The sequence below is a fragment of the Strix uralensis genome, chromosome 5 (genome assembly GCF_047716275.1).
Source record: "Strix uralensis isolate ZFMK-TIS-50842 chromosome 5, bStrUra1, whole genome shotgun sequence".
NCBI lineage: Eukaryota > Metazoa > Chordata > Aves > Strigiformes > Strigidae > Strix > Strix uralensis.
In genome coordinates, this window is record NC_133976.1 from 4,049,897 (window position 1) to 4,338,254 (window position 288,358).

Genomic DNA, 288,358 nt, shown 5'->3' on the forward strand with positions numbered 1-288,358 from the left:
CTTTCTCTCCCTTTAATCCCGTAGAGATAAAATATCAGAAACAAAATGTGAGCAAAAGGATCTCAAGCTAAAGCATCTTACAGAGACATGCAGCTGGGCGAAGGCAGTCTCCTGCTCAGAGAAGATGCTCTCTTGGGCATAAAATTATTTTTAGGATACAAATCTATGGTACGATCCTATAGAATTTAGCAGGAAATTATACCTTTCTGTTGAGCTCTTAGATGATATTAAATCAATGCAATAGAATTTTAGAGGTTATTAAAAACTCTGTAAAAATTAAATTATTCTCTGTTTAACTCTACAGCATTTTAAAATAACTTCCATAAAACTGAGTTAAATTTCTATTGACTCCCACTGCTTTCGTTCCTTACCCAGTTCTACAAGATTTTTCCCATAAAGGTGTATTACGTAATATTAAAATTGCAGTTGATTTTCATTCGTAAGTAAGTGGACTGTCTTTCAGCTATTTTAGTCTTTATTAAAATATACAACTCAATAGTATTAAAAAATAAGTAGCATGACAGAAAAATCTTATAAAACATTCACAGGTGCATATTGAAGGAAAGGTGGTGTTAAAATCACTTAAAATCTTTTGAAATTGTAGGCTTTAAACCTTGGAAGGTCTGGTATAATCTGGATACTGAAAAAATTAAGGTGCAATTCAAAGCACAAACAGGAAAGGGCTTTAGAACAAATAGGAAATTTTTTAATGTATGAGACACAGTAAGGAAACCTCCTAGGAAACTGGTAATCTTAGAGCCCGTCAGAGAGTAAAAGGAGCAATTAGGATGTTGCAGAGAAGAGAAATTATTTCTTTGTGTCTGTTTCCCATCCAGAAATTGTCACTGAAATACTTGTTCTGTGCTTGCTCATTGCATGTAATAAATCTGGGAATATTGTCAAAGAATTAGGCTAAGCCCGTGCTTAAACATTTTGCTGGAATAACAGCGTCAGCAAAAGCCCATGTGCTTTTTGTATTATACTAGCAAAAAGTCAGCATAATGCAAAAGACAGCTTATTCTGCTAAAGGAAGCTTGTTTACCCAAAATTAACAAAAACTAAAGTGTCGACAAAAGACAAGTATGTGTAATATCTCCATTATGGCTGCACAACCCCCGTCTTCCAGGATGGGTCATGAAAGACCTGCAGGGTTGAGTAACTCTTTCCCCATCAGTGGCTTTTGAGTCTGCCCTGCAGAAGGGCTGGGGACCCAGGAGAGCTGGTGCTAGTCCTGAAGGATGTTCCTTGATGGCGGTTGACTGAGAGGCATGTAAAGAGCGAGGAGCTAGCCTGGAAGTCACAGGAGGAGCCAGCGGTGGGAGGATGGGTAGGGTGTCCATGCTGGTGCTACCTGATGGGGCTTGCTGTGGTATGCCTGGTCATCTTGCTACAGTATGGTGCCGGTCCTCTCCTAGCACGGAGCACACTGTGGCTTGGGCGCCCTTTGGACAGAGGACAGGCTGGGGCATAGGTCAGTCTTTCTTGGAGGCAGATTTAGGACATGGCCTAGGAACCTAGGAACCGGGGAGCTGGTTTCTCAGTACGGGCACTGCTACTGTTCTTTCTAGGCACCAGAGCATCCAAGGCTGAGCCTCATTCCATACGGTGGATGGAGAGAGGCAGGCGTCAGTTCAGGGCATATGCCCGTACTGCCTAGCCCTGCCTGGTACATCAAGGACATTTTTGGATGTTCTCATGCAAACTACACCAACAATCCCCAAGAAAGAAGGCGAGTGCCCTGGGCTACGTCCCAGCCATGACTTATACACGCTGGCTGTGTTGCCAGGTGCGATGCTCCGGGACAACCCCAACTACCAGGCATTTTCTAGCACCTCTTTCCGAGCGCTGCCAACCCTGCTTATCTAGAGAAGTCATATGAAAGTGATGCTGGAAAAAAAGGATAAATTAAAGAACAAGTCTTTAGGACTGGTTAATGTACCTCCATGTATTTTGAGGAAGATTTGCTATGAAGCATTAAGCCACTAGGAATTATATGCCTCCTTTGCACTAAAAATCAGTGACGAATCAAAGGACTGTAGTACACCTGGGTAATGCTTCTTGACAGCAACTGCCATGGAAGAACAACCGAATAACAGCCATACTGCCTGTGTTCCCTGGTCCCAACTCCAACTGGCAGCACCTGCCCACCAGGATAAACTCTTCTACTCTCCAAAACAGGGACCTTATAGTCAAACCACCCGTCAGGAGTGTTAAGCTCAGGACTGTGCCCAGACATGATCTAGGAGAGGATTCATTAGCCTCGGCCAAAACTATACCAGTGACCACACTAAAAATTCAACAGTGTGGGCAACACTTGACCCTGTGACCTGCCCTTACTTAGTCACTAGTGTAGTCGTAGCTGTTGGAACAGACCAAGGTCCAACCAGTCCAACAGACGACCTCCAGCGATGCCCCTGTGCGCATTCCCATACCCATGGGGCTGTTTGCAATAAGCAAGTCTCCACCCAGGAGAAATTCGTGACTGTGGGATCTGTCTCATGTCCTGCAGCATTGCGCAAAAACAGGAAAGCCGTGCAGTCACCGTGGCTAAAAGTAAATTCATGATTAGCTAATATGTTTTGCTGTAATAGTAACACAGTGATGTCTGGTGCTAGCTCAATAGCCAAAAATGACTGGAGATAGTTACACCCTGTGCTTTGCACAGAACAATAAATAAATGATCCAACAAAAATGCCTTGTTCTGTTTGTCCCATTTCCTTGCTAAGGTGCAGGCAGAAATGCCTGACCCAAGGTCTTAGGGGCAGGACTTGTCATATTTTAGGCTGAGACTTCCATCACCCTCCATTCATCACTGTCCTCAGTGGCTTTCAAAAATCTCAGCTATGAAGCAACTATCCCAAGTGAGTGCAACATAAATAGTTGTGCTGGTAAAGGCTCAGCTTGTGCCCCGCGTGGTCACTCTCTACAGCAAAAGAAGCTGCAGGGACATGCAAAGGAGACTTTTCCCAGGTGCGTTATATGCCACAACTCATGTTAGGTACAGCTCATGCCCTCCAGCACTGCTTCTGAGCGGCCTGGTGAGGGTAGAGACATGGCCTTGAGCTCCTTCAAGGTGCACCATGTCCCTCCACCAAAACAGCATGATGGGATCCCATCTCTTTCCACAAAGTAGAGTCTATAAAGGAGAATAGCAACAAGGACCCGCTAGACCTTTTCCCTTCCTGTTTCCAGACACAGAGCACTTCCCAAAGGAGCCAGGCAGAATCTGGCCTGACATGAATGATGTGGCTTTTGGCTAGCCTTTTTCACCTGTGGCTCTCAAAGCATTTGGCAAGGAGCTCTCTTCACTTTCCTGTAATTGCAATAATCTAAGCAATGTGCATAATGATTCAGAGTTTTTGTAATTACATACCTTTGTCCAAAGGACACGGTACAAAATCATCTATCTGCAACACAAATTAATTTCCCCTCGTTAAGGTTGCAGTCATGAGTTAATTGCACAGAAGGAAAATGCAGAAAACTTCAGATGCTATCCCAAGAAATTGTTGCTGTCACTCATCCAGCTGGTCAGGATGTGATGATCAGTATCAGTTACTCGGCAACTGATCTGGCATTGGTCTCCGTTGATTTAAGGTCCTGTAGACTCACTTGAACTTTCACGCAGAAATAAGTTCTCCTAAGGACAGACAGAGTCTCCTCTTGGAAAGGTAGTAGTTCTTGTGAATCCTGGAATTCCTTTTGGTTGGAGGGAGGAGTTTTTTCCACTGGGGACCTGACTGCTTATGAATCAGCCTTCTGAAGAAAAATTAAATTTGTTGATAATTTAAGGTTTAGTTAATGCACCGGATGATCTTTTGGCAATGCTGTGATGCAAGCTTGACGTTTTCAGGTTATAAACCTCAAGCAAATAAAAGGAGAAAGAAGAATGGCTTCAGAAAAGTTCCATCGGACTATAAGTCAGAGGCTGTTCCACAACATTTTATCTCTGAAATGTCATGCTGTACTGGCCTCAAAGCAAGAAGAACAGACGGTTCATCTAATACAATTATTTTAGGATCCTTTCATCATAAACAGTGTGCATGCCAAAATGAAAACGTATCATGGGAAAGCATTTCTCATTGAAGCCTGAATCTCCTCCCTAATGTTTATTCTATGTCATGGAGAACACTAGGGGCCAAATACACTCTGGGTTAAAAACACTGGCATCAGTTCTTGCAACACAAATCTGGCAGGGGCTCAGGATGTGACAGCCGAAGGAGGCTGCAATCTCCCTTGTACCAACAAACCAGTTGATGCCTTGTGCCGGCGAGTGAGGAAAGGGGATGAGGAAGAGAAATATGAAGCGTGCCATGGAGGCTCGCTCCCTTCTGCAGCTGCTGGCCAGCATCCTGGATCCCTGCCGCGGCAGTGACACCACGTCCCAAGCGCCTGCAAGGTGCAGAGTAGGTGCGTAGCAGCAATCTCCTACTCTATATTGATATAAATCCCTGCGTGGTGGTGATTTGTACCTCCTCGCAATGGCTCATTGAATGACATCCTGGGTGGCAAATCAATCTCTTCTCCATCTTCAAGAACGTCACAAAGTCGTTTTCCTGCAAAAAAAGCTTTCAGTGCTGTTGGCTGAGTTGGGGATGCTGCAAAATTCTCTCTTATTCTCAGCATGTTCCCATTTGGGATTATTTGGGCTGTTTCATTGCTCCCACATTCTGAGCCATTGTCTTCCGTCTTGCAAACATGATCTATATTTTTAACAACAGTGACACTGCACTTTGCTGTATTCATCTTGTTTCCTTGCTGCTCTCCTACCATGGGTCTGGTATGACTGACTTTCACGTCATCTGCGAGTTTATCGGTGATGATTTTTATCATTTCCTCTGGGTCAATCCTAAAGACACCGAACAATCCAGGGTCCCAAATAAATAAATGGAAGACTTCAATATCTCTAGTATAATTGAATTTCAAATTACATTATAAGATCTCCTGCTGAAATAGTTTTTAATCCATTTAGTATACCGGATCAGGTTTTGTACCATTTTCCTTTAATTGGGAATGTGTTCAGGAACTGTTCAATAACTTGCAGAAATCTAAATAATTTATAACAGCCTTATCTTTATTAACCAAACTTACATTCTCATTAAAAAACATTCGTTTGTTTGACATGACAGGCTTTCCATAAAACTGCTCAGGCATATCAATCAGGTTAGCATCCTGTCATTCATTACTAATCATAGCCTAGATCAGATTTTCTTTGATATTGTTTGGGATCAGTGTTAAACCAATTAATTCGTAATTACCTGGGATTTTCCTATTATATGAAATACAGTCTCCTGGATTCTGCACAGAGTATTCTTACAAATTTATGCACACAGAACCAAGAGGCTCAGGCAGTCTAGCCATTTTGTTGGCAATCAGCTGGAATGAGCAGGACAGCAATACAACCACCCCAGACCATCTGCCCAGGATCCCAGAATCACACAAGTTTGGGGAGGGAAAGACCTCCAGGGATCTCCAGACTCCCCTCTCACAGCAGGGCTAACTTCCCTCTTCCGTCAGATTTCTCAGAGCCTTGCCCAGCTGAGTTTTACAAGGATGGAGATCCCAGAGGCTCTCTGCACTCCTGTTCCAATAGCTGATCACCTTCATTGTAATTTTTTTCCCCCCTAATATCTAGTTGTAACGTCCTTTGCTGCAACTTGGGTTGATTGCCTCTTGTTCTATCACTGCCCACCTTTAAGAAAAATCTGGCGCTGTCTTTTCAGTAATCTGCTATGGGCAGTTAAAGACAGCAGTAAGCCTTATTGTCTTAAGCCTGAATAACCTCTACTCTTCTGGGTCCCACCAAATGTTCTCTGTGGGCTCAGCACCATAGGTACATGCTGGCTCCGATGCGGCAAAACACTCATCTTCACCAGTAGCCCCAGTGAGGACGAAGACTGCTCAGATACTGAGAGCTACTTTTTTACTGCTCTTTGCCAAAATGCAGGTTGACAGCTATATTCATCTGGCTTAAATGCTACCTAAGTCCTTGCACCTGCTCAGTGAGTCTGGAGTGCCTAAGGAAAGCCTTGAGCAAGAGGCACCTACGTCTAGTTAACGAGAGGTAGGTGGACGTAGGTGGAATTGCAGGTCTGCTGCTTATGTGACCTTGCAGGTTGATGTTCTTCTTTGTTTAGAGATGTAATCATTTTAGGAAGAACAGTGACCCAAAGAGCTGGGAGCTTAATTTAATACATTTCACATGGGCCTGGGTTTGTTGTCTGATTTGCTGGAAGATATCAACACAATTTTTGGTGCAAAAAAATGGCATCTGTGTGCTGGATGCTGTAAATCTCAAAGGGGAAAAGGGATGTTTCACTGCACAGTACACTCAGACGTCTTAATTGCCTTTCCTAAATGCCTACTCGGTCTCCCACCGAGCTGGAGAAGGGTGCCTCAGCATGCAGGTGGCCTCTGTAATGCTTACAGGAATGATCGTATTAATCTACCACCCTAAAAAGAGTTTTAAATAAAGCCTCCTAGCTAGTCTTTAAATCTAGGCACAGGGGACAAGAGAGAAGGAGATGAGGATATGAAAAATCTCTTTTTTCATCCTTCTGGCTGGGAGTAAAAGTTAGGGCAAGGACTAGCACATTGTAGAGGTGAGGATGGGTTTAAGAGACAATTTGATTATTAATTAGATCTGCAACAATAGGGCAAAATAAATAATGTTTCCTATCTGGCAAATGACCCAAGGGTGCTCTGCAAAGAGGGACTGCATGACAACTGCCTCGCAAGCCCAGCAGAAGGGCTTTAAACTGTGTTTGGAGGAGGCTGGCAACAAAGGTTCAAATGATGGAGCAAAGTTCCTGTGGGAGAAGGAAACTGTTGTAGCTCTCTGAGATTAGACTCCAACTAATAATGGAGAGCAGATTGCTGAGAATAGGAAGGTGGAGGTTAATTAAAATGAAAGAGATAACAAAATGATGGAGTGTCTTCCTCTGAAGAAAGGAAGTAGTGAGGGAGGCAGAAAAAGGAGAATGGACATTAAGCTGTACAAAGACTGGAAACAAGACTAGGAAAATGATGTCGGTAAAGGAATAGCGTGATTATGTAGGACTAAAATGAGAAGGACGAGGGACAAAATGAGTTTCAATTAAGAAGGGATATAGAGGGTGATAAAAGAATGCTCTGTAAAGGTATCAGAAATAAGAGGAAGGCAATGGAAATTATACATAACTGAATTCACAGAAAATGAGAGAACAGAAATTACAACAGAGAAAAGACTGGATCATTCATTATTTCTTATGCTTTACCCCTGGAGAAAAAAAAAAAAAAAAAGAAAGGATGATGAACTGATATTTATCGGAACTACTTTTATCGAGGGAGTAAGACAAACCAAAATAGCAAAAGAAACGGTTAAAATCATTCAGAGAAGTTAGACAAATTCAAGTCAGCAGGACTGGATGAAGTTCCCCCTTGAGCACTTCAGGCACTAGCCAGAGCAATCTCTGACTCATTAGTAATTATCCGGGAGAGCTCATGGAGAACGGGGGAGATCCCAGAGGAGGAGAGAAGGGCAAACACAGCCCCTGTCTTTAAAGAAGGGGGAAGAAGGACTTAGGGAATTATACAGCTGCCAGTGTAGCATGCAATGCAGAAAAATAATACAATAAACTGTTAAATAATCAGTTATTAAGCACTTGACTGATAATAGAAATATACAATCAACCAGATTGGATTTGTCATAAATGAGTGATGTTAAAACCATCTAATTTCCATCTTTGAACCCAACAACTGCGTTGTAGAATAAGGGAGAGGGAGTATTTATCATATATTTTGAAATAAGCAGGGTTTTTAACACCATTTCACATGACATTCCCATAAGCTGACCGGGAACTATGATCTCTGTGAAATCATCCTAAGACATACTTGACAGAAAAAAACCGTATTCACACAAGAATCACTAATTCCTTTCCTTCAAATTTAGAGGGCTTTCCAAATGGGCTCCCACAGGGTTTGCTCCTGGACCTGATTCTAATATTTTCATTAGTTATTTGGATGACGAAATAAGTAATATACGATTACTCTGGAGGATGTGTTCCAAAATGTTGCTGGGAAACTGGAGTAATAGTATAAAATCAACCAGATTTGGTTCAGTAAGGTCATAAGCAACAAAACATGTCAATGCAAAGTGGCAAATCATTGGTCAAGCAGCCATTCAAAGGAAAAAGAGCCATGAACGAGATGCTGAACAGCACACAGCTGTTGCAGAAAAAGTCAGATCTTATTCTGGGGCGTATGAACAATAGTGTAAAAGGTGAAATATCAAAAGCAATTACTCCACTCTAATGAGGGCTCAGTTGGAATACCAGGTGTGGGTTTGGATGCCATGCTAGGAAAAAGTAGAAGAAAATGGAGACAAATTGTAGAGGGGCTAGAGGAAGGCAACAAGGATTATAAAAGATTCAGAAAACTTGGAGAATTTTCTTTGCTTTTTCCAGAAGGGAAAATAAATGCATGAGAAGATGAAAAATATTTTCTAAGACAGAGGAGGCTTACAAAAAGGATATTGACAATTGGTCTGGGTAAAACAGAACTAAATTGGCTTGACTTCCTGCAAAGATTGTTGTTACTGGATATCTGGGAAAGAAGAAAAACCCACAAATCAAACCTAAACACTTTCTAATTCAAAGCAAATTTCTTTGAATTAAAATTAAAATTTCTAAATTAATTCCTAAGTCTTCCTCTCTGGAAGTGGATTAGCCTCTCTTAGGGATGGTTGGATTCTGCTCAGGGCACCGAGGGGGGTTCTCAGTCTCTCTCCAGCTCTCCTTTCCCACAACTGTCTTCTGTAGGTACGTCAATGCGTCCATCTTCCCCGTGCCTGTCCAGAATGCAAAATATTGATGCAAATCTTGTGTTTGCGCTTTAGCGTAGCTTCAAACATGCTGTTGTTGTTAATTAATTATCCAACAACAGGAGGAAGGCAGTGATACCAAATGAAGCATGGAGCTTTCCCCGACCAATAACAAAATCAATCCTTCCTCCTGTGTGTTGCATAGTTTCAGCAATTTTCTTTTCTCATGTACCAACGTAGCTCTATAAAATCAGAACGAAGAGCTTCCTATTCTGCAGATCTCCACAAACAACATGTGGTTGACGGGGGATGAATGTGGTGCTGCGGTCCTCAATTCCAAGGGCTAGAAAAATTAGTGAGTGTGATGGCATGCAAAGCAGTTGTGCAAAACCAGACATGGCGTGGCAGGGAAACGGAGGGTTTCTCCCTTTTCCCTAAGAAGGAACTCTAAATAAGGAATAACACACGGATAAAGTTTGCCAGAACTGTTGTTCAAGAAGGGCAGGTGATGAGGAAAAAGAAGGAGGGAGTTCACAGGCTATCTGAAAGGAATATACTTTCTCTGAACTCTAGGAAGATTATGAAACAATCTGCTGGATGTCTCTGGGTAGAGATAAAGAAAGAGAGAAATCAAACAAAACTAGAAGCAGTCTCATGGTACATTCTATTGTACATCAACTAATGAAAAAAAGGAGATTGAGGAAGGGTTTTTTTGAAAATAAAGGGGTCATGCAATGAACAAGTGCTGGTGGACCTGAAGGAAAATGGTACACCAAGGTCAAGGACATTGTGAATTTTAAAGTGAGAAGGAAGAGGAAAAAAACGGAGAAGAGGAAGGGATTTAAGATTTTGACTGTTGCTCAGCAAACCCCTTAGGGTCTTTGGGAATTTCCTGGGACTCTGAAGGTGCAGCTTCTCCCTTCTTAGACTAGCACCAAGTTCTGAACGGTCAGATGGCATGGACAGGTTTCTGTAGGCATCTTTCTTCTTGTAAAACACTTTGTTTATTCCACATGAGTAACATGACTGTAGACTGAACTTCTCCACTTCCAGATCTGCAGCATGGTTTTGGGGAGGGAACGATGTCCATCCATACTTTTGGAGAGGGAGCAACTGAGTGCTGAGCAGCTCTAAATGGTCTTGACATGCAGCATGGAGAGTCACCAGTACCTATGAATCTGTTGCTGTATTTTACGTTGAATATTTACCAAAGGCATGTTACCAAAGGTTTTCAACTTAAAAATCACTTTATGGACCTTGTATGGTACTCACAGCATCCCCATTCAGCAAATAAATAATTTCTGTTCTCAAAAGGATGAAACAGAGGCAAAGAGTTCAGTAATTTATATTTGGAAAATTTTGCTAAGCCTTAAAGGTGAGACCTCCTTTGTTCACTGGAGAAATGAGGTGTAAAATCAGTGTTTGTACAGTCTCTGCACCTCTCCGCTTGGTTGCCTGTGGGACGCTGGGGTGGCTGTAGCTAGCACACTTCACACGTTGCTGAAAAGATGCATGAGGAAATGATCAGAGAGGGTAGGATGTGGTTAAAGCCTCAGTTTGCAAACTGGAGCTAATGTGAGGGAAGCATATTATGTCTCACATCCATTAAGGCCTCCAGCAATCACCTCCCACTAAGACAAAGGAGCAGCGGAGAAGGAATTGTGACTTCCTGAGTCCCAGTAGCTCCTGGAGCTGTTCCTGTTAATATTCATTTATGTGCTGCCCTGGACTTGGAGCACTGAACTACGTCTTACTTCAGCCCCAAGGCTCAGCTGCAACAAACACAGCTGCAGGAGGCCGAGCCGCAGAGAGAAACAACCCCCAAAAGAGGGTTATCACACCTCCAGCCGCCTGTGCAGAACCAGCACATAGGAGGAACCATGCTGTCCACCCCCTGCCTTCTCCGTCTCCCCTCTCCAGGCTGTGTGGCTTTGGGGAAGAGGCTACAGGTAGGAGCTGGTTGTACTGTGAGCTGTGGGCAGGGTCATTAGGCTCTTTTTTCCCCCCAGTTTTTTATCCTGGATGTGCTGATTGACTACATAATCTTCCGCGTGCGCTTCCCCTCCATCTCATACCATGCAGCTTCTGCTATGGCTTTTCCTTCATCTCACCCCCTCACCCCTGAGTGTATTCCATCCCTGCTGACCCATCCACCCTCAGATAAACCCCTTCCACTTCCAGATCGTGGTATTAACTTGACATTTGCAAAAGGTCACCGTGTTTGCTCTGCCTGAGAGTTATATTGCTCACTCCTTTGTCTTTTTGTGTTGTAAGCCCTTCGAGGCAGAGGTTATCTCCTAGGCTAGGACTATGTAGTGTCCAGGAAAACGAGGCCCCTGATCTCAGTTGGTGTCTAGCAGCTGTAACAGAGATAATAACGTGCTCCTTGAGAGAGAGGCTGGCTCCAATTTTATAGATTAATCATCAGAGGTTAATGAATCTTAACTTATATGTGAAAGGCTTCCTTCCAGAAGAGGTCCATATGCAGCATCTCATGGTAGAACAACAAACGCCTTAGTTTCAAAGAGCACCAGTGCCAGATGACTCCTGTATTTCCAGTCCATTCGGACCATGCGGTATTGCTGGAGCATACGCCATTTGGGACTGCTGCAGGAACAAATATGGGACATAAGGGAGGTGACACACAATACATATTTTGTGCATCCAGTTTATGCATATGAAGGCACGGCTTTTTTTAGCTTGCAGTTTGTCACGCTGAAACTGTTTGTTGCATCGAACTAATTGCAACTGAGATGAGAGCGTCTGTTACACGTAGCGTTGGGATAACGATCCTGCAGTGGCTGGTCTGAGCAAGGAGCAGCCAGTTGGAGAAAGGACATACAAGTTGAGCCTTTGCTCTCAGCTGGGAATGGGTCTGATCCTGTCCTCTGGTCCTGACCTGACCATCACCCCTGGGTTTGCCTCCCAGCACACCCTGAGGCGGAGATGCAGGGCTAGAGCTCTCCCACGCCGTAATCTCAGTTAGGCAGTTGGGAGGGCTCCAGCCTAGGTAGGAACTCGGCACGTTTCTGTCGGTGAGGAGACACCCCAGGCTTGGCTCTTCTCAAGCATAAGCCTTAGCTTACCCTTAGCTACAGTGCGACTACACAAGAAAGGCAGATGGGAGTGGGGCTGTAGCACTCAGCAGGCTTGTGCCTGTGGTTGAGACTGCTCTTCGCCCGGGGACGTAGCCATCTCAGCGGCAACGCATCCACTGACCGCGTTTGGAAGAGGTGCTGACGGGGGATCTTTGCCCGTAGCTTTAGTGTCAAGACCAACAGAGCACTAGACTGACAAGCCGTGCTAGCTCTGAGAACAGCCCGACCCGGCTCCTCTGCCACGGTTTGCTTTGGGAGTGACACAAAAGCTAGATTGTTCCCCACAGCTACATGGAGGCATTCCCAGGTACTGACATGTGGTGATATTCCTTACACTCCTATACTGTTTCGCTTTGAAAAGAACTTGTTCCCTGAACTATCCTGGTTCCTCCGGTTTTCCATGATATCCCCTGCCTGCCGGTGAAAACTGTACTAGGCAGGATATGGCAGCGCCATGGCTCGGCGTAGCTACATAGAGTTTAATTGGCTGGTACGTATGGGTTGCGTAGCTGGAAGGTGGCTGCCAGCCCTGATGTGTTATGGCTCAGTTCTGCTTCAATTTCTGATCCAGGTCTCTCCCTCCTTGCAACTTGAAGGAATATAACTGTCTTTGAAATATCTGCTTTCTCCCAAATTCATCCGAAATTCATTAACAGGTTCAGAAGCTTTTGGGAGAGGGGGATGGACACATATGCGAACAGAGAAGCTGCACAGCAGAACCTTTATTTCCTTAGGGAGAGAGCCTAAAGAAACACAAGCATTTATTCTCATCTGTTGCTGAGCTTACGACCCACACAAATAACAGGGAAAAGCGAGCGAGCAGCCGACTGCAGAATGGGAACAGGGAAAATGACTCAGCAAGCTTGGCACCAATCTGGAGAAAACGCAGGTACATTATAACCTTGCTCGAGCATCAATCTCGTCCGTGACATGACGTAGAAACAGCAGCTAGTGTAGGTATTTGCATCCGACGGAAACATTCCTTCTGATAAATGACTTAGCTCTGCTCTTGCAAATAGTTATATGCAGGAGCAGAGCAGGTGAGGGGTTGCGTTTGTATTTGCCAGCAAGGGAGAGAAAAAGTTCAATGAAAACCTCTCATTGTTTTTTAAATAGCCTTTTTTTCTATTATCAGTTGACAAATAGCTGCTGCATTATAGTTTCATGTTTTGTTCATGTCATTTTTCCTAAGATCAGTATTTCCTGCTACATCACCTTAGAAACTCAATCAACAAACACTCTGCTCTACATGTAAACAAAGCTTTATTTTACCCTCTTTTTGACAGCAGCCAGCATTTTAGAAACCAGAACATTTCAGGTTCTCTGGGCTATTTGCCTCAATTTCACAATTTGGTTTTGTTTTTCAGGGCCTGTCAGCATTGTTTATACCTAGATCTGTTTTAGCAGTAATGTTTTCATGTGAGTGGCAAAGAAAATATATTAGTGCAAATTGCTTTCTGGAACCAGGCTTTCTTCTCTTCTGTCGGGAGTCTAAATGAAACTGCACTTTCTAATACATGGGAACTAAAGAGTGAAACAAATTAGAAAGAGAAGTGAAACGAGAAGATTCAGTTTCAGTGACAAAAATGAACACAAAAGAAGCAAAGACCACGTTGACGAGTAAGCAGGACCATGTCCAAAGCTCAAGCTCTAATAAAACCCAGGACTGTTATCTCTCAACAGAGGAACTGATGAACTCTGGGCCCTTTAACCATTTCCTTGTGGAATAGCATCGGACCTTGTCCTGACCCCATGACAAGGGTCTTTTTTTTTTTTTATTATTGTGGAAAAATAGGACTGGAGCCCGATAAAAGTTTTCTTACTTGCTTTCACAAGATGAGCATTTCCCAGGTAGTGGCTGTGAAAACACAAATTAATCCAACAGCAAACGGGGGATTTTATTTGGCAGTTTTAAAAACCTGCACAGGAACCTCAGCTATTGAGCCTCCTGTGATCTGCCACAACACGGACTCCATCAGTTAGGGATTAATTTTAAGGCAGATATTAAAGCCTATCACATGATGAAGGATTTTCCTATATGTGCACTTCGATGGGATGCTTTAAATCCTGTGTGTGCGCGTGTGTATGCACGTGTATGCACACGCCGGTGTTTATTCCAACCTTTTCCATTCACAGGCAGACACAGCCTTAAGCTTCTTCAGGCCTTTCCAAGGAACAGAAACTTGGGAGGGGAGAGCGAGAGAGAGGAGTCATCTTTAAACCTCACATTTTTGAAAGTAAGTTTTTGAAGGAAACAGGTTCAGGTGGAAGGAGCCAAGATCGTAAAGATTTTATAACTAACAACATTTTTTAAGAGGAGGCAGAATCTCTGCTCTTTCTTAGCGCAAGACTTCCTTGCATGAATTTAAAGCAAATTTGGGAAACAGCACCCTTTTTACAGAAATGCATCATTTTGTTTTTCTGCTCGGCTGTGACCTAAAGCGTCTTGGCTTGACAAAATGAAATAAAACTGTGATGATGCGCTGTTGCTGCTGCTGCCACCACTCTGCCTCCTGCAAAGCTCCCAACATCGTGCACCGATCTCCCCATCAGAGCCCAGAAAGGGAGCGATGCCTTCTCCTTCCAGCCTAAATCCTGCACCAGACAAACTTACCCTTCAGCTTTGTGAAACACAGCTCGGGTTTGCAGCACGCGGCTCTGCCTGAGGTGCCGTTTCCGAGGGTTGGTGTGGCTGGGTAACTCTCTTCCCATGACACAGCAGAACAGCAACAGCAGCAGCAGCAGCAGAGTAAAACAGATCAGTTCTGGCAGTACTCCTAGAAGACTACTTTATATCCCAGCTCTGGCCTCTTTCTCCTTTAAGGATGATCTGAAGAAGGGAATATGGAATAAAAAAAAGGTTAGTGAGGTAGGGAAATAAGGCCCAGGGAGATGGAAAGCGAGGCACGCTGGAGCTAGACTCCACGGCAGTGGGACAATCTGGATAAAATGGCAGAAAGGAACCCAGAGGTAGAAATCCCCCCAAAATGGGATGGGAAAGGATAAACAAAGATGGGTACGGTGGGTAGAGGGAAGAAGGAAGGAAAGAAGGATGAATTTTTCCTCACTCTATTAACTCTTTCCAGCTAAAATCATTAATAATTTCTATGAAACTCCTGAGAAATTTGAAAAATAACAGTAGAAGTAGCTGAAACACTGCTCTGTTACATACACAGCTCATTGCATGGGCACTCGGAAACGAGTGGGGTAGAGCACAGGTACTTCAGCTCCAAAAGCATGAAGGGGAGAGCGAAGGGGGATTATCTGCCATCACTGCCAGGACTGGGCCTGCGCCGCCTGACCGGGCGGCTCCAGTCCCCTCCAGGGGCTGACAGTTCCTGTGACAGGCACCAGCGGCAACCCCATAGATGGTAAAAAGGTCGATTATATGACTCCCTTCAAGAAAACTCGGTGGGACGCTGAAGAAATTAAATTCCAAACTTAGAATTTATTGCATCTGTGGGTCATGCTTTAATCTGCTGAGGGGCTGCAATTTCCAGCTGTAAGGAAGGAACGAATGCAGGCATGCTTTTCCTCCTTTGGTTTTTAACAGCAAATCCATCCCTCCCCTACAAGCTAGTCCCTCGGACCTCGCACTAGACCACCGATACTGACGTGATGCTACCGGTTCGGCCACAGAATTTGGGGTGCTCCTGCGGGAACCGTGCGCTGCTGCCTTCCCCAGAGAAAAACCCCGAGAGCCCCCTGCGCATCGCCAGCCTGGTGTGGCGGTGGGATCATGGAGCAGGTGGGTTTTAGCTCCCTCATCCCAAATCTTGGGGGCAGGAGGAGAGCTGGGGAAAAAAAATAACCCACTTCAGCACCGCAGGCAGAACAGCAGCCTGAGAAACGCGGCGCTGCCCGCCCGCCCTGCCCGCACCCCCGGCCGCAGGCAGGCGGCCGGAGACCGGCGGCGGGTCGCCTGCGGGGACCGGGGTCTTCTGGAATGACGGAAAATGTCTTCATCTTTCTTTTTCGCTTCTATAAGGGGTGGCTGTTTGTGTACGCGGCTTGTATTATTGCAGTGGCAAGTGTACAGCGCTAGAAACGGCTCCTTGCAGCATCTCTGTACGACAACCTGCTGTACAAACCCGACGGCATGACAGGTTAGACCGGTAAAACATTTCCCTACCGACTGTCAGAGTTAAAAAAACACGTTCACGGCCACCGCATCAACCCCGCACAGCCACACCGACGGCATCGCTCCCACCTCCAGCCTCCTCAGTCTGACACAAACAAGTTTTGGGTTGTTTTTTTTTTTTTTTCCTTCGGGTTGTTTTTTTTGGTTTTTTGTTTTTTTTTCTTTTTTCTGGTTTTCTTTTTGATGCCGCTTCCAGCACACCGGAGACCCACCGTGACCGCAGCCGAGCACCGGATCCCGCACCCTCCGGGAGCGGGGTCCATCCCCGCTCTGCAAGGTGCCTGGCCGGTCGGGGAAGAGCAGCGAGCGGTTATTTCCCTCAGCGATCAGCAGCACGGGCGGTGCAAAGAGGGAAGGAGAAAAAAAAAAAAAAAAAAAGACAAACCCAAACCAATCCTAATTAATAATAATAATAATAATAGAACAAGCAAACGCAGTAACTTGCTTTGACTCGCCAAACGGAGGGCGGTAGGTGTGGAGAGGGCAGCCCCCCGGGGGAGGGCGGCGGAGGGCGGCAGCGGGGCTCGCAGCCCCCCGGGCCGGCCGGGGGTACCGGCGGGTCCGGCGGCGGCGTCGTCGTCACGTGAAAGTCCCCTTTAAGTTTCCATAGAGAGGCCTCCGGGTGTCACATGATGGACATGATATAATGAAACAACATTGTGGGGAGGGAAGCATTAGGGGAGCCCGGGGCGGCTGGGAGGAGGAGGAGGAGGAGACGGCGGCGGGGCAGCGGTGCCCCCCGGCCCGGCCCGGCTGCACCTGTCTCAGCGCCCGGCGGCGGCTGTGGTAACCCCGCGGCTGGGGCTGCGTGTGGCACCCTCCCCCCGGGAGGAGGAGGAGGAGGAGAGCCGGCGGAGCAGCGACTGCTCTCGGAGGTAAGTTACCGGCGGGACTTGGGTGAGGGGCTGCCCGCCAGCCCGGGGGTCGCCGGCGGGGCGGGCGGTCGCGCCACGTTAGCGCGGCGGCGGTGTGAGGGGGGTGTGTGTGGGGTGGGGGGGGGTGGTGGTGGTGGGGTGCGGGGGGTGTGTGTAAGGGGGGGCCCGGGGGCGCCGCGTGTCCCCGCGGAGCGGCGGGCGTGTGCGCGCCCTCCCGCCCTCCATGTCCGCATTCCAGCTCATGTTGCGCAGATAAAATTCAAACTTGAGGTAAACACAAGCGGCGGGGGGGGGTGCGGGGGGGTGGTGGTGGTGAGGGGGGGTGAGGGAGGGCGGGAGGGAGGCTCGCTCCATCCCGGCTCCCACCGCCTCCTCCCTTCCCCGCCGCTCCCCACACACCCCACCCGCGGAGCCCCCACGCACCTGGCTGCCAGCGAGGAGCCCCCGGCCGGCCGCTTCGCAGGGGCTGTCGGCGCCGCTCTCCTTCCCCCCCAACTTCAAACCCCGGGGAGGGAGAGGCGGGCGTGCCCCCCTTCCCCACACCGCGCACCCCTGGTAGGAGACGGCAACTGAGGGGGGGGGGGGGGCGCGGCAGGTGCGCGGGCCGCTGTCGCGACATGGTGGGGGGTGTGTGTGTGCTTCTCGCGACGTGGGGGAAGGAGCGAAGTGACAGCCGAGCTGCGGCTGGGCGGGGGGGGGGGGGTGGACGGGACTGCGCCGTGTTGTTTTCCTCGCTGCGTGGGTATCCCGAATCGCGCAAAAATAACAACAATCCCCCAACGCTCCCCCGGCGGCCTGGGGGGGCCGCACCGCATTTCCAAGTGCGTATGGAGAAAACAAGATGCGGCCGCGGCAGCGGGGGGGGGGGGGGGGGGGGGGGGGCGGGGAGGGCCGGGCCGCGCCGCCGCTCGCCAGCCCGGGTCCGTGACACAGGCGGTGCCGCCGGCAGCGGGTATATTTAGCACTTCCCCCCCCCCACCCCCGCCTCCCCTTTCCCCAACCCTCCGCATGCTCCGCGCCCGGTGCGAGCGCTCGCTGGTTGATCGAGGCGGGCCGGCCGGCGAGCGGCCCTGGGGCAGGGCCCGCCGCCCCACAGGTGGGTGCGTGAGGAGAGAAGGGCCCGGGGCGAAGCGTTCGCCTTGAGGGAAGCGTTGGAGCGGTTATTCCCCCCCCCCCCCCCCGGCCATACCTCAGCGCCGGGGAAAAGGGCGGCGGGAGGCTCCTGAGGGGGGAGCGGCGAGGCGCTGCCAGAGCCGGGGAGGCGGGGGGGGGGGCAGGCGGGGGGGAAGCAGGGTGCGGGGAAGAGGGCGCTTCCTGCGTGGCGCAACTCGGGGCTGCTGCGGGAGGGCGGGTGGCCCGCGGGGGGAGCGGCTGTGTAAAGGTACCGCCGCGGCGGGGTGAGGGCCCGGCGGGAGGCGTGAGGGCGCGGTGAGGAGAAGGAGGGGGGGGGGGCGGGGGGGGTCTTCGGGCGAGCGGCCTCGCTGAGGGCGGGAAGCGCGCGCGCGACCCCTCGACGCGCGGCAGCGGCCCCCGCCTGGCGCCTCCTCAGCACTGCACCACGGCGCCGGGACACGCCCCCCCGCGCCCGGCGGCCAATCGCCGCGCCTCTACCGGCCGTTTCCCCGCCCACTCCCCCCTTCCCCCCCACTCCCCCCTCCCCTTCCCCTTTCCCTCCGCCCGCCCTTGGCCCGGCGCGAGCGCGGCCCCGCTCCCGCCCACCCGCCTGTTTGTTATGGTCGGGGCCACGTGCCGCCGGCTCGGGCGGTCACGCGGCCGGGCCTCGCGCCGCCCCTCAGCCGTCACCCGCCGCGGGACCTGCGGGGCGAGGGCGACCACGGCGGGGGGGGGGGTGTTTCGTCCCATCCCATGAGACGAGGACCGGGCCAGGCCTGGGTGCCGTTCCGGGCTGGGTGGGCCCTGAAGCCCCCCTGCCCGAGGGGAGGGGGCCGGGACCCTCCTGCCGCTGCCCCTGGGGCCTTGCCCGCCTCGAAGGGAGCGGCTGTTGGGACCCTGCCCCATTAAACCTCCTGAAGGGCCTGGCCCTGGCTAGCGGGTCTAACGTTGGCTGAGCCTTGACAACCTCCCTGCGGCTGGCTCTAGCCTCCGGAGAGGGAGGTTTTTCTCTCCGGAAGAGAGCTGTTTATGCCCAGCGATTTTTTTTTTTTTTCCCTTCTTTTTTTTTCTCCCCTCCCTCCATGCTATCCTGCATGAGCCACAGCAGTAGCTACGTATCTGCCTAGCCTGGTGTTGTTAAGGCATGCTGCTTTATGTAGGTAACACAGGGGAACGCCGTGAGGATCGTGTTTAGCTATCAGTCTCCTGAGCCCGAAGCCTTGAGCCTATTTATAGGTAGGTTGGGCAGCCTTTAACGTGAAGGACTTGTGCCGTGTCCGAATCTGTGGCAAAGTGAGGTATCTTAAATGATGGTGTTTTGGTTTCGACGGTTCTTTGATTCTGGAAATAGGATTTTTATGGAAAGCTCTGGAGGAATGGTTGTTGGTGGGCTGTATGGAGAAAGACTGGTCAGTTTGGAGTTGAGGAACGTAATGCCATTTTAATGTAACTTCTCGGATAGCAGAACAAACAGTAAGAGGATACTCAGTTCTAGATCAGTGGCTTTCAGCTTGCAGGCAGTGGACCCCAGCCATCTGCAAACAACTTTTCCCTGGGTCAGTAGGAAGCAACAGAGGAACGGACATCTGCTTTCTGTAGGCTTATGTTCATTATGCAGATTTCTGCACTGCTAAAGATTCTGGGGCTGACAAGATGGGGGGGGTGGGAAACAAAAAAAGGAAGACTGCTCTTCTAGATCGCTGAGATATTTTGGTTTAGAATAAGCCTTAAAGAGTTAAGTAGCAGCAGATGAACGAGAACAGATCAAGAAGAGGAGAGAGATGGTTTTGCAACTAATGGTGAGGACTGTGCACAGATACTTAAAACTGCTTTGGAGTTGCACTAGAAAATCGTCTTCTGTTAGTAGTAGTAGTATTTTAATGCCCTATAAATACAGAACATGAGAAGGAGGATGGAAAGATACAGTTCTCAGTTTTGTGCTAGTCTAGTCTGTTACATGGATCGGGGATGGTTTATGATGCTTCATGTGCTTTCACTTCTGTTCCATCGTAACTTCATGCGTCGATTTTTTTGCATTTGAAATGATGAGAGTTTCCAGATACTGACTGGTGTTGATGAGGAGGGAATCTGGCCCTAAAACAGCAGGAGGGGCATTGGCTCTGAAACGGGTGAGGGCTGGTGGAACGACTGGGGTGGTAGTTGGCCGTACTTGGCATATCCTGTGGAGAGCTGATGTTTTGTGTTGGTTACAGGGGACATTCGAAACGCTGTTACCTGCAGAAATACGTTTATTCAACCCGGGTAGTATACTTGGTTTTTACAGGCTTATCTGCATATCTTTGTTTTTTTTTTTTTTTTGAAAAAAACCCCCACCCTGCCTTAAAATAGGAAATTAATAGGGAGCAGTTGGTTTGTTAGAGATTTGAGACTACCAGGAGGTGTGCGGTAGCAGAGCGTGCCAGTGTCTCTGATTTTTTTGACTGTATGTGGAATTGATGCACCAGGAAATTGCTTTCTCTATTTTTGTTGGTGAGATGCAGTTAACGTAAAATGAGCCCTTTGGATCCCATATCCCGTTTCTCTTTAATATAACTAAGATCATTTATCTTCTCAGACGGCTAGAGGGAAAAAATACTTCATTTTGTAACTTAGTTCACCTTCTCTTCAATTGCTGTCAGCTCATGACGAGGCACGATGTGTGCTGTACACTGTGTTCTACAGAGCTGTTTTGGTGACGACTACAATGTATATGAAAAAAGGGTTGTGAAAAATAGGTATTGTGCCAGTTCTCTCCACTTTTTATATAAACAATACTGATTTATCTCTCTTTAAGAGGTACTGAAAGTTTCATTTTAGGATCTAATTCCTTGCCCAATTTCAGTTGCAAAAAGTCGGTATTTTACTCTTTGTAAGTACTTTAAAAGCATCTGAAAAGGAAATATCTAAACCAGTGTTCGTATTGGTTTTGTGATAGGAAGTAGTGAAACCTTTTTTTCCTGTTTTAATAAAAAGGGAAATTGTGAACTAATTTTAAAAATGTGTTTGTTTATGCTACTAGTAGCCTATTACATGGTTAAAATTAAGAGGATCTCTAATCCAGGCTAAATTTTTTTTTTTTTTCAATTGCTGTCATGACATGTTTACTGTATTTCTTTCATTTTTAAAAATGAAAACATGGAGTCATGTTTTTTGTCCTCTTATGTATAGTACGACTAGCTGTAGTTGATCATGCCATATTTGCATGGTGTTTTTCCATAAACATCTCTTGCTTCTGGAATTATTGGTAGTAGCAGATTATGAGCTTGCAAACACTGGTAAGGGTACTGGCAAGCACGAACGCTGAAATACAAAGTTAAAAAAAAAATATCTGTCCCCAGCAGTTCTTTCAAGTCAGTTTGATGATAATTTTGGATCCTGACTCGTAGCTTTCTAAATGACTGGAGATGGAATTAATGGGGCTGCAACTGTTTGTCATGAATTTAAGCATAAACAGTATTTTTCTTTCGTCTTTGGATTTCATGAGAACACAGTATAAAATCCACCATCCTTTTTCAGTCTGTCAGGATGCTGCACCTCAGCCAGCAGATGCAGCATTGTTGTCTAACAGCAAGGCTGGAAATTGGAGTTGTTTGTTCTGAGTTTTACCCTTACCAAGGTCAGAGATTTCATCCTTCCGTAGATTCCTGAGCTGGGCACTTAACACTTGCAGGGGGTCCTAATTGGTGAATTTTCATGAACTACCTTGAGCTCTAGAACAAATGTGTTAAATGTCCCCACTATTGTGCTGCTTCACAGACATAATTTTGCAAATTTCCAAAAGACTGACACCTATATAGCAATAATATTAATTATGTAGTAAAGCAGTCAAGCTGAAAATGTTTTATAAGTTTCTTACATAAAGTGATGTATTTGGCAGGACAATAAAAATGGTAATTGTAACAATATGCTTGTTTTAAATAGTTTTAATCTATATGGACATTGAAGTTTTGCTCTTCACAATGGTTTATTTTATGGAGGATGTAGTCTACACATGTTGAAAGTTTTGTGGACGAGGGAAGATGGTACTACTCGAATTGGGTTGCACAGTGAGCTGAACTTCAGTGTACTGTTACTTGAGAATTATTTTTTCATAATTATGTTGTGAAGCATTAATGAGGCACTGCTGATGGTGAGGGTTTTTTTTTTTTTATTCTTACTAGGCTAGAAATTTGTTACTAAAGTATAAACAAAATACATTGAGAAACAAAGGGTTTAAATGGCATTTATAACACCATTTGTAAGCCATGATTTCATGAACACTTCTATGAATATGTCTTGTTTAAGGAGCAGGTCTTACTGAAGAAGGTAAATTGTTCAATTATGTAGAAAGTAAGCAGAGTTGGTAAACACAGAGGTACTAAAGCAGTCATTTTTTTCTGTTCTATATTTCAAATCCTTACTCTCTTGCAACCAAACCCATGATGTGCTTACATGTAACGAATGATGCACAGTAGTCTCATCTTGTGAAGTCAGTGTGCTAGTAATATGGAGATTGATTTGATTTTTTTTTTTTCCTTCATGCTATCTCACAAATGGTCAGAAGCAGCAGTTAGTTGCCTGGGTAGGAGGATAATTTTGGTATTTCTCCCCCCCCCCCCCCCCCATGTAGGAATTTGAGTTCAGGTACTGTAGTGCTGAGCCTGAAGTAATCCTGATTTTTTTTCGTAGTGCTTATTAGCTTGGGTTGAACTCTGTCTGGAAAACTTCTCCCAGTACAGGCAGAGTGAGTTTGGATCTCTCTGGAAAATATACCTTGAGTCTGGGCTAATCCTTTTTCATCTGTGTTGTCATCGGGTATGATTTTGGTAGCATATACTTTTTCAGAAAAGAAAGATGGTTTTTGTATTCATTTAGTAACATTGTGTATGGAATACCCAGAAAACATGTTGTTTTGAACAATACCTATATATTATGCTCAGGTTACTGAATTTTAGCATCACTGTAGTAGCTACGGTAAGGAGCTTCTGCAAAAATAGAGTTGTAAAATGAAGGCAGATACGGGCTTCATAAATTAGTGTGCAGACAAAATAAGGTGGAATTGAACTGATGATCAGATTTTAGTCTACTCAGAAAGAAAACAGGGGTTTGCTCGGTTTTGTCTTGATTACTATTTATCTTAGCAAGGTAAGGTGTTTCCCAGTGGCCAGATACCGGGTAGCTGGTGGTAGCTCATCCACAAGAGGTGTGTTTGAAGCCGAACAGATCTTCATGTTTGATTATTGGAACCTGGGAGATTTCTTGCTACGCAGCTAGTGTAAGCAGGTGTGAAGCCTCCTGGGAGGGAGATGTATCTAGCCGTGGTGTTTACTTTTAGCAGGAGGAGAAATAGGACACTTCTGGCTATTGTCTGGATGTGTTCTGTAAACTGAAAGCACTGCTAAGGCTTTTAACGAGGTGTAGTTGCTGTATCATTGTGACTTCTGCAGTCCGGCATTTTTACTGTTGTCCCCCCCCCGTTTGTTTTTTTTTTTTTTTTTTAAACATAACTTCAAGTGTTAATCTTTTAACATCTGCTGTATATTGCTGTGTCAGTTGTAGTTCTTGGGAGATCTTTATATTCCAATTCCTGTGACTTCATGGCAGTGCCCCGGGGTCCTGAAGCAATTGGGAATTACGTTTATCCTATTGCTAGAGAACAGCATTCCCAATCTGTGTAAAGCAGTAGGTGTTTTTTCTTGGCAAGATGTACGTATAGGAAAGGTATAGGTAAGAAAAGCCTAAACGCAGCAGCGGTCTTAAAATCCCGCAGTATTAAATACCGCTTGTCTTCCAAGGCAGATGTCGGTGATGTTTCGGTGGCGTGAAATATTACGCTGGTTTCGGAGAGGCTCTGGAGCGCAGCACAGGGACGGCCGAGAGCCATTGCCCTCTGCCGGAGGAAACCCGCGGTACAGCGCCGCGGGCCGCGGCTACCGAAACTGCCCTGGGGGCTCTCGGATGGAGTCCCCCCCTCCTCGCCTGCCACCCCAGCTTCCTTGTCAGCTCAAGGTCAGAGATGGCTTCTAGAGCTGTGGCAGTGGCCCCTATGCAAGCCAGGTCGTCTGATTCCTTGTCTTTCCTTACGTGCGTCCGTGGGCATCTGCTCAGTGAAGCCTGGAGTTGTTTGGATAAACAAAAAGCTAAAGGGTGCATCCAGCCTTACGGGACCTGCTACTTCTCCAAGGATTATTGTCCTGGAGCCACAGTTTTCTGGTAGCTTTGACAGAGAATTGCACACCCGTCCCATAAAAAAAGAAATAAACCAGCTTTAATCTTTGGATTGTTAGCCCTATCAGTTTTCTGTAATCCAAAGATACCTGTAAAACAATATTGACCTATCAGTCAGTATTTTGAATGTAAAAGACACTTAAATTGGAATCATGTTCACACAATATGGAACAGGAATGAGGTTGGACCAACTTAATATATGTAGTTTCACTAATACTGAATGTATCTGCTGTTTTGATAAGCCTGTAGTAGAGCACAACTATTTGGGTGTTCTGTTTTTTGGTGATGGTTTTGGGTGGGTTTTTTGTTGGCGTAGGAAAATGCCTTCCTTTTGGTTTTCAAGAAACTGCAGTTTTCATGTATTACTGGTGTTGAGGTTAAAGGGAGTTAACAGGGGCAGAGTTCAGCTGTACTGCTGCAGTGGGAGTTCAGTGGGAGCCTCTGTTCCCCCAGTCCTTGTTAATGGAATTGCTGACATTCATGAGGAAGTCCTTGCTGAATATTGGAGAGAAGAAACTCAGAAATGGTCACCAGGGAGATGTAACCATGAATTGTGAATTGAGATGTTATTTACTGAGTAAAGCTGAATTACTCAAAAGCAGTATTACTTAGGTAATGAATGAATGACACCTATAAGCAGCAATAATTTGTACCAGAGACCAAAATCCCGTAATACAGCGGGGGAAAAAATGCTGATAGAGATGTTTGATAGGTTAACCCAGGCCCCTAGCTTTGCAATGGGAGAGAAGAATCTTTTAGAGCACTCTTTCAGTTACAGAAGCATGGGAAATAGATTCTCACGGGGTAGCCTGGGTGGCAGGATCGCATCCTCCTCTACTGCAAGCAGACGTGCAGTTTTCAGGCTCCAAACTGAAACCCTTATTGCGCCTCTCAAAAGGCTGTTCCACTGTCTGATTTCACTGATTTTTAGAAATGTAGCTTTCAGTTCTAGCACAAATCTAGTTCACAGCCAGCTTACATTAATTTATTGTACAAATACTGTCCTTCAGCGTCAATGCCTCTTTTCCCTCCCTTGTGTTTTGCACATGCTGCATCTGCAGGTAGCAGTTATGTTCATGTATAGCCCTTATTTTGTTCTAAACCAGCAGTTAACTTTTTCATGCCCTTCCCCCTTTTCAGGATGTATTTCATGCCCCTGTAGTTTAAAGACCACTCTTTTAAAAAACAAGCCCTTCTAGTCTTTTCCTGTAAAGCAAACTTCATGTTCCTGTGGGTGAAGTTACTATTGAGAAGGTTTATGTAAGATTATTTTCCTAGTTGTTGGATCAGGTAAATATTATAAATACAATTTGTCATGTTTAATGTTATTCTGGCCTTAGTTTCTGTAGGATATATCTGGTTGTATTTATCCCTTCTGTTGATGTTTTCCTTTGAAATTACAAAGTATTCCTATTATCATGAACAGGTTTAATTCGGTTCCAGATGCTGTGGGCTGATAAAGTAGTAATGCGTCTTCTGGCAGTTTCTTACAAGATCAGTTACCATGAAAAAATTGTATTTACCCGAAGTATATGAGGTCTACTTTGAAGAACAGGTTTGTGATGAGCTTACAATTCCTGATAGACAAGGACTGTAATTTATTTTTTCTTATTCAGATACTTTAGAAAAATCTTCCTGGCTAGATTAAAACTGGAAGTCAGCTCTGAGACTTTCAGATGCAGTCTCTTTGGTAGCTATGTCAACATTAATTATTGTATACCTCTACTGTTACCATATAAACTGGCATTTCTTCTTGCATGCAAAGTTTATTGTGGGTAAACTATGCTCGGCTTATTTAATTTTCATATTTGAGCTATAAATCTTCGCAGAGACCTTAACCAATGTCATTAATAGTTCATTGTTCATTTTAGTAATGCAGGCAGAAATGCGTAAGTTTTTCAAAGAGGTTGCGGTGATTCTTTCTCACTTCAGGATATTTCCATTTGTCCCATTTTTGAAATGTTCCTTTGTGGTTGTGCCTGCTATCAGTATGCATACCAGGTCTTGTCTTAGTCTGCTGCTGCCTTGCAGGAAACAAAAATAGGGGTGAACAAGTCCATCCTCTTCCTGCAGGTGGCATTCATGATTCCTCCGTTTTCTTCAGTTGTTCTTCTGCCTGTCTTGCAACAAAAGAAGAATTTGCTTATTTGCTGAATGCTGGGTTGTCTTTGTGGTTTGGTGGTTCTGGAAATGTAAAGAAAGAATCTCCATGAGAGTAGAAATTCAAGCAAGGAAGGGCGGCAATAGGTAGGTCCTCTTCATCCACTCTGTCCTTGCTGTGAGTGGTGGGCCTTACGTGGTATGCTCTTCTGTTAGTATTAGAAAATTTAGCCGTGGTCAGACTCTTTTAAGATTAGTTTTCAGTCATAACGTGTCTTTTCTGGTCTTCCTGCCCCTCGCTGCCACCAGGTATTCAAAGCATGAAGATGAATGTGAAGTCTGTCTTATGCTCTTAGTAGGGTTTAAGGTAATTCTCCTGTGGATTGCAGCTGTATGGTTTGTAACTAAGATCTCTTGAGTGAGGAGTGGGATAGTCGTATCTGTTTTTTCTGTAGACCAGGGCCTGTGGGTAAGTGACTTCACATCCTGTGGTTGCAGGGTATGTGTCTCCCTGGCATCTCCACTGTGTGTACTAGACGGACGGGGGTTCTCAGGATACTTGCTTTTAAGACTTCGTAGCAGCATGGACTCTTGCAGGATTGAGTTTGGAATTTATTTTTCCCTGCTAGCATTATTTTAGTTTAAAATGGATGAAGATGGTAAAGATGTGTTTTTTCAGCTAATTGGTACTCAGCTGACCCCTCTACTTCGGCATTCTGTGCCTCTCAAGGGTTCTGTTAAATAATATTTATATTAATAGTACTATCTACTGCTGAATCCCTCCTGTGGTTTATAAGAGCATATTTACGTATTACATTATGTTAACCAGCTTCACTGATAGCTCAGGATTCAAGTTGTTTGTATTTGCAATTCTTCTGCTAAGTTCTTCATCTCCTGTAAGTGTTGTAAATAATGCAGGTTGGGACTGCAGGGAAGGAGTCTTCCAACAGCCCAGGCAGCAGGGGCTGGGATGTCCCAGCCCTGCAGGGGAAGGGGCTGGCTCCAGCTGTCTTGAGATACATCCACAGCTGACTTTCCTTCCTGGGGTGAGTGGTGTATGTGGAGCAGCGTCAGCAGCAGAGAGGGCACAGCAGAGACAGCAAGCGAGTGGAGAGCTGTCTGTGGGCAGCAGCTCCTGAAAGAGGCCTGAAAGCATAGAAGCACAGAAACCTGGACTAGATAAGATTAAAAATCAGCGACTGTGAAGAAGATGGATGACCAACCTAGGGAGACCAGAATAGGTGAGGTTCTTCTTCAGCAAAGCTTAATACAAAATTTAAACAGAAATGTTTCCTTTGTACACAAAAAACAAATTTGAACAATTCATAGAACTTTTCTATATTTCATCTGGTTATTAGTAATTCATGTTCCTAGTACATGTTGTAATGCCCTTTTGCTAATTTAAGAGGCCTATTAATTAAATCTTATAAGCTCTTCATTATATTACCTACTTCTTGGGTGGGGAAAATAGCAGTGTATCCACACAGGAAGGTGTGCCATCCCATACTCAGCTACAGAACAAGATGGCAGTATCTGAAGCTCTCGCCTTTGCCAGCCCATCTTCCTAAATGTTGAATTTCTGCTTGGATCTTCCATAATCCTAACGACTGGCCATGCTTCCTGATGACTTGCTTACTGCCCTTTCTTACAAGTGCTGCTGTTTGACTTGATGGTGTAAATGCAGAACGGTTGGTGCCTTTTCTTGAAAGAACCACTGAATTGCTGGAGGAATTAAGTTGAGATGTCAAGTGCCTGAAGCTCTGGTGCAGAAGTTAGTTCAGGAATAAAGCAGGAGTCTTAAATTGAGATTTCATGGTAAGATATGTCATTGTGCTACTAGTAGATTAATGTGTTGGCCCAGGATAATGCTGGCTTTTGAAGAGCTTATCTTCAAATGTTTAAAAATCTGTTCTTGTGTTTTACCATAAATTGATGTGGTCCAGCAGTCATCTGGCTCACACGCTGGAAATATTTTTTCTTCTTACATGACTCAGTACCATGCATTTGTAACTATGGTTATTTTCTCTTAAAGGATTTGTTCAGCCCTTTAATTATCATGATTTGGGGCATTCAGGTCTGACTTATTACCAACATAGAAATTCCTCCAGGGCTGCTAACTTCTAAATAAATCTTTTGGCTGTGCGCCCATAAAATTACCAGTCATCTTATTACTTCTGCATTAGTCTAAATTAGGACTTCAGTGAGGTTACGTTGCCCTACTGCCTGTGTGAATCTTAAGACTTATTTTAGGTGTCAAAGTATTGCTTATAATGTGTTCGGGGTCTAGCTGCTAGAGGTGCTTTGACTTGCTCAGTAGCAGTGGTCTGTAGTCACATTGGTGAAATAACAAGTGAACTACCATAGCAGATGTTGTTACTGAAAATTCAGACTCCACATAGCTTGAAAAAATTGGGAAGAATCATTGCCCATGCATGCTTGTTCTCACTAAGGTATTCCATTAATAGGCAGTGGTCATTTCCCTTTCTTCCTGCATTATTGTGTTCTGTCTTCTGTAAGACATTTGTTTACAATGAGAAAATTACCTGAAAATACTTGGTTTTGTTTAGGAGAAGCTGTACCATGCTTTCTGAAGGATCGTGTTGCAAGTTTGTCCATTGTTTTATTGTTGAAGGGGTCATTTTAGATAGCAGAGCTTTAGATTGGTTCAGTTTTGTTCATTATTTCTTCAGTATTTGTTAATTCTTTTTTCTTGCCTTGATTTCCTGGTCTATTTACTGCTGGTGGTGGTTGTGATACTACTGCAGGATTACTGGAAACTTCTAGTAAGAATATTGAACTGAAAATGGCTTCCTAGGTTTCTCAGTCTTGTCACTTGGTATGGGAGCCTGATGTTGTATAATTGCTATGTAATTTGTACTTTGAAATAAACTTTATCTTAAGGACAGGTTTTTTACTTCCATTGTTAGAGTTAGAAGAAAGATTCTAACCATCATAGCATCCAGGGTCTTGAAAGTCTTCAAATTGCCAGCCTAACATTTTCAAGGGCCATTTCATACCCACTTTTTTTAATGATAATTGCAGATTTTGCCTTATGCAGCTCTCTTTGTTCCTGTTTATTTCTCTAATGCTTTTATGACCAGGAATTATATCACTTACTACCTCTTCAGTCAGGTGAACAAACAAAACTTCTAGTCTGTGTTCACAGTATTGATTTTTCCATTCTTCTGATCATCCTGAACTGTGCCTGCTCTGCATACTTGGCTCAGATCTGAGCTGGATTTGCACCTTCGCTTGCCTGCTGCCCACACTGTTAAAACAGCATGGGACACAGTGTCCCTTAGCATCCCTTAATATCCTCCAGAACGTCTGAAGTCTGTGGTGAGTTAGCTTGCTGTGCTTTGATGTGTAGTGCAGTTGGAATCGTTCATCAAAGCAGAAACATGGTTTAAGAAACTATTCTTAATCATCTTGCCGTTGTTAGCTGCTGCTCCGCAGCTGAGGCTGCATGAAATGACTGCTTGAATCGTCCTCCATTTCCTGCCTCAGAAACTTCATGGTCCTGCCTTTCATTTTGGAACTGGTGCTGTTGTGTCATTTCCCAGCTGAGACCAGTGTGGAGGCTGCAGGTGCTGCTTCTCTTTGCCTCATTCAGCTGATTCCTGCAGTTGAACAGTTTAACGTAAACCACTGATGGAGCAGAGAATAACGAAGCAGGAGCTCGTGCAGGCAGGCATCCATCGTTGCTGGGAGGCAGCAAGAACAAGCAACCACTTTCTCTCAATTTATACCAGTGCTCCTCTTTTGCTCTTTTCTACTCATGGTTTAGAGTGAATCCTTTGGCTGCTGTCACTGGTCTTGGCTGAGAAATCATAATTCTTGGTATAAGACCACTGCTGGTGATCAGATGATGTCCTTTTTTCTTTTTTTTTTTTTTCCCTTTTTAAACTTATGGTGAAGTGGACCAGGTCCATGCATTTTGGCAAGCGCTGAACTCTCAGTTGAAAGGTAGAGTTTACCATCTGTTGCCATTTCTGCTACCTAAAAGCGCCTTTCTGTTCATGCTCGAGTCTGAATCCATTTTCCTAAACAGGGCACACACAATAATTTGATGTATTTTCTAGGCAGCCATAAATTGGGGTCATAATTACTTTATTTCACAGGTATGTCACTCTGACCCATGGTCACTTTGTAATGGGCTAGGCTTTTTCGTCCTCTGTAGTTTCCAAATTAAGGAGCTCTTTACCTGGTGGGAATAAATGTTATACCCAGATACATGACTGTATCTTCTGCTGTTGACATTTGTTCCACTTCTATTATTCAAGTCTGTGAGGTTATCCAGTTCTTCTTGTACAGTATCCTGGTTCTACTTTCATAACTCAATTTTATCAAAAACCATCAATAAAAGCCAGGATTATAAATGAAAAAAAACCACCAAAACTAATCCCCAAATCTAACTGATAAATTTGTAATTCTAAGCATCTATACCTATCCATCCACAAAGACCATGAATAGTTACATGAGGAGGTCTTAGTACAGTCCATGTATTGAAAAAAGTTGGATTTTTGTGTGTTCTCTTTTATGGAGATTTAAAACATGTCCCAGAATATATCAGTGGATTTAGAAAAAGCAGATGGTGAGGTCCAGTTCTTCTGAAGGCATTTCAGCTCACTCAGAGCTAGGGAGCTCAGGGAAGTAAACCAGACGGAGAGCCTGCAGATTCGAGTGTAGAGAAGGGCAGGAATTTCTTTCACTCAGCGGTGTAAGAGCTGATAGAAGAGTGGTTAGATTTTTATATTAGTTGGGTAGAAATAATGAGGGCTTCAGATCCAGATGTTTTGATAAGTACATTGAAGAAACAGTATAAACAATGAGAAAGGACTGAGCCCGCTTTAAAAGATGACGAGATAGACAGAACCTGCAGGCCACACTAAGACATGTCAGACAATGATAGATAAAAGATTCTTGAGTCATTCAAGTAAAAATATAATGGGAAGCAGAGCTGCTGTCGCAGGTGTGGTAGCATTTTAACATTTGGTTCAGTCCTTTGTAAGGATGTGGGGAAAAGACAGGATGGTTTAGAAACTGAGGCAGATATAAAAGTGAGTGATGCTAAAGCACTGAAGTCCAGGTGAACTGAGAAGCTCCAAAAAAGACTTGGACAGGTACGTACTCTTAATATGGCTTCAGTAGACTTCTGAAATCTTAGAGTGAGGCATTGAGTATGTGATAAAGAAATAAAATACAATTAGCTTATCAAAAGTAAATTATGCTTGAGTAGCTTGACACCTTCTCTGGTAAGACCTACCTGCTTTTTCAAAAGTCAGTATTTCCCTGGTCTTTGGTATGGTGGTTGATAGGAATCTACATAGAAAAATCTTGTTTAAGCTGCACAGTATAAATGTGTTTTATAAGAAGAGTTGTAACATCGGTGACCAGATGGACAAGAAGTAGTGACAAGTAGTTTTGGAAATGGAAAGAAAGGGATGGGGACAGTTATTGGAGAAGACAAGGTTTTTGATGATTGGCTTAGATGTGAGGGGTAATTAATGACCTACCCACTAGGGTTTTGCACAATAGACTTAAGATTCAAAATTTAGAAAAAATAGTCATTCAAGGGTTATGATATTGCAGAGATTTAATGGTGTTTCACTGCTTGGAATGGCACAAGTGTAGCATCGACGAGTATTTTAAACCTGTAAAAACCCTATTCCTTTCATCTCCAGTTTGGCTTTCTTAATTGGGAAGTATTGAGTTAATAGCTAACATGAACGTTAAAAGAAAGTGGTAGCAAGAAATATTGCTCTCTTTCATTTTGTAATTGTGTGGTATTTATAAGAAGCTGTGAGGTCATTGGCTTCCGGTATGAGCCACTTCCTGAAAACCTTGTTTTACATGGTAAATCTAAAAATGTATTTCTTAGAAAAACTCAGCTGTGTTTTGTTTCTCTTCTCTTGCTTCTGACTGTCCACCTTACCTTACTTTATATAAGCTCTGGAGTACAAACAGTGATGGTATAATAGTGCCTTGTGATGGAGGGTATCGCTGCAGACAGCACAAGCTGTGTTGGAGAAGGTGCTGCAGAGAAATGTAGTTCACAAAACCCACTGCAGTCGGTGGTAGCATGGAAACAACTTAAACACACAGTCTGACATACAGAAAGTATTGATAGTCTCAAGCTTTAGTAAACTGTGAGTCATACATTGACAAGTGATCCGATTATCTTTAAAATAATGAGGTGTCCTGGTTTCAGTATCAGCAAAACTATTTTGTGTTCTTACTTTCCTGTTGAGTTCCAAATACGTAAAGGGCAATTAGCTTCTTGCAAAGCTCGTTAAAACTAACGTTTTGGATTTTGAATGCAAAGTTCAGTGGTTTTTAAGCTTGTAGGTTTTAGAAGTAGCCATCAAATCTTGTAAGACATCAAGGATTTGGCAGTGAAAAGAAACAGCCATACTTTATTACTCATTTGATTAATATAGAACATATTTTTGGATTGTATAACATTGTTATTTATAATGTAAAAGAGATTATTTGAACCAAAATGTGGTTTTGAAAATGCAGAAATACAGTCATAATAAATTAATTAAACAGTGGCAAGTCAGTGTGTGGGAACCAGGAAAGATGAAAATCACATCTGAAGGAAGAATTAGAATTTGAAGGTAGTTTAAAACAGTTATGTCTGTTTGGTGGTGTGGTTTTTTTGTTTTTTGTTTTTTTTTTTTAAACCCAAGTTGGATGAACTGAAATAACTGAAAAAGTATGTATTTTTTAAAAAACAGTGGTAATCCTAAAGTGTGTGGATTATGGTTTTTGGGTTGAATCTGTGGGGTTTTTTCTTGTTTTTTTTCTTGGTATTAGTTGTCTAAAATACTAGTTAAGGCTAATATCCAGGCTAACAGAGTAAAGACTAACCAGAACAACTTTGTAAAGGAGTGCTTTGATTTTTTTTTTAAGTGATACAAGTTTTGCAATATATGAAGATAGAGCTTCTGCTGTGAAAATGAGTGAACATGTCTTAATTTGAAGGTTGAAGATAAACATGAATATTTGGGGTTAATAATATGACCATTCATTTCAAATGAGGTTGGTTGTTTGGCTGTGGAAGATGTATTGAAACTTGCTGGACTTCACAGAAATAACAACAATGGGAGATTCTTAAAAACACAAACAGTTCTTAAATTTACAGACAGTTTTATAATAATGTGGTTTTAGTCAGCATGCTGTTTTATAATAGCTATAAAGTCATTCTCTCGATCTCCAGAAAGACATGCTGCCTGTCAACCTATAGTGGGCAACATTCCTATAAATTTCCATGGTAATTTTATTGGTAATTAGCATTTGTCAATAGCTTGTCTATCTTAAATGTCTCAAACCTCTTCTGCCCATACAGCAGTCAGTTTGCAGATTTTTAAAACAGCAGTTCAGACCTCAGCTTTGTGGCTTTTACCACCTCTGTATGAAAGATACAGGTTTTAAACTTTGAGATGTCGGTGTTCACTGTTCTGTTAACACTTTTTTTCCTCACTTTTCTTGTCCAAGTTTCAAACTTGTGGCTGTGGAACCAACATTCTCATCAGTGTGTTCTTACTTCTGGTGTTTATTATTTAAAAATTTGTCTCTTTTTACGGATCTGAAAATAAAGACTACGCACTAAAGTTACTGGGAACTGTGGGAGTGTGCTTTTGTTTGGGATCAGGCTCTAACTTTACAATAGCGGGTTCAGTTCATGTGTCTTAATATGAAGCATTAATGTACTTGTCCCAGTGTCAATTGCTGCGTTGCCATGACTATCACTATGTGATTTTGTTTTAACTATGTGTGCTTTGATCCGTTAGTTCTGAAACACTAATGTAACTGATATAAGTTACCACTTTAAAGCATTGGCAGCTTTGGGACTTCAGGGGAAGAAAAAACAACTTAAACTTCAGAGCACTTTTTGCTGTAATACTTCGCTTGCTGATGTTTGTGGTGCACGTCTGAGGATCTCGAGATCCTGGGTTAAATCGCATGCTGTGCTTCTGTTATCTGAGCCTCTTGTTTAGAGGTAACTAAGGTAGTTTGTCATGGCACTCCGTGACACACACAATCACAGCTCTCACTGTATTTCCTCTTACCACAGGTCTTGGGGAGAATACAGTAGCATGGTGGTAAGAATTTTAAGAATTAAAACAGTGCTTAAGGGAAGTGATTATGCTGAAAAGTCCTACTGATTGTCAGATTTGAGATCCAGGTGGACTTTCCTTTTTCAGTCTGGTAGAGCCCTTGATTTTTGCCTTCCCCTGTAGCTTGGTATTGTCGTTCACCTGAGATAACCTGTGAATATGTCATTGAATGAGTTTTCACCAGTTCTGTCTGGTGTACGCTCTAGTCACCCGACAGGTAAAAAAAAAAAATCAGGTAGAGTTCTTCTGAAGGAGCACGAAGCTGAAATGCAATAACCTGTAAGAGAAAAGGATTTAGATTAAGTGACCTAAAGCCTTTGGACTACAGAATCGTAGTACGGCTGCTTTGTAGAAATGGATTTAGGGTTGAAGTTCACGATTCTTAGGTAATTATCGCACAGAAAAAACAATGCATGCTTATTAATATTTAAAATATCTCATCTTTGGGTGAAACTTCAGTGTATTGGCTTAGCTGAAAATTGTGTTGGAATCTGTTGGTCAGTTCTTAATGTTGCTTAAAAACCTAAACCTTGAAATATTTTGCAAAAGGCTGTTTAGTGTTTGTACGCTCTTCTGAAATGTTAAATTGCTATATTGGTTTTATGTTTGGTGTGCAGTAGTTACTGTCTTTACATCTTCATTATATTCCCAACTGCACACTTAGTGTTGAGCTTGTGAAGATTCTATTTATGCGAGTAAGGTGAGCAGTATATGGCTTGACAGCTGCAATTTCCCTAAATAAAAGTAAAATGAAGTAAATGGTTAAACAAAGAGGAGCAGCTCTGAACAGCCTATCACTGCAGTTTCAGATAGTTATCACTAGGAGGACACATAGACCATGACATTAACGAACTAATTGTTTACCTTTTTGTATTAACTGGTTTAATACTAGAAAATCATGTGTTGAAAGGTTGCCATGTAATAATGTGTTAATTAAGATATTTTATTTTACTTGAAATTAAAAGAGAGAGTTGTGTAATGGACTAAAAATGGGTATGATAACATTTGGAAATCTCAGGGTGATTACTTTGTCAGTGAATCAGAACAACGCTTATTCTCGAGGGCGTACCCCAGCCAGTAATAGATGACATTTAGGTAGAAGTAATCCCTTTTTTTTTGTCATATATTTTACAGTTTTGTATTACAGGAATTCCGTACACCTTTTTCTGAAATGTTTATGGTGGCTTCTGGGCAGGACACTGTGAGCTAGGTCACTGGCTGGGATCTGATACGGCATTTGCTGTCATCTTGATTCATGTTTAATCTGTTTGTGATCTTTTACAGTGTTTGCAAATAGCTTTTATTTTATTTGTCTATATGTGTTTACTTAGATTCTGATATACAGTGTCTGTATCAGGTTGAGTAATATGGAAATTAGTCTAATTGATTTAAATAGTCTGTAGACTGCCCATGTTGCTGAGGCAAGCTGTTACCTAATAAAGATTTCAGAATCTGACTCTTTCCTGTATAAAATCATTATTGATATCACACATGCAGACAAAGATGATAACTGAAGCATATGCTTTAAATAAAATGACATGAGAAAATGAAAAATCATTTAAAATTTAAAGTTAGTGAAGGACGCATGCAAATAACACCAGATGGAGAGAAAGAGAAACTAAGACACAGATTATTAAGTGTGATGTGTTACTGTTGTATAGGATAGAATGTTACAGGCTTCCAGCGTGTAAAAGTCATTGTGACTTCTGTAAGAGTTGCTGTGTTGCGTAAAAGTGAAAATGCATCATCTGACTCCTCGAGTAATGATCCCTGAGGCTATAAAAAAAGAGCACAACCCAGTTTTAAGTGCTTTTTGAAAACTGAGTAATTGTTCTGCCCAGGTAGATCTGGGGAAGATTGAATGGTATCTTAATTAAAAAATACTATTTGTGAAATTAATATGGTTTTACATCTATAGGTTCATAAACTTATTTTGCTGGGAGACATTTTCCTCAATATTGAAGCGTGCTTCTAATTTCATTTCATTAGACTGAACAACAAATCACTGAATCTCCCTCTGATAAAACTTGCGGTCTGGAATTGTTGCGTAGTTGCTTTATTGACATTTCTGTGTTTGAACACACTTGTTTAACCTTTTCCTCATTATCTGTGTCTAACAGTTTAATTTTTCACACATTTGCTGGTACTGTGTTGTTCTCATCCTTACAGCAAAACCTTTTTTTTTCATTTTCTTGCAGACTATAGTTTCTGTCCATCCATTTGTATTCTCTCAGTTCATTTGACTTTATTATTATTTTTCATGAGAATCAGTCTGCTTTATAACAAAAACTTGGTGTTCTGCATGATGCCCTTAGTGTTGAAAACAAGGACACAGCCTGGTTCCAGGCTCTGTTAGTCGAGTATCTGTGCTGACTCTGTGGTCGAGACTGGGCATTCTGCAGAACTCGGGCTTTAGCCCCCTAGATAATCTAATTCTTCATAACTTGATTTGAATTACAAGTTTGTCAAGGCACCCTTTTTTTTCTGAGGCACTGCTGCTAGGGTCTCTGCAGAGCTTTTCTGTATTTTGCAGAACTTTCCAGAAGTCTGGAGTAGGACCTGACTCAGCAAAAGAGTTCTTTTTTTGCTACGTAAGTTTTAATATCTGAGGCTTCTCAGTCTATGATTTTTTTAAAAAGACCTACTGATCACTCATCTTAAAAATAGCCTAGAATAAACAATGAGTGAAGTATGAGCAGAAACACTATAATACTTAAAGGTCTGCACTGTTTTTGTAAATAATATAGTTAGAATTTTGAAAAGTTTTGAGCATAGAAGGTAAAGATGTATTGTTACCCAGAGAAAAGAGTACAATTCTTTTTACTTTAATGGGGAGAATGAGGATGAGACTGCAGCACTTAATGGTAATTGTGGAATATTCAAAATGAGGGTTGTTGTTTGGGGTTTTTTTTTCTTTCCTTCCCCCCCCCCCCCCCGCCAGAAAAGTTGGATGAAATGCTGTGTACTGAGGAGTTGCACTGGACTAACGGAATGAGACAAGCTGCTCTCAGGATGAATAAATGTGAAGTACAGCTCTTGTTCATGCTAGAGAATGGTTGGTGGTACTATCAGAGTATTAACACAGAGAATTCTAGTATCACAGAATATTTGCAGTGTTCTCAAAGCAGTACTGTGTTGGTCCTGAAGTAAGTTTTTGATTATTCAGGCTTGAGTTAGAAAATTGCTTGCTACATTGTAATGAATTATACATATTTGTTTGATTTAGCTTTTTGTTTTACAATGTAGAAATTTTTAACCTTTGACTAAATACGAGTCCTTTGGAAGTCATTCAAGGTGTCACACTAAGATAGTGATTCAGATTTTGAGAGAGTTGCCAAAACAGATCAATACTGCGATCTTGCTTTGTGAGTAAAATCTAATTAAATAATGTCTCATAAATTCAGCTGTGAGACTCACAGATTGACAGCTGGTACAGGCTTGGAAGAAGGATCGGGGCAGGGGAAGACGGGGGAAGCCAGGAGGTTAAAGCAGGCAACCATCTGATGGGCAGACACTTTAAAAGGAAGCAGTACAGATGGCACTACTACTGTGAGTATTAGTATTTGTAGTGTAGCACATTAGGATACTGTATGCATTTACCACTAGGAGTGTAGTCATACGTGAAATTCTAATTTTTGCAGCATTTAGACTCCATTACAGCAGATTTGCTAGACTTGCATTTTGCAGCCTATGGGGTGTTACAAAGAGCAAATCAAGTATGAAGCAGCCGCCTTCCTTCAGCTTCGGGACTGTATAATATGAACTGGAGAAAAGGATTCGTGGTTGAAATGAGGTACGGGCTGAGGAAGTTTAGATGTGCTGAAATAGAGGGTTGTTATATATCAGCTTTCCTCAACTGGTTGCCAAAACTGAAATGCTTCTCCAGAGTAGTTGCAGGTTTATTTTCAGAATGTACTGGGGATGGAACGTTAATTCTTTTCTAATCAGAAGACCAAAAAAAAAAAAAGTGTTGGGTTTTCTTTGTCTCCACAAATAGAAGGATTTTTATGCTGTCATTTCGGTGAGTAATCAGTTAGATTTGGTACTCCTTTGCCTTGGTGTAGAACTACAGAACTCCGTCAGCACTGATGGAAAACACTGTCTTTGCAGCAGCGTATTGCCAAAGTTAGCATCATTGACGTGGTAAAGGATCGTGGTATGGTAGAGTGGTGTAGGATTTGATGTAGCTTCTCTCTTACTGCCAATTTCTGCTAGTATAACCCTAAAAGTGAGAAACCAGTTCTGCATAATTCTAACAAAATTTCTAAGAAATAGTCTTCGTTTATCTTTTTCAAAGATTCTAAGGATAAAGCAGAAATTCTGCAGTTTATTTTACAGTCGTAACAAGCACTTAATTTAAGGGTTATTTCAGCTGTTTTCCAAAAGTAAATCTGTCTTCATACTGCTGTACTCAGTAGTTGATACTTGTACTTTACATTAAAGCCTTTTTTGCCTTTTTTTTTTTCCCGCCCTTTAGTCTTTTTAACTAAAAACGGTTTTTGTTGCAAAATGGATTTTCTCATTTTAAGTGCCACAAGCGGTAGCAGTGTGGGGATAATGGATGAGTTTGGGAATGACGTTATGTTGTGCTGTTGTAAATATTAGACCATAATCTTTTGCTTTGACCAAAAAGTTTTGTTACAACAGGAAAGCAATTTCAACACCAAACAGTGTGTCTCATGTCTACATAGTCATGTAAATAGTTCTGAAGAGCTAGAGCAAAGAAATTTATGTTCTGCCCTAGGACACAAGCTTTATCTGAATCGATCTGATGTTCAATTTTGATAGAGATCCAGGGTACAGGACTTGCATAGAGCGTCTTGGGTTGCAGAAGAGTGTTTTCATACTTAGTTTTTAAATGTCTTATGGGAAATGTTAGCTGCTGTAGTCCAGTGTAGTTGGTTTATTGAAGATGAAAGGTCATTGCACCAACATGGAATTAAAGAAAGCTTTCCGATCTGTTCATGTGACACATCTTAACAGCTTTTAACCAAACAGTGGAAAAGTACTTGAGCGTGGCTGTAGACATTTGGCAGTCATTATCTCCAGAAGCCATTTCCAGGGCCTTTGTTTCTGTTAATTTGCATTAGGTGGTATCAGTTTCTTGAATTTGATAACAGTCTTGACATATTCCTCAATTTTAAACTGAAACAGAGAGGGGCAGAAAAAGAGAGGGAGAACGAAGGAAAGACCAGAGTATTCATCCTGTATATTGGGAACAGAATAGAATGCTTGGTTAGAAATAAATAGAATAAATGCATGTGTAGAAATGGGGGCTGGAGTCTGTTCAGTGCATGAAGGTTGGTCAAGTTTTTTTTCCAACAGAAACAGTGCGAATTGATGTACAGGGAGAGTTTTCAAACTCCATTTATTATCAGTTATCTCAAAGCTGTTGACCACTAAGGGTGAAGCTTGCACAGCTTGCTTCTAACTGCAGTACTGATAAGTTTTAATGGAATTATGTCTCCATATTTCAAAAGATGTCTTGAAATTTCTTGGAAGAGGAAGGTGACTGACATAAATGTACCCAAACAGGAAAGGAAGGATGTTATTCCTGGTATTGTTCAGGGTATTTTTCTCTTCTGCAGAATACTTGAGAAGCAGTTGAATCACTAACAGGAATGACAAGCTAGGAAGTTTTGAAGGGAGTGCAGTGATCAGACTTGATAGTGCATACTTGAGAAGGCAAACCCTCGCTGACACCAGATCAAAGTCAGTGAGGTGCATGTTAAAACAGCACAGGATCTTCTCTGTATCTTCATGTTTCAAATATTCAGTAATACGTAATTTTTGTATTTGTTGGGTTAAGAAAAGTTTGGAATTGATTTACATTTGGGTTTTTTTGAGTAGAAAGCACTGCTTTGACTGGTGGTTTTTTGTGGTGTGGGTTGTGTTTTTTTTTTCTTTTGGTTGTTGTTGTTTTTCCCCAAAAGCTGAATAAAATCTTTGGAAACTGATCATGACTAGTAAAATGTTTACAATATTTAATCTTGCACATTGTGTTACATGGGTAACAATATAGTCTAATAATAAAAAGAAAATATAAAAAGGTCAGAAAATGATCTAAGCAGGTAAAACTCTGGACTAGATTGATCTAGAATATATAATTCCCTAGTCATAAAGATGGGCCTTATAATTTCAGAATGCATTAGGCTGACCTCCCCCCCCCTCCCAATACTGTAGTGTGAAAGGTCACAGATCGCTTGGTTTTGAAGCCCTGACATCCCGTAATTCTCTCTTTACAGTTTCTCTGGTTGTAGGTCACCGAGTTGTCATGGATGCAAAGATGAAATGCAGCAAACTGCTGTATATTGTACATAAGAGAAATTGTACTTCTCTACCTGCATTTCATTACTTCTTTCTCCTGTCTAAGGTTCTTGCCTATCTATTTTTTTCCTGGTTGGGTACAAAAGACTCAACAGTTTCGCGAAATAAAATCAGATGTGATGGTTCATTTTTCTCATGGAATGATGAAATGCCATCTTTTCAACAGAGAGAGGTTGTGGTCAGACTAGGAGGGCAGAACGTAATGGTCCTTGGCGTCATTTCCTTGGCTGGTGATCATGGGGTCAGCGTGTCTTTAATTAGTATTCTGGGCTTGTGTATGTCATTTTTGATACCAGCAGTACAAATCAAACTTTCGTCTTGCCAAGGTTTTCATGTTTTGGATAAGAGTGTGCCGTGAGCTTGCCTAAGAGAAGCCTACAGTTGCAAAGGAGATTGTTCCCTGAAGGAAGAGCAGTGTAGGTGAATGATTGTATCTGAGCAGGTCACTCTAGAGTCCTTACTGCCAGTGGGAGGGCTACCTTAAGAAGGTCAGGATGTGATTCCGCATTTTCTCATAGACTGGATTTAGTGAAATGAACCATACTAAAGGCTCTACTGTTTTAACTAGATTTCCTTTACCTACAGTGAGGACCTGGATAGCTGGCTTAGATGTGGACACCTGCGTTATAGAAGTCAAGCAAGATAAATCCCAATGTGTGATTCTGTTACTGTGTTTTCTGAAAAAATCTGGGTTCATACAGGTGTGCTGTGGTGTTTTTTCTGTGGAAATCTGTCAAATCCAGGGTCTTTTGTCTTCCCAAATGAAATCAATATTATGCCAAACAGGCTTTTGCAGGCAGAAAAGAGAATTATCAATACTGCACTTTTCCTTTTTTTTTTTTTTTTTTTTTTAAACATGCACATTGATCTAGAATCTTTTTTGGTTTGTATGGATTGAGCAGTTACAGGGGAATGTACTGGACTAGAATAAAATTGGTCTGTACTGTTAAACTCTAAACATATAATAGTGCAGTGCTACCTTGGTCACTCTGCCATTAAAATACCAAAGATAATCTTGATGAGTTTTATTCTGTTCTTGTAATCAAACCCTGCAATGAATTGACTGCTAGTCTTAAAATACTTATATAGATTAATTAAAGAGATGCTGAATTACAGGGCTGTGTTCTGATGTTCCCAAATGACTTTGCCATCTCTGAAAATGTCGCCTGCTGTTGAAATAATGGGAAAAAAGTTACAATTGAGTCATACTGGAGAAATTAGTGCCTTTAAAATCTTTTAAGTGTCCTGCTGAAATGATTAGGTAGGATCTTTCCCACTTAGTGCTTACACCTAGGTGTAAATGTTAGAGTAGAATAGACTATTTCAGTTGGTAGGGACCTACAGCGATCATCTGGTTCAACTGCCTGACCAATTCAGGGCTCACCAAAAGTTAAAGTGTGTTAAGAGCATTGTCCAAATGCCTCTCAAACATGACATGCTTGGGGTTCCTCCAGTGTTTGACCACCCTCTTGACATTAGGAAGCATTTCTTTACCAAGTCTAAACCTCCCCTGGTGCAGCTTTGAGCCGTTCCCATGCAGCCTATCACTGGATCCCAGGGAGCTCAGCACCTCCCTCTCTACTCCCCCTCCTTGGGAAGCTGCAGAGAGCACTGAAGTGGCCCCTCAACCTCCTTCTCTCTGAACTAGACAAATGCAGAGTCCTCAGCTGCTGCTCATAGGACATTCCTTCCAGCCCTGTCACTGACTTCGTTGCCCTCCTCTGGACACATTCAAGCACCTTTACATCCTTCTGAAATTGTGGGGCCCAGAACTGCACACAGCACTCAAGGTGAGGCTGCACCAATGCTGAATACAGTGAGATTATCACCTCTTTTGCCCAGCTGGTCATGCTGTGTTTGATGCACCCCAGGACGTGGTTTGCCCTCTAGGCTGCCAGGGCACACTGCTGGCTCAGTGAACCTGCTGCCAACCAGCACCCCCAGATCCCTTTCTGCAGGGTGTTCTCCAGCCACTCCTCTCCCAGTTTATACATGTGCCTGGTGTTACTCCATCCTGGGTGCAGAGTCTGGCATTTGGTCTTAGATTTCATCCCATTAATCATAGCCCAGTGCTCCAATCTTGCAGTGGGATCTAGATAGGCCTCTTGTCCCTCAAGAGAGTCAGCAGCACCTCTCTGGTATCATTGGCAAACTTGTTAATGGTGCATTCAACTCGTCCATCCAGATCGTTGATAAATCCATTGAACAGGACTGGCCCTAGGGTTGAGCCCTGAGGAACACTGCTGGTGAGTGGTCACCAGCCAGATGCAGCCCTTGGAGCTCTGCCCTTCATCCAGTCCTTCCCGCTCCTCCTACAGCTGCACAACTTGTCCAGAAGGGTCCTGTGAGGGACAATACCAAAAGCAGTACTAAAATCCAGGAAAAACTACATCCACCACCTTCCCTTCACCCAGTGAGTGGATGACCTCCTCATAGAAGGATATGGAATTAGTTAAACAGGAGTTTCCCTTCATGAAGCCGCGTTGCCTGTGCCTGATGACTGTGTTGTTCTTTAAATGCCTTTCACTAGTACCCAGTATAATCCTCTCCATAATTTTTCCAGGAGCTGAGAATAGACTAACAGGTCTCTAGTTTCCTGGGTCTTCCCTCACTCCCTTCCTGTAAATTGGGGTAACAGTGGCCAGCTTCCAGTCAGCGGGGGCCTCCCCAGACCCTCAACCAAGAGGGTTGATGCAGCTTTGCAGCTCCAGGTGTCATTCGTGGTATCTTCTCACAGCAGAAGCAGTGTAGTGCTGGTTTGGTGGTGGGACTTGTCCAAAGCATCAGCTTCAGTTCTTCCCCAGAAGCGAGTGCCCCTGCACTGGATGGTACGTCTCTGACACATGCTGATACTTCTCGCTTACTGGGGTTTGTTCTTCTAGGATTATTTTCTGCACTAGTAGAAGTCTCTTGCCGATAGTTTAATTACTGTGGATTATTTTAGGTATCGTGTTGATGACATGGGTGAGCAGAAGGAAACGGAATGGGGTTGTCATGACTACTGTGATCTTTTTTTTAATTTTTTTTTTTTTTAAATTTTTCTACTTCCATTTAAAAATATTTTTATCTCTGAATTTTTAGGGATAAAAAAATGTGCTTCGCTGATTGTAAATTACCGGTCATACATCACTCTCCCAATTCTAGCAGAGACAATTTTTGAGGACATTTTTCTGGAAATCACAAAGGGTGAAAAGAAAGAGCATTCTCTTGGCAACTTATAAAATAAAATTGGGTTTGTTTAATATTCATATAATAGTTGAGTAGAGTTTATTTTGGTGCTTACGCAAGGGTGTGATTTCTTTTTTCAAGTGGCTTTGCAGAGAATTTCTCTGGAAAATTTTTAAAATGCTGATAGTTTTTGCTTTAGTGAATTTCTGTGAGGTTGTAGCTACTTCTAACAACACTAATTTCATTGTTTTATTTAAATCAATGTGATTCCTTATTTTTCCACGAGCAGGTCATGCAATACTTATACCTTAGTTGTGGTTAGAAATGAGTTCTCTTGTGGAGCTGATTCAGGCCTGTAATTGTTGTGTAGCAAAGGGAAGACTGAAGTTATCTAAGGTATTTTCAGTCATTCAAGGGGGCAAATTAACTTCTTTATGACTAATCGAGTAAACATATTACTCTAATCCATAAGAGTGGGTGTCTTTTGTTTTCTGGGTACATTCATTCTTGACCTTTGCATTACTTGGACCATAAACACGGTGGTGCAGGGACGGATGTGGTTCAGAATTCCTGTAGCATCAGTACGTTGTCAGCATTGCTCAAACAGGAATCCTCTTGCAGTGAACAGCTTGGGTCTGGCTTTTAAAACAGAAGAGTAACTTTCTATTTCTTAAATTATGTCCATTTATGAAAATTTCTAACTTGGTTTATCCCTAAACATAAATATATATATATATGATTAGTACCTACATAGTCTGCTGCTGGATTTAAGTTGATATATGCCTCTAGCCTATTTTATATGCTTACTCGACAGCGACAGCAGTGTCTGCCAGCACTCTGCTTTGATCCCCAAGCTAGTTTAGCTTGTGTTGGTGATACAACCAAATCAGCCCAAGCTGAAAATGGTTTAATTTGTCCTGTTTCTCAGCCTAACAAATTAGCCCTTGCTGAATTGCCTGTTACATGAGCAGACTGCCACTTGTGCCCTAGCTAGCTCAATCTTGTTCATAAACTGTCCAGCAATCAGTGTTGGAGCTAAACAGTAGAAGAGTTATTCCTCTGTCATCCTTTGGTTGCTAGTGTCTCTTAATATTTTCTGTACATTTACTAGAGGTTGATCATTTCAGGTATCCATTTTCTGAAAAAGTGAAGTGTCTTTTCTTGTTTTGGGCTACTAGAAACAGCACTGATTTCTTTTTTTTCTTTGTGAAACCTTGTTAACATTTTTGAACAATATAAACAATAGGATAAGGAGTCCTTACGTAGTACTGGATTTTCATCCTGGACTGGTTTACCTCCAGTGTAAGCTACATGCAGCTCATTCTGCTGAGGAGCTTGTGTCTGAAGTCCCACAACTGAGCCACTTAAAAGAGCAAACCTACAACAGAGGATGTGAATTTGTAGAAAGTGTAATAGGACTTTAAAGACTCCTGATGGTTAAGATGTTTCTGTGTGGTGTCTTCATTTACACTATGTGCTTACAGTTGGTTTTCAAGGTATATAATGTGAAACAGCAGTTAGGTGTGATAAGTGACGATCTTCTACCTCCCAGCTCTTCTTTCACATCCTATATATTGATGCCTGTTCTCTCCGCTGCCTGACCACACGTTCTCCAATCCATATTCTGTCTCTGCATATTGGATTTAAAAGTGCAGTTTGCCAGTGATGTTGATTAATTCCACTTTGCTGAAAGGCACCGATCACACAGAAAGCGGGAGAGGATTTAAAAGAATCCTGATTCCCTGCCCTGTACCTGCTTGCTCCATTTCTACTTCTCTGACAGATGTTGCTATGTAAGTTAGCTATCTTGTGGTTAAATGAGCATAGTCTTTAGTTTAAAATGAAAACAGAATTTTGGCAGAAGTTGGCAGCACCAGAAAAATTCTGCTTGCCCTGAGCGAGTTGTTTTTTTCCAGGGGGTGTGTGTATATGACAGAGGCTGAAAAAGAGAGAATAAGTATGTGTAGGCACTGGCAGCAGGCCACACTCTTTAGGCCATGCACTGTATCATCTCTTCCTTCTTTCACTGCCTTGCAAAATGTATAGGCTTAGGTATATAAAATAATACATTTATTTCAAAATTGTGTTAAATGAGCTCATCTTAGTCACTCAGCAGTTATGAAATGCTGCCAAGTGCTACACGTCTTGCAAATTTATAGATCTTTTTTTTTTTTCACAAAGGATGAAATACTATACAGTTACTGAGGCAGAGAGAAAGCCTCTTCCTTCATCCGTAATGTACTGAAGCATGAAGAATGATGCTGAAAGCCAAGATTTCTAATTTGACCCTCCTACTTAGTGCTTCTGAACGTGAAGGTTGTTACTCACTGAGCCTGTCTGCTTGTGGCAGGCAAAATTATCATTCACCACGTTCACAGCTGAGAGTTTTGACGAGGTCAGTAACCAGTTCTAGCACAGCATGGCTCCTTCTCCCTCACCGCCAGCTTGGTAGCAGGAACAAGTGAGACTTCTGCTGCTTCCCTTCTAACGAGGTACGAATTCCAGATCAAATGTTAGAGCTTCTTGTTTCTACATGAAGAAATCATATTCAACCCCTGGACATGTTCCAAGCAGGGATATCATTAAATTTGACTCTGTTGCTTCCAACTGTTAAAGCATGCTGATCTGACACAACCAGGGAGACAACTAAAATATATATACGTTTCAAAGATACTAGGCAGAAGGAACTGTTAAATAATTTAGTCTGACATTTAGGGTATTGCAGGTCATTACGTGTAACTGTTACTCCCTGTGTTGAGCGCAGTAGTTCATGTTTGACTGAAAAATTAACAGGCATTTGTTGAAAATCTTTTTCAGAAAGGCAGGCTGTCTTACTTTGAAGTTCCTTAGAAATGAAGATTTCAGCATTTCTCCTAGTAATTTGTTCTATTGGTTAAACAGTCTGTGCTTTCTTCTTTTTCGTTGTGTTTTACTGCATCTCTAACTTGAATATGTCTAGTTTCTAGTTTTCCATAGTTTCATGGGAATTGTAGGCTGGCATAAACTGGCAGAGCTGCTGAAAGCAGCAGTCAGCTTCCCCCAGTTGCTTGTTGCTGCTTTGATGCCAGCTGGCGTGGCCGGAGCGCTGGCCCCTGGTCCTGGCCTGCTCTTTCTACAGCTGTACAGTGAACCCACTGCAGAACCAGCAACAACAACAGCAAAATCCCATTTGTCCAGGGTCAGTACCGCAATCGAGTTCATAGCACAGCTGCATGAGGGTGCTGTCACAGCTGAGGAGGTGGAACAGGGGTGGGAATGAACAGTCAGGGATGAAAAACAGATGAAGGTGACTGTCCCAACAGCGGATGCTGAAACCTCAGAGTTACTTTCAGCTGTTGGTTTTTCGCCATTTTCTGCTAGAAATAGTCATGTTCTAATGGTGGCTTGTGTTGCTCTGCAGCCAGCAGCGTGTCTGCATCTGTGGGTTAGTCCTCATGACTTCACAACCAGGTGTGCATCAGAACACTGGAATAAAAAAATAATGTAGCAAAAGCTGTTCAGAAGCAAGTTTTGTCAAGGTATTAACATTTATTTTGTTGATAAATTTTTAGTATCTGTGTTGTGGTAATTGGCAACTAATACTCAAGGGAAAAAGGCTTTGGACTTGCTAGAGGGCTTATATGAAGCAAATTAGTCTCAGTGTTAGCAGGTTGAAAGTGGAAATTCCTAGTATGTGAGGACTGTGTTTAAAAAAACATGTTTTGAAAGATAAACTCGGTCTTAAAGGTACAAATTGCTATTTATTAGGTAATGGGATGTCTTAAGACCTAGCTGTTGAACAGTATCTAATACTAAACCAGGTGAACTTCATGGTAAATAAAATGTTTTTTCTCTCTACGAATGTTTGTTTCTCTTACGAGAACATTTGGTAGGAAATCTCTGTGCCAGCTCTCGAGTTTTGAATACTCTATCACACTTCTTAGAGGAAAGCATCATCAACCTTTACAAATCTGAGAGAGAGAGATGTACATTATGCTAGTTGTCTATGCTTCCTCTGTAGTTGGAGGAAGGGTGTGGTTGTCTGGGATACAGAAGGAAGGAGATGGAGCTCTGAAGAGCGAGATCCTGGGGACAAGTCAAGTCCAGCAATACAAGATTATCCACTCTGGGCAAGGGAATGGCTCCAAACCTACCTTACCACCACAAAACACTGAAGTTTGTCCCTGTGTGTGCACATGTAGCTGTGAAGTAGAAAGTCAGAATATGTACCAGTCTTCTGGGGCATCACATACTGATGTTGTGCTCTATATAAGGAGAAAAATCTTTTCCAGATACTGCCGAAAAAGTGTTGACTGATTTTTATTTTTTTTTTTCAGTGCTGTCAAAGTAAATATTTTTTTGCTTGCATTTAAGTTTACCAGTGACTTACTATAGTGAAAGTTGTTGGATAAAATTGTGCTATATTTTTTCCCCAAAAGATTCCAGTATTGTTTAGGCAACAGTGCTGAACAGATGAAGTGTATAGTCATTCTTTCTTACTATTCAGAATGTTGACTCCATGTCTCCTCTGGCAGCACAGCACAAACCCTACATTTACTTAAGACTAAAAAGTCTTCCCTCTTCTTGTGAGATGGATTTGCTTTTGGATAATCTGGTTGTGGATAATTATTTCATCAAGAGTTTGCCTTCAGAGGTTCTGGCTGATACAGATCTCATTTTACAGTGATGAACACAGTTTAGAGGCCTGTTCTGTGAAAGGACTCTCTTCTTTATCCTTCCACTTTGCTTAGGAACTACTAACCACCCAGTTGTCAGAGCTGTTGCCACCACTTAGGTGGAAAGTGTGGAGAGTGAGGAAACCACTTCACTTGAGATCTGACCAATTGCCACTATATATTGAACTCAAACTTCTTTAAATTGACCATCTGATTTTAGACTTGACTTAAATGAAGTTCCTCAAAGATGCCCAGCTGTAGTTGTCCTAAGGATGTTCTACTGCTGCACCTCTTCTTCAGTTGTCTGGGTTTCCACTGGACTGAGCCTCCCAGCTTTGTTACCAGTCTTCTCATTTCCCTTCATACGGTTGCTGGTTGGCATGTGTTCTTGAGCAGTCGTGTCCAGGCAAAGTGTCTTAGGTCCTGATCGCTCTTTTTACATCTATTTTGTATAATTTCTTTGGTGCATCTGTGGAAAAATTTGCTTGGGTGAAAATTTTCTGGCCACCTGTGATTTTTATAGAGGAAACTCCCTAATTTCTCATTTAAAACTCTCACTTTAGGTTTTTACTGAAGACAGAAAAGGGTGTCTTTTCTCTTCTTTTTCGTCTTCTGTTTTAGTATTCACTGTGCAGGTATGTATTAGCCCGGCAAAGCTGTAAAATAGCAAAGTAGTGCTGCTCGTCACTGGAGGTGGAATAGTTAAAGGAGGCTTTGCAGTCTGATTTAGATGTTTATACTTAAAAATAATTAGAGAATGCCTTTCTACTTACCAAACACTTACAAATATAAACCTTAAACCACTACAGTAAAGGGCAAATAATTTTTTTCAGAACATAGGGACTTTTCTTTCTGTACGAAAAGATGGGGTTCTCGCTAGCCATAAAAGTTTTCAGAAGATTGCTGCTATTTTCCCCTTATTATATTTCAAATAGTAAAACATACAAAATTATTGACAAGCTTTCTCAAAAAAGGTATCCAGGTTTGACACAGCTTGCTAAAATACCATTTGACTTCTTTTCAGATGGAAAATAAAGGATGTAAGAAGGAAAGATCAGTGAACAGTGGTGAAAGACGTTTCTTTTTAGAAAGAATCTCAAATGATGAATTACTTCTGGAACCTTACTCAACTGCCTTTGGAGTCAGTGGGAAGCTTTAATTTTATTTTCCCAAGAGGGCAGTGAGGCTCTCTCTCACCACAGTGCCTCTGCTATTGTTTATGTGATCTACAATATATGGATTTAAAAAACATTCAAAATGTTAAATTCAAAGGAAGTCTTGTAGTTGGTAAAAGCTGACTGTGTGCCTCTTTCAGATACTAAAAGTACAATTATCAAGAAAACATCAGCTTTCCAGTTCACTAAGGAATATGGTTGTGGCTGTGTATCAGTTTTGTCCATAGCAAATTTCAAAGACTTTTATTAAGAGAAAAGAAATCGTAACTAGAGAAACAACAATTTGTAAATTAATGGTCGTTAAGTTTTCCAAACCTTTAATTCAGCTGTGGGTGAAACCAAGAACAGAACAAACAACTTTGCACTAAGAAGCATGGTTGTAGCTTGAATGTACCTTACTGATATACACTAAACAGGAATTTCCACAGAGGAAGAAGGGAATTAAGAGCTCGGATTTTGTTAATTCAGGTTTTGGCAATCTGACCTTCCTTGGTCCTTTCTGGAAACCCGGATGTAGGATGCATCATAAATAACGGTTGAATTACTTGCATCTTTGCTGACTACAGTGGGTGGAAGCTGTGCTGTCCTGATTGCTGTATTCTCCATCACGTGCAAGTCTCCGGTAGGAGGGAGATTTCGGTTCCCTGAGAACATCTGAGTGTGTTTCTGTGGGGCAGATTTTCAGAGGGTGGGGTAGAGATTGGTTAGAAAGGAGCCTGCAGTCAGGAGTGGAGACTGAGGAGGAGAAAACAACAGTCTCGCTAAATGCTCACACACGGAAACAAAGACTTCCTTCAGGGATGCATAGGGATTATGCAAAATTAGGTTGTTAATGGATTGAGAACAAGCCTGAAAAAAACCGAAACCACAGCGAACTAGGGGAGTTACTTAAAAGTCTTTTATTCATCTTGCTTTTAGCTTTGCTGTTTGGGACTTTGACGCTTTGTGTCTTTTTCTAAATACATACAGTATTAGAATAGGAAACAATCTCTGATAAAACCGAGCTCTGGAGTTTACAGTGCTTTTGGTGTTTTTGTTTTGAAGAAGAGTGCAGGCAGCTCCTCCTGCAAGCACTTGGTGACTCAGGGTCTGGTAACAGTGATGTTAGAGACAAGATGTGAATCTGAAGACAGCCCTGGGCTCGGGGGCTGAAGCTGGAAGTGAGCAAATACATCTGTCCTCTGAAGACTGAGACAGAAGATATTTTTTTTTATTTATATTTTGAAGAGACAGCAGCACAGAAACATGCCCTCAAGTCTAGAAAAGAGCTGCAGAGAGCGTGACATCTCTTTCTTCTAAGGGTTGGCCAAAAACTCAGTGGAGCTCCTTGTTGGTCCAGGTGTCTTTGTAGCAACTGAGAGGGATGAATGTTACAGATCGTGAAAGAAATCAAAAAAGTCAGGCATTGGATTTGTCTCATGGCTCTGATGCATGACCTTTGTCTATAGGGAGCAGCAGGACAGTCCAGGAAGCCCAGGAACTGGGATTTAAGAAGCTTGAGCAGGAGGAACATTACAAAGATAAGCCACTGCAGAGGTGGGGTTGCTTACAGAAACAGAATATCTGAAGTCTAGGGGCTGAAATGAATTATGTTTGACATAAACACATCTTAACGAAGGTTTCCAAAGTACATAAAAAAGAAAAAAGCTAGCAAGACCTCTCTTACAGCCTTTGAAATTATTTACTTACTATGGGATCGTGAGGATAGAGAAAAGACGCAGTAGCTCCATCACCTATGACAGGTGAAGACTCTAGAAGTCAGTTTGAGAGAGGCCTTCAGAAGGGTGCAGGGTTTAAATCAAAGTAGAAGAAGCCTTGCAACACAACTTCTTAAATAATCTCAGGATGATACTGCTCTGAGAATAAATGGAAATGGGAGGTGTTAGTGCCTGTTGAGAAGTGGATGCTCTGGTTTTGGAAACATCTCAGTGGGTTAAAAGGACTAATGCTGGGGAATTAGTGATGTACCAGATCTGGTGTGGAGCAATGATAGATAAACACTCTGAGCTGACATTGTAGATAAAGTTCTTCTGTCTGCCCTATAAGAAGCAGCAACATGAGATCATAAGTACAGAGTGCGATGTGCTTGAATAGTGTCAGGATACCTGAAGTAGGCAAGAAAAATCTACCTTTCCTCAAAAAAAAAAAAAAAGTAGCCATTTGTGATAAAAGGGTCATTTTGAGGCCTTGGAGATCCAGTCTGTCAGAGACACCCAAGAGAACTGGGAAGAAAAGGGTTTTCTTGTGCATTAACGGGACATGCAGGAGATTATATCTGTAACTGCGAAGAGGAGGAACAGAGAAAATGTTCTCAATATTCCACAGTATTTTGGCATGTCCCTTCTGCAGGGAGAATCCCTACAAGATGGAAGCCCAGCCAAACCTGATGGAGTGAAAGGGAGGCAGGTTGCCTCACGCAGAGGATGGAGATAGATGGCAAGTGCACCCTGGGCTGGTGGGACGAGGGAGTTGAGAAAATGCGTGTTCATCCTAAGTCGCAGCCAGAAATAATTAAACAGGTCTCACTTCATGGATCTGCTGGGGAATGAGGGAAAGAAAATGCCTGTTCTTGTCAGCTCATCTTTCAGAAACAGTGCTCATAAAGGGACAAGTTATGTCGCTAAAAAGGATGCTCAGGAGGAAGCAAGGAGGAACTACAGAACCCTCCACGAAGGAGGCAACCTGTGCAGGACTGCTTACACAGGCTTTGTCCTTGATGGAATTGGATGAGGGAGGGAAGAAGGGAGAGAAGGAAAACTGCTTCCTATTCTAATTTTCAATCAAGGGATTCAAGAAGGCAAGAAAGAGTGGAGGCGGCAGGACAATTTGGTGGTTATTCAGTGAGTTAAAAGATGAGTTTTAAGGGGTTCTGACGTTTGCTGTGGCTTTGGAAGTGCCTGTCAGGAGCAGGGTGCTAGAAGGGAGGACTGGGAGGAGTAGAGGAGGGAGGACTGTGAAATGGGTAGGAGTAAATACATAAGCAGGTTTTTTCCTTTGGGACCAAAGCAGGCTATGTGGGGTTTTCTACAAGTCAGAAATGTACTGAGTTGCTAGCCTGAGAGCAAGCCGGGAAGAGAGGACCTGCCCTGGAAGGACAAACTGGGGGTATTTTTCATAAACCCTTTTACTTCTGTTACCTCACTGTAAATTTTTTTCTGTGAAAGAAATACATGTTTACTCTAGTTTGTTTTAGCAAAGCTCAGCTCTAGAATTAACAAACATATTCTTGTGGCTTTTAGGTGTCTTGTTATGGAAAGGTGCAGGCAAATCCACCTCCACGGTGCTGTCTTACTTGCGGTATTGCCAGGCAGTTTAAGACTGCAAATCAAAATCCTTACATATGAGTGATGTCTTCAGAAATCATTGTTAGTGTGGACATATTAATAGATTCTGCCCATCGATCTGGTTCGGTTTTGTGGTGTAGGGGTTTTTGTGGGGTTGTGGGGAGTATTTTGTTTTTTGGCTTTGGTGGGGTTTTTTTTAAAGTGCAAATGGTCAGCTTTTGAAATAATGAGAAATCAGGGAAACAAAATTTTTCTGTGCTTTCAGACAAGCTATACAAATGCAGAATTAGATGCTTTGCTAGGCTTTTAATTGTGTTTTAAGCAAACAAAACTTTCTAGTTTTAAAGGCTAAATGAAGTTTGAAGCAATTTGCTGTATGGTACAAAATACAGTGATTCAGCATTTGTGATGAGAGCTATTTATAGTTACTCTATTTTTATTCGAAGAAAAACAATAGCACTGAATTTCAGGCATTTTGACCAGATATTTAGGAAGGTCTCTATTGAAGCTGAGGAAAATCTCATATTGCTTGATCTTGAAAGCTGAACTCGTGAGCTCCTTCGGCATCAACATTTCAGTGCTGTCCTCCCGGAGGTGGAATTCAGTGCTGTGCTGGAAAGCTACATAAGCAGTGTTTCTCTGAAGCCTAGTTTGTATCCACTGTTGAGGGGCTATCAACGCTCACTGTATTTGATTTTTGAAGAATCGAGTAGTATAATTCGTCTCTCTTAATTTTAACCGCCTCTTTTGGGTTTTCACGACCGTTCTGTTACCCTGCTGCTGCAGCCAGCGTGGATCCGAATGCCGTGGCTACAAAGGCTTGTTACTTTCTCATGCTGGATGCCTCAAATCCAAGAGCTACTTGGCAGTTTCCAAGGCAACCACCTGTGGAATAATTAAAAAGGATGAAGTGTTAGTGTGCCAGATAGAAGGAATTCTTGCCTGGAGAGAGCACTTCGTTTTCATCTGTTTTGAAGAATCAAATGTGTTTCTGCCAGCAAAGTTAAGGTAGTGCAATTAAAAAGTACTGATTTATTTTCTGGAGGTACTGAAAGTTTGAGTAGGAGCAACAATCCTAATACGACTGTATACTATTCATTTAACAAAATAACCGTGGATCCTTCGATGTTAATTTGGGGGGTATATTTAAACAGAAAATCCAGGAGAAGGATGATGATGGAAAGGCAGTGTGGGTGAACAATATTTCGTATCAGTAAAACAGTTGCATGAACTGTTTTGCACTTTATGCCGTCTTTCCTCACGGATGATTTTAAGCTGGTAAGGACTAAAATGGAGCATACATTAGTGGGAGCATAAATATAGGAAGTGCAGCCTTCATGCCAAGTACACTGAGATTTCTTTGGCATTCAGTGAAGTGATAGATATAAAAGGAATGTAGGAGTGGGCTCACTGCAAAATGACAGTCAGAATCAAGGATCGATCTTTATCCCATAGCTTAAAGGGTATGCAGTGATTCACTAGATGTTGAAAGTGAACTGATAATCAGGATTAGCTGCTTTGGTGAAGCAGCAGCTAAAACCACTTTGAAGACCCCATTTCCAGATTCAGAGCTGAAATTGCGTAGTGGAGAAACCAAAAGGTAAGCGAAAGAACTCTGTTTGAATAACAAAAAATAACAAAAATAGCAAATTTAGTTCTGGAAGTTTGAAATGTTGCTACAAAAGTTTATGGTAAAGCTGTTAGGCTTTAGATAACTGGAAAAGTTCTTCTCAAAGTATAATATGTTACTGGATAAATCTGCTTATTATATCTTCCTTCTCTGCCAGTCATTCAAATATATTTGAATAGACAAATATTATTCATTTCTGACAATGAAGTTAAATAGAGAAAGCCACATTCACGTTCTTCCCATAGTCCAAATAACTGTTCAGTTAAGTCTGGTTACCTAGCTTGATGCTTTTGTGTAGTTAATTTTAGGCATGATGCTTTTGTGTAGTTTATTTTAAGCAAAAAAATTATTTCTAAATTTTGAAGTAGAAATATTTGGGATGCCATCTGGGCTTTACATAATAAATTTTTACTGCCAAAATGTTTGTGGGATTCTGTTGGGATGTGGATGGGATTTCACATTCCATCCCTTCCTCAGCACAAGAGGATCATTGTTTTTAGATATGGTGGGTCCAAGAAGAAATAAAAATTGCATGATGGCAGCTTTGTGATTTGAGGGAATACAAATAGAACCTCTCCAGTAACCAGTTACCTTTTATAGCTGTTAGAGAATTTTGGAAGCGAATACTTGGAGGTACCAGCTGAGTACAACTGCAGATTTCAACCCTAATACTTGATTTCCAGTTCATTGTCACCACGGCTTAATTGCCAAATTTATTTTCTTTTTGAAGTAATTTTTCAGGCTGTTCAGTTCCTTTCAGTATAGAGCTGTGGAAGAGGTTTTTGGAAGTAAAAACACTCTTTTCACGTGTGAAAGGAGTATGCTGGCAAAGTATCTCCACCCAGCACAATGAAGATGATAGAAAATTGAGACACAGTGCAAGCAGAGTAAGGGTAGTTGGTGTGTGTTGATCCAAATCTTTTGCTTTCCAAGAAGCTCAAGAACTCTCCAAGATGGAAGTGGATAGTTGTGAAAGAGCCTATGTGTGTATTGGTGTAAGACTGATGCAATAGGCAGCAATCGCGTGAAATAGTGTGGGACTGCCAAGAGTGTACACAGAGAAGTTTAATCTTGGACACCCCTAGAAAACATACTAAACATGTGCAAGTACCTCAGTTTTTCTGTTTTACCTCAAATAGTGTGGGTGAGATTCTTCGCATGAAAGTTAGATTTCTAGGTACTGCTGAAGCAGGTGGTGAAAAGCAGGTGGGATGAACAGTTCCCTGAAGGTCTCTACTCCACACCCCTTGAAGGGGATGACTTACCTCTAAAAAGGTACCTCTAGAAGGCAACCTCTCTCTTTCCATTGATGGTTCAGCCTGGACCACTAATTCAGCCTATATGTCTAACATTTCAGAAACTTGGAAGTGTATAATTAGATGTATTTATATGTGAAACTCATCTACGCTTTTTTTTCCCTGTATTTCTTTCCCAATCCAGAGCTTCCCATGCTAAGTGGAGTTTCACTTGATGACTGGTACAACCCACTTACTCATCTCCCTTTTCCCAATATTTGGATATTTGACCCTGGCAATTTTTCCAGACTTCATAGACAAGCCTGTGGTTCAGTATCAAGGATACTGCAAAGCCACATGGAGTTTGTTAACATAGTTTCTAATAGAAATAAAAACATACATGCTAAATTTAGGCAGCTGGACTGTGTGAAAGAAAATATAGTGGCTAGGCAGAATTGATTTCTAATGTTCTGTATACAGCTTACGTTTTAATAATCTTTATCCCTGAAAAATTTTACAGGACTGAAGGGGAGTAGAAACTTAGGAGTAGTGATTTGCTCAATAATAATAATTTCTTAAGTGATTCAGTATGTGTCAACATAGAAGTTGTTTGTATAGCCGTGGTTATTAAGATTTAGTGCTATATGCACCCATAAAAAGTAAAATTTTCTTTGTACTCTTTCTGTAACAACAGATTTACATTGTGCTCCATGTTGGAGTAACTTGATGTCCTTTTGAAAGGAAAAAAATGGGAAATAGTGATACAGTAATTGTCTTAAAGATTATTTTGACTCAGTGATTCCATTTTCCCCCCTGTTTATATGCCATCAGAACAACTGTATCAAAAGAGTCAATTACAGTGTGGTAGTCTAAAAGTGTCATCAAAACAACAATTAATTCCGTTAAGTAAACAGGACCATTTCCTACAGTAGGTAATGCTTTCCTTTTGTTTCTTGGAAATCCAGGTAATTTTTCAGTTTGGAATTTTTCAAAGGAAGTTTTTCCTTCTAGGAAGAGGAGACTAGAGTAAAAATGTAGCTGAAACGTAGGGAAAGAGCAATAAGCAGCAAGTCATCTTCCAGTTAGTGGAAGAGGGAACTCAATGAATGGACCCTTTTGCTCAGGCTTTATTTTGGAGACCTGATTCTTACATCTCTGGAAGTTTTAGGGTATATCAGACTGGACAGACACATCAAGCATCTCATTAAGATGTTGTAGAAAGGATTTTCACCTTCCCAGAGAACAAGAATAATCTCTGGGAGTATCAGTCACCAGGTTAGTGTGTAAAGTGTATCTCAAGGTTTTGGAGCTCTCTAGCTCCTTGGAGATCAGAAGAGAGTTAACATCACCTCCCCAGAAGTGATACTGAATGTTTTCCAGATACATCAATACAGGACACTCTTTTTGCCTATCAGTACCACTATAAAAATGTGAAACTCCAGTAAAATGCATTGTGTTCTGACATATTGTGCATAGCTTTCCGAGTGACTAGCCACTGCTCTAAGAGCAGTTACAGCAATCACAACACCCTTTCAAAATGAGAGAACTATTTTGCTGTACTTAGGTGGATGAATGGTTTATGGGATCAAATCAGCATTGCAATTTTAGTGGCTTTGCAGATAGAATTATCTACTAGATGATAGACCTTATGCTTAGTCACGAGATCCCTTTCTCCCCGCCAGCTATTACTGCTGTGCATTTTGGATATGCTTTTTGAGTGTACTTCAGGGGATTTTCCCTGACAAATTATGCAGAAAGTCCAGAAGAGAATAAAAAGGTCATTTCACTTTATTGTCATTCTAGGACCAGTTTAGGCCTCTTTGGAATCAATGAAATAACTAATAAATTATTTAATTTTTTTTTTAGCAGTAGAGTTTTTTGTGTTAATCTATTTACAACTCCCCCTTTGTGATTTGAATTTCTCATGTTGTATATCTTTTCCTCTTCCTGCTATTAGAAAATAAAAAAAAGACTTTAGAATTACAGAATCATATTTGCTAGAGAGGTGGAATGTGGCCTTAAATTGCTATCCACAGTGAAGGTTTGGATATTTGTAACAGGGAAGGAAGAGGTGCTAACATTTGACAGTTCTTCAGGATATTATACCTGTGCTAGACAAAATGACTTGTAGAGAGGTAATTAATGTAAGACTAGAAGAGCAGCTGCTTTCCTGCACCCACCTGGAGCAGTAGTTTGTCTCCAGCAATGGCCCAAAGGTGGCTAACTGAGGAGCACAGGATCAGAACGAGAATACAGAATCCTCTTTCTGCATGCTCTTCAATCTCCAGACATCTGTAATGCAGGGATTTACTGAGCTGGATGTCTTTTTTTATGATGCTTACTGGACTTGTCTTTGAAATTTGTTAAAGCTCCCTTTCAAGCCATGAGAAGTATTAGGAAGTGTAATACCCTGTGGTTCTGCAGCTTAACTAACACGGCAGCCTGTTGAGTGAGGAACCGTATTCTTTTGGTAAATTTTAAACCTGAATTCTATTTAAAGTCCCATTTCTTGTACGGGAAGAGGTGTAAATAATTCATCTTATCTAGTGTCTCCATGATAATCATAATTTTCTAGACCTCAGCCTGCTCCAAGTGTTAAGAGTCAGTTCAGAGCCCGTTGACCTATACGTGAAGTTAGGGCCATTTTCCCCACCCCTAGTTATCCGACTTCACACTTAATTTCATTGGGATACTTTATGAATTTCACTATTGAATTTCACTGATGTATTTTATTGTCCAGTCAGTAATCTGCACGCAGTCTTTTTTCAGTTTTTCCTACTCATTTACTGTCGTTGCTACTGTGAATAACTTGGTATCATCAACAGATGTTGTCATCTCACTGTTGAGCCCTTTTCATGTCATTTATGAATTCATTGAACAGTGCTGGGAACAGATCCCAGCACAGATCCCCGTGGAAAGAAGAGCTGAAATTGCACCAAGTCCTGCCAAAAGCAAAAGTGGGTATGCCTGCTTTTGCACGTGGCACAGTTGAAATTTGTAGTAGTTTCATTGTGTTGTTTTGGTACACTTGTAAACATGGAGTCATTGTAAAATACTTTGTCGGAAGGGATAATTTCATATGTAAGATATAGTGTCATTCTTCATCAGCTGCATATTTGTAATTTCACCTTTGAAAAAGATATGGCAGGGAAGGGATTCACCTTTTTGGGTGATTGAAGATGATTGTCTTAATGTTTAAAAGGGCCAGACCTACTTTGTTCACAGCACAGCATTTTTCATTTTCTGAGTTTTTATTCTTGAAAGCAACTTGATTGGAACTTATTGGTTTGTCACCTCTGCATTACCAGTATATAGAAAATAATGTTGAGTAAGGGAAATTAAGCCACTGAATAAATTTCCACAATCATAAATATACACCAGGATTAGATGATTAAGCATAGGAAATGGTGAACTCGTTACTGTTTTCCAGTGTTAACATAGGAGACATCTAGTGCAGCATGAAGAAAAGTGTGTCAGATCAAAAGGACCTGTAGCATAAAATTGTTTTTCTGTTGGTAGCCTGTGGCTGCAGCTTAGGGAAGTGTACAAGAGCAGGGAACGTAGTTCTGCTACCCAGGGCATGGTCACGCATCCCTCCAGCAACCTGCCCTTAGTAGGGACTCCTGAGCCATAGGCTGTATCACAGCTCCATGTTGGCTTCTCTGAATTTGTCCAGTGTGAATCCATGTTGTTGTCCCTGATCTCCTGGAGCTGTGAATTATAAATTACACAGGTTATGTATTCACCTTGTGAAAAAGGCTTCTTTTTGCTTCAAAGTGCTTGTGTCATAGCCCTGTCTTTTGCTCACGTAGAGCTTCTGTATGCCTCATCTGATCTCTATTCAGTCCTTTCTTTTGCAGGCTGAGAAATCTTGCTTGATTTCATCTCTCCTCCTGTGCAAGGTGCTCCCTAATTCTTGGTGTGTCACCTCATTTCTAAGATGGGAGGGGACCAAATCAGCATGCAGGGTTCAGGATACGAACATGTTGCAGACGAATGCATTGTCACACTGCTGCTTCCTGTTATGGTCTCTGTTCCCTTCCTAGTCACTCCTGAAATTCTGTTTGCTTTTTCACTGCTGCTGTTATTAACACCTGTGAAGACAGCTTTATGAAAACACAGTTTACAGTGACTTCAAGGTCTTCCCTAATCAGGAAAAACTAATTTGGAACCAATCATTTTCTATGTATAGTTAGTTATTTTTTCCCAAATGAAGGACCTTGCATTTATGTACTTGGATTTCATCTTCTGTTTTCTCTCCCAGCCACACCGTAATAACTAGATGGAAGAAAGGACTGAGGATAACTGCTTTGATGCACTTAATGCTTTATCTTTTATAGACCTGTGACCTCACATTTTACCCTTTTTAGCGTAATTAAGGATCAACTTAAATGAGGGAGGTCTATCTGCAGATCTGTCTAGGAGTCCACTTCTGTGTGTGTGTGTAAACGGATATGTTAATTAACTGCTGATTAGTAAGACCTTCCTCCTTATTGCACTACAGCTGAGTTCTCTTTAAGAGCTTTCAGAGAAGTTGGTAATTTTGGGGGACTCCCAATATCCACTTAATCAGAGCTCCTTCAGAGCCGTCATGTGTGTGACCTGCATATTGCAGTCCATCAGTTGGCATTTTTAGTATTTTGGTTTCCTTAGAAATATGGCTGAGTACATGTGCTCCTGGCTCTTTTATTACTGGTAGGCTTAGTCAGTTAACAGTTAACTGGCCAGAGAGGATCCTCTTTCCTTGTCTGCAGGCAGTCTCCAGTGCTGGAAGTTCCCTAAACTCTTACATACTGAACAGCAAATTCATTTGGGTTTTCATGTGGCAAAAAAGTATTTTTTGAGGGTTTTTTTTTTGGTGGGGGAGTGTGTGTGTGTCCCATGGCTTTGTTTTTTTGAGCATGCCTTTTACTTTTTTATCACTTACTGGCCCAGCAGACTTTCTGATAAGTTTCATCCTTGTGATATATTTGGTAGAATTTTCTTCTGGTACATCAGTCCTTGATATTATTGTTTTAGCTTGAAATACAATGATTTTGCATTTAGTTTGCTAAAGCTTTTATTTTTTCCTGGCATCCTAGTATAACATCACTTTTTGAAGGGCATGCTTTTGCGTGCTTTCTTAATGTGTTTTGTTGTGTGTTTTGGTTTTTTTTTAAATTACACTTACCCTGTTCTTCTGTATGCAGCACGGGGTCTTCAGCAAGCTGTCAGCCCCTAAAAACCTTCACCTTTTGCCTGTTCTTTTTAGTTTTCTTCAAAGAAACTACCCTTTTTCTTTATCACAGAATGCTTGAAGTTAGAAGGGACTTAATAAAGGTCATCTGATCCAACCTTCCTGCTCAAGCAGGGTTTTTCTTTTTTTGCTGCATAACTAAAAATAGAGAAAACTAATGTTTTCAAATACTGAACTTGAGTGCATTGTAATTGGTAATGCAGTCACTCTTCAGCAGTGAAGATCCTGTACATGGGTCATGACTGGGTCAAGTCTTGCTTCTGTTGTGGGTTTCCAGAGTTGTTTGAGAAGTGGTGATAAATGGTGTCTTAAAAATACAGTGTTTGCATCACATTGACAAAACTGAGAATTAATCCATTTCTCTGAAATCCTCTAATTTGACCACCTTAATCTCAACGTTTGTCACTAACAACTGTCAGCTACCTTCGTGGGACTGTGATATTATCTTCCACTTGAGACTGGAACTGGGAAGCCTCTGTGTGTGTCCAGCTGAACTTGGTTTTGTGTTTTTTCTTTCTTATTGTGCTTTTGTTGGAAGGAAGAGGGCTTGAGCTTCATGAACTTCCACACCCTTTGAGATACTCAGATCAGTCAGGTGATGTGACATGGTTCCTACCAGAAGATTTCTTCGTGTGGGGTTCGTGGCTCTCATCCTGCTGGAATATTCTACACTATCCAAAATGGCACCAGACTAATATTTAACAGTGGATGCTGCCCCCAGCCGGGGAAGTTGAAAGAGCAGTTTGGTTCACCCTACTGTAAGCATTTCCATGTGGTCAGATGAGTTGCTGGCTGCATTCCTCTGGGTCGATAGCTCTCCAGTGGGTGGAGTGGGGAGGTCAGAGACCCGGAATGCTTATAGACCCATTCTAGACGCTTGAAATTTGGTGCATTGAGTCCCACCTTGGTATTTCAGTCTTCTGAACTGGAGAGTTGTTTCCACTTGCAGAGAGTTGTTGCCGTTGTGGTGCTCAAGAGTGATCCGGTTCACTGTGGCACAGTGAAAAGCAAGGAGAGGCTTGTATTGTCGGTGAAATGAAGGTGTAGTTTTGTGGGTGACCTAAAAGGGTAAAATGAGAGTGGAATTTAAAATATAAAGATAATGTAAAAGTTATGTTGATTGTGAGGAACAGCTTGTTGAGACTTCGGTGTTTGGTAGTTTTGCCTATTTTTCCTCTCTCTCGTAGAAGTGAAAAGTCTGCAAACTAGACATGTAATCACATATTGCTTGCATTTCTAGCAGTATATATTCCATTTCAGGACTGACACTGCAAGGTCTCTGGCAGGTCTGGAGAAAGTAGTAATAATGATACTTTTTCTGAGTTTGAATTGTGTGGCTGAGGTGTGAGGTGACAGTATTGCCCACAGCTGTCAGATCCACTGATGACCAGCCAGTGCTCTGTGTAGACTGTGATTTTTGCAGTGCTTAACCATAGCCCTCTACAAACCAGACCTTCTCTTTAAAGTGGTAGAGAGACAAATACTGCCAGAGAGCAGTTCTTCCACTAGTGTGAGGTAGCCATGACAGGATGGGATCAATGGGATCACATATTCTTTGAAAATGCTCATCTCCACAGTGGTTGTAGAAAGAGCTTAAATGAATAAGGAAAACCCTGACATTTTCAACAGAAGAAATTGTGTGAGATGACTGTCCTTAAAGGTCAGGTTTAATTTGTATGTTACTACTTTCTGATTGTTCTGTATGGTCAGTTGCAATATATCAGTTCAGCTGTTTTTCAGTTTTTTAGACTAATTTATGTCAGTCTAGAGTTATTCATACACTACCAAAAAAAAAAAACCCAACCAGTGAACCCTTTTGAGTGTATCTTTTAGCATATTAGTTGTTAGTGATTGTTCATCCAAATGACTGATCTGACTCGCTGGAAATTTTGTGGTGCTTTACCCTCAACATTATGAGAATGCATGCTCAGGCTCAGGTTTGTGTGGGTGAATGGACAATACTGCGTAACTGTGCAAATACAGACTCGTAAGCAGCCTTTGGGCTGAGGTTAATTAACTTTTTCTGTTCCCTTTTGTTCTGTCTGTAGCTCCCTCAGTTTTGGGTTCTGCGAGAATGCAGTCTGGTCTAAAAACTATGTAGATTACATAATGTAGTGCTGGGTTTTATTTCAGCTGAATGGTAGCTGATCTCAGTTTCTAGCAGGTTTGAAATGCTCTTCTGCCCACCAACCGATGCCAAGGCTGGGGCTGAAAGCAGGTGTTAGCTTCAACAGAGACATTCACCAATCTCTTGTTATTATGTTAATGTGGGGAAAGATATTTTCTGGAGGACTGAAGGATGCCGAGAGCATGCTGTTAATTTGTTCCCATCAAATAAGCATAGATTAAATACAAATGCTCAAGAATGGTGTCAGGACAAAGATGTTGAGGGGTGTTTTCAGTTAATGCCTGCCAAGACTTAAGAAAAATTAGCACAAAATTTTTGTGGTTTGGGAGAATACTCGAGGAGTTGTCTGTTCCACAGATGAGGGCTGTACAGAGTACTTGGGTTAACCCTTTTGAAACGAGGGTTCACGTACAATTTGTGGGGGGGTGTTTCAACTTCTTTGGGATATAGTAACTTGCAGTTGAGTTATTAAGCACTTCTCATTATTCTCAAGGAAATGACCCCATAGTCCTTGCTCAGGCAGAAATGTCACTGAAATCAGTGGTAAGGATTTGTTGTTGTTAGTGAGGCCTAAAAAAAAAGATATTTGAACTGTCTTAAGTATGAGACAGAACTACTCAGCCATCAGTGAATAATCAGGTTTGTGTTTATTTAGAGAATTCGCTTCTTACAAATTGCCTATTTTCATCTTCTGTAGGGTCCTAAGGTTACTTCAGGAGTGATGTTTCTAGTATTTCTCTTTAAAACACTTGACGCAGGATTTCAAATTCTGCCGAGGTGTTGGCAGTGATAACTCGTCAGTGATAACAATACATGTCTTGTTTACAGTAACTCCTTTTCAGATTTGTGATGCAGATACCATCTCTGCAGATCTTCAGAGCTCTGGTTCCTCTGGAGTTGAGGGTTTCATCTCGCCTAACTTGCATTGTGAGAGGTGGTACCCATCTAGTCCAACTGGATTAAGATTAATCTCATCTGGATATCTGATTTTCAGAGAGCTAAAGTGAGATGAGATTTATCCAGAGTCTTTTAATTGCTGGAATAATTTCAAAGAGCAAGTAGTAAGATCTACTCTTCTTTTTGTCATCGTTGTTCTAAACAGAGAACTTAGGCTTCCTTCGTAGTTGTTATTTCTTGGTGTTCTGCCATAAAAAGCAATCTAAAGATAATTGTGCAAAGGAAACTTTGTGCTCGATGTGGAGGGGTATTTGTGTTGGTAGAAGAGGATTAGCATCCTAAAGACTTAGGTGTAACTCACTTGGAAAAAAGCTTGCTTTAGTATGTAAGCAATCTTTTTAGAATGATACTACTTTTCTTCCTTGAAACTCTTCCAACTTAAAAAAATACACACTGCCATATGCTACTTTAATACCAGCACACGAACTGTATTAAAATATAAATGAACAGAACTGAAATTTGAGGTTTTAATTCTGCAGAGGGATCCATTTTGGAGCCGTTTTTCACTCTACAGAAGACCTAAGTTTAGTTGTACCACATGCCTATGCTAAACACTTCGGAGGCTTTGGGTCTGAAATCAGGATGAAGAGTCAGAGAATGAGAGTAAAGAAACTTGTGCGATTCCAGGGCCTGGGAAGGTATTTGGTGAGTAGACAATGAAAATGCTACTGCAGGAAATGCTTCACTGATGTTTAAAGGCTCCATGTGTTCCGTTCAGTCCACTGAGGGTATCTTCTTGGACCTTCATGGCAGAATCAGCTTTTCTTTGGTCATTTAATCTTTTTGCTATGTCACAGATTGCTGCTAGGTTGTTGGGGCTCACTATAGAAAGGCATTGTGCCTCTACTAGTAAACTCAGCAGGGTTTAGTGGGTTTGAAGTGCGCTGTGGTCATCCACACTATTCATCTTCAGCGTGCTCATTGGCACTGCTGGGCCAGCTAATGTTTTCCTAAGCAACATACAGTTTGAGGACAGCAGGAGGCTGGGTCTGTTTTGCTGGGGATGTGGGTAATTCCCTTTGCTGCTCAGCTGTGTGCAGGCAGGTCACGCAGTGACCCTTGCCCTCAGTGCCAAAAATGGGTACATCTCCAGGTTTATTTGTCCTAACATAGAGGTAGGCACAGGTGACTTGGTGCTCAGTGTTTCACCTGTAGCAAGTAGTTGTAAGGCAAGGTCAAGAAGTTTGGATATCAAATGATAAGCTATCAGCTTATCTGATAGCTTTCAGAATTGTAGCCATAGGTTCACGGTTGTCTTCTGTTCACTTACAGTAACTTTAAGACACAAATATTTAAGTGTTACACAGGATTTGGACTTTTTCATGTGTGTGTTAACCTTTTAAAAAATCTACTTGTGCATTTGAACAAAGTTCATGGACCATATAAACGTGGTTTTTAATTGTGAACAGATAGTTAAGTTACCTCCTTTTTACATTTTATGTAGACATTTGCTAAGGAAAAATGTTAAGTCTCCCAGCTACTTTTCTCCTGAAAGTTGTTTTGGGCCAGTCATAATGAACTTGAAGCCATAAATTGACAGAGCTGTATGTTGCTGTCATTCATGGGCAAGAGCTCCTGCTGATTTATTCTGTGTGCTGATCTGATAGCGGTTGATGCAGTGATCTCAGAAGAAGTCTTAATTCATGTGTTTTATTAAAGCCATAGATACTTATTTTAGTAATTACATTAGGTGCTTGTAATCTTTAAAAGGTTGGAAAACTGTGATGCAAACCAGTACTTTTTTTCTTTTTTTTTTTTTTTTTTTTTTTTAAATTTTCCTCGGTAAGGACGACCTGACAGGAATGCATGGAAACTGTCGACAACATTCCTGACCAAGTATTCAGGCACAATTAGGCCACTAGCGTTTCTATAATTGATAATTAATGAGACTTTATAAATAACATCTTGAGTTCTTTTTATGTGCCTTCTGGGTTTTTTTTTGGAGGGGGGAGGAATGTCAGACAAATTTCAGGCATTTCTGTGCTACCTTGGAGACTAGAAAATGTTTCATTATTGGCATCTGAGATTCTTACGTAACATGGTAATTCTGGGAAGAAGAATTTTAAGAAAAATGCTGAGCAGTTTGGGTCTTCTCATAAAATTACAAGATTCAGAAATGCTGTGCTGAATACTTATGTGATAATTTGCCCAGAAATACTATTATTCCAGGTTCCTGGAATGCATTTTGCTAGGATTGCATCTCTAAGGAGTTAAACTCCAGTCCCATGGAGTAAATGACGTACTGTCAGTTATTATATAAAACAAATGTATTTGGTTTTGCAGAATATTAAAATGGAATAAAATAGAAGTGTGAGAACGTGAAGAGTTTACCTCCTGGCATCAGGAGCAGAAGTGGCACATATTTAGGATGTGGTTTGTATGTTGTTGTATGCACAGCCCCCAGCACACGCCTGTGGAGCGGTTTGCCCTGATCTCTTACTGCTGTCAAGAGGACTTTTTTCTCCAAGTTCAAGGTCTGTAGTTCTAATGGGACAAGCCAGGAAGGGACTTCCCCTGCTTTTCTCATGTGAAACAGTGTGCTTATTTTACCCACTCTGTTTGTTCAGAACTCTTACTATATCCAGCAGAGAGGGCTTGGTTAATGTTTTTCAGTATAAAATGAAAATGGTGACCAGTTATTGTTGCCTGCTTTGTAAATTTTGTGATTCTTAAGTTGGTTAGAAATTGCCATATTCTGATACCTTCTTCAGATAATCTGACACAGGAATCCACAGATTCAAGATGACTCAGAATTAAAAGTGAGTCAGTTATGCCTTACTCTGTTTAATTTAATTTTATTTTTTGAAATACAGAATTAGAAGTAAAACAGGTAGCTTATGGCGCCTTGTCCAACACTGTAAATTCACTTGCTGTTTGTGGTAGGGAAGAGTGACGGTTTCAGAGGGGGTATGATTCAATATCCCTGGAGCAAGGACTGTAGAGTGACAGAGTGAGTGAAACAGAGGAATGATCCACACTCCTGGGCTGTCTCAAGTATCACAGAAGGCAGAATCTCTTCTTATAGAAGAGATTTTGCAGATTTAGGACCTAGCATGAAATAAAAATAAAAGATATTTAAGATGGAATACCTACAAGACATGACTTTCTCTTTAGTTCCTGAAGAACAACTTGTGAGTTTTCAATAAATACTATTAGACATCCTGTTGACAGTGCGGTTTCTAGAATAATATTTTTTGATATAGATCAAGGGTCGAACATAAACCAGTGATTGCTTTTCACATTGATTTTTCTTGTTTCTCGGAGTTCAGAATCTATATCCTTTAGTTTCTTGACACAAAAGAGAAAATGTCTTCCTTTCCTACAGTATTTCTTGTAGTGTTACTCATTTATCAGGACACGTTTGTGATGTTGATCAGTTCATTCTTTTTGTTCCCCCTTCCTCTTGGCATGCTCCATGCAAGGTGTTACTGATGGGCTCTGCGCTGGCACAACCAGCCGTGAAGGTAGAGTATGTGCTTCTAAAAGCTGTAGCTTTTACTGAATTACTGAACTGCGCGTACTGTCCACTTTGATTCCTCCAAGTACTGTCTCAAGTTTAGTCAAAAATTCAGGTTCTGGAGTGAAAAATAGATGGCAATAAAAAGTGTTTGGATATAGGAAGGCTGGAAAGAGGGAGCTGTGTCATGAAAGCAGCAAGCATGTCTTTATTCACTTCTGTTAATTGCTTTTTTGGCTAAACAAATGTCCTCTTTTTACATAAATTCTCATCGTATTCTAGTAATACGCAACTTAAGTTACCGTTTACTTCTTCCCTAAATTAAGGTCTTGTATTTTCTTTCTTTTCTGTCTTTAGTTTCCATGTTATTTTTTGAAGTAATGAGGTGAAAGAAAAATAGTAGATCAGGTATTTTCCATGCTTGTTTTTTTGCAGATAACTTTACTGAGGGGAAAACCATCTTTAAAGTGCTTCTTACAAGTAAAAAGAGCACAGTTCATCTTTAGGCAGCATACAGCAGTAAGCATTACATAGCAATAACAATAAAATGCAAACATTAAAATTAACTTCAATACTAGTTTTAGGATTTCCTAGCTAGCTTGTAAAAAATTCTTAGATTGATGTCTTTATACCAAGCCTATAATCTAGTCTGGCTTTGTATGTAAGAAGATGAGGATTTTTCCACAGAAGTGCATCTTAGAGTGCTGTTAGAAAGCTCTTTAATCCCTAACACACTAAGTAATGGTAAATATTTAACAATCCCATTGCTAAAAAGTGACAAGTGACAGGTTACTTCAAATTTGAGCTTGTTTGGCTTCCACCTGTTGTGGCTTCCACCTTCCATCTTGCTGTGCCTTTCTCTCCAAGGGTTGCAGGGTTGTTTGTTATTTGTGATATTCACAAAGTACCTATAAAAACAAGGTTGCGTACCCTTCTCCTTAATAAAGGAAACCTTTGGCCTAACGTCATGAAGTCTGTATCCCAACCAGACAGGCTATTTTCTGAGATCTTTCTTTGAACGCTTGCCAGTCCTTCAGCATCTTTGCAGTGTGGATGTGAGAACTGGACATGAAGTTCTAGCTTGGAATTTAGCTTAATTTTTTTCATAAACACTGAAAGATGATGTCATCAGCCAAGCTCTTAATACGCCTTTGCCCTGCACTGGCAGTCCATACTGGGGTGATTCAGCACAGTTGCTTCAGAGCCCCTTTCTGGGTAGAAAGTGTCCAAGTCATGGAGGAGTAGCCTGTGTTCCTTCTTCAAACATGAATGACTTTGATTTGTTAGGATTAAAAGCAGTTGTTGTCTTCAGCCACCAGGTCACAATGGTGATTTCCTCTATCAATGCTTCAGTTATCTACAAACTTACGTATTTTTATTATTATTTTATTGTTTTTCTTATTATCTAGACTGTTTATAAAACTACCAGAGTCCAGTCGCATATCTGTTGTTCCATCATGTCACCCATGCCATCCACTTGCTTTGTGTAAGAAAGCGGTTACCAGCTCTGGAAAAGATGAGGGGACTTTGGTATCCCAGGTGATTATTCTTACGGACGGAATGAGTCATTTTCATGTGGACTTTTAACATGTGGGTGAGTGAATCATCAGGTGTTGAACAGATTAATCTTTTTAATGGGACATGCACAAGATAATGTTTTCTCAGTGAGACAACTTGTACCTGTCTAAAGAAAATATTACAGAGGCTGAAATACAGTGACGTCGTGTGCCTTTGAACATCTTACCTTGGGAGATGATCCATGAAACAGCCCAGTGTGGCTTTTCGTTGTTCTTGGTAGGTGTGGGGGATGATAGTGACCTTTGAAGTATTGTTAAGAGTAGAAGAATCAAGGGAAGAAAAAAGAAAAAGTTGACCAATAGTTGCATAAGAAATTAAGCACGAGTTTGACTTTCTTGTGTTATAAAACTTGCATTATAAAACAGTTGTAGGTAGCTTATGTCAGTCTCTTTTTCCCCAGTAACAAGTGATAAGACAAGAGGAAATGGCCTCAAATTGGCCCTGCGGAGGTTTAGATTGGATATTAAGAAAAATTTCTTCACCAAAAGGGTTATCAAGCCTTGGAACAGGCTGCCTAGGGAAGTGGTTGAGTCACCATCCCTGGAAGTGTTTAAAAGACGTGTAAACGTGGCACTTAGGGACATGGTTTAGTGGTGGACTTGACGGTGTGAGATTTATGGTTGGACTTGATTATCTTAAAGGCCTTTTCCAATCTAAATGATTTTGTGATTCTTTGTAAATTTGCAAACCACATGATAATGATCCAGCATGTATCAAGAGCGCAATGAACCAGTAAAACATGACTGCATGCATTTGGCTGATGAAGGGCTATGCCTGATACCCATTTAGGTAGTAAAAGCAGATTAAATTTTGTACATTGTCTCAATGTTTTTTTTCTTTTCTTTTTTCAGTCCACAGCCAAGTTCCACCATTCAGAATTAAGCTTAGTGTTGGGTTTGATTGAGATCTGAAAATTAGAGCAAAATCATCTTGCTGTTATGACTGATTTGGGATAGGAAACAAAGTACAAAATTTACATGAGTAGGTAGGGTTGAGGGCTTCAGTCAAACCTCACCACGAGTTTACATGAAAAACTGGTGATCCTTTCCTAGAACTTCAGTTAAGGTTTAATTTTGTAAGAGTACTGTGAGCTCAGGGAATTTTCTTCATAGGTTTCATTATAAAGCATTTCTCAGTAGATGCCTTTTAAAAGGGTTTTGAAGAAGTAAAAATTATTATAGAGAGCCTTACATGGACAAAACAATTTTCTGAGCAGTGCAACTTCTTATCTTAGTCAAGGCTGCAGCCTGGAAATATAAATATATTTTGGTCACCCAAGTAAATTTAAAAGGGAGATGAATTCATTCATTGCAAATTAAGGTGCAGATGCTTTTAGAATCTGACCAAATATCTGTAAGTAAAAGCATCTCCTTCGTCCTTACAGACTTCCGAAAATGGATTTCATAGAGTGGAAGGGTTGAACACCAGAAGTGCAATAATAATAAAAAAACCCAACACCACCCCCACTCTTCACACCCACCCTTTCCCAGCTGTCTAGCTCAGTAAATTTCACACTATGGTTGCAAGGCCAGAATGATTACGAATTAGGGTTAGCACAAAATCTAGCTATTTGAAAATTTTATAGCATTTTACTGTAATGTAGAGGCTAGAATTTCTCAAAAAACAAATCTGAAAAATGCACAAGGGCAGGGAGGTTGCGCTTTCAAAACCTAATTCATTGCAACAGAAAATGGGATTTCTTAACCTTGTCTTTCAAGCAAACTGAATCGTGCATTGCCCCCTTGCACTTCACCATTTCGATTGCCATCTATTACGCACTCCTTCACATTAAGATCTGCATCCCTTTCTGACTGATATTCCATAGGTTGCTGTACATTATAGCTGTGCCACATAATCAACGTTTTTGACTGCTGGATAATTTTTTACCTTTATTCTGAGTGTCCTTGGGCAAGGCCCCAGGTGGTCATGACCAAATTTACAGGAGATGCAGAATATGGTAAGCTTTTTTAAATCTTAGGTTGTGCAGGGGCTCTCTGAGGGAATATCTTTATTGTGCTGAAAGTAGCACGCCTAGTTTTCACTCTGATTTTTAGCTTCAGTGTAGATCACTCTAGTTACCCCAGGGCTATAACATACTGCTCTTTAGGGTTGTCAAGTACCCATTAATGGCAATTTGTTAAGAGTGGGTGTGTATGCATGAAGGGAAGTGTGCATAAAAAAATAAAGATGAGCCTCCTGCTTATGATGTACTGTTGTCCTTGATCTAACTTAACTGGCGTTACAGGTGAGAGCTGCGCAGCGGTTCTCTAGGTAACAGTCTCTCCAGCTCGCAGTCTGTGTGGGGTAAGCTTTCCCTGTCTTCAGCAGCGTGCAGCTGGTTCTTTCAAATGAGTTTTCATCTGCATACTCTGTGATTTACAGCTCTGTGTATAGCTGGCTGAACAGGAGCCAGCAGTGTGCCCAGGGGGCCAAGAAGGCCAATGGTATCCTGGCTTGTATCAGCAATAGCGTGGCCAGCAGGGACAGGGAAGGGATCTTATCCCTGTGCTCGGCACTGGTGAGGCTGCCCCTCGATCACTGTGTTCAGTTTTGGGCCCCTCACTACAAAAAGGCCATTGAATGACTCGAGCGTGTCCAGAGAAGGGCAACGGAGCTGGTGCAGGGTCTGGAGCACAGGTGTGATGGGGAGCGGCTGAGGGAACTGGGGGGGTTTAGTGTGGAGAAGAGGAGGCTGAGGGGAGACCTCATGGCCCTCTACAACTCCCTGAAAGGAGGGTGCAGAGAGGGGGGATGAGTCTCTTTAACCAAGTAACAAGCGATAGGACAAGAGGTAATGGCCTCAAGTTGCGCCAGGGAAGGTTTAGACTAGATATTAGGAAGTATTTCTTTGCAGAAGGGGTTGTTGGGCGTTGGAATGGGCTGCCCAGGGAGGTGGTGGAGTCCCCATCCCTGGAGGGGTTGAAGAGTTGGGTTGACCCAGCGCCGAGGGATATGGTGTAGTTGGGAACTGTTAATGTTGGGTTGATGGTTGGACTAGATGATCTTCAAGGTCTTTTCCAACCTAGATGATTCTGTGATTGTTGCTTTAAGGATGGCAGAAGATAGGTGGCTTTCAAACATCCTTACAGACAGGTGGTATTTGATAACAGGTTTTACAGTAACTGGTGATGGAGATAACAGTCCAGTTCCAGGTCCCTAGAGCATCACCCCATGCTTTGGCCCATGTCACCTTTGCTTATATTTGGAACTTTCTTTTCATATGGAATATTTAGTAACACCTTTATTTTAAAGACTGTGGTTCTTTACGGCAAGGTGTATTGTATCAAGGAACCAATTCTTTAATTACTGTGAAGGAGTATTTATAGAAATAAGCTACATAGCAGTCGCAGCCTCCCTGCTTGCTGCCCTGTTTTAAAGGAGGTGTGAGAGCTGTGAATGCATCTTTCAGGATTTCAGTAAAGCATTGATACTTCAGTTGTCTGTGCCAGAACACCTCAGTGTATATTAAGATTTAGTAACATCCCCTAGAGACAAGTCATAGTTCCCCAAGAAATGCCAAATTGAAAATCAAAACCTGCGTACAGGCAGAAGAAATGGTGATGATTGCCATCATAGATCGAACAATCTACCTTAATTTTCCCAAGGAGAGTGTAGTGAGGTGGCTCGGTGGCTTTTCTTCTTCCCACTCCTTTTGGCGCAACGTGTGTGCAGGATCGAGGGACAGGAGAACTGCTGTGTTCTGCACAGCACTCCGCTCAGGGCTCTTTTATCCTGCTCTAATTGTGCTCAGTGTGGCAGCTACTACTGTTAAGAACATGCTGCACTTGTGGTATAATAAAAATGACTAAAATTCAGCTTTTAATTTATTTTTCCTCTCATTTGGAGAGGACAACTAATGTGATTTCGTACAATAAAACCATTCATGTGAGAATCCACAGAGGTGATTTTCTAAATTTAAGATTTCTTTTGAATTTGTTTTTATCACAAATAGATTGGATTACTATAGGCTGTGTCAGTGTGAGTCACTTGTAAGTGCCTGTTAATCCAATAAACCTGAGTGGTTTCTTATGGAAATACTATTTTCTGATTTCTATTTATATGATGGTCCTGGCCTTGTTGAATCCCCACTGACTTCACTGGAAATATCTCTTTGGAAAAAACTGGTATAATTTTATGTGGTAATGGACATTACAGCAAATCAGAAAATGAAAAATAGCCTTAAGTAATTAGTAAATGTTTTAGAAGTTCTTCGTGTCAACTTTATTAGGTATTTTGTAGCGTTACTGGCTGAGAATAAAAATAATGGTCAGAGGGGTTTGTTTTGTTGTGTTGTTTTCCTAGTTTGTATGGAGGGACAGCAGCATTATGTTTTCATACCCTCCTGCAAGTTTAAGAGGCTTTTGTCTTCTCTTGTTGCCACTGCCCTACTTTGTGGTGGTGGTTGCATCACTCCGTGCCTTAATTTCCCACCCATAATGTACTCGGCACTACTGAAAACTAAAAACCATAGATAGAAAAAAGTAGCTGTTTTAAAATCATGACTTCAGCCCTTTTCTGTTCTACTTGTGTAGCAACTGGTATTCAGTGGCAGCAGAAGGCAAAAACTTTGCTATGGTTTGGAATTTTTGCCTGAGATACGAAGAAAAAAATCTGGAGAACAAATGTTTTTCCAGCCTGAGATAATGTACTTCTGTACCAGAGCAGAGGGAGGGTCTAAACGCTCTTAGAAGATGGTTGGTAAACCTGGTCCTGTTCGAACTAGAAAGTGCAGAATATAAAGATGTATATTATACACAGGGAATTTCTAGTGCTGAGAGGGGGGAGAAAAAATACATTTACTGGAAATAGTTTGACAAAATTCAGTGTTTGTAACACATGCAACACTGCTGCTACTGTAAGGCACTACAATTTTCATAATCTTAAATTTACATGCATGTACCAAGTTTCCAAATATCTTCCTCCTTTCTGTCTCCACTGTTGAATTTTATTGTGCGTGGTATGAGGGATAGGATGCTCAAAATCCCTGAGTTTTTGACACGTTAAGACAGACTTTTGTAGATGTTGACTGCCTACTTGATGACACATACTTGTAATGTTTGTTGAGCCTGTGCAGTAAATGCTGCCTAGGGAATTGGATCCTTAGTGGCGGAGATGAGAAATGACAGTCCTTACTGTGTGATAGGTTCTGCTGGTAAATGTTCCGTGGCATTTTGCAGAGGCAGTTCAGGACTGTGTGAGGTTGAGATTTTAGTTCTGTTAGTGGCGGTAGTTTATTGGTAGCAACTTCACATACTAATTAATAGGGATTTCAGCTAATTTTACCCACTAGGCGTATGATCTCTCGACTAGGTACTCAAATGTGTAAGAGGATACATGGAGACCTGAGGGTTAACAAAGCATCTAGAATAAAAGCACAAGAGAAAAGGAAAAACGAAGTGGAGCATTGTGTCATGTTCATATGTTAAAGAAGTAATTTGAAAAGTAGAAACAGGGACACACAACTCAAAATTAATATAAAAACATGTCAGAGTTAATATAAAACCTAGGCTACAAAAAAGATGGATAACTAGCATTAATAGGTAACATGAAAAGACCATGTAAATACATTGGAAGTTGGAGGAAGTCAAGGGAGAAGGCAGTCCTCCTTCTTACCAGAGTGGTGATCATAAATAAGAGATACCGCACTGCATAAACCACTGAGCATAACTGTACTTAATCATGGGTCTTTTGAAGGAACCAAAAATCCTCTGGATTTGCTGGAGGGATAATTTTGGTAATTAACAGGTCTCATTTGAAAATGGAGTGTATTGTCATTTTTTGTTTTGTTTTTTAATATTTTTTTTAAATTTTTTTTCCTCATCTGAGAGCAGTATGGACTCTGGTATTTTACTTGAAAACAGGATGAGTAGGCAGGGTAACAGAGAGGGTCAGAGGCAAAATTTACTCAAAGCACTGATAGTTTAAAAGGTAAGAATTTACAAGTGTTGAGATAAGTATATTTATGTTTATTGCAGTGGATTTGAACCAATTTAGGTAAGGCCAAATTGCTGCATCTGACACAAATGGGCTGCGTAGCAAAAAGATCAGTGTACGGGTAAATGAGGAGTGAAAGGTCATGATCTGAAACAAACCTGCTCTTTCCTAGATAAATCTGATTTCTAAACCCAGCTTTTATTTCATATGAAAGCTAAAAATAAGTTTTCTAGTCGAAGCACAGAGCAAACTGTTTCAAAAAGAACGCTTCTGGACTAAGACAAGGAAGGACATGGATGGCTCTGGGTACTGGGACACCATAATTCATCTTGTTAAACTGGGAGCACGGTCCCTGGCACAGTTTTAGCCTGTGACAGTGCTTGGGCATGGCCCAGAGATTCGCGTGGTGTGGGGACTGTTTCTGATGGACAGCTGGGATGCGGCTGCCCTGTTGTGGGGCTAGGAAAGCTTGTCTAACCGTAGGGCTACCAGCCGTGCTGCTGTGGCTCATCTGTGGGCCAGACAACACTCCCTAGCCCAATCTGTGCGTTAGGTATCTGTTGCTCTAAAGTCAGGATTTGCAAAGATTTCTGATCCCGGATGGGTTACTCCAGCTTGGTGTACAGGGCGTTCTTTTGGGAATGAGAGACGATCAAAGTTCTGCTCTTAAGGCTTTTTTTAATTTGTTTGTGGCCAGCAATGTGGTACACACTGCCAAGAACCGGGTTTGAAAGTTCTGTTCCCTTCCAAACACATATACTAACCATAAAGCCAGAAACAGGGAAATTTTTTTTTGTGGTTTCTGACCTTTTTGCTCTCCCACAGAGGTATTCAGTTGCAAGAGAGAACTCTCACCCTGAGTACTTAGGCACCAGAATAAGCCAGGCTGAATTCACTCTGTAGTTTGCTGGTTTATATTCATTCTTCAGCAGAAGTATTTGTCCTGTGTGTTGTCCTAAGCATCAAACTATATGGAGTCCTTCCCGGAGCTGGAAAAAAGGGAATCAGTTGTATTCAACAGTAAGAGCCGTGCATGTTGATTGGCGTGCCTCAGTCTCGCTCAGTGTTTTCCATCCTGCATATGTGGATAAGCTTTGCTATGGGCAGGTGGCTGCCTGCAGGCAGGGCTGGCATCAGCCTTCACAGCTTCTAGTAAAATGAGGTGAGCAGGATGCTCGAGCTGACTTCTGTGACCGTGTTTGGGGAAGCAGTAAACACTTCATTGATGGGAGTATTTGGGAACATTAATTCTATTGAGGGTAGAGCTGGGTCCTCGATTTAATTTTTCTTGGTGAGTTCAGTGGAAGGAAGAAGCTTGTGGTAGGTTAGGGAATAGCCCATGTGTCAAGCAAGGAAGCCACACAGCAGATCTTTTTATGGACAGGGCTCCAGTCTGTACGTGTTTAGGGATGTTTGCCACCTACGAGTGAGGGCTGAGCCATTCTGACAGAGCATGCTGTGCATTTTTGTGTCTGTGGACCATACTCTGAGATTTCTTGCTCTGCTCCCATGGAAGAATGTGCTGCTCTCAAATCGGCGGTTACCTTTTACCAGCACTATATATTCCTGAAATGAAAGGTTCAGTTAGCAGGTCATTTTAACAACAACAAAATTATAATCTTTCCACAGGCTTCATTCAAACCTGATGTTCCTGTAAATGCTACATATTCGACTGAAATGATGTATTTTCTTCTGAGAGCAAGAGATCCAATTTCTATGTGATTTCATGAGAAAGATTTGTGACTGGCTGTTTATCGAACATGGAGAGCACTGCAGAGAAGGGGGAGAAGGAGGGGGGGGAAAAAAAAAAAGTAGTAGCAGAAGATGTTTTAGTAGTTAAGTACTACTTCTCTTGTAGAAGAATTGTTTCCAGGACAACAAGGTTGATGATGGAGTTATAAAGTGAGGATGTGTTCCCTTTCCTCTTCCTTTATTTGTTATTAATCAGTAAGGTAGGAAGACCTCTCTTAGTACTTGAGTTGTTTTCAGAAAGTTGTGTTACATCAGTTATTTTTAGTCTACACTAGGTTGTCCGTGTGGCTCTTTTTAGCTATTTAGGAGATACCTGGTATGCAAGAAATCATATTGGTGGTGGTTTTTGTTGAGATCGTATGGTGTCTGGGCAAATTGCTGTCTGGACTGCTAACAGCTCTGTTTTTTTGTTTGTTTGTTTTTATGGGTTTTTTTAAAGAAACAAAACAAGTTTGTTGCTTAACTTTCAAGCTCATTTCACTGGTGGGATGTGAGTTTCTTTAACTGCACAATTTCTCCTCTGTTAGTATATTACATATTTTTTGTATATACTAATGATATACTGTCATGCAAATGAATTTGGAATAAATTAAAGGAAATCGTTTTCTTCTAGAGTATATTCAGCTGTAGGACTCCATTGTGAGATCTATTTTCAACTGGAGTTTGGAATTTGGAATAAGAAGCCACTGAATTAAATGTAGTTGCCAATTTTAAAGGGGCATAGCTAGCATAAAATCACACCCATCTCCAAAATATGTTGATCTATTTAAAATCTGGAGGAGTATGATGAAATCTGTACTTGTGTGGTTTTCCTTTGTATATTTGATTGTACTCCGAGTTTAATTTTTTTTCTGGATTGTTTTCTTCCTTCACAACAACATTTTGAGAAAAGAAATGTCATTTTTTTAAAAAACCACAAACATTGGCTGTGCATTTTAGAGGCAAGCATAACAAAAATAGTGGCCAGGTCATTAGTGAAAAACACGCTTCATAAAGCTCTATTGTTTAGCTAAATTAAACAGCTTGAAGTTTTACGGTATCCGTTTTAAAGGAGTTAGATTATTTCATAACCCCTAATGATATATGTATTTATTTCATATTGAGATTTTAGAACTTAAGTTGATTAAGATTCAGAAAACACCTCTTCTTACGCATAGTTGTTTGATGAATTAATGAGATGCTGTTTCCTTCTGAATGCATTGGGGGTTTTTTGATGCTGAAGGTTGGATACCACATGCGAAGATCAATGTGTGGTCACCACTGTGAACAATTACTACCAACTATTTTTTGGATATGTTTTTTCATCTGATTCTACAGCGTGTTTGTGAAGCCCATGCTTCCTTTATTGATGTAGGAGAAAACAGTATGATGTGATATGAAAACTAACACGCTCAGGTGACTGTGGTGATTCCTGCACCTCCTCTGTATCCCATGGCTCTCTGACTTGTTGGACAGGGAAGTTAAGCAGGTTGAAAGATCCATGTTGGCATTTACTTGTTGCTTTATTATCCCCTTCTGGCTGCAAACCGTGGCCAGAGTCAGGATTCTTTGACTGGTGTCCTCCTTTTTCCATCTCTTCCCCCCCCCCCCCCTTTTTTATTTTTTCTTGTAAATTACCATTTTCAGCAGAACAAGAACAGTGTTGTCCTTGAGTGATGAGATGTCTCTGTACATCATTTTCCAGTATGTCCCCTGTTATTTAGTTATTCCATTATCTGAGGCATACCAGTTCTTTGTGGAGGTTTGAGTAGTTCTTCCAGGTCACTACTTGGCATAGTAAGAGAATGAGGAATTTTTTGCTGCTTCTGCTAAAGGTTTACTAATTATGTGGCTAAAGAGAGAATGTAGCATTAGAGCATTCTTTTTAAGGATAATGCTCTCATAACTCTACTTAGTAGATTTCTAGGTTTGGTTTTTTTGGTTGCTTGCTTTTTTTGATTTTAATATTCAAAATGTTTTACACAGACTTCCAGTAAGGAATGGAATGGATATACTTTCCGTGGTTTTACACATTTGAATCCAAAGCACAGAGTGGCCAACCTCTTAATATTCAATGCCCATTGAAGTTTCTTAAGGTGCCTGAAACATAGGGCTGGCAGATATGACCAGAAACCAAGGGAAAGTCATCACCTTTCTGAAATAGGTTCTGGAAGCCAAGAAGGAACAGTCAGAGAGTCTAACGGGACACTACGTAGCTATCTCTGAGCAATTAAATCCTTCTTTTACATTTCTTCACTTTCTCTATGGCTGTGAGGAATTTCTTTGGTAAACTCTGCAGTAGGATTTGGAATTTATTTTCAGTTCTTCAGTGTTGTGCTCAGATCACAAGTCAGTCTCCACAAATATCTTGATAAAGCAGTTTCATATAACAGAAACATTCTGGCAATCAAAATCAGAGGAACAGAAATGAGTGATGGAAGTATTTGCCAGTGCTGACTACAAGCAAACCATAAGCTTCAAGCGTTAATTAACGATATAATGAGAAACTTCAAGCAAATACTTTTTTTAACCCAATTTCTTTCTTTGTTGTATTGCAGAAGAAGTAGTGACTGAATTGTACAAGTGAACCAGGACAGTCCAAAAAGTAAGTTAAAGAAGAATGTTCATTTTCCTTTTCTATAAGACTATAAGCCAGTTGTTCTACAAGACATCAATTTAATTAAAAAGGCAATTAATTTTCCTCATTTCTTTGACTGTGAGTGTAGCATATGCAGTTTGTAGAACTGTCCTGAGTTCCCTGGTTTCAAGCCACATTGTTCAGGGTGAGTTGCATTGGGTTGATCACTTCTGTCCCTTTCTCATCACTGTGTCAAGGCATAAAGTAGTTGAAGATTGTGTCATGTAATTGCATTATTACTGTTGTTGTAGCAGTGATGGTCCAAGGGTGTGGAGAGGAGAGGTTTGCAGGGAAAGGCTTTATCTCTTCTTTGTCTGTTTCTGATAAAATTTGAAGAATCAGACCTGCAGGAGCATAAGAAAGGCTGGAAGGGGCTTCTGGTCTCCAAAGCTTGTTAGTATTCCCAGTAATATCAGTTGGTGTAAAAAAAGCTTTAACCTTACTTTAGGGCTGCTGCATTTTTGGCTGAGTATTTCTGAATATATTAAAAACATTTACTTGAGAGTACTGTATGTGTTTATGGTTTAGCACAGAAGTTTTTCCCATTTTGGTCAAGAAATCAAGATGTTTCTAGTGGTATTTTAGATAGCAAGCTTTACAGATCATCCTGATTCGCTTGTAGTAGGCAATGGCAAATTTTAAAGATAGATGCTTTTAGCTGTCTTAAACAGAGCATGTACTATGTGATAACAACATCTATATTGCAATTGTAATAACAAAACCTAAGAGTATTCTGAATTTGGTTTCACACTGGCTAACAAGTGGACTCATTAAAAGATTGCGTGAGGTTTTCTATGTGTAGTTGACTCAACTTTAAAATATCTATAAGTCTGCAAACTGTGTCTCAGCCTGCTTGCTCAGGGATGAGTGTTTTTAACGCATAGGTTTTGAAATTATTGATGACTCCAGTTTGTCAAACAGCCTTTGTGTGGTGCTTTATTTATAATTTTCCTATTAGTTATATGAATGTCACTTTAATTTATACCTGTGTCTCTTTTTTTTCTGAAAAGTTTAAGTAATTCTACAGACTTGCTTTTTATAGACACTTTCTATTTAAAAAAAAGAAAAAGAAAAAAGTGGTAGAACATGTGTCAGGCATATGCAATTCCTTCGGCATCATGTTTTCCACACTGATTTAATAGCTATTGAGTCTCCTCAAATATTCTTGTTTCCAAGACCTGTTTTATGGTAATAAATCTTCTTGGCTGTAAAATTCTTGAAATGATTCAGTAGGACGATTGTTTCCTTAGCACATTCCCTGAGAGATCATAGTTAGAAATGGAAAAGTTCTTAACCAGGTCAGCTTTTTCCCTGCAATACATACAGTCAGTGCTGGAAGTGATAACGAATTCGCCAGCGTTCCCTAATGAATTGTCCAGTGCTCCCTACTATCCTGATTTCTTTCTTGGTAATTTACAGTAAGTTTTCTATTAGAGTGTCATGTTCAACTACATTGAGAAATGCCTAGCCAGGTAAAGAACAAAAGCTGTGGTGTAGTGTGATGCAACTCTTCATTTAAAAAAAAAGGGTCTGTCTCAAAATTCGTATCAAAACCATCAATGAAATGACCAAAGACTTCCCTTAATTTCCCTACCCATTTGCACATGAGGCTAGGAGATGGTGCAGTGTGCATAGTTGGCTTTTTGGCATAAGTGGTGGTACAATAAAAAAACCTCATCCAGGACAGTTATGAACACCTTCCTTATATACACTGAGTGCCATTTGTATTTATTGGGTTCTTACGGTGTGTGCAAACTGTAGCAACGCTTCAGTGTGTGCTGTGTTGTGTTGCCAGCCTGTGCTCCTTTGGGTTTGTCATCAGAGTGCCCTTCAGAAACAGCAGGACTGCATGCGGGACAAATCCAAAATGAATGCTGCAGTCCTTGAGGTAGGTTGTAATTTAATAAATTGTCAGGTGTGCAAGGATGATTAAGTTGTGATACGTGGTCTATTGATCTCTGGAGGGTGGCCACACATCATATAACCTGTGTGGCTTTCTGACAACTGGAAAAGGCTGTTAAAATTGGGCATTACTTACTGGGAGCAGGTAAGAAAGGAAGTCTGCCAGGAGCCCCTAAGGAGGTCTCTGCATTGTTTCCAGGGCTGTCTGTTCAGTAGTTCATCTGGAACATCGTGTGTGCAAAGGAAAGGGAGATGTGTTCTTGCCAAAAGTCTCTGCACAGCTGGAGCTCCAGGTGAAAACACCAGGTTATACCAGGAGAGACTGAATCCCTTGATCTTAAAATTTGTTAAGTTTCCGAAATACTGTTGTTTGCTTTCTTTGATGTTTTCCTAGTTGGACATCAGATGCTGGAATTGTCCTTTAGGTTGTTCTGTGCTGAGGGAAGCAGTAAGTTCTGGGGTTAGTTCCTTCACGGGCATTTCCTTAAAGTAGTCAGGCTTTGGGGTCTGGGATTCTTGATGCTCTTTCCTACCTCAGGATAGGAAATAAACCTTTGCAGTTCCCCCAAGATCTATAGCAGATTAGTGTCTTAAATCTGATTTTACCTTCGTTTTGGAAAAGGGAACCTTGTATTCTTACTGTCCTCAGCCAAACAGAGAGATTTCCATGTAAACTGTGTGTTCTAATCGGATGCTTTTACTGCAAGGCATAATAAACCTTAGGGTTTTCAATGTTGTACTTTAAAATTATCTAAAATAGCTTTTGTTACATTCATAGATACAGCTAGTCATGATAGGGAATAACCTCTGCACTTAAAAGGTGGGCTCAAAAATTACTTCTACTCCGTAGGATCTCAACAAGAGTTTGTTGTGCCACATGCACATACTCATTCCAGTTAACGTCTTACAGAAGAAATGTTAATATTTGGGACCGTTTTATATATGTGTGTGTATGCACACAAACTTTTTTGGGGTTGGTAGAAGTATTTACTGCCATAGTCCTCTTTGAATTGTTGGTTGGTTGTGTGAAGATGGAGGGTGGTCTAATAAATGGACCAGATGATGAGAAACTTTTTACTGACAGTTGAAGTTCTGCTGACTCGTGTCCCTTCCACAGAGTTGCTTTGTCAGTTGTGTTTGTACCTGTGAAGTGAGGATACCGTATCTACTTCAGATTTCAGATACAATGATATATATTAATATTTGGACTTTTCAGCAGTAAAAGCCTAATGTCTGACCTCCTGAGGCAGCCCGCTTCTTGCACATCTGTGAGCGTATTGCCATTCACTCTGATAGCTGGGGGAGGTGAATGATGAGGAAGGCTTGAAGAGAAAAGTACAGGCAGTAATGGTAAAGAAAGCAATTTTCCTGTTCAGGTATCTGTTTTATTCTGAGAAGGTCCACTAGCACATAAGGCATAAAAGAAGGCAACAGAGAGGTCAGTGTTAGTGGATGTGTGTGAAGTAGCCATTAACACAGGCAGTGGGTATTCAAAAAGAAACTCTCTGTTTGACAGTGCTGTCTTCTAGGTGACTTAGAAACATAAAAACACAACTTATTTTTAAAAGAGCACTTTTAATTTTTGTCAGATATGAAAGTACCTCTAAGTTTAATGTGTGGTTTGCAAAGAGAGGAGTGTGCTAAGACTAGTTTTATCAGATTTCCATTTCATGAGTGGTGTCTGTGGTATGATGGCTTCATATACAAAATTCTGGCACCACCTTTAACACTGCGAAATTTTTATGTGCACTTTGTAGGAGCACTGCTCTTGTGCCACGTCAATAGGAGCTGTGTGCTGTAGTGATCTGTGGTGCTCACTCTGCTTCATATATAGGCTAAAGGATGGGCTATCAATCAGTTTTGCATTCTGTCTGCAGCTGTATCCTAGGGTACAGGAAGCCCCAGGGAGTGGGACTCTTGTATCAACACCGCCCCCCCCCCCCCCCCCCCCCTACTTTGCCATAGTATACAGCTGCTAAAACAACTCTGCAACTGTAAAAAAAAGAGGTTGTGTATCAACCTGGAATATATACACCTGTATTCACAAGAGCTGGTTTACACAAGTTGGTTTATACAACAGCTGGGTTTATACCAAGCCAATTGGTAAATAGAATGTGTTCTTGCCTTCCTCACCGGTGCTCTCTCTGTTAAACAGAGTTTGTCTGATACTCTAAAACTGCAGTTTTTTGAAGATTTCTGATGTTTGAAATTGGAAGACACCTAGCAGCAAAACCTTATCTCTCTTCTTTTAATTACTTGCTCAAAAAGAAAGATAAAATTACTTCCCTTCATATCTCTTTAGATATGTAAGATCCAGAGTTTACCTAGAAATTCACCTTTCACCAGTCTGCAACCTGAAAATGCAAATTCAGAGGTCAGTTAGGTATCCAACTTGCAGTGGTGCTTACAGTCTTCCTCAGTTCTCTCGGGCAAATGCATCTGCACATCAACACCCACAGAGTAGCATGATCTTAAATAGACTTTCTGCCTGTATAAGCTGCAGCCGTATTTGTCTCTTTGTGCTGGAAAGAGTGAACATCAGGCAGAGGATGGGGTACTGGTGGTCTTAAACATCTTTCTGTGGAAATGCTGGGTGAAAAAAACATCTTGATTATATAAATATTTGTGCGTTTATAGTACTTTTTAACGTGAAACTCTGAGGCCAACACATCATTATTAGACTTTATTTAGATTTTATTTTCCCCTAGCTGAGGCTCGTTTCTATAGCTCAGGGGTGGGAGCCTATATCCTAAAGGCTATATATGACTCACAGCTGTTTCCTATAGCCTACTATCACATTATTTTTTCACATAATGTATTCACATTAATACAGAACAGTACTGACATGTTTATTAACATATGGACATGGCTTGTTAAACATGTTTAAAAGCCTTGGCCTTTAGCTAGAAAAAAAATCTCTGATGTTGCTGTGAACTGTTATATCACAACCCATTCTCACTTGCAAAGACACCAAGTGTTCGTGAGCAGCCTTAGTCATCGAGTTCCACCTGCGTATAAGCCAGCATGGGATGGGCAGAGAAATCACCGCTCCTAACATTTACTCTCTGAGGGATGGAGGCAGTACAACGTGTTTACTTCCACCTCAGAAATCACCAATTCAGCCTTCTTGAGCGTACAGTTTTATATATCGTATTTATGTCACACAGTTTCATTTGCTTTGTGCTTTGAGTCTTGCATGAAGGTAGTGGGGGAAAATGTAACTTCATAATGAAAAGAAAAAAAAAAAGTAGTATTAAAATTTAAAATATCAGATCATTACAGAGACGTAAAGTGATGAACATGCCTGAAAGGCACCCCTTTCTAGTCTTCCAGCACCTCTTCTGTGAGACTGAAGTCTCTCATCTTCTATAGAAGAAATTCTTCCCTTTTTCCCCTTCACTCTGGCTGCTGTGTTGTCATGAGACAAGCCCTTTCTTCGATAAACATCCTCCTTGGTTCACCGACTTGGGGGACTAGAGTGACTGCTCAGGCTGAAAAATGACAACCAGCTCTGTCAGCCTTCCAGGAGGAGAGCTGTTGTCCTTTTTAGTGGAGTGATTGCTACGTGGATGGTCCTCTGGGTTTCTTTCACTGATAATCCACTGTCTGCAGTGTCTTACCATCCTTCTGGATGAGGCAAACTCTGGAGGAGACTAAGCTTGTCTGAGACAGGTGGTTTTCTCCATGTGGAACCGCCTTCCTAGTGACAGGACAAGGCAGAACAGGGGATGCAGAGGGGAAGTTCATATCTTGGTGGATGTATCTGTCACAAATAATCACAGAGATTTCCAATCTGTTTTAGGAGTTTAGGTATATATTACTACCTTCAGTGTAACATAAGAGTTTAAATACCCCAGATGGCTTTGAAAATAAAGTACTTAATGTTGCCTTGTGTACAAACAACTATCCAGTTAAAGCTTGCTTTAAGAAATTCTGCAGATTGTTACTCTTAACTCTGATAATGGGGGAGAAGAGCTTTAGAGAGAGCACTTACGGTGTAGAGGTGATGTGACGGGTGTGCAGCGGTGCAGGGACCAGAACCCAAGGACATTTTCAAATGCTCTGTGGCCAGCAAAGGCACCACAAGCCATACTGTACGCTCTTCAGCGTGACAGGCTCTGCCCAATCTATTTTGTGTCGTTGGAAAGCCGGATATATTAGTCTGAGCAAAGCACAGTGCAGATGGCACATGTACCGCTTCTGATACCCAATCTAGCTCGTTTACAGCTAGCTGATGTCTCTGGATGCTACTGTATTAAGCTATGTAAATTCTCAGGAGGCCTGCCACCCACTGCTCTACTTGTAAGTGCAAAACTGTCTGCATCTAAGCTACAGAATGCATGTGTAAGAAAAGTAAATCTGTTATTAAAGGGATGCTCTTAAAAATTGTCTTCATCCTTATAGTTCCCTCCAAAAGAATAACACTGATGATGTGGGTTTGTCAGCATTTTTGATTTTTTTTTTGTTTGTTTCATGACTGCCTGCAGTGAAATGTGTATATATAGCTGAACAGATAATACATAAAATACACTGTGCATCATATTAATGCGGGAAATAGGAACATTTTAAATATATACCTTTAGTAACATCTTAGCACTTTTAATTTTCCTACAGTTTCAAAGCAGTGTTTTCTTTCCTCATAAGATCAGGAATGAGTGTTAGTTCAAACCTGTATTCAGTATGTCCATACAAAAAATAATTTGCTTTTAGATTAAAATTTAGGACTTCTTTTCTCTTGGTTCTGAGATACTAAATCTCTTCTATATTTTATGTATATAGAGTAGGAGATAATGGATGAGGTGATGTCACATCAGAAAAAAAATCTATGGAGGTGGTGTTCAGAATTAACACTTAAACCTATGTGGAAAACCTTGTTGTAGTGCAAAATTACTTCTTTTTTTTAAATAAAAGGGTAATAGGACACAGACATGGAGCCTGGAGACCTGTATTCTGTTTGTACTTCTGCTGCATGAGCTTGGACAAGTTGCTTTGCATTTTCCTGCTTCATTTCTTCTGTCAGAAAGATGTATGTTTTACTTGCTGTTGGTAAAGCACTCTAAAAGAAAATCTTGAATTAGTATTATTATGGACTTCTGTAAGCTTACTTAAAGTCCTTTTCCTCCTCACTCATGCTTTCCCAAAGACAAGAATAAATAAGTTTGGTTTTTTTTTACAAATGGTATTGATTGACTGATACTCTGCAGCTGCTTAAGGTAGGATTTAACTGATCCTTTCTGTTGTCCAAACATCTACTGAACAGCTTCAAATTGAGAGTACGATTGGGTACATTGCGTCTCTAATTCTCTTAGGGGCATGGTCTGGCAAGAATTATTTCCTCGTTCATTTTACTTAGCAGGCTGGAGTTTCAAAACATCCTGGCATAACAGACCTTTGTAGAGTGCTTTATATTCATGTTGGCTAATCTTACAGATCAATCAACTAGAGCTTGGAGTATCAGGTGGCTGACCTATAGCCTGATGATGATGGAAATACAGATGGTATCACCAGAAAGCACACTGTCAGGCTATTAATGTACTCTGCATCATCATCGGGTCCTGTGGCACAGCACGTCAGCAGCATTCCTGAACACCTAATCACCTTCTGGCCCTCGGACAGGAAGGGCTGATGTGCCCTTACCCAGCAGCAGTGGACAGTTTGCCCAGCTGTCGTATGAATCTCTGTGCAGGGAGAAGTTCTCATCTTTAGGTGCTGCTACTGTTGCAAATGCGAGTCGTGAATTCAAGCAGGCATGTGTGGATGCAGTGGTTAACCAGCAAAATGCATCCATCTTGCACAGCCAAGTGTTGCAGAAATAGTTTAGTTCAACGGAGTTAGATCTCCACGCTTAGAAGAAACGACTCTCCAGCGAAACACCCTTGTTCAGAAGCAGCCTGACACTCTGATGTGCAGCTTTGCATTCTCCGTTAACATTACCAACGTCCTGGCAAGAATCCCATGTACGGAGCTGAGGAAGTAGATGGTATAAAAGCAGAACTCTTTGGGCTTTTTGTTCTGCACTGATCCGTCAGCCTTGCTGCATCTGTACTGTGACAGAGCATCTGTATTCCACGTCTAGAAACACAGAGAGAGTGTACTCCTGAAGGGTGGCTACTGAGCGTCGCTGTGTTTCAGTTCAGGGGTGTTAAAAGCCCTGCAGTATGTATACAAGCTAGCTGTCATTTATTTTAATTAAATACAATAGCTGCATACACACTGCAGAAGGGATAAGACAGGGATTCCCCACCTCCGTTTGTTGTCTTGCTGTTTGGATTTCTTTGCTATTGTCTTCCCTCTCACAGATTTGTGTAGAGATGTCTCATCCTCTCCCTCCTGTGCTGTTAGCAATGGCATCTGTCCTTTGAAATACAAGAAATTTTCCTAAACTTTTTCTGTTGTTGAGAAGCCATTCTTGCTGTGTGATAGCAGAGGCATCCCTGTCCTTCCTGACACGTATACCTACACAGGATTTATTTTGGAGAGCTACAGGAAGCAGAATCCCCATCCCATGGGAGCCTTCTCTTATCTGATTTTTATTTTTTGAATTAGGGAGCTTGGAGTACCCACCCTAAGGCTGGCAGGCAGCCTGGCAGGAAGCTGGACAGACTGTCCTGCCGGCCAATCTTGTAGCCTTTTATAGAGCATTTTGATGAAATAAGCACATTTCCATGCAATCAGTGTTCTGCAGTGTAAAATTTGTTGTGTTCGGTAGGTTTTTTTGAGTGACTCTAGTTTTAGACTACAACTTGTGACTTCTGGGAAATTGTTGACTGATTTTAGTAATTGCTATAGGTGATTTTGTGAGAAGAGGTGGTGTTTCTATGGAGGAATGTCCTCTTGGAAGGATGTTCTTCAGCTCGTGTGAAGGATTGCCTGATGCATGTCATTGTTCAGGTAGGTGAGTTAGCTGGCAGGGACCTCATGTTCCCCATCCACAAGTCTCACATAACAGCAACTGTTTCTGATCAAATTGCTGCCAGATGTTTTCTGTTTCCTTAGAATGGCTTACCTGAGGAAAATCCAAACCACGTAGGACCCAGATCTTCCACTTTTTTGGTAGGACAAAGTGCTGAGGTAATAGGAGTCAGTGGGGAAGTAGAACCTGGGAGAAGTGACAGAAGCCTTTAGGTCAGGAGGACGGTGTGTAACTGCAGTTCATCCTCACAGCTGTGCCTGATGCTCAGTCGGGACATAGCTGTGCTGCTGGTTCACAGGTGTCTTGCAAGTAGAGCTTTTGAAGCAGGCTGCATTGTCTCATTGAATCACACTAGTGCTAAACTGGGCTTGACTCTTCAGGCAGTCCAGTTCAACCTCCTGCTCAAAGACTGACTTGGAAGTTAGGTTGAGCTGCTAAGGGCTTTTACAAGTTGAAAATCTCCAAGGGCAGAGTTGATAACCTTTCTGTTCTGTCTTCCAGTGTTTTCATATTGAAGACTTTTCTTTTTTGCCTTCGGTTTAATCTGAATTTGCCTTATTGCAGCTCATGACTGTTGCTGCTTGACATTTGTGTGTGTGCTCATGAGAGGAGTCTGGCTGTATTTTCTCAGTAGCCCCTGTAGGTAACCGGAGGGCTGATGCAGGGGTTTGGCTAATAACTAGTGTTCTGTGCGAGTTTGCAAGCTGGATCCAGAAATCTTCTTTGGATCCCACTTCCTCTCTTGGGCTGTGGAAGTGCCAGAAGGAAGCTGAACTTGCATTCTCATGACATAGTACTGCTTTTGAATGATGCTGACACTTTCTGAACTTCTTCAGCATCTGATATAAAACCCCTCAAATCCAGTGGCACAATGGAACCAAGTGCTGAGGGATCTGGTGTAGTTGGAAACTGCCAATGCTAGGTTAAAGGTTGGACTAGATGATCTTCAAGGTCCTTTCCAAGCTAGATGATTCTGTGAAGTGTCTAGCACTTCAGACAGATCAGACTGATCTTGAACTTATTTTCTCTCTTAGTCCTTTCAATAAATGAATCTGCCTCCTGGTAAGATTGTTTGCGTTATGAAGCATTGTAAAATTGTGAGTTTATAGTGAATCACCAATTAGCAGTTCAGTAAAAATAATTTCAAGTAAAATCATACTTTGTTTATACTTAAGTAGTTGCTGCTTTCAAAGGAAATGTGAATGTAGCTTTGTCTCTCAGAAGCAGCTTGTGTAGTAGCGGCCTTTGAGTATGTCCTTAGAATGGATCTGACGTTTACACAGACGTTACAAATCATTCGTATGATTTTGAATGAGCTAGTCTTAAATGAAATTCCATCCACTAGGGAAGTATATATTTGAAAATGCAAAAGGCTTTGTATGCTTTTTTTTTTTGTTGGCTGTTGGAGCTCCCGTATTTGCACAGTTGGTGTGTGGAAGCTGCGTGTGTAAAACCTCATCAGAGGGGAACCTAGACGATAACCAAGAGCACCAGTAAAAAGAATAAAGGGAGGAGCTTTCCCATCATGTAATTAGTTGGCACAGGTTTGTGGTTCTTGTGTACACATGGTGTAACTTAACAGGAGCCCATCCAGATTCACAATAGGTAAGTAGTTCATCAGAAGTCAGAGGAGGTATAATCTTATAAAACTTGCATAATAGGAAAGTTTGGCCTTTGTATCCAGAAGCTAAACTGGCTAAGCAAACATCTAATATTGACTTGATTTTTTTAGTCTGAGTGTGAAATTTATCACTAGCAAAATGGAACATACCTTGTTTGAAACATATTTAGCTTCTTCCTCAAAAAACATGTATGCCATGTGCTCCTGCCTTAGCAAAAGGTAGCTATTTTAACTCACTCTGTGCTTACTGTTTCTCCCTGTTTTCTGCTCCAATGCTCAAGCTGCATAGGGAACTAGAGGTCTGGTAACGTGGCTGTTGCTTAAATAAAACTACAGTGAGATTCAAGAGTTTACAGCCTACAGGAGTCAACTCTGCAAACTGTGTTTTTTCCATACCCAAGAAGCATGAGTCAGATTTTGCAAAGTGAGTCAAATCTATCCTCAGATTCATTTGAAGACACTGTAATGGACATATAATTTGAAACAGTATTGTGCATAGAAATGGCTTATTAAACTAATTTAGTTTGCAGTATTCCTTCTGAGTGGGAAGAGGGGACAGGGTGGGCACAAGTGATGGGGAACCATGGAAGGAACAGCCGTTCAGGTGGACCTCGATCCCCAGAAACAGCAGGCAGCCCTCCTGCAGCGTGGAGCGTATAGAAAGATTATCTTTAATTCACCGTTCTTGTGGGGGTTTGCCAAGGCGTGAGAGGTGGTTAATGTAAGCGTGCTTACCCTTGGTGATGCTGCTAAACTGCGGTCTGACAGCACTGCTTAAATGAGGATGAGGGTTGTCCCTGGACTTTGAAAAGACTGAGAAAGGCCTGCTTGGCTCATCCTTTGAGATGCACATTGGGGATCCAGACATAAGCCCTCTCCCACAAGAAGGGCAGTATTTTCCTAATACCTTCCTGGAAATAAATCCCTTTGCTTTGCATTCCTTCCCTTTATCTTCACCTGGCCAGCATTCCTCTTCATAAAGCTGTCCTCCAAGGTCAGATGTGCTGGAGCTCCAACCCTTTACCAGGATGTGACTCTTGCATGTTTTGCTGGCTGTGTCATGCAGCAACACTCCCTTTCCTCTGGAGGAATTACATGATAATTAAACTTTGGGGCACAGTAACCTTCCAAGTCTCAGTTTCTCCTCTCTTCCCAGATTTAACCCTCCCTCTGAGAAATCACTTTTGATTGTGAATTTTTGACCAGGAAACAAATTTGATGGCTCCATTCTTAAGCGTCAGTCTTGACTGGCTGCAGTCAACATCCTAATATTGTGCTCAGAAGAGTGACTAATACCTCCTGTCTGGCGTATGTCTTGAATGAACTAGTAGACAGGCATGCGTTTATTTTTCCTATTCCTGTGTGTAATCAACCTAGAAAGAATTTTTTTAGATTTGCTTTTCTTCCGCAATTTTTGGTGGGGACCCTGAGGAAATGAATGATGGAATTCAAATGCAGCAGTTCAAAGAACATCTTTGCCATTACTTATTTGTGGTGCAAAGATGGGTTGGCAGCATCAGATATATGGTTCCCTGACAGATATGAACAATCCCTTGTAAGTCTCTGGCTGCTTTTAATTCTTCCCATAACTCAAAACAGCTCCGAGTTGTCTTCACTCCGAAGGAAGAACGTCATGTCTTTAGAAATGTATTGTTTTTAGATCATTCAGATCTTTATTATCTTTTCTAAAGGCTTTTGATTTATAAGAAGGTGATTGTGGAAGACTGGGATTCAGGAGTCCACCAGCAGTCATGTCACTTTTTTTTATTCCCTCTATTTTAACTTCCGACAAAGTTTTGTGAAAGATACAGTGTTTGAAAGGTGCTAAACAAAAAAAAACCCAAAAACAACAAAACACCAGACATTTTTAATAAGCCACAAGTATTAGAGTATACATGCAGAATGAGGTGGTTGGTTACCTTGTGTATGAACACTGCTGTTTCTGCCGGGGTCCTGAGGGGTGCCCTGAAGCACAGCTCAGTGCATCTCCAGCTGGTGTTCCTCACTGCTTGCTGGTAACTCATGATGTTGCACAGAGATCGGTCCTGCTCCTTATCTGCAGCCATGTTGTTCAGGGACACGGCATCTTTGCATACTACTTCTTCAGAACTGCTTCTCTGATTTTACTCCTTAAGTTTTTACTCCATACTCTTTCTACTCCTTTTCTGTCTAGTTCCTCCCTTGAGTTCCATCTGTGTGATTATATGTCTCCATTACCCTTCTCCATCTCCAATCTGCCAGTAACTTTTGAGTTAATTAGCGAGAAACAGAGCAACAGGTTTGAGATTTTTTTTTTTTTTTCATGCTAAGATCTCTTTTTGGGAAACTCTGCATTCCAGTTGGAGAAAGTAGCTTTTGCCTAAGGGAATTCAGAAGTCTGTTTCACTGTCATGCTGACCTGCAAAGCTGTTTCTCTCTCTGATGTTCATGTAAATTTTTATTCCTAAGGAATTTAACAAGATTCACCATCGGCAGTTGCCTCTCTTTGACAGCTGCTCAAGAATATAGTTTAAAGGAAGCCTGTAATTTTTGGCACCTGTAGCTGAGTAAGATAAACCCAATCCTGATAGCAGCTAACTCACCAGTAACCTAGTCACTGTTGTATGAATGCAGAGTCTTCCAGAAGGTTTTGTATACATAAATCCTATATCCACTGCATATGGTTAAGGATGCTTGAGTTACTCCAGTGAAGACAGGTTTATAAATCAGCACTCACTTTTGTTCAGGATTTCTCAAACAGAACCACTTCCTGGACAGTATGATAAACAGTTACTAATTTAAAAAAAAAAAAAATTATCTTGTTTTGAATCTTTGTTGGGGTTGCTGCCACAGATGCTGGAGACGTGTCTGACTGTTCTAAAGTATATCAGATCCTCAGGTATTTTCCTATCTGAAGACTATCAAAAACCACTTTATGGACTGTCAGTTGTATTTTCAACTACATACATTATTGCTCAGCTGTTTACCCGAAGCATGCCCTGTGTTCTTTTCAGACTGTGCCTTACTGTTCAGACAACACAGACAAATCTGTGATAATTGGCTTTTTAACATGTTACTACTTTCTTATTAGATGCCAGTGTCATCACTGGATCTGTGTGTCATTATTAAACATACCAATAAAGCTACATTCTATTGAAACACTTGGTAGTATCACAAAAACCCATGTATAAAATTCAGCCAGTTGATTCACAGTTTGCTGCTACCATGTGTGAAATACAGATCAGGTTTCTGACTCTAGCCTAATAAAATGAATTGACATTATGGTTCTACTGTCTGCACACATAAACGTCTGTGTTTGTTTTACCAAGTGTTTGTCAAGAGGGGGTAGAGTCCTTCAGTATTTAAGAGGGCATCATATTAAAAGTGTGCTTGTACCGCAGAGTCTTTTTTTTCTCTCCTGTTTTCCATTTTTAGGTCAGATGATTCAGGTTTTCCTCAGTGCTTTTAACCTTTTGCCACCTGAGCGAGCTGCTCAAGGGATGGCAGTGCTTTGAGGCCATCGCTGAAAAAAATGCTGCTCTGCTAGGATAGTTCTGTTTCACTGTCTTCTATAATGTTTGCTCTTAGTTTCTTCTCCCTTTGTTACATTCCATTTTTCTTTAGCACTCAGCTAGCACCCTAGTAAACATTCCTCTTCAGTTTTTCTTTCACCTCTAACACTTTTCCCTCTTAGTATAAAAGTCCGTGCATGAGAGACAGAAAGAAAAAAATGGCCTGTAGCTCATCTAATCTACCCGCTTTTCATGGAAATGTAGGCTTAATTGCTGGCAACAGAGCAAAAAACAGAGCATTACAGTTTCTCATTCTTATTTGAACAGAAATTTCCGTACCTTGCTGGATGTTACATCCTCATATTTTGTTCCTCAAATAATAAAGTTGAGTGTGCACTTTCATTAACTTCCTTTATGAAATGCAGGAAAGAGTTTCCAATGCACTTGCAGGCTGTCCCACCTTCTAGGTTTTTACAGTAGATTTTAAAACATTTATAGGAGTGTGTAAGTGCACAAGAGTGTGTAGATCAGCATAGCTGGATTGTTTGGAGACAGAGTGATAGATGAGAGGTGGCAGAAATGTATTTAAAAATACCCTACAAATAGATCGTGTGGTTCTTGTCCAGTACAGAAATTCTGCATTGAACAGACTTCAAACAATTGCTGTATTTGGAAAGGAGAAGTTAAATCCTGATTTAAAAATTACTTTATGTCTTTATGGAGACAGAATGTTTTACTCTGTTTTGAACGGAATAAATCTGTCAAAGGCAACACAGTTATAAGAGTTCTACATCGATGTAAATGAAAGCTGAATTTGGCCCTTCATGTTCTGTGCTTTTTAGTCATGTCATAATCTTTCCATAAATCATGCACTTGAAAGGTTGTCTTGCTTCCTGCTTTTACCAATCAGAACATATAAAATGCAGATGAACCAAGCTCTGGTTTATTAAGCATAAGCAGAACACCCCCTCTAAATCCCCTTTTGTCACAGCAGCCCCGTTTCCCTCATTTGAAAACAAGATAGCAAGAACGACAAACTTTGACTAACATAGTGGAGTTTTTCTGGTCTCCTCCCTTTCTTATTCTGACCTGTACTTTGCTTTCGTTATAAAGTGAACATAGAAATTACCCTGTGGGAGTGGTGAAACTGCAGCAGAGAAACAAAAACTATTTGGATTCATCTGAAAGCTATTCATTCGCTTGCTCTTCTTTTTATTAACGGCTCGAAGCATGCAGTTTGTCTTGTTCTGACTACGTATCTTTCAGCAAGAATGGAGGTAATTCTTAGTGTGTCTCTTTCCTTTTAATAGTGCTTTAATTTTATCAGAAAAGGTGTTTATATTTTTATCATCATCTATTATTTTAACTACTTTAACTGTGTGTACAGCTGCTTGATGGGCATGTTCTATCGATCTCAGCGAGCTCCTTTTCCAGTAACTTTTTTTTTTTTTGAGTAGAGAAATGGGATTTTAGATTCAGATCTAGGTTACACAGGTGAAAATCACAACTCTCTCCACAGGAGGTTGTGAAGCTGATTCCAGCAGACATCAGCATATTTGCAGTCAAAATTTAATCTATAATGGGTTTTTGTTTTAATCATCCACATATACCAAGATGAACATCTCTCTGTACTGTTGGTATCGCCAGTAGGTTTTGTGTTGGGAAAGTACGTTACTGTAAGCTGATGAGCAAGTTCTCGTTGCTATTTTCTCTGGCGGGATAGGATATTTTTAGTAAGTCATTTCAGAAGTGTAGGACTTCCTGATACTTTTATTGTTAATTCGCTGCAAACTAAAAAATGCAGGATTGGCAGCATTTAATTCTGAGACGATCGTTCTCACAGCATGCGAAAAGTGTTACTGGTCCCCGGCTGCAAGCGCAGGTTGTTACAGTTAGGAGACGAGTGGTATGTTAATGGCAAAAGAAAAGTTTTGTTTGGCTGGTGACTGAAGCAGCAGTGTTAAGAGTGCCTCTTAAATATCACAAAGTAATTTTATGCTGCTTAATGCTTTGCAAGATTTTTGCATGGGGGGAGGAAGGAAGGACCAAACGGAAATCCTTTAGATTTTGCTAATATTACCTGAGATAGCCACTTCTGGAACTCTTCCAGAAATCTCTTACTGGGTGTATTTCTGTATTCCTCAGGTGAAATATTCCCAGAGTGTTAATCCTAGCAAGTCTTCGGTCTTCTTGCTTGCACAGCACCTACAAACAGGCTGTGTGTGTCTGCAAGGGGCAAGAGGAAGTGGTGGCTTTATGGGAAAGGGCAGGGTAACGAGTTTTAAAGAGACACCAGGAAAGAAGGACTCTCCGGTTATGTGTCCTGGTTTTAGAAAGTGTTACTAGATGCTTAACATATGTAAGTATGGCTTCTAATGTTTGCATTTTTATGGTTGAAATATAGTTCAGTTTGTCTCTGAAAATGTAAATTCTCTGAAATGCTCTGTGGAAGCTGTGTTAGTCCTGAGTACTTTCAAGAACAGCAGTCAACTGTACTGAGCAGGGAAAATTTACATCAGAACCTTTAAGATAAAATTATAGTTCTCTGCCTGTGACCTTGGGCATGTCATTGCATTCTTCTGTGCTGCAGTTTCCCAGCTGGAAAATTAGAATTAATAATACCTACTTCTCTCTACTTCCTTCACACTGTGTGAATGAAATTGAATTCATTCATTACTGCTGTTGTATTAAACATATTCTGTTAAGAATTGAGAATTGCTACAGCTGGGAATTCTTCCAAGTGACCGTAAAGATTTGATAAACAATACATGATTAGTTACAATTAATGGTTAAGCTGTATTCCTATAGCAGCTCATGCCAATACTCCAATTGCTTCTGTTGAGTTGAAAGCAGATTAGAGCCTAGAACTAGAATGGTTGAAGAACAGGAAGAGTTTACACACAGCATAGTCATTAACATCTGCAAAATAAGATTGTGTGGTAATACATCGTTGTACATTCTTGCATTTCTGCTGTTACATTAATTCAGAAACTTCAGTTAAATGAGCTACCAGTTATCCAACATCAGTAGGACTCTGACACCTTTAGTGACCAACCCAAGATAAATCTCACAAGTGGATTTGCTATCATGGCACTTTCGTTGAATGATTAACTGCATGTTTTTTCTAGTGGTTTTTGGGTTTTTTTTAGTGAATATTTCTCTGGACTTAACATATAAAGCTATTTAAAGGTTGGATTTCAGCTTCTTTGCTAAAAAGCTGTAAATGTGCTAACATACATTTATTAAATGTGAGAAGCTGACTAACTAAGAGATGCAGGTAGGTAAACAAGGTCATACTGTCTCCTCTTACTCTATTTCAGTTGTTTTTTTAAGTGATTAGTCAGTGAATTGTTTTTCAAATATTTGTATTTTCACCATCAATTTCCAAGTGATTCAAGGAGGAAGGATTGTCCTCATGTATGCTGAAAAAGTGGACACGAGCAGAGCAGACAAGAGTTTTCTACTCCAGTCTTTCTTCCTGGCTTGCTAGGTCATGCCTGGTACATACTTTGTGTGCCTGTTGTCAGTAAAACCAGGCTAATATTTGGAATTGTTCACAGGATTGGAAACTCTTTAGTGATTCTAAACCCCTGTGAAAACATGCGATGGAAACTTCTGTAAAAATTTGTGCCAGTGTTTTAGACTGACTTTTATATCTGAACTAAAATTTTGCAATAATGAGTTTGCACGTACATGCAACTAAAGAACCTACCTCCTTTTTGTCCTTTCTTTCAACTCTCTCTTTAACCACAGCACACATCAAAGTATTACCAAAAGACTGAGCGTAGGAATTTATATTTGGAGAGCATTATCCGTAGATGACTTCATGTTTCTTCCAGTCTTCCCTATTTTCAGGTTCTGAAATGCTTTTGTAACTTTTTCCATTCACATCCCTGCTTTGAATCGAAGCCTTTTTGAAAAAGAAAATTATTTTGAATTCTTTACTGAAAACTTCCAAAATTTACCTCCACCTTTAACAAAACTCTACTGCTACAGTCCTTTTTTCCTAAACTGCAGAACACAGCAAATGAAAATAAATAGAAGCTGGCATGTTTCTTCTTGTGCAGTTTTATTGGTGTGCATGTTTGTTCATTTGTCTGTTAACTTGTAGAATTCCATGATCTTACAAAGTGGTTTGCGGTTTGGTTTGAATTGGTGAGACTTTCCTATTTTTCACATTTTAACCATTACTGACATTTTAATGCAATAGAGACAATGTGGCAGAAGAGTCACAGTTTTTTTGAAAATAGCCATTAGATGTCATGGTTCCCTGTGTCACTGCTTTTAGAAGATGTTAAAGAGTTTCTTGATGGATTTTGGAGCATAGTGTAATGAATGCGCAGAGGCACATTCATTTGTATTTGCATGCCCAGTTGTCAAAAGTTTGCTAACTAATGGGGTGACAGACATATCCCAAAATGTGTATTTTATTCACAACTCTGATAAGGGTGGCTACAGCACTTGCTGATTTTCATGTAGAATATCTGCGTTGCTGCTTTCAGGAGTTTACTCCTTACCTGCAGTTGCATGGTTCCACACTGTGTCTTTTTCATGCTTTGTATTAACATTGAGGAGAGTGTGGCTGATATCCCAAGCGTGGGATTGAGCAGCAACACATTGAACTTGGTTTGATCAGACCTGTGTGACTGCTGGAACATCGATGTGAGCGTGGTGGCATATTGACAGCTATATTTTCTTGCAAAAAGCAGCATTGCGTGTGGTACATGCTGTAACAACAACACTGCTCTGAAGCAAGAGGTCACATTGATCTACACCAGAGTTCACCGGTACTGAGATTTTTACTGAGGTCAGTAATGAACTGAAACAACCTTTCCAGCATTTGCTTTTCCTATTAATGGTGCCAGCAGAGGAGCTGGGAACGGCCTCCTGGAGTTTTCAGGGAAACTCATTGTTCGCGTAAACCCTGAGAAGGAATTTCCCTTCCTTCTTGGCCTGCTAGGTATGCAGTGAACCATACAGTTTGCTTTAGCTACATACCATCTGTATTTTATTTTTGTTTTGTTTACTGACTTTCCACCCATGTATGTACTACTTTAGAGTATTGGTATGTTGTTGTATATTCCACCTTTGTCAACAGCTTGGGTTTTGCTGCTCTGAGCAATCTCGTGTTATGCAAGTGATTGGTGTTTGGAACAGAGCTAGTCATGGAGAAAAATGAAATTGGTGGAAATTTTACCTGTATTGTGTCTTCAGGAGAATGGGCATTGAGCGTTTTGATTGTTTTAGGGCTGTTGCTGTTTGTCTGGTGTACCTGAGGTTATGTACTTTGTACTCGTGTAGCACTGTGTACTGGGACCTGCAGTCCTTGGAGGGCACTGCTCTCGTGAGGCTGAAAGTGGCTTCTTTCTTCTCTATCAGCACCTGCTTTTACTCCCCCCCCCCCTCCTTTGAACAGCCAATTTCTTGCTTGCTACAATTATTTCTTCCTGAGATGATCTTACCCTCCAACCCCACAGTCCCCATGGATATCTAAAGCTGATACACTGCAAGAACAACCCCAGCCCCCAGGATGCTGACAGGAGTTTACTGCTGTTTGAGCTGAAGCGGTCTGGTATGCGTAGTCAGGTCTGTGACGTCCATAAGCAGACTGTTCGGGTGGTGACTTTACTGTGGCCAAATACCAGAGCAGTGATAGTGACTCTGGATTAAAGAACCCTGATGTTGGAGGGTTTGTAATGTGCTGTGCAAAGACACATAAACCCTTGAGGCTGAAGTACTGTGTTAGAGGAAGGTGACCACGTTGCTTTGGGACCCAGGCTGGATTTGTGCCTTTCTGCTATACCATGGCCAAGCTAATAAAACCACCCAAAGATGCCAGGAGCTAGCTTTGCAAAGAACAGTATTGTTATTGATGGTTTTTCATTAACTAGGTTACCCCAGCTTCCTGTTACCAGAGGTATTTGAGAGTTGACTCTGTTATATTGTATCAGAGTTCCTTTCTCCTGCTTCATGGTCCAGAAGTTTCACTGGTTTTTCTTTTGAGATAGCATTAAGCCATGTATTCAGTATGACTTGCGATCCAAACGTTGCTAGATTTTGAGAGACAAGCCTTGAGTATCGTTGCAGCCAGAGTCTAAGTCACCATACTAACTTCTTCAAAGCTAGGTGAGACTGAACAATTGGTTAATGTTCAGTGAGCAAAATTTCCTCTTTCTGTACAGAATTTGCATCCAGCAGCAATGTGATGAAAGGCCTGGATGACCACATTTAGTAAAACAGTCTCCTACCAAGAGTTCTTGCTGTTAGGTAAATCAAAACATGTTATTCAGAGGGTGACTCATGGAAAACTAAGTAAAAGTTTTATAATCGGATCCTCTGCAAATGCTAAATAGCACATCACAATAAAATCATTAAAGTCTCCTTATATAAATTGTTTATATGCTGCTAATCCTGTTTTACGATGAAAAGAGCATTCAGTGGGGTTTTAGTACAGGAAATTTGTATAATCTTTTAGTTATCTATGCATTTGACTTCCGTGGTTTGGCTGAATTTGAATCTACTGCCTGATTTCAAATCTGAAGATCCTACCTGAACCAGTTGAAAGTTTCTTGTGCAGAATACTTCTCAAATCTTCTGTCCTGGCTGTGGAATAATCTGGATTATACTGACTCTGCAAGGGACAGATTATGTAAAGTGCATTTTGCTGTCAATCCTTGCAGAGTGACATTCTGTCCTTGCTTGCAGAGTGCACTACCTTTGTCCCAAAAATGATACTGATGATCCTTCCCACTTTTATTTGCACACCTTCTAAGGCCTGAATCTTCATTCTTGAATATTTGCATGTTGAAACCTGGGAGAGACCTTCTGTAACCTTAACCTTTACCTGCTGAGGAGAGCAGCTGACGCGTACCAAAGGACTGGTGGAGAGTTCTGGATGAGATAGCCAACGTGCTTCTGTACTGGGAGTGAAATCCCTGGGCTCAGTTGGGAAAACATAACTAAAGGGTTTAAGGTCTGTCTACTTCCATGTAGAGAAAGATGTGAAAGAGGACTAGTTTTCAAAGAATTGACAGCTTTAGAAGACATAAAGCAGATTCATTGAGTTACATGTACTATGCAATAACCTTCAACAAGTGAAGTGTACATGTAAGTGTGTGGGTTGGAGGAGGCTGAAGTAGAGGCTAAACTGAAGTTGGGTGAAAACAGAATTAGGACTGACCAAAAGTCTGCACTATAACTCTGGGGAATATGACGACTTAAGAGCAGTGCGGTTGGGCGGAAGTACATAGTCAAATTTTCCCTCGTACTTAAACACTCAAATGTGGATAGTAAATAAAGAACATACTGCCTTTTTTGGGTGACCTTTCTTTAGTAGTACTTGCCTGGTTGCTCTATATGCTTACTCTTTTCAAAGAGACATTCACAGGGAAATAAATAAGATACCACTGACTGTGCCAGAGTGACTTTGCTTATAGATGTGTGAACATAAATGGTATTATGAAATGGAACAAGTGGGGTGTAAGGAATTTTCAGATCCCAAGATGAAAATAATTTCAGAGAAGTATAGACAAGTTTGAAGCATTACCAGAATAAATTAAAGTTGCTAGGTCCCTTTTTGCTGCCACCCAATTCTGTACCTTTTGGCAGCAGAGAATTTGTTGGTTTGTTGTTTTGTGGGTGGTGCGGTTTTTGGATTTTTTTTTTATTACTCTTTTTTTTTTCCCTCCTTCTTCCCTGTCATGAGACTCAAAAAACATGAACAAGCCTGCATGGATTTTTCTAACATGATGCTTGCCTCATGGGATCATAGAATAATTTAGGTTGGAAGGGACCTCAGGAGGTCTCCAGTCCAACCTCCTACTTGGAGTAGGATCAGCTGTCTCTGGCATTCACCTGGTAACATTGCTGGAAATAAAATTTTTCAAAGTAGTGTGACTGTTTAGTCATTGTAGTGAAAAAATGCCTGGCAGAATTAAGGCTACCAGTCAACACTATGAAAATTGTTCAGTCACGCTTGTCGTTAAAAGTAATAAATTCTTTCCAAAAGCAGGTGTATGTTTGAGTGATGGAGGCTAAGAGGATAAAGGGAAGATCAGACACAGCATTAATGGGATTCTTTCAACTGATCATCCCTGTATTGATTGTCATCATGTACCAAATATGCCTTTAACTTGTAAGTTATTTCAGTATTGTGACTCCTCGCTGAGACTCTGGTTGCAGCTCAGGAGTCAGTTCAAGAAGCCTGATGGTGTGAGACAGCTGAGTTTTGAATGACCATGCTTGATGTGCGTCCTGCCTGTTTGTTTTCAACATCAGTGGGCATCATTAATGAACCTTGTTGGAAAAATTTATACTTCAATATATTTTTAATGGCCTTTTTTTCTTTTTTCATCTTTTAATATGATGGTGATGCAGCGTTCTCTGTCTAGGCAAGGTTGCCTGTTCTGCTGTGGGCTGGTGGTTTTAGGACAAGCTTGCTTTCTGTCACTGCCCTCTTCCGGACAGACTGTAGCTCATCTGGCCACATCTGTATTTCTGTGTTCCCTTCGTAACCTTTCTCTTTTCTGGTTGCTTAGGCTGTATCTTCACCGTCCCCTTAATGAGGCCTGAGTCCACATCGCCCCATCTCTTTATCCTTAACCCGGGCTTGGACCCTGTGCTGGGGGCAGGATTTGTGCAGTCGGATGGCTGCAAACTGAGTGCTAGAGTTGGCACAGAGGTAGGAGAGTGTGAATGGCAGGAGGACGCACAAGTTCCCCCTTTTCAGGGGATTTCAGAGATGTGTTTTATACTGGACTTAGCTGGACTTCGCTGGAATTGCTGGAAGCATTAGAGACCTCCTGATAGGTCCTTATCTAGCAAAGCATTTTAGGTATGTCATTAATCCACATGACATTAAGATGTTGTCCATTGGGGCCTTAATTTTTAGTAACATTTATTTTTGAAATTCCTCTATGAACTGAAAGAAGAACAATAAAATAATTACCAAAAATTTTTTATATACCTTTTAAAAAATTGAATTCCTGGTTTCATGTTTAGACATAATGGAGTGACTTCAAGAAGTCTAAGTACTGCCAGTGAAGACTAAGGACCGTTATTGCTGAATTTAAATGATACTTGAAATTAAAATAATGTGACACAAATGATGGGCTTGAGAAGGAAGTGGGAGACTGAAATTTTTGTGTAACTAACAGAGCTAAGGGCAGGAGAGAGTAATTCCTGGGTATTGGCTGAGGCTAGTGGAGAAACATGGGTATAGTTATTGAAGGAAAGAAATATATGACAAATCTTAAAAATATCTAGCAAATTTGGAAGAGGAGGAATTCAGATAAGCCCCTTGAAAAGCAGGAAGTTGTGCTTGTTAAAATTGGTCCTTGCTGTGAGTTGCAGTTCTCGGCACTACTTGGCACTACGGCTTGGCTGAGTAGTATCTTGGCACAAGCTGGACTTGACCAGGAAATGGTTTTCTCTGCAGCTTAGTGTTGAGGGGCAGCAGCTTTGCTTCTCTTTGAAGGCATGCCTGGAGAAGATGATATTAAAAATTATTCTGCTTGAGCAAGTTCATAAAAATTTGTCTGGGTGACAAGAAATGTTTTTCAGCTTTACCCTGAGCAGCCTCTTCCTTTGAAGTCATTGTAGCTTCATTATATGATGTTGGCATTACTGGGAGAAATATCTCAAACACATACATTTACAAGGCAACTTCTATGTTACAGAATACTCTCAGGAGGTGAGATACAAAGTTTTATATAAAAATGAGGACCCTGCTGCCAAAACCAGATTTACAAGATAGAATCTCATTTATCCCAATGGGTTTAGTCTGTATTTTCCTGGGCAATCTGTTGTGGTTTAACCTGGCAGACAGCTAAACACCACACAGCCCCCACTGGGATGGGGGAGAGAATCAGAAAAAAGGTAAAACTTGTGGGCTGAGATAAAGACAGTTTAATAGGCCAGAAAAGGTAGGGAAAAAAATAATGATAAAAATACACAAAACACGTGATGCACCACCCCCTGACCAGAGCCCAGCCAGTCCCCACGCAGCGGGCCATCCCTCAGCCAGCTCCCCCCAGTTTTGTTTTTCAGCATGACACCATATGGTCTGGGACATCCCTTGGGTCAGTTGGGGTCAGCTGTCCTGGCTGTGTCCCCTCCCAACTCCTTGTGCCCCCCCAGCCACTCGCTGGTGGGGTGAGAAACTGTCAAGGCCTTGACTTAGCGTAAGCACTGCTCAGCAACAACTAGAACATCAGTGTGTTACCAACATTATTCTCATCCTAGATCCAAACCACAGCACTATACCAGCTACTAGGAAGAAAATTAACTCTATCCCAGCTGAAACCAGGACAAATCTCAGTCATTTTCCAATTTCAATAAAATCTTTGTCCCTCCTAATTCATCCTCAACCTGCAGAGGAATTGTGCTTCTCGTTCTGTCATCCCATTGCTGGAGTGGAAAGAAAGAGAGGGTATCTAAAACCCTGGATTATAATTTAGTTGTGGGGTCAAATAGAGGTAAAAAGGTGCAGCTGAGATAATGTAAGGTTTTAATCTTACACTAATCATAGTGGTAGCTAGTAAAAATGGGCTGTGAATCAAGGCTTCATTAGAAAGTATTCTCATATGTTGGTTTAAGTTGGACCTCTAATATGTAGTAAAACTTCTTGAGGGATGGACAGTGCAGAAGAAACTTAAACTGCTAGTGTCCGAGGCTTTCACAGCCAGCAGAAATACAGACAAGGTTTCGGTAGCAGCTTTTTTCTTGATATTTTTTTTCCCTTTTTTTTTTTTTTTTAATTGCATGTCTGCCATATTGATAGTTCAGAGAAATGTATCCTATCATGGAGGTTCATCTGCAGGACACCAGGGTTTACGCTTGCTTAGGGTTTCAGTGTGCAGTACTTCTGATCTTCTGTGGACAGTTGATCACAACAGCTGATGCCCTTGTTACTTGGCACACAGGCACAGCAAGAACAGGGCTGGCTAAAGGGAGCGTTGAAGCAATGTGGAAACAGGTACCTGCCCCATAGTTAGAGCTACTTATATTCTTAACCATACAGCTGTAACAGGTAGCTGCAGAAATAGTGACAGATAATAGCAATGTAGTGTTGTTAACAAGGTATTTAAAGGCAAATAGCCCTTCAGACCTGCACTTCTGCCCTTTGAAACAGCTCTTGCCATTGTGCAATAGCAGAGAGTTGTTGGGGCGCAGACACTTTGTGGGAATCATCTGCGATCTCAAAACAAATGTTCAGACTGGGTGTAGCGACACTGAGGGGATCAGGTGGAAAGCCAGAGCTCCCGCGATGCGGAGCCTGCTGTTATCGTTGAGAGCCATTCTGTTATTTCAGCACATCACTTCTTTTCTCTGTGCATTAGCCTCCTTTTTTTTGCAAAGTATATCTAAGGGCTTCAGTCTGTAAATGTGACTGTGGACAAACAGCACAGGGATGTAGAGGTGGGAAAGGTGTGTTCAGCTGAACCCCGAGTTACTCTTAAGTATGAGAGTAGCATACTCTCAGATACAACACCAAGTCCATCCAGCTGTTGGAGATCAGAATAAAACACAGCTCCTTCAAGCAGCTTTGACTCTAAAAAAACAAGATTTGCCAGAGATGTCACAGAATTGAATGAAGACTTCTTTTTCTCCTGCGTTTGTGCAGAGGAAGATCTGATAGAGCCATAACTGTCAGCCATGGGAAATGCTGAATTAGAATTGCAGGTAGGTAGGTGGATAAACAGGGAGAAAAGCTGTAATTACTGCCTGCTGTTTGGAAAGCACCCTCCTGCTCTCCAGGCCTCCTGGTGCAGCGGTGTGATGCCAACCAACTGCAGAGGAGCCGCGGTTGGGTGCCAGCGATTCATATCCATTTTGCGGAGTAGCTTTGAGATCTGCAGATGATATAACTGCTAAGTGTTGTTATGAATGATTCAGAGCTTCTGGCTCCTATTTCCATACATGGATCATCAGACTGTCTTTCTCTGCCATTTTAAAATAATTGTCTGAATGACCTGAATGTCTTCGAAGTAGCTTGAATTTTTTGTTTAGGCACTGGCTTTAGAAATGAAATCTTTCATCTGATACACTTAATTTTGCTTCTTTAATGGGATTCTCTTTACCCAAATTTACATGATTCAGCTTGCAGTCTGTTGGATGTGTTCTCTTCCAGTGATGAATTTGCCCGAGCATCTCCCAGTATGTGTAGAGAAACACGTAGGTAGCTGTTTGTGTGCCATCCACTTCCACAGGCAGATAAACAATGAGGGGTTTGTTTGATTGTCGCTCGAACAATACTTGCAAAAAGCTCCATCCCGCCTGGCTGTCAGTTCTGTTGTTGTACTTTGCTCTTGGTGACATCATTGGTGGGAGCTAAATGAAGTATATTAATTGTTAGATGCTCTTTGACCAAGGATGTTGACTTTTCCTGGCAGCCAATCGTATACCACCAGTTTTGCAGAAGAAGCTGCTAATCTACCGTAATACAGTAATTTAGTTACAAGTGTGGTGAGAGTGGAGTGGGTCTGTTTATGTAGATGGGGATAAATAATTAAAAGAGAACTAAAAGCTGTATGAGTTACTTTTATATTTTTGAGGTCTGATTCTGCATCAGCAGCATAGAGCTCTGAAATGAAAAACCCTCTGCTGTCTTGGAAGTTACTGTGATGCCTCTGAGGTTAGTCTTAGCATGGGGAGCAGTGCTGTATACAGGATCGCCGCCTCTTGCAGGCGGAGGTCCAGCTCAGGCAGATTGCAGCTGGGCATAGTCAGGCGCGTACCACTGCCCCCAGGACAGGCACTCGAGTGTGAGGAGTTCACGTTACTTCCGCAGAAGTGATCCCTTTGGTCTCTCCAGTTTCTTCAGAAAGCTGTTTATATACATGTGGTTGTCTGCTGAGGAGGAGATCGACAAGGGCAGTGAGGTTAAAGAAACGCTTTCTGCTAACTCTTCTTATGCTGAGAAAAAGGCTGGTTGGCCAGGGAGTTTCCAGATCAGATATATCAAATGAAGCAGTGCTGTAGAAGCCAGAGCAACGTCACAGGTTTCAACTCTGCTCATTAATAGCCACATCCTTGTACTTGTCCTTCGCATCCATCCTCTTTGCAGTCAGCTTTTTGTACAAGGAGAGCTTAGCCCTTTGGTACTCTAGAGAAGCTGCTTCAGTGCCCATTTCGTCTTCCTCGCAAGAAGAGCTGCTTCCACGACCGTGTCCTCTCCAGAAGTGTAAACCTGAGGCAGTAAACATGATGTCTGTGGCATTGAGGTGGAGACTTAGTGGTTAACATAAGTGGGAAATACAGTCCGGAGCTAGTGGTGCACTTTGAACATCTTGCCCTTAACTATAACCTTCCTCATAAACATCCTTTTGTTACGGTAGAAGGATATTGCATGATGAAATCCACTTTCTGCTCTTTAGGTTACTGTGTTTGCTTTCAAATTACTTACTTTAAAGAGTGAAAATGGATCGGTGACTTCCACTTTGCACACTGGCCCAAATTCTTCGTCCACCTCTTGTGTACGAGGCCAGTGCTGCAAAATTTAGTTTGCAAATTTGAGTAAGAGAATTCTTGAACGAAAATTGTAGGAGGCAACACTCTAAGTTGTGTTTTTCCACTTGGATAAGTAGTTAAGAGAAAAGTCTGCACCGTAAGCCATTATCAAAAAGCTCCCATTTTCCGTATCGCTTTTTACAGTTAGCTTAAAGCAGCATTTGAGAATTGATACCACTGTTACTCATCTGACAGGGCTGCGAAGTTCCCAGCTTCCCTTCTGTGAGGGAAAACATCCCAAGTAACTGTCTGGACTAAGTCAGATGAATCACGTCATGGAAGTGACAGTTTCTCTGCACTGACTGTAAAGGGGTTCCCTGTGACTAACTCAGATACCAACATCTATGCTGCAGGTATTTAAATAGAAGTGAGATTAATCCCACTTGTCAAGCCTCCTCCTCGCTTCCAGTTGGGACACAGTGTATGGGGGGTGTCACTGGCTTAGGAAAAAAATCTGGAACAGAATTCCAAGGATTTTAATTTATAAATATCTGCCATTTTTTTTCCCCCCCCACCAAATTTTGCAGTAGAGCTTGTAATTACACTGAGAAATTAACTTCTCCGTCGGGAGTACTTGCGGTTCTCATTTAAAAGCAGTCAAAATACATGGTAGATGCGTATTTTGGAAGAGGTTCAGCATCATCCAGTGGAAACCTGCATTTTGGGACAGCCTACAGCCATTCCTTTTGGTAGCTTCGAAAACTGAGCTCAAACTGTAGTAACTGCCGTAGTCCTCCCCAAACTGCTGGCATCTCTGCATTGGCGTGTCCTTGTAGGAGCAGAGCTGCATCCAAAGCGCGGGCCCAAGGGGGCTGGAAAGATTCAGGTGAGGTTATTACATCATTATGTTTGAAATCAGTTTCTCTTGAGTTGTTTTTGTACATTGAAAACAGAGGCCTTGCTGCAGTACTTCTGCAGGGTACTACTGCCGTGTGTTGATGTCTGCAGAGTCTGTAGACGTCAACACAGAAATGTACTCTGGTGCATCTGGAGGAATATTTGCCTAGCAGGTTGATACTATGTAAACATGAATACATAAATACACAAATAGTGCCAGACTGATGGATCAGGAAAGAGCAAAATTCCCAAAGAGCAGTCTAGGATGCATGGTGCTACAGCAAGCTTTCCGTGCCGCCTCCGGAATGCGTTTTGGTCCTTCAGTGAAGCTGGTGATGGTGCGGGCAGTTCGTGTCTCTGCCAGTTAGTTCCAGGCATCTTTACAGATCTGAATCCTACATAAAGAAATGAAAACAAATTTATTTTGCCGCAGTGCTGAGGCTGAGCTGTCCTTTCTTGGAAGGGGGAAAGTGGTGTTTCTTCTTCCACTGAGACAAGGAGCACTCTTTGCCATTGCCCTTGGGGGTCTATCAACAAAATTTCTTTCCTTCTCCAGTTTACATTGACAGTTATTTTTCCATTGACATGAATGCTGGTTCCAAGCACTGAGTCAGGTGTTGAAGCGCTCATAGTAAATTGTTAATCCTTGTCTATTGAAACTGCACACACAGGGAATGTGGGGTGCGATGCCATGACAAGTACCGTCTCTGAGCGCCCGCGATCGTTACATTGGTGCTGAACTGACTTGTTCTTTTTTGAGGGAATGTTAGTTGGGGCGGATACATGCTTGTGCTAATGCACTTTTAAAGTGGGTTGAGTTAAATTAAGGAACTGGCAGCAAGAACAAGCAAGAAGCCTAAAGGAAGTGGTGCTGCCAAATGCTGGCATCCCTGCCAAGGCCAGTACAGCGGGGCACAGCTAGGTACACTACAAAACGTGTCCAGCCTAAGAGGGGACTTGCCCATGAAGCTGACTCAGTGGGTCATGGGCTGCTGCGTGTTTGCTTATCTGCTGTGGAACGCTTGGGTCTGTGGGACGGGAAGTGCTTGACCCTTTTGCAAAACCTAGATCTTGCAACGGCAAAACATGATGTTGGGGGTTTTCTGAATCTTCCCCTGTTGTTTGGTCATGCCCTGAATGCTCTCCCTCCTATCAGTTCATGTGTTGGGAGAGGTTGCGAATGGTTTTTATGTCTGTTGAGCTCTCGGGGATCTGTGGAGAGCGGGACGTTGCTCGGCTCACAGTGAAAGGCAGTGTTGTACCTCCGAAGGTTCGAGTCCTCCTTTCCCATTTCCCTCTTGTCTCAACTCCTTCTCCAGCACACACACTCAGATCCTCTCCCAAGATATAAAGTGGTTTACCAAGGCCACCGAGGTCAGAGTTTAGAAGTGCTGGCACTTAGATCCTCCTGGCAGTCCTGCTCTCAGTGTACTGACTTACTTTGCCTTCCCGCATGGGCACGTTTTTACACCGTTCTCTGCGTATCTCAGTTCCTTGGCTCTTGAGGTATCATTTTACCTGTACTTTTCCATCCCAGGCGAGGCTAGCACGATAAACATGGTGCGGTGCAGACTTTGCTGTGATTTCACTGAGGTGCCAGGAGTTTCAAACGTGCCATCTAGTGGTATAAACTAAGAGCACTCAAAATAAAGGAGATTCCCCCCCCCTCCCCAATTCCAGCTTCCTCCCAGTACTTGTCATTTCTGAAATGCTCCCTTGTTTTGGGCAGAAAATGAATATTTATGGCCCATGCTACCCTGTCAGGTTTTCTGAGTGCTGGGGAATTGAGTTCTCCAAGGATTTGTTAATCAGAAAGAGGGACAGGGAATTTTCCAGTCTATTATATAAAGTATATGTTCAACTTAAGAGGTCTGTACCTTCATACCAAGAAAAGAGAGTTCATGCTGGTATTACCTCCCCTTTGAGGAACTGAATCAACTTTGCAAACAAAATAAATCTAACGTTAAAACACCCTTGCTTTAGGGAGGAAGGGAGAGGGAGGTAACAATAACGTGCTTGTCTGTAGTCGTGCAACAATTCGTCAACGAGCCCTGTTATGAGATGCCCTGTATTTGTAGATCAGTACTAGGACACACTCCACCCCAGCTAGTAACCTGAAGTACTTCCAGCTTCCTCTCTGCTAAGGAAAGCTGCACCAAAATTACAAAGGGCGCAAAAACCTTTCTAAAAAACCTACATTCATCACCAAGATAAGACTAGGCCTTACAATGAGGAGTGTTAAAAGGCATGAGGTTTATGCCACAATTTGGCATGTATATGCAGTGAATTACAGTCTGAATTAAATCTGTCTTGGGTGTTTGTCTTTACTGTTATCTTCAGTTCAAGCTCTGGCGCAGAATTAAAGTTGCTCAGGTTGATGTTTATGTGTACTTGCTGTTCCTAGGATTTTTACCTAGAGGTCATCGTGTCCTTTTCTCTTATTACCAAGAAAGTTGCTGGCTGCTTGGATTGGATTATGTGATCCATCTGCTGTAGCTACCAGAGTAAGTCAGGAGAGCAGTGCTGTACTGCTTCACATGCCCCTCAAGTCATCCTTTTCATGCCAGGGTCAGAATTCAGCCATTCCTGTCGGTGCCTACAGCTCCAGACTTTCTCTGCATGCTGCCTGTGTGCAAGCCCATGAGATGAAATCTAAAAAACCCTGACATTGCCAATGCTGGAATTAGAAACTTAAAACAGAAGATGCCTGTAGAAGGAATAAGAAGAGTTAAACATCTAGGAATTGCCAGCAAGCTAAGTGGGAAGAAAAAAAGTGTGCCAGTATTAAATGCTAGAAGTGTAGCTGTCCTAACTTGAGGTCTGCTTATACAGCTTGGATAAAATGCAGAAAGAGGATTAAGAAAAGAAATCAAAACCTAGACTTCCAAACGCTCAGAAAAGTCCTTTTCTCTGTAGGGTAAGTGTCAAGCTGCTCTTGCATATTCTCTCACTCTGAGTCTTTGATGTCTTTGTGAGTAGCGGCATGATTCAGAAAGAGGGTGAGAGGTCACCACTCTCCTCATAAACGTATAGTAACCAAAATTGCAGCACACTGCTAGGCTGTGGGGGGATAGGAGGAGAAAGCAGAACATGTCTCCAACTACCCAGATAAGAGACTTAGCAATAGGAAGGTGCAGAAGGGTGAGTAGCATCTCCGACCATATTTTCCAAAGAAAATTTTAGTGTAGTGCTTTGTGCTGGAACTCGGTGTTGTGGGTACCTCAGCCTCACCTTTCAGAAGGGTTCACAAGGTCAGTCCTATAACACTTTAATCTTAAGAGCAGGTTTAGTTTGCATCTGGTTTAGTCCTTGAACTGCTTCCGTGTGGTAACACAAAATGGGACATAGCTGAGGGGAAAAAAGCCCTGGCGCTGTCGATGAAGTGCTGTGGAAAGTGCATGTACTAATCAGGTGGAGACCGATTGATTTATTTGGATGTAGATACCTACATGACACTGAAGTGGGTATTTTTGTCTCACTGGCTGTGTGTGTACTAACTGCACCCACTCAGGGAACCATGCTGTCCTCCCAGCCCACGTAAGACGGGGATGTTTTTAGCCCAGGCAGGTTCCCTGCACCAACACTGCAGGGCGCTTAGACCAGGCCTCCTCTGTGCAGCACAAAGACCACCAGAAGACATTATTCACAACCTTTAATTTTTCTTCAGTGGACATTTTTTTTGTTGTTTGGGTTTCTGTTGGTTGGGCGGGGGGATGGTGTTGGTTTGTGGTTTGTTTTTTTGGTTTGTTTTTTTTTTTTTTTTCTATTTTAAAGCACATAATGCTACAGTTTATCAATTTGGTGGTTTTATTCTGAGTACAAGCCCTTGAGTTTTAAGACCTGGTCACATACCCAGCTTCTGGTCCTAAAGACTGAGTCCAAGTTTGGTGTGGCTTGACAGTACCTGGTGCTCCTGAGAAGCGTAGATCTCACTGGAGTGGTGTCAGGGGCCTGTGTGAGGCTGTGGGAACCAGGCCCGGGACGGGCTTGCCTGTGCTGCATCCTCACAAGGGTTCCTGGATGAGCCGTCCCTGCAGGCACACCTGGGTGTGAGCCCTCCTGACAGAGGCCACGAGAACAATCGAACGCGGAAATACCGTGGAAGACAGTTCAGAAAGCTCTGTTATTTATTAGACAAAGTGGTTGTACCTGCCAGTGGAGTGATCTGTTCAGAAGACCAAAAATACCAACAACAGATTTGTAAAAAAAAAAAAACCACCCAAACATTGAGAATGTTTACATCATGCATTTGAAAATGGTTGTCTTCTGAATGTCTGTCTCTATTTTACTATTTATTTATTTTTTTTTTAACCAAAGTTGAATCAGACTTGGGCAAGCGATGAAGATGAGCCGTTATAGCTCCTACATGGTTTTTATCTTAAGGAGTGTGATGTCTTTATACCGAAAAAGCAGATGCTTTCTACCTGTTGTCTTTCCTTCGGCTGGGTAGGTTTTGATTTTATGGCAGGAAATATTTGACTGTTTGTACTAGTGGGATGCAGCATTTGACTTTATGACTGCAATGCAGGTCTTTTATTAGTAAAACTTAATGTGTAACAGGATAATTCCGTTGCACCTACTACTATACTGGCTTGCTTTCGTACAAAATAAGTTTCTACTTCCTTGAAGGCCTTATATAAGCCCTAACTGGGAACGAATCCAGCATGTTCGATCACAATAAAGGAGCTGCTTCAGAACGGGCTCTTCTTTAGAAATAGTCGTAAACAGGTTTATATATAGGCACCGCGATTATACACAAAACTTGCTGAAGAAATGTTTCCCAAGAGCTGGTGGTTTTAATATATGCCATGGGGACTCTGCTCAAGCTAATTCGTGAGCAAACCTGTCGTAGTAATTCAAGGCAAGGTTTAAAACACAAGAATATCTCTCCAATCCATATCTGCTGAAATGGCTCTTTGCTGTAAAAAAGGCATTTGATAAAAAGGCTCGGAAACTTCGGCTGGCATCCTACATATGCAAATGCAGGTACCGTACACGTTATATTTGGATTTCAGGGTTTTTCAGATCCATTTCAAGTCGATCGGTAGCAGCCTTATGTGGTTTGATCCCTCGCTTTCATCACCCATGCCCAATTATTATACATGAGATCCATCAGCCCCCTCTCACCAATAGTGCCTGCAGCTGAGCATCAGCACGTTTGGGAACAATAAAGGGCTGTCATTTGGGAGTTTCTTTCCCTTCTTAATCGGGCAGGACCCAAAATTACTCCTTTGCGGAGCTCACCGATCAAGCTTGTGTCTTGAACAGGTATGCTTACATCTGAGCGGCGTGAGGACTGGTTTTAGGGAGCTTTGTTGCTGGTTTACATTCAGCGTCGTTGGTTGTGTGCTCTTGTAGAGTTTCGGATAGGTACAGGGCAAAATGTGGGAAGACTCCTGCCTTTGTGATTGATTTTTAAGGACAATTTGCTGTTTTGTTCCTCGTCTCCTTTCTAATGAGCTGAATTGTTAAATTATGTTAATGTAAGGAGACACACGAGAAAGGGTGAAGCAATATACTGACACGTTGAATAATTAGATCATCTCCTGCGCAGGAAAAAAAGTCAAGTACGAAACAGGAACAAGAAGTGCCTCCCTCCCCCACTGTAGAGGCACCAGGTCTGGCTCTTTCTGCATGCAGAAGCAGGTTAGACAATTAAATCTTTAGTATTAATTAATTTTTGTGAAATTCCTGAAGATTCAAAGTGTCGTGTATACTAACTGTCTTCTGTTCGTCTGCTATTTTTTGGGAGAAGTTTGGAGTCTTGTTTCGGAGGGCTGAATTTGTGAGCTGTGTAATTTGTGATTAAACAAAAAAATGACTGTTGCTGGACTGAATTTGTAAATACCGTAGCGGTTAATCAGGTCTTCTCAGGAAAATTCTTGTGAATTTTGTCCTGAATAGGAGCTAGATCAAGGGCATTTCATAAAGAGGCACAGGACATTGTGGCTGCCTTTCTGATAGCGTTTGGCATTTTGGCAAAGCAGTGCTTCGTATTTCTTAAAAGATTTATTTCTTTGAAAGAATAACTGCTTAATAATCAATAAGATCCCAGCCCCATGTGAACCTGCGCCTGTGGGGAGGGCTGTGACAGTGCTCAGTCTTTACTTACATGAGTAAGCACTCTCGTGTGTTAAGTTTACTTGTTTGATAAACATAACACTTTGCTTTTGTTCTCTTACTTAATCACTTCCTTCGAAGAGTTAACTTCCTAAGCAGCCACAGATTAGTTCTCTCAGTTGTTTTAATTATTTTTCTTGTCACGCACAGTGAAGGTCTAGTGTTTGTGAAATGTCTTCTTTTTTTTTGTCCCCCCTTCCATGGCAGCTTCAGTGATGCTGGCATTGAAAACCCAGCCGAAATGCTCCCTGTCTGCGGTCCTGTCATTTATTCTTACATTTTTTCAACCAAGTTTCACCTTTTTGAATGTGAGTGCTAGAGAATAGAACACTTTTTCTCCAGGGTGATTTGAGTGCTCCAGAATTTTGTATTCCTGTAAGGGGTCCACAAGAGACTGTAGCAGTGGGCTTCCACGTGCTTGCTGCTGAGTAATTTCCTTTTGTATTGCTGACAGGTGACTCAAAGCAGGAGCTAGCAGATGGCTGCATCGTTAGCTGGTGGCCACAGCCTTCCGAGATGAGTTTTGGAATTTCCATCAAAGTCAGGATTAGGCTCAGGATATGCCGGTGGCACAGAGCACCCCGGGGGAGTGTGGAAGAAGAGGAAATCATTCATAGCGACTCATCTTGTGGTTGGGTGAGTCAGGGGTCTGCTGTTGGTGGTCAGAAAGGCACGTGGCTGACTATACTGTCTTTGTGTGCTCTGCAGGATGCAAACTGTCTCTGAAAATTAATTCTGCCCTTTTGATTTTTGTCCAGTGAGTTATTTCCAGAAAGGAGTTACTGTATTTTCTGGAATGAGTATTGTGAAATTCTTTTTTTTTTTTTACAGTGGGCAAGTTTTCAGCTGGTGATTTATCAGCGAAGTATTTTACAGGATCATAGTTAAAAGCTCTTCTTAAAAAAAAAATATATCCTGTGCGATAGGGAAAGTAAAAGCATCTCCGTTTCCAAATGATGAAGGAATAACCGAAAGAGCTAGTTCTTGGAATAGTAGCTCCATTGGCACTCGCTGGTGATTTCCTGTGCATTTGCTGCAAGAATCACTCTGTGATGTGAGTAGGTGGTACTAAAGGGTTATTACGAAACCAATTTTCAACCAGACGTTTTGAGTCATGGATCGGGAAGAGGGATAGCAGCTTCTGAGCTTTCTCTTTGTTTGAGCAGTGCGCCTGAAATGCACATGCAGGATATTCTATGCTTGCATGGAACAAGGCAGACTGGGGTATTACGGGAGGTGTTTCTCCTCATGCCACTCCATCTCGGGGATGGGAAACGAGAACGTGGGCTGAGAGCCGGCAGCAGCGTGCAAGGTGCACAAGGAGCAGTTTCCTGACTGTCTTTTCAATTGTAAGTATTTTCTCGTGGTTTTTCCCAGACGTGAGAGACAAAATGGAGTTGCGTCAGGACGGATGTCTGCGCCAAAACAAGGTGGTGGTTTGGAGCAGTTTGGTTCTGTTCTGGAAGCAGATGGGCTGCCACTGGCAGGAGGCAGTTGGCTTCTCCATCAGAAAAAAAATGGGGTGTTTAAGGGAATTGGTCTGGCTCCTAAACCGAAGGAATTGTTGACCTACTGACTCAGTTATGAAGCATCAGGGAAGCAGTCTTACTGTGGTTTCTTTTGTTGGTGGCAGATTCAGAAGACGTCTGTGAGCGTACGGGTATGACTAGCAAAGGAGAGACGGTTCTAATACCTGCAGCCTGTGGGATTTATTTTGTGCCAGGAAGGAGCTGAGGTGCTGACTACTGAATAACACCTAAACTTTATTTCTGATGCTTCTCCCAATAATGCATTGGTAAGTTTATGTACTTCTCATTTTCACTGCTGAGATGGTATCTTGCTAAATGTGATTTGAAAGAAAGCTCTTTAACAGCTTTTTGAATGTGGCAAGGTGTATTCATTTTTTCACTGGAGCAGCTTTTACAGAAAACACTAGCTGGCCTGCCACAGTTTAGGAGTCTGTAAGTAAGGGAGAAAACTTTGTCAATCAGGTCAGCAAAAACAATCTGAAGTTGCTGTTCCCTCCCACCTTTAACCTACAAACCTTTGCTAACATTGGTACTAAGCGAAGGGGATGGGCCAGCCCTCCAGCTTCGGGATCGTGTCATCCTGGAGTCACAGCTACGCTGTAATTTTCCTGTTACACTTCACTGAATGAACAAGGCTTCAGGCTTGAATTTCACATGAAAATCAGATGTCCATCCCTGGAATTAAATATAATGATACCGCTCCTAAAATATGCCTAGAATAGAAACGATGTTATTTTTAAGTGGTTCTGTAAATCACAAGAAAAAAAGCTATCAGTTAGTGGTTTCTCAAAAAAACCAAATCACTGACACTTTATTGGCTAGAAGGAATCACGTTGGCTGACATAGCTAGGTCTGGAAGTTATGCTGCCTGAATCTGCTGTCAACTCTGCCACTGGTTTTGGGAGGGATTTTTTTGGAGGGGGTGCTTCTTGAGCAAGTCATTATTTATTCTTAGTTGTCAATAAAATGAGGATAGTGTTGTTTAACTTTCCTTCATCGCTTTACCAGCATTATCACTATGTTTTCCATTTAGAAAGGATGCTGATACATGATACTGTAGCTCTTGGATTTCCAGAACATTGTTTTGAATGCATAGATAATTAGAAGATGGGGAAAGCAGAATAGTGATTATTGAATTTATCATGCTCAGTGACTGGTTTCCTCCAGACACCAGCTGTAGGAATTGCTGGTGCTGTGACCTAACTGTCCCACCACGAAGGGAGGAATTCACTGCTGCTGTTCTTCCCTGGGCGGTGACACCGGGAGGTGACACCAGGATGCCTTGCGTTCCCAAACCCACTTGAGTCGGCAGTTGTAGTGAGGCGCTCATGGATATTTTTTCCCTCTTTTCCAAAACAGCAACCAAGAGGGCAGTTGTACACCACACGTCCCTACAGAACTGCAAATAAACCCAGCGGTTAAAAAAAAAAAAAAAAAAAGGCAAAACAACCAAAACCGGAAGGTTTAGCATTGTACTGGATTTCCTTTTCTTAAGTGCTTCCTTTGGATCTTGGGAGAAGAGCTCAAGCACAGGGTGACTTTCTAGCGAGCAGTTGTACCAAAAGACGTGGGAGGCAGGGTCAGGGAAGAGTCACTTGGTTGTTATGTGGGTGTGAAAAGCCTATGAAAAGGAAAGGGTGGAGGAAAATATTTTACTTGAATTAAACAAATAAAGGAGAACGTTATATGAATTAGATATTCAAAGTTAGATTTTCGCCAAGTGTTTTTGTAAATTAACTGCATATCTATGGAAAATCATTTATTTAACAATAAGCTTATCAATATGTTCTCAGGAGGGACTTTTTTTTAAAAAAAGGCAACAAAAAAAAACAAAAAAAAATATTGTTTTCTTATCATTTCAGATAAAAAGAAAGGAAGTTGCAAATTTTTATAGCTCCTAAATTGTTAACTGTTAAACCTGTATTGAAGCAGTGGATCAAATTTGCTCAGGCTTACTCTGGAGCGATTTCATTTACTAAGAAATTACAAGCACGCCCTGTTTGAGGGAGGAGGAGTCCTAGATGTTCAGTTCATTGTTGACTACCCACCTGTGGGACAGGGAAATTGCTGCTCTTGAAAATCACCTGTTTCGGGGAGCAGGCTGTTACCATTGATGCAGTGCACAGGGATGTTCACACCCAAAGTAATGGAAAAAAATGTATTTTGTAACCTGATAACATTTTTTTTTTACATGTATGTTTGTAGTATCTGCATTTCCTTGCAGCTTTTAAAATGTCACCTAATGATAGAGAGAGTTTAAAATACATGGTGTAGAAACTACATTTTTCTGTGTTTTCTGAGATTATCTTGACAAAAAGCAGCACATGGAGGCAGGTTTAACAGCACTTTCCCTCTGAAGCAGAAAAGTGCTTATTACGTTAGTTAGTGAAGGACTTGATTATGTAAAAAACGAAGCAAACAACCAAAAAAAAAAAACCCCCAAAAAAACCTCCTTTATCATAAATGGTAGCTTTTTAAACACAAGCCATAAACTGCATATAAGGAAAGTGCTAACACAATTGGAAATCAGATGTGCAGGTGTGTATATGATGTCTTCTACCAAACCAACACAGTGGTGGTTTAGGTCTATGCAGTTACTTGATAAGAGTTCATTTGAGCTGGTCTCTGAGGGATTCCCATGCAAAAGTTCACAGGCAAGGTATAGAGGATTAGTTGGCTTTTTCTTGTTGTTTGTTTTGTACATTTTTAGAGTTAAGTTCTTTATGGCCTGTAGCTATACAAATGCAGAGTTTGCAGCTGAAGTTTACATGCAAAATGGTGAGCTCAAAATTGGACCTGGAAAGGAGGAGCGCTTCCTCTTCCGTTGCTCTACTAGAGTGCTAATGCCAACATTTAAAAAAAAAAAAAAAAAAAAAGAAAAAGTGTGTGTACCAGCAACATGAGGTGTGAGTAGAAGCCACTTTTATCTGTGCATTTTCAGGGTAGAGTTGTGTGCGATGCTCTCAGGTGTCTAATTCCCTCACTTGTTTCCCATATGTCTGCTGGCAAACTGGGCCACCTCTAGGCACTGTTGCCATGCCGTGCTGTGACGTTCGGGGTTCATTGGTGCAATAAATGGAAGCTAGCAGGCGTGTTTAACTTCTAATCACAGTTTGGGCACCTGAATTGTAACTTCAAGGACCTAAGCGGGTACCTGAGATTCCCCATATGACCTGTTATTACAGGCTCCTGGGAGAGTGTATATGCAGTTTTATTGCCAAAACATGAGGTTGGCAGAAGTGAGTCATAACTGTGAAGATCTCAGCTTTACTCTTTGATTTACTTCTATCCACCAAAAATAAAAATATTTCCAAGAATACAGGTAGGTATATGCTGTTCTCCTGTTAGGGCAGAGCTCTCACTGGCTCTTAAGTGTATTTACATAGCTCGTAGGATGTATTTTTCAAGCTTTAGTATAAAAGGAGCTGTGTATACATTTTATCTAATCTTCAGTGCAGTAGGCATGAGCAATTCCTGGAGAAGGGACCAGAATATAGAGCTCTGCCCCGTCTCCTGGGAGTCTTTTTCTCATGGAGTCATACTTGCCCTCCAGTGCTTTCTCTTTATGGCTTTGTGAATTTTGAATTTCTGAGCTGGCCCAGCTCCAGTGGGAGGGCAGAAAACAGCCTCAGCCCAAGCTCTGCTTGAAGTCTGCTGGTTCGAGGACTTTGTAGGAGGTGGGATCTGCAGGGGGAGAAGTGCCCAGCTTCCCAGGTGAGCTCTTACCGTGGGGTTACTATTTAAAGGTGACAATACTATCTTCTGTGGACATACTTTTGGATTCCCGTGGTGGTTACATGTTGTCTTGCAGTTGGTGTGGTTTTAGTGTTACCAGAGTGTACGTGATGAATTGAACCTCTCTGCAGATTCCAGTTCCAAGGTTAGCTTCTACCACGGTCATCGCTGATGATCATGTGGCCTTGGGGTGAGCCAGCTCAATTTGCTGATCTGGTTAAAAAACTAGATTTTTCTTCTCCCTTTCTTTTCTTTTGGGAAAATTAGAACTGATCCAGCTCACTGCTTAGCTGCATGACTGCTGGTGCCGATGGGGAAGGAGCAGGAGCTCATGGCCGGAAGAAAAGGAGGAGGTGGGACTGTCATTTTGGTGACACCTGCATGAAGTTCAGTTCAACCTGTTCAGGAAACCTCACCTCTCCTGTCTCTTAATCACAGTGGAGCTCAAGCAAGAAACCTTGTTCTCCAAAACAAGCAATCTGTTGATTTTCAGTCTTCCCTGGTTTCCTTTGGCTCTGGATGTTAGGTGTCTGCATTTAACTTGAGCATCTGTGTACAATGAGTAGTTGATGTACTCCTTTTGTACTTCCGTTTTCTGTTCAGACCCTAAGTACTTAAGAGTAGGGTTAATAACATTGTACAGTGGTAAAGAGGAGTCCATCCCTTACTAAAATTTCTAGTCATCAGTGTAAATAAATAGTACTGAAATAATATTTGTAGAGCCTGATCGGCTTATGGCATTTATTGAATTGGCATTTTTTCAGACAGCATCACAGATTGTTCTTCTGTTCATACTTCTCACAAAATTTACCTTTGTCTATAATTTCACAAATCACACCCCATCCTAATCAGAGTTGGGATAGAATTTCCATTGGCCAGGAAAAAAAACCCAGCAAAACACCCCAAAACCTGACTCTCCAAAGAAGATTTCAGGGCAACCATGGTTCAGGCAGTGGGCTGCCAGCAGGCACAGCACAGTTCTTCACGTTGTGAAGGATTATCTTTCTATGTGCCTCTTTCTTCTACTCTTCTGCTTTGGAGATTTTGTGGCTCCTTTTGCATTTTTTCTCTTGATTTTTCCTGATTCTTAAACTTATTGTTGCAATCCATGTTTCTCATACACGTGCTTTAAACATAAAAGGTGTGCTCGTGCCATATCTCCTTCTACGCTTTCTTCTTTCTGCATGTATGCTTACCTAATAATGTGAAAATAGCAAACAAAGCACGTGATCTGAGAAACAGTCTGGTATTTTACCCTAAGGGAGGATTTTCTCAGCACACAAATCAAGAGTAAATAGTTAAAAATGCTGTATAGTACAGATCCAAACACACTAATGCTTACTTGTGCGTATAAGTAAATTTATTTGCATGCATAAATGTTACAGGGTTGAACTCTATTATCAAATCTGCTGTCAAAAGTTGACCCAGGGCATTTTGCAAGAAAGATGATGATTGTCTCTTTAATTACTTAAATTCTGTTTTGCCTGTTTAGGAGAGCTACTCACAACTCTGTAATTACTGCACGCCTGCCATTCAGATCAGGCTCTCTACTGGCAATGTAATGCACAACTTTGAACGAGAGTGGCGTGGCATAGCTACAACATCCAGCTACAAGGACCTCCTTTTAATTGAACACTTTGATTAATCACACAATAATCAGACGATTGGGTTGCTACAAAAGTTTGCCAGCCCTCTGCTAAGCGCTCCTACGGAATTACAGAATCATAGATGTTAGAGATGGAAAGTGCATTAGATCATCCAGACCGTCGTCTTGCCAGTACATGTTTTCTGCTAAGGGTTTGGTGTTTTTTTTTTTTTTTTCCCTGCGGTTTATGGCTAGAGATACTCTAAGAACTTGGCCTTCCACTTCAATCTTCTGGAGTCTTTTCCACAAGGTTTGATGGTGAGATTTTGCTTTGCCTGATATTTGGCCTAAATTTTTCCATTTCTTTGTTTCACCGTATTATTTCAAGTCTACATTCTCATCTTTCAGTAATTCCCTCTGTGGTGTTAACAGCCTGTAAATATGAACAGAATAGTATTACGTGCTCTTGAATCTTAGATGTATCACTTACCTTAAGTGCTGTGTCTTCAGTTCTTCAGGGTTTGGGAAAATTATATTGATTGAAGATAGGTTTTAAACTGAACTGCTAATAGTATAATTTCTCAGATGCATATTTTATTCCAGTATAAGAGTGGTCTGTTCTGGTGTCACTTGAGAAATTGTTGAAAATTACCTGAGGAGGCCAATTTTACTCAGAAATGAAAATGTTTTTATACGGGGGAGTTATGCCAGTATAACTTAAGTGATTTCTTTTTTTTTTTTTAACTCTGTTGTGGCATTTAAACTGCAGGGAAGCGATGTATGCAGCAAGTCTGTAGAGGGCATTACAGAGAAAATGAAAAAAATTAACAGTTTTCCATTAATGACAGAAGTAGTAACGTAGTTATTAGTCTTCTTCCCCACCCCCCCACCCCCCCCCCGCTTTCCATTATCCTATCTTTTTCTCAAAGTTTCTTCATAACTACTGTTTCTTACTATAGTTGTTTTGGTGGAATTTGGGGGTGAAACAGCTGTTCATTGTTTCTTCTTAAGGGCTTTGTCTTTGCTACCAGAAGCCTTGGGTGCCCAAGCAGCATTGTCTCTAAAGTTTTCCCTTGTCTTGACCATAAAGAGCTAGATCGATATCCCCCCAAAACAAATACTGTGTGGCCATAAAGAGGACAAACAGGCGTTGGTTTGGCTGTCACCCCATGAGACCAGCTGGTTGGTGTGAGCAGGAGCATGGCTGTGCTGGCCTGAGCCAGACCCTTCAGAGCTGCCTACGGTCATGATCCAGCACCTTTACCCCAGACCTTCTCTGGTTTCTGAAGCATTACTACTGCTTTTCCTTTCAGAGTGCCACAAAGGATGAGAGGGCTGTGTTGCAAGCCTCCAAATAAAGGTTTTTTTGTAGGGTGGGGGTGAGGGTGTGTGTTGCATGCCCACCGGAGGCACAGCCCGCCTGGAAGCTGGCAAAGGCACTGTGCAGTCCTCATCCCCACCATCCATCCGCAGTGTGTCAGAAGAAGGTGTTTGAGTCATTCAGAAGGGATTTCAGGAGCGAGTTAACATTGGTGTGACACAGAGAGCTTGACCTCATGGACCTTGGGAGCCTGGGGTGGTAAGCTCTCTTCCTCAAGCCACCGGGAAGCTTAGTGCAGGGTAGGGATGTTGATGAGAGAGGTGAGGACGGGCATATCATAGGAGGTAAAATTACTATTAGTGAGTGGATTTAAGGTGTTTGAGGATCAGGTTGTGTAACTGAATGGGGAGATGAATGAAAAACATGTAAATGGGTGGGTTAGTGAGTGAGTAAGAGAAAATGTGAGTGGGCGGGTAATTAGACTGGCAAGTGAGAGAGGAGGTAGGAGTGGGTGAGTAGATGGGTAGGTATGTAGCAAAAAAGTTGGAACCAGCACTAAGGGCCGACTCGGTGATGATACCTGGAAGACTGGTAACAACCACCCTTCTCGAGGTGTGCAGAGAGGACCGGTGGCCAGCGCTGTTACCGGGGACTGTGGGGTGTGCAGGTGAGCGGGCAGACCCTCAGGACCTCCGTTGCTTTCCACTGATCTGCTTCCAACTCGTTGGATGGCATGTCATTTACTCTGCCTAAACTTCAGTGTCTGTGCGTGCAGTAAATAGTAATCTTCACCTTGGACAGATGGTTGCATTTTGCTAGTGTTCCTGCAGAAATATCCAAGACCATAATTACTATTTGCTGGGTGTTTTGGTTCTAACAAGGTCGCAGTGAAAGCAGGTGAAGCACAACAGAGGCATTTAGTCTGTCTGGAGCATTGCAGTTTGTAGTGGTTTTACCCAAGAACTGAAATGACCCAAGAGCTGCAGGTGGAAAGAATTAATTGACAAATAAAAGGTACAAAGATGGTGGATACACTGGAATTACAGATGTGCAACACATCAGCATAAAGGCATCTCCCAGACTTGAAGATCCTTTCATTTTAATGAATGAGAGGTGAAGGTAAAGTAATTTTAAATCATTATCAAACCTTGACTGACTGGGCTTTTATTAGAATCTACTACAGCTGCTGTAAGGCTGAACATAGTTCACCTTGACTAATACATAACTGTTTTTAATTTACTATGGCAGAGTTACAGCCCTAGCTGTAGTCAGGTACAGTCAGGCTATTGTTTAAGGTAATGGCTCTACTATCCTGTTACGTTACATTAAGTTGTGCGTGGTACATTTTCAATATTTATTGTAATAGAGCAAGTTCTTTTGAAGCCCAAATAGAGGTGAATGACTACCACAGGAAGTTACAGGCTTTATCATAGCTGCCAAAAAGGTGTGTATTTACTAAGGAATAACTTAATATGTGGTGTTGCACTGAAAAATCCTACTAGGAACCAGTCCCTGCAGGTTTTTCATTCAGCAGCTGGGTAAGGTGAGAGTTTTCCCTTGCTGGACCTACTTTTTGACAGAAACTACATTGCCCTGTCTGCACATGGGTTTGATAGCAGGATGAAGACCTGGTATATGGAGCAGCCTGCTGTGAGGAGGACTTTAACCCCACGCTCGCCGTTGCGTTGTACATCAGTGGTGTTAGCGCAGGTTGAGTCACTCAGAATGGCTGCACCCACATCGTGCTCTGGAAGCCGTTTGGGGAAGGAGATGCCAGCCCAGTGTTATGGCATGTTTAATAACTCTGACCAGCTCTGTGGTGTTCGCTGCATTTTTTTATTGCAAGGTAGAAGTCTATAACGCTGGGTTATGCAGGTGTCTGGTATTGGTAACTTCTAAAAGTATCTCTAAGCAGTGAGTGAAAGCCTTCTCATCTTGAACATGGTCACCTCTTGCAAACTAAATTTCCTACGAAGCTTGGAACTGTAGCCAAGTCAGCTTGTACAGTAGTCGGCGTTTACTCATTTTTTTAATCTGAAACAAATCCAGAAATCATTTGCTGTACTTAGGCAGATGTTTATTACCATTAAAACAGAGCAGATCTCTTGCTGCTGTTCAAATGCTGTAGTAACTGCGCGAAGTAAGAGGCAGAGGAATGTGTGGGTAGGTTTAATACAAGCCTGTTGGGTTGTAGATCTGTCAAAGCCCCAAATTTGCATTTCTTACATAAGCAGAAATCCTGGTAGTGTTTACACATGCTTTGTCTGTGCTTTAGGAACTGCAGGAATTGAATTGCTGTGTCAAAAACACTGCTCTTAGTTGCCATCTGTGGGATTGCATGGACACTGTTAAAATATTTACAATTGCAGTCCTAACCAGAAGTTTGTTTGCTGTTACACTTGATATTAAAACTTATCACACCAATTTTAAGAGCAGCATGCGACCTTGATGGAAGTGTGGACAGTTGTAAGATTCTGAGAATACACGGGAACGAAAACCTTGAGGTTTCCCTTCTGTTTAATTAATTGTTTGTTTCTGTTGGTGACAAGGTTACAAAGCATTTGTAATAAGCAAAGCATTTGTAATAAGTATGCTTTGCCTTTTGCCATTTTTTTTCCATATGGGTGTGTGCTTCCTTTTCATTATGTTGTTTTTCTTTCCTTTTTTTTTCTTTTTTAAACACAGCCACTCCTTTCATTTTAAGAATAAGAAATGAGCTGCTTGCTGAGCTGAAAAAAGTTTCATAAACATCGCAATTCTGATCCTTCTAATCTTCTATTAATTGTAGGGGCAGGTGTAGGAAGCTACTACAGGAGAGGAGGTTTACTAACTTTTTCAAGGTTTGGGATTACGCAGAGGAGCAGTGTACTTTAGATGCTACGGAGAAAGGTCAGAACAACGTGGTCGAAAGGTGCGTTGCTCTGTAATGCATCCCTTTTGCTTGCCTTGCTTCAATTCTGCCCCATAGAGTTCTGAGCCCTTCAGCTAGCATTTTAAACACAAAATTCAAATAGGCTGTCTGAAGTCTATACACATGATCTTATTTGTTTCCTGCTGTTGTAAAACAGATTTTATTTCTGAAGATATTATCTTCTAATACTTTTGTTACCCAGACTTTTTCTGTTTGTTTGTTGCTCAAGAGAAAGTGAAGGGAACCACTTGCTTGATCTCAGTAAAAAAGAAAGCAATTAATGCTGTTAGCTGTATTGACTGTGTAATGCTGAGATAGCGTCTGTAGGAGAGCAACCAGACAGCTTAAAGAAGAAGTAAGATTTTTATTTTTTTTCTAAAGCATGCTGAAACCGTTTAAAATGCTGAAATGGGGGTAGGGCAAGGAGGGTGGTAAAAAATACATCACCCATCCCTTGTGATTCTGCGGTTTTGTCTGAATCTTTTTTTTTTCCCCTTCTCCCTACGATCAGCCATGCGTTTCAATTGTGATCGCTGCTCTAAGACTGTAGCTGTGTGCAAGATGTCTCATTTGCCTAATATTAAAAATATGTGTGTGTAATAACATTTTTATAATGCTTCCCATCTGGAAGATGTGTCACACACCTTTGTGTTAAGCTTCACGGCATCCTTTTTACATATTACTGTGTTTTGTGGATGGAGACTCCTATGCATGGACTTGTTAGTGTACGGTTCTGGCCTGAAAAATGGTTGAAAGCAGCTTATTATTTATTGCCGGAAATAAGTTTTCACTATTTGTCTGTCTTGCTCGGCCTAGTAGAACCAATCCATTTGTGAGAGAATTACTTGTCTGCTTAAAACCGTTATGGTTCACTTACTAGAAGAAATGCTAATGAACTAACACATAGTAAGGGATCTGAGGACCTTCTACCTCTGATCGTTCAGGAGTTACCTGGAAGCTTTAAGGTTTTGGTCTAAAATTGTATGTGCAGATCAAATCATAGCCATATCATAAGGTGTGAATTTCTGTCAAAAACTGTCTCAAAATGGTACGTCCGTTAAAAGGTATGTATGAGTAATTGTACTGCCATTTATATTACCAAGGCTACGTTCTTTCTTGAATAAAACTAATAAAATTGTGTCAAAGAGTGGGCTAACTGCCATATGAAATAACCGCAGATTAACCTTTTCGTTCTCAAAATTTGTAACAGAGGTATTGCTGCATAAGCAGTATGACAAAAAAGGAAGAATAAGAGCAGCTTTATGTGCTAGCCATACTTTGGAAAAGGGACAGTGAATTGCTGGTTTTACAGTATGTAGAAAGCGAGCTTCTGAGCTGCTTGTGCACTTCAGGTATATTTCCTTACACTGTTTGTATTTGCTGATACATACTGATTAATAAATTTCCATTTTAGGTGTATAACCATCCTTTAAAAGACCAAATTATCAAAGTGCTGGCCAGCAGACAGCACCTCTGTGCTTAATTCCAGCTGGTGGTGACACCTTTTGGATGCTGAGCACTTGGAAAATTTCACCTGTCATTTGGGGCAATTGATTAAAAGTTGAGTTTTTCCCAGAGCCTGGCATGATCCATGGTCAGTGGTATAGTAGAAGGAGAAAACAGTCTAAACCTACTGTCTCCTAGGCTTGTTCTCTGAACTGTTATAAAACGTTTTCTTCTCAAATTGCTTTTAAAACACGACGATGCAAATTTGAACACTCTCTGCAAATTTGACCTGTATTTATATCTGAATGTTTGGAAGAAGCCCATAAAATTATTTCCATATTGTTTTCAGTAAATCTCCAGTTTATTATTCTGAGAAAATTTGATGCATCTGCAGTGTGCACGATCTGGCTTTCTGATATGCAGATGCACAGCCTTGCATATCTAGTCAAATCAGTGTAGCAACTGCTTTTACAAACTACGTGACAATGTACAGCCTCCTATCTGAGAACCAGATCAGACCAAAATTGGGACTCGGTCCAAAAAATAAAATACTGCAATCAATCTACTTACTGTGTCAGCATTCAGATTCGTTTCTGTTACATACACTGCAGAGAAAGGAAGTGGAAAATACACGCTAGCATCCAGAAACAGATTCCTGAGTCATGGAGGATGGCTGAGGTGGGCATTGTTAATCGGAATTGCTTAAAGGTTCCCGTTTTTGCAGACACCGTATGGGCTAATAGATGTTAAAAGCGATGTTCTCAGCCTGCGTGACACCGAGGAAGTCACTGCATGACACTACGGATGCCATGTGACTTCCCTGTTTACACTCAGCCCAGCTGTAAATGTATATGAAATAGCAGTGATAGAATCATCTGCTTGTGTCACAACCTCCTCAGTCCATGGTCCTCAGCCTTCAGAGCTGCCCCTTGGTACCAGCGGGGATTTGCAGAGTTCAGTCTCTTGGAAAACCTTACTTTAAATGTTGAGGTGTTCAAATGGGGTTGAACTCTTGCTTAAGACCTTATGTTTCCTTTCCTTCCGCCCGCCCCGCTGCTATTCTCAGATGCTGGCTGGCACCTCTGTCCGGCAGGCATCTGCTTCTTGGGCAGGCACAGGTGGGCTTCATGGCTCACCCATCCCTTCCTGCATGCTTGCCGCTTAACCCGTTTATTTCCAGTTCCATAGACTTATCCTTCTGTCCTAAAATTTGCTGGATCTCAAGGAAATCGTTCACCTATCCTACCAGGAGAGGAGGACCAGTGCACCCATGTAATTCTTCTCAGATCACTGTAAGCAGCACTTGAGTGTGTAGCGTGTACTGCATAGCAGCAGGGTCACTTTGGGGTTATAACAGTAAATCTTTTAAAAGCAATCACACTTTAGAAGTGAATTAAGCACTCAAGTTTCTGGGTGAAAGCCAATTGCCAAGGTTTAATCTGTAGCCTAAAGCTCTGCTGGCAATTCGGGCAATTCTGTCTGTGTATGGGTAGAGACACTAATATCAAAATATCTTTCCTGATAAAGAGCAGTGGGACTTTTAATGTCCACAATAAAAATAAAAACATTTTAAAGGGTTTTTTAAATCATTATTACACTGTAAATGTGCAGCGGAATACATGGCTCTGATACAAAGACCAGGCAGTATCATATACATGCACGTACATGTCTGTAAGTGCACAAGGACAGGATTCAGTTGCCTGCTCGTTGGTGTCTAGTGCCTTTGAGACACCTTAGGTAATCTGGGACATACCCCTACCTGGCAGGTACAGCGTGAGTTTGATGGGAGTTTGATGTGGGCCAGGCAGGACACTGTACATCACCTAAAAATGACAAGAAGCATAGGCGCTGTGTTTAGGCAACTAAATCTTCACATAAGCGTGCAAGCTGCCGTTGTAATTCCTGGAGATGCAATTTATCGTGGAAGTCTAGAGAGCAATTCTGTTCACCCAGACGTTTATTTTTGGTGGGCTGAAATGCTATCCAGGTGCTGCTGGGTCTCTAGTGATTAAACTAGTTTTGGTTTTTTTTTTTTCCCTCTGACACATAATGTGAAACACATACGAATAATAAATAGTTTGAAATACAAATCAGTTCACATTCTTGCAGTGAACATCTCAGAATTTATAATAGTTAATTGGGATGCAAAGAAATTCAGTATTTTTATGCAGCAGGAACCCTGTGCAGAAGAAAATCATTAGACCCAAAGCGAATAACTTTTCATGAGTGTGATTACAGCTTATTGCTTACACTTCCCATATAAGTTTGTGTCATGAACACACTTATTTAGCCATTAAGCATTTTTTTTTTTAATTAGAATTTTTGGTCATGTTTTGCCGTGGCTAAGTAGTAAATAGTGAGTTATGCTTTTAGGTAAGTAGGGGACAATTTATATTTTCAACTAAAATGCTACAGCACCTAAGAAGATTGGGTTTCTGTTCTTAATTGCCAGTTTCTTTCTGTGTTTTATTGTATATTGGTATAAAAAAAATCAACAAGCCCATTGTGATGCTTTTGATTAGGCTTCAACAGAGATAATAAAAGTATAGTGTCCCTTTGTGAAAGGAGTTTTTAATTATTGTTATTTGTACTTGCTAGCTTCATTTCTGAAGGGAAATGGAGGTGACCTCATCCTGAAAGTTGTCAGTCTCATGCTATTGTCATCCACCGCCTGGAAAAGAGGTTGTTCCTTTGTTTCTTGTTGCTTTTTTTAATGAGGAGCTATCAGCTGGCCTGATGGGCCCTGCCGCTTTGGAAACGCTGTCCAAACTCTGTTTCAGCAGCGTGCACGTTTCTGAAATGTTGAGCTGCAGAGCTGAGTTATATCTTGGGAGCAGGGAACCGGCAGTCTCAGACCTGCGGTCTGTCTCATCCAGTAACGTCTCTAACAGCAGCTGCTACCAAAGACTTCGGGGAGAGGTGATGGAGTCCTCATAGAGGACAGTTACCAAAGATTTGAGAGCTTATTCCTACTCTTTCATACCAACTGATCTAATCATCTTGGATGTTCTCGTTATCCATCCAAAGACTTGGATTTCTTAACCCTTCGCAGGTCCTGGCTTTGGCATATTCTTGTGAGGGCCACACTTCATCTGTGCTTTGCACTTCAAAAAACACGAGGAGAGATTCCCTCACGCTTTGGAGTGCAAACTGTGCAGGGCAGCGGTGGCTTTGTGCCTGTTTGTGCAGGTACCAGTGTATCAGGACCAGTCAGTATTCAGTTGTGACTGTAGTGTAAATGCCTAAATACTCGTAATCATTTTAGTTCATTGAACATCTCCGTACGTCGGGAGAAGGATGAATAGGAGTGCTTTTTCATCTCTCTTCACTATTCTATATTTCTTAAGCTGTTACCTTGTTTCATCTTAAATGAACCTTCTCTAAAATACTCTGAACTTTCCAATTCCATTTCAGTTCATCCAGTGCCATCTGCCACAGTGTCTGCTATGTATTTCAGTCCTGGCGAAAATCCCCATTTCTCATCGATACCTCCGCACTCTTTCGTAGGGGCGATGTGACAAGCTAAGCTGGCAAGTTGTTCCCACCTCTGTTGCCAATTACATAGCAATGTAAAGAGGCAAATTCTGACAACCCGTGTCCTTAGAGGTGTTTGAATACCTAACTCACGGTGAAATCATTAGCATGAGGCTCTTGAACATCCCTGGGGCTCTAGGCTGGGCTCTCTGCTCAACTTTTGCTCAAGCAGTCTCTTGCTGACTTTACTCAGTTCACTTTTTTTGTCTGTCTCAGATGTGTATTTAAAACTGCTCATTCTTCCTCGGTATCAAAACCATTGACTTGGAGATAGACAGAGAGCAGGGTGCTAGGAGTTCCCTCAGCAAGGGAATCAGCATTCAGCTGTTTTGTTTTCTAGCCCTGGCCTGGAGAAACCTTCAGGGTCAGTGAGCTTGGTACATTTCATGGGTCTCCCCACCACTTTGCCAAACACATGGGGAGCTGTGGTCTGGAGCTCCCAGTTTATCTCATTCCTTTGCTTTCTGCTGCTCATTAAAAGATAGAATTAAAATCTCAGTGCTGTGAGATGTTTGGGCGGTCTGAAATGGTTTTCATTCTGTGGCTCCCAGATTTTGTTGAGGCAAAAGGAATGGAAGTTGTCCTGAAGTAAGCCACATTTTTCAGTAAAAACACTGGACTCAGGTCACACTACACTGACTTTATTCAGTCCTTCCTTTGCTATCTGTAATGTGGGGATTACAAGTGTACCTTAAAGGATTGTTCTGAAAACTGTGGTAGGTTTGTTAGCGTTTCTGCAGTCTTACCAAAACAAATGTTAAATACAAATTTTCTGAAACCTGTTCATCTCCCAGAGCTGCTGTCTTGTTCTGCTTTGTTGGTTTTTTTCCCTTCTGCTTTTAAAAATGTGGGACTCTTGTCATCTTTGCTCTTTACATTCTCCAAATCTCAGTTACTGTACAAGGTACTCTGCATGCTGGAGGTGGATACAAAAAGACGTTTATATGATTTAGTTTCTGAAATGGTGGGTACTACGTTGGGTAGGAAGGTATGTCTGTATCAGCACTGAGTATAAGCTGCTTCATCCTGAATAGAAACGCAGGAGACTGAGTCTTGTCTCTCATTCTCACAAACTACTGCAGAAGTTGTGGCCTTTCAAAGTATTCCTTGAATCGTGGGACTGTATGTTATGTAGTTTGACTCCTAGATTTCAAAATGGGATATAAAGAACCTATTCCCTGCCAACATCAGAGGCACTCCAGAAACACAGCTACCCGCCTCTGTTTAGAAGAGGTAGAGTGATTTCTTGACACGAGCCTGCCCTGTGGCAAACACAAAATTCCCAAGTTTGGGCTGAATATCTTGTTTCCCTACAGAGGACCATTTTTCAAGCGCAGGAGGAACAGCAAGCGTGGCTGCTGCGGCAGCAGATGCAAAGCTGTGCCGTGGGAGAGCAGGGCTTGTTCTCGTCTTTCACATCTCTACGGCTTCCCGCACTGCACCACCCTGCTTTTCGGCCGTGGGCACGGAGAGCGTTTGGCACGAAGACAAGAGACGTGCCGAGGACTGCCAGGCAGCAGCAAGCGTAGCGCGGCTCCTTCTCTCGTGCCAGACGAGCTTTTGATGGCGGACTTCGGAGGCATACATTTCACGTGGGCACAACCAGCTCTTGATTTAAAAAATAAAGCAACTTGAAACTACCCTAGGGCAAAAATAAATGACTGCAAGAACACCAGAGGATTGAGCAACATGCAAAGGACATGTTGTTTCCTTTAAGGATTCTGACTATAAATGACGTCACTTAGATAGTTTGGATGTTTGTGAGCACTACAGGGCTTGGAAAGGGAAAGCAAATCGGAAAAACACTGGGAAGCTGAACAATTTGTTTTGTTTTATGACTCCCTGGTAGTTTAATGAGGGAGCTATTACTCATGCACTGTCACTGCACATCTAGAAAATTCCTCTGGGTTTAAAAACTGGCAGGAAAAAGTAGTTTCCTAAAAACCACTGAATTAATGAGATGAAGCCCATTGCTCAGGAGTCCCTAACAGGAAGGGTCAGAGGCGGAGTTGTGCAGGACTCATGGTATGTTGGAAATCTTTTCCACGGGGTGTTTCAAAGAACGGACGGAGCTGGCGGGGATGCAGAGAAGTAATGCAGCGGGCGTGCTCAGCATCTCTCTTTTAGGATGCACTACTATGAATCTGGGAAGAAAAAAGATTCCTTTGACTGGGACATTGTAGCCAATCCTTCCCCTCCGTTCTTTTGCATCTGAAAAATACTTGGGACTGGGGTACTGGACCCCTCCAAAAGAGATGAAATTTAAGGAAAGGTTTTGGGCAGTGGTGCATGGCGATGTATTAGTGACACTTGAAGTGAGGGAGATATACTTAAGGAGAAGAAAAAGAAGTATTTGTTGTGTGGGCGTAATTATACAGCTTTAAATGAATTTTCACAGTTTCATAATCCGTATTCCCATGTCTGTCAGACTTCTGACTTCCTGCTTTGTGTCTGCATTATTTTATAGGTCTGTACAGTGCTGTTTGCATATTTACTTCAGTTATTTTAGCTTTTTTAGCCTATTTTGTCACATCCATACAGGATCCACATTATCCTCATCTTAACTGGAAACCTTAATATAACTTTTATGGCCCTTGAAAGCAGAATGAATGCTGTTTCAGTTTGATGTTTTAGAGAGTACAGTAAACAGAGGACTGCTCCAGTCTGGAAATGCAAGTGAATATATTCCTCACCAACCCCCTGACACAATTATTCTCTCATAGCATAAGTTACTATAATTTTTTTTTTTTTTTTTAAAAATGCAGATAAAGCAGTGCGTGTTAGGAGGGAAGTCCTTAAGGAGTCTTAAAGTGTGTTGTAATGATTAGTATTAGAATTAACAAGCCACTGTTAACAATTCTGCTACAGTTTGTCTTAAATTACAGTACCTTAACTGTAATCATATTCATTCTTCGTGTTATGTCAGTGCTGTACTGTAGTCTAAATCAATTTTGTCTTCTCTGTTACTCTCCTTGTAAGGACTTCCAGAATTCTTTCAATTATTCTTTTTTTTCCCCCCATACATAAACTTTAATCCAGAATATTACCAGTTTCCCATGGAAGTACAAAAGTAGCACAGGAGAGGTTGTGTCTTTAAAGCTTCACATCAAAGAGATGCTTAACTGTGTCTTCTTCTACATGCAACATACACTCTCTTTTGAAATACCCAGTACTGAGTTGGTTTTGAATATTTTTTTAAAGCACGTAGATGCCCACTTCATGTCTCTGTGCTGGATTTTTGCCCTTGGGTGTGGAACTCGCTGCCTGGGCCAGAATTAGGAAACGCTTCCTGCATCTGCTGTGAAAAAGTGTTGGATCACTGAGTAGATCTCAGTTTTCAGCAGGATGGGAATGGGGCAGAATGAGACTGAAAAGGCTGGGAAAACGCTTCTGGTATTACGGAGATGGTAGGGGTGTGGACATGATGTAATTCTCATTATTTTGGAATCAAACAGCATAGAGGGAGACACTTCAGAGGGACCTTGTTTGTGACGCATTAGGCCGGGATTTGGGCATCAGTCATTCTGAGGATATGAGTACATGGCAGTGAGCACAGCAAAGCTCAGGTTAGCTCTGAAAAAGCCTATTTGAGTACCAGGAGCAGTGTGACCACTGAACAGAGGTGTTCAGCCTTGTGTCGGATCCGTACTGCTTTGGTTTTCCAGGGTAGTGTGGAGCTGACAGCTAAGAAGATGTAAAAAGGGACTTTCCTGCTTTCTGGGTGGGTGCTTCAGTGTCCAGATTCCAGTGAAGGTAGTGAGCACCAGTGCTCCTGTGCAGCCTTGTTCTGGAAAGAGCTCTGGTGTTGGCATGGATTTTGGTGAGGTTTGGGCTCTTTCAGGGGACTTACATGGTGTTCACGCCTAAATGGGTTGCAGCAGAGTCTAAGTGAGAGGCAGGTTCCCTCACGCCAAGCAGGACACCGTCGGTGGTGAACAGGTAATAAAAATAAAAACCGGCTCTAATACAGTATGTGCTGATGCTCAGGCAGCTGCTGAGTAGAGAGTTTTACCACTCGAGACTCCAGGCACCTAAATTCTGCCAAAATTTAGGCAGAACGGAGACAGGCCACGTGGCTGACGCCTGCAGCCTCCCAGTCTCGTGGCAAGGGACACTTGTCGGGCAGCTGTCTATAGAGACAGCAGTGTCTGACTGCTTGGTGCTGTGTCACCCGTTGAGCAGAGAGACTGGGCTCCCCAAAGCTCCAGTCACGTGTGTTTTATGCTGATAGAAGAGAAATCTTTTTGGCTTGTTATTGATAGAAACCTAACTTAATTTCCCCATTAATGAGGGCTTAGTAGTAGACTATTAACGTTATCATGGTTCAGCGGATTTCCCTTCTTGGCTAATTGTGTGTCCTTCACTGTTTTCTCTCTGTGCCGAAAGGAAGCTGTTAAAAGAGTCAGCGTTGCTGAGAGGCAGGTTGTATCTAACAGGGTGCTGTTCCCATCTTCACACCGGTGCCTGTGCAGTTCTGCGTGTGCTGCCTGATGCCACCATCCCCCACCCGTTCAGAGCTCTTCTGCTGGCTCCTGCTTCACCCTTGGACCGTGGTGTGGAGATGTATGTACATACTGTGTTCAAATGACTAATAGGTTTTACATTTAAAGAGTTTTTTTCTTAAAGCTTACTTTGTCGGGACCTTTGCAGCTGGCATTACGTAGCACATACTTAATTACCTGGTCATCACTGTGACCGTTTTATCCTCTTAACCTTCACAGTTGCTACAGTAGACAATTTTGGGGATAATCTTGAGTGAATTTCTTTGGCCAGTATTAAAACCACAAAGAAATCCAAAGTAGTTCCGTGAAAAAGGAGTCTCTTGATTAAACTATTTGCAAGGGATTGAAAGGGGGGGTACAAAATAAAAACCCAGTCCAACTGCAGGGAAATGGCTGTGGGGACATGATCATGGGCTAGCAGCTGCAGCATTCCTGCACCCGTCATCTCGGACCTGTTTTAACCACGAAGCAGTTAATGCAGAATGGTCAGCAGTGCTGAGCAGGGAACGGGCCTTGCTGGCAGATGCTTACTGCTATTTATGTTGTGCATTATCTCAGTCAGTTTTGCATCTGTCTTTGTTACAATTTTGTTTCCTGCCTTCAAGTTCCCCTTTTCTCATCGTGTCTAATAAATTAAATTGAATTCGCAAAATATTACAAAGCAACATTAGGATGTGCCAGTTATGAGTAGAATAAATTAATTACACGCCGTGAACTAACTGAACTCATTTACTACTTGATGAATTAATTTAATCATATCTGTTACAAATAGGAGATCTCAAATGCTGGCAGAATAAAGAGCTAACAACTCTCTTCGCAAAATCACTAGGGCTTCATTGTCAAAATTTTAGTTTTCCTTAGTCTCGTAATGGCCACACTTTTGGAAGTAGGAAGTTACAGCAGTCATTTGCAATTTGGGGTTCTCCTCTGTGATTCCTACACCACTTCCAGGTTGACGTCTGCCTCCTCAATTCATTTGAAACTTTGAAGATTCTAGTTGCTTTTTCTTCACCACATATTAGCGCCAGTTCTTCATCCTTACCTTTTTTCACTGGTCAAACATTCAAAGCCATCAAGCATGTTGTCCAGCTCGAGATTCCATCCTGACTGGGTGTCTATAATTCTGGCTTTTTTTATGATCTTTCTTAATCATATTCTTAATGTACTCAATGACGTTCTCTCTGTGCACATTCTGTGTCTTCTCTCTCCCAGATTTCCTCTGCAAATATGTATTTGACTGTTGTCTCTGTGCAGTCAAGTTCCAGATCTGCACCTCTGTGCGTCATTTTATTTCTCTTGTGAGATGTTTGCCTGACTTGGGCACATGAGAATTGATAGCAGTCAGCTGCAGCTCAGTACAGTTTCAAGAGAAAGGAGCTTTCTCGTATGCCAACCCTCTGTAAATGCCACAAAAATACATTTTTATTTAGGCCTCTATTTTAAAGCTATACCTTCCTATGAGTACTTAGAGTAGATAGGCCATCAGGCTGTTAATCTGCCTTTATATCAGGTTTTAGTGTCTCATTATTTCTCATGCTTCCATCTTTTTTTGTGTCTCTTCACTCTTTCTTACCTCAGGCAGTAAACTAGAAACCAAACTCCTTTTATTCTGTTTTATATGGTGCTCCTATATCGGTGTGTCTTGGTCCCTGACAGGGACTCTGCCCTGCTACAGTAGCTTTAAAGTGCCTCCCTTGGAAATCACTGAGGAGGTAAGTGTCTGCATAGCTTCAAAATCTACACAAGCTGAGTTTCTCAGGTCCTGAAGAAAATTCAACTAGAAACAGAACTGCAGCCTTCCTTGGTTTAATGCTCAAATTATGAGATGCTGACCTCATTTATAGCTTCAAAAGATGAACCCAGTTACAGGGAGGAGACTAATAAAATCATAAGTAAGTTGCAGCAAAATGGATATATGTACGTTACGTTCTTCTGATAGATAGAGACATATTTTTCTAATGCAACTGAAGTTGCTCAATTGCTGTAGTAGATTAAAGCAGAAACTACTCTGCAAAACAAAATTACTTTCAAAATCCAGCAGCCACTTTTCCCTATCTCTTGCTTGTCTGTGTTTAATATATGGAGCATTACGCTGTGGTCCTCCAATTAGTTCTGTAATTTTCATGGCGTATGCCAGAATCAGTGTTTATTATTGAAGCACAATATCTTTTTTATCCTGATGATGATGTGTTCTGTCCTGTAACAGTAGTCAGATACATGAACTGAGTAGTAAACGGGGTTCAGGAGTAAGGATCAGTAAATATTCAAAGCTGTGAGTGGTTGGGTGGGTGTAATCAACTCCAGCACTGCCAGATGCTTCACTGGTTGATCCAGATGATCCAGTGAAGATCCCTCTCATCTCCTGGCTCCTCCAGCACAATTTACAGGCCATTGATCAGTCCCTAAAATCTTTAGGTGAATCTGTCATCCCTCTCTCTTCAAAGCCAGAAGAAACAAGCTCTTTAATTAGGTGACATAGGCTGGCCTAACTGAACAGCTGCAGAAATGGAGGGGAGTGGTTGTGTTTCTGCTGCTGGTCGAGGAGGTGGGCAGTTCCTGGAGGCTTCTGGGGCCTGGGACACAGAGGAGCTGCTGCCATGGCCTCTCCCACAGCGGTGGCAAGTGTCGGCCGGCTGTGTTCCTCTGGTGCTCTTTCATTCTGTAATAAAATGAGGTGATCCAAAACAGAACCAAACTGGTAAAAATGTGCTGTAGCTGTGTGACCTTCTTGTGCTTTTGTAAGAGAGAAGCTATGCAAACATGCATTTAAATAAACCATTTTATCAATTCCAGGTGCTGATCTTGTGAGAGCGCCTTGCATATTCCAAAGGAAGAACATGTTGTTTGAGAGAAAATCTATTTATAAATATGTGCAAACTGAAAGGTAAATAATTTCTGTTTCCAGTAAATCGATGGAATATGCTCTCTTGCATTGGTTATGTTTCCTGTTGTGAAATATGTAGTGTAAATATACCTGGCACATATTATGTTTGTCTCTGTGCAGCACCAGTATATAGGAAGTGGCTATCTTCAAAAATCTCATTTCTGATTCTTTGCTTCTTCAACATAACAAAGAAGGGTTCAAAGGTGGTTTGTTTTGCTCTGAAAATATTTTTGGCTTGGGTTTTGGTTTTTTTGCAGTGTCATACATGATGGGAGGAGTAAAGAACATTTGTCTTCAGCTAAAAGATTCTCTGCAGTCTGTTTGTCAGGCGTGGGAATTCAGTTGGGATTGAAAACAATCACTTGTAGCGGTCTGATTGAATTTTCTATCCCTCCTAATTGCTATCTTTCTTTCTGTGTGATGATTTTAATTTCACTTGCTCTACAATAATTGTGGGGTCTTTCAAAGTAGTCAGATTTTGAGTTTGTACCAGAAAAAAAATTACAGATTAATAAACATTTTCATGTGTGTTTATTGTTATTTTTAAAAGATACATAACAGCAATTCTTTCCAGGTCACGTTTCATCCTTTAACAGACAAACTAGCACAAGTATTTGTGTAGTGAATGAATCCAGGGCTGAAGATAAGCAGAGGGGCAAAAAAGTTACGGGCGCCTGGTTTTAAGAGCTCACTTTGTAGAGGCATAAGTGGATGCGATACAATGCATGGCACAAGAATATAAACAGTAGGTGTAGTTTTTGAGTGCTTCATGACAGGGGCATTTCTGTTCAGCGTTGGGATTAGCGCTTCTATTGAAACTTATGTAACAGCTACGTTGCCAGGGTGGTTTCTAAAAATTATGCTCATTGCTCTTCAGATTCCGAAAGCTTTAAGTCAGAAGAAATATTTTAAGCTGAAGAAATTTTTTTTTTCTCCTAATCATCGGTTTTCTCTCAGATCCCAGTGAGATACTCTTGCATATGTAAGACAGCAGTGGGAATGAAAAAAATGTTTTTATAATGTAAAGTCATGGACAAGCAACAGTGAGTTTTGTTGTGGGTGGCTGCTTCATTAACATACCTTCGTTAACATACCTTAGAAAACAACAGGGAATTGTTCATTATGGTTGTCCTGTATGATTTCTAAAGTATCACATTTGCTGCTTTTATCCAGCAAATTGTGATCCCCTTGGGGGGGGGGGGAGGGGGGGGGGGGGAAGTTATATTCTTGCTTCTGTTGCCCCAAAGATTGCTGTTTGACAGAAGAGCAGTCAGCTGCTATGGTGATGGGCACAGGGTGGGAACGCGGACAGAAATAGAGAGGCGAGGCTGAAGCCAGACTATTCCTGCTTCCTTCTGGTTTCGGTAGCCCTTTCTGTATTTGATGATGACTGATTTCAAGGAATTAGCAGGTTATTTTGCTGTTTTCCACCTCAGATTCTCACAAATAACACAATACAATACTTGGGTAAAAAGCAGAGTGAGATACTCAAATTGATAATGTTTGTACAGGACTGCATATAATTTCCTGCAGTGCAGCTTGTGCCTGTTGTGCTTGAATTTGGATGCACAGAAATCTCCCTCCTCTCATACAAACTGAAGTCAGTTTTTTGGTAATGCATAATTCACATACTGAAGCCTTTGTCACAGAAACATCTTGCTGTTTTTCCCCCAGCTTGATAAGCCTGCTTTTGTATTTTTAGGATTTCTGTTGCCTAATAATCCCCAAAACCAGCCTGAAGAGGTTTCAAAACAGAGTTCAGAGTAAATCTGAGACAACTTGTACGTCAAGGATACTGCTCTACGCAGTAGGTGATTCTCTGGCACCTGCTATTTACAGATCCTTCCTCCACAAAGAATTAGTTCCCTGTGGCATGGGGGCCCACCGCTGCCGTGGAGTTTGCGTGTAGGTGGGCTGCACCTCAAGGTAGTCTGGCAGGAGGTTTGCAGACCGATTTGGAAGTATCTTACAAAGAGTGTCTGCACATAGACTTCTGTATGAAACAGAGACGGCAGTTTCTTTCGATGAATTTTGAAGCTGTAATCGAAAAGGACTCCTTCCATGGGGAACATATCTGTATTCTAGTGATGGGGTTAGTGATAAACCTTGATTGCCTGTTTTGACTGTAAATGCACTCACGTAAGTTCAGATTGTGAGGAGCTGTAACTTGGCTAAAAGCCTGTATAAGAGGCTGGAGGAAGAGTAGAATGATTATGAAGTTGCGTTTTAATTTATCTCTTTGAAGAACAACACAAAGAGGGGACTAATTCAAACAGCTTCTGGTATTTTTGTCTTCCAGATTCTGAGGACAAACCTGTCGATAATGAATTGTTCCAGAAATACACGGAGAAAATTGTGCATGGTGGAGGCTGTTTTTTCTGAGGTATAGCACATCTGTGTCCCTCCTTGGTATCAGCTGGTATTGTAAATACCTTGTAGCCATCAGACCTTTCCTGTGAGAAGCTTTGAAAAGCTTCTGAAATTAAAAAGATAAATGTACTGTGCATGCCTAACAGAGAAATTGGACGTTTCACTAGTGGGAAATACCGGTCTTTTTGAGGGCTGTTTGCTTGTTCCAGAGGAATGTTCCCCAGATTGCTTACTTGGTAGCTCTTTTCAGTACAGCTAAACAAAGCACAGGAAGGGAAGTGAGATATGCGAAGTACTGTCATCAGTGTAGGAAATTTTGACAGTAATGGTTTGTCATGTCATTAATTTCCTCCCAAATGACCCAGAAGGTTTTTCTTACCTGTTTATGTTAAGCCACTGCGGACCTTCTGATCATATTAAATTCCAGCTGCAGAGGCTCTGATTGTTTCTTGCACGTTGTCAATTTTAAGATAACAAAACTGTTCAGCAAGAGAAATTTAAACGGAAAAATTCAGGCAGCAGGCCTACGGGGAAAGTTAGACCTTTTATAAAAACCTAGTAAAACATGAGTAAGAATCTCAAAGTTCGGTGTATTGATTTTTCTTGTGAAAGTTCAAGAACTGTGTTTCATTGCAGGCTGAAACTCATCTCAACTCCTCATGACCAGCTGAGCAAGGGAGATGGGATTTGATGCTATCCAGGGTGTAATTCCACAGTTCGTGTCTTTTTCTAGTGGCAGCTTAATAAGTTTCTGCCTACTCCCAGCCATTCATTTCCAGCTCAGCGGCAATGCGGTGCCATCTCTTTCCTGACCGTGTGGAAAACCAGATGACTGAAAATACCTCAGTCAAGAAAAGAAACACTTTTTTAAAATTTGAATTAGAATCGTTTGAATGAACTTGTTACAGCGTGGCCCGTGGGCAGTTGTACGGGTAGAGCTGAAGGTGACATGAACTGCAGCATCGGAGGCAGCAGTGAGCGCTGGAGGGTGTCCCAGTGTTAAATGATCTTGCTGTCAACAAAAATCTGCTCTGGGACCCTATCCTGGATGAAGGGGTTTCACTAGCCACAGTATTATTTATCGACTGTTGCTTTTCATTTTATTTTATTTTATTAAGAAAGATTAACATCTTGCCTGGGCAGGTTTTTTTTTTTTCTTCAGATAAACCGCCTCTGTGAGAAGTCAGTCAGCTTTGTGGACAGCCATGAATGTCAATAAAGTCTTGGCAAACACAGTAGGTATTTATTCAGCCTTGCAAATTAAAAACATTTTTCCTGCTTGTTTAGTGAAGGGAACAAAAAAAGACAAATTACATAGCAGATGAGCTCTCTTGATAGTTGGAATTCATTAAGCTGGTGGTGAAAACGCTGGGGGATTGATGGTGCAGAAAAATAAAAGATGAAGCAGCTTTTCCCCAATAGCTGTGGTTTAAGTTCAACTTGAAAATGACCGAAAAAAAAAAAATCCCTTAGACATCTGTAACTGACTTCACAGTCTCAATTTCTGTCTTGGTAGTCAGTTCTTCCTCACTGCAGTTAGTATTAATTGGTTTTTCAGCTGACAGACAATTTCTCAATGGTTCCTTGATCTTCATCATGCCATAGGGTATCTGCAGCAGCTCATAAATGAGATACATGGCCAGGCGTTAAGTAGGAAGTTCGCACAATTGCTTCCTATGCTATAGCTGTTCTGTGAACAGAGGCTTTCTGCAGAGTTGTCAATCTGTCATCTTCCCTTGGCTCCACATTTTATTAAAAAAAAAAGGAATTTGGAAAGTTACAATAAGTTGAGCAGTTTGTCAGACGTTAACGTACTCGCAGGCTATTGTCTGCAAATTACAGGCTGACTCGGTCTTTCAGCCTGTCATAGATGGATCGTAAAGCTGTCATAAGTAAAGCTCTAACAAAATCCATTTACACCACTTCTGTTATGGCAGAGCATGGAAAGGAAACACTAAGACCTATTTTTTATGAATTTCCTGTAACAGCATCATTAGTCCATTTGGAAGTCTTTCCAAGTTGCTCCCAATAGATGTTCTCGCTGATTATCCCTGATTAATGTGATAAAGAGCCCACGATTGTCATTTGCAGTCAAAGATAGGATCACGGTTCACCTATTATTCCAAGTGCTTAACAGCAGGAATTCATCCCTGGAAGAAGAGGGTTACCTGATAGGTGTTTGAATGCAGCTAAACTACCTGTAAGCTAAACCTCTAGAATTATTCAACAGCAGAACAAAGCCATTATAAACTCTAATCTTGCAGTGGTTTAATCACAGACAAAACTTTAGTCGTGTAAGTAATCCCATTGATGTCAAATAAGTCACATGAATTCTGAGGTATTTAAGATCAGGGCTTAAGTCAATGATACATCATTTTCTCTGATAGATTACATAACAGTGTTGGTTTGTAACTACAGGAACAAAAATGTAATCAGAAACTCTTCCATCTAAAATTTTTATCTGTCTCTGAATTCTGGGTTTGCTCTATTTCCCAGGCTCTTGCTTTTCTGCTAAGTAGATACATAAATGTAAGGACATTATCTCCTCTGTTCCTCTTCTTCCTTTCCAGTTAAATGAGAAAATTGCTCTCAGCTTTTCTCATCATTAAATCTAGGAAGGACAGAACAGTCCAAGACCTGAAAATGTTCTAAAACTTACAGGACCTAATTAGAAGGAGGCATCTTAGAGAAGTACCAATAGCTCTCTATCTGCAGTTCATTTGTTTTTCCAATTTAGAAATGACAGTTTACAGCCCTAATGCGAGAGTGTTTCTCATTATCTGTGTTCTAGAAACATGCAGAGTTATTACAAGTTTTGAAAGATGCTTTGTTCAAAAGTGCAAATGATATTAAGTGGAAGAATTTGCTCTCTGGATGGTCAGATGGAGATGCTGTGGTCTGCACCCGTACTAGGGCTAGTGGTAAAGACAGGACCACGCAACTGGACCTCAGCTTCAAATCCCATGCACGTCACAAAGGCAACTGTAGGGGAAAAAGATGGGAGAAAGATACCATAGCACGATTTAGCCTTGCCTTGTCCAGGGAAGATAATGGTTGTGAAGTGCCGTTGCTTTCCTTCTTTCACAGATGGATGTCAGGTTTCTTGGACTTTCTCATGAGAATTTTCTTGGAGAGGAGTGTGTTAGCTATGCTGTTGACAGATACCCTTGTGGGAACTGTCCACACTAATTTGAGATTTCTCTCCTCTATTTTCAGCCATCTAGAAGTTAGGTTTCTAGTCTAAGCTTCTTGTTTTTGTTGTCAATTGTGGTAAATGAAGAGAGAGATGCATCTCTGGAGGTGATGAAACCTTAGAAACAGATGTAATTAGTTAGGTTTTTTACATGGTTTCCTGCCCCCCTGAAGAGGAGTTTGAGAATATTTGGCTGTCCTCAGAGACCACAGATGGGTTCATCTTGGATGATGGTTTTAATCAACTAAAATCAGCTTTCACAGGACTTGCAGAGGCATGTACATTGTACACCGGCTGTATTAAACTACAGGAGGGAGAAAGTCAGATGCTTCGTTCTTCTTGAATACACTACAGCAAGGCAAAGTTGGAGGCATTTGCATGGCTCGAGGAAATGGTTTGGTCCTGCCCACACTTTAAAGCTGCTTTAATTTAACCGTGCTAAAGCATTAATGTTTCCTGTGCCTGCATGGAAGAATCCCAGACATCTGTGCGCTCGGGGCAGAGCCCGGGGAGGTGGGCACGAGCACAGCTCAGTCCTGCAGCTCCTGGCTAAGCTGCTTCCTGACTGCTCTGCTCCACACAGACGTTTTCTGGACAGAAAAGCTGCATAATAAATCCAACGCTGATGTGGCCTGGCATGGTTATAGCTCTTCCAGTAACTAAAGCAGCTGCCCACTTTCAGAGGCCCAGCCTACTCCGTTTGGTTGTTCTCCTTAAAATTATGTTGTTTCACACCCGCACCGGGCATGCTGTCTCATTGTGCCTCCCCTCTGCCCTGCCATCAAAACACACTGTGCCTGTTGTGCTGGTGCTGCTGCTTCGGGTAATTTGTTCCTTGCTGAGAGGCTGTGATGTACCTATCGAGTACTTCCCAGAACATGTCACCATGAGCGTGGCTGGAGCCGTGTAGTCTGTGCAAACACTCAAACTTGCTTGATATGATTCTGCAGATGTGATTCGGGTATGTTTGTTCTGCCAGCTGAGATGAGAAGTTGCAGACAGGTTATAAAAAAATACATCTGTTTGAAGGGAGTAAATTGTCTAAAACACGCTTCAGTAGCAGACTTCCAGGAAAAAACCCTGTGTCAGACTTCTTAGAAGTAGTGCTGGGACCAGGTGGTAAGTTGCCAGATCTGAATAGTCCATAATTAATGCAATCCTCAACGTTATTTGGGCACACACTTTTTTCCTAATTTTGCAAATACCACCTCAGCGAGAGCTAGCAGACAGGTGGGCTGGTTTTCAGACTATCCGCGTGACCTTTTGAATGAATATTCATCTAGGCATTAATATGTAGCTTCTGTGACACACCGATACTTCTGTTGCTGTTGTTAAAAATAAGATACATTAACATCTTGCAGGAGACCTTTCACATGTTTTGCCATCACTAGAGGGAGTTTGCAGCAGCGCTTCCCTTACTGATTTGTTCCGTGGTAGTTGTGCTGTGGGCAGACCTCAGCAGACACAGTGTGTTAATAGAAGACAGTAACAGAAGTAGGATGAAGATCCTTCTTTCCTGGTTAAACCCTTGTACATGTTTTCCAAGCTTGACTAACAAAATTCTTCAGAGAGACAGTGCTGCAAGCAATTCTCTTTCTGTTGGTAGCACTATAATAGAAAACAGAAATGAACATTTGGTGACTCAAACCAAAATCAAGGGTAAGAACAAGAAAAAAAGCATCAACTATTTAATAGGAAAAATAAAGATAAAAACCCAAGATGGATAGGTATTCTTCTGTGGCACTTCCAATTTATTGTTACAGGATTATCATCCCAGCTAGAATCAAGCTCCCTCAGGAAGCTGGTTTCATATGGTGGTTTAGATTTAACTATTCATTGTCTAGCACCATTTGAAATCAGTGTTCTTGGAGGAAGAATGCCTGCCTTCGTCAGTGAAACAGATCCTTGGAAACGTCGGTGGAAAAGAAAAGAAGGTTAGGATCTTCCTTGCGTGCTTCTGCTGTTACAATTGGCTCCACCACCAAACAAAGTCCCCAGTAGGCTGGGACTGCAGAGCTGTGGCCCAGATGACCCTTGGGAGAGCAGTGCAATGTGCAATTTCAAAGGCAGAAATTCTGCTGTAATACTGCTGAGCAACAGCATGTTTATAGTCTTTGTAGGTGCTGAAGCAGAACTTTGGAAGCAGAGAAGGGCTTACGAGACATGAACAGTGCAAAAAAAGGGTAATTCAGAATTGCAACACAATATTGAAGGCGTTAACGCACCAACCAGTAAATCTAGTGCAAACAACTAGTTCGTACAACATGGTGAGGAATAAGGAAGAACATTTGCTCCACCTTCTTTTCAACTCGAAGCCTGTTTCAGCCTTTCGTAGATACGTTTTTGTTAGTTCTTTACCACCCTTGTAAATACCTTGTCCATGTATCATACAAGACACGCAGTACAATTTAGAGCAGATAATTTTAAATGTAAGCACTGGGAGTTCTAGATGCTCTTTACATCCCTGCTGTGTGTTTGCTTTTTCGTTGTGGCATGCTTGGCAGATCTGAATATGCTTATTTATTTTGTGTGGCTTCACTTTCCAGTGCTCAGGTTGCAAGCTGATAGCCTGGTAAGGTAGGTGTAGTTAATGGATATGGCCAGCATTAGCATCCGTGAGAATTGGACCACTCGTGCTAGGCCAAGGCTACTGAAATTTGGAGAACTTCAAGTGTTTTAAGATTGGCTTTATTGTATTAAAAGAACTGTGTAGCTAACGATTGATTTTGACAATTTTCACCTTCTAAATCATTGTCTTCTCACAGGCATTTTAATAATATTTATAACATTTTTAGTGAATAATGCCACAGAGGTAATTAATTAACACTTATTGATATAGAATACTGTCCAGCACTTAACTCTTTATCCTTGCAGATCTCAGTAACCCCTTTAGAGGATGACTGATTTCTTTTGGTGTTCAGAGTCAATAATATTTTCTAGCACCATTTGAAATCGGTTATAGTGATTGGGGAATTGCTCCTTGTGAATTTTATACAAGAGGCTCCAAAGAGAATCTTTAATGGTATTATCTAGGACTGAAAAGAGGAAAGTGTGTTATTTTAGTGAACAGAGTTGCTGTATGCAGAAATAGTACGTGCTTAAACTCTAGTGGTGTTAGGTGCTTTTATATAGGTGGAGACTTCCTAGGAGAAAATACAATCTCTAGTAGATAGAGTATGTAAAATATGTAACACGAGGTCTTGATTTAGGTCATCTATGTAAAGATGGTACTTGGAATGGCTTGGAAAGTCAGTACTGAGAGTGAAGATGAAGGGAGACGGTTTTCCCAGTCAGAATAATCAGTGTGGACTTAAAAAACCCAAACACCCTGTTGGTTTAATGGTCTGTCCGTGAGGTATGAAGAAATAAAAAGTCAGCAGCAGGAAGCCAATCTCCAATTACTGTACTCCGGACATGCTGAAAGTGAGATCTTGTGAAAGATTTCATTGCCAGCCTGAGAGTTTTTTGCATTCTCCTCTTATACTGTTAACAGCGTAAGCCACAAAACTGAGTCATCTTCCCAAAGACGTTATAGTATCTAAGAAGTTTTCTCTGAAAATGCAACTCTTCAGAGAAACACAGCTGGCCAGAGACGGAGAGTCAGAGTGGGGGTTGTGTCCCCAGTGGCAGCAGGATCTCATTATCCAGGAAGATAATTTCTGAAAATCATCCTTCAACCAGTTTGTCATACTACATCCGTTTTTTGGGAGTTAATAATACAGACCAGCCTGCAGCGAGGCATCCCTGTAGCAGGGGATGTTTTCCTGGATGTGCTGGTGAAAATAGTAATATACTGCCCTTCCACACTGTTTTGCACAGGGAAACTAAAAAATAGCTGCAGACTGTAAACAACTGGAGCAGCTTTTGAGTATTCAGAGGTATTTCTAAAGTTGTGGCTGGTTATTGACAGCAAATTTATCTTTCTTTTCCCCCCATCCTCTGTCTTTTCATCGGTATGTGCTCCCATTACTTTTAGTTCTGTTTAACTAAAAAGGGGTCAGATAATCACAAACCAAAAGAGACTATATAAAAAGTACGTGGCCTCTTTCTAGTCTTTCGCTTCATCCCTTTGTGAAATGCACCCTCATGACTTACCTTTTTTAGATGAAACTCTCAGAAGCGGGTAGTACTGTGTTGAGTACAAAAGGTTAGCCCTTAAATACAAAAAACGATTAAAATATTGAAAATGTAGAATGGCTAGCAGCATATTTTTTACAGTATGATGCAGAGAGCTGACACCTGCCCACATATGTATTTTTGGGGGGGTGGACAGATGTTCTTGTCAAAGTTAAAAGCTATACAGAATAAAGTATTGCACTCTGGAAACGTGGCTTACAAGTAATCAGCACGTTTTAAGTACATCCACTGCTTAAGTAGCTCCCATACAGACTGTTGCTTAAATGATTTCTTGTGCAACATCTTTGAATGAGCAGATCGATCTATTTGGAGTTTAGCTGCTTGTACTGGGCTTGTCAAGGTCGGATCTAAATGTCTAGGCTGCTTTACAGTTAAAGGAAACTTGTTAGCACAAAAACTAATCTTAAGGTAAGAATCGATTACAGAGTAATACAAAGTGATCACACACAAACAGCTGAAGGAGATTATTAAAGTTTTAATTATTTCTGTTGAAAGGTAAGAGGGTTTTAAGCTGTAGTAATTTTCTCTGTTTGCACCATATAGTGAGAAAAGACAGAGCTGCCAAGTGCTTGGATCTCATGAAGGGCTTTTCAGACGTGAGTACTGCTGCTGGTGTGCCCGTGTGCTTACAGGGCTGTGTCCTGTTCCTTGTTGGATCTTTCCTGCAGCAACAGGGAAAGAAGGAAGAAAAATGCTTCATGACAACAGAAACATTGCACTGTAAAATATACATATGTATGAGGAAGAGAGAAGCATGTGTAATGGGTTTTGTTTTGGTTTGGTTTTTTTTATTCTCTTTACTCTCAGCTCTTGGCCTTTTTAAAAAGGGAAGCTACCAGAAGACAAGTCTTCCCTGTCACACAGCCAGGTTTAGATGCAAAACTGTGTTTACAAAAATTGCACCAGTCTCAAAACGCTGATCAGGTACCGCAGTATATAACTTAACCTATTTGTTTGCAAGTCTGCTCTATCCTACTGTTTGATACCCTGCAGCAATTGCAAAATGTAACGTGCAAGGAGATTGCTTCATGGTCAGCAGTGTTTGTCTAGTTACTGGTGTTCTGGAACAATGTTAAAATAAAATAGATGCTTGGACTAAGCCAAAAACAGCGCTGGACGTCAGCAGCTCCTCTTCCCCCAAATTCTCACTTGTGGACTAAAGTAAAAGGTGTTTGGTGGTGGTGTGGTGTAACCCCAGCCCACAGCTGAGCCCCACACAGCCACTCGCTTACTCCTCCCCAGTGGGATGGGGGAGAGAATCAAAAGGGTAAAAGTGAGAAAACTCCTGGGTTGAGATAAAGACAGTTTAATAGGTAAAGCAAAAGCCACGCCTGCAAGCAAAGCAAAACAAGGAATTCATTCCCCACTTCCCATGGGCAGGCGGGCGCTCAGCCATCTCCAGGACATCAGGGCTCCATCACACGTAACGGTGACTTGGGAAGACAAACGCCATCACTCTGAACGTCCCCCCCTTCCTTCTTCCTCCCCCAGTTCTACAGGCTGAGCGTGACGCCGTATGGGCTGGGACATCCCTTGGGTCAGTTGGGGTCAGCTGTCCCGGCTGTGCCCCCTCCCAACTCCTTGTGCACCCCCAGCCACTCGCTGGTGGGGTGGGGTGATGAGCAGAAAAGGCCTCGGCTCTGTGTAAGAGCTGTTCAGCAGTAACTAAAACATCCCTGAATTACCAGCACTGTTCTCAGCACAAATCCAAAACGCAGCCCTATATCAGCTACTATGAATAAAATTAACTCCAGCCCGGCCAAAACCAGCACAGGTGGGTTGAGATGGAGAAAAAGATGGTGTTTGTTGGGAAATTTTTAATACAACGATATTTAGTGTCATGTAGAGTATGCATTTTCTCTTAATGAGGCATTAAACCTATTCATTTTACTACACCAATCCTAAATTTCAATTGTCAACGTTAATTTGTCTGAAACTTTTGTGATCCCGCATCATGATCTCGCAATGTCTGGCTTCTGTGTAAGTGAGTTCTGTGAAATCTGTGAAAAGGGGGGCACATACCCTGAATGCATTGAGTAGGAGCTTGGGATGATGGTGGAGAACTGCTTTGTTTTCACAGCAAATAATTGAGGGTCAGAACTGTAATTTGCAGCAGCTTAATCTTTAATTGATGAAACACGCAGGCATAAAATGCTTGTGGAACAGGAAGTAAGACAAAATTGTGATACTCTAGAAGATGCTTCCTGATTTCTTCAAGCCAGTTAGAGACTTGGTAGCCAAAAATAACCTGCTTGTGAGGGAGCTGCCGTGGCCTTAGCGTACATTTTCATTGCCATAATGGACAGCAGAGGTACAACCAGAATAAACCCAGCTAGCGTGGCTTTTACTGCAGCCTGGCTGAGTCCAGCTGGGTCCTTTGCTAAGTATGAAATAGCAGAGGCTTATGTTGGCAGAGTTTTCTAATGCTGTAAAACAGACTATTAAAGCTCACAGCAATTTAAAGATGCCAGGAGAGCAAATTCTTACTTGTTTGGGTAATCCTAACAAAAATAGCGCTATAATTTCTAGATATTTTCTCTGGTAAATAGATCCAGTGAGGACAGCGAAGGGAACTACAGTGAAGCAACCTTAGTTAAGCTGCCTGCATACACGAGAGGGTTTTTACTTCACACATCATTCAAGACAGGTGTACTCTTTGCAGAGAGCTGTCCTGTTTCCTGACAACGATTCATCAAACTGGTGGCTTCTGTTTAACGGTCAGTGTGAGGTTAATGGTTGGACTAGATGATTTTCAAGGTCTTTTCTAACCTTCTGTGATTCTGTTCTCCAGCAGTGCCCATCAGGTGCATCTCCTCTTGAAATATCCAAGAGCTTTTGGGTTCCAAGTGTAAAAGCTGGACCAGCTATGTGCTCCCACCTCTGCTGTTGAGCAGGCAAGAGGATGTTCTGTGTGTTCATACTTGTCAGTACGGTGGTTACAGGCCTTTGCTCAGGAGCTGTTCCCATTCAGTTCCTTGAAATTAAGAGGCAACAAATGTTTTCCCTGTGTGTTTCTCACTGTTCTCTTGCTTTCCTACAACAGTCTATGACAAGACGTGTGGCTGCCTTCTCTGCTACCCGGATTGCTGCCTGTTTGAGTTGTGTTCTGTGCAGCTTCTGTCTCTGCTGCCTTCTCAGCATCATGGTCTGTCTCTTCTCAAGATTTCCTCTCTGGAGAACCTCCTGTGGCAGCAGGTGACTTGGCTTCAGTCATGGGGGGGTCCATAAAACCAGTTTCTCCTTGCATCAAGGAATATTTTTTTAATGGCCACTTGCCATAAAAAGGAGAGGTGAACCTTGGAATCACAAGGATTCGAGTTCACTGGTTTGGTGCTAGCGGTGTTCGTGTGATTGCCACAAAGAAGAGATTTTCTTGGGCTCTACTTTCCAAAGCAGTTAACGTGTCGAGCTGTGCGTGTCCCTGGCTAGATGCCAGTCTGCAAAGCCTGACACTTGCACACCTGTGGAGCAGCACAGCCTGGGCTGAAGTGGTTGGGAGGGGATGTCCAGGCACAGTCTGGAGGAGCCAGCTGCGGTACAACTGGTACACTGCATGGCAGTGCAGAGCATGGGCATCACCAGGGAGTATAAGGCATTTCCTTTGACTTTCTCATTTCTTCAGATATCATTACTTTTTGTACTACTGTAACATTACTGCATGCAGGGGCGTTAACGTAAAACCCAGTAGGATTTAGTTCTAATTAATGATTTTACTTGGAAGATACTCAAATGCCACTGTGCAGGATAAAACTAAAACAGATTGGCAGTTGTGAAAGCCATAAGCACAGGTGAGTTAGCCAATCTTTTAATAGCCTCCAGAGGACCACAAAGTGATTTTCTCAACTAGCTTTTGCCATTATTTAATCTTTAGTCTTGCCTGCCCTTAACTGTGGAACAGACTGGAAGGGAGTCGTTTAGTTTAGAGAAGAGGAGGCTGAGGGGAGACCTCATCACCCTCTACAACTCCCTGAAAGGAGGTTGCGGAGAGGGGTTGATGAGTCTCTTGACCCAAGGAACAAGTGATAGGACGAGGGAATGGCCTCAAGCTGCGCCAGGGCAGGGTCAGACTGGCTCTTAGGAAGTATTTCTTTCCAGAAGGGGTTGTTGGGCATTGGAATGGGCTGCCAAGGGCAGTGGTGGAGTCCCCATCCCTGGAAGGGTTGAAGAGTCGGGTTGACCCAGCGCTGAGGGATCTGGTGGAGTTCGGAACAGTCAGGGTGAGGTTCATGGTTGGACTGGAGGATCTTCAAGGGCTTTTCCAACTGAGATGATTCTGTGAGAATGGCTTGATAGTCTCCCAAATAGTTTTTCATTACTAGAAACAGCTTGGGCTGATGGCACCAAAAGGTGCCAAAACCCTTGCAGATCAGAACCGGCTCAAAAATCACATCTGGGAAAACTTAAATTTCTCAGGAAATTCATTGAAATTATCACAGATTCCTAGACTTTCAAATAAGCTGTCATGTAAAGACTCTCCATTACGTTTCCAGTGTGAGAACTGAAATCACAACTGAAGCGTTTATGAAGGAAAGAGAAATTACCTTCGGTGCAAGTAAATTTTCAGATTTCACTGTGCAAATCAAAATTCCAATCAGAGAACTTTTGAGTGAAACAACGGTGTAAAAAACCGCTTTTTAGTTGAGATTAGCCTGGAAATTTTAAGACACTCATGAATAATTTATAAACCAGCCTTCCCACGGATGAGCGGCAGTACCAGAGCATGGCTACGTTTGTCACTGTATTGAGATGTTTTCTGGCAGTCGTGGAATTTTTATGGTGTTCTTGTTCATAATGGAGTTGTTGCTTAGCTTTTAATTTCCCAAATGTAAACAGATCTGAGGAAGCAGATCGTTAAAAACGTTTGGAAAGGGCGAGCGAAAAAGCAAAGTACTTGTATGCTATGTTCTGAGCAAAGCATATAAATCACCGGCGTCGGAATTAGGCTGCCAGCCCAGAAATGGCATCAGGAGGAACAGTCAAAGGATTAATTTTTAAGACCATGGCAAATCAGAAACAGAGGAGGAAAGAACCCAAGAGGTTTGAGAACCTGTCCTGTGCTTTATTTTCGATTTTAATACTCAGTTTTAACACCTACAATTTCAAAACCAAAATCAAATCCACAACTTCTGTGTTGGGCTCCGCAGTCTCTGAAGGCATGGGACCAGTTGACTTCACTGTCTGATGCTCCTGTATTAGCAAGGGCTGGGAACGCTTAAATCCACGCAAAGGGTTTTTGAATAGGAGTAGCTTAAAAAAAAAGGCCAAGTTTCATTTGGTATTGAATCCACAAAGCTGTTTTCTAAACCAAGTTTGGGTTTGCAGTGTCCTCTGGGCCTTCAAAAGTCACTTCAGTAACCCATCGCTGCCTCCAGGGAGGAAAACCAAGGGATCCCTTAGGGTGCAGGGGTGCGTAGAGAGGGTGCAGGTGCCCACCCCTGGAAAGCGCTAGGACAAGGGGATCAGTGGGGGCTCGTACCCCCAGCGAGGCGCTCCTTGGCTCCCCTTTCTCTTCCCAAGCCAGCCCGCCAGATGTGAGATGCCGCCTTCGGCCTGGGAAGCAGCAGGAGCTGCGTGGTTTGCTTCAACGGGAGAGGCCGTGGGTGGAGAGAAGCTGGCAGGGATCCCAGAAGCCGTTGCGAAGAGGCTGCTCGCGGGGGAGAGTGAACTCACCACCCACTTCGGATGAAATCATGGAACGGGCAAATTCGAGTAAAGGCTGGTGAGGCGAAGAAGGTGTTAGGTCTAAAATAAAGGGGACAAGAGAGGAAGGATGCTGGACCAGCGAGGAGGGCAGTTCCTGTGCTGGTGGGTTCAAGGAGGATCTGGTTTTCACAGGAGTGCACTGTGCTTGTAACAGATACAAAGCCAGTATAAAGGGAGGAATTTGTCACAGGAAGGTTTGCTTTAGCAGCATAGAAAAGCAGAACTTTGATACATGACCCATTTGATGGAAATTTATTCATATGTGTTTGAATGGAGGAATGATTGCTCCCAGACCGGCTGCAGCTTTCCCAGTCTAACCTCTAACCAAACTTGGACCAAGGAAGACGTGTTCCTGGAGCAAGGGGAGAGAGAGAGAGAAAAGATCTCCTCTGGATCTGGCGTGTTTAAAACAGTGTTTTTAAGGACTGCTGGCAAAGAGAGATTGCGTTGCCACTTTTCTCACCCAAGAAGTGGGTTGCCTTGCTATTACCATCTGGATGGGTGCATTGTCTCCAGCAGAGAAGGTCCTTACCCTACAACCCAGCAAGTAAAAACCACCGTGGCTTTTTGTTGCACTCTGCGCCGAGACTAAACATCACCCAGTGTGAACTGTTGGGATTTTTTTCCCCTACTATTACCTCATTTATGATAAAACAGGCCACTCATGAGAGCAGCTGTTTAATCCCAATGCGAAGACCTTTAGTGTCAACGTTTTCCACCTGGATTTCTTTCCAAGCCTTCTCACTGCAGTTCATCTTGCATCATTTCTGGAGAGCTCGGGCAGGTGGAGAGCCAGCTGAAGGAGTGAACGTGGTCCCCGGAGTGCATCAGCACGAGGTTTTGTCCAGTGCATCCGCTGAAGACGGCAGGAATCTTCTGGTGGGTTTTGTTAGATCCTTTTTGCGCTTGGAAACACAGTTAAAGACATCACCGTCATGGTCTGGCTTTGAGGAATGGGCTTCTTGGCGCTCCTCTGTCTGCTCCAGCAAGCGAAAAACGATGTGCAGAACTCCTTCCCCTCCGTCAACTCCAGCGGGTGCAAAGTTGTAATCATTTGAGGAGAGATACAGCCAAAAAAAAAAAAAAAAAAGAAAAAACATTTCCCTAGCTCATTTTCTTTTCCCAGAAAACCAGATGGATGAATCATTATAACAGCAGCTATGACAAGGGACCAGACAACAGACTGAGCCCAAAGCCCAGCCCAGTCGAGGCAAGATGAAAAACTGTCCAAGGATTTACCAGTCCTCCCTCCCACGTGTGTTTAAAGGAGCGAGGTTCCACAAATAGGGCACGCTGCTCTCGTGTGGATTTTAACCTTCCTCTTACGTCCTGGCATTGCAGCAAAGCCAGCTATTGCGGGGACCGCAGTATAGTAAATCCAATAGCACAGCAGCAGGGCGGTCTGTGTAACGTGATGATGTAGTCAGCGATGATCACCAAACTCTGAAGCTTCGTACACCAGAGCTAACAGCCTCACTACTTCGTTTGTGAATACGTGCCAGGCTTTCCTCTGCTAGGAGAGAGTTACTTGCAAGATACGTAGACACGCTCTTAATATAGTAGAGCAGTACTATGCATAAAACAGTTCAAAATAACATCAGAAGTGACAAGGTTGAAAAAAAGCATTTAAAAGTTAGGAGACGCCTGTCTTCAGGCTGCCCACGTAACCTCTGTGGGCGCATGCGCTATGGTACAGTCCTTAATTACATGATTGGAAGTTATTTTTTTCCACAGGACACTGCCCCACTCCATGCATGCGATGGCGGTGCTCGCTTGGTGAACAGCCATAGAGCATTTTATTTTTTTTCCTCCTTCATGCTCATCTCTGCAGCATCCAAGTGCTTTGGCCGAAGCAATTGCTGTGATGACATATTTTATTTTAGGTGAGGCTCTGTTGTCATTTCTGCTTCACAAACAAGGAACCGGAGCACAGGGAAATGAAGGTCAGAGAATCTATTAATTTGGGTGCCCAATTTGAAGTAGCCGGTGCAAGATACTCAGCACTCTCTGTTCAAAGCACAGATTCCTCTCATGCCTTTCTTTGTTTTCTTCCAACCCCCTGCTTCGTTTATTGCCCTCTTCCAACTTCTGCCTGTTGGGCACTCTAATTATGATTTTTAAATTCAGATGCTGCTCTTAGGTTTCAAGTGTTTTGATCGCTGGCTGAAAAGCTATAGCTGAGCTGCACTCTGTGCAATAAGTGTTCCTTTTTCTGCAAGGTAAACAAGGAGTCAGGGGAGGTCACTGCAGGTAAAAAAACAGAGGTCTGGGAGGAAATAACAGGACGTCATTAAAGCTGAAGTACACGTGAGTGATGTGGAGATCTCTTCACCTCTCCTACCCTCCGTGACTTCCATGAACCCCATCACAGAGCAAGGACAGCACAAAGAAGCTTCATCGCTAATAGAAAAACCTATTTTTACCTCAACAGTGGACCCAGTGCTCAGGGCTTGGGTCCATCGTTGCTTCAGCGGAGGTGACGGTGGAAGAATTGTGTGTAGAGAAGGAGAGACCAGGCCCACAGGAGGAACGGGAAGGCAGAGGGAAGCAGGGGTGAGCAGTGCCACCAGCTGTACCGAGGGTGTGTTTATTGCATTGGGAATAGCTTGTACTTGCCGGACTTGGTTAAATGCCAGGAGAACCCTGAGGCTACAGTGCTCCTCATGAGATGTTACCAAGCCCTTGGAGCCTTTGGGGACCAGCAGTGCTGAACACTCTGTGCTCTCAGCTGTCCCAAGCACAGTCATACTCATCCACTCAAGGAGACGACATGTCCTGGGCTCCCTCCAAGCAGCTTCCAGCACATCCACCTTTTATTTCTGCCTGCAGAGTCCTCTCTCCAGGCAGGCTTTTAGTGACCACGTCCTGTGTCCCGCATCTGAAAATACCCTGTAGCCTCAGGACCTCACGTTTGGCTTTGGCAGAAGAAAGCAATGCGGTGGCGGGGAGGATTTGTTTGGCTGTGTTAGCCAGTGGCTTGTGAGCATGTAAAGGATCGATCCCAAGTGTAGAACAGGAGCAGAGGAGATGAGCACGGCACCAGGGAGCTGAGACCTTGGAAGGCCCCTGGGGTGTGGGGTTGAGTAGGAGGGAGCTGAGAAGGACTCAGGGGGCAGGAGGGATGGTGAGTCACCATGGAGCAATGCCTGGATGACTCCGAAGGGGACCTTGCACACATCTGTCCAGGCTTTTCCCGCTGCCGTGGGGGATTCCTGCCCTCCTCCTCACTGCTTCCTTCACCTCTGGAGCTCTGCATCACTGTTGCTGTTGGAAACATCATTATTTCATAAGCAAGCACGCAGAAGAGCTCAGGTCTGCAGAGACAACACGAAAGCAGCTCGAGGACACTCAGAAGCAGGAAAACCAATTATTCTTAATCAAACTCACATACAGATACTGGGTCAAAGGGACATCTCAAATCCAGCCTCCCTCTCAGCAGGACTGTAGCGAGGCTGCCAGCCATGACTTGGTCTAGCCAAGTCCTAAAACCACCAAGGATGGAGGCGGCAGCAGCTTGGGGGGTGTCTGTCCCAGGGCAGCAGTACCTCACAGCAAGAGCCGTTCCTGCATCCAGCCTGAGCCTCCCAAGCCCCAGTTTGCAGCTGATGCCTTTTGTTACAGTCTGGCACGACAGAGGGGAGTTTGGCTGTGTCTCTGCAACGACCTTTCGCGTATCTGTAGCCAGCTCTTAGCTCACCCGTCAGCCTCCTTGGGACTGTTCAGGGCTTTCTCTTTGCTATTTGCATCTCTTGGTCATAACAAAAGCACAGAAACCCACCGCAGCAGCTCCCTCCTTTCAAACCCCACTCTGCTCTCCCAAAACCAGGGCAGCAGCCGGAACATCTGTGGGCCCACCTGTGGAGGATGAGTCACCCCACTGCAAGCATCTCCTGCCCTGGTGACTTTCTGCACACGTGGAGGAATCCGGACAGCAGCTTCCACCACTCCCCAGACATCTCCAGACTGCTGAATTGGGATGACATGGAGCCCTGAGCAGGGGGCAACTAGCCCACGTGCCCTGATAGACCCAGCCCCATCCAGGAGGGAGCACCCAGAGCATCATATCCAGAGCACCGTATCCTGCCCTCACAGCTGAGCACCAGGGCTGGGCCAGGGGAAGGAGCTGGAAACACCACTCACGTTGTTCGTTTTTCTAGAAACCAGTTCATTCGCAGGCAGTTTTGCAGGGGTACATCTGATCCAGGCAGTCTCCAGCCCTGGTTTAACCCACTGGTGCTTATTTGTGGCCAGGCAGCAACAGACCACAAGTAACTTCCCGCTGATGTCCCAGTGGTGACACCGCATGTAGCATAAAATCCCCAGTATCACTGTGGCCTTTCTTTTTGACCAAGTTTGGCTCAGCCTTAAGATCTGTGAAGCATCTGGATGAAAAATGAGTATGAAGCTGTAAATCAGCAGCAGCAACTTCAGAGTCATCGACAGCAGGGGAAAAAGCTGGCTGGAAGAAGAGGTAACAGGGAGCTTGTTGGTGGTCCTTCATCTGACCCCTTCCTCCATGCTTCATGCTGGTATTATAATTATTGCTTGTTATTTTTTTCACTTTTAATTTCACAATGAATGTGAACAGGGAAAGCCCAGATGCAAATAGGAACCGAGGCATTTTTTGGAGGGACCCCACGGGAGGCTCTGACTGCCCCACACTGAGTCACCACCAGCCCCTGGGAGCCCCATGTAGGGGCCAGGAGGGCACGGAGGGGTGACAAGGCAGAGCTGCCTATTAAAAAAAGGCCCGAGTTTCTTGGTTTGGCAAAGATAGAAGAATAAAAGTTAATGCTGCAACCTAGTGGAGAAAATCCAGCCATGCAGATTTACAGCAGAGCTAATTCAGGCCTGTGGAAAGAGGAAGGTCATGCAATTGGTGCCTTGGAGCGCAGACTGGTGGAGACCGGACTGAGGTGGTGCAGCTTGTTTTTATGAGATTTCAAATCTGAGAGCATGTTTCGTAATATATTCAGGTTTCTAGAAGGTGCTTGGCTTAGCCTGAAACGGTATTCTCATGAAAAGGCTGTAAACATCCCAGCGGCCTACATTAAACCTAGCACAGCACAGATGTGACTGCAAACGTGGTGCAAAAAGGTCTGCTGATAGCCGTGTTCCCTTGTGATCCGATCTGAGCTCCCAGCTGGTTTATACAGCCCCAGAAGGAACTGAAATCACAGCAGAGCCTGTCTGCTGGGCGAAATAAGGGAAAAAAAAGTCATTGGTGTGGGTGAGATGAATTGCCCAGTGCCTGCAGCTGTGTAAACCTGAGCTTTATAGAGCTGCAGAATTGACATGGTGGCATGGTCTGGGACTAGATCCCACCTGGGAAGCGGAAAATGCGAAAAACACAAAGGTTTTGGGTCAGTAGTCATTCAAATGGGAGATAAAAGCACGACCCAAGCTAAGGGCTAGTGTGAGTGAGTGCCAAACCAGGGCAGGGAGGGTGTGTGGAGAGAGGCACAGGGATGCTGTGCCCAGGCTTGGGGTTCACACTGCAAAAAGGAGGGTGGAAAATTAGAAGGATTTCAAAGGCGAGCCCCAAAAGTGAGGAAAAGTTGGGAAAACAACTCTCAGAGGGGTAAACCTGAGGTCAGTGTGTAACCCAAGTGAGGAGGGTTGATCTCTGCCCACCACCACCAAGTCCCATGTCCAAGAGACCCCACTCTTGGGCTTGGTTCTTGTGGGTGGGGGGCCTGGAGAGCACCCAGTGACTAAACCCCTCTGCTGAAACCCTGCACGAGTTTGTACATCCAGGAAGGTTTGGCATGGGGGAAGGATCAGGGGGAGCTCCCTAACATTGCCTGGGACATGGCTTTTTGCCTGGCCAGCATCACCCTCGCGCCAAGGGCATCTGCAGAACTGAGACGCCTCTGGGATTAAATAACAGCTGAGCTGGGGATTTACGGAGCCACGTTTTGGCTTTAGGCACTGCAGTTGGCATCAAGCTGACTAAAACCCACTCTGCACGTCTCAGTGACTGCACTGGTTTCACCAACTGGCAGACAGCAGCTCCTTTGGATGTAGTGGGGACCTGAGCCCAATGGTCAAAGCCACCCCGGCACCCAGGAGAGCTTGTGCACGCAGTGACAGGTTGGTTAAATCACAGCTACTGACTTTTATCCCTTCTGAACGCAGAGGAGACAAGTGAGAGAATAAAAATGGAAAGGGAGGCTATTGAGTGCTAACCCATGGGTGTACACTTGCAGATGGGCTTGTACCTGCTGTCCTGTGTGCTCAGCCTGGGTCAGGCAGCCGGTGGAAGCCCTTAAACCTGCTACCCAGAAGCTGGCAGCACGTAGCCCTGAAGACCTGCCCACATGTACTGCCACCAGATTTCTGCTCTGCAAAACCTCCCCCGTATTGCTGCTTTCCTCTGGCTTGTGTTTATCATTGGTGGGGCACACTTGGCTCATTAAAAATAGCCAAGCATTGCATGGAGGAGAAAGCAGGGAAAGAGGATGAAGGAGTACGGTCAGGAGTAGCAGCAGGAGGAAAATGAGGAGGAGGAGAGACGCGGTGCTAGGGGAGCAGAGAGGAACACACCAGCTTGAGGCAGCTGCGAGGAGCCCGACAGCTGGAAGCCAAAAATAAACCTCAACGGTGAATCAATTTGCTCTGAGGACTGGGTAAATCGGGGGAAGCAGCAACAAAGGGGAAAGGACAGAGCAGCCGATGAACTGAATATGCAGGAAAATCCACAGAGCAATGAATCACCTCCCTGAAAAGCCCCTTTTCCCGAAACAAGGCAGTGATGAAGCAGAAAATTAAGCAGAGACAGAAACAATCAATTATGCGGCAAAGGGAAGTCGTCTCCTGCTGAATAAATATGCAGCAGTGGCCAACCAAAAGGCAGGGAGTCAATCTGAGGGAGCAGATAAATCACTGAGCAAGCCATGGCAGCGCGGCTTGGCTACGAGAGGCACCAGGAGCAGTGATACCATGAATATGTCCACCAAGCGAAGGTGCTGCAGGGCTGCCGTGTGGACATGGGGCATCTGGAGATGCTCCCTCCAGATCCGGGTGCCTGTCCCTGAGGGATGGGAGGACAAGTTTGAGTGAAGGAGAAGTGAGCTTCAAATGTTGAGCTGCCCTGGGCAGAGGAGGTGATGTTGGGCACTGCCATGTGATGGGTGGTGGGTCCCTGGGACCAGGGTACAAAGCTCTCTAAGCTCCAAAAAAGCATTTTTGGAGGAAGGGATGAGGCATGCTTGGAGCATCACAGAGCCAGTACACATTGGAATCAGGTTTGGATCATGGAACAACCTTAGAGGATGGCTAAAATTTAATAGAAAGTACATTCAGAGCTCCTTGAGGAGCAGTCTAGGTGTTATGGCTGTGAATACATAATGTACAGTGATCAGGAGAGCCTAGTAAAATTGCAGAGAGAAATGGGTTTCTTGAGGAAAATGCTTTATGCACAGAAGCTTTGGGGTAAAAAAAAACAACTATAGAGAGACATTGCAGAGATTGCATTGTGCAGAAAGCATGAATTTGTTACTAGGACATGGCTGCTTTTGGCCCCTGTAGGAGAGACCCTATGTAAAGAAGCCAAAAGAGCAGTGACCCATGATTTAGAAATGGGTTTTGGGTGTTTTATCAGAAAAGAAGGAATTTGGGAATGCTTCTTCCCAGCTGAGTGCTCCAGCCACTAGACTGGAGTCCAGCTCTGTCTCTGCTTCATTCTAACTCACCTTCTCATAGCTGCTCCATGATACCATTTTGGGAAGAGGACTATGGGCATAAATGGTTGAAGGACTTTTTGGAGGAGCCACATCTCGCACCAACTGTCCCCCGTGCAGCTCCTCACAGAATCATCGCTTCTCAGTTCACCCTCCCCAAGGGATACAAACATCCCAGCACTATGCTAGGGGAGAGACTGCCCCTGAAAAGACAGGGGCAAAGGGCATGGATGGAGAGATGAAGATTATTCCCGTGGACACAGAATCCTTCGTGTCAAGCTCTACGCAACTCAATGGGGATGGAGGTGCTCCCATCCCGCATCCTTGGGGCATGCATTGAGGGCTCCAAACCCAAGGGCCACATCTCCACAGGGCAAAGGGAAGAGCAGTCGTCTGTGTAGATGGAGGAGCGGTGCCGCAGCCCTCGCCTCTGCTGATGTGAGGCCACGTTGTCACTAGAGGGAAGCAGAAGCATGTGCACGGAGCGGGTCTGGCACTGCTGGCATCACCAGAGCTGCTCTGGGCCGGCAGCGTGGGGGCAGTGGGCAGAAGCACTCACCCAGAGTATCTTTGCTGGAGAAAGGGGACACTTTCCTCCCCTTGGGCTGGGCAGAGCTCCAGGGAAGGATGGTGGATGAAAGCCACAGGGAAAGGGAGCAATTGAAGTGATGCTGGGCCACATCAACCAGTTACTGCTCTTCAGGGGCGTGTCTGGGCCGGGTGTCCCCATCTCTGCAGTGCCTCTCACTGGTGGTGAGCTGGCATTGGCACTGGGGGCTGTCGTGGGGTTCAAGGACACCCCATAGTGCAGGATCATGGCCAACAGGGTTGGCTGGGGACTTTGAGCACCATTGGCTCTGCAGAGGAGATGCGGGGTGCTTCTGGGGACAGCGTGCTCATCAGGGGGAGCATCACTCTGCCATCACCCTGCCTGAAGCATAACCCTTCTGGGAGGGGTTGACCGGAGGGACTGGGGGTGTGAGGACAAGGGTAGGGGGCAGAGCAGGCACGAGGTGGCAGGAAGGGGACAGGGTCCCGAATTGGCCGTGGAGGGATGGCCAATGGTGTCTGTGCTCAGTGTTGGTGGTGCTGCGGGTCAGTGCACCCCAGGGAATGTGCAAGACATGCTCACAGAAACCACACCACCCCCGGAGGAGGCTGGTCTCCAAACCAGCTGCTCTGGGACCTGGAGATTTTCTTTATGAAGATGAGCAACCAAAAACGTCATTTCCTCCTTCAGCCTTGGAGATGCGGAGGATCCTTCTTCTCTCCCTGTGTACTGGGCTTGTCTCCACTTACACCCTGAGCTTTCCCAGGGGGCTGGCTTGGCCACAGCCCACCTTTAAGCCCATCCACATTTCTGGGGAAGGCTCCCCCGAAGTGTTCGCCAGCTGCAGATCAGGATAATTTCCAGGCATGTTTGGTAATAAATACATTCTGCAAATTTCTCCCCTCGTCTGCTGCCTCTAAGAGGTTTTTTGACACAAAGTCAAGCTATTCACCAGCAGCTGCCAGGAGTTTAGTTCAATAACAAATCTTGCCGCCGGAGCTCTGCCCATGTCAGTACAAGCCTCAATCATTGCAGTTCTCCCGTAGCAGGTCATACAGCTGGGAAATGCCAGGGCTTGCTGCTTTGGCCAGCACGAGACTATAGGTCTCTGCCAACCTGACAGAATAGAGGTGAATTTGCTGTTTTTCTCAATCCCATTTCTCCTGTGGAGAAATTTCAGGACATTTTGTTAGGTAGACCATGCCAGAGGAGCTCGGTCACGGGAAATTGCAGTGATCCCTTTGCTGGAGACAGGGTACAAGGATGCACATGGTGCCCCTGGATTTCTGGGGGAAGGTGGGACGTCAGCAGGAGGCACAAGACGACAATATCAGCTTGGATGATCAGAAATGATGTTTTTCAGATAACGGAAGGTGTACACTTCCTCTGGTCCCAGCGCATCGCACAGCAGCCATTGCCCAGGGCTGTGCAAGCCGTGGCACAGGCGCAGCCATGGGTGCATTTCGTGGGCATCTCCATGGGGAGCCACCAGCAAGATTATTCCCATGCACTGTTCCCATGATGTCCGCTGAAATACTTGACAGAAGCCTTATAAGGACAGAAACCTTAATTCTGTCATGCTGTGAAATAAATAACTGTGGTTTGGGGTTTTATAGTTCCAGATCTTTCTCTTGCTGTTGGCATCAGAGCCATGCTGCTAGTGTTTGCTCAGCTCGTTATTAGGTGCAAAGAACGAAGCGGAGCCAGCGCTGGGGTTGGGGGGGTTGGTGGTTATCCTTGGGCTGAAGGTGGTGATGCCACAGGTGGGGAGAACTGGGAGACAGCCCAGGCACTTTTAGCCCAAGATGATGATTTTGCATCAGGGACACCCAAACTGGTCCTTTCTGGTGGCACTTTCAAATGTGCAGAGATAGTTGGGAGAGCAGCTAAGCATGGAGGGGAAGGAATATCACCAGCAAAGGGGGTGTGATAGCAGGTTCATGGTACATAAAACAGCATTACAATGAGGAAATGGGTTGGTTTGTCTGCTATTAAATGCTATTTTGGAAACAGGAGATAAAATATTAGCTGTTGTTAGATCTTTAGCTCAACAGCTAAAAATTACTGCCAGCAGTAGTAATTTGGGTGAGGAGGAAGAGACATCTAGGCAAAATGACTCACCCAAGAGGACAGAGAAAAGGGGAAAAAAATGACTGCAATAAAAAAATAGCATTGTATTTTCTTTCTGAGAAGTGGAGGTCCCTGTAACTCTGAAGGGTGTTATTGTCCTCTGGAGCAGCAGCAGGCCAAATGACAGGGACAAAAAAGGATACGATATCGCGATGGCTGCAGTGGTGACTGCAGAGCTAAGAACAAGAAGTGCTAATGAATGCCTTGTTTTTAAAAGGAACTTTCTTTTCTCCCCATTAGCAAGAACTTCCTGCAGCAAAAACAAGTGCGACTGCTTTTTTTTTTTTTTCAGAAAGAGGTGTCTGAACCCTTTTGCTCTTTGAGAACAAGCGGGTTGGAAACTGGTTCTGTGGTACCGTACTGTACTGATGAACTCCTGTACGCAAGGGCGGCTTCATCCTGGCTAACGGACCCAAGTCAGCAGCCAAACAAAACCCTTAGAAGTCTCTTGGTCCCCATGCTGAGTAACCCGTGAGGCCTGGGACAGCAGGCAGCACTGCTGTTGGAAAGACTTGTTCTTCTAGTTGCTAACAGAGAAGATTTAAGGACACAAATGTCAGTCAGGGAACGCCCTTGCTTTCTCCTCCAACGTAAGAGCCCTTGGTCCACCTCAGTATGGGAAGGGTTGACTGCAGGTAACAGGAGGGACAAAGACCTGCTAAAGAGATAGCTCCATGCCTCACTGAACTCAGGAAAGGCCACATAGGTGTGATTTAACTGCCTGTATACAGGTGTCTCATGCCGTTTTGGATGCCTCTGGTCTCCATCTGCCAGTAGAGAAGGGCGTGAGCTTCCATACAACCTGTGTTGTATCTACTGGGCTTGTGTGGACTTCTCAGATATCTGAGGCACCTTGGGTAACTCCAGACACCTGCGTGTGGTCATCTGTGCCCTTGCATTTTGCCAGCTGAATCGCATCCACTGACAATATCTTCTTAGTTGCACCAGGGAAGGAGTTGCGCCAGGGAAGGTTTAGATATTAGGAGGCATTTCTTTACAGAATGGGTTGTTGGGCATTGGAATGGGCTGCCCAGGGAGGTGGTGGAGTCCCCATCCCTGGAGGTGTTTAAGAGTAGGGTCGACATAGCGCTTAGGGATATGGTGTAGTTGGGAATTGTCAGTGTTAGGTTAACAGTTGGACTGGATGATCTTCAAGGTCCTTTCCAACCTAGATGATTCTGTGATTCTGTGATTCTCTGGCTGTAGTGGGAGCTCAGACACTTGGCTCACATGGAGACACCTACATATGGACATGCAGCAAGTTTTAATCCCCAGCTGAGTCCCAACTCAAGAGATTAGAATGAGGAATTTATGCCCAGATTTTTTTTCCAAGTGTCTGGAAACCTTCACCAGCAGGAGAGCAGAGGTGATGGCAAAAAGGGAAGGGGAGAAAGATGAGCTGGAGAAGAAACAACCATTAAACCAAGCCCTAGAAAGAGCAAATTGGTGCTTATGGTTCCTACCAAGTCCTGAAGTCCCACACAGTGGAAATAAATGCCATATAATGTCATGACAACAGATACCTCCCGCACCCCAGTTGGCTTCATGTCTCCCTGTAGCTGGAGCTTTTGGTAAAGGTTAAACCAACCTGTAATTGGTCCTAAAAGCCAGCTAAACCAGCTCCCTCACTGTACATGGGCTGCATCACTGGCCACCTATGACCTAGCAAGGTCATGGACCCTGGGTCAGGCCAGCAGAGTTGATAGGGACAGCTTTTCCCTTGGCTTGAATTTAGCCTAGGGATAGAGTACAGCATTTGGATGTTAACATGCCCTCTGCACCCACAAGCTGTGCCCCAGGACTTTTTCTCTGCTTTTATGTTGCCTCTGGAGCTGGTCCCTGTGGCATTACCGCAGGAACAATGAACCACCTGAAGATGATTCATTGAGGGGTTGGGCCACATGACGTCCAACCTCAACCATTCTGTGAGTTTGAGAGACACATCTTCACTTGCTGTCCCCTTCAGTTCCTACATTGGCTCATTTGGGTTTGCCATTCATCTGCTACAGTGGCTCATCTTGTTTGGTTGACTTTTTTTTTTTTTTTTAATGAGGTTTCTGGTCTCCCATTAGCAGCAGCGCTAAATGTTCTGCCTTCACATGTTCAGCTCCACTGTTTTGTTTCGTTCCTGGGACCCCAACTTGCTGCAGCAGCTCTGAATTGAAGTGTGAGCACACTTTAATCCAAGCAATGAAATGTAAATGAGGTTCGTTTTACAGACAGCTGTAAGAGCTGGCTGCAGGAATGGGTTTTTTTTATCCTCTGCTCTTTGTCAGGACACCTGGGTCTTGTTCCTACCCCTGTCTCCTGTTATCCAGGGCTGAGCATGGATCATCCAGGATGATCTTGGAAGGGTAAGAAGATAGGAAAATTCAGCCAAGACTCTGCCGATTGACCTGGTGCTAGATAGCTCCACTTGGACACCAAGTCTGCTTAGACATCATTTTTATATGGGGGAAAAAGCAAGGAATAGTCCAATGAGTAATTTTTCAAGTGAAGAGCTGAAGTTGATGCTCTTTTGTGCACAGTGCTCCTCTGTGCTGGTGACTGCAATTCGGGTCCTTTGGATTTAAGCACATACCGTATAGCCTAGCAGAAACCTACAGACACCCATTCCCATGGAGGATCATAGACAACCAGACCCAGACCCTGCCCTGGCCCCAGCACCCCCAGACATCCCTTGACACCTCCAGAGACCACCATGAGGACTAGAGGGATGCAGTGATGAGAAAGCTGCAGCCTGCAAGGGACAAAACTCAAGGGCAGGCATCCAACCAGCCCTTCTTCTCTGCCAGGTCCTCGTTAAAAGAAGTAAAGGGTATTTCTGGCCAGAGAGGTGTTTGGAGGGGAGATATCTCTTTGGGGTTTGTCAGTTGATCATCAGCTGATGAGTTGATGTAGGTGTTGCATGGGTTTGCCCGTCACCAGCACTGCTGCAGGAGGAAGCTGCTACCAGGGAACGATGGAAAACAACACTTGGCGTGCTGGGTGTGCTGCAGGGCTACTATGGGCTTGCCAGTTCATCTTCCATCTCCAGGAAATAAGACTTTTTATCTGCTTCCTTCTGGATCTCCCTGCAGTGTCTGCCGGGCTTCATCTGCCCTGATAAAATGCTGCTTTCTCCCTGTGATGGTATCCCCTCAGAGGGGCGGAATTGCACTGAGTTCCTCCTAAGAAGGATTATGGATTTGGAGCAGCCTGGCAAAGCACCCTCCTGCCCTCACCCCACACCAAGCAGGGCTCTGCCTAGTAGGCGGTGGCCAGGCACGATGCCCGGGAGCTGCTCGCTCAGTGCCAGCACTGGGCAGATCAAAACAACTTACCAAGGCATCGTGCTGCTCCCATCCCCTGACTGCACTGGGGCATCTGTTTAAAAGGATAATTCACTCCTTTTGCACTTAGGGGTAAGAAATAGTTGTGTGACCTTCTTGTCTTCTGCTATTCACTTTCGTATTGTAAGCATCCATGGTGACAACCCCACGTCAGCATGTTTCCCATGCATGACTAAAGCTCTTTCTAGCTCAGAAAACACAGGAGGGAAAACTTCCCTCTATTTCTCATCCATATTTGCTTTGGGGAGTTGTGTTGGCCATTGAATATCAACAAGAACTCAAGTATTCAGAGTCCTAATGTTTCTGGGGTGATGCTGCAGGTGTTTGACAAATATTATCTATTAAAAGTTACCCTCTTCTCCTGTGCACAAGTGAGCCTGCCGAGCAAGCCCAGCTATCACTGACCTTTGTCACAACCATGTAGCACATTAGTCATGTCTTTTGCGTTTTGCACAGAAACGTATCCCTCTTTTCACGGTGCAAAAAGCCTCTGAAAATTCCCCTGGGTGCTGAGTTGCAATGTGGTGTCATGTCAGTTGGTCGGTGACCCCTGTCTCTGTCATGGTGCTGTAATAACTGGAGGTGGTTGGCTTTGTAGCCTACTTTGGGAATGACTGAAGTATGAGAGATTTAGGGATTGAATTACAAACCCCTTTTCTCCCTCCTTGGACAGGCCCTGTTTTGTGTGGGCTCCCACCATGAAATGGTGCTTGAGGCTGCTGGTGGTGTTTTGAGGACAATTTCTAGGCATGTCTACAGAAAATGAATGGCTCCGAGGCTCTGCCCTGTCCTCCTCCTCCGTGGGAAAGATGTGGGCCATGTGGAGAGGAGCTTCCTTTCCTCAAAAAGATGTGCATGAGCAGTGTCTCTCTGTTGGAAAGAAGAAGAGAAAATAAGCCCTCCTTCCTCTTTACACTTTCCAGGAATCATAAAAGAAATGAGTCCCTCCCCCACCTCAGAAGTGGAGGATCAGCAGCCCAAATCCCCATGCTTGGGGCAGTTGGGAAAATCCTCCCAGCAGCAGCAGATCAACCTCAGTCACACGAGTAACTCCGTGCCACCCTCTGTGAAGATGATTTACACACTCTGCCCAGCAAGTGATTTACAACCATAAGTTTCCCCCACCTCTGAGTGAGAAACCACCTAACACAGATGCAGTAGTTTCCCTTTCACACTCTCCAGCCCCTGCAGAGCTTTGTGGGTTCCCTCCCTTCTGCTCCTTCATGAGGCTTTGGTCTTCAAATCTCAGCATCTTCTGAACTTCACCTCCATCATGCACGTGCTCACCCCTGCCCCAGGGAGCTTTAATCACCATGGGGTGAGGACACCCAGGACTGGAGGTGTCCAACAAGCACTGCTGTCCAGGAACTGCCACTTCTTGCAACCTCTCTGGGTTTGAAGGCCAAATATTAGCAGGAATGCACAAGTCTGGTTATACTCAAATGCTGCACAGTGTGTTCTACAACGTTTGTTACCCGTTACCCAAGTGGAGTCATGGGTAATCCAGGAAATACAGGGGTTGCGTGCCATCTTGCCTGGACACCCAAGCCGTGAACTTGCCTTCATTTTCATCCACCCTTTCACCATTGCCATTGTTCAATACCTTCAAGTGGCAGGAGAAATAGTGTTGGCCCACCCATATCTCCTGAGCTATCCCATCCTGTGTGCCAGAGGAAAGCTTTCACTCCCAATGGCTGGGTCTTTGGGACTCTGGTTCCATTCATGGCATCCACGCTTGTCTCCTCCTCCAAAACCTCCTTCCGGAAGGTCTTCCCTGTGATTTTTGTTGCTGCTTTGTTTCCTCAAAATGTTGACAAAGTGCAACCACTTCCCAATCTTCTTCCTCAATAGTTGTCCCAAAACCACAGTTGTCCTTCTTCCCCATTTGTACCCTCCCTAAACGTTTGTCCTTTGCCTTTCTCATTGTCCCCTTTCATTTAAATGAATTTAAATTGAAACAGGTACCCAGGAAGGGGCTAGAAATTAATGCAGTGCAGTTAAAAGTCTCTTGATTTTTTGGGACTGGGCTCACTCCAGGAAAGCTGGAGCCCAAATCTGCTTATGGTGGCCCACCACAAAGAGGGGCAGCCATGGTCTGCTAGTTCCACCTCTGAAAGAGTTAATACTGAAATTCAAAGGAGAATAGTGTGAATAAATTCTGCAGGTCTCTCAGGGTAGCTGTTTCAGAGTCACAAACTACTTATAAATTGAATGTCACCTGAAGTGCTGCTTTGCTCCCCCAAGGTCTGTGTTGAAGGGGGGCATTTCTGGCAGGACAGACAGCTGGATGGGAAAGGAGTAAGATTTGGGGTGCTGACATGGGGACAAGTCAAATCCCTCAACACAGCCCTGAAAGCTTGGAGGGGCTGGAGGCCAAGGGTGACCCACAGCGCCCGTGACCTTGTCTCTGTCCAGTGAGAAATGGGGCTCAGAGAAATGGCCTATGCCCTGTTTGAGGGAAAGCCAAAAATCACTTCGATTGCAGTAGAGATTTTGTTCAGAGAGAAGAGCCTTCATTTCCCTTCCATCTTGCAGTACAAAGCTATGCCTGGTAGGAAGCAGACGGTCTAGTGCTTAAAAAAATTGCTGTTGACCCAAGGAAGATGGGACAGCAGACAGGACCACAGGTACCAGGAGAATAAATATCGTGCAGCTAATGATGTTTTTGAACCTTCTGAAACTGTACATTATCTATATGATTAAGTCACAGCAGTCTATCATGTATATGCTATACATGCATATAAAAGCATCTCTCTATATGATGTCTGCTATATATAGATCTCTGATATATGAATAAATATATTAATAGTATATCTAACATAGGAGTAAACATATGGTGAGGTTAAAGACAGTGAAACTGAAGCCAAGGCTATAGGGAACTGGGACAGGGGCTGAGGAAGGGAGGAGAGCAGCACTATGGGGTCCAGAGGAGTCGGGAGGGGAAGAGAAGCAGAACAGTAAGATTCAAAGGGAAGAAGAGAAGGCAGGATGGGGACCAAGGGGGAGTTTAAAGACAGATAAAGCTTTATGTCTCGTGGTGCTCCCGTGGCTCCTAGGCCTTCTGCAGAGCCCTAGCCTCAGAGGACGATGGAGGCTGTCTTCCTGTGCTCCTCTCTAGTGCCACTCTGGGCACATCACTGGGGGATGCTGAGTGGGGCGCAGGTGCCGTTGACACAAGTGACCAGATCCCACATCCTAGGGCCTAAAGTCCCCCAGGTACTTCCCGCTGTCCTGGTTTCGGCTGGGACAGAGTTAATTTTCTTCCTAGTAGCGGGTACAATGGTGTATTTTGGACTCAGTGTGAGAATAATGTTGATAACACACTGATGTTTTAGTTGCTGCTAAGTAGTGCTTGTCCTAAGTTAAGGATTTTCAGTTTCCCATGTTCTGCCAGTGAGGAGGGGCACAAGAAGCTGAGAGGGAGCATGGCCAGGACAGCTGACCCCAACTAGCTAAAGGGCTATTCCATACCACAGGACATCATGCTCAGTATAGAAACGGGGGGAGTTGACCGGGAAGGGCAAATCACTGCTTGGGCATCAGTCAGCAGGCAGTGAGCAATTGTATTGTGCATCATTTGTCTTTTCTTGGGTTTTATTTCTCTCTCCTTTTGTTATCTTCCTTTAAATTACTATTATTATTATTGTTCTTGTTATTATTTTATTTTATTTATTAAACTGTTCTTATCTCAACCCACGAGTTTTACTTTCTTTTCCAATTCTCCTCCCCATCCCACCAGGAGTGGGGAGGAGTGAGCGAGCAACTGCATGGTGCTTAGTCAAATTTTGATGACACTCGAATCAGTGATTGAAAAGGAGGACTTTAACAGGAGGCACCTACACGCAAATGGGAGTGTCTTTCTCACCCACCATGGTCTACAGTCTTTCATGTTCAGAGAAAAGAGATACGAAAGTGGCACCAGGGACTGGTGTCTCTGGCAGATCCAGACAGTTAAACGACTAGGTAAACTGAGAAAGGAGCTCTGACTCAGAACTGTCATTCATTGTTGAGTGTTCGCCAGAGGGCTCAGGGACAGCAAAAAATGTCTTCATCACTGCTGTTGGGAGAGATGCAGCCAAGCAGAAGGACTTCAGGGAAGACTTGTCTTCATTTCCCTCAGCTAAAGACCAAATCTACAGGGACGTGATGGCAGCTGCAAAGACGTTAAGCTGAAAGAAACTGGCAGGGATTAATTGTGCCCTTTTTAACTTTTTGGAAGGATGTTCATCAGAAGCATATCAGATGTTGTTTAATCAGGCAGTTGTGGAGTCTTTCACATCTTCAGGACACATTTTCACTTACTGATTTTCAGGGTAACTGAGCAAGATTGAGTTTTATAACTTAGTAGTGGGAGGAAAACATCGCCAAAAAACTGAGTAATTTTTTCTCAGGCACACAGTGTATCAAGAGCAAACTCTAGCACAGTCATAAGATTGGAGATAGAGACATGTGGCTGACCTCATCCCGTGCATTTCCCAACCAAACCCTCGAAATAATTATGCTTGTGGTTTACTTGAAGGACGCCTCATAATGGAGACCCCAGTACCTTCCCAGAGAGCCTGTTCCAGTACCTGGAAAGTTAGAGAAATCTTCCTAATGTCTAACCCAAACTGCACTGAGTCTTGCTTAGTTTAATCTATGGTTGTCTCATCCAGCACGGGCCAGGAGTGCAGAAACCATGTACGTACTTGAAGGCTGCTGCCCAGCTCCCCAGAGTCTCCCTTTAAAACATAATGTATTTTTTCGGTTGTTCATCACAAGTTGTGTTTTTCAGAACAGAGATCTCTGACTCCCGGATCCCTCCTGGCTGACTCATGTTATTGATGTGAGATGCCCAGAACTTGGTCTGCCACTCTAGCTGGGGCCTTACTGGTGTTGATGTTGGGGATGGCAATTGAATCTTTGAGGAAGCTCATGACAAAATGTCATATCGTGATGCCATTGTGTACTGTGCCATGGTGGACTATAGGATTCACCACCATCACAGCCATCATCAGATCACCATCAGATACCTACCAACAGCTTTAGGCACCGTAACTTTCAGATTAGCACTGATAGCTGCAATACCAGTCTTGTGCTCTGCCCTCCAATGGCTGCCCAGGCTGGTCTGACCCCACGGTACCTCTGTCTCTATCCAGTTCATTCCACTTCTCAGACCTTTGTTAACTCTAATTGCAGGGTGGGGATAGCAGTGCAGGATGAAGGGGAACAATTACTTGATATGTCTTGAAGGCTCTCCTACTGTGCATATGAATTTCAAGGTGGGTTTTTTTTTCCCCAGAATATTTCTCAAATTTGTTTTGATCACTTTGAATAATAGTCCCACTCCCCTGTGTCCTTGGATTCGTTTCCTGCTTGGAACAGTCTGTGAACTTAATGAGGGTACAGTCTCCTCCATCAGCTGAGCTAACAAGAGGTTGAACAGGACCTTGAACAGACTTTGCGGAAACCCGTGGCTATGTTCTTCCACTCTGGTGTGGACCATTGAAGGCAGTTCCCTGGAAATGCTCTCCAGTCCTTCCCACGAGTATCCCAGTGCCTTGCATCAGCCTCTGGTCTCTCAGGTAATGCCATGGGAGACATGATCCAAAGTCTTTGTAAAGAGAAGTGATACAAATTCATCAGCCTCAAGGCAGACTCACAAAGTCTGTTACCAAGTCACAAAAGGAAATCAGACTGTTTTGAGAAAACTTCGTCTTGACAAACCCCTCTTTCCTGTTACTTTCCAGGTGCTTGCAGAAAGTTGGTCTCAGCAGTTGTTCTGGACTGAAGTTCATCCTCCCAGCCTATAGGTTCCAGGATCTGTCTTTTCTTCCCAATCCTTTTTTTTTAGAGGTAAGTGTGGCTTCTCCCCTTTCTTAATCTGCAAGCATCTTCTCACCTTGCTCAAGTTCCACAAGACAACTTCTAGTGTCTAGTGTTAAGTATCTCAGAAGAGTCCCTGAGACCCAGATAAGTTGAAGATACCTGATGCTTCTGGGCACTCTCAGCTTTGGAGGTGTCACCCATCAGTAACCTACTCTCTGCACTGAGCAGCAGATCAGAGTTCCTTCTGGCCATATTATGATGGTCAGAGTGTGTAAGAAGGGATTTTCCATTGCCCCAGATCAGTTTTGTGTTATGTTTTAGCCTTTCTGATTTAGTCCCAGCATGCTCAATACAAGGACGATCACCTTTTTGAAGCTGACCTAGTTTTTACATTCTGTATGCCACCTCCTGACGTTGAGGTCAATGAAGAGCTTGAGATTTACCGTACCTATAATGATGCTTCTTTCTTTCACTTTAGAGAACTTTGTACTTGAGATCTCATTATTGTTTATTTTAAATTGAGAAACAAGTCAAGCATGCAGGCACATGCGTTCAGCTATGAACGTTTGCAAATCTGAATTTCAAAACTCTCCCGAAACAGACACTTTTAAAGAACGAAATGATTAGTCATAAAATCATTCACTAAGGGAAAGCGCAGAGTTTGGGACCTAAAATGAAGAGTGACTTTGTGTGTTATTTCCCCTATTGTTTATCTCGTGTAAAAAATCTTTTCAATTATGAAACTGTGGAGCTGTCCTGAATTACACCTTGTAGTACAGGAAGGCTGACCACCTCCTCTTTGAAGTGCTGATGCACTGAAAATCAGTCTTTCAGCAATTTCAGTAACAAACGCATTTAGGATTTATAAAAGGAAAAAAACAATCCGGCAGCAAGGGCAGCCAATGCAGTTAGGTAATGGAGGTAGGCATGCGTTGCCCAGGCATGCGACGGAGTCTACAATAAGCAAGTTTTTGTGAGTAGATGGGACAGGCAGCTGCCAGGAATGGTGTGTTCTGGATTGAACCTTTCTGGAGGCTGGTGATGAACTAAATGCTCTTTCCATGTCCAACTTCTGTGCTGTTTGGGACACTCACAAGCTCCCAAGTGTTTTATGTTGGTCATATCGAGGTAGGGAGGCTGCAGCAGAGGATTTAGGAGTTTGCAACAGTGCTTTGGGTAGTCCCTGTCAAAGCTGAGATCAGAGCTCAGGAAATCCTGGCTCCCGTTCCTGCAGCCGGCGGGGTGTTTTTCATAACAGCAGAGACAAGTCAAAGGAGGACCAGGTCTGACATTTCTCATAAAGAATTTCCCTTGTGTTTGCAAGTGAACACTGTCATGTTTTGCCAGTGAAACCCAGTTGCAATTCAACTCTTGCTGACTTGGGTAGCTCGGTTCAAAGACAAAGAGTTTTTCTGCTTAGGGGTAAGGATCGAAGATAGCTGCCTTGCTGTGCTCGTGTCGGTCCCCAGCTGAAACCAAGGTGCTGTGGTCTCAGTAACTGCTGTGTACGTGGAAGTGTCACACCACTTCCTACGCACGATAGCTGAACGCTATCTAGCACACGCACACAACCCCCTTTCCTGTTTCAGGGTTGCTGACACTGAGCAGGGCAGATTTGGTTCTCCTAAAAGAAAAATGACCAAAAAATGTCCCGGCTCTGCTTTCCCATTTGCAAAGCAGCACAGAGAGATAGTGGCTCCCAGGGAAAGCCCCTTCTCCAGCGAGACATCTCGGCGCCGTGTAGAGAGCGATGAGGCGGGCCAGCTGTCTTCCTCCTCCCGTGTGACGTCTTCAGAATGCCCTGGATGGGATGGAGTGAAATGCACGTATTAAAAATAGCTGGTTTTTTTGAAAGTAAAACTTTGTGGCCTTGTGTTAGGTTGCTGATGCAGATTGCTGAGAGCCTGACAGCTTTCGGGCTAGGAAGGTAGGACTTTCAGGATACGTGTTTTATTCCAACAACATAGTCAGGAAACAAAAAAGTCCAGTTTTTAATACCTTGTCTATTGTGTGTGTTTTGCCCTTGAACATCACTGGGCAGAAGGTAGTTAAGAAATTCTCCATACTGGCTTCTTTTTTTTTTCAGTTTATCAATAATGTTATCTAACCTTATTGCAATTAATTGCAATAATGAAATTGAAAAATATGAATTGCGGTGTTTGTAACTTGCACTGAAATTAATCTTCTACTAGAAAGTCAGTCCGTGACTGGCAGAGAAACCAATAAAGCTATGAGATTTTAGCTGTCATTAGTAAATGTTACTTACTTATCTTCAAGGACAGATTGTTCCTGCAGGCCAATTTCTTTGGGTGACCGAGAACAAACAACATGCAGCCTTTTAAAGGCTACCTAGATGAGCTGCCTGAATGGATGCTAAATGAAAATAATTTCAAGCACAAAGGAATAGTTTGAGAGTAAATAATATCTTTAAGTCTGTTCCTCTATTTTCTTTTCTGAACGTTTGAGTAATTTCCAAGAGCAGAAATAAAAGTTCAATATACAGCATGACACGCGGAGAAAGAATCTCAGATGAGCAGAAGACATCATGTTATAAGCACTGACAATAATACCCAAATAGCTGGAGGGCACCTGTGATCTTTAGGAGAGATCAGCTCTGTCATGGAATAATCTGGCTGAGCAGTTGCCCTAGGTTACAATAAAGAGGGGTGTTACCTGTTTTAATTCTGCAGAAGAATTATGTTTTGAAAGGTTGATGTTAAATAAATGCGTGGATTTTAATGGCAAGTTTGTGCCACTAACCCCAACGTGCTTTCCAAATAAAGCATCTGTAGGGAGTATCCAGGAGTAAGTGTGAGAGTGGTACATAAAGAAAGTCACGTCCTCAGCGTTGTGTTTCCTGTAGCACACCTCCAGGATACTATGTCGGGGCTGATGGTAACAGCTCTACGTTTATCAGAAACTTTTCTTACCACTGAAAAAAGCTGAGAAGTATCAGCCAATGCATTTTGTGCTGATTTCTGTGATTTAGGTCTGCGGCTGACTCACTTACTTAAAAACAAGAACCAGGACATAGAAATGAAGCTCTAAACCTGGTATTTTCTACCTTCTTATTACTCCAGCCTTACCCACATTGACCTGTATTTTGGTCTTATTTTGAATAACTCTCCAGATCTTTTTCATAATGCCCATGGTTTTATAAGATTTGCCTTTTGACATTTGAGGTTGGACTTGCCTCCATGTTCAGTCCTTCCCCCTCATCTCCTCTGGGTGCTGTAGCACCCTCTGTAACCACAGGAATGTGTCTTTTTTAAGAGACTTCTGGGTTTTGCAGATACAGGAGCTAAAGGAAGGGGAAAAAAGAGCTGTAGGTGGCAAATTCCAGGTCAGTCTCCTCATTTGTTGCCCCCATGGGGTCAGCGTCCACACACTGAGCATGAGAGACACAGATCTGACTCCTGCTGAAGCTACACTTCACATTTTGTGAAGCCCAAGCAAGAACAAAAAGATCATCATGGAAAGACTGAGGTTGGAAGGGAGCTCTGGAGAGCCCAAACTTCTGCTCGCAGCAGATCTAACATCAGTGCTAAATCAGGCTGCTCAAGGTCTTCTCCATCCCGAGTTTTATGGTCTCGCCAAGTGTTGACATTGGACGGTTTGAGCAAGCCCACCACTTTGCATCCAGTACCTCCACCATGAGGTTGGTGTGGATTTAGGGTTGGTGTGGATTTAGGGTTGGTATGGATTTAGGGTTGGTGTGGATTTAGGGTTGGTGTGGATTTAGGGTTCCCCATTCACAAGTGCCACCGGTGGCATTTGCTTTTGCTTTGCCCAAGCGTAGCACTCTATTCTGAGAACTAGTAAATCTGACTTTTTACCAAGGCAACCTAGAGATCCAGTGAGGGCAGCAAGGTGTGGTTCAACCCTGAAGATTAAACGTGCAGAAACACCTAAAAAAACCTCCAAAGATTTATTACTAACGGGATCTACGTCTTATCAGCCAATCTGGATTTCAGATGCATCTCCTATAAAACGGTTTTGCTGGGCTGGTTTCCTCACTGGTGTGAGCAGATACTTCTGCTTTTGCTTTTCAAGAGCAAAACAGCCTCTGGTTAGACCCGCATGGTGGACTGCAGGTCAGCTGCTGTTGCAGCTTGCCTAGGCACAAAGCTGCTGTGGCCCAATGCTTCTCTAACCACATCAGCTACCTTTCCTGCCCCAGCAAATATCCCCCGCTGAGAGATGGGTCCTGGCAGTTGGTCCTTGCTGTGAATTTTGTGTTCTAGGGAAGCGCATTCATCTTGGGAAAAGCGTCAGAGAGGCAACTGAGGTGAGGTCTGAGCTGGCTGCATGCAGGTTTCTGCATTTCCCTGCTGGGTTTGTGTCTGCCTCTGAGGAAAATCTTTGTTCATCACTGAAGAATTTGCCCGTTGTTACGGCTCATTTTCTCACCCTGCTCAGGTTAGACCTGAAGACCCGTCAGCCTTCCGTGTTCCCATTCCTCCCTCTCCTACTTGGAAAGATGAGTGCTGCCCATATACACCACTTTCAAAACCATGTTGGTGCAGAAACCCACAAAACAAAGGAAATGCTGAGTTTAGCTTACCACAGTTCATGACTCACCGTATCTTGTTGACATACTCCTGGAAATACCCATTTCAAATTTCCCCACTTGCTTATTATGGACACAGGTATATTTTTATACTAAACTTGTTCTCTCCATGTTATAAGCTAAAAAATTTCACTGTAAGTGAAAATGAGCTTTGAATTCTGCATCCATAGATTTGAAACTCAAGATTTAACAGTTTTAACATGGGGTTTTTAACAGTTTTAATGGTTGGACTCAATGATCTTAAAGCTCTTTTCCAACCTAAACGATTCTATGATTCTGTGATTCTATCATTTTCTCATGCATCCTATTGGCAATGGCCATGGTCCAAGAAGTGGTATCTCCAGCAGAAACCCAAGCCACAAAGGTCCTCTTGGGTTGTGCTCACTCCTCCTAGGCCATCTATTTGGGCTGAAACAAGAGTGTTACAGGGTAAGGTTGCATCACAAGTCAGCCTAGAGCAGGTATAAGCTGACTCTTGACTTGCTCCATTGCATGCATGAGCTAGCTCTTGGTCTAGCAGGAGGCCTGACTCAAAGCGAGTCACCTGCACAATCAGCTTTTGACTTCACTCCTCAAGCACCCCAAATTTGCATCTAGCCAATAGCTAGTTTAGCATGAGCTCAATTTCACACTAGGTGATTTTCTGGTGCTAACAGCTATTTTGGGCTTGAGAAGCATGCAAAGCACTACTCTAAACCCAGCCAACCCTGCCAAGAAGTAAGAAAAAAATAAATCTCTGGTCTTCACCCTCTTGTTGGCTTCTCCAACCACATCAAGCAACTGGATCTAAGAACAGTTAGACTGAATTGCATGCAGTGCATCCTTCCCTCCTATTCCTTGCTACACTGATTATTTTTCTGTTTTGCTCTCAAGACAGCACCCTGCCACACAGGAAAGGTGCTGTGAGTGCAGCAGGTCCTCCAGGAAGGTTACAAAACTCCCCTGAAATTCCTGCTGGATTGACATGCTGAGGTCATGAGAATGAATGAGGAGGGACTGTTTGCGTCAGAGGTCTGTCCATAAGGAAATGGCTTTGGAAAAGGATGGCTTTTGTATTTTGATGTTATGCTTTGGTTAAGTGAGTAATATAAAATAGGCATCATGTATATAGGGATGGCAACATAAAGTGGCACTCATCCCTTGTAATCTTATAGGTGTAAATCAGAGCTTGTCACCCTGGGATCCCTTATAGTCATCAGAGAGAAATAAACACTTTTATAGTATAATTCACTTCATCTGCCTGGTGTGGACTGTGTCCTGGAAATGTGTATTCATCTTTTATTGACTCTAAACAGAGCGCTGAGAACCAGCTCTTCAAAAGGGTGAAATCAAGAGAGGTCCAGAAGCAAATCTGGGAGTCTGAGTCATTTTGACAGGGTGAGCTAGGAGGGGGTTGTTGCAATTGTTTGTCTGTGTTAGTCTGGCTTCAAGGGCCAGCTTCTTGTGAATACAGCTTAATTAAGAAATGTTCCTGGCCAGGGTTTGAGTCCTGGCTACTTTCTTCACCCACACATCGTGATGCAGCAGCGGGCCTCTGTGTCTGAGCGCTTGCTCTATTCCCACCAGTCCTCCTCATCTTATATTCCAGATGCAAATTTTAAGTAGCAGGTAGCAGAGAGCAGATTTTGTTGATTTTAGATTTAGTCACAGTCTTTAACATATACATTCTTGAAATGCACTTGGAAAACATTAACATCTTATGTCTCGGGCACTCAGAATGCAAAGTGTTTCACGCTGACCTCCCACCATATGTACTCAAGTGGTTGGCTCGTGCTCCTGTTCCACTGTAAGAAAAACCATCACCCTGCAGTTGGGAAGTGCAGGCTGTTTGCTCATGCTCTCTTAAACACAGATCCTAACTTAAACTTAGTAAGTTTGTTGAATGAACTCCTAAGATCAACCTAAGTGGCATTTTAGCACTTAATACCCAGTGGTTTTATCACCTTCCCAAAAGCTGAGTGGGATGAATCCTTTTATCACAAATATGTTCAGAAATCAGTGAGCATGAGCACTGAGCAAGATTTATGAATGAGTATCCATTTACTGAGAAGTCTGGGTTTTTCAGTAATGGCAAGAAGTCACAAAAATACGAAATTAAAAACCACATAGTTAAGATTATACTTAACAGGAATAAGGTCTCTCCTGGCAGCTTCAGCGTCTCCGAGGGCTTTCTCTTAAATCACAACTTCTGTCTCCTAACAGAAGATGATGCCTGTATATCGTCAGGATCTGCCACCCTCCTACATGCATCATTATCACATCTCTTCTGGCTAGAGGCAGTGAGCCCTGAACAACTAGAGCTGACATCTTCAGAGGGGAAGTGAAGATTAGGGTTTCCCACTGGACAGCTGGCTCTTCCTGCCGTGCCACATCCACGGGCTTCAGGGGATGCCAAGTGCAGCAAAGATGACCCAAGGCAAAATCCCTGAGCAAAGAGGCCATTCTTCCCGATTAGCGATGAGGCTTTTCTTCTGGAGTTTGGTCTGACATATTTCCGCTCACAATCAACAACCTAATTTCCATACAGAGTGAGCCAGCAGCCTAACTGGAAATCTTCATGTTGACGTAACTGCTAATTACCCTCGGCATAATTAAGGTGCAGTAACACAGCTTGTGTTTACTGCAGAGAGGGCCAACCTGGGGCTCCTGAGCGGTTGAAGCGCAGTTCTCACAGTGAGGTGATTTTTCAAGGCTAGCAGAGCAACAGGGTTGGTGCAAAGACCATTGGATATCGCCAGCCTCTCCTCATGAGGAGAGATGAGCTGATGGGGTCTCATCTGGTTGGTGTCTGTCCCCCAGAGGAGTCTGAACCAGGAATCTGGAAACGTGCCCTCCTCTTGGCTCTCTGAGGTATGTGGTGTGTTTTTTATGGCTTTGGGCTGTAGAATTACTTTAATGTACAACTCTCAGGACCAGGGAATTTAGCCATCTACTGCCTTGTTATAATTTTTCAGACAATACCTGAGTGGGCAGGGCAGTGGTGGGGAGGTGGGGGGTAAGATGGGCGATGCATCTACCATAAGATCATCGATATGTTGGTTGGCAACATCATCTGGAAGACTCTAATTCACCCTCCTGCTTGAAGCGGAAGCACTGTCAGCTCTAGACTGGCTTAGCCGTGGTTTCATCCAGCTAAGCCTTGAGTCACTGCCACAATTCATCATTTGTCATTTCCCAACAACCTGTCACAGCACTGTACTACCTGCCTAGAGACATTTTTTTATCCTGTTGTCCAACCTGCACCTCCCAAGCTACAGTCTGTGGCTGCTGCCTTTTGTTATAGTGCCTGGCTCTACCACAAAGAGCTTGACTTCGTTATCTTTGCTCTTCTAAGTAGCTGTAGGCAGCTATTGGGCTGCTCTTCAGCCTCCCCTTTGTCAGATTTAACAGTCCTGAATCCCTCAATCTATTTTCTGAAGATGTGTGCTCCATGACTCAAACCACCTTGGTAGCATATCTCAGAGCTGCTTCAAACCAGCCAAGTCTCAACAGGATTTGGGAGTCCACATACATGGTGAAATCCTGGCCCTAATATACAAACATATTCCATGAGGAGAAATCAACAGAGGCTTTAATAAACAGGTTGTATTAATAAGTAAAGATATTTAATCCTCTTAAAAATATATTTCTGTTCCTGAAATCAAAGCACAGTTGTGAGCATTGCTGTATCTTATGAAGAAGTGTGCTTTTATCACTGCGTAGTGGAAGGAAGGAAATCCCACAAATTCAGGCTCTGGAGGAGGGGGAATGGGACATACTCCAGCTTGCAGGGAAAGTGCATTTTCTCACCGAATTGCCTTGACAGGCTGTGCTGAAGGCTGGGGTTGACTATTTTGGGTACAGCAGTGAAGCCACCATGCTGCTCAGTTGAACGAGGGAGCCCTTTGAGGGAGAAGCAAACTGGAGAGACGGAAAAAAGGGGTCTTACAAGTCCTAGAGAATGCAGAAGGACAGATCTCAGATCTGTCTAGACCTCCCCTTGGTGCTAATCTTTCATGACTCAGGCCACGTGAGGAGGCATTGCAAGGAAGATCTAGTCAGGAGTGATCCATGCTTATTGACCCGAATGTGCGAGCATACACGTTCTCCAGCCCTGACCACCCAGCCCTGATCTCACTGGAAGGATTTCCCCGTCGATTCAACACTCACCTTTTTTACTGCAGTCAGCAAGAAGCCAGCCCTCCCCCCCACACACACCTCAAGTCATGGGGTTGAGTTTCTTGAACTTCGAGCAAACAAATTTTTTTCCGTGGGGAAACCCATCTCTCTGACATAACCTAGACTGCATCTGCAACCACTTCTAGTCCACAAAAAACACTAAGATGCAGAAGTTCTCTGCTGATTTTCATACCACAGTGCAAGAACTGAGCTTCTTCCTGGGTACGTGGGAAAGAGCTGTTTCGAAACCTGGAGACATGACCCCCGTGATGGTATGACTTGACCTGCAAGGCTTTTCCAGATATGCCCCACAACCAGAGTCACCAAGAGAGGGGGTGGATTTATTGCTCAAGGCTTTAAATATCTGAAGTCAGACATCTGTGACTGAGCTATCAGCTTTGACTGCCTGTATACTCAACACAGAAATAAACACTTTAATTTGGACTATTTTACAGTTTTAGATTTTACATTTGCTTAATTTGGGCTAACATGAGCTATCTCTGGAGACACCTTTTTCTCTCCATTGACTATAAAGGGCAGGTTTGGAAATATCTCTCTCAGATGTCTGAGTTAGAATGAATGAATCCCATAGAGAGAGATTTGGGGGATGCGCGTCTCTTATTATTTCTTCCTTTGTAAGATTTTAATATAAGATTATTTTAAGATCGCCATGTGCCATAGGTACAAACACAGTGCTTTTATTTTCCTTCTACATCGATATTACAACACTGCTTTTGCCATCCACATTTTACCTTTGCTCCCAGACAAATATCCTGCTTTTTCCTTGCTGCCGTCTCTTCATCCATCGGCACACAACCCACAGAAGTACTGGCATGCACCTGTGACAAGGGGTTTTGGTTATTGCCTAAAACTCCCCAGCGGACTCCGTGCTGCTGCATGAGAATCAGAAAGTGAAAATAACAGACTGATTTTTGGTCTCCAAAGCTGAATGAAACTGAAAGAGTGAAAGTAACCACAGGCAACTCGACAGCTTTCGGCTGGTGAGTATTTGTAGCAGGGTGATGCTTCATTGGTGACAAGGAGGAGACCCCACTGTCACCTAAGCGTTACCTGCTCTGCATGCACAGGGGCCGTGGCACTCAGTTGGGTGGAGTTAGTATAACTAAAGTTACCCAAATCACGTGCCAATGTTTTCAGCTGAACTGTACTATATTAAAAACACTGTTGATCCTTATGGGGAAGGGATGGATTGAACACATTTGTCTCCAAAATGCAAAGATTGTCACAAGCCAGCATTTGGCATGTTACGTAGAAGAATAGCTCAAGGTAAATAGTTTAAAATGGATAATATACACCTGCTCTCCTTGGGGGGATTAGGCAACCTAGTAAATCTTTCACATCCTTACCTTTTCCCTGCATTTTCTCCATAAATGTGAAACTTCCCACATGGCCCTGGACAAGAATTGTGTTGTTTGCATGGGAGATGGGCCATGTTCCTTAACAGAGAGCTGCACGGCAGACCTGCTTTGAGACCACTTCTGGGACACTGGGGAGGGATAGAAGAAGCAGCTGTTGCCTCTTCTGGGCACCTCAAATCTCTGGTCTGATCTGGATCAGTTTTTTAACCGTCACTTGAGGCTCACGCTCGTTCAAACACCTGGCAAGGGTGAACATACTTGGCATAACGGTATGATGACACATGCGTGTCTAAGCATCGTGGTTGTTGCAAAAGAGTGAGCTGGCCTTGAGGTGTCTATACACCCTCTCTGTCCTCACTCACATCAGCAGAGTATCTCCCAAAACCAGCGGTGACACACAGGTCAATGAGGTGGCATGTCCAGCATCTGGACATCTTCAGGTCCTGCCTGTGGCCATGGGATACCAGGATCTTTGCTGCCCTCTAAAGAGGACAGTCCAGAACAGCATACCTCTCCTCAATTCACATGTCCAAGCGACATTTCTCTTCCTTACATTTTGTTTTCTCATGCCCGTTTAGCTTCTGCTGATGTGCTTTACTCCTTCCTGAAGACCTACACTGGTCAATCTACTTAGCATCTCTCTGGCTATTCGTTTGCTTCTTCCACGGGGACCGAAGACTCAAGAGAAGGCTTTGGTGGCACCTCTTTTTCTGCAGTAGAAATAGTGCCCTCCGCTGATGCTGCTCATTCAAAAATCACCTTTTTCCTGCGCTGCAATCACAAGAGTTATTTGCATTTCCCTGCATCTGGACAGCTACCTCAGAGCTTGCCCTGCTTTGAGGGGGGGTTGGACTGCTGTCTTCAGCCTATGAAAGAAAGAAAGCTGAGATAGATGTCAGGAGAACATCCTCGTGGAGAAGCCAGGTCTGGACTTTGATACAATTTCCCCAGAAAAGTACTGCAAGTCCTGTTTCTTTTCAACCATGACATGGAAAAATTATTGGAAGTACTTCATCTACAAATCTCTGGGTTCCCAACTGGGAGAATACTGGAGGATTCAATAGGATTTTTCCATCTCTGACCTTTACAAGTTGAAGAAACGGCACTTTGTCTTACAGGACAGACCACATGGGAGCTGGCCTGCAGGAAAGCTCATTTGACATCACTCACATCACCTCTCCATCCAGAAAGTGCACAGCTCTGGACAACATGTAGGCACCGCCTACACTGACATCAAAGGGAGAATAGTGCCCGTTATTAAGCATTAGAGCACAATTTTTGTGAAAATCAGTGAAATGCAAAAGTATGACCTCATAGACCTTAGGAGCAGGACAAGAGGTTTATGGCTGCTTCTGGTTATTTCTGGTTATAACAACCAACTTGTTACAGAATTTCTAGACTGTTATCTATGTTTTAAACACAGTAAGTTTTTTGGATATACTCAGGAAAGTTTGCCCGGATTAATTAAAACTGTGGACAAGTGGAAGAGTTTGGGTTCATTCCCACTAATCATTCGTTCACAACTAACTGGACTTATTTTCCTCCATTTTCAAAAGGAGAGTGCTCACATAAGGATTTTAAACAGTTTCACCAGTCCGCTGTAAGAGTTGACCCAGGTTAGCTTTTGTTGATGCCAGTTACATGGAAAAACTTCTTATTATCCAAGACTGGCTTGCTGCAAATTGCTCTGCGTGGGATTTCACCATCAGGCCTTTTGAAAACTTGAACTATGTTTCCATTGCATTTTTGAGATACCAGCTGGGTATTGATTGTATTACCTAATTGGCTGTTTACTATTTCATGGTGGATATTTTAAGTCCCTTCTGAAAAAAATAAGGAAGTTGGTATTGACTGCCTGTCTTCTTCCTTTTTCTGTATATAAGAACTTTTTGTGAGCAGCAGCACTCCAACCATGACCTGATACTTTACTGTGTTAAAAGCAGAGGACCAGCAAGTATTGCCTCAACATCAAGCTCAGCCCTTTGTTATTCTTCTTCAGAAATGTCCATTGAATGCTGTTTTAATCTAGAGACACAGAAGCTCCAGTACTTCGAGACATGCTTTCAATGGCCAAGCTCTTGCACTGACAAAATGTAGCAGGACCACAGAGCAAGGGCAGAGCTCAGGGAGTGAAAGCCAGTGCAAGGAACTGCTTCCCACTGATGCTTTTACTGGGCTACAGGAGGGAGCATTTGCTAGATCAGAGAAGCTGAACCCTTGGGGTTCAGAGATATATAGGGTAAGACACACAGCATGTGGCCTGGGGACTAGGGGTATGTATAGAAATTAAAAATTCAAGCAAATAGTCATGCTCCCTGCAGCTTTTAGTCAAAATGTGTACAAAATATTGCCAGACCCCTTTAACTATGCTCCAATATGCAGCTCAGGACAAGGGACCCTTCTTGGAGTCCCTGACTTTTGTCATACGCATTTCTGATTATTCTTGGTCATAATCATTAACAATCTTTAGTCCCATTTCCACCCCACTAATAATGTAGGAAACCAGCATCTTTCCTCCAGCTGTCCTTAGAGAGCCCATAGAAGCCAACCCTTCTCATTCCCTCTGTCCTCTGAGGTCCAGAGAACACAGCCTACCAAACCTTGATCTCTGTATCCATCCCCCCAAATCCCTTTTATCCACTGCTAAGGAGAGAAACGCTGTCTTCACCAAGCCTCCTTTCTGGGCAGATTGGGATCCTATTTGAACACAGGCTCTGCGGTGGCTGTGCAGCAGCAAGCAGAGACCAAGTTGTGCCCCCAGGGTCTGTAGGGTGGCATTAGTAAGTGGTGTTACAAAGACTTTGCAATCAAGCAAGGGAAAATCTGTAGCCTGACCATATTAATTATATTCTGAGGGGCTGTAGAAGAGCAAACTGTGAACATCTGTGTGTACTCAGAGACAGGCTGGTTGGTCTAATGCCACCAGAGATGGTCTGCCAGGAACAGCAACGTGTGTAGGTGCTGCAGCGGCAGCACCCCATGGGGAATGAGGAAATGGAAAGGGAAATCATCAGACACAGTTATCTGCTTCTGGCATGTGATGCTGCAAGTCAGCAAACTTGGGAGAATCCTGCGGAAATAGCAAATAGCAATTGTCACCCCGTTTCTGGGCAGGCATGAACAAATTTCTTCTGAATAACGGTTGAAATCTTCTCTTTTCTGTGAGCTTCCGTTTTTATGAAAACGGGCAGACTTATGACTGGGTATATATTGCAGTGTGACTCTTGCGGCATCAGAAAAACATTTCTCCAGGGAGAAGAGTGAAGCAACGGTTCAGCTGCTTGTTTTGAGACTCTGCGTCAGGGTAAGCTCTTGCTCCTTTCTCACCATTGACTGCAATATTGAAAGTGTTTCCTTAACTTCAGAATAAGTAGATCAGACAAAGGGTGGGCTGAAGTTGCAGAGCTCTAACATCCCCCCCCCTCCAGGAGAAAATGAGAGTTTGTGCATGCACTGTATTTTGCAGCTCTTTAATATTTTATGTTAAGGAGGGCAAGGACAGAAGGAATGACTTGTGAAAGAAACTCAATCATAGAAAAGTAAAGATCTGAAGAATATGAGAGACACTTACAGGCAGAAGAGACTGGAAGTAGCTTGGAAATTGTCATCATATGAGCTAATCCCTGCTCTTTGAAAAAATAATAAAATCAGGTGGGGTCCAGGAAAAAAAAAAAAAAAATCACTTTTGGTGATGCTTGGATCAAAACCTCAAAGAAGGAATGCTATTCCCAAAGGGAATAAAGTACTATGAACTGGCACACCCAGGAGGTGATCCCACTAGATCTGAAGCCCTCAGCAGCTCTGGCAATGTGTCACCCATCTGGAAAAGTCACCAAAACCTGGTGGGGTGCTCTGAAGTGGTGGGAGTGTTCCTGCTGCTCACCTGCTGCCCCAGCCAAATGTTGAACCTGGCCAAGGATGCTGCAGGGGAACGATCAGCATGGGAAGCCTTGGGAACAGATGTACACGGATGGTGAACTTAGATGTCCAATTGTAGGAAAACAGATTCTGTCATGTTTTTTTTTCATTACTCACCTTGATGATTGCAATTTCTCATGTCTATCTGGCACATCTCTTTGGGGATGAATTATTGCCTAGGCTCCAGCAAGGTCTTGGTTAACTAAGAGCAAACACCAGGTATTGGGTTGTATCTGAATGTCCCTGCCTGCAGCACAGGAGTCTGACAAAGGTTATACAAGATACACTGAAGATGCTGGAGGCAGAGTCCCCTCCTGATCTGAGGGTGGCTAATGCAGCCAGGCTCTCCTTTACACCTGATCTGGCAGCATCACTTATCTTACAAATTACTGCCTGTCAATACAGCATGCACCAAACAGATGGGAGTTGGTTTTGTACCCTCTTTCGTGTGTGATGTTGGGAAAGGGTTGATTCAAGGTCTTATTTTGGCCCGCTGGCAGAGTTTGGCTCACAGCTGTAGGGAAGACTTGATTCAAGGTTATCAGAAATGCCATAAAACACCTTGCCTAATTAAGTTTCATTTGCCAACTCACCTGGAAAATTCACATCAAACTGTTTCATAAGAGTGGGGGGGGAGCTTGCCGAGTACCATAACTCCACCAATGACCTTGCAAAAGACCTCTGGAAAAACACAGGTCCTGGCTCCACCCCTGGACAAACTTACTCTAAACCCTGTTTGAGAAATCTAACAACTCTGCCTTCCTGGAAATCATATATAAACCGCCCTAAGGTCACAGCCAGTTTCAGACTGTAGCAGAGACATTTGAAGGTCCTCTACCACGCTGGGACTGCGAGCAGAGTCCTGTGAATAAAAATATTTATGTGCCACCCTTTCACACGGTAGGTGGGTTTCAATATATCTGATACTAAATTAGTTAGATATATTTTAAGCTCATGAAGGGGATGGTGCAAAAGAAGGACTTTTCAGTAACTTTTCTGCCTGACCTGGGGCAGGTACAGTCATGCTCTGCAGAGTACTGTAATAAGTCACTTCTTGTAGTTCACTTTTCTCAGTTTTCAGCTTACTGATCATCACATTCCTGATCCAGTGCTAGTAAAGAGATAAAGGACCAGATGTCTTGGGTCAGAGCAAAGGTATATCTAGCTCAATATCCAAAGGAATTTAATAGATGAGGCTCAGGGAAAAGAATAAGAAAAGAGAAAATGTGCAAGGTGAATTTTCAAGCCTTCAGTAGTCCTCAACTCAGACACTTCCCCAGCCAAGGGTGGGTTTTGTGTTTTAGAGGCCACAGCAGCTTTCTCTCCCATTAATCCTTTTAGCTGCTTGTCCTGGCTGCCTTATTTAAAATGCTAATTATTTTAAAACCACTCCATCGAATGACTAGCAATGAAAATGGGCATATCACTGCTATCCCTAAGCCTGTGGTGCATCTGAAAGAAGGTAAAGAACCCTGCATCGTTGTCAGCATCACAGGGAATTTTTCAGCACTTTTCTCTGGAAAGAATGGGAAGAGCTGCCCCTCAGTGTCTGCGTTGCTACAGCAGCAGCCAGGGTGCTGATAAGACAGAGGCATCATCCCTTGTGCTTGCTGCTACCATCTGCTTGGCCACTTCTCTTTCTGTATCCGTGTGTCTGCAAGTCCATTGTCTGGGGTTGGACACTCGGAAAATGCAAGCTGAGCAGCAGGACACACGTTTCCTAATGTCAGCTGAGAGCCAGGACCCCAAGCTGGACCACTTAAGGTTAAACATCTGACCTAACTTTAGGGGAGGTTAATCCTGCTGTGAGCACAGAGGAGTTACGGAAGAGCTGCATATTTTTCTGAACTTGGATGGGGCCAGGGACGCGTAGGAAGCGCAGCATCACTGTTGTTTCCCTTCCAAATCCACTGCGAGACTAAAGCCCAGTTCAGCATTGCAGGTGGCTGAGCAGAGCATGTGCCCAGCTGCAGGTCCTTTGATGTGGGAAGATCCTCAGACCAGAAGGTATTCTGATATAGGGGCTTGCAGCCCCTGGGTTGCTTCAGGATTTTTTTCTACAGTGCCAGTGCAAAAGCTGAACTGTTGGTCAACACAGGTAGGTTGGAAGAGGTGACCTTGTCCTAACACCATGCCTCAGTTCCCAGAAAACTTTGCTGTGTGAGCTGATTAGACGTGGAGTGGGTTTGGATTCCCTCCTCAGACGGGCTAAATTCTCCCACTGCTGCCTCCTCTAGACACCTAAAACCTATTTTAGATTTCACCCTTATTCCCCTGTTGATTTGTCCATATCCAGGAGGACAGATGCTGTCCCCTCCTTGGTCCCTCATAGTCCCCTCCTCTGCCAGTCATGTCCCACAAGCATAAAAATGACTCCAGGTCACGATGAGCTTTCTCCAAGTTGAGTGTAACTCTGCATTTTCCCTCCAGGTGAGCAAGAGCCCTTCACTCGAAATCCTCCCCGCGATGCTGTTGCTGCTGCTGCTGCAGGTCTCAGCGAGCTGCCTCTGGCTGGGACGTAGTGAGGTGGTGACATCCTTTGAAAGTTCATGCCCTCAGTTTTTCTTCCGGGAAACCCCCCCAAATGAAGCCCTGGAGCCGGAGAGCCCAGCCTGGATCTGCCAGCGTTACAAGAACCAGTATTACTTTGCCACCCTGTACGACAGGACCAGGCGTATTCCTGTGTACTCTGCTTACCTCTACCAGCCTGGACCTGGCAAGAGACCTAAAACGTGGCTGGTTGAGCCCCAGGTGAGTGTCCTCTCTTACAGCGCGTCACCCTCCAGTCATTAAAAGATAACTGCAGCATTTAACCAAATACTTCTTTTTCCTCCCACCCACACACACATGCAAATGGACCCACTGGATGGGATTCATCTCATCTGACTTCAAACACCTTCACCACATGATTCCTCTGATGAGTTTGAGACATCAGCAGGAGGATGAGATGAGTCATATCCTAAAAGTGCCCATTTTTCTGCATTGACCTTACAGGAACATTAAGTCAAATTATGTTACATTACATTAATTTGCATTACATTAAGTCAAATTATCCTCCTCCCTGCCCCGTGCTGTGATGGGGGACTAAACAGTGGGGAAAAGACATCCAACAGCAGCTACATTTGAGGGACCAACTGTGCTGGGCTCTGACTTCCACTTCACCCTGAACTGTTTTGTATTCCTGACATAGCTTATTTGCTCCCAGTTAAGAGTCAATTTGGCTTTGTAAGTGGCATGAGAGAAATGCAGAGAAACTCAGAACTGGGTGAGATGACCCAGTGAAAAAGTCTAGGCACAGGCACTCGGCGATGAGAGGGTTAGGTTAACACTGGGTGAATTTATTGCGTGATATTTCAGGCAGTGAAAAGTGAGTAAGATCAGTATCAGTCAAGTCAGAAGTGCACGATCTCCATCCACCTGCAGTTGCTCCTTACCACCACTGCCTCAGGCTTGGTTCAGAAGGATCCACCAGACACACAGATCTCCACAAACTACAGAGCCCTCCCGAACGTCTTTCTGACAAACTTCAGACCCTCAGTAAAAAAGACCAAGCAAATTATGGAACAGAAGAAGAGGAAATTCAGGTCATTGCTGGGGGCACAGTAGCAGCAGGGAATTTAGATAAAAAAGAGCCACAGAAGAAAGCCATATGCCCTGTCCCAGAGGAAGGCTAGATATGTTTCCCTGAATATGAAGAGAAAGGTGTTATAGTTACGAAAAAAAAACATTCGGACTTGTTACTCATAGGAACTCAAGCAACTAATATGGTGTTGCACCACTGCAGCCTCCACATTTAGAGGGGATAAAAACTTCTCTCTTTTCCTCCTGGACCATAGACCCAGGCCATCTGTGAAATCTGTGATTTTGCTAACTTTCTTCAGAGGTCTTTTTGCAGGATTTCAGTTCCCCATGTCTCTCTGGGGATCATGAGCTCCTTGAAGAGACTGATCATTTCTAGCTTATTTTCAGTGATGCTGCAGACAGAACACATCTGTTCTCCCTGGCACAGATCAGCTCCGAGACACGTTATTAGCACTGCAGTAGCAGATCCCACTTGCATTGAGGTATTTTTGCTTAGTGAGCAAAAAGCTTCATCTTCACAATGAACTATAGTCCTCCCAGGGACACTTCACCTTTAGGTGAGGGTTCCTGACACATCTTGCTGTGTATGGGGTCAGAGGAGGTGAATGCTGATGTTTCAGCAGCAACCACTCATACTTCTTCCCAATTAAGGGGCAAAGCAGGAGAGGAGGAGAAAGGGCTGTGTCCTCCTCACCTCCTCCTGGGAGTCCTGTGGGCTCCACAGCTCTTCTGCTCATCCTCTTCCCATCCTGTCCACCTTCAAGGACTCCTTAAGACACCCAACCTTCAAAGAGGATATCTGTGTGCTTGTTTTCCCTAAGCTTGTAAAACACGAAGGTGTTGACAGATTGGATTAAAAAAGGCATGAAAACCTTTCATAGATACTGAGAGAACTCTTGTGGAAATGGGGCTGAACAGAGCAAAGGCCAGAGCTGATGATAGCGTGATTAGATGCAAGTGATGAAGGTTGGACGTGATTAATGGGGGTGGGAGGAACAGGGGAGAGCCCTGGGCAGATGTGGTGTGTGGAGAAGGGAGGAAAGGGAACCAGATGTGGCAGGGGACATGTCTCACCAAAGTCACCTTTCAAACCTGGGAGTGGAAAATGCTTATTGTCTCATGCGTCCACCCACACTCCCACCGCAGGCTGCAGGCTGGATTTCAAAGGTCACAAGTCAAATCGAGAGCAGTCAAATTCTAATCTTTTTTTTTTTTTTTTTTAATCTCTTGTGTTTGTTGGGGAGGGGCAGATTTATGATTTCTCTCTGATTCATGTGTTTTCGTACACTGAGATGACAAAAAATGGGTGCTCATCACTCACTGACTCCTGCTCCAGAGAAACCTGTTCCATTACTCCCATCCCCAATACTAACACTTTTTCCTCTTCTTTACTTGTCAAGCTAATGGGTTCAATTTATCCCAAAACTATGGAAAGAGAGTGGACCCTCTTAAATCATTTCAGCGTCAGCTTGGAGCAACTCAGCAAGAGCCAGGCTATCCTCCAAGACTACAAGAACCTGACGGGTTTGAACCGTGGCCATTTGAACCCCAGCAGCCATCACTCTGACTCCGACAGCAGGACGGCTACCTTCACCCTCACCAACATAGTGCCCCAGGATGAGAAGCTCAACGGCGGTGCCTGGAACAACTACGAGCAGCAAACGATGATCAGGAGCACCAAGGGCTGTAACACCACCTATGTCATTGTGGGTGCCGTGCCTGGGAACAACTATATCGCCAAGGGGAGGGTTAATAAACCCAGCCACATCTGGTCAAGTGCCTGCTGTGAGGTGGACACCAACCACAGGAAGGCTTGGGCGGTCATCGCTGAGAATGACAAGAACAAGGTCCAGCTCCTCACACTGGGGGAGCTGGAGGACGTGTTGACCCACCTCTACGGGAGGGACCAGGTTTCTCTGTTTGACAGCAGCTGTCCCCGGGAATAAGTCCCACCTCACATCCTGGGTATAAAGGGCTCGGGAGCCTTTGCCACTAGCAGCGTCGCCACGTGTCCTGTGCAGCATCTGTCCTGCTTCCTTCTCTAGCAGTTTTCAAGCTCTGTCTCTCAGAGCACCTTCTCCTTTCATAAAAGGGAGAAAGAGGTCAGCAGAGCCTCCAGCTGGCTTGCTTGGTGCTGCCCATCCTTGGAGGGAGCTCTCAGGGAGGAGTCCTTGCCCTGGCCACTCTGGAAGGACAGGTTGGTTAACAGCCCATGGGCAAGGAAATTGGATCTTCTCACTGAGACTAGAGGGGCTTTACGGTTTTTTCCCTTTTTCTCCATGCTTATATACAGATCGTAGTTCTTTCCTCTCCTCATTAGGTATCACTGATAATGTGCTGCTGACTTGTTCCTCACCTTCTCATGAAGGAAGGTGGCTCTAGGGGGGCTCAGGTTGTCCAGAGAGGTTGTGGAGTCTCCATCTCTGGAAATACTCAAAACCTGACTGGACACAGTCCTGGACAACCTGCTCTAGCTGACCCTGCTTCATCAGGGGTCTGGACTAGAGGACCTCGAGAGATCCCTCCCAACCTCAATGATTTGGTGATTCTGTGATTCATCCTGGGGTCAGGAAAGTAAAGAGCCCAAGAATTGCTGAGGGTCTGTAAGGTTTATCCTACAGATACATTCTGACCAATGACAGCCAGTGACAACAGCAAAGGATAGAGAGGAAGGTGGAAAGAAGAAATACAACTAAGCATAGGAGGATCATCCCAGCTCTCTTGAGGTCTATAAATAAATAAAACAAGGAGAAGGAAGGAAATAACCCACATCTAATCACTAGGCTCCCTACCCTCAGCTTACACAGAGACTGTGTTTATGTAAATTTGCTAGCAGGTTTTTGTTTGCTTCCTTTTGGAACCTGCACCTTGAGAGCCAGAGATGACCTGTCAGACAACCAGGCTCAGGGATCAGATATACAGCAAGATTTGACCAGTCAAAGATAAATTTCTGTGATACATTGGTTGGATAATTTCATTCTCTGCTCTGCTTCTGAACCTTTCCTGCAGATTTATGTATAACTGATTTTGTGAAATGTATTCAGTGGGTGTAAAAAATCAATGTATGCCATATAATTTAGTTCCTGAGTAGTTTACAATATAAATTATTTGATCCACTGCTGGATCATACAGTCATCTTATATATAAACCAGAAGTTGCTTCCCTCTGAATTTTCCACTACTAGTAATGCCCTAGTACCTACAGCATCCTTGCAGGAGGTAGCGTGTCCAAGCACAATCTGAAGATGCCATAACACCTACAGAAATGTCACCACCAGACTTCAGTTACTTTTCCTATGAATGTGCATGAACAATGTGGATCATGGTACAAATGGCTCATACAAACTCTCTCACTTCAGAGATACCAGCTTGAGCCTGAACTTCTCAGCTCAGGAGCTGTTCATCAGCCTGCTGGGTCTCACCGCTCACCCAGGACAAACCTCTTTGAAGGCTGCACAGAAACGTGGGGTGGGGTTCAGGTGCAGAGTCAGACACCTATATGCAGGTGTCTCCATGTGTGCTGGGTGTCGGAGCTCTGATTGCAGCCAGCAAAGATCCAGGTGTGGCTCAACTGCATAAATAGAAGCATCCTGGGCCACTTGAGATGCCCTGATGTATGCAAGGCATCCAGACGGTCTGGCTGATCTGCTGCAGGATCCTAGGGGACACCCACTCCCATCTGGGTCAGCAACCAGAGGCCAGGCCATCTCCAGTGGCTCTGGATACCTGAGCGCAGGCAACCAGATCCCACCGCAGACCACTGGGCAGTGCCCGGCAGCATCGTGGACCTCTGCTCCTGCCATCTCCAGCTGCCATAGTGAGAGCAGCAATAACACTCGCTTGTGCCAGCTGTCTTGCTCAGTGAGGTAGGAGAATATTTTGCTTTTTAGGAGGACAAGGTAAGAACGTGACTCACACCCCTCTTTGCTGGGTAGCCCCTGTGGTCCCAGGTCCCCTGCCCCAATGGATTTTTGCTCCTCGGTTCAGATGCTGGCACAGACCACTGATGGGGTGAAACCATCAGTGATAGTTCAGGTTGAGGGACCTCTGCAGACACCTCTGGGGTTGTATATGGGGCTTCCTCTGGCTCGCTCAACCGCCTCCTTGCACCCGCTGGGGCTTGAAACCACACTCGTCTTCGCCACTGCCCATCCCATGCCCTGCCACCCCTGCTTTGAAGGCTCTGCTGGAATCCCCCACTCCCTGACCACCCCCGTGAGGCACCCCTCCATCAGCTCCCTGGGATCCCCCCCAGGACCTTTTCCCCTGGCAGTACCCAGAAATGCCCTCCCCTCCACAGCAAATATGTGAAATACATGGGAAGCCAAAAAAAATAAATGAATCAGCTTGGAGGCTGCCTTCCAGCAGATATCAGGGGTGCTTCACACAGCACCCCAGCTTGGAGCTGCCCCAGCCCCATGGTCACTAGCTCCAGGAGCATCCTCCCAGACAGTTTACATCTGTGATTTTCTCTGGTTGCTGCTGACCCTGGCTATGCATGGGGAATAGGGATACAGCCCTTTCGTGACCCCAGAGCCGCTCCATGCATCATGTGTGTGCCCCTGGCGGGGTGGGAAGCTCCTCTGTCCACTGGGAAGATGCAGCTGCACTGAGATGGGAACGTAATTTTGCAGTTTGCTCTGCGTCTGTCTTCAGGAAGAGCTCTGGGCACTAGTGGATTGCTGGGATTTTAGACACAAAGGAAAAATGATTTTGCCCAGGAGCTGTGGGGGGATGCTGGGAGCTAAACCCCATTAGCCCTGTTGCTCATTGCTTTGCCCGCTGGGGTTGTTTGAACAGGCAGGCAGCTCACAGAGGGCCCTACCACTGTCTGAGCTCACTTCAGTGCAAAGGGCTGGATCATGCAGTTTGCTTAGTCCTTTCCGAAAAACACCAATGGTTCAAACAGCTTGATCTGAACAACATGTTGTCACATCCTTTCCCCGAAAAGAAGAAAACAAGAAACTCAAGAGAGTGGCATCATCTGGACTGTGCTTGAGAAAGCAGCTGGGCAAAACTCCTTTGATGCATCCAGGTTTTGAGCAGCTATAACATTCTGCCAGAGTAAATACAATATGTTTATCTGTAAAGCTCTGCAGGAGTGTCTCTGGCTGCCACATGGGGAAGGCAGGCTGGGAGCACCTCACTGGGGCTTTGCCATCTCCTGGGCAAAGGAGATTCCATCTCCATCTGCTGGGTTGGACACACTGAAGCTATTGGATATGGCTATCTCTTTCGTGTAGGCAGTAAATGTACTGTGTGTGGTTCTGCATGAAATGTGCTGTTTGTGGCACTGCCAAGCTGATCCTCTAGCTGGTTGTCCAGGGGAGTGCACGTCTCTTAATCTCACCCTGCAGGGACAGGTTTTTTTCCTGGGAAATGAGGCTCAAAGCCTTGAGGGTCCTTCCTGAGTCTCACAAGAGGTCCCACTAGGAATTTCCTGTCTTCAGTTAAACATGGATCAACAAAAAGGAAAAAAAAAAAATAATTTCCATTAACCTAACTGCTTCATCTTGCCGGGAGCTATTAGAAGAGAGGAATGTTCAGTTTATTGAAAAACAAACATCATCTCTATTTTCACATTATGCATTGTTGTTGCAAGGTCACCAAATAAGCTGGAAAGCCTGGAGACTTGAAAAACAATTCTCCCTCTTGATACTTCATCCAAATATGTGAAATATTATTGTTGGCCAGTTAAATGGAGGAACAATGAATCATGGATCTTTGCATCTCTACAGCAACTTCTGTCCGATCTTTAGTGCCCTTTCTTGAATCAAAGGGCTAAGATCATGGTCAGCAACTCCTAGAGCAAAATCCGGTGTGGGATAAAGAGAAGGGCCCTGAATTTATGAACTAAAGGTTTGAGACAGTGCAGAAAAGTCTTTGGAGAACTTATAAAAGGGGAATGGCACCATCAAAACAACTGGGTCATTGAAAATTTTTGCACAGATGTAACAAATGAGTAGAAGGGGAAGAGGAAAATTTCTGCCAGACCAGCTGTAAACTGGGCTTGGAGGAAACCTTCAGCAGAAAGGAAAATGGAGATCTCAGATAGGATGTGGAGGAATTGATAAAATTTTAAACTGAGGAAGACAGTTAACACTGCACATGCTGAGTTAACACTGCATGTGCTGAAAGGCTTTATGCTGTGTCTGTAGGATTTTACACAACTCTCAGGATATTTACTGGCGATACTTCTTTTTCACTTGCCACAATGATATCACTGAGATTAATATTTTCAGATCCAAGATATCAGGTCTCCTACTATGAACTAATGTTTGCTTTCTAAGTATCACGTTGGCTTCTGTAGAGTGCTTATAATGTAAATTTGCACTGTTTCTGACAAATTGCACAACCGCATGTCTTTCGCCAGTTATGTTACCTGAATCTAATCTCTTTCTGAGTAACCTGCTCACATTTTCTTAGTTCAGCAAATGAAGACTTGTTTTAACAAACTGCTACGTGCATAAATGGCAAACAGTAATTTTCTCCTGCGGCTTTGAGATCTTACTCTGAATGTTCAGAGCACTGGACTGGGACTGAGACTGGTTTACGAAGGCACCTCAGTGCCACTATGTCCAATCCATAAAACAATGATAGAATTATCTTCATTTTGCTGTACACTGTGACTTAAGGCTAAAAAGGAGAGTATAAAAACCTTCAGTTTTATTGGTTTTCTCTTACACTGCCCTAAATCCAAACTTCACCAAGGACTGAGGGAGTTTGAGCAGCATGAAAACACTAAAAATAGGAGGAGAGAGAAACCTTTGGTTTTGAGCAAAGCAAGCTGGAAAACAGGGCTACTTGTGCACAGGAAATTTTGTCATTTCAAAATGCGGTTTCAGTCTGAATCAGAACAAAACCCCAAGAGTTTCCAAATTCCCCTTGAAATGGAAATTCTGAGAATTTTGGTCTGGAAACGCTGAAGCAGGGTGTTTCTGATACCCACCTCCCGCCCCAGACATGCCGAGCGAAATCAACTTTCTTGTCAGCTTGCAACGGTGCTGCCACCATCTTCCCTGAGGAGGTGGGAGGTTTTCTGGGGACACCTGTGGTGACATCTCCCCGGGAGCTTCTCTGAGGATCGCTGGGGTCTGAGCATTGATCTGGGAGCCCTCATCACTGCTGGACTTCTTGGGCATTGCACAGCTGGGTCCTGGCAGTATATCAGATGGTTGAAAGGGCTGTGTCAGGAAGACGGGGGAAGGTGGAGGCTGTTGGCAAGGTAGAAGAACAAGTTTCATTTCTTGCAAAAGGTAGAACTTTGCCCTGAAACCATGGACTGCACCCTCCTCCCACACAGACCTCCCCAGGGTTGGGATGACACCTCTGGAGTCTCTTGACAGAAAGGGTCGTACTTAGTATAGTTATGAATGACACAGCTCTAAAAATGAAATCTATTTAGGGAATATCTTCCCTGAATTTCTTCTGCAGCAAGACTGGAGGAGAAAATAATTAGAGAGTTAGAGACCTGGAAATGACTGGAGGAGCTATTGCTTGGTGAAGTCCTGAAGTCTTTGCTCACATGCCTTTATACTCCCCAAATGGGCACATATTTGCCCTGCCATGCTGTTATTCCTATAGAAAAAGTAAAAACAAATCTAGAAATTGTGTAGGTAGCTGCACATTAAGGTTGTGACTGAGAGGCAAATCTGTACTCTTTCACTGCCTCCTTGCACTCCTCAACCTCGTCTTATATCTACTGTCTAAATTGTCTAAGACACGGGCCATTTTTGGCCACTTACTTGTGCATAAGATCCCCACCTATTACTGTTCTTTATTTGTCATTGCAACCGAAAAACCTATTTAAATTCAAACTTAAGAAATTATTTTGTCTTAGGGTGGCAGGAAATGTTTTAATCAGGTTTCTGCAGCAATGCATTTAAAGGGCTGAGTGAAAGATTCTGCAAGTCTTCATGATTTGTAGGGCTGGGATCTGGCTCACTTATTGGGGCATCTTATAGTAGGTGTTTACACGTAGGGGTAATTCTGCAGGCTGGGCACAAACAAGTCATGCTGCTTGGCTTCTGGCTATCAGGGCAGAGGAGGACAGGCCTCTCATAGGTGCCGTGTTGTAGCTTCCAGCCCTGCGTAGATGTCTCTGACACCCCTGGGTGTCTCAGATAATGGCAGACACCTATCTTTAGGCAACTGGATCAATCTGTAGGTGTTACCATGCAACCTGCTGTCTGAGCTCCCAGTAGAATCAATGGAATCAATGGCTGATACAGTCCATGGGGTCTGTAAAACTATTCAACCTGGGTGGACACCTGCATTTGATAGCTGAGTGTCTCTAGACTCCTCTTATCTCTACTGTGATGGGACCAGCTCACATGGAAACACCTATATGAAGGAACATATCATAGAATGAATTATAGAATCACAGAATGGTTTGGGTTGGAAGTGACCTTAAAGGTCATCTAGTTCCAACTCCCCTGCCACGGGTAGGGACACCTTCCACTAGACCAGGTTACTCAAAGCCCCATCCAACCTGGCCTTGAACCCTTCCAGGGAGGGGGCAGCCACAGCTTCTCTGGGCAACTTGTGCCAGTGTCTCACCACCCTCACAGTGAAGAATTTCTTCCTTATAACTAGTCTAAATCTACCCTCTTTCAGTTTAAAGCCATTCCATTGCTCCTTGTCCTATTCCCTACCCCCCTGATCAAGAGTCCCTCCCCCCTTTCCTGTAGCCCCTTTAAGTCCTGGGAGGCCGCTCTAAGGTCTCCCTGGAGCCTTCTCTTCTCCAGCTGAACACCCCCAACTCTCTCAGCCTGTCCTCACAGGGGAGGTGCTCCAGTCCCCCAATCATCTTCGTGGCCTCCTCTGGACCCACTCAAGCAGGTCCATGTCCTTTTAACATTGGTGCCCCCAGAGCTGGACACAGCACTGCAGGTAGGTTGTCACGAGAGTGGAGTAGACGGGAAGAAACTCCTCCCTCGACCTGCTGGTCACACTTCTCTTGGTGCAGCCCAGGGTACAATTGGCTTTCTGGGCTGCAAGCACCCATTTCTGGCTCATGGTCAGTTAGTCATCCACCAATATCTCCAAGTCCTTCTCAGCAACACTGCTCTCAATCCACTCATCACCCAGCCTATATTTTGTTTGGGATTGCCCTGACCCCTGTGCAGGACCTTACCCTTGGCCTTGTTGAACTCCATGAGGTTTGCACAGGCCCACCTCTCCAGCCTGTCCAGGTCCCTCTGGATGGCACTTTCCTTCCCTGCAGCGTATCGACTGTACCACACAGCTGGGTGTCATTGGCAAAATTGCTAAGGGTGCCTCAATCCCACTGTCCATGTCACTAACAAAGATGTTAAACAGTGCCAGTCCCAACACCAACCCCTGAGGAACGCCACTCGTCACTGCTCTCCACTTGGACATTGAGCCACTGACCGCAACTCTTTGAGTGTGACCATCCACATGATGACGCATTGCAATATGCAAGCTGATTCTTACACTGCAGACTTCTAGAAAAACACATTTTCTCACACTTGGGTTCCGGGCCATGGTATAGGAATAGGTGTGTTTCCACCTCCTGGGAGGGTTAGGGCTAAAGGAGCTCCATTTCCCCTAGATTGTAAAAATTATTAATTGCTTCCATGTTTTGGAAACATCATTGCCAGAGATTCTTTTGCTCAAATATTTTTAGTTTCTTCCTGCATATTAAAGGTTAGCTGTAATAGTACACATGTGATGTGAGCTTTAGCACAGGTCTTTAGAATGTACCTTCCTGCGACACGTTCCTGAGTTTGTGATACTTTTTGTTAAAATGAGAGGGTAACAGAAAATAAATCATGTATTTTTCAAAGTTTAGATCGATATCAAGAAGAACAAGCTGCTTTTCAAACATCCAAAACAATTTATTATTATAGTTTATTAGTTGTTCCATGCTGAGAAAATCAAAGTCTACCTAATAAAATATCAACCACCACATCTCATGTTAAAACAAGGGAGAGTGGCCACGGAGAAAGCACAACAGTGACAGTGTCTCGTTGGCCACAGCCTCTTCCAGTGGTGGCGTTTTGCTCCCAGGCTGGGTCCTACTGATTTCTACTTCTGTCTGCTTGTTGTATTGAGGACTCAAGCCTCAGACACAAACATGTCCCCTGAGGCCCAACAAGCCCTACTGAGAGGTAAAGTACAGCTCAACTGAGAGTTATAGGTCCTGATAAAGTATATATACAGCTCCTGTGTTGGATGTGACCTCGGTTCAGACTCTCTATGTAGACATTAAGAGCTAGGAAAATTAAACCCCATAGTAGTTGTCCACTATTGCTTACAGGTCCCTCACCAGCAGTGCGTCTCCCTTAATTTCCAAGAAACAAAGACAAAATATGGAGAGAGAGCCCCTGAGCCAAGCTGGCTAGGGAAAGGAGGAAAAACCACTGGAGCAGTAGGAAACATATGACTCTGCTCTTGTTATCTGCATTAAAATGTGCATACTAGGAGTAGATGAATTATTAACCTTCTCCAGTGAAATGCCCTGAGCAGGACAAGCCATGCCAGCCTAACTGCAGTGCTTAACGGAGGTATGTTAACAATAAGTAACATGCATCAAACAAATGAAGCAGAAGAGCTTAGTACCACTGCTTTCAGCCTTCCGAGCAGCTGACAGGTGTGAAAACCTGTCATCTGTTGCATAAATACAGATTGTTGTTTGCTCCCATACAAAATAACAGCATGTAATAGACCGTTACATATCCATCTTTATAAAGATACATAGTACAAATAAGTCCTATTCCAACAGGAATAAAAAAAGCCATGGGAAGTATAAATATCAAGGCTATGGAGTGAGAATAACTCAACAGGAATACAAACCAATGACACATACACTTTTATCACTAAATAAAAAAACTACACTAAGATCTCATGTTCTAATTCTCTAAATTCTCCTGAATTACAATGAAAGGATTCATCCCATTTTGCTTTTGACATACACCATGTAAGCATCTACAGCTAATCTAGTCAATCTGGGCATTGTTTACAGTCAATGCAGAGGAACAGGTGCCTTTAGACCATGAGTCATTTGGTCTGTATATATATATGTACATATATATGTGCATATATATGTGGCATAAATAAATACACACATGCACATATATATATATGTAGGCAATATGGTGAGATGAACTGCTTTCTAAAGGGACTTGTTCCTTCCCATCATCTGCCTCAGACATAGAGTTTGCATTTTGTAGATGAACCCCATCCTACTAGGCTGAATGTGGCTAAAGAGAGGCAGAAAACTACTCAAACTTCACAAATTCCCAGTAATCTAAGTACATGTCAAGTATCCTGTATGCTTGAGTCTGTCCTCAAATGCCTTTGCACTGGGTTCTTTGGTGCTCTGCTGCTACGAAAGGAGCTGTCAAATTAATGAACTGCCACAATCTGCAGCATCCTTTTCTGAGCTGGAGGAATAATGTAGTAACTGTTGTGGAAGGGGCTAGTCCAAAATAATTGGGAAGAGGCGGGTGACATGAATACACGTGTATACTGAATCATGAGGGAGTCCAGTAAGATATTCAGCTTATGTGCAGAGGGTAAATGGTTTTAATTTTCTTTTGGAAGACGAGCAGTGTGAGGAAGAGAAAGCATGACTGTGTTTGACCTGTCTGGGTAGGGAAGGGATGGGGGACGTCAGGTGTGCAGTATCTCTCTTTGTGGGGAAGGTGGTGTGTGGGCTGTAATGATGGTGCCATCATCTAACGTGCTTGGTCCCTATGCACGCCTTGTCGCTCGGAAGAGGCTGCAGTTATATTAGCAATACATCTGCTATATGGTAGGAGGAGGAGAAGTGTTTCTGGGAAGCCGTTTCAGGCAGGGCTCTTTCCCCATCTGTCAGTGATGGCGTGCACTCCCTCCACCTGTACTCTGTAGGTAGAAAGTCACTCTGTCCCTGTAAGAATTAAGTCACAATATTTTCTGCCTCCTTCACACACTGGATTTGAGTGTCCAGGCTTCCTCCTCGTTTGCCACTGCTGGTCTTGGAGTGGCTGGTACAGTCTGGCTTCTTCTTTGGCAAGTCATCGATTTCATGAGTTTGGATCTGAATGCCACAGTTCCCAGAGAAGTCTTCTCTACAGCAGGAAAAATACTTTACTACAGCTGGGAAGAGGCAGGTTTTCTATGGCTTCATTTATATTTACTATGAGAACCCACACAGTACTTTTTGCAGAAGACACCACTTAGTATTTCAGTTACTATTTCATCTGATATTGGCTATTTCATCACTTGTTCCACCACAGGGTCAGTGAAATGTAGATCATTCTTGATAATTTTCCACCTCTCATATTCTCAGAAATCCTACAGTGGCCCAGGCAATCTGCACCATGATTGACCATCTTCACTAAAACATGTTTCAAAGCGTTATCGACACTTTCTATGGCTTTATCCTATATTGAAGTGGAAAAAAAAATGCTGCTGATGTGATTTCACAAGGTCCTCCTCTCCACCTTTTTGAGAAAAATCCCCATTCAGCTGAGAGGCAGAGCCCATCAGTAATTAGTAAGTAACATGAAGAGAAATGGGGATGAGGATTAGCAAAGGGAGAGGAGAAAAGGAGAACTCCCAAGTGTCAAATAGGGACATCTTGGATTAACCAAGCTGGGAAGCCTGTGAACAGGAACAGCCTTGGTGCATTTCAGTGTAGTAATAGAAACAGCGAGGAAGCCAGACTAAAATAAGTCTGAAGTACAAAGTTGTCATGACACGACTGAGAAATCAGGGGGATGAAGGAAGAAGAATTACGTGGTCGTGGTGGCAGATGCTCCACCAGACTTCCCACAGGTTAGCCAGAGAGAAAAAGACTGATTGCGTAATCTATCTGACACCAACATATTTGCATAATTAACCTTAATTTCCCCACAGGATTCATTTTCCACACGTCATTTGAACTGCCATTCTCAGTTCCACAATGGCTCGGACGAAGCATGCTTTTTGATTTCAAAAGCTCTGACTCCTCTTTTTCTTGTGCCAGCATTTAATAGCTGAATAAGACAACCCAAAATCCAGGGTCACTTATTTAATACCAGAGAAGGGATTCAGAAATCTAAGCAGTGCAACAGTGAGATGGCTGATCTGGTTGATAGCTCTTCCAGTGCGAGGGATTTTTTTTTTAGATTTCACATTTTCCTGGTTCCGTCCCACTTATCGTATTCTCTGTTTGGTGAGTCACACAAAGACAGCAGGAATGATAGGCAGAACAAAAAAGATAGCTGTTAAAACAGAAAATCAACATGGTTAGCACCTGGTGTTATCTTAATTATTGCAGTTACTCCAACTGGGAGAAACAGGCCAGATCTGGGATGGGGTCTCATCTTGCCCCCATGCCCAAAGGCAAGAGTTCTTCCATGTTGCCTATTGTTTTGCTCCCTGGGGCAAACAGGAACCAGCCAGAGGGTACCTGGGCAACTAGAGACTGACCACAGCAAAATAACCAGGGACTGCTGATGCTGCGGTCTCTGTCATAATTTGCAGTACTCCTTTTTCCCTTTCTTTATCTCACTCCATTATTCCTCTTTATTATAACGTGCACTACAGTTGTCAGCAGACTCCAGCTGGAATCAAAAGCCCTTGTACAAAGTCTCGAGCATATGCACAGTAAGAGACAATTTCTATTTTAGCAGCTAATGGCTGAATGGATGATGGGGAAGGGGGAGAAAAAAATATCTTCAGACTGATCTAAATGTATCAGTTTAGTTGTGAGAAAGTATTTTATTTCCCCATCTTTTTTTACTCCTTTGAAAATGTGACAGAAACACATCATTTAAATATTTACATTTTTTTTTCCAATTGAAGTTATTCACTAAATTCCCAGAGAGTCTTAGAGAAAAAAAAACTAAAAATTGCTTAATTTAAAAACTAGACTTTTGGTTGATTTATTTTTTTTTACATCCCTTATGAGTTCTTAAAACCTTCTTTATAAAAAGCTTAAGTGCTTAAACAGTCTCTACACTTTCTTTACTGACTTCTCACCCAATATATGGACAGAGATGTGTCTTGCAGTGTATTTATTAGCTCTTATAACAGAGATGGATCTCTTCTGTAGAACAGCAAATTGAAAGGCAAAATAACTGCTCTGGGGGATGGAGTGAAGTCTGAGTCCAATTAACAAAATGGCATACCTGTCACTGGCAGTATCACAGATGAGGAAGAGGTTGGATGAGTCGTATCTATGAAGAGAGAGGAATTCTTGAGTTTTGTATCTATTTGCTCTTCTGGCAAAGAGCATCAAAGCAGTGATGAGGATAGAGTCAGGAGAAGAGCCAGCCCATTCCAGCATCGAAGCAGTGACAAGGGTAGAGTCTGACAGCTCTCCCTCTGCACAAAAGACTTAATAATTGCCATGTTTGTTTCTTGGCCATCAATAGATGTTTCCAGCCTGGCTATCAACATATTTGCTGATCTGATATCTGTTAATGAAGTGAACTGCATCTTCCAGGGAATGGGATCCAGCTGAGATCTTTATTTCCTATGAGACTGGGAAGGATGACTTTCAAGGTGCCAAGCTAGGATCTGGAAACATGGCTTTAAACAGGACCTCTTTTTTCCCTGGAAATGTAGCCCAAAACTCACCCAGTGCTAGAAATTAATCTAATTTCTCCCTTATCCTGAAGAGGAAGTTCTGAACTTGAGCCAATCTGAGAGATGGGCAGGTTTTTAACAAGAAGCCCTGTAGCAGTGATCTCCTGATAAATCTGAATGCTGGGGAAAGAACTGAGAAAGGGGAGCATATTCCTTATCTAGCCCCATTAAAGACATCACATCATAACAAAGAGGAATGCAACACTTTGAGGGAATAAATATTTGGTGTACTAATTACAAAAACCTGACTTTGCTCAGGTCTGAGTGTACTTTTGCAGGAAACTGGAATTGTTCTGTGGAATTAAAGGTCAAGATGGCCTCTTTCATCATCCAGTCTCATGTTTTTCATAATCCTAATCTTAAAATTTCAAATATTTGTGATTTATGATTATTCAATAGGTTATATCATTTTCTAGGACTGGTATGTTGATGGGTTATTTCCATCATAGCAAGAAGTTCTTTCATCCTGATAGTACCAAGTGAAATTATCAATGGAAAAAAAATGGCTGTCGTGAAGGAGGAGGAAAGACAAAACAGTAAATTGTGGCTGCTGTAACTGGAGCACTCTGAACCGGGCACCACAGGGAAGCAGACAGATCTATGAAGAAGGAGAGAAAGTCCTGGGTTAATGCTGAAATAGTGTGTCCAGTGAGTAAGGTGATTCATTCTTACACTCAGAGCAGCAACGAGAGGCAACAATGGCCAAGTGTCACCTGGAAGATTGCTCTGGAGGCAAAAGGGCCTGCCCAAACCATCCTGCTCCACACACGGCCTGGTATAGGTCACAAGGGCTGGCATTCATCTCACCTACTGTTACGTAGATGTGACCTCTGAGATTGTCATCTGGGCTCTGCTCTAGTCACTGGAGAGAAACAAGCCTTTATAGGGTGCAGTTCATCCATGCTATAATAGATGTGAAATAGGGCACCTAACACAGCAGCATCAACACCTATTTCCCTCTACTGGTTGTAAAGGCAGTCCAGCTCAGATGTGAGTATCTATGCAGTAGATGTGTACAGTTCTGCAAGATTAATTTTCCCTTAAAGGCCCAAGTACTGGTGAAAACCAGATTTTTCCACTCTCTGTTGGTAGGAAAGGTCCTCTCATGTTAACCTCGCATTGGCTCCCACCTCTAACATTCAGCTCTACCTCAGGGGAGGTTGGGAAGATAATGAAAGCCTGAGGACTGTAGAGATGGTGGACATCCGGGTCCTTCCACCACTAGCTCTGCCTGCCACCCACAGAGGGCACAAGACCCTCAATGATATCACAGATACTTGGGAAAGGGGCTTTGTTTTCTCTCTGCATATTGAACTCATGCGTTGTAGAGTTAGGAGAGATGCCATCAGAAAAGGCAAGTAATTTTCATGGAGTAGAGACCATGAAGGTCTTTTTTTTTTGGCATTAACCCACCTAAGGGCATGAAAGCAGGAGGCAGAGGTTCTGTAGCCTCACTTGAGAGCCCTGTTGGTCCCCTGAGCAGTGGTGCATGTGCTTCTGAATCTGGGTCCATAAGGGCTGCAGTGCCATATTGGTGGGCTTTTTGCTGTCTCTGTGTTCAAAACAGCATACTGGGTGTTAAATTAAGAACTGAGCCACGTCACTCAGGTTTAGCTATGGACCAGCTTAACTCTGGATCCTAAAACCCTAAACAATCATGAGGGATGCTTAGATATACCTTCTGGAGTACCTTACTGTGAAGTGGCAGTAGGTGACCTATAGCTGCCAGGAGGAAGGAAAAAGAGAAAGCCTTATTCTACTATTTTCTTCCCAGTATATGACAGAGTGGCTCTCTCTGCTCACAGATTCCTACAATTTGCAATTAGTATGAAAGGACACCCAAGACAAAGTCACCTCCTGAGATGTCATCTCCATCAGCCAGAGATAACATCTTTATCAGTGTCGGAGCCCTGAGGTCCCTGATCTCTCCATCTCAAACCCCAAGCAGGTTGTTCCCTAGGATTGATGTGCTGAGCTGGGGGGTCTGGACCCCGCATGAACGTGCCAAAGCAACCATCTTACCTGGCTCAATAGTCTGTGGTGGCCACTTGTCACTGTCATTGGTGCATCGCATGTCAAGGGGCGTCCAGATGATTTTGCCATCCTCGTTCTTGCACGTGCGGGTGCCAGAGGTGGGGGGTCGCTTATTGTAACCACTTTGACATTTGAAATGTAATACTTGTCCCACGTAATACTGTCTGTTCAGACTTAAAGAGGCATGTGGAATTGTCTTGGGTGGACCACAAAAATCTGTGGGATCACAAGGCAGCACATGGTTAAAGCAGATAGATTTTACCTACTACTTTTGTTCTTGAAACAACATGATTTTTATTCTTACAAAATATAGACAAGCAGGATATACCAAGCCTTTCTAATTCTTTGTCAGGATATAAAACACTAACTCACTTGTTCAGCCAAGATATGAGAGCAATTGTTTCTTTCTCCCTGACTGTCAAAACAATTAAAAATTACTCATTATTCTTACACTGCTTCCATGGAAATCAGTGGGAGAAGCGTTACAGTAATGAATGGGCTCTTACTTACCTTTCTGGTGAAATTCTGAAAAGTTTTCTCTTTTCTGAGGTGCAGGGCTCTGTGTTTTTGTTTCTGGCTTCCGTGTAAAATCTAACTCCGTCATGGGAGCCGTTGACAACAAAATTTTCTCATCTATGGGAGAAGTTATATGCACTGAATTACAGCAGGATGAATAGCAGAGCAAAGCCAGAGCACCCAAACTTTTAGAGGCAGGATAGAATTGTTGCAAGTTCTAAATTGCAAAGTGCAAAAGATCATTTGTTAGAGCAACTCCCAAATGTGTCTTATACTGACTAACTCATTGGAAAACACCTCAAATGTAGAAAAAGGACAATAATCACTTACCAATGCATTCAAATTTCTTGTAGACCCAAGAAGCACCCTCCTTTTCACTCTGACACTGAATTCCCAAGTACTGACCACTTCTTCTCTTGTAGCCACTGTCACATTCATAATAGAGTCTGGTCCACAGTGGATACATGTCAGCAGTAACATCAGCAAATTTGGTCCTTGGAAGAGTTGGGCATTTTTCTGCAAACAGAAAGCCTGAGAATCAGGACAGCCTGTGCATCTACCTTTTTCACCAAGGACTTCCCACATCTTTCTGTCTTATCAATACCAGATCATGCCCAGAGCTCAGTGAAGTAAGCCTAATTTTACTCCCTGCCACAGGGCTAAAATCACAGCTGAGGGATTAAACTGGATGTCATGAAGGGAACATGAGGGTAGCAAAGCCAAGGAGAGTCTCTGAGAGTCTGGTGAAACTATTAGTTATTTTAAGCAAACATTTTTTGTTTTAATTTTAGAACAATCCTGCCATCCAAAACTATCTTCACACTGGAGTTATTTGTTGCCATTGGTTTTATAAGGATAGATTTGTTCGGGATGCAGAAAAATCCCTTGGGAGTATCTCCACCAGGTGACATGACGCCTGAATTTGTCTACACATTTTTAGTTAGGAGCGGCTGATTCTTGTGTTTCTTCTAGAGGAGAAAGGATGCTGGAGCAAGGATGTTCTGCAGCAGCTGGGAGTGGTTGCAGGAGGAGGCACCAGGCCTATCTGCCTGCTCCTGCCCCTCCTGCCTGAAGCAGGCTGTTGAGCCCTTTCTTTCTGCACCCAGAAGATGAGCAACATGAAACCCTACCAACATTTTCATACTGAAGATATAAACAGTCATACTGTAGAGTTGCTGCCTGCACCAGAGTGAATCTATGGAGTGAGGCATAATAAGCAAAACTAAGCCGTTAGAAGTTGCAATCATCTATAAGCAAACATTGGAAAGGGGCGTAGACTCTCAGTTCTGTCTGAGCACGCCAAAGAGCAGCTTACTGTGAAATAAGTTTGCAAACCTAAATATAACTTGTCCCAAAACAAGGACGTGAAGTGCTGTGTCATCAGCAAATCACATCTAAATATACTTCTCAATCAGTTGGAATGAATTAAGTTAGATCATTTCAGTGCACTTGAAAAGCCCGCTGAAGCTGAGCTGGAGACCCAGAAGTTGATAAAGGGACTACTTAATGATTATTTAAGGCCTAAAGGCTGAGAAATTCAAAGATAAAACAGGCTGGTTGCATCAGGGCTGGCATTCGGGATCTTTGGGTGCATGATCTGTGGCCCTTTACGCTAATGCATAATAGTAACAGCTATTAGGAGTAAAATTTCTTAGTCATCATGTCTTCACATTTTTTTGCAGCCATAATTAATGCAGCCTTAGCAACCAGCAAGAATAACTGCAAAAGGGCCTTGAAACCCTGATAGTTGTTCATCATTTGGCATCTGCCCTTGACTCCCAAAGTGCCTTCTCCTTGAAACAAAGCCATGCCTTGCCAACAGCAACCCAATCAGTGACTCTCAGACCCAGTCCTGCCAAGCCCTTTTCTTTCAGAGCCACCCATCATTTTCTCGCTTTGATATTTTCTGCCCTTTTTACTTTTCATTATCTTGCTGCTTAGTAAAAGTCACAAAGTTTGAGGAAGGCAACAATGAAAAGTACTGTGAGCAGCTTAACAGCTAAGCAGTGTAAGGCATATTTTAATCCCCTTGTATCTTTGTGTTATCAAAGGATTTGCCTGTAAACTACATCAGACTGTGGCTTCGAGAGAAGACACTGTACCCGAAATAGTTAACCACATGGTTTACCACAGACTGTCAGGGTGATTAAAATTAAAGAGTTATCAGATTAGTAGCAAGTTGAGATCATGTACTCTCACTTTCCCTGAAAGCTAAAAGCATGTTTCCCTCAAGACTTCAAAAGCCTCTTTGAAGCAGACTGCAGATCTGAATCTCAGCACGAGGCACTCGAACCTACAATTTTTTAGTCTCTTCTTAAGAAAACCCACAGCATTTACCCTACTCATCATAAAGGGCAACTGTTGTTTTAATTGATGATCAAACGAAGTTAAGGTTCTTCTGAATTTGCATGCGCCAGACAAGGATTGTGCAGCAATGCTGCACACAGGTGGCGGGGAGCAATACCCATGAGGCTGGTGCTCTTGGATCAACACTTCCACGTTGCAGCTGGATCTCATGCAACACTCCTAGGATCCAACCTTTTAATTTCATCCACATCACCCCAATTCTTGTCTTCTCACATCTAAACCCCTGCAGTATCTACTTCTTTGGCCTTTACAACCACATTCCTGTTTCTGATCCAGAAAGCACTCGGAAGGATGAATTTCCTAGGTCTCATTGTGACCTTCTGTTTGCTTCCTTCTGTTGACATCTAACTGCTTCATGGTCACATCAAATATTTTTCTCCTATTTTCAAGAACTTTCTCCTTATCAACCATCAGATCCTTTCAAAACATTGGCTTCTTTTCCCATGTTAGGTCTCCTCACCAACGTGTTTGATATCAAAGTCGTCAGGTTTGGGGTTTATTGTTGTACCAGTCCTCACAATGGGAGGAGCCTTGCATGAATATGGACATTTCAAGTTGCCATTATTCCTCTTTACTGTCTTTAAGTATCTTATATATCTTCAGGTGTGCTTTGCTTTAAGTAGTCTTTTACCCACCTTTCAAGAACAGGAAGGCACCCAACATGCTGATCAGTATTACTTCTGTACTTGCTTGCCTGACATTCAGATCCTAAATGTTTTGTGTTTGTGCCACACTTATACAAATGAGTCCTAGCTATCAGCCAGGGCTCCAGACATTGTGGCACTAGATATGATAATAACTCGTGATAATGACTACACACTCAGTAAAGTCTACCTGTAGTTTGGCCCAGAAGAGCTCCCAGTGCTTTGACATTTAGCAGCATCACAATTTCAAGCTAACTGCTGTATTCAAACTCCCATCAGGGAAGAATAAGTATCCCCCAAAGCTGCAGAGGCCATAGGTAGTGGCACAGAGGTGTGAGAGGGTGTTTCGTGGCACTGGACCTCTCAGGATAGTGTGGGAAGAGTGTGCAGAGAGGAAGCAGACCTGGTGAGGTTTGGATCATATTGTCTACACAGAATGACCTCTGGAGTGAATCATCCCTAGAACTTCATTCCATCTTTGTGCCTGAGGAAACTGCATGGTTTGCCCCTAAAAAAAAATCAACATCTCTGCCGTGTGGGTGATAAAAGAACCAAGGCATGGGAAGAAGCCAGGAAACCAGGGAATGGCAGTTTGAGAAATAGATTTACTCCTTAACTAGATTTCTGACTTATTACATTTTTAGGGGAGATTAAATTTGCTTTTTTTTTTTTTTCTGTTTTGCACCTGGTTGGGAATTAGTCTGTAAATTTGTTTGAGTTGGTGTGATATGAAAATATAAAACTTATAAAAGGCCAGCACACCTACGCATAACTTGCGTCATAACCTCTGGTGGCCCAGTTTTGCACAGCCTGGCTTCCCTCTGGATTCTGCATCCCTCCACAGTTGCTCCAGGACTACACTGCTGCTAGTATTGGTTTAAAACACTGCTCTCGCATCACCTTTAAATCTCTTGAGGTTCTGTTTGCATCCTCGTTTTCCTTCCCCACATCCTCCAATTCTCCATCCCCATGACAAGGTGCTGTGTGTCCCTATTTCCTTCGCTTTCAATCCTGTTGTCCTCTGTCCTCCCCTTCCTCTATTCACAAGCTTCATCAGCCCCCACCTACACACCATCTCTCATCTGCTACACACCAGAAGTGCCCTGTGACTCCATTTCTTTGTGCTTAGAGGTACTAACACGATGTATTGAAATGGGCCAAAGAGAGAGGTTGGTGTAATTGCATTCACAGGATTTACCGCTGCTATTGGTTGCAGAATTGCTAGAATACATAGCTCTCCTAAGCCAGTTAGGCATTTTTGGTGCCTACAGCATTTCTGGAAATTTTGGATCTGGTTTCAAATGTTATCATATAGTGGATGGAGACATGCCCTTGGGATTAGAAGACGACTAGTGAATTCAGATGATAGAAATCTGTGAAACATAAAAATTAAAAAGTAGTTCTGGTGTGCTCCCAAAATTAAGCTTGATAAGTTTTCCGAGACCTGCAAGCCACTCCTTGTCATCTGAGCCACAAGATAGGTGGGATGACTGCTATTCCTGCTTAAGCAACAGTGCCTGATGCCATCTGAGGTGTCTTAGGGCATCTGGGACCTCCACATAAGCTGTCAGATATCACATAGGAGTTACCGGAGGTTGGTGCCAGGCAGAATACCCTGCCATGCCCTGTCTTTTGCGAGTTCATTGCCATGTGCTAAATAAAGCTTAACTGTCTTTGGCTGCCCTCAGCATCTAGCATCCTTATATAGGCTCAGGGGAAAGAAACCCACTAGCTAAATCACTATCAGTTCTTTCAGTGCCTGGGTTTCTTCCCTGAGGTTTCCTGTTCAAATATGTTACTGATGCAACACAAAACTGCTCATAGTAGATGTGCTGGCAGTATTAGGATTTATGAAGCTCCCCTGCCTGTTTCTCTTCCATGTCTGATTTGGCAGAGCAGTGTTAGGCAAGGCATCAGAACAACACCTTTTGTCCAGAAGTGAATGGAGGAAATTTCTAACAGGTATTTTTAGTATTAGGTAAACACAGACAGTGAGTCATGTCTTGATAACCTGAACTCAGAATTTCCTCTGTCATGTGGCTGTGTGTCACCAGCGCTGACATTAGTCTGATGTCAAGTTAAAAAGGCAAGGTGCAAAAATAGGACATTTTTCCCCTAAATACAAAGGCAGTAAGATGGAATCAGTAGGAAGCCGAGTGTTCTGAAGAGCTGGGTAGAAGCGGTGGAAGAAACCAGGCACTTCACACACCTGCCCAGTTCAGAGAGGAAGAGAGCCTCTCCCCAGAGATACTGAGAAATCAAACCGTGCCAGAATGAAGACATTTCCCCAGATGTGCCTGAAAAGCTAATTCAGCCCTGGGCGTTCATATGCTGTCTGAAACTATGTGCTCTCTAAATAGAGCACGTCTCTTGAAGATGAAACTGATACGGGTGAATAGAAGGAATTGATACTGGCCAGCGGACTGAAATGGTAATGAACTTTTTCTAACTTCAAAACTTATTCCCAAGGGTCCATTAACAAGCTAGCTACAGCTCTGCCTGCTTCTTTCCCCTCTGATAAATGTCATTTATTGTCTATGTGCATTTGTAAGTTGGCAATAGATCCCAGCTGTGGGGCTTGGGCGCAGACCTGAAGTTTATGGTAATCTGCCTGTGAGATTTTGACTAGCTATTCTGTAAATTACACAGACATTATCTTACAAAGTCATCTGAGTAGTAAGAAGTCTGCAATGTAAGTGACAGAATACAACGCAGATGAAATCACCGGGCGCAAGATTTAATGCAAACAGCGGTGGAGGAGAGATCAGCCTTATGGGGCAGGAAATGGGTTTTAATATTACTAGCAGTGAAGAGGGATGTCCTACTCTAAGGACTAGGCAGTTCAATGCCTGCTGAGTTTGCTGTACTAGAAGATGTCTCTGTTGGAAAGACAGTGTAAAACAAACTGAAATATGAACCAGCAGGAGCTGTCCGTTAACTCTTTGTAGAACCATAGAAAATTAGGTTTGGGAGAGATGCACTTCTTTTATCTCTTGGCTTAATCATGCTAACTAGCTTTTTGACATTGACCTAGGCAGTGGATTCTAATGCAAAAAAATTTCCATATACAGCAAGGTTAGAGTTGGTTTGACAGCAGGCTAAGCTTTCTCATGCTAAGCATAATTTAGCCTCAGGAACCTGTGTTCTTAGCTCCTTCTGTAAGAATTGCAGCTGGGCAGACCTCTCCAGACAACAGCAGACACCTGACTTAAGTTCTCCAGTGTGCTTAAAGGTGTTTCTCTCTTTTTATCGGCTACAGTGGTGGATGAATGCTCTTACATGTTCACATCAATAATTGGTGTGGTTTAGCTAATGCGTTAATATAATTTTAAATGTCACTTTGCTGTGAGTTCCCAGCAAAGCAGCCTGCAGATGCTGTTGTGTCTTCTGCTGACCCAGATGTTTCTTGACTGAATATCCGTCTCCCCTCTTCCTAAACACAATTATCCCCCTTCACCACCAACTCACTCCTGTTTTAAGGCATAGACTAAGTGCCACCCAGCTGACAAAAAGCAGACATTTCAATTCCCTGCGTAGTCACTAGAAATACACTTACAGGACATGACTCATTGCACCCTTATCTGCAATCTGGTAGATGAATGGTGCTCTGAAAGAGCTACTTTCTCTCCCCTGGCTATGAAGGGGGTCCACATGTCCAGCTCGATGGAGAAGATGGTGCAGATGGCTGAAGATGAATCTCATGCCTGCCCTGGCAGGGAGGCCGGGCTGGGGACCGCAAATGTGGAATTGGAAGAGGGAGCATTAGGAAAGAGGGAGAATGTTTCCTAAGGCAGGGAGAGGGAGGAAAACTAGCCCAAGCACAGCGCACTGCATAGAAAATGTGCGAAGTGAAGAATGGGGAACATTTGTTTTTCTTATTCTTTTGTTTCTGGGTGTTTATAACCTTCTTGGTTCTGTGGTAAAGCCACAGAGCTCAAACTCTTTAAAGGCAACCACTGCATATGGTATGGTAGCAGAACACAGAGTCTGGTTTTGAGAATATCATATGTGAAAGCTTTGTTTTGGTGTGTGACATTTGGGTTTTGAATAGGTTTGGCTACATTTTTGCTTAAATCTGTGACTTCAGTAACACCCGCCTCTTCGGTATTTTCATCTAAAGGGAAAAACACATTACTGAGAAAGAAAATTGGCTTTTAAACAGCATTGGAAATTCAGATCCTTTTCTTTGGCTGTAACTTTCTGAGCCTTGCCTTTTGTTGGGTTGGAAGGGCAGTAGAGAATATCCTCTCTGCAAATAATTGAACTGGCTGACAAACATGTGTCCCAGTCTTGGATAACAGTGAAAAAAGGTCTCATGGGAGTCTTCTGATTTCAAATGTGGTTTTCGGACTCATCTTGTTTGACTTGTGGCCTTAGCATGGTCATTGAGTTTTTCGCTGGAGTTCTCAAGAGTGGGATGGAAATTTCTTGTTAGTGTTGATGATTTTTCTGACCTTGTAATGCATGAAATATTTTTCCAAATAAAGAGGGCTGTATATTCTTTATCAGGGGGCTCACAATTTACAAATGGAGAACATAAAGAAAAAGCAGCAGGTGACAGAGTGCTGCTACCCTGGTAGGGCTGAGGACCAGGGAGTCAAGTGAAGAAAGTGATGGAAGGACTTTGGAAATGTGAGTTTCAGAGAAGCATTAGAGGAGATGGAGCAAAGACTCGGTAAGCCAGGTTGTTCCAAGATTCAGGACCAGGGACAGGAGATGGAAACCATAGGTAGAAAACATCCAAAAGCTGGGCTTTGAAGATACAATTAATGCAATGGGGAAAACAGGAGACACAAAGCTGAACATCGAGGACGAAAGAAGGACACCAAAACTGCAACACTTTGGAGGCAATAATGATCCAAGTCGAAGGTAGTGGCTTTCTAGCAGTAGCTAAAGAGTGGATTTTTTGCTGTGATAAAAGGGAAGGACATAACATCTCATCTCTGATGAGGTGGAGAGAATATTTCTCCATCTGAAGGTAGAAGCAGATATTGCAGGATCACAATTTTTTAACAATTGTTTTTAACTTTTTTTTTTTTTTTGGTAGCTGTATATTGGGCACTTTGCTGCTGAGGACCACTGTAGCTGGAAGGTTTATAAAGGTATTTGCTCTCTGGTTGACCTTACAAGAAACACTTGTACGTGTTTGACAACTTTAATTTATTCTGCATTGCATTTCAAATCCATGGGAGCGAGCACTAATATGCAAGTATAATGGCAAAGAAATTCCTCTCATTTAAATGACTGAGATCTGGTACCCATCTTGTGTGAATGAAATTCAGTTGAATGAAATTCTTTCTTTTGTGAGATTTAATCCTTTCCAGGTTTAACTTGCAAATCTATTCAGTGTATTCCTGTAAGCTGAATAGCAAGATGGAAAGGTCATAGGAGCACAGACCAGCTTTTATCTTGTAGTTGACCCTTGCCTAGCGTACTTCAAGCCTCATCCATGCCTGCAGCTTCCAGGCACTGCTGCTGTTCAGAGTAAATGAGATAAATGTGATGCTCTTCACGAGAAAAACAGCATTTCTCTTATCTTCTTTAGCACTAAGGTGTGGTTTAATTTTTTGTAAATGAATGATTATCCCATGCCTTAGTTTCCCCAAATATATATCAGAGGACTTTGCCCTCTCAAAGTACTTTGAGATCTATCCATGAAACTGTTCTGTGAAACAAAGGCTTTTTGTTTTCTTTTTTCCCTAACTAGATTTATCCCTAAGAGTGCATTTTGCCAGAGACCCTCTTGCAAACAACATATACAGCAGGATCTATTTACAGAACTGAACTTACAGGGCTGGGATGAGCTGAAAAGACTAAGGCAAAATAATATGAATAGCGCTGTATGTACTGAGACATAGCTGATTTTTGACCTAGCCTCTTTCCCTTTTCTTTACTTATGTCTGCTCCCAGGTCTCCTTGTTGATCCCACTAAAGAGTTAAAAACAATAGGTTTTACTAACACAATACTTCAGGCATCTCTACAATAAAAACCTCTAAATTGGTAAAAGGGGGTGTTTCTACCTTTAGCATGTTATTTGCAAGGAGAAATTAAAAAGATATATATAAATATTATGCTTAAACATTGGGAGAGACATTGAAAATAAATAAAAGAAGCTGAGAAAAGAAGAGCTTAGTGATACAGTGAAGAATGCAATGCTATGCATTTATTCATTCATCAGAGAATTAAATCACATCAAATAGCATAAAATGCAACTGCTCTAACACCCCTCAATTTTTTCCAAAAAACAGAAAGATTTCTGATAAACGAGTCTTGCTAGCAAGAAATCTTACAATGTGTCCCAGGCACAGTAATACAGAAAACGTGATATAGGGACCTGACTCATCCCAGAACTGATCCTATTTACATATCTCTGGCTGAACGCCTTGCAGTGATGCTCTTGCACGCAGCACTTAAACGCTTGCCGTGGGCACTGGCAATTCATTTGGCAATGAAAATGCCCCGTGAAGGAAAAAGGTACAGTTTTTACTGGCAAAATACTTTAACGAGAGTAAAATCACCTGGAGGTTAAATATTTGTGAAGGTACTTCCTGCATTAATGAGTTTGGGTATAAGTAACATGGTCTTCCCTTGAGATGCCCTGCCCCTAGTAAAATTCGCAGCCCTGCTAGAGGTGATCCATCAGCACTTACAGTACCAGCATATCTGAGAACTTGCCTTAGGCTGTATCTGTTCATACCTCTCAACCTGGACATCAGCAGCAGCCACAGAAGGAAATATCACATTTATGGAGCACTGAGAATGTAAGATATTTTTTTTTTTCCCTCTGAACAAAGCAGTTTAAATTCAAATACGCTAATATATCACCAGACCATTTTTCAATGCACACACTTGTCGGCATAAATAAGCCAAATATAAGCAGTATCACAATTTATAAATGTGTAAAATTATGCTGAATGAATTAGCTGCCTCCGTTCACAGTTTATAGGCACTACTGGTTTGGAGGCATGGCTGAAAGAATACTTGGTATCTATAGTACCCATAGCAGACTTGGATGGCACCTTTTGACTAATAGCATTGACATCAATTTTATCTACAGAGGTACTGACATTTCAGAGTCTATTTTTATATTTCCTAAAGTTAAATGCAAAATGGAAAAAACAAATTCAAAGAACTACCTAAGGTGCCTCAGGCTGCTTTGATCTGCCCACTTTTCCAATGAGGGGTTGGAGGATACATACATTACTCAGACAAAAAATATCCTGTAGTACTCTGGATTGTCTGCAGTTGATGGTTTGTGGGCACAAAACCCATTTCTCTCATTTCCTTAGAATCACAAATTCCTTAAGCTCTTAACATCTTTCCTTACGTGAAAGGAGTCAGGATGTTGTGAACATCCTCCAGCAGCCACCACAAAAAAGCAAATTGTATTTTCCCTCCCCAAAAGGCAGAAATAGTCTTTTACCTGGCTTGCTCCCCTTGATCGATCCAAACAAGAGCCACATCAAAAGGCACTTGAGCTCCATGGGACTTGTTCACATCTTTTCTCCACAACACTGAGGATGATGAAGTTTCTCAGAAGCGATGGGTTGGTGCCGACCAAGCCAAGGGGCCGTCTACTGCCTGGTTAAGCCAATGAGGAGTGTCACCCTGCCCGTGTGGCAAGGACTTTGCTCTTTGGTCAGCAAATCGTTGTTTCGCTGGCTGATGCCGCAGAGAGAATAAAGGCTGCTCTCTGTTCAGGTATTAGTAGCTGTTATCCAGGAAATCAAACTTAATGCTCAGTGTGGCGGAGCATGCCATCGTGTGTAGGAAGTGGTTTGACACATCAGAGCTACTGACTCCAGAGCTGTTCCACTACAGCTGAGGTCAGTAGAAGGGGGCAAGATTTTTAACATGTTTGTGCAGCCACTCAATCCCAAATCTGTGGCTGGACAGGCATTTGAGAGGGACCATCGCTGTAGAATAGTTGTCTGGTGTATGACAGTGGACCTCAGACACCATCTGTGGGCTCTGCCTACAAAGAAAAGGTCCTATGGGGTGTCGTTTCGGCTTTCTGGACGTCTTCTGCTAATGATAATAAAGCCACACTCCATTCGTTTTTTGATGTATGCATGTTTGCAGTTTCTCTGAGTGACAGCTGAGCTTCTGAAGGATGGACAGTTTGATCAAAAAAACCTATGAGGATGAGGCTGGCAGGTTTGGAAAGGGTTTCTCTTGTTCCTAATTTGTCTCGCTTTGCCATGCTTCAGATCCTACAGATGTCAGTGGAAAACTGGAAATTTCCACAGAAATTATTGTCTGTTAGTACCTAGAGAATTAGTTGGGATAGACTATGGAAAAACAGATTTAAACTATCTGTGGTATTCGATCATGATTATTCTATGCTGGACATTTACTTCTCTTTTATAAATCCTTAACGAATGAAATCTTCCTAACAGGCATTCTAAGAAATATATGTGATACATTTTTAAATTCCTTTACAGCTGCATCCATCAGTCGTAGCCACAGTTGCAGAGGATGCTGTGTTAGTATCTCTCTTCCTCACTATTAGGTACTCTCCTGTAAGGGTGATGGCCCTGTGAAAGGCAGCTGACACAAGGGAGTTTCTTTTGAGTGAGCCCCAAAACAGACCTTTTTGGGGAGGGTGAATGAAGATGCCATATCTATGGAAGGTTGCACAAATGTGCATCTTCTCCCCCAGCATGTGGAAAAGTACAAACAAGACTTCAAGGCAGTGCTCATGAGAGCAGCAGACAGAAGAGATGCTACAGCCCCTGCTACCTCTCTCCTGATAAATCCCTTTGCCCTTTTCATGAAAGCTTTTGTGTATTTTCACTGATGTAGGTCCTCTTGGAGGGTCTGTTGGCAACGAGGCTTTAGCCAGGAGGTTACAGCCCAAACCCAAATGCAACAGGGCACAAAGAACAATTAAGACTTCTTGAGCAACTGTTGTGGATAAAATGCTTTGCTCGGCCAGGGGTTGCTCGATGCTCCACAGATATTTACTACCTTTGCTTTAGCACCAAATCATATTCCATATTTAATAGGATAATAAGAAACACTCATGCCGAAGCCCACTGAAGGACTTGAAGATATTTGCTCTTGAAACATCTGTCTAAAAGTCATAGACCCCAATTCTTCACCCTTTTCCAAGATACCTGGAGATATGCAACTGCATATGCAGATCTGCAAAGATCTGGGTTGGTCAGATATATTTGTTATATTACACAGCAAGAAATCCCAGACTATTTATCACAATTTGTCCTTCCCCTGCTGAACCTGCGGTCTGTTCTTTGGAGGTGCAGGGATTTACTCCCCAACATCTCCTTGAATTTCTTGCCTGGTCAAACTATTTAATTTCATAGCTATTTGCATGATAGAGACAGAGATGGGGGACATTTTCTGCAGTCCTTCAGCTCAATCTGCCTCTCAGCTATTCAAAATCCTGCCAGTCAATTAATGATTGCAAACTCTGAGCAGAGGGCAGCAATTGGGACTGCAGACACAGATTGTCAACAAACTGAATTTTTCTTTTTGCTGAAAAAAGGTCCTTTTTTGGCAGGTGAGCTGAGACGGGCTCCCTCTTTCATGCAGCCATTTGCTTTCAAGCAGCAAATCTCAGTGTAGGTGGATAATAACCACTAAGATTTTATTAGAAATGGTGAGTTTTTATCCTAGCATGAACATGCAATGTACAGTCAGTTGTTGTACTGGAAGGAACGGTGACCCCAGGTGGCTAATTGCTACAAGCACAGTTTGCATGAGAAAGACCCGTAACTCGACATTAAGACCTTTTAAAGGTCAGAAAAAAACGGTTACCACTTGTGAGAGCGATTAGTTAGGTCAGCTTTTTGAAATAGGTCGGCTTGCTGAACGATTCCAGGAAAAAACAGTGCTGCTTCTGCAAGCAACTGACCCAAAGCAGAGCAATGCAGAAAAGGGAAATGTGAGAACAGAGGGACTCAGCAAAACAGACAGTTATCTAGGCACAGAAAAAACAGAGTTTTATGAGAAAAAAACATAACTGGCATTATAATTTAGATGATTAACATTAGATGTTAGCAACAGAGGTGTGTGGTAACAAAGGAGGGGAGGCACTGTGAAAACTCAGTGGAAACCTGGAAAGTGATGGAGGGAAATAGGAGCATCTTGAGCATCTAGGAACGTGTAGGGGGAAAAGAAGGTACTGGTGTCTCTGTTGCTTGTGAACTTTATTCCATTGATCACCAGAGTTTTGCTGCTCAGAGAAGTCCTCTCTTTCAGCAGACAGCTGGGAGGAAAAGAGCCTGTCACATGGCCCAGGTCACCACAGGCAAGATTATGAAGATTATTTTTTTACAATGCCACAAGACCAAGAAAGATGCAGAAATGGAGTTGCCACATAGTAAAACCCAGACACAGCTCCAGTCTTCTTTAGGTCTGGGTTTAACAAGGGCCTTTTGAAATCCTGCAAGTGCTTTTAAAACTCTTAGTGCACAAGTTTATTTGGTCTGGACGTCTGAGTAGCGCAGGCTGTAAGCAGATTTTACAGCGTATCTATCTGGTGCAGTTTTATCTGATGAAAATAAGCAGAATCATTCATCAGCTGGGGAGAAACCAGAAATTCATAGAAGTCTGTATCAAGATCTCCCAAGACTTAGAGGACTTGGCCCCTTTACATTACCATCTCAAATAAAACTGAGCGGTACTAAATTTTCAGCTGGGCATTGCTTGTTTTATATATCCAACAATGTTGCAAGCAAAACCAAGCCAGCTTAAAGAAAGGACAACACCACGATCTTATTGCAACCCTTCCCAGTTCAAAGCAGTGGTAAATATCCACATAACTCACTAAAATAAGCAAGCTTTGTGTTTTCTTTCTTTAATTCAATTTTTCTGCTGTGAAACACTCTTATATGAGCCCTCTATTCAACGGAATAACACTTCACAGGGACCTTGCTGGGAGGGTGTGACGGTGGCTCTAATAACTAACTAAACTCTGTTAATCAGTATATTACTTCTATATCCTTGAAATCATGGTAATGGTGGTTGTAAACTCACATTATCTATTTTTTTACTTGGGAGGAAATGTTTTGGGAATTTTACCTTAAGCATGGGATACAGTGCCACTCTGTACTGAACAGCTGAAGCTCCCATAGCTAGGTTTTGCACTTCAGTAGGCCACTCTTGGCTTTCTTTACAGATTACTTAGAGGACTATGTTTAGTATTTCAAGAAAAGTCATTAAAGATGCCGTAGACAAGGGCCTCCAGACCAAATGAAGCTTGTGCACTAAGAGTTTTAAAAGCACTTGCAGGATTTCAAAAGGCCCTTGTTAAACCCAGACCTAAAGAAGACTGGAGCTGTGTCTGGGTTTTACTATGTGGCAACTCCATTTCTGCATCTTTCTTGGTCTTGTGGCATTGTAAAAAAATAATCTTCATAATCTTGCCTGTGGTGACCTGGGCCATGTGACAGGCTCTTTTCCTCCCAGCTGTCTGCTGAAAGAGAGGACTTCTCTGAGCAGCAAAACTCTGGTGATCAATGGAATAAAGTCCACAAGCAACAGAGACACCAGTACCTTCTTTCCCCCTCATATTCCTAGATGCTCAAGATGCAGAGGTATGGTTATACCATGAGCTAGAAATGATCATCAGAAATTTTGCACCCAACCTAATTATTTATAATAGCCAAGCCATTTTTGACTGCTTTTTATTTCCCATAAAAGTGAGACAGAGCTGACATGAGGCGCACAAATTTTGCACCTTAAATAGAGCATATTTGCAAGGTCAACAAAGATTTATGTTCGAGTCAAGAGAGTGTTGTGTGGTCAACACAGTTGTCAAAGTTCCCCCTTGAGTCAATGGGGAGAGTCAACAAGTGCATCTAAAGAGTGATTCACCTCCTCTTCTGGACTTCAACATCTATGGGATGAATCACCCATCTGAACTTCTCTCCCTCCTTCCCATCTGCAGAGAACCGTTAAAACAACATAACTAGTTTAAACCAAATGCCGGCCTCTTACACAGCTACAGTTGGATGAAACAAATCCACCCTGAAAATATGTACTGAATTTCAAAAGATAATTTAAATTGCTTATTTAGTGACTGAGTACAGTTCCCTGTCAAACATCCTGGACATGGTTCATTATACTCTTATTAACTATTCTTTTCACTGATGCCAAGTTCTGTGATAAATATGTGAGGACCATAAAACTGAAAGGGGACCTCGAGGCTCCAGTATTCAGTGTTGGGATAAATCCATCCTTTTATCTGTTTTAAACTGATCTCTGACTAAATGTCTCCTAGTCCTGTTACTGTGGGATTTGGTGGCTAATGGTCTGCATTCACCATATCCCTCACCTTCACGATGCAGTTAACCTCCCCACAGCCTCCCCCTCTCCATGTTGAATAGTCTTACACCTTTGCTGTCTCTCCTTGTAAGGTAACTGCTCCATCCCCATGATTATTTTAGTTGTCCTTCTCTGGACTTTCTACAAATTCAGTAAATCATTTTTGAGATGCAGACACCACAATGGCACCAGCTACTCCACATGTAGGCCCACCAAGTTTTTATACGGCAGCAAAATGATCTTCTCTGTCCCATTCCCAGTGATGACACCCAACATTGTGTTGGCTTTTTTGGCTGTTCTCCAAAATCATCAGGTTACTATGAAACAACAGCTGTGGGAATCAAACACCAAACACATTATTATTATTACAATAAAATAGTGTCTAATGAGCAGATCTGGAGACTTAAACTTATTGTCCTCAGAATTAGTGTATGGCTGAGCTTCTGGCTTTTGGGGAAAACTCTTTGGATGTATTTAGTTTCCATGTAGTGAGTGCTGCCACAACTTCATTAACACAGCATTGCCTAGATTGGGTTCTTTAAAACTTCCCCATGCAAATACAGCTGCATAGTAAAGATAACTTTCTTCCACAGATATTCTTATTTGCAATCATCATTCTTCTGGCCCTAGCAGAAAAATTTCAAGACCTTAAGTATATTACTGCGTGTTGATGTTTGTTCCTTCCCTTCTCCATTTTATTACCATCAAGTCATAGTTAATCAATTATACTTAATCTTGTAAAGTGCACAAGTCTTAAGACAGCCTCTGTAGTGAGCTTCTTACAGGACACCCTGTCTCTTTCCTTGACTTTTGTAAGAATTTTTACACTATCTGTCAAGTTAGGAAAATATAACCTAGTTGAATTATAAGGTGAGTACAAAATTGATTGGAAAATCCCTGAAAAGAAAGTGCCCTTAAAATGGTTCAGAACTGTGTCGAATGAAAGAGCATATTGAGTGGCACCGATTAACTGTCAGAAGAAAAGGATGTATTGGAACGTGTTCCCCAGGTTATACTGTGGGTCTTAGGCTATTCAGTCTTCCCAACAGTTATCTGGATGACAAATATAGATGATCTTTACTGCATTTGCAGAAGATGCTAACCCAGGAGAGACCATGCATATATTAGAGGGCAGGAAGGGAATTCAAAGTGACCTCAATACACTGGACAAAAAAATTAAGAAATAATTTAAAGAGTAAGTGCAACTATTATATGTAGGCAGAATAAAACAGCCTGGGAAATGGAGTAGTGGCATCACTGATTAGATAGCTGTTCTTCCAAAAACAAACTAGGGTTCACATGCAAAAGACCAATTGACAATGTCTTTTTTACATAAAAAATGTAAATCTAATTCTGAAATGTATAAACATGCAAAGCAATCCCCATCACGGAGACGTGGTGGGATGGCTCCTGTGGCTGGAGTGTTGGAATGGAAGGATACAGGCTGTTTAGGAAGGACAGGCAGGGGAGTGAGGAGGGGGTGTCACTCTCTATGTCAGTCACCAACTGGAGTGCATGGAGCTCTGCCTGGGGATGGATGAGGAGCCGACCAAGAGTTTATGGGTCAGGATTAAAGGCAGGGCAGGGACAGGTGACATTATAGTGTGGGTCTGCTTCAGGCCACCCGACCAGGAAGACCGAGCAGATGAGGCCCTCTGCAGACAGATAGGAGCAGCCTCACGTTCACAAGCCCTGGCCCTCATGGGGGACTTCAGCCACCCCGATATCTGCTGGAGGGACAACACAGCAGGGCACAAGCAATCCAGGAGGTTCCTGGAGTGTGTTGATGATAACTCCCTTCTCCAAGTGACAGAGGAGCCAACGAGGAGAGGTGCTGTGCTGGACCTTGTTCTCACCAACAGGAAGGGGCTCTCAGGGAGTGTGAAGCTCAAGGGCAGCCTTGGCTGCAGGGACCATGGTGAAGTTCAAGGTCCTTAGGACAGTGAGGAGGGCACACAGCAAGCTCACTACCCTAGACTTCAGGAGAGCAGACTTTGGCCTCTTCAGGGATCTGCTTGGCAGAGTAGCATGGGATGAAACCCTGGAGGGAAGAGGGGCCCAAGAAAACTGGCTAATATTCAAGGATGACTTCCTCCCAGCTCAGGAATGATGCATCCCAACAAAGAGAAAGTCAGGCAAAAATGCCAGGAGGCTGGCATGGATGGACAAGGAGCTCCTGGACAAGCTCAAACACAAAAAGGAAGCCTACAGAGGGTGGAAGCAAGGACAGGTAGCCTGGGAGGAATACAGAGAAATTGTCTGAGCGGTCAGGGATCAGGTTAGGAAAGCTAAAGCCCTGATAGAATTACATCTGGCTAGGGACATCAAGGGCAAGAAGAAAAGCTTCTATAGGTATGTCAGTGAAAAAACGAAGAGTAGAGAAAATGTGGTCCCTCCCCATTAGTAAATGAGAGACCTGGTTGCCTGGGATGTGGAGAAGACTGAGATACTCAATGATTTTTTGCCTCAGTCTTGCCTGGCAAGGGCTCCAGCCACACCACCCAAGATGCAGACAGCAAAGGCGGGAACTGGGAGAATGAAGAACCCTCCACTGAAGGAGAAGATCAGGTTTGAGACCATCTAAGGAACCTGAAGGTGCACAAGTCCATGGGGCCTGATGAGATGCATCCGTGGGTCCTGAGGGAACTGGCAGATGAAGTGGCTAAGCACTATCCATCATATTTGAGAAGTCCTGGCAGTCCAGTGAAGTTCCCACTGACTGGAAAAGGGGAAACATAACCCTCATTTTTAAATAGTGAAAAAAAAAAGAAGACCCAGAGAACTACTGGCCAGTCAGTCTCATCTCTGTGCCCAGCAAGATCATTGAGCAGATCCTCCTGGAAACTATGCTAAGGCACATGGAAAATAAGGAGGTGATTGGTGACAGCCAACATGGCTTCACTAAGGGCAAATCATGCCTGACAAATCTGTTGGCCTTCTATGATGGAGTTACAGCACTGGTGGACAAGGGAAGAGCAACTGACATCATCTACCTGGAAAAAGCATTTGACACTGTCCCGCATGACACCCTTGTCTCTAAATTGGAGAGACATGGATATGATGGATGGACCACTCAGTGGACAAGGAGTTGGCTGGATGGTAGCTCTCAAAGAGTTGCGGTCAATGGCTCGACGTCCAAGTGGACAGCAGTGACTAGTGGCATTCCTCAGGGGTTGGTGTTGGGACTGGCACTGTTTAACATCTTTTTTGGAGACATGGACAGGGGGATTGAGCACACCCTCAGCAAGTTTGCTGACAACACCAACCTGTGTGGTGCGGTCAACACGCTGGAGGGAAGGGATGTGCCATCCAGAGGGACCTGGACAGGCTGGAGATGTGAGCTGATGTGAACTTCATGCAGTTCAACAAGGCCAAGTGCAAGGTCCTGCCCATGGGTCGGGGCAATCCCAAGTACAAATACAGGCTGGGTCATGAGTGCATTGAGAGCAGCCCCAAGGAGAAGGACTTGGGGGTACTGGTGGATGAAAAACTGACTGTGAGCCAGAAATGGGTGCTTGCAGCCCAGAAAGCCAACCGTGTCCTGGGCGGCATCAAGAGAAGTGTGGCCAGCAGGTCGAGGGAGGGGATTCTCCTCCTCTACTCTGCTCTTGTGAGACCCCACCTGCAGTGCTGTGTCCAGCTCTGAGCCCCCCAATATAAGTAAGACACGGACCTGCTCAATTGGTCCAGAGGAGGCCATGAAGATGATGAGGGGTCTGGAGCACCTCCCCTGTGAGGACAGGCTGAGAGAGTAGGGGGTGTTCAGCCTGGAGAAGAGAAGGCTCTGGGGAGACCTTATAACAGCCTTCAGCACCTAAAAGGGGCCTACAGGAAAGATGGGGAGGGACGTTTTACAAGGGCAGGTAGTGATAGGATAAGGGCTAATGGTTTTAAACTGAAAGAAGGTAGATTTTGGTTAGATGTAAGGAAGAAGTTCTTTACTGTGAAGGTGGTGAGACAATGAAACAGGCTTCCTAGAGAAGCGGTGGCTGCCCCCTCCCTGGAAGGGTTCAAGGCCAGGTTGGATGGGGCTTTGAGCAACCTGGGCTAGTGGAAGGTGTCCCTGCTCATGGCAAGGGGTTTGGACTAGGTGATCTTTAATGTCCCTTCCGACCCAAACCATTCTGTGATTCTATGATTGTTTTATGCAGTGGTAATAAAGCCATGGATAGGATGCTGTGCCCAGCTGTGGACAGTACACATTGAGAAAGACATAGACCAGTATAAGACAGTTCAGAGGAGCAATAAGAATGATACGGGAGTCTAGAAAACATTTCCAAAGAGGAAAGGCTGAATAACTTGAGGCTGTCTGAGGAACAATAATGGAGAAGGGGACAAGACGACATTCTTCAGCAGGCATAGATGTGTGGCTGATTGTGCCTAGCCATGGACTAGACGGCCCCTCAAGTTTTCTTCCAGCACTAGAGTCTAGGGTCTGTTAAGGATCATGCTCTTCCTTCTCACTTTCAGGACCCACAGCCCAGCAAGCTGTAACCAGTGCTCTAACCCTATAATTTATAGTCAGAGAAAGTCCTTCTACATTATCATTAGCTCTTATTTGTCATCTAACCCTCCTCTCTGGGCAGCCTCAGAGTCTGACTGATTTTCGTACCAGTTATACCTTCTTTAGGCCAGAGAAAGAGCTTGGCTTTCAGTTTTAAAGGGGTCTGCGACTGTACTGGAGTCTAAGACTAAATGAACAAATGCACATTGTGCATAATACAATGGCATTGTTGCTGTAAAAGTCAGACAGAAACTCTACATAATATCCATCTTGGACACTGGATATGTAATATCTGCCTTTGTCTAATCAAGAAGGCTTTCTTCCCTATCTGATAATGAGAGACCAAAGGTGGGCGTCATAACACCTCTGAAAACTCATGTGGGAGACAAACACCTGACCTGGCTGTCTAGACTCCTTTTACCATCAGTGAAGACAAGTAGACTCAACTGGGACAGGGCTGTATCTTAGAAAAGATGTTTTAAATAGGTCAGATGGAACATGCTCTGTAAGTATTGTTTTTCTCCCTGTTGAAAGTAAAGAGGATCTAGATGATAAACTTACACATAGATACCTTTTACTATAGGCATCTAAAATCAGAGGAGACAAAACTGACCTCTAGCAAGTTTTAAAGCACGGACTGTTACATTATACTATTCCCATCCCACCTTTGGGCCTTATATTGCCAAGTGAACTTCCCATGGTTGAAGACCACCATTAGAAATCTTTCTGCTGCATGTCATAAGGCAGCTTTCTACATCTGTAGTTTTATGAGCGGGTTAGATGCTTCTGTTTAGGAAGGCACAGTTCAGTGCCTTCCTTTAGTTCAGTGAAGGCACAGTTAATCTCAACTGTATGAATTTTGTTGAGTCAGCTCTGAATTTACCACTTCATAGGAAGCTGTTGTAGATGTTCCAAGAACTGGGGCTAAATAGTGTGCCACAGAAATAAATGTAAACAGTTGCATTTCAGTTCTTAGATGATCTTAATCTAGCGCCTTTTCCCTGGGAGTGAAAAAAACTTCTGAACCGTACAGATTTTGAGGATTCCTTACAGAAATGCAAAAAGAAGAACTTCGAAATGCAAATAATAGTGGTAGGAAATATTTAGAATAGTTCTTCAGCTAGAGTAACTTGGAGGTTTCTAAATCTAACCACTAACCAAGAAATGTTAGTGTATGAGTGAGAAAATTGGTGTGGTCCTCAGGAAGGAAGTACAGAATGAGAAAATGAAAAGCTGAATGTAGAAAGGTCAGGATGCATTTTGCATCAGCAAGGCTAAAGAAACAGAAAATAATATGAATTTTTCCTTCTTAAGCATAAATTATTAAAGCTGACCCTTTTATTCACTACAGAATAAGGATTCATGCCTTGCATTTTGCTTCTAATGAGGCTCAGGACTTTTTTATATCTTTTCAATGATTCCCCAAGCCTCTTCTTACAGTATCAATAGCAATCCTTCAAATTATTGCTGGAGTAACTCAGGCTGAGCTTATGCTACAAAAGTCAGACCTCATTATTCGGGACGTAATTTTAAAATCATAATTTCCTGTGGTTGCTCTAGGATTTTCTCTGTAGGGTGTTTTTCTAATGCACATTCAGCTGTTCTTAAATACTGCAGTGACAGCAGCATTCAAGGGATTGTAGATGAAGGCAAAGTAAAATGGGGCAATTAAGCATTGCTCTGGCTAACAGGGGAGCATTGATGCTAGTCAACAGAGCTGGACATCTGACAAGAGAAGTTTATGGGTGAAATATTAAATAAATAGCTAACTAGCGGGTATCTTTTCCAGTGGGTTAGCTTTCCATGACCCACCTTGTTATTGTCACCCTAGTACTGTTTTCATGGACCGAGCATTATTTGTGCAGTGGAGAAGGGTGGGTTGGGATGGAGACCTTGGAATTAGCAAATGACCACGAGATGATGGATGTTTGAGGTGCAAAGCTCTGAGTAACCTAACACGCCCGTTGAGGATTTCTCTTTCTCTAGAGGGAAGTTTGACTGCCAGACAGGAAAACACTTTGGGATCAGTAAAGTGGTTTTCACCCTTTCTCACTTTTAGATGTTGGCGTAGACACAGATTTTTGAGCTAGTCACCTGTCTGCCATCGCAGTCAACGCAGAGGAGTAGCTCAGGTGACCTATTTTCGATGTCTGCATTTGGGTGAGATGAACTCCACCACAGAAGTGTCTGCTTCTCCACACTGGCTACAAACAAGCCAAACGCCCAAATGCTTCAGATGTCATATTTGGTCTGAGGATACCCACCAAACCTCCCACCTGGTTTTCAACTGTCACAAGCAAACTCTACCTAGTGTAATTAGCAGTGAAAATTGCCCTGCATTGCCTTGGTGTCTACAACTGTCTCCCAGTGCTTAGGGACCTTGACAAAAATAACCTCCCTACCATCAGATTTATCCCCTTCACTCAGATGAGCTAGCACGTCTGTGAACAGTCCTGGATCCAGACCCTATCACCAACCCTACCATCTCTCTGGCTCTTGTGGAGTTGTACACAGGTTATAAAGCCTGGAGCACAGCAGGTTTTGGGGGCTGAGCTCTGGGCAATTTCACTCTTCAAGGTGAATGCAATTAAAGGTGAAAGCAATGAATTGCAGCTGGCAAATGTGTAGTATTGAAAGGTCCAAGACATCCACAGCAGTCCTAACGCTTGTGCTGTTCAGGGCATCTGATGGTCAGTGCGTCTCCAGTGCTTGGGTGGAGAAGGAAGAAGAAAGGTGACCTAGACAGGATCAAGCTGACTGTAAAACATGCTAATGAAGTGCAGGAGTTCTTTCCATAAAGCAGTTCATATTTCATGCCCTGTAGCTGTTCCTGAAAAAAAAGCCAGCAGCTATTTATCAGGTTGTTCAGCAGAAGTCCGCTTACCCCGAGGAAGTTCTCCTCTGACCCTCATAAATTGAACTGTCCACGCTCTAGAGCCAGACCCTATTTCATCACCCGCATCCATCCGACCAAGGCAACTGCCCAGTCATTGGCTTTGGAGCTTGCAGAGGACTCACTTGTGTGGGGTAAATGGCCTCAAACTTTCTCCTTGAGGCCAGGACAAAGCTCCTTGTAACTACCAAACATTTGATGCTGAAAAAGGGTCCTCACCCCAGGACTCAGAGCTCAGACAGCGAGTGCAATCAGCTTCAAATCTGGCTGCATTTGCCAACTGCACAAGAAATGTGCAAACTTTGCTACACGCCACTTTCATCCAGCAGAATCCCATCACGTGTGGGATGGTCTCATGCTTTGAAAAGGTATGGCAACACCTACTGCAGGCAAGAAATCAGATGGAAAAGCAGCATGTGGGATCATTATCTCTTCTGGACATACACACACTCTCTTCTCTATTGATACCTCTGATAATCATAGTTCAGCGCTTCTGAAGTCCTATCTATCTGATCACCGCATGCTGATAACCAAAGACAGCTGCACAGGAGAATAGGGTCCTATGAAGAAAGCATTAAACAACCTTATAATTACAGGCTCTGTCCTACGGTGCATACTCCAAGCTCCTAAATTTCTTTATTTCTAATTCCCAGAGATCAACATTTCCTCATCTGGAGAGTTTGACTTGCAACTGTAACTTTCTTTTAATATAGGAAATTATTCAAAATCATTTTTTTTTTCAAAGTAGAAGAAAGAAGTCTCTGAAAGTGTGGATTTTGGGGATGGGGTGGTACCACACGGCCTCATGTTACACAGAGGCTGATGTTACTTGTATTGAAGCAGTGAAGAAAGGACAAGATTTCCCAGTGCTGATTTACTTCATATCAGCCAGACTCTAACTGGCCATCACTCAGATGCCCTCATGACCATCTTCATTATATCTGTTACCTGCATGATACAAAGAGTAGCACTCAAATAAAAAAAAAAAAATCTCATTAGCCGTTTTCATGGTGAGCAAGTGGAAAACCCGAAATATTTGATGTGACTAATAAAAGCCAGACACAGCCTCCTCAATTTGGAGTGTTTTGTCAGCTCATTTAAAGTTAGAAGAGGAAAGTACTCCAGATGCCATGCCAGATATGTGCAGCTCAGATGCTATAGAAAGAACAGATAAAGGATAATATGAAAATATGAATTACAATAGGATAGTACCTAGCTGCTTGGTTGCCTAGTGTTCAAACTGTGTCGACCAAGATGATTATATCTGTATCACCTCTCTTAAATGGAATTTAAAAGATTAAGAAATTAAAGATTTGCATGAAGACATTAAAATGAATGTTTTCTTTCCCAGTTCTTGGCCCAGACATCGTTATGTACAGGTTGCTCCTTTTTTCACTTTATCGAGTTTTGCAGTGTGACAGAGTCCAGGCTTGGAGTCTTTCTGCTGTGTCTTCAATGGGCACTGCCCTAGAGCTTTGTGAAATCAACCACAGAGGAAGGGGAGAGAAGAAAACATGGTTAAACTGGACAAGTACTAAGGATATGGCTTGCTCCAGCTCCGCACAAAATCAGCACCCTCTTCTCCCTGTGGCTCAGTGTGGCCAGCAGTGCCAGTCAGTGTTAACATATGAAATAATTTTTAGCAGGAGAAACTCAAGAAAAAATTCTCCTTCGGGTTTCAGTAGAGAGGAGGTAACTGCACCTGTTGTAAAGCATTTGGGCTTGCACTCTGGTTGCTGTGGCATCCCAAATGGCCGTGTACAGCCAAAGCTCAGCTTCTCATGCTCCATGAAAAGTGACATTGTCAGAGCAGAGGTGCTGGTATGGACTCATCACCACAAGCATTGCCACGAGCTCCCATGAGCTCATGGTGGGACAGCCTGGCTCTGCCCTTGGAAGGCTCCATCCCAGCAATGTCTAGCTCCAACACTGGGCTTTCAAAATGAGAAATCATAACCAACGAATGTAACTGAGAAACCAGATGAGCTGAGAGAGGGAGAGCTTCATGACAACGACCTGCCACTGAAGGCAACAAGCATCAAAAGGATGAGCCCAGAGGAGATGGCTAAGAGCACCTCATCCTAATTTTGGCTCTTCCAGTAACTCCAAATGTGTCCTGGGGAAGTCACTTCCCTCCCTTCTCCCCTGCCCAATACCTGTAAGAAGTTGATAACAATAAATTGTTGATAACAATCTTGATTGTAACTGCAGAGGTGTCTCTGTGTTCTTCTCCTTAATGTCATAGTCTTTGGGCAAAGACAGTACTTTAAAAGGCTTTATTTGGAGCATCACCTCCTAATTCTGAATAGCTAGAAAACAACCGAGCAGAAGCTTAGTTGAAAAGTTTTCTACCTTATATTTAAATAGAAAGAGAGAAGAGCTTCATTTGTTTTTGCTTCAGGAAGCTCTCCGCACCAACAGAGAAGAAAGTCCCTTTCTAAAATAACAAGAAATTCATTAGCACTTCTTGTACTTTTTTAAGGTCACCATTATAGATATTTTTGATAACACATCCTTTTACGTGCATGTGGTCTGCTCTGATGGTGGAGATAATGCTGTTTACAAGGCTGTTACCTGAAGAGCGGGTTGGGGTTTTTTCCTGGTATCTTCCTTTTTTTTCAGGAACAGCAGGATGGATGGTGTTCACACATGGACATTTCTCGCTTATGGTTAAGGTCCTGGTTCTACATAAATTGGGAAGAGTGTAGAAGGGAAAAAAAAAAGACACAGTAAACATTTTCATATTTAAAAAGGTGAAAGCTCAGCATTCGGTTTTCTTCATTTGCCTCCCATGGTGCCATGGGACAAGATCATTAAGGACTTTAGGGTACTCTGTCTCTGGCTACAGTGCTTTTTTGTAAGAAACATAGGAATTGACAGGCTGGGCTAGATTACCCATCAATGTAGTTCAGTATCAAGCCCTTTTCCAATAATCAGGATAATATCTCCAAAGGAAGAGGCAAAAAATCCTACCTAGAAAAATGCAGAATAATCAGCCCTTGTCCTCAATCTTGTCTTAACTTCTAGTCTTTGGGTTGTTTTATAGCATACAAGATAAAAGTTTTTCTCTCTTGCATGAGTTGGCATACTTTGAATAAACACACAACTCTGTTTCTTACTACAGCAGTATGTTGTGAATTTTAGAGTTACCAAAAACCTCAAGGCACACCAACTTTTTTATAAAATGAAAACTATGAACAAAAGTAACTCCTGGGACATAAGGCGGAATATGGAAACTGTCCCAGTAAATTAAGAAAGTGCTGTTCCATGGACTGTCTTCTAGAGATGATTCACCTCCTGGCCATAGCCCATGCCTGAAAACCTACCGGGCATCTCAGTTTTAGATAGCTAAAGCTGGATGAGATTAATTATACTATAATTGTATAAGACACCTTACCTGATCTTGTATACCCATATATCCAATATACACAGTCCAACTCTGGTTCGGGAAGTGTTATTGCTAAACATCTGGAAGATGCTGCCTGGGGCTTGCTGAAGGTCTGAAACCTAAAGCAGAGTAGTACCATTTAGACCAGTCTGCTCCATTCCCAACGCCAAGGATGAGGATGTTCCAATATACCTCTCCCTGTTTGCATCAAGCACCTCTGTGGCAGAGACAATCTTGAAGGGTTGATGTGTAAGTCCTCCAGGACTCTCCAAGCCTTCTAGGACTACTCCAAACTAGCAATCCTTCATTCAACAGATTCTGAATATCACAGCTTCATCTTAGTTTCAAAAATCCACCTCAGTGCTATTTATTTGAACATACTTTAGGGCCAATGATACTGCATATTCCCTACACAGGAAGAAAGCCACAGGAAAAACAGACAAGAACATGTCCCAGCACAAAAGGCTGTATACCTGGAAAAGAAGTTGAACTTCTGTTTAAAAGCTGGCAAACCCTTGCACAGTCTAGGTGAGATTTTGGGATACTCATAAGAAAAGCAACCTTTAAATTATGTGAAATCACCAACTTAACTAATACATCCCCTAACTGGAGATTAGCAATTCCATAAGGAGACCTGAATCCATCCTGAACACCATGGACATACTAGAGAAAGTCCAGCAAAGGGCCATGAAGATGATGAAGGCACTGGGGCATTTCACATATGAGGAAAGGCTGAGAGAGCTGGGATCGTTCAGCCTGGAGAAGAGAAGGCTCAGGGGAGTGTTATCAATAATTATAAATACCTGAAGGGTGCAAAGACAATGAAGGCAGGCTCTGTTCAGTGGTGCCCAGCGCCAGGACAGGAGGCAATGGGCACAAACTGGCACACAGGAAGTTCCCTCTGAACATCAGGAAGCACTTTTTTACTGTGAGGGTGACTGAACACTGGCACAGGTTGTCCAGGGGGGTTGTGGAGTCTCCCTCTTTGGAGATACTCAAAAGCTGTCTAGACACAGTCCTTGGTAACTGGATCTAGGTGTCATGAATAAGATTTTGTTCCACTACTTTGGTTTAGCAGCAATTTAGGATTTATTAATATTTTGAGATAGATCACAAGATTAGGTTGTATAATTACGAACAGCACTTAATCATCAGCCAGTTTAATGAGCGATTCAGTGAACTTTGTTACAATCAAAACAGCGACCTACTTAAAGAGTCAAGAATGCCAAGGGTCACCCAAAACTTACAGGAGGGTTGCACACACAGATGGAAGTTAAATCAAATCACATGTACAGATGGGCAAACAAACAATTCTGAATCAAATTATATGCAGACAGATAGAGGTTAACCTATGATTAAAATTTCCCTTTTTGTGAGTTTCATGAATTACTCACTTTTATGTGCCAGCATTCATCAATGGACGGTTGGTGAATCTCGCAAAATCAGGCCTTTGAGTCCTGATCTTTGACGGACGATCTTTCAATCCTCACAAAATCCACCCTGAGAGGTGTCCCAGTTCAGGGGGAGATACTGGGTCACACGGCCTGCTGCGGTCCTGGAGAGCTCACAAGGTTTCCCTTTTGGATCGCTGTTTATAGGATCTCGAGATGATTGGCTTTGGTCAGTATTCTCCATTCTGGCCACAATTCGAGCTGAGTCATTCTGGTAGACAATTTAGGCATCATATGGCCCAGGTGTGGCCAAGGGGATGCCTGGCCACTCCAGCTCCAGGAATTTGTATTCAAGATAACAGTAAAGGAGAGTTTTCCCAAAGCATGCATGGCTTATCCTGATGTAACATTAAGGCAGCAGATGGCCCAGGTGTGCCCAGAGAGTGACTGATGTCCTTATATCCAAGATAACAGCACAATGGGGCTTATCCTGATGTCTCAGAGTGGCCCAGGGGCGGCTGCACCACCAAACTAAGTGGCCCTGCTCGAGCAGCTTGTTGGACAAGGTGACCTCCAGAAGTCCCGTCCAACCTCAACCATTCTGTGATTCTGTGAAATTATAATGGTTGGGATTGCACTAGGGTGTTGGATTGTGCAAAATCAGTATTACTACGTGGGATGTAGGCTGAGGGTCAGAAACGGAGGGACTATTTAGGTGGCCTACACCTTTTAGATGCCAGTGTAAAATAACCTGACAGGATATTTTAGGATAGCCATCTTAAGTGTTCGGGCTCTCCATGTGGTCACTAGCAAGAATGCAGGGTGTTCCTAGAGTGATTCAAAGGGCTCAAGGGAAATATCCAGCTCTCTCCATTGACCTAACAGGTCTTATCTGGACATCTGACATGGTGCTCCTCTATGGAGAACAAGGTATCAGCTGGAGTCGGGCAATAGGAAATTCACTGAGGTGAGGCTGAGCAGGTGGCTGAGTCAGGGAATACAGCACGTGCCACTATCCACTTGCATTTTACAGTACTCATGCCATTTCTGAGCTAAACAACTCTTGGAGGAGGAGCAGCAGAAGTCCTTTTGCACATTTCCCCAGTGATCAGAGCACTGGGTCAATAATCCAGAGCAAGCATGGACGCTAAGTCTTTTCCTTGGTCTCACCTCTCTGGAGAATTGTATCAAGTAACAAATCCACAGAAATAATCACAGACTCAGAGAATAATTCAGGTTGGAAAGGAGTGGTCCAACCTGCTGCTTAACGTAAGGTTGGTTATGAGATCCCAGCTGTCTTTATTCAGCTAGATCTTGAAAACCTCAAAGGATGGAGTCTGTACAACAGCCCTGGGCAACCTGTTACTGTCTATGAATATCTTAGTGCCCATCAATGTGCTATTAACATCATATAATTCTGGTTATGCCAAGAATGTCATGGTAGCCGTCATGACAGGACTTCAGAGTATTCTCTTTGGATCTTAAATTCTTGGATTCAGCTGTTTTGGAGTGAAAAGGGTTGTTCATAAGAATTTGATATAAATCTGCAGCAAGCAGAAGGGTAACCTTACCTATCTGTAAGTCATCAGTACGGATGCATTTCCAGAGCGATGTTGTATCACTCAGTAACAGCTCGCAGTTCTTAGAATTTAATCTCAAATCCAGAATTGTATTTCAGTTCCAAAAATGTACCTGTAAATTTGGAGGGAGCTTTCATTCAGATGTTTCAACTGATGGTGAAAATTGCTGTCTGAGACTTCTTCTGGTTTTGAGTACTCAAGATATTTTCATTTGCAGAGAATAGATGCCCAGAATCCTTCAAACAGTCTCATGGTGGGCTCTCAAAACCATAGGAAATGCATTAGTGTCCCTATTAAACCTGCAGTAGATCAAAGCAATATTTTAGATGAAAAAACGAAGGGACTAAATGTTTGTAAAAGGAAACCAGCCCTTTTACATGGTAAAAGGTTCAGTGAATTTAACTCATGGTCTTTCCTGGCATAAAATCTTCAAACTTGGGGACAAGTCTAATAGTGAGGGATCTCCACTGTAGCACTTAACATCACTTGCTCTTTAAAAAGGAGTGGAAGCTATTGAAATTTTTGGAAAAAATAATGGTTCAGCTGAGGTTTGGCTCTGATGTAAGAGAAACCTAAAAGAAAGACGGTAATGCTAGAGAGAAAGCTTTCACCGCAGGCACGCACAGTAATGGTTGGGAAGGCAGGCAAGCCAGCTTGTAAAGCTGATTTTCTCCTTCTCTTCCAAATCCTCCCTCACTGTTTGCCTTGGCTTCTAAAATCTTTCTCAAAGCTATTAGTTTTAAAGCTGATGACCAGTGCAATGGAGGTGTAACTCTTTTTTTTTTCCCTCTTCATTTTCATAAAGTCATAGAATCACAGAATATCTCAAGTTGGAAGGGACCCATAAGGATCAACCAGTCCAACTCCCAGCAAACACAAACCTACTGAAATCCTTCCGATTTTATTGATGCTGCAGACAGTGGGATTTTAGGCATGTAAGAAACATGCATTTTTGGCACAAGGAGCCTCTCTATGGCTAACGCAGGGGGATCTGAATAACTTCCTATCCAAACCCTTCCTTCTAGCAGAGCAGCACAACCACTTTTTTCTCTCAGTGACGGCAGACGTCCCATCTGTACTGAGTCTAGTCATGTGTAATATTTTCACTGTTACATTTTCAACATGTTTTCTCAGTTCTTCAAACAAGCTTGAGACAGTGACGGTAGGACAAAATGGTCATTTCCTCATTTATAGCATTTTTTTCCCCATCACTGGCCAAACAAAAACACTCCACTGTGCAGTGTCAATAGCAACGGAGTTTTCTTTAGTTGCGATCGAAAATATTGAAATATGTGTGTCGGAAACTTCATCTGCGATAAAATATTTCTGTTCTGAGACACTTCTTACTCATTTTCGTTATGGAACTCAGCCAAAATACGAAACTAGGTAAAAATGTGAAGTAAGTAAAATCTAGGTGAAAAAAAGTCACAGTTTTCTGGGGTTTTGGGTCATTCTATATATGGCAAAAATACGCCGTTTTCTTCGTTGCTTTCATAGTGGCATTTTCAGCTGTTCCCTTAGCAGACGAAAGAATATTTCAAATGCCTTCCTAACTATTTTAAATTCTTTCAGGTTTTTACGCCTTCAAGTTGTTCTTTTTCAAGCCAGCAAACCAAAGCCAATCTTCCCAAACTAGGATAAATTTTCTTCTGGCACTTTTCTCTCCATATTTCGTTTTGTCATGTGGGCAATTCTGAAGGTCATTGGGAAGACAGCAGTGATAATCAAGCAGGTATTTTCTAGAAAAAAAAAAACTCCAGAAAGGCCACCGCAAAAAAATGTGATGCGCAGCGGGGTCAGTTCTCTGCTTGGGACCCCCACCACTGGCTGGAAACCACCATCTGATGGGATTTAACCACTTTTTAACCTGACCAACACTTTTGTGAGCAGCCCTGATGTTTTGTTTTTGTGGCGTGTTGTGGTCCCCACAATTTCCCACCTGCGTGGGTGGGAACCGCTCTGCTCTCCTGATCCCCAGCGGTTCTGGGGGGTTTCCTGCAACCACGGTTGCCACCCCAAAGACCTCCAGTTAGGTTGCGACGCACTGCCCTCTAATGCCATTTTGGCACATTAGCAACCCTCAACCTCAGTGGAGATCTGTAATACGTAGTGCAAATGATCCACATCCAGCAAAAACCACTATCAAAGCTGAAGGGAAATTATATGAAATGAGGCATTTAACGGCTGCTTTTTTTTCTCCAGCATTGCTTCATTTTATACCTTCTTAGAGATCACCATCAGGGAGAAAAATGAGAGCTCCCTATTTACCTTTTCTATATCATTTTGGATGCTTGATGCTTTCAGGGTCCCCTTTAGCTGCCTCTTTTCAGCCCACACATCAGATTTCTTTAAGTTTTTGTATTGCAGTGCTGGTTTTTGGAGGTGATGAGATGCCCAGGAGTGCAATGGCCACTCAAAGGTGCATGTAAATGTTGGATTTATATTAAGTATGTTTTCTGCTTTTCTTTTTTAATTTTTATGCTTCCTAGCAGCCTGTTTGTTTTCTTGCCTCCTTCAGAGCACTGAGTAGGCATTTCTAGAAAATTATCCACAATGAATGCAGCATCTCTTTCCTTAATGGAAGCAGCTGATTTAGAGCCTGCCGCTGTGTGTATTTTGTTAGTGCTATTTTCTCCTGCGTGCATTGCTTTGCATTCATTAACACTGGGTCCCATCTGCCATCTCATCACCCAGCCAGAGTTATGCCATCCTTCTGCAACTTTTTGCTTTCAGCTTTTGGCTGATTACTCTGAAAAATTTGGGATCCACAGCAAATTTTATCACCTTGTTCACCTTTTCCAGGTTGCCTGTTGGTACAATGAGGGGTCCCAACCAAGGCTGGTGGCACTTCTCACAGTGTAAAAATCAGGAGTTTATTCACAGCTTTTTGATCCTGCCTGTAACCCCATCTTCATAATCCCCCTCCTCTCCTCTCCTCTCCTCTCCTCTCCTCTCCTCTCCTCTCCTCTCCTCTCCTCTCCTCTCCTCTCCTCTCCTCTCCTCTCCTCTCCTCTCCTCTCCTCTCCTCTCCTCTCCTCTCCTCTCCTCTCCTCTCCTCTCCTCTCCTCTCCTCTCCTCTCCTCTCCTCTCCTCTCCTCTCCTCTCCTCTCCTCTCCTCTCCTCTCCTCTCCTCTCCTCTCCTCTCCTCTCCTCTCCTCTCCCAGGAGCTCAGGAGACCCAGCTGCATCAAACTCATCTCAAACTGCTGAGAAAATTGCTAAGTTGGGAGAAGGAGCTGCAAGAAGAGGTACAGAGCAGATCCAGGTGAGATAAGAAAGGCAGGTACAGAGACAGGACTGCTGAGATGGTGACCATTAGTGGGATTCAGGAGGAAAAACACTAACATGGAAAGGTTTAAAATCCTTTAAAATCCTGAAGATCAGACTTCAGCATCATCAAGGGTCTGTTGGAGGGCACAGAGCTGGCCAGTGCTTCCCCACCTTCGCAGATATAGCTGAAAAAGATATTTCAGCCACCACTATTACCTACCTCCAAAATGCACAGTGCTGGGGATGACCCCAAAAATGTCACCTCCATTTCCAGTCTGTCTGGGACCCCTAGACTTGGCAGCTGGGTGAGATCTCTCTACCTGCCTGCAGCCTCCCTGAATTTAGTAAGATGGATTTTGCTGGCTTCTTTGCTCCTATACGGGTGCATACAAGTATATTGTGGTTATTATTACAAACAGTGGCAAAGAAAGTTTGATCCATGTCTAATGTACTCTCCAGACTTAACCAAGAGCTGCTTCTTTTCTAGTGAATTATCTGATTCATTGCTTTAATAGGTAGTTATTTATGGGCCTAATAATTTATCCTTTGCCCTTCCTGTTGTGACTTGTTCCTAGGAGGAATTGAAATCTCCCATTATAATTGTGTTTTCTACCTTTGCAGACTCTAATCTCTTTTTAGTTTTTCCCAATGACTGTCATGCTGTGATATTGCTCTGCGACATTTCAATCCACAGTGATTTCTCTCAATACCTTTTGATGCAATTAACTATTTGATTACTTCCCTTACCATAGTATACCAGTCTTTTCTCAATGGGATTCTACCACTGTAAAATTAGTATTGAAGCATCCTGCTGATTTTTTTTTTTCCTTCCACAAAGTTACAGAGATGTGAATCAGATGAATCCCTTCCTTTAAAAATGCAGGCATTGTGAGGGCAAGAAGCTAAATGAAGATACTTGGGAGATCCTCCATAAATAAAGTGATTCTTACATTTAAGAAGTTTTCACTGTTATTACAAAAATAGATTCATCCATAAATGCACTGTCTAGAAAGGTTGCCCTAGTAGAAAGCAGCATAAGTAGGAGGGGAACAGTCTAGTATAGTCCAGAACTTGAAATCAGATCTTTTTAAAGTAGTAGCTTTACTTACAAGCACCATTTTTTCAGCTAACCACGGGGAAATGAACTGCGTAACAGCACAGTTGAAAGCAATGCTGGAGATAAGGACTTTCTGATTAATATAGAGATAGTGCTTGTAGTATTTTGAGGTTGAAGTGACAATGCTCTCTGCTTTGGGGTTGCAGATTGTGCTTTGCTTTGCAGACAGTGGTGCGTGTTTATTTGCACCACTTTATCACGTGGTGGGAGTGGCCATAATTCTTAGAAATCTCAGCTCATCTGATTTGATATGCTTGGTAGGAACTGGAGATACACCCACCCATTATAAGCAAAAGAAAATTAACTCCATTCTTGCTGCTGTCAAAAAGAATCCAAATAATTAATGCAAGACTTTGGAGAGAGCTACCTGGAAAAGATGGGAAATAGGTGTGGTTGGGTAAAATCCAGGCTTGGACAGATACAGAACTTTAGGGATCGTTTTGGAAAACAAAAATTATTTCTGTAGCTAGACAATCAGAGCAATCGACCAATTCAGCCCACTTTAGGCCCAAATGACATAAGGCTATAAATACTTCTAATAGCCAAATACTTTGCAATATCATGATTACTCAGTGACCTCAGTGTTAGTGGAAGTGATAGCACAGTGAAATAACAAACACGCCTGAATGGTATATGGGGATGTTGGAAATACACTTGATGGGAAATGAGTGTAAGTTTTCTTTCTTCCTAACTTTTTCACTACAACTGTGTTGTCAAACTCAGAAGAGACTCATTGTCTCCATTATTTTCCACAAAAATTAAGGTGCACTTGGTAAGTAATTGGAAATGCTGAAAGCTCAATGAGACAAGCTGCCAGATTACTCATTCAAAGAGCTACCACAGATTTCTTAAGGAGTTAGAAATACAGTATAGAGAACTGTGATATAACATACAGAGAAAATACAGTCGTGGGCATAAATACAGCCCTGCCCTCTGCCGATCAAATTCCTAAATCTGCTCCAAATGCCAGTATAGCTCCAACTAAATAAGGGTCAGTGGCAACTCATCATGTTGCAGGGACATATCTCCACTCCATTTCCCCAAACCCTCACAATGTAGCTGAAATAATTATTTCTTCTCTCCTCAGCAGCCACACAGACTCTTAAACCTGAAAAACCCTGACGGCTCTTAATGGTCATTCAAATTCTGAGTGCAGAACTAACATGGGGTTTCGTATGGCTGTTGCCACTGGGATTTGAAGTGGCTTTCTTTATGTGATCTATATGGAGCATCCGAAAGTATTTGCTGTTTGGCATTAAAACATCTTGCCAAAATAAACTTTATTGTTTATTTTATTGTGTTTATTGTTGTTTGTCTCTATTTCCAGGGTTTCATGCACCTTCTTTAAAAGGGTTATTGCAGGGATCATTATAGTGACCTGCTGGACATTACATGCAGACTGTCAGATGAATGACTCCCACCTCATTCAGCTCAGCTGGAAACTCCTCCAGAGTGGGTCTGTGATCCACCACCACTGCACAGGACTCAAAACTCTGGGGTTATCCCAACTGGGGGGGGATCCCAGACCCCACCAACATTGTGGTCTTGCCCCGCTGCAGGACCCCCACGGCATATCAGGCACGGGATTCCCAGCATGAGGAGGGAAACACAGCTCAGAGCGCTGATTACACTCGATGTGCATCGTGAAAACCAAAAGGAATTTGTTGGGGGGGGGGGGGGGGGGGAGGGGGGAGGGCTGTGGGAAACTGGGAGCCCAAACTTCACACCCATGACAAAAAAATCGTCTCTGCAATTAGCTATCATCTTTCTGCCCTTGCAGATTTCATCACCGTACCCCTCTTTGCCGCATCCTGCCCTGTCCTGCCTGCTAAAACAACATGCTGTGAAGTCTGAGGGGCAGGCAGGCTGAGGGGCAGGCAGGCAGGGCCCGGCCCCCCTGAACCAGGCAGTTGTAAGAGGGGACTCAGCTGTGGGTCTGGCACCTTAATCAGGGCTGCAAGTGCAGACGGCGGTCAGCAATCTGAATGCTTCCTCCATTCCCTCCTCTTCGGGATCACAGCACCTCCCCCCAGGCCCCACTCCCGGCGATGGGCCAGGGTAGGACGCGGGGCTCCTTGCCCAGTGCCATACTGGTGCGCACTGGGCGGGGCGGGAGGGCGGGAAGCGGGCTGAGGGGGCGCTGCGCCCGCCGCCGGCCGCCAGGGGGCGGTGTAATGGCGGCGCTGCCGCAGCGCGCTCGGCGCCCATTGGCCGGGCGGGGCGGGGCGGGGCGGGGCGGGGCGGGTGTCCGTGCGCATGCGCGGCCCCCGCGCGGGGCGGCCCTTCCCGGCTGCCTCAGCGGCCGGCTCATGGCGGCGGCGGCGGCGCGGTGACGGGTGAGCGGTGGGCCTCGACCGGCCGCGCCTGCCCGGGAAGGCCGTCCCGGGCTCCGGGGAGGGGGTGTGGGGCGGCAGGGCGGAGCGGGTAGGCGGGCGGTTGTCCTCCCTCGGCGGTCTCGGCCGTGCGGCTGCTCCCCTCGAAGCGGTCTAGGCCCGTGTGGAGAGTGGGGGGGCGGGGGCCCGGGCCTCGGCCCCCTCCGTCCTCACGGGGGGAGGAAATAACGGCCTTCTGTTTCTATTGGCGTGGTTACAGCCCCTGTGCTTTGCTCCCGTGTGCCCCACTGTGCTGTGGTGCACCCCCTCCCCTCCAGGCTTTGAGGCAGAAGGTCCCTTTCCTGCGATGGCAGGACCTTCCCTATATCCATACGCGTAGCATAACGTCCCCCAAGTGCATCATATCTGCCTCAGAATAGCGGCGGTCCTACTGCGTAAACTTTACTTCCCTGTGGCAGGTGGGAATTGTTGTAGTGCCCTGTCCTCATCCTGTTCCCCTATGCATTATAATCCCCTATATATTTCACTCCTTGTGCCCATACGTTTAATAATCTCTAACGAGTGCAACCTTCTCCATTTTCTTGCAGTGAACTCTGTTCTGCTGAGCCCTGGTTGTTCATATTGCACTGCAGGATTAAATTGTTGGGGTTTTTCTAAACTTTTGCTGGGCTTGCCACCTTTTGGAGTTGTAATATAGTTGCTGTCTGCTGTCTCTGAGACTTTGTCTGCAGATTTAAATGCACATAAATTATAGCAACAGTTATCTCTTATGTCAGGCAGGTTCCCTCAAATATAAGTATCTGTCAAATCTTTGAGATCAAGATCTTTCTGATGAGTCTATAAGATTTCACTGCAGACCATTAATCAGTCATGTTTGATCCTGCAGTAAATTAAGAAGTTACAGGTTTTGGGTGAAGATACTGTAATCTAGGCCTATCAGAGACTAATTAGCTTACACGTTGTTCCACAGGTGATAGACCTCTTATTACGTTCAAATACTCTCTTCTTCTGTTCGTGTCAGATGCAATATCAAAGGGATACATTTCATGCCATGTTATTGATGTTGTTACCTAGTTAATTTTTTATATATATATGTGTGTGTTGTGTGTATGTGCATATATAAACTTTATGTATTTGAGAGGCCTTTAAATGTGGTAATAGTTAATAATACTCTGACAAGTATCTTTAATATAAGAAAGATACATCCTTACAGTGGTGCAAAACAATAGTGACATTCAAGATGATTGGAATGTTGTTGTGTTTGTGTGAATAGTTTTTAAGGTCAGCAGAGACAATAATTCTTTGGTGTTTGATTCAGAAGTCTTGAGGCTTGTGTGATACATAATGTTGAATTTCTTTGTGAACTACAGCATAACTTCTTCAAAGCCTGAAAAGATTGATATCTAATGTTACAAATGTAGTTTTAGGAAGTTTCCAACACCTGTTAGCACTCAAATAGTATTATTACCAGAAAAATATTATAACTTTGAATTTACTCTGGCTTTGGAAAAAAGATACATAAAAATACGGTGTACAAGCATACGCAAGCTAGCAGCAAATCAGCCCTGGACGTAGGTTGGTTATGTCATCCGGATTTTTTTCTTTTGTCTTTTAGTTTTAAATTGAAGAGAAAATGTCACTTTACGATGACTTGGGAGTTGAGACCAGCGATTCTAAAACAGAAGGCTGGTCCAAAAATTTCAAACTACTACAGTCTCAACTGCAGGTGAAGAAAGCAGCTCTCACACAAGCAAAGGTATAGTCCTTTTGTATTTTTGCTTTCTATTATTCAAACTTCTTTTGTGCTCAGAGTATTGAGGAAAGTTTGTGACCTTAGAATATCGATTTGGAGTAATTCTGCTGGGATTTATCTATGAGTATGTAGTGAGGAGCCTAGCAAAGTTGAAGGGAGAAAATCATCATGCATTAGAAATTTTTGCAGAAAGTATTTCCAGTGTACGTGAAAGGGAGAAGGAGTGCAAGCTAATTCCTTGAGATTAAACAGTGTCAGAGCCATTTTCTCTTTTTATTACTACAGTATTTCACTTTTTCTTTGATATGTTGATACTCTGGCTCAGACAGGACATGTGTGTTCTTTGTGGTATGTAGGTTCTAGAGTAAGATTACTTAATTAAAAAATAAATTATAGCATTGATACTGAATACTAAGTAAGCACAGCATTTTTTCACTGGAATTACTCCTGATTTATGCTGCTAAAATTGAGGGCGGGATTTAGTTGATAATTGGAACAACCTGCATGAATGAAATCTGAATGACCACTATATTAGATATATTCTTTGTCTATGTAACTGGTATGCAGTGTATGCATAGACTAATAGAAGAATAGGATAGGATTAGAAAATTCAGAGTTCAGAATAGATTAATATGTTTATCAGATTATAAAATATGAAGAACAGTAGATCTTTGGAATAACTGAGCCCCTTCTTAAAACGATGCACTTGGTTCAAACTCATCTGAAGAGATTGTCTGAATTTTTAATGTGTGATTCTGGTCCTCGTCCATTCACCTACCACTGTGCATGCACAAGCAAAGTCTGATCTCGCTCGCTTAAAAAGAGGAAGGTGTGCACTGGTTTTACTGAAGCGATTTTTGAAATATTGCATCAGATCTGTATTTGTGTAGCCTCTCTTTAACCACAGTTGGCAAGCATCTGTCTGAGAACTGAGTGGCCTTTGCCACCACTAAAAGTGGCATAAACTTAGTTATCCAAGTCAAGGTTCATTAGAAATGTTGAGAATTACTGCATGTTGATAAACTGAAGAGAAATGGTATATTGAGCTTTGCACAGTGAAGAATCTGAAACAGTGTTTTTCATCCTTTTAAAAAAAAATGGAGATGCCAGCTGCAAGTATATAAAGCAAGCTGCTCTATAGAAAATTGTTTTGCTACCATTTTTCAAACATCTCTTGTGTTTTGGTGATTTTTCAGAGTCAGAGAACAAAACAGACAACAGTCCTTGCTCCAGTGATTGACCTGAAACGAGGTAGCTCTTCTGATGAGAGACAGATTGTGGACACACCACCTCATGTAGCAGCTGGGTTAAAGGTAAGACCAAGGCAGCTATAAAGTCCAGCTGTTAACAGATGTTTTGGAATTGGAATTCCCTGACTGCAGCCTGCATTTTTTTTTTTTCTTCATTGACTTTCCTAGTGGTCAAAGAAGTGATAATTTTCTGAAATTGATTTTCTCTGCTTGGAGGTTTTCTAATTAACATTTCAACTGTATACAGACTTCCATGTGATACAACATGGAATCACGAAGGTTAACGTGCAATTAAAATAAAAGGGTTCCTAGTGTATTTCTCCTGAACATCTTCAAAGTACTTTGTAAGATAGCAGTTCGGTCAGGTAAATAATGGATGTAACTGTGATTGCACCAGTGTTGGAGCTGGACCTGTGTAACAACCAAAAATAAAAAGAAAAGCCTCCTAACCTTTTAAAATGGATTTCTCATCCTAAGGAATCAAAAAAAACTTTCTCCCTGAAACTTCTTCAAAGGTGATGGTTCTGAAATAGTTCTTTCAGATGAAAGAACAGCATGTGCACCTCTGTCAGAATTATATTAATAGCAGATGAGGTAAAAGACTGATGAGATTGTGTGGGAGAACCTCTTGCAGATGGTTGAAACAGCAAGATGCCATAAATACTTCTAATAACGAATTAATGGGGTTTGAAAAATTCTTGTCCATGCTGATTTGCAACTGCTTTGTATTTGGCAGAGGAGTGGATGAGGGTGATTCTTTCTTCATGGAAAAATTTGAGATAGGGAGAGACTGGGTGAAATGTGAATTTTGAGTAAAGCAAAGATTTCTTCAGTACCAGTGGATTTAGGATTATTATCTTCTGTCAGGGAACACAGGAGTTGAGTTTTGTGGTGTTTGGAGTGAAAAGGAACTGTTAAACTCTTAGTGTTCAACTGGAAACTTTCAGATCTCAGCTGAAAAAATTCTTTTTTCCTTTGTAAGGATCCTGTACCTAGTGGTTTTTCTGCGGGAGATGTGTTGATTCCTTTGGCGGATGAGTATGATCCCATGTTCCCAAATGACTATGAAAAAGTGGTAAAACGTCAAAGAGAGGAACGACAGAGGCAGCGTGAGCTGGAGAGGCAAAAGGAGATTGAAGAAAGAGAAAAGTAAGGCTTTTGTTTAAACTCATCACATATTGACAATTAGATAAAGACTAGAAAAATGGGTTTGTTTAGTTTTATCCCTCTAAGCAGTTTCAGGGATATTCTTACAGGTTTTGTGAACAATACTGTAGAAACAAGCACAATGTTTTAATTAAGTTTTAATACTCTAGCTAAAATCGCCTAATAGTGCAAAAATTATAGGATTTATCATGTTCACAGCCTCTTTGGCTGAAAGATGTGTGTCAAGATTTTCTACATTTACTTTATTTCAATAGTAGCAGCAGTATTTGGGTATTTCGTGCATCAGTATCAGGCTTTGACCTTGAAGGTATTTTAGAGCATTTGTAGTCAGTGTAACACAACCACAGAAGTACCTTTCAATGCTCAGTGGTAAGCCATCCTTCCTGCCTTTAAATACTCCAAACTGATACATGAATGTGTTTCAGTTTTAAAGATGTAGCTAGCGCAGCCTTTGAGAGGCATAGCTGCACTTTCTTTTTTAATATTCTGCATTCTGTTTAGTTAATTGTGTGTTACTCCTTTGTCTCTGGACAAAAGACAATAGCATTTATTTTTAATTACCTTAATGCCCTTTCCCTGGAATAAGAAATCTGTCTAATCGTATTAGAGAAGTTGCATGCAGATTCCGTGTCCTATTAAAATAGGTAGTAAAAACATCTGCCAGCCAGGCAGTAAGATTATATTTGCTTATTTTAAGTGAAATTAATAAGCCAGTTTCATCATGTTATGAATCATCTAAAGTCTGTGGAATTACAAGAGGGATGTTCTGTTGTCTGGTTTAGATTATGGAAATTAATATTTCCAGTCATTTGGACTGCTCTGTCTTCTCTTGGTTACATCTTCATTGTTCTGGTGGAGGAGGAATGCCTGAGGTTCTGTCATACTGCAACTAGCATGGGAGATCTCAGAAACCTGGGCTGTCAATTCCACAGCTTTGGCGTTGATTGCTATTTAGTCGTGCTTGTACTTGTAGTACGTGGACCAAGAGAGTAGTCTTTGTATATAAAAATTAGAGAGAGGAAGTGAAAAATACATAATGCATTCTGATTTAAAATTGAGGAAACAATCTCAGCCAAACCTGCATCAGATGTATGCTTTGTGATATCCTGGGTGTTTGAACTGAGTGTACATTTGTTTTAAACTCACAGTGTAGAGATTCAGAAATTTTGTCTGGTTCCATAGTGGTGCTGTTTTTAGCATCTTTTAGCAGTTTTGATGACTGTGCTGGGAATGAGATCTGATTTATGCCCCAAGCTGTGCTCTGAACTTTTTGGGAAAAATATTTTTCCTTTTTCTAAAGCATTAAAATGAGTAATGTCATGATCACAATAAATAACAGTTAAAGTGCAAACAGTTGTTGAAGTGTTTCTCACCTAAAGTTAAAAGTTTTAGTAGACTTGCCTGAATCTTATTTTAATTGCCAAGCTAGCATCTCAATAATCTGATGTTGAAGTGTAATGATTCTTTGAGGTTTTTTAATTGACTAAGTAAATTATAATACTCTGCATAGTCTGTGATTGGGGAATTTAAAAGGAATTCTATTCAGAGCATGGTGATTAATTAATGTCTGCTACCTTGCTATCGGTTCTATTCAACACCTCTTCCGCTGTAGTTATTCAGTCGCCATAGTCAGGTTGGACTAGATTTATGCAGATGCTTCTTCATTTCTAGACATTCTTCTTGGCTGCCTTGCAAGTGGAGAATGATCTTGCTTTGGATCCATCTTATATTTTACAAAAATTACTCCATGAGGATGGAAATAAAGAAACAAAGTAAAGGTGTTTGCTTACACCTTCATGGAAAGCATTATAAAATGTCAGTTAGAACGTAGCAGTGTAAATCACACTGCAAAGGTGGGATTGCAAATTAAAGGAAAGAGTTAACTTCGATGGTTTCTTATCCTAACATACCATGTCTCCTAGAAGACGTAAAGACAGACATGAAGCCAGTGGGTTTTCAAGAAGACCAGATCCAGATTCTGATGAAGATGAAGATTACGAAAGGGAGAGACGAAAAAGAAGTAAGGGAGATGTTTATGTTTTTGATGGGGAAAAAAGAGAAGAAGCTGGGGGGAGGAATTCACAATCCTGTTCCTGTTTCCTGGAATCTGTATTTCTCTGTTCTTAGCTGAGAAGTATACTGTTATTTCTGAGCCCTGAGAATAAACCTAGCATTTTAGTACACCGTAACTGTTGTAACACAGAAAACTGTTCTTTCCATGGAGGCAGGTGGCAACTAAATTATTTGTGAAAAGACTTCTTTTTTATGTTAGTTTGTGGATACCTGTTCTAAGTTTCTGCATGGTGTAGGTTCCAGGAAGGGACTGGGGCATGAGATAAAACCACACTATGAGAACCACTATTGATTTTGTCATTATTAAAGCTTACTGGTCTTGCCTTTATTATGTGAATGCCCTTAGAAGTAGTTAGAAGATGTGGATCTGGGTGATGAGATGTCTTTGCATGAGCAAAATTAATCTTTATTCTCTTTCAGCAACAAAGTAAATAATTCAGGTCTGTTGTTACTTTAAAAAAGAAAATTTCTGACAGGACATTTAAAATATTTGGTCTCCCTTGGAAGTTTGGGACTACATTATAATATTGCTCATTTAAATATGGAAGAGGCTTTGTACTTTTGAAACTAATTAATCTTGAGCAGAGTATATTTTTAATTTGGTTTGATTGAGCAGTTTTAGAACTGAAGACTTGTTTCACTTCAGTCTTTAATGTTGAAATCCTATGAAATGTGTTTATGATAGACACCATATGTAGTACATCACTGCCATTTGATGTTGTCTCCCTTGGTGTGCCTTTCATTCATTTATAGTTTACCACTACTGAGACTTCTCAGACTGCTCTCTTGCTACTTTTCTGTTGGTAGAGATGTGTGTTAAGAATTGGCTGGTAAGGAGCCAGCAGCTGTGTTAAGATTCAGTGAAGCTATTCCAAGCAGCAGAACCTAATCGTACAAATGTGGTGTCTTCCATTTTGCTCACAGGTATGGGAGGAGCTGCCATTGCACCACCCACTTCTCTTGTTGAGAAGGACAAGGAACGTAAGTACACCAAAACCCTGTTGTCTAAAACCTAGCAGTGGTGTTTATTTCTCACTCAACTTTCTGTTCAGTTAAGTTGTCCTGCCGCTCTTCCCATACAATTCTTTGTGGCAGAAGCACTTACACTAGTCCTTTGTTGATGGGGGGAAGCTATGGGGAACCTGCGATACTACTGAGCTTCACATCTCTGTTCTGAAGGATTCTTTCTGTATTGCTAGAGAGGTAAACCACCACGCAGGCTGCTCTGTTATAACCATATTCAGTTACTCATTTCTGATGTGACAGAAGAAACGCAGACAGGTTTCTCTGGGTAGATTAGAAACCTCCCCAGTATGGAGAGGGGAATTTTTCCATTACCTTTTGCCTTAGGAGGTACTTTATGAGTATCTTTTCTGAAGGAGTTATGCACTACAGACAGCATTTTGTGGTTTTGAGGGATACAGTATTTGCTGAAGAGGGGTGTGTGCACTATGGTTTCCCCGCAATGAAGGTAGCTTGAAGATTGTAGTTGTCCACTAGATGGCATAATCTTGCTGTAAGAGCAAAACTGTTCCTTTTTGTTTTTTGCATGTCTAATTGTCTTAAATTTTTAAATTAAAATAATAAACAGTATGTTGTGTACGTTAAAAAATAATAAGAAAAAAGAATCTTATGCACACAAACTTTGGGAGTCCTGATTTTATTTATGAGAAGATTGAAATAAAGCTTGGTGAAGTAAGTGAATGATATAATAGTGAAAGCATTTGAAGTGTGTAAACATTAAAAACAGAAAGAGATTGTTTTGAGTAAATAATTAAGAGCAATTGAGCGGTGTCAAGGAAAAGTAAATATAGGCTGGAAATGGTAGAAATATCCTGAGGGGGAGAGCTTTCAAAATGTGACATGATCTCACAAGGAAACCTTTGTACAGCTTGTTACTTGATGCTCAAAGCTAGGCTGGAAAAACCTGAGAAAATATTGCTGTAGCAATATTGCTGTAGCCCAGTCCATCTGCTGCTTAAATAGGGATATTTTTCCTCATATGACATCCCCAAACTTCATGTCTGACATTTTATTTGGTATGGTACAAGCACTAGTTTGCAAGAAAATACTCTAAAATGAAGTCAGCCTGAAAGTCCATAAGTACATTCAGAAGCGTGGTTTGCATATTTTCTTTAGTGTTCCATAGGCTATTTTTTACATTTTGCCATTTGACTTGTTAGTGGAAGATAGTTTAATAATATAATTGGTATGATTGAGATATCTATATAGAGAGATATATATCTCCATCCCCCAGGAAAAGTTGCAGTGAGATGTCTTAAGATTGTATAAATACTTTGCTTCAAGTTCTTTTTAATAGACTGGTTTCTCTTTTGTGTAAATGTACAGTGTACTTCTCTTTACAGTCCTCAGGCCCCAGGCTGTGTGTGTTGATCCATTTTTATCATAATTCTCTTCCTCATGAATGGGGCTTTTAAGTTTGCTTGTCCTCTGTCTGGATAAACTCACTGTTGTGCAGGTGGCCTTATTAAGAGGTTAATAAATGCATTATAGACCTATGGATACAAACTCATTGTATATCCTATGAGGAAAATCCAGAATAATTCAAGCCTTGTTTCTGAGAGGGAGAGTGATGAGGAGGTGTTAAAGCAGCGTGTGTTTGGTGGATGAAAAGCTGGACATGACCCGGCAGTATGTGCTCACAGCCCAGCAAACCAGCCGTGTCCTGGGCTGCATCAAGAGAAGCATGGCCAGCAGGTCGAGGGAGGGCATTCTCCCCCTCTGCTCCGCTCTCCTGAGACCCCCCCCTGCAGTGCTGGGTCCAGCTCTGGGGGCACCAACAGCAGAAGGACACGGTCCTGCTCAAGCAGGGCCAGAGGAGGCCACGAAGATGATCAGGGGGCTGGAGCACCCCCCTGTGAGGACAGGCTGAGAGAGTTGGGGGGGTTCAGCTGGAGAAGAGAAGGCTCCAGGGAGACCTTATAGCAGTTTCCAGTACTTAAAGGGAGTTTATAAGAAAGATGGGGAGAGACTTTTTAGTAGGGCTTCTTGCAATAGGACGAGGGGTAGTGGTTTTAAACTAGAGGAAGGTAGATTTAGATTGGGCATAAGGAGGAAATTTTTTATGATGAGGGTGGTGAAACACTGGCACAGGTTGCTCAGAGGGGTGGTAGATGCCCCATCCTTGGAAACATTCAGGGACAGGCTGAATGAGGCTCTGAGCACCCTGATCTAGTTGAAGATGTCCCTGCTCATTGCAGGGGGATTTGGACTAGATGATCTTTAGGGTCCCTTCCAACCCAAACTATTCTATGATTCATGTGCAAAGGAAACATTCTTCTGATTTGGATTTATGTAGAAGACTCCTTTTTTGTAATTTGTTACTATTAAAGCAGAAAAAAGTACAACTTGTAGATGAAGAGCTGTCTGTAAATGAGTTAGATTGAAGGCACAGTACTCTAGTGTTCATAAGTTCAAGTAGGTAGTTCATGCAAAGTATTTCAGTGAAAAAGCAAGTGTCTCTTTTCTTCAGCTGTAGCATCGTTTCCATTTGAAGAGGAGTCAAGACCACGGGCACCATCTTCCAAAGCAGCTATTCCTCCTCCAGTGTATGATGAGCCAGAAAGACCTCGTTCCCCCACGGGACCTAGCAACTCTTTCCTTGCTAACATGGGGTAAATGATTGACTTTGCACGTTTTGTGGAAAAAGACATTAGAAGGTGGTGGAAACAAAAAGTTAAAACAGTTTGTCAGTAGAGAAGAACACAACCCGTTGCATGTATGTGGTTAGTCTGAGTGCATATAGTCCTAACTGGCAGGATACAGAAAAAGCAGTGGATTTACTTGATGGAGGGGAATGCATTTGAGGTGGTTGCATTCAAGGCTGTGCTTTAAGCGAGTTCTGAAGCCACATTCCAGTATTAAAGTGTTTATGCTGGTACAAGCCAAGCTAATGTGTACAGGAAGACACAGATGGCATGTCAGTTCCTCTAGGTTTCTTTTCCAGCTTTGTCTTAAATTTGCTACGTACCAGTGGGCAAGTCATTTCAGCTCTGCTTTGTTTGTTTGTTTAGAAATTCAAAGCATATTTGTATGAATGTGGCAGCTGTGGCTGCAAATCTGTCCATGTACTTTTCTGCCTTGGATTAGCGTTGTGTGTAACGCTTGTGTCACTACTGTGGCAACAAAGTGAAGTTGAATTTATAGTTAAAAACAGCTTAAAGGTCTCATTTGAAAAGTGTAGTGGTTGGCTATGCCCCTCTTATCAGTCATATCGGGTATTGTGGAAATGCAGCCTCAGTGTAGTCAAAACTGTATCCAGGAGGAACACAGACATAAAAATGTAGTTTATTACATTATTACACTGCATTTCCACTTTGGAGACAATTTTTCATGCAGTTTCTTTTATAGAAACGCTCTTTTTTTTTTTTCTACATCATCTAGAGAAAGGATAACCAAACTCAGTACTGTTGGACCAGTTTGTGTTGTTACCACCTCTAGTTAGCAATGTCCTGGGACCTTCACTTCACTGAAGGAAGTGCTGAAAATAAGACCTAACCTGCCTTCCTTTGACCACACAATTGGCTACTGTTTGTTCTGTGACTTAGTGTTTCAACCTTTCAGCATTACATAGCCAGATTTTTTGACCTTTTTTAATGTGTCTTTGTATGTTTCATACAGTGTGGTTAGAAAATAATTTTGTAGTCACTGATCCTGCATTTTCTGTTTAATCTTATATGCCTGTTGGTAAAATGGAGGTGACTGAGCATAGAATATTTACTGTAGTATAAACTATTATACCATGGCATGTCTTTTGTGTCTTGGCCTATCTAGCTATGGTCTCCAGAGAAATGTCAGCACATGTAGGTATATTTTGATTCTATCTGTTCCGTTAGTGGGAATTTAAAAACCTGTCAGCGGAGGTGCTTTTTAGAAGGTACTTAAAAAAAGGTACCTTTAAATGGGTTGGGGACTTTATTGTCTCAATTCGTTCTTGAAAATTCAGAAAGATGAGACATGTTTAAATTAATACTGAGGATATCCAGATTTGTTATAGGAAGGGGTAACAAAACCTTGTACGTGGTCTGGTGTTTACACCAACTTTGAGCTCATAGATAGTGGAATGTGATCTCTGGGAAGCAGGTCATTCCACATCTGCCTTTTCTCTTAAGCTTTTGATACCAGCCACTGACAAAGACAAGAAACTGGACTAAATAGACCTTGGTCCAATCTGTTTTGTGATTTACTGTCGGGACCTTGATCTCGTGAAAGATGTCCCTACCCATGGCAGAGGGGTTGGACTAGCTGACCTTTAAAGGTCATTTCCAGCCAAAACCATTCTGTAGAGCATATGATGCTGACTTGCACTGCTAATAGAAGTTGGGTTTTGTTGGACAAATATCAACAGTTTTATTTAGTCAACTTCTCTGACAGCTTTTCTATCTGTAATTCAGGGGTAACACTTCATCTTCACAGGGTGCTGTGAAATTACTAGGTTGTAAAGTCGTGTAGAAGCTCTTATGTTTTCAGTCTCTGTGTAATGAGATTTTAGGAGGGTAGAGTATTTGAGCACTTGGGAGAAATGCAATGTTAATGTTTTGCGTAAGAAACCTTTACTAATGGATGCTTTTTCTCTTTGCAGAGGGACAGTAGCTCACAAAATCATGCAGAAATATGGTTTCAGAGAGGGCCAGGGACTGGGAAAGCACGAACAGGGGCTGAGCACAGCACTGTCAGTAGAGAAAACAAGCAAGAGGGGTGGCAAGATCATTGTTGGTGATTCTGCAGAGAAAGGTAATTTAGTCCTACACCAATAAATTTGTGAAAATGGTCAGGGAAAATTAATAGTTTAGGTTCAATGAAAGCTTGTGAATTTTTTGTTTGCTATCTTGTCCTTGAAGAAAATACTAGTTAGAATTGGAAGAATGACTTATGTTCCTTTTTGTGGAAATTTATCTTTTTTATCTTTCTAAAAAGTGTTCCTCTATTAATTATTTTAGTTCATCCTCCTCTTCCCCCATCAGTTGTCCTCCTTCAGTGTTTGGAAGCCTCTTCTCTTCAAGGGGTGATCCTGCTCTGCTTCTGCTGGCTTTCTCCCTGTCACGTGCTTAGATACTGCTCTCATTTCCCCACTATTGTCTGATCTAGAGATGACACCTAGGCTCACTAGAACAGCACCTCTGCTTCAGTACAAGTATTGGAAGTCAGGAGATCTGATTTTTAGTTCTTAGGGGATCTGTTACAATTCTGAACTTATGAATTATTTCTCTCATAGTACCTTGTCAGTGTGTTAGCTTCATTCATTTCTTTAGAAGTGATTTTTCTGCTCATTATCCTTCCAAGTAGCTGCAAGTTCTGAATGACCGATCCTCGCTCATACAAAACTATATTTTGTTGCTTTTATTCCACTGTTTGAAAGCAGTAAGATTCTGAGAAAAGCCCCCATATAAGGTTTAAATGAACTTTAGTCTTAAATTATTCCGTGATTAACTGTTCTGTTGTCATAGCAGAAACGGGCAAGAAAGCAGATTCTAACCCATTGACTGAGATACTGAAATGCCCAACTAAAGTGGTCTTACTAAGGGTAAGTCAGGATTAAGAGAACACGTCTTGGTGTTTGCAGTATACGGGACTGGTTGAAATGTTTAAACCTGTGTTTGTGTCACAGTGACTGTACAGTTCAGGCAGTTCTGGCCTGCACCTACATGGTGCTTTGTGTTGTGGAGATAATATGCGTCTTCCTGAGATACAAGTTGTGACTGTAGATGGACACTGCTTTAGATTATACAGTTACCTTGTTTTAGTGCTGAGGAACTGTCTCCTCCTGTGGCTCTTAACTGGTAAACAGAAGCTTAAAGTATTCGTGGTGACAGTTGCATGCATCCATGATTTGTGTACAGATTATCATCTGTACAGAGTACACCCGGTGAGTTGGGTTTATTCTTTTAACTTTCAGAACATGGTAGGTGCTGGGGAGGTGGATGAAGATCTAGAAGTGGAAACTAAGGAGGAATGCGAGAAATATGGCAAGGTTGGAAAATGTGTCATCTTTGAGGTAAGAGATAATCTGTCTCTCTTTTTGGCTGCTCTGGAAGCAAACTGGGCACTTGTTCCTCATGACTTACTGCCTAAGAGAAGGGGTGTAGATCAGAAGATCTCTCAGGGTCCTTTGCTGTGTTGTGATTCTGGATTTTTCCAGTCTGTAAGATACAAACTTTTAATGTCACAAACTGAGCAAAAATCTCTGGGTGTTGTGCTTTTGGAACCTTTTTATTGTGTTCTCTTCACTACTTTTATGAAGAACAGCAATTTAAAACAGTATTTTTACGACTGTTCTAATTGCTTCTGGGTTTGGGGGGGGTCGTTTTGTTTCAGATTCCTGGTGCCCCTGATGATGAAGCTGTAAGAATATTTTTAGAGTTTGAACGGGTTGAATCTGCCATCAAAGGTGGGATACTAAATTGTGTCTTGTGAACCTCAGTTAACTTCTGTAGAGAGATTAAACAGTCTCACTGATCAGACTGTTTAGCTAAAGAAATGTTTATTTTATTGAATTGCTGCTCGCTGACCTTTTCTTGGCTTTAATTCCAGCTGTTGTGGATCTAAATGGAAGATACTTTGGAGGCAGAGTCGTGAAGGCTTGTTTCTACAACCTGGACAAGTTCAGAGTACTGGATCTGGCAGAGCAAGTCTGATTTTAAAAATCTAGCCCGAGGTGTCACTGTTTTGGCAATCATGTTTTCAGTGGTAGGCTGGGAATAAAGAAGAGAAAAGTAGCTTTCCTAGCAAACTGGAAACAGGCCTCATTGAATGGATTTTTCGCATTCGTTGTGACTTACATTTTTTGTAATATAAAGCCCTTTGAAAGTAAGATTCACGTCTGTGTGTTTTTGAATTGCACAATTCTGCTTATTGCTCTGGGGATCCTATTTTTTTTTTGAGCTTTCAGAGGACTTCGTTCTTTTGAAAAGCCACTGCTGAGGAGATGCTTTGTCTGTATTCCTGCTTTCCTTGTTCTGGTGCTTCATCATGGAGTCCCTGTGCTGCATCCACACTAAGTGGGAAGCTTTGGAAAAGGACTGCGTGCTGTCATACTTCTGTCATACTGCCCTGACAGTATCTCTCAGAGTTACAGCCTTGCTCTCCTAAGTCCTCCACCTCTGCACGCCAGAGTGATTTGGGGTCCTTGGACAGTTGGCAGCTCGTTTGTTCTCTCCTGACTCCAGGATGATACTTTCTGTGCCAGAATGGAGACTAAAGGAACAAGGAATGAATCTGTCTTTCTTCCCAAACCCAAAGAAAATACACGTTTAACCCAGGGAAATGGAAGGAGGAGGGAATTTAAAATGCTTAGCCATTTGAATCAGAATGAGGGGATTGTTAGCAGGAGCTCTGTGCTGTCAAGCAGTCTTTGCTAGAAATGTCCAGGGTTAACCGATTGCAGGGCGTTGTTGAAATGCTGTAGGTAGAACAGAGGGAAACTCATTCTTGTATCTGGACAGCTGTCAGGTTCTCACTTCATCTAACGTCACACATAAGTAACTAACTTTTTGTTTAAATGGTTCAAACCTGGCATTTGCTCTTTCTATATATATTTCTATATTTGAGGTCAAATAATATCAGGGTTAGGCTTAATTATTTTTGAGGAGGAGTTCCAGTGGAAGTTTTCGAAGTAGGTGATGGAAGAAAATTCTCATATGAAAATCTGAAGAGTTGACAAACTAAACTACTAAACACTACAACTCTTAATCTGATGTAAAATAATATATAGCACTCTGCTCCTGATTTCGTGTTTGCTTTTTGTTCGGGAACAGTAGTGACAAAGAGTTGGCAAGAGGTGGCTATGCAATGATGGCAGCTGTCTCAGTGCTCTGTTGCACCAGGAGTTGTGCAGATATTAATGAAAGTGTGCTCTGAGGGCATTTTAGCTGTTTGAAAGCTGATGCTGGATGTCTTTTTCCTGTTATACACATGTATTGGGGGGAGGGGGTATAGACCTGTAGTTGATCAATGCTGTGAATATCTCCAGTTATTGCCCTTTTATTAAGTTTTGGCTGCAGATCTATATGACAAACCCTTGGTCTTGTGTTTTGCTTTTGTCTGCTTGTGTTCCACCAACCTCTACAAACATTTGCTTGTAAAACAGAAAACAATTTTTAAAAAAAACTTGTATTTTACCTACCGTGTGTTGGCTTCCTTACTGTCCTCTTCCGTTGCACAAGGCCTTCCCACAGAGGCACCACGTGTGCTGCTCTTGGCAGTCGCTGCAATCCACCATTAGAAAACCTGTCTGCAGCAGAGGTGAAGAACCAGCCTGACTAATACTAAAACCACAGGACTTGGGGCAATAACAGACTCTAGATTCTGTTACTGGCTCCACTGTTAGTTTTCTGTTTGACCTTGAGCAACACTTTAAGGCCTTTGCTACTATGTAGTAAAAAAGAAACTAGCCTAATATGAATTAGCATAGAATCGCTTATAAGAGTCAAATAATTTGGGATGCTGTAGAAGGTTAAGCGCTGATAACTGATTTAATATGATCTGAGCTGGAAATGTGATTTGCCTTTAAGAAACATCATTTATGGTTCTTATCAAATACTGCTGTTCTGAGGGAGTAGCTGTAAGCATTTCCTGAGTTATACAGGCTGGTTTTTATGTCTTCTAATCAGCTGTTCTGCTGTTTCTCTGCCAGCTTCTGCACTTCCAGTTTGAGTTGGGAGGTCTTCCATTTGCTGAGAATTGCTTTACTGGCAAGTTTTGAACCATTTAGTTCTAAAAACCCTTATTGTGGTTGAAGGCTTATGGGTAAAGTTTACCGCTGGAAATGTAGGGGAGAGGGCTTGTTAATGTAGTGTTTTGTGTAGGAGATTCATGCTATAAATAAAGTATTTTTTTGTACTGTGGGGTCATTAAAACAGCTTAAACATACCTCTCCCTCAAGTGTTAGCAGACCTGCATTGCCTTGGTGTCATCTCTTGGTGGGTGCTGTACAAATACATGGCACTGGAGCCTGGATTGTGAGTTTAGGTGCTGCCACGGTAAGTGCAAACACATACACAGGTGTGGAAACCTGGAAAGGATCAGACATAGTGGCCGAGATCCTTAGTCAGACCTTACTTGTCACAGGCAATGTAGTTAGTAGGAAGCATTTTTTTACAAATGCACATTCTTCCACTTAGCCGGTGTTGATGTGTTGGCTCAGACTTTCTCAGGTATGACTGTATCTTGCATGCCGTTCAAAATTTGCTTCTGAATTTACTTCTCTGCTTCCTGCCTCTCTGCAATCTTGTTACTGGCTTATTTCTATTTCTAGTAGTTTCTCAAATTACTCTTCGTTTAACACCTCCAGCTCTTCCTGCTTACACATCCATTTTTTTCCCTCCGTGATTCATCAGCGCCCTCTCAAAAGGCTCAGCAGCACTTAATTTGGAGTTCTTCGTTGCAGCTCCCAAGTTTTACTTGTTTGTTTGTCTTTGCATACTTGAAATTGTGCACCCACCTTTTTCTGTAAGGTATGTACTTGTAACTGTGGTCTGAAGCAATATTTTTGTTTCTCTTGTTGTGTGGTGCCTTAAAAGGTTATAGCTTTACAGAAAATGAAGAGGATGGTGGCCTATCAAGATACATTTGCCTTATTGGCAGTACGTTATTGGTTGTACTGCTTCAGATGGTACTTTTCAGGCCTGATTTCCTAAAGTTAAGCTTTAATTCCATGTTTTAAGTACCCATGTAAATACCCTGATTCTCTAATGTGTTGAATAACTGAATCTCCTCTCGGGCTAAGTATGAACTGTTCATTACTTCTGGGAATCTAGATTAGATGCCTACTTAAGAGAGATCTGGCAGCGTCCTGAAGCTAACAGCAAACTGAGAGGGACGTGTAGGACCACGTGTCAGCCCCGAGCTGAATAAGGTGTCCCTAGGCCATTATCAACCCTGAAGTCTTAAGAACAAGAATTTGCGTAGTGGCATAACCATTTGCTGCCCTTGTTCTCTTCCAAATTCGTAACACTGGCTGCTGTTTTAACAGTAGGGAAGTATCAATTTGATGCTTTTGTAGTTGTTGTAACCCCAACGTTTCATTCCTGAGTGGTAACAGCTATTTCAGAGCCCATCATTATTATGTACATGGATTATGACTGTATTTTCTTATGTGCGCTGTTCTGTGCTTAATCTCTGTTGAATTTCAGCTGTCAGTTTATCATTTGCCTACTCAGTGTCAGATAAAGAAATCTGATGAGATGGCATTCACAGGGGACATTTTTAACATTACTGTTGTCAGAATCTAAGCTTGCTTTGCCAGTATTATATGAAAGGTGAGAGCTGTTGCCCCAAAGAACTTGCTGTCTGAATAACATTAGGAAAAGGCAGGGAGGCAGGTACAAAAAGTGTCTTGCCCGGGGTCATGCAGAAGGTTGATGGGAGAGTTGGGATTACACCCTATTGCCCTATACTTGCAACTATGCAACCAAAACCCACATTTCTCGTGGAGTTGCTTTTTATTTTAACAACAGAAAATATTAAGTGCTCTTAGCCTTGAACTTTGGGTTCTGAAGAGAATTCAGCTGAGGAGAAGGACGTGTAATTTATGTGCTGCAGTCTGTGTAAGCGCTTGCCTTTTGAGGTGCTTATCTAACATCAAACTCCTGTGGTAGGTTTGTCTTGAGTGTGCGTGGGTACTTTACCCTTCTGTGCATGAGAAAATGTGCATTGTAACCCCACATAGTTTTTGTAAAGATAGAAGGAAAAATGTGGAAGGCTTCAAAGAGGTTCTTAAACCTCTTAAATCTTTCTTGCTCTGCAAGCAAAATTCTAGCAAGGGAGTACTCTCTGTCCTTACAGCACTTAGTGCAAGAGGCCCCGAGCAAGACTCAGATTCATCCCGTGTTAAATTAAATTAAATTAAATCCCCTGTTCGTACCTGGGGTTCCCCAGGTGCAGAACTTTGCACTGCTCGTTGAGCTTCGTGATGATCCTTCCAGCCTGTCGAGGTCCCTCTGCATGGCAGCATGACCCTCTGGAGTACCAGCCACTCCTCCCGGGTTGGTGTCACCTGCAGACTTGCTGAGGGTGTGCTCTGCCCCACCATCCAGATCATTAACGAAGATATTTAACAGGACTGGACCCAGTACAGACCCCTGGAGCACACTGCTAGTTACTGGCCTCCAAGTAGACTTTGTGCCACTGATCACCACCCTCTGGGACCAGCCATTCAGCCTGTTTTCAGTCTATCTCAGTGTCAGCCCATAAAACAGCTTCTTTATGAGGAGGATCTCATGGGAGACAACATTTGAAAGCCTTACTGAAGTCCAGGCAGACAGTACCCGCTGCTGTCCCACTGTCTACCAGGCCAGTCATTTCATCGTAGAAGGTTATCAGGTTGGTCAAGCGTGACTTTCCCTTGGTGAATCCATGCTGACTACTACTGATGATTTTCTTGTCCTGCATGAAAACAGTTTCCAGGATTAGCTGCTCCAGAATCTCAGAAATAAATGAAAATTCTCTAAAAACTGGAAAAGAGCAAGAGCATCCATACAGCTGAGGGCCACTTATAGATGCATCTAGCACTGATAATGTGTTCCTGAGAAGGTACAAGACTATAATCCTGTTCCTTTTCCCAATAAATCAAGATCTGCTTGTGATCATGGAGAACTTCCTATGTTGCTTACAAGCTCTTTCTGTACCAGTAACTTCAGTGACTCCTTTGGAGAATTCATGCCTTTAGGTGATGAGGCACTTGTCCATAAAAGAGGAACAGGGATTGATTGCGTTAGCAGTCTGTTAATTTGCTGTCAGCTGAGCAATGAGAGTTTACAGCCTGTCTGCAACCGGAGGGTTTATTTGCTACTTTGGGAACTCCTGTGTTTTTTCAGGTGCTGTTTGGATTTCTAAACCTTATGTTTGCATTTCCGTATGGAAGGGGACCCTGCAAGAGAGGCAGGCATCGTGGTGGGTTGTCACACCACCACTTCTAGAACCACCCACTGGCCAGACTCCAGCTTGGTGGCAGTCAGCGCCTGAGTTTGAGCTTCACCCCTGGGCCAGAGGAAAGAATTGAGCTTTTGTGAAATTCTGGATCTGTCATCCAGGAGATTTGGCTTTCTGCTATGCTGAGCTGTGGAAGAGGTGAGGTTTTCACAGATGGGTTTGAGAGTAGTGCCTGGGCTTGGGAAATTTTTGGTCTGTCCTATAGGCAAGACTTCTAATAAAGTCCTTCCCTTTTTCCCTGTGATGCTGAAGATTTTATTCTAGCTGCATAACAGTTAAAGAGCAATCCCAGAGCCTTTATCATCCAATCAGTTATTTTTATCATGTCCTCAGGGCCTGCACTCTCCTTTGAAACTCCCCATGGACTTTCAGAAATGTGAAGGCTCTGAGGTTAGTGCTAGACTAAACCTGTCAACAGGGAGGCACTGATGGGCAGATGTATGATGGAGACTACAAGACAGCAGAAACACGGACTGGTCCTTGTATGTGCTCTGTGAATAGAGGCTGCTTCTGTCCAAGACTCCAGTACTGGTTTCTCTTGAATCCTGTGCACCAGATCCAGACTTTTTTGGGAAATCCTACCTTAAAGCATGAATATTCTGTGTTGACTCATGTTGTGGGACCAATCACGGGCAAGCCTGGTGCTGTGTGACCATGGAAGAACAAAGCAATTCCTACAGAACGTTGCTCACACACCACCACTGACTTTTGATTATGGCTATAGAAGGGATTTCTGTGAAGTCTGGCTGGAGATGGTCAGGCAGCTCCTGGCAGGACACATGAGACTGGACTGTGTTTAATATGTGAACCTCATCTCTGCCCTCCTTTGGCCCAAAACTGCATTTCAGGCAGGTGTTTTTCACCTGCAATGTAATTTAGTGGGTAAATATACCCGCTTTTCCTTTTTCTGAATGTTGGCTTGATGCGTTGTCCTGGTCCAAACAACTGTTCGAGCTAAGGAGGTAGGAGTGCTGGTGCTTAGAGTAATGTATGGGAGATGTTTGTGGGTATTTTGAGGTGTTGGTTGAGTAACTGGTCTGTGTGTGAGAGGAGAGAGATCTCGTGGGAAGGCTCTCATCTGTGCCTGTCACGCATTTGCAGAGTGAGATTGAAAATGAACCTTTTCCTCATAGGACTGCAGTGACATTTCGTGCCTCGTAGAGGAGGATAGGATTTTTCAAGGATGCAAAAACTGGAAATTATATGAGTTGTTTATAACGTCAGCCAGCGCCAGAGCCTACGAGCCTTAACCCCTGGGCAGCTCTAGACGTAATCATAGATATTCATGTCTTGTGTCATGAGCAGCAAACCAGAAGCTGTTCCTTTCTCCTCCTCATTGAAGGATCTGTGAACACTGAAACTTTCTGTAAATGAGCACTTCAGTTGGTAAGATGGCCTTTCCCTTTCTGCAGGTCAGTGGGTTGGATGTGTTGCTTGCCTGAATGTCCAGGGTGATTTTACCTCCTATTTACTCCAAAAAATCTTTTGTGTCACTCGAGATGCAACTCAAAGTTAGTGGTGAGGAGGAGAAAATGCAGTAAAGTCTGCAGGACTTTTAACTGCTGGGGGAAAAAAAAAAAAAGTGGGCAAACCTAAAGTCTTCCACTTTTATGTTCCTCAAGAGAGAGAAATGGATGTCAAATTCCCTGTCTGTATGCTGGTGCTTGATAGCTTACCCAGAATTATACAGTAGCTGACAATAATTACAATGTGATCCCGTAGTGAGCTGTGCTCCTTTAGTGACCTTGCTGGCTGGCTGTGGCAGGTGGGGCTGGGTGTTGCTCGTGGCTTTCTGTACGCAGAGCAAACCCACAGCTTTCCATATCCATATTAGCGATAGAACAAGAGGGAACGGCTTTAAACTGCAACAGGGGAGGTTCAGACTGGACATTAGGAAAAAACGTTTCACCGAAAGAGTGGTCAGACAGTGGAATAGGCTGCCCAGGGAGGGGGTGGAGTCACCATCCCTGGGTGTGTTTAAGGGTCGTTTGGATGAGATGTTGGGGGATGTGGTGTAGGGGAGAACCTTGCAGAGTAGGGCTGATGGTTGGACTCGATGATCCCAAGGGTTTTTTCCAACCTGAATGATTCTGTGATATCGGTAAGCAAAGTCCTACTTGAATGGGGGTCAAAATGGACGCTGAGGTGGAAAAGCTGCCATGGAAGAGCAGAGGCGTGAAAGCCAACGACAAACACTGCATTTAATTGGAGAAGGGATATCGTGTGTGCTTCTGTAGATTTATTTTTTTTTCCTCTCATATCTGCTGTCTCTGATTTCTGATCCCTGCTGAGCTCATGATTGTGGCTTTATGGCATTTCCTTTCTTTTTAGCATCAGGAAATAGGGAAATCCCACAGCACGGGGGTTTGTGCTGTGTTTCATTCTTGTTAGTATAGAAATGTAAGAGCACAGCCTTGTGTCTTACGTCCAAACAGCGTTAGTACGCCCTAAGCTTTCAGCCCTGTAGATGTGGGCAGCAGGGGACAGGGGACGGAAGCTCTACTCCCCCTGGACTGTGCCTCCTGTGCAGGACACCCCACTGCCCTGCCTGGGCAAGCCCGAGGGCTGGTGCTTGCCTGCCCATCTCCCAGCAGTTGCAGCACGCTCTCCCCAGCTCTGCAGTTTGGTTTATAAGATAAACCAGCTAACATTGGGGATGGCTAAAGTGGGTGCGGGAGATTTTGCAAGGATGCTTCAAGCGGCACATGCCTAACGCCCAAAACAACCTCAGCTATATGGAAAACAGGATCTTTCCCAGGAAGATGACTAACCCTTTCCTTGCTTCTCTCCTGCTTTTCTTATTCCTCCTGTAGGAAGAATGTGTTTTTTTCCCAAAGCAGTTTTTAAGCATCTTACCACTTCATAGCCCTTGAGTTGTTTTTCCGCTCCCAATCTCTAAGGTGTGATCTCTAGCCTCCACTTGAGAGCTTGCAGCAAGTCAACAGCTCGGGAATCCATGTGGTCCTGCCAAGACAAAGGTCTTCAACTCATCACAGATTTCTCCACCTTTTGCCGCGGGCAGAAAGCTGGGTAGCTTTTTTGGACTTCGCTGCTTTGAACTTGTAAAACTCGTATAGCAACTGTGAACCAAAACTCCATTGATACTCTAGCAAAACACCCAAGGCTGCTCCAGCACCTGCTCCTCTTGTGAGCACGGGAAGAGAAAACCGGTGGGTTTTGCGTTGTTTGAGGCACTTCAGGGAAGTGCTGGGTTTCTGCAGTTGTAGTGAAGCAGAGTTGTCGCTGGGAGAGGATATGGGTTGGAGCAATCCCCAAACACTCGTCTTCCCTCTTTCTAGGAGAGTGTGATGCAGTTACCCAGCAAAATTTGAATACCTTTCTGGGGAAGTAATCATATGGAAATGAAGTATACTCAAACCAGGATTCAGGTGTTTGCTTCAAGCACAAATTTTAGAGGAAGACCATCTCCCTGTACTTCACCAGTTAAAGCTCTGTGCATCACCCCATATATCACAACACAGCTGCTTCTGCAGATACAGTCCCAAAAGTATCACGTTCACCTACAAGGGCTCAGCTCTTCCAAGGAAATCAGGAATTTAGGGCTAAGAAGGAAATCAAGTAAGTCCTGAAAATACAGCCAGCCATCACAGTGCTGTTCATGTATTTCCTTCCCCTTTCTTCCCTTTGTTTTCTACCTGATAATTTCAAAGTGGTTTGCTTAGTTTTATTTCTGTCCAGCAGGTTGTTTTATTCATGGGCAAAGCTTAATGGTCTTTGTTTTTCCTGCAGCATTTCTGCAGGCAAAGCTTGGAGAATATAAAAGCCTGGGGACTTGAGGCTACTATCAGTTTTTATATTAAAAAATAATGATGTTGGCATCATAAAATCAATAGATGCTTTTTTTTTTTCCCCTGATGTAAGGAAAAAAAGAAAAAAGGGTTTAACTGCATGACAGGGATTTGCCTCACCAAGCCTGGACTGTGTGAAATAGAATCGATTATTTGTCACTCTGGATGCGTCAGGAGAAGGATGGAGATATTTCTCCAAATGTGACATTTTGTCTTCAGTGCCAGGTGGGTGTGTGACAGCAGTTCAAAGCTGTGGAAATCAATGGAGAGAGGAGACAGTTTCCTACATGGAAAGAGCAAAATCACATTTAAAAACCTGCTGGAGCAGATGGCTGCAGAAAAGCCACCAAGGTATGTATCTGACAGAGGGTGGTGTTGCTGCATTAATTACTGTGTGCAGAGCTCTTCTGGGAAATGCTGTCTGGTTCTTTACTGGGACCTTTCTCTCCAGAACCCCAAAGCTGATGACTGTGCAAAACAGGAGATCAGGATCAGGAGCTGTGCAAGGGACCAAGAGCACCAGGTCCTACATCTTTGACCTGCATCTCTCTAATCCAATCTTGTCTTGACACCTTTATGGAGCACCTAATCTTTGTGATATGAAGATGCTAGCTCTAATACCAGAGGTTAGCAAAAGTAATCTGTCTAGGTCAAGGCTGCAGTGCATGTGGGCGTTGGCTGGAAAGTTTCCGGAAGCTCATTGTTCCCAGTCCCTGTTACATCTTAATCCCTGATGACCTGGTTGTGCTGCCCACTCTCCCTGCAGAAACAACATTGCCATTGCTAGTGAGAGGCCACAAGTCTCTTTGCAACTTTCCCTTCTGCTAAATTTGCAAGGCTGGAGAGTCAGGTGCGTGATCAACACGTGGGGAGAGCTGGCCGTGTGAAAGGGAGCTGGGACTAGGTGTCTTTGGCTGCTGATGTGGGGGAGAATTCACAAAGGCCTTGAAAAGTGGGTATGGGCCAAAACCAGAAGCCTTGGGGCTATAAACAATTCGTTGATGGTCAGTGAGTGGTCACTGAAGTGCAACCTTGAGAGATTGGCTTAGGTGTAACAGCAGCAGCTCAGTGAGAAAACAGCTGAGCAGTGGGATAAGAGGCCTGATGCTGCCTGGGAAAGCAGCACCTTCAAGCATCGTGTAACCAATGGGGTGAGGCTAAGAGCCTGCCTGAGCACTCAAACATCTTATAAAAGGACAAAATAGGATTATGCAAGCCAGATTGATCGTGTAAGCATGTCCCACAACATACCCAGTGCCAGCAGTTACGAGCACCCTCATCTTTCTTGGGCTTGTGCCACGCAAGCCGTTCAAAATGTTATGAATATTTTAAATGAGCTGTTTGTATTATTATTTCCTTGTAGAGTACAACCCTTGTAGTGAAGGAGATCCTCGTGACTGATTCTTGGGCTGAAGCAACTGCGTGGCTCCAGCCCAAGAAAAGCACCAACATCCCCGTCTTGCAGACTGCTACCAGCCGTTATCTTATCGTACCACTAACTGGAAAGGGAGGCCGGTTCGATACTGATTTCCTGGCTGGGCAGTCACTCATATGAAGATCCATTCCCCCCTGTACAGGTAAAGATGTCTCTGCTTCTCTTAGGTATGTGCAGAAATGCTGAGCAGCTTAGCTCATCTCCTGTGTCCCTTGATACAAAGCCTGGTTGTGCACAAGTATTGATTCGGTGTAAGGTGGGGAAGGGAAGTTAAATCTCCATCTTGGACAAAGAGGGTTTTTCTGGGGTTAAGGATGAAGCTGAGGGTTGCAGTCACAGCACCTCACCCAAATATGGGTTTTAAACCTGGGAGAAAGGTAAAAAGACTCTCTGCTGGGTCTAACTAAGCGACTCGCCTAAAATATTAATAATTATGCCTTTGTTTCTTTTGGAGACAGCTTCCCACAGGACATGGCTGGGAAAGGTGCTGGCAAACATCGCTGCTCCAAGTGCCTCTCCCACGGAAACCTGCACTTGGGAAGATCCTGAGAAGCCATCTGGACCATCCCTCAGCCCTGGGGCAGGATCAGCACTGGCTAAGACCCTTCCCAGACCATTTTCCCTACCTGTTCCAAAAACCTCAAATGATGCTGAGCCTCCCACTGCCCTCTCTGACCATACAGCCCAGCGTTTGTGCTCTGCCAAGAGGAGAGACGTCCTCATTTCACTCTCCTGGACCATATTTTGTTTAGTTTAATCTAAACCTGGTTTTGAGACCAGCTTGTTTCTCAGCATTTGGCTTTTTAAAATTATCATTATTATTACTTTTATGTTGTTCTTTTTAGATCCCAGACAGAATTGCTGTTGAACAGTGAGTAAGGGGTGGAGATCCTAGTGCACCAGAAATCCCCAGACTATGTGTGAAGCCTTCCCTGTTTATTTAAACTGCCTGACACCACTTAGGTGCCCGAGGTGCTTTCTGTGGGCGAAAAACAATAGTATCTAATATAGGGAATGAGGCAACAAGATGCTCCAACTCCTACGATGGTCTTGGCTGGAGCTTGGAAGCTGCTTTCTAGAAATTGCCCATGGGGAAAACCGAAAGCAGATGTGTGGAGCCCAAGGATGGTCCCATCTGAGATCTTTCTAGGCCAATGGATAGGGTGACTGGAGCAAATCCCAATTATCAACCAGATGCTTTATTCATTTCAAGATGATTTCCTGGGAACCAGATTCTATGGAGGTTGTTACTTGTAAGCCTCTTCCCTTGAAGAGCAGCTGGGTCCTGGGTGAATGGCCTTGGCTTTGCCCATGGGGTGCAGGGGGAAAGTAGGTGCTTTGCTGCTGAACGGGCACCTCTTAAATCCCGAAACACTCCTGGAGCATCAGGAACAGCCCTCCATCCACTCAGCCGCCCTGAGGCTGGGTGCTTGCCCAGGGGTTATTTAAGCCTTTGCACTATTTCATCCAAGGGGGTGGCAAATCCTCTCTACCTCCCTGACCAGGTGATGGAAGCACCTTAATGGGGACCTTAACCCCCAGCCTCTAGTACAGGACCTGATCACACCTATGATGCTCTGACGTGCTCCTATTGGGAAGTTGTTGGAGCTGAACTGACAGTGTCAAAGAAAGATCAATATGCAGAAAAAAAAAAATGAGGAGTTAGGCACCTTCCAAGCACTGAGCAGGATGTTATGGACAACAAATCTGGACATGAGCACCCAAACATGGATTTTGATGGACATGATGCCGAAGTTCATTATTGGGTCTAACCCTGAGTATATCGCACTGTTTCTTTTGCCAAGCCCTGGAATCATGTGCTGGAAATACTCTTCCAGCGGTGAACTGCTGATCCATATTTATCCCAGGCAGTAAAACTGTAAAGATCTGGTTTTGTGTTTTATAGAGATTTGGAAGCTCATCACTTCAAGCAACATCATTCATTTCCCAGAGTAGAGCACCAGGTTAGAGTTGGACTCTCGTTGCTGCTGGGGGTGGATCAGCAGAGTTCCTGGGCCGTAGACAGGGAATGAGGCCAACAACTTTGGGGAAAAAGGTTTTAACAGCAAGATGACAGCGTGACCTCCACAATGCCCTGTGGATCCAGGATGTTTGGAGATGCAGCATTAGGTCAAGCTGCCAGCCCGGGGCCAGATCCTGCACAGGGATCATCACAGGTAGATGCTGGCACTTTCCCTTTAGCTGCTCCCCATTGCTCAGCCGTGAGCTGTGCTGGGACAGCTGCACAGAGCAGCCAGGGCCATGTGGGTCAAGAGCCTGTGCATGGAGTGGGGCTCAGCAGCCTCCAGCAAGGGGTGGAAGGAGCCTGAAGGACACAAGAGGAGCTTCACAGGCTGTGGAGTAGCATTGGGGCTTGCTGAACTGCCTCCAGAAAGCACTGGCTGCTGCTGCTGGAAAATGCAATGAAAGGCAGGTTGCTGTCGTGCCACCCTGGCCTTGGGCATGGCTGGGGTGTCCTCTTGTGCTTGGGTGTTGGGCCATGTGGAGCAAAGGAGTCTCCTTCATCTACTGGGCTATGTCTGGCAGTGGCACGTGGATGTCTAGCTCAGCTGCCTTGAATTTTCTCACCCTGTGGCCCTTTAGGGTTGCTAAATGTCCTGACAAATTCCATCTTTGCATGATTTTTCCCCAATATAATGGTTGCTTCCTCGATTTGCCAGGGCAGAGATCCAGCCCCAGCCGGTCCTGCCATGTTCTCTGGGGGCAGGGAAGAAACCAGCTGCTGTAACTGGTTCCAGTTCCAGGAAGGAACCTCAGCAGCCCTTACCACCAAATCTTCTATGCTTTTCTCCCTCGCATGGTGCTGAGGCCCAGGGACATCTCCATGTGCAGCAGCCATTGCTCCCAGAGCAGGGCATGTAAGACATGGATGTCCCTGCCATCCCTGCTGGAGTTACAGCTCTCATAACAGAGCCTGGGGGAATTTTTTTTTTGGAATGCTCCTCACCCACTGCCTTAAACAGGTTTTTCTGGGGGGGTTTAAGCAAAATCTGGCAGACGCTGCACTGGAGTGGATGGAGAGTGCTCCCCTTGAGCATCACGGTGTTCTGGATGGGGCTGGAGCCTGCAGTAGGTGGACAGGGAGGCTTTATACACCACAGCCACCAGCACAGGGATGGTTTGAGGAAGATCTTGGTGACTCCAGGAGGGAGGAACAGTTCTACAAGGAGCAAAGACACAGCAGAGAGCTCGTGACCACCAAGATGGAAGGACGGGGGCCAGTCCTGTGTAGCTTAAGGAGTTTCTCTTGAGCTAACTCCAAGCCAATGCCTCTTTCTGCCTCCAGGGAGGGCAGTGAAGGAACCACAGTAAAAATAAACAACTCTCCCAGGTGATAATGCTCCACCTTCACCTCCTGCTGCAACCTGAGCTGCAGGTTGAGTGGTAGAGATTAAGCCACGCAGACCTGATTGGGTTCCAAAACTCTAGGCTCAGCTCAGGGCTCATCCCAGCCCCGCAGCAGCTGTCCCTGCTGTGATCCCAGGAGAGGGGCATTGCACATCCTCAGCGTGGGGGTTAGCACAACAGGATCTGAACCTCCAATTGCCTCGGCCTTGGATGGGCCAGCCTGTGCAAGGGCAGACGGGAGGTGCTAAACAGGAGGATCTGAGTTTCTGGCTCCCTGGTGTGGGAAGCAGTTGAGTTTTCCCAGCTTGGCCCAGTGCCACCACCAAGAAGATGGGATTGGTGCTCTGCTGAGCTCAGGAGATTGGCACAAGTGGTGCGGGAGGCCAAAACCCCATTATCTCACCCACATCCATTACACTCAGCTCTGTACTGGTCCCACCAGGAAGAAAACCACCACAAACCAAACCAAAAACCATTCCCAGTGCCTTCCATCCCTTTTTAAGGCCATCAGCTCCTTATCCTGTCCCTGTCACCTCTCTCCCAGCCCTGCTGTCTCCGGGAAGCGAAGGGTTAAAAGCTCCGAAATTGCAAGAACTTCCTCCTTTCCGCAGTGCCTGCCTCCAAATGACGCTGGTTTCTGCCGGGCTTTGCCCAAATATGTCCGTTTCCTTCTAAAAGAAGAAAGAGGAGGTAGGAAGAAAATATAAATAAAGAAGAAATATATACATATATATATATATATATATATATAAAGAGCAAGGCATCTGCGACCGCAGAACCCAGGCGTCCGATCCCATGCCGTTCCGCAAAGGTAGGGGCTGGATGGGGGGGGGGGGGGGGGGGGGGGGCAGCACCCCGGGATGGTCCTGGGGACGATGGGGGACCGGGGGGGGGCGGGGGGCTGAGGCTGGGGTCCGTGCGGAGCCTCCGTACAAGGGTGGGAGATGGGGGCACCGGGCTGAGCCCGGCTTTGCTGCACCGCTGGGTTTCGGTGGGAGGAGGGGGTTTACACCACGATGCTGGGGGGTTTGGGGGGTAGAAATTGCAGCCTGCAAAGGGCAACTGTCTCCCCTCCACCTTCCTTTGGTTGGGGGGGTTTTCGTCTCTCCCTGCTCTGGGGGAATAAACTGCTCTGGGTGGTGGCAAGGGCTGAGGACGAGAAGGAAGCAGGACGTTTCTGGGCGGGGGGGGGGGGGGGGGGCGCTGCTGGGGTTGTTTTGGGCGATGTAGGCTGAGAACTGGCAACCTGCGTGCGTTTGTGGTGGTCCTTAGGAGATGCTCAGCTGGAGGAGCTGTGCCGTTGGGAGCCTGGGAGGAGAGACCGGGGAGGTAAACGGGGTTTGGGAGGGGTGTCCACCTGGGCAGCCCGCTTTGACACCGTGGTGCTCTCCGATCTGCACCCCCAAACCATCTCTTTTCCCAAAAAACTCCATCCCAGCAGCTGGCAGAAATCCCCACTCTTCCCATCCCCTGGCTTGGCAGCATGGGGCGAGAAGGACCTGCTCCTGTGCTTCCCCATGGGGGGTGGATGAATTTTCCACCCTCCCTGGCCCGCTGTGAAGCAGAGGCCCTTAATGTCACCTCTTCCTCATCCCAAGGGGTATCATAGTGCGGGCATGGTGGGGCACAGAGCAGGATGCTCCTGGTGGCTCCTTGTCCTAGCAGCTCTATTGGGATGAGAAACAGAGGGGAAAAAGTGTTTTCCAGGAGATACAAAGGCCGGGGGAGGCAGGGTTAAGTTGGGGCGTGCAAGGACACAGGGAGAAGATGCTGCTCAGCATCTAACCCAGGTGCTTTGCTGAAGTGGATCGGTGTCTCTGGGCTGGTGGGCAGCCAGTGCCGCGCTGGGGGCTGGCAGTGCTGGGGCAGAGGGTACCGCTGTGGAGATGTTACACCCTGAGGCTGGCATGGCTTGAAAAGGCAGCAGGGAGGGAATGAAAATTTGGGAGAGATGCATGGATTTGTTTTTCTTACCTCTCCCTGCTCTGGGGAGGATGCTCTGGGTGTGCGGCAGTTTGCCCGCAGTGATGTTCACGGAGCCCGGCGGAGATTTATGTTGCCTTTTAAGGCTCAATGAAGCATGATGTGGTTCACACCCTCGCATCTTGACAGCGCAGCAGACTTCAGGTCTTGATTTAATTTTAGGTGATAAACGGATTTGTTTAGAGCAGGAGGAGAGATGCTGGGGGGTGGGGGGTTGGAGGAAAGCGGAGCCTGTCAGGCTTTAAAAGTGCTGAGCCCCCGGGGGTGAGTATGGAGAGCTGGGGGGGGGCTTCCCATGTTGGAGGGCGGCTCGTGTGGCCCCACTGCAGCCTCAGCAGGGATCCCAGTCCTAAAAATGAGAGGCAGATCCCCAGGGCTTGGGGACACATGGTGGGTTTGCAGTAAGGAGGATGCATTTCCATGTGGTCTTGCCCAGCACACCTGAACTGGGGAGGACCCATTTGTTGGGGCACCGTGCCGTGCTTGCCGTCCCCGCAAGATACCTGGGGCACAGCTAACCTGCAAGTCCTCGGGACCCCGCTGTGGGCAGTTTGGTTCTGCAGCCATTGTGTCACCCTCGCAGCTATAACTTCTCTACAAACTTCCTCTAGAGGTCAACCTTGAAATGCCAGAGCGGCTGCCAGCAGCTCCCTGCAGCAGCTTGCAGCTCCACCTTGGGAAGGTCTAACGTGACACAGAGGCCAGCGTGGATGGGTTTTGTCCATCACCTGTGCATGTGCATGCTCAGCTCACGCTGGAGACCCCCCAGGGACCCCTTCTTCTGCAGATGGAGACTGTCAGACTCGCTTAGACTAGAACAGACTGTGAGAGTTTGGCCATGACAATGCCTGTAGGGGTTCTCTGTAAGTCCTGGCTGCAGTCTGTGTAGACGTGACCCCAGCTGAGAGCATCCCGTTGGGTTGGTGGCACCCCATGTCACCGGCCATGCCTAGAGCACTGCTTGGTGGCTGCAGTTGGGCTGCCTGGGCTTCCCATGGGCACATCTATAAACCACCAGGCAGGAGGGTTGTGGAGAGCATGGTCTTCTGCCTGCCCTTTAAAAGCTGCAGAGTGAGCTGTGCATATCCTTAGTTTGCAGAAGAGTCGAGCATGAAGATATTTTCTCTGTAGTTCAACTTGGTGCATTAAAAATCCTTGCTGAAGGTGGTGGCCTCAGCCTGATTGGAGTCAGGATGCCAGCCCGATCCTCCCAGAGGAAAAATAGGGCTCCAGCCAGCTCAGCAAGGAGGCTGAGCCTTTCCGCTGGGAGCCTTCTGGGAGCAGCGTCTCACCCCACTCGCACACCTCCACCCAGAACTGGGGTGCAAAGAGGAGGCTCTGCCTAAAGGCTACTGCTCTGCGAACCTCCAGAGGCACATGGAGACTTTGGGATGTGCATTTTGGAAGCCCTGAGCTGTCTTTGCACACCCCTGCATGTGGAAATGGAGTGTCCTGGGGAGTAAAATGCAAACTCCACCCTAGCTCTGCTGGCTTCTCACCACTTGCAGCTTTGGCATCACTTTCCTGTGTCTCCCTGACAAGTCTGTGCTAAATCCTCATTGCCTTGGCTCTGTTCTGCCTCCTTTCTCTCTGGGCATCACGGCCAGTGGCATTGCCCCAGGAGATCTGCACTTCATGTCTGTACCACAGTTGCCATTTAGCCGACGTCGAGGCGTTTGGCTGTTTCAGATATTAAAGAAAGGTATTTCTAGCAGAGATGCTCAAGGACAGCTAGAAGGAATGAGCTTATGGCAGGAATTAATTTCTTATAGCATCACCACATCAGCTGGGAGAAAGTCCTGATCCCTAAGCAGCGCTGTTACCCTGGAAAAGCCCCATCTGTGCCTACAGCTCTACTGGCAGGAGGTGTGGGGCGCTTTCACCTAAAATGCCCTTCACCCCGCCTGAAAAATATGATTTAATTACTGCAGCTGACAAGAGGAAGTCTGGGAGTGTGCAGGTAATAAGCAGCCAGGATATTGCCAGAGAGCAGGACATTCGTCATTTGTCAAAGGACAAATGAAATCCTGGTGGTGCTGCTGGCGGGGAAGGAGCTGGAGATAAGACTGAAAGCCAGTGAGCAGAGATCGAAGGCGTGATGCCGGGAGCCACTGGCTTCCCAGAGTATGGGTACGGCCGTTAGCAAGTTGGCAAGGGCATGACATGGGGCAAGGTGCTTCCCAGCTGAAAAAAAAAAATGCATGGCACCATGAGTATATATATATTTATGGGTATATATAAAGTTGTAGGTTGGCTTTGAGCTGTTGGATGGGAGGACGTTCTGGGTGCTGCTTGGATCATTGGTCATCAGGGCATGTTACTGCTGGACTGGTGTGAGCAAAGGATCCTGCGTGGTGATGCACGGCTTGAATCGGGCAAGAAAGAGGACTCGGGGCCCTGCTTGATGAGGGGGCAGGTTCTGGAGTGGTTGGTGTTGATTTCTTCTGTTGATGGTCTTCTCTGGGACCACCAAGGAGGATCACACTGGTGGCAGAGGTGGGACTGGATGGATGCGGGCTGTGGTTTGGAGAGGCGATGGTGGACACCGTGTTCCTGCGAGGGGGCTCTGCTGGCATGGACATCGGCTGCAGTTGTGCAACACTGGTACAACCCAAGCAGAGACAGCTTGGACAAGTGCAGCCAACTGTGCTGAGCACTCCGTCTTTGCAGGATAAACAAGAAGACCTCAAAGCAACGTGGAGATTAGAAGAGCCATGGGCATGGTGGACCAGTTGGGATCCTGTGCAGCATCTGAAGGAGCAGCCACAGCTTGCATGGGCAAGAGAAGAAGGAGGGACTCTGGAACAAGCACAAGCACCGGGGTCAGGGAACTCCTGAGGGGTCTGCAGCTGAAACATGAGCTCTGTCCTTCATCTGCTGGTCTGGCAGTGGGAAATCAAGCAGTGCCTCATGGTCGCTGCACACATGAGTTGGATTAAACACCTCTTCCCAGGCTGAGAGCGATCTGGTGGGCATCCTTGCATACGTCACATGGGGTGAGATGGCTTTCACCTTCCTTAGCCCTCTGGAGTGAGGTGTACAGCCTAAGCCAGGCATCCAGGTCCCATCCAGTGGCAACCTCTCCATTGGCATTGACCACAGGGAGAGACAGACACTTGGCTCCAAGCTGTCACGACACAGCTGAGATGAATATGATCTCAGGCCTAGCGAGGGACTGGAGGAGCTGAGCACCTACCACGCACAGGGGAGCAGCAGGTTTGAAAAACCAACCCTAATCTTCCTAGGGTCCTTCCTCCCCCCATCACACCTACCTCCACAAGGACCAATTTACTCACGATCAGCCAAGTTGTTTGGAGATCTTGGAGACTCTATACAGCAGCCCCCAAATCCAGCCCTCGGGGTGCTTGCAGGACACAGAGCAGAGACCTCAGTGTGTGTCGCATCTACTGACCCCACTGCAGATACGTTGTGCTGGATGTCTCTCAACCACCACACCCCAGCCACCATGGGGTGTTTTGTCTGCGTGGAGGTTTGCAGCATCCCACGATGCTGGGTGGAGAAAAGCACCTGGTAGACATGCACAAAGTCCTGCTGAGGTCCACCCTCCCCTGGCTCCTCTCTGCTGGTGGCCATCAGAGCAATCTCCTGCGAGCAACTCCATCCATAGGTGGCAGAAGTTATTATACAGCAGGAGAAGTGGTAACAGGAGTTATTTTGGCAGGAGAAATGCCCTGGTGGGAATGATGCTGTGGCGGTGATTTCTGCCACCAAGCACTGCAATTTCCAGCTGCATGGTAGGAGGAGCGGGTAGACAGCCTGGACGTTATAACAATACTGCTCTTTATTAAGCCCTTTCCCTCTCTGTTAGCAGAAGTTGTGATGTCTTCTGGTCTCGTTTCTGCTTGTTGAGATCAAGGAGGCTCTTGTTAGCAGGAGCAGGGGTGCCTTTTGCACGTGAGCATGAAGGGAAAGGGCAGGACAGTGCCACGTCCCAGCATTATTATTTCTGCTGTGTCCTCCCTTCTCTGTTGAGCGCTTCTCTGATATCACAACTCCTGCGGATAGTCAGATTATAACACCCTCTGATGGGAAACTACCTGCTTTTGCAGTGTGATTACAGCTAAGGGTGGAGATTTGCCTTTCTGCAGCTCTTTAGTATTAAAAGGGATCGTTTTGTCACTTTGGGATGGTTTCTGCCTTTCTGGCAACACCCTGCAAATCTGCATGCTGCTGTGTTTGCTGGTCACATCACCCATCGCTCCTCGATGTCGTGCTTTCCCGGCAGCCCTGAAAAACCTTTTATCCAGCACTTCCCGTCAAAGGCACCGGGGAGGATTTACGAGCACCGATGAGCGATACATCTGAAGCGGAGAAGCCAAGTGGGGAGTTGGGAGCTGCTTGCGGGGGGCCCTGCCTGCTGCAGCTCCCCATGGGGGCTGTCCCAGTGACGGTGACAGCGTGGGTGTCTGCTCGCAGCCGTCTGTTCAAAGGGCAGGGAGGAAATGGGCTGCAGAGCTGGCCCCAGCTCTCCTGACTCACCGGCTCGTGCCTGAGTCAAACCATCGCCCTGTTTTCAATGAATACCTTTCCTGGAAGACTGGAAACCCCCTCGTGCCCTGCTTTGCCCCCTGGCTGGTGTTTCTTGCCAGGGTATTCTCCTTCTGGCTCTTGGCTTCGTTTCATCCCCTTTCACCTTGTTGGCCTCCTTGAGTGAAATACAAGTAAATGACCCAAAGGAGCAGGTGTCTGTCACTCCATCACACCCGTCCCAGCACGTCCCTGCTCCCTGCAGCTCCAAGAATGCACCTGGTGAGCATGACCTCTCCACTGTCTCTTTGACATTGCACTTTCTTTAGTGTTTACGACCACTGATGGGGAGTTTTTAATGGGTTTAAGGAGCCACCGTGCCTCGGGGTTGTGTTCCTATTGGTGCTCATGGGGTTGCACACAACCAAGCAGCAAAGCCCACCACATCTCATGGCACTGGTGTGAGGGAGGACATGCCAGCCTGTGGTGGGTAGGTGGGACATCGTTCGCTGACACTGGCTGGAGGTGGAACTGCCACCTGACTAGAAACTGCTGTAGGAGGCTTGTAAAGGGTTTGCAGTTCTCCAGCGGGGAGATGTAAGCTCCAGTGGGGGTTTTTGGGACCTGCTCTGTACCTTGATCGCTCCACAGAAACCATCTGGTGGGGAGATATGGTTGTTACTACCTCTCAGACTTCCTGAGTCTGGGAATCAAACCACGTAACGATGCAGTCGCTGATAGCATCTCCTCATCTCCTAAGCTGGGAGCAGGCAGACATGCCTGTAACCTGCCTTCCCAGGGCCAGCAACCCACCGAGCAACTTGGGTTGCTGGAAAAACCCTCCTTTTAGTGTCCTGCCTCCCTCCTGCATGGATGAAGGAGGTTTCTCCTTTGCTGTATTTACATGGTGAACAGGTATTAGCATGACCCTGGTACTTTCTGTCCATGCCACCAGCTGAAGACCAGGCTCGGTGGCCATGTTACATAGGAAAAGCTCAGCTGGCTGGGCTTGGCTGGCCTTGGCCTACAAAGAAGGGTCCAGCCCCTCTGTAGGAAGCTCAGTGTGGGCTTGGGCTTCACCGCAGAGCTCAGATCACGCCACCAACACACCCTGGGCCACTTCTCCACCTGGCATCCCACCATCTCTGACGTTCCCTTTGCCATCAGGAGCCAGTGCTGGCAAGGTGGCTGGCATGCCAAACCCTTCCCTAACACACCCTCAACGATGGAGAAATTAATCTCAACATAAAATGACTCCAAAGGCTTTAAATCAGATGACCACGGGTTTTTCGTGAAGGGATGTGGGAGGATTTCAAAACCAGCAGCCGGCGAGGCGTGATCCCTGTTTGCCTGCTGCGTGCGTGCACACATGCACACGCAGGCACGCACGTCTCTGCAGGGCACCCTTCTTTTTTTCCCCCCTGCATAACCACATTTTAAGGCTGAAAAAAAAAAGGGGATAGGGGACAGGCCCTGGTTGGGTGTCCAAATCAAACCTACACAAGCAGTTTCAAATTTCCCTTTTGTTTTCTCCCCTGGGGACTTCGTTGTCCTCCCAAGAAGTGTTAGGCTTTTCCTAATACCTAGGCAACTTTTCCTATATCTACCTTAAACCATCCTTACTATCAAGGACAGTTATAATTTTCTTTATAACATCTTTTTTCAGACTGAAAGCTGTTCCCACATTTTCCAGCCCAGCTTTCTCCTTCCTGGAGCACAAAATTGCTCGTATTTTGTGCTCTCCCATATATCCCATTCTGGAGACATCTCTTTGGTGTTGCCCACCCCAGCCCATCCCAGATTAAACCTCTTCCCAAAAGCACAGGGCCTGGAGTGAGATGTGCCCTTCCCTGGTGCTGAAAAACCAGCACCATCCAGGCTAGAAAACCCAACCTCCTGCATTTTCTATACCACCCTCTTGCTAAAACACCCTTGAATTGGGCTTTCCTTTTGGTTTTTCGTTATTATTATTTTTTTCTCCAAGGGTATCATGCTGTTTGTTCATAGCTGGCTGCTGAAATTTTTTTATTCCCCCTCTCTCCCGTCCTTCAGTCCTCACTGGGGGATTTCCAGCTTTATCTCTTGAGGCAGGGGAAACTGAGGCACAGGAGGGTGCAGTAATAGGCTAAAGACTGTAGTGAATGAGGCTTTAGTTACTCTTATGCACAAATCCAGTGCTCTCTGCATCAAACCTGGCCGTGCCTGAGCATCCTGCAGTGTGCCCCCCTGTATTGGTACATTTTGGTGTGCATCGCTGCTCCGGACCTTACCGTGGTGCAACGCAGAGCTTCAAAATCAACCCATGCAGGTAGGAGCAGGGTGTTAAAACCCTACCTGGAGAGATTTGGGTTGGAAATCGGGGAAAGCTTTGCTCAGCCCTGGAGTAGGTTATCCAAGCACAGGGTGGGGAGGCTGAGATGGGCAAATATCTCCCTATGAAGTGGCTTGGGGAGAAACGATGCTGCTTCGGGGCTGGGGAAGGAGCGATCTGCTGGGAAAAGGAGGTGCTGTTGTGTTCCTGCGCAGCCCCAGCTCTGCTTCGGGCTCTCCCAGTGGGGCTGACAGCCCTCAGCAGCCAGCACTTGGGCAGGGACACAGCAGAGCTGGTGTTAAATGGCTGCAGCCCTTCAGACAACCTGATTTATTCCCCTCCCTGACGCCTTGGCAGTCAGCTCTGGTGCTTGTTTGTCCAACCTGATGGGAGGGAGCTTTTCGCAGGGCGGCGAGGTGAACTTGTTTACAGATTTATTTCTCATTTTTTGGCCGTGCATGGCCCGTTGGCACGCAGCTGCCGGCGGGAACCCACGCTCGCTGCCCGAGAGGGCTGGCGGGGCCGGCGGGCTGCCGGAGCACGTGCCGGCCCTGGGAAGCCGCACAGGCTGTGCATGCCCCGTCCACATGCACATGGGGAGGAAACGCTGCTGGGCTCTGCTTTCCTGACCTCACCGTCACCCAGCACCACCACCATCCCTCCCAGCAGCTGCAGCCTCCGCCGGAGACACGCGAAAGGGGCATGAGCAGCTATCGCCGGTGCTGGGGGGCTGATGGGCTTTCTGGCTATTTCCAGGAAATCTGGAGAACAGCTGAGCCTGGTAAACAACGGCGATAATGTGCCAGGGTGGGAGGTGTTTTTCTCCCAGCGGTACTGGGAGAAAAATTGGGCGTCCTGCCTCCTGCACCCAGATCTGGCCACAAGCCCCAAGGGGGGATGTGACTTCCCAGTTTGGTCTCTCTGGAGCTGGGATGCTCTGGCTGCTTCTGCCTGGGGATAAGCAGGAGGATGGGTTGCACAGCGTGGATCTTGCTCACGGGCTTGGAGGCAGGGACTGAGTGCCTGGCCCAAGGAAATTGAATTATTCTGCCCCTAAAAATGCAGACAGGCACTGCCGGGTTATCCTGCACAAATGGAGAATAAATGCTCCTTAGTCACTGATATAAATTTATTTGGAGGAAACGTCCCTTAATCCCAGGTATGACCCAGGCAAGTGTTCCACCTTGATGCCAATAGGAGACTCTAGCATGCCCAGTGCAGAAATTTGAGCTTTTGACTTGTTTTCCCTTCCACTCACTGATTTTCTTAGAAATCATCCTTGTTAGCAAGGGATTTCTAAGAGGAACAGTAGGACATGGCTGAGACTGATTTGGGCTTGGGCAGCCTGACAAAGCCCCTCTGGCCCCAGCACTGCAGGATGCTGCCCCACTTTGTGCCAACACCAGTACTCATGATAAAGCACTCCCTTTGCAAAAAAATTGAAATAATAAAGGAAAAAAAAAAAAAAGCAGCTGTTGTTTTTTTCCAGCCTGGGTCCGTTTCCCAGCAGGACAGCTGGATCCTGTTCACAGCTGAGGGTGAGGCTTTGGGTTGGGAAGAGGGACTCGGAAGTGGCTTTGCCGCTGAAATCTCCATGTTGTTGAACTGACCTGAGCAGGGTGGGTCAAGACAGAAGAGGTACCTGCCAGCAGTAATTTTTGTGTTTATTTGTTTCTCCAAGGTTGATTTGCCAAAAGCAGGGAATGGATTTCCACCTCCTACCAGCTGTGAAGAATGTGTACGTGGGCGACCACAAAGCCTTCAATTCTCTTAAACATGAAATCACCTCTGGTTGCTGCCGTGTTTCCCCTCTCCTTTTTTTCTTTTCATAATTTTTGGGTGCAGCTGAGCTGCTCAGAAACTCACCCAAGACAAACACATTGGCGCCGTAAATAGGAGAGCAATTTAATAAACCATTAAATGGTTTATGACTGTTGCAATGGCAGCAGTTTTGGCAGCTTCTCGGTGGAGGACATGAGGGTGGGAAGAGGTCTTCTTTGGGGAATGGCTTTACCAGTCCAAATTTTGGAAAACCTGAGGTTGCTTTTTCTGGCTTGGCTTTGGATGTTCTGCCATGCCATGCTTGCAGCAATGGGGTTGGGTGGCCTTGGTGGCTAACGGCCCATCTGCAAACAAGACAAGACATGGCAACGTGGGATGATGCTGGCGTGTGCCAGTGTCGAGTCTTAGTCACCCCGGTTCATCTATGACTGACTCTGTCTGAATGCGAAAGGACCAGATTTTTGAGCAGCATCCTAAGGCAGCAGCAGCAGGGGCTGTCAGGGATCGAGGCGGTTGCGTGTGCTCTTGCACGTGTCCAAGGGAGCTGTGCTTGTCCAGGCATGGACTGGACCCTGTGTGAGATGGGCTTTCAGGGTTTTTTATTTGGTCAGCCCTGAACTGAGTATCTGTGTTTAAGGCAGGACAGGGAGGGGACACACAATGCATCCGTGCTCAGAGCATGTCCTGTAGATATGGGGGACTGCAGCTATGACCCTCTGGCCACCCTTGCCTCACCCCAAACCCATGCTGGTGGGGTCTGCATTAGCCACAACTTCAGAAAGACCTTACTTTTGCATAGCTGCCAGGTTTGGGAAATGCTCTGGGCTCTGCCCATGCAAACCTCCGTGTGTCTCGGCACCCTAACGGGTGCAGACTGTAGCTCCTGTTGGCTCAGCGCATGGGTCGGGAGATCCAACCATCCATCTGACCCACAAGGCACCACAAGCACCTTCACCCAGCAGTGGGAACAAGGTGCCCATCATTTAGGTGCCTGGGACTATCCGAGCCTGGGTGATCAATTCACAACATGAAGCAGAGGAAGGTCGTGCCTTGAGCCCGAGCCCAGCTCTCTTTCTTTATTGGGAAGTTGGCAGGAGAGCCTGCCCAGGAGTTGGGTGGCAGTCAGATCTCTTGTTGACTCAGGCCACTCTCTAGCAGTTGTTTTAATTCAGCCTGAGCACCGGGTAAACAGCCGGGCTGGGAAATCTGAAACCCTCGCTCTGACCTTGCTGTCGCTGCAGGCGTCAGCCCGGGGAGCTGCAAGCGGGGAAGCCCGGACCCATCGGCCCGGTGCATGTGGGCACGGTGGGAACAAACACGTGGGGTGAGCTCATGTCTCCTGGAGTCATTTGTTTGGTTTTCAAGGAGTGAAGAAAAAATTGAACCCTCTTTGGGGCACAGAGTTTGTGCTGTGATTCCTTGATGAGTGGTGTTGCCAGAAATACTGAAGTAGACGCAGTAGAAGTGGTTTTTCCCCCTTCTCCGTCATATTTGGTGGGGTCAACTTGTGGTCAATGGTCAACGTGTTCTTTCACCTGTGCCATCCCCTCATGGCTCTGGCTCTCAGCTCAAGTAACAGCAGTTGTTTTTGGAGGAAACTGGGCACTCCCTAGTGCTATGATGTACAGCATCTTCCCTCGTGATCTCTACCAAACTGACAGGTACCCAAACACCGTTTTTTTAATGTTAAACTCCAGGGCAGAAATCTAAACATTCAGGTGAATTTTCTTTTTTCTTTTTTTTTTTTTTTTTCCAAGGAGCTGTTAACAGCTTGTCATTGTGGGTTGGAAAATTTAAATGCATTTGAGAAAATATGTTGGCAGCAAGCTCCCCATATTGTTTCAGCTTGTCCCAAAATTCCAGAGAAATTTACCATTCATATTTTCATTTCTGATTGGAAAATGTTGGGGAAAGAAGAAACAAATTCTGTAGATATTTTTGGACAATGTTAGCATTTTTTTTTTCACCAGCCATGTCTCCATGGCATGGAAAAGATTAAACAAAATACACAAATTAAAAACATCTGCTAGGAATTAGATAAATTAAAATCTTTGCCCTATAAGCAGAAAAATTTTAAGAAAACCCTGATAAGGAAATCTGGTTATTTAACTTCTGCATTCCAACCATCTGTGTGATCTGATTCCAGTGATTTGGCTCAAAAAATTGGTTAGGAGAGTTGTTAGAAAATCAGAGATCTGAATTGTAACCTGGGGGAGGCTTTGACTGTAGAGAGCTCCAGTGAAATATATGGAAAGTTAGACTGACTCCTGCAGCTGGAAAACCCTCCTTGAGATGTCTGCTGTGTGAAGGGCAGAGCCTCAATCAGTCTTCCATCTCTTGATCTTTGTTCCTGATGCAGAGAATTCAGAAATCTTTGCCTTCTCATAACGGCTTTTCAGTTGGTTGGTCCTTGGGCATTTTTCAGTGTAGCTGTGGACTTTAGTGTTCTGAATTTCAACCTATTGACTATACACTTTCTCTCTTAGTTGTCTTTAACAGACCTCCTAAAAGCAATCCCTGCAAGTCTCAGATTTAAAAGCACATGGCAACAGTCTGGAGAAGTGGGACACTCAGACCTCACCTCTTGATGCCTTGTGGTTTCCAGCAGTTGAATGGAGAGGTGAACCCTTGGGGAGGCTGATCCAGGGAACAGCTTGACCCGAGGAGCGGTGTTGGTCCCAAAAGTGGTTCTTCTTGGCCAGAGTTGAGGTGCGTAGGACACTGTTGGGCAACCATCACCTGCCATTGCCTGTATCATCCCAGCCCTGAGAGGAATCAGGGACAAGCAGGTTGTCGATATGGCAGACGTGCTCACAAGGGTGTGTGGGTGGAAGGATCTTCAGCACGTACGCGGTTTCGAAACGCATCTCCTCCTCAAAGCTTTACTCTTCCTCCCTACATGGGACTCTGGATTGAACAAGGAATTGTGTTTTGGGTCACCTCTTGCTGGAGTGCACTGAGATGTGTGTCAGATGGCTTTGGATATAGCATGAGGTCTTCCTCCATGCTCAAGGGCTACAAACACCTCCAGCACACATCTCATCTTGATTTACAATCAATACCCAAGGCAGGGCAAGAATTGCTCTGGGAGTACCCGTTTCTCTCTGCAGACGGTAGAAGTGGTCAAAGGTGACCAGTTTCTTGCAGAGACCCAAAATGACATAAATTCTTCCCAAATACTACCCGCAGCTTAGCTGTGGATGGAGGCAGACACAGCAGGAGCCGTGCGGGGCTGCTCGGCATCCCTCAGGGAACATTTCCATCTGAGCATCCCAGGCAGTGCAGATCCTCCTGGTATGCTGCTTCTAGGACAGCATTTTATCACCTCTTTATCAAAAGCCCCTGTATCAGGAGCCAAACTGCTATTAGCGGGGGTTGACAGCAGGGACAAAAAATTACTCTTTTTCCTAGGTTACGATTAATCTGGTTGCATGCTGCTGCCTACAAGCACCTCCTCCATGATCAGCAGGAATACAAACCACCAGGGTTTCTTCCTGAGAGCTTTGTATTGTAGCTTCTTGCATTTCTTTGAAGAGATTCCCCAGCGTCTCCTGGGTATCTGGCTTCATGACATCATTGCCTAGAGCTCTTTAGAAGCCTCTCGGTCACCATGGCAATGCTGAGGTTGTCACTGGCCTGGGCTTGTTATGTCATAAGGTGAGTCAGCCCCAGAATGAAAGGCCACAGCCTTTGCCATTGTTTGATTTAATAACCTGCAATGATGAGATAACGATCCAGGTTCTTAATGACAAGTGGGTGTTAATAAGATGTTAGGAAATAGTTCAATAGCAAAGTCCATGGGATAATGACAGGCTGTTGATTTCCGGAGGGTGACCATTAAATGGGTTGAATAGACTCATCCAAAGGGGGTTTCACATCCATCACTAAAGCCCTGCAGGCAGAAGACCTCCAGAGGTGCATCCCAGATGCAGCTGGATTGGGAATTAAGCTCTTCATGAACACAACCAGCTTCAACCACTGGGTGCCTCCATGGAAATGGTTCCTCTGACAGTCTGTGCTTGGAGGGTTGGGATTTTACCTCCTTCCCACTGGATCTCTGACTTGCTGCATCACTTCGCAGCACGAATTAGGTCTGGATCAGGTGTAATCACATGGCTGTATTTCTGCTGATTTATCCAGAGAAGGCACTATGGTAACATGTGCCAGGTTTATGCTGGCAGCAGCAGGACGGGTAATATCTGATCTGGCAGCTGGGACAGAGTAACCATGTAAACACACTTTTCTTTCAAACCAGCAGGATTTTTGTGCTGGCTCGGTGCCTTGTCACAGGTGGTTGTGGCATTTTGCTAAGGGATGAGGTAACCTGAAGTTTAACATCTTGTGGATTTATGCCCTAAATCAACCCCAGGACTTTCAGTGGGGAATTTCACACCCTAAAATCACAGAGCAAACGGGGAGGTGTTCCTCTGGTGTAACTAAAAGTACCTGGGAGTGGGAGGCACAGTGTCAGGCTCATGTGAATTTGGCTTCTCGGAGCCACTGACAGTGCCAAAACCAGAATTTTGGCGCTCTGACTGATCCGCACCCTTCAACCCTTTCTGTTGGGACCAAGCCCGAAATTTTGCAGCCAGATTTCATTTCAAGGAGAACCAGTATCAGATTCCTGAGACTGGAATATCCCCAACCTCTTGCCATCTAATTACCCTGTAACCACTTTTAAAAACCCGTATTTGTCTCTGCAACCTATGGAGTCAATTATCTTTATGATTTAGCCCGTTTATGGGGTGAGTTTTGTTTTGTACTAGTCTTGTAAGGTCAGGAACTTTCACAGGACATTGCTCAATCCTTCTGGACCCGTGTCTAAGCAGATCTGTCAGTGTTGAGAAATATCCTTCCTCCAAGGGATGTTGCAGGTTCAGAACGTTATTTCTGTTTTTGACAATTAGAGAATGTATTCTCAAAAGTTACAGATGAAACTCCCTTCCTGGGATTTTAAATAAGAACATCAGTCTGGGAGGCTCCTTTGGGGTCATCAGTCCTGGCTACTGGACACCCATCTTACACCTCCCCATCTCTGGCCTTGAGCTTTACTGGGTCTTCCCAGGGACCCTCCAAGACCTGAGCACAGTTGGAGACACCCACCTCTCTCTGGGGACATTGGAGGGATTCTTCGGTGATTTTGCTTCTAATTTGAGGAATCAAGATTAAATCCAGGCTCTCATACTCCCTTCTTCTCCATATTCATCACGGCTGGGTAATGCATTTGCAACTCTCCCATTTCCTTTCCTATCTACCTTTTAACTCACTCGATTAGAACCAAATGCCTCTAGTCGGGGCACAAATCTGGCAGCTCAAAAGAAACTAGGTTTGAACCCTCATCCTCCTGCTTGAAGGGCTCCTAAATGAAAAGGAATTTAAAAAAATAAATTGCTTTTAGCAAGGCTGACGGTGTACAACAGAGGGTTGACTTCAGGCAGAATTTACCGTCCCTGAAATATTTCCTGCGTTGCACGGGGTACAACAGTGACAGGACACAGGGGACCTCAGAGCAGAGGGTTGAGCAAAAGCAAGCAGGTGCCCAAGCTCGCATCGGTTGAATACGGCTCAAAAAGCACTTAAAGAAAATTATAGGGAGTCCCTTTTTTGCCAGGACAGTGAAATTTTTTTTTTTTTTTTTTTAACTATCTGGGTCGTACTCGTTGCACGCAAGGTGATGTGCACAAGAGCTGATTTTTGCTGTTTGTTGCTTGAGTGTTGGGAACAGTCGCCCTGTGCATTTTTGCAACCCCTTAGTGGATTTTCCTGCCTCTTGGCTGCCAGGACAGGCTTGCGTGCGGCAGCCCCGAGTGCCTGCTCTGCTGGTATTTCAGTGCTGGGCTGTTGCTAGCAACTAGCTAAATTTCTTGCGATCTGGGAAGGAAGACGTTTCATGAGCACATCAGGTCCAGTTACAGCATGTAATAGTTTCAGAAACTGGACAGCTTGTCCCCAGCTGGGGGAACGGGTGTTTGCACCGGTGGGTGAAGGGAGGGACGGTGCAGGGACAGCCCCGAGCATGCGATGTTCCCTGCCGTGCCCTGGTCCTGCACCCCAGGCAGGGTTCAACCCTCGCAGTTGCAGACCCGAGAGGTGTCACTCGGGAGGTCTCCTCTCATTTCAGGGTAGGGGACTGCGAGTCCCACGCTGAGCAGGAAAGCCTGCCTTGAAATAATATCGTGAAGCAAGGATTTTGCCTGATTTCTGTTCCTCTTTGCCCCGCAGCGGAGTTGACGCTGCAGGTTTGATACCATTGAGGAGGAAAGGGAGCATGTGATTGTGAGGGTAGGGGGCTAAAAGGCAAGAAATGAGGAAGGAAAAACCATCTCGTTAAGAGGAGAGGAGAGAAAAAACTCTTTTCCATGGCAGAAATACCCTGATGTGTTCCAGGGGCTGATGCAGGAGCTCATCCCTGTTCCCGTGGCAGGAGGGCTCGGGCAGGGTAAGGGAGAGGGTGGGATGAGGAGAGGGAGCGGTGATATCCCGATGATACAGGTACAGTTCGCACTTCACTCCTTGTTTATTTATTCTTGTAATTTAAATACCTGCGAGGGGCGAGGGGAAGGGAGGCGACTGAAGAGCACAAAGGACCATGAACTCCAGCTGCCTCTCCAAACCCAAATATTTTTTATCAAACTTTGCAAAACCCCTTCTCCATAAGCCTGACCCTCAGCAGCTTTTGCAAACTTCCAGTCCCTGCAAAGAAAGCGCCATCAGCAGCGAAAACAGCTCAGCATCCAGCGGACTAGAGGAGGGGGCAACCACTTGGTTTCCTCCCTGACCTTTCTGAAAGCCCCCGATTCCCTCAATACCTTGCGGACAATTTTCTCGGCTTCTCCAGGATCCCACCGATTTTTTTTTGGAAGTGCAAAGTTTAGTGTGTTTTTTTTTTTTTTGTTCAAGTAAGTGTATAAATACCCTTTGGTCAGCCCAGAGGAATAATTCTCTCTGTTGCAAGAGGGTGTCATTAATGCACCAACAAGAATTTGGGCAGCTGCTGCCTGACTTTTGCAACCTCCCTCCCAGGGTAGGGAGAACTATTTGTGCCCATGTCCCAGGTTGGTAAACTGAGGCTGTGCTGGAAATTGCTGTGGGTCAAGCTGCCCTGCCGTTAACCGAGCACACGTATGGCTGCACCTATATG

At 43.5% G+C, this 288,358-nt stretch overlaps 3 protein-coding genes and 3 long non-coding RNA genes across 18 annotated transcripts; 4 read left to right on the top strand and 2 right to left on the bottom strand.

The window, feature by feature from the left end:
• Positions 1–457: 457 nt before the first annotated feature.
• On the bottom strand, positions 458–18,203 carry LOC141943937 (uncharacterized). 2 transcript variants are annotated; one of them, XR_012629105.1, is made up of 3 exons: positions 18,101–18,203; positions 14,510–14,725; positions 458–11,404 (listed from the first exon to the last, which is right to left on the bottom strand). It is a non-coding gene; the product is annotated as an uncharacterized LOC141943937 (long non-coding RNA). The 2 variants fall into 2 exon arrangements; XR_012629106.1 differs by lacking the exon at positions 18,101–18,203 and adding an exon at positions 17,335–17,460.
• Positions 14,721–141,033, top strand: LOC141943936 (uncharacterized). 4 transcript variants are annotated; one of them, XR_012629103.1, is made up of 8 exons: positions 16,800–16,911; positions 79,508–79,554; positions 114,435–115,775; positions 124,939–125,061; positions 134,428–134,608; positions 137,337–137,427; positions 139,727–139,810; positions 140,434–141,033. It is a non-coding gene; the product is annotated as an uncharacterized LOC141943936 (long non-coding RNA). The 4 variants fall into 4 exon arrangements; XR_012629101.1 differs by lacking the exon at positions 124,939–125,061 and having other exon boundaries at positions 14,721–16,911; XR_012629102.1 differs by lacking the exon at positions 124,939–125,061 and having other exon boundaries at positions 14,779–16,911; positions 134,428–134,604.
• Positions 141,034–179,548: 38,515 nt separating this feature from the next.
• LOC141943935 (endonuclease domain-containing 1 protein-like) lies at positions 179,549–193,056 on the top strand. 4 transcript variants are annotated; one of them, XM_074869690.1, is made up of 4 exons: positions 179,549–179,752; positions 185,656–185,743; positions 188,788–189,108; positions 191,340–193,056. In XM_074869690.1, exons 3-4 carry the CDS (start codon positions 188,824–188,826, stop codon positions 191,883–191,885), a joined length of 831 nt encoding a protein of 276 aa, XP_074725791.1. In that variant the 5' UTR covers positions 179,549–179,752; positions 185,656–185,743; positions 188,788–188,823; the 3' UTR covers positions 191,886–193,056. The 4 variants fall into 4 exon arrangements, with proteins under 4 accessions (XP_074725791.1, XP_074725793.1, XP_074725792.1 ...); XM_074869692.1 differs by lacking the exon at positions 179,549–179,752 and having other exon boundaries at positions 185,460–185,743; XM_074869691.1 differs by lacking the exons at positions 179,549–179,752; positions 185,656–185,743 and adding an exon at positions 187,181–187,257.
• Positions 193,057–202,963: 9,907 nt separating this feature from the next.
• LOC141943938 (interleukin-2 receptor subunit alpha-like) lies at positions 202,964–217,728 on the bottom strand. Its single transcript, XM_074869695.1, has 6 exons — positions 217,507–217,728; positions 207,402–207,587; positions 207,066–207,188; positions 206,544–206,771; positions 204,062–204,109; positions 202,964–203,152 (listed from the first exon to the last, which is right to left on the bottom strand). Exons 1-6 carry the CDS (start codon positions 217,565–217,567, stop codon positions 203,109–203,111), a joined length of 690 nt encoding a protein of 229 aa, XP_074725796.1. The 5' UTR covers positions 217,568–217,728; the 3' UTR covers positions 202,964–203,108.
• A 25,046-nt stretch (positions 217,729–242,774) lies between these two features.
• Positions 242,775–258,229, top strand: RBM17 (RNA binding motif protein 17). Of its 6 annotated transcripts, none has more exons than XM_074869701.1 (12): positions 242,775–242,852; positions 244,465–244,605; positions 245,799–245,915; positions 246,835–247,001; positions 248,942–249,039; positions 250,017–250,073; positions 252,586–252,727; positions 254,695–254,846; positions 255,560–255,636; positions 256,009–256,107; positions 256,428–256,500; positions 256,644–258,229. In XM_074869701.1, the coding sequence occupies exons 2-12, from the start codon at positions 244,483–244,485 to the stop codon at positions 256,745–256,747; spliced, it is 1,209 nt and encodes a 402-aa protein (XP_074725802.1). In that variant the 5' UTR covers positions 242,775–242,852; positions 244,465–244,482; the 3' UTR covers positions 256,748–258,229. The 6 variants fall into 6 exon arrangements, with proteins under 6 accessions (XP_074725802.1, XP_074725803.1, XP_074725797.1 ...); XM_074869702.1 differs by having other exon boundaries at positions 255,563–255,636; XM_074869696.1 differs by having other exon boundaries at positions 256,009–256,500.
• Positions 258,230–271,428: 13,199 nt separating this feature from the next.
• On the top strand, positions 271,429–275,594 carry LOC141943665 (uncharacterized). The gene is made up of 2 exons (XR_012629028.1): positions 271,429–271,464; positions 275,307–275,594. It is a non-coding gene; the product is annotated as an uncharacterized LOC141943665 (long non-coding RNA).
• Positions 275,595–288,358: the final 12,764 nt, after the last annotated feature.

Coding starts and splice junctions, on each gene's coding strand:
- LOC141943935 (XM_074869690.1), top strand. CDS start 188,824: ATGCTGTTGCTGCTGCTGCTGCAGGTCTCAGCGAGCTGCCTCTGGCTG. Junction 189,109..191,339: donor CGTGGCTGGTTGAGCCCCAG/GTGAGTGTCCTC, acceptor TTACTTGTCAAG/CTAATGGGTTCAATTTATCC.
- LOC141943938 (XM_074869695.1), bottom strand. CDS start 217,567: ATGGAGCTCAAGTGCCTTTTGATGTGGCTCTTGTTTGGATCGATCAAG. Junction 207,588..217,506: donor GATCAAGGGGAGCAAGCCAG/GTAAAAGACTAT, acceptor TTCTGTTTGCAG/AAAAATGCCCAACTCTTCCA. Junction 203,153..204,061: donor TGTGATACTGCCAGTGACAG/GTATGCCATTTT, acceptor CTGTTTTAACAG/CTATCTTTTTTGTTCTGCCT.
- RBM17 (XM_074869696.1), top strand. CDS start 244,483: ATGTCACTTTACGATGACTTGGGAGTTGAGACCAGCGATTCTAAAACA. Junction 252,728..254,694: donor TCTTTCCTTGCTAACATGGG/GTAAATGATTGA, acceptor TTCTCTTTGCAG/AGGGACAGTAGCTCACAAAA. Junction 255,637..256,008: donor CTAAAGTGGTCTTACTAAGG/GTAAGTCAGGAT, acceptor TTTAACTTTCAG/AACATGGTAGGTGCTGGGGA.